This window comes from Saimiri boliviensis, chromosome 17 (genome assembly GCF_048565385.1).
Source record: "Saimiri boliviensis isolate mSaiBol1 chromosome 17, mSaiBol1.pri, whole genome shotgun sequence".
NCBI classification, from domain to species: domain Eukaryota; kingdom Metazoa; phylum Chordata; class Mammalia; order Primates; family Cebidae; genus Saimiri; species Saimiri boliviensis.
In genome coordinates, this window is record NC_133465.1 from 21799845 (window position 1) to 22081207 (window position 281363).

The following is a 281363-nucleotide window of genomic DNA, read 5'->3' on the forward strand; positions in this document are numbered from 1 at the left end:
ACTCCACTTCTAACTGTTCTCAGCTGCCACCGGCTCCCTGAGCGGCTCTGTTTTTTGCTTTCAGCGGTGCCCGGCCCACATAGCCACCCCACCCAGAGCAAGGCTCCCAATTGCTACTGGGGAACTGCTGAAGGACTCCAGGCGGAACACGTTGGCCGCAGAAGCCAGTGTCGTAGGCTGGGAAGTGCTGCAGGAAGCCCCAGGTAAATATTTGCCCCAACCCTGAGTTGGGAGTCGGGGTCACGCCAGGACAAGCTTAGTGTGAAGTCCTAGGGCTGACCTGGCAAGGCGGGGAGAAATGGAGCAGGGCCCAGGCCAAGCTTGGAAGAAAGACGCCTCACCAGGGGCCCTGATTCTCCATTACCCTGAGCATTCCAATCCCATCCCCTTCCAGCTCAAGGCCCTTGGGGTGGCTCTTTTCCATTTTCTTCTGCGCACTGACGCCACCCTCTAGGCCAAAAGCACAGGCTTAGAGTCCAAGGTTTCTCAACCTCAGCACCCACTGGCATTTGCAAGTTTCTTTGAATGGCTGCACCATAGGCCAGACCCTAAGTGGAGCCATGATGACCCCCGTGACCGGCAAGGACGCCCCAGGATGGCCTCCTGGAAGCAGAAAATCTGAAGTAACTGGAAGACCATGAAAAGGGGAAGAATGACCAACCTGCAGCACCTAATTAACTTGAAACATTCTTCTGTGGTTCCCTGTTCCCGCCTCAATTGATAAGGCCATTGGACTTTGTAACCATCCTTGTTCAACCTCGTGACTGCAGACCCTACGGCCCCCTGCCAGCTTGCAAAAACCGCCCTCAACTGTAACTTCTGTAACCTACTGCCTACCCCAAACCTATAAAACCAACTCCTATCCCGCCGCCCTCCGATGACTCTGGACTCAGCCTGCCCGCACCTGGGCAAATAAGCAGCCATGTTGCTCACACAAAGCCTGTTTGGGAGTCTCTTCATTCAGGGCATGAGTTTTAACAGCATTTTCAGTAGGAGAATTTCTTGTGGGAAGGTACCTGGTGCACAGTAGGACATCCGTGCAGTCCCTGGCCTCCATCCTAGATGTCAGCAGCAATACCCAACCACCCCCAGCTCCCAGTTTTTTTAAAAAAAATTGTTTTATTTTTATAATTCTTTTTTCTTTTTTTTTTTTTTTTTTTTTTGAGACGGAGTTTCGCTCTTGTTACCCAGGATGGAGTGCAATGGCGCGATCTCGGTTCACCGCAACCTCCACCTCCCGGGTTCAGGCAATTCTCCTGCCTCGGCCTCCTGAGTAGCTGGGATTACAGGCACGCGCCACCATGCCCAGTTAATTTTTTGTATTTTTAGTAGAGACGGGGTTTCACCATGTTGACCAGGATGGTCTCGATCTCTTGACCTTGTGATCCACCCGCCTCGGCCTCCCAAAGTGCTGGGATTACAGGCTTGAGCCACCGCGCCCGGCCTTATTACTTTTTATAAAAAAATATGATGGGGTTTCACCATGATGGCCAAGCTGGTTTTGAACTCTTGACCTCAGGTGATCCACCCACCTCGGCCTCCCAAAGTGCTAGGATTGCAGGTGAGCCACCACGCCTGGCCAGCTCCCCGTTTTGACAACCAAAAGTATCTCCAGACGTTACCCAATGTCTCCTGGGGGCCAAAATCTCCTCCAGTTGAGAACTACTGAGTTAGGCAAACTTAGATTCAAATTCCAGCTCTTACTAGTAGCTGTGAATTGATTACAGATAATTTCCCCTAAGCTACAAAATACAGTGAATAAGAGATTCAAGGTTTGTTGCAGGGGTTTCAACAATTAAACATTTTTTTTTTTAATTAAAAATTTGGCCAGGCACAGTGGCTTATATCTATAATCCCAGCACTTTGAGAGGCCAAAGCAGGTGGATCGCTTTGAGCCCATGAGTTAAGACTAGCCGGGACAACGTGGCAAGAGCCTGTCTTTTTTTTTTTTTTTTTTTTTGAGGCGGAGTCTTACTCTGTCACCAGGCTGGAGTGCAGTGATACAATCTCGGCTCACTGCAACCTCCGCCTCCTGGGTTTAAGCAATTCTCCTGGAGTAGCTGGGACTACAGACGTGCACCACCATGCCCAACTAATTTTTGTTTTTTTTTTTTTTTTTTTTTTTTGAGACGGAGTTTCGCTCTTGTTACCCAGGCTGGAGTGCAATGGCGCGATCTCGGCTCACCGCAACCTCCGCCTCCTGGGCTCAGGCAATTCTCCTGTCTCAGCCTCCTGAGTAGCTGGGATTACAGGCACGTGCCACCATGCCCAGCTAATTTTTTGTATCTTTAGTAGAGACGGGGTTTCACCATGTTGACCAGGATGGTCTCGATCTCTTGACCTTGTGATCCACCCGCCTCGGCCTCCCAAAGTGCTGGGATTACAGGCTTGAGCCACCGCGCCCGGCCTTATTACTTTTTATAAAAAAATATGATGGGGTTTCACCATGATGGCCAAGCTGGTTTTGAACTCTTGACCTCAGGTGATCCACCCACCTCGGCCTCCCAAAGTGCTAGGATTGCAGGTGAGCCACCACGCCTGGCCAGCTCCCCGTTTTGACAACCAAAAGTATCTCCAGACGTTACCCAATGTCTCCTGGGGGCCAAAATCTCCTCCAGTTGAGAATTACTGAGTTAGGCAAACTTAGATTCAAATTCCAGCTCTTACTAGTAGCTGTGAATTGATTACAGATAATTTCCCCTAAGCTACAAAATACGGTGAATAAGAGATTCAAGGTTTGTTGCAGGGGTTTCAACAATTAAACATTTTTTTTTTAATTAAAAATTTGGCCAGGCACAGTGGCTTATATCTATAATCCCAGCACTTTGAGAGGCCAAAGCAGGTGGATCGCTTTGAGCCCATGAGTTAAGACTAGCCGGGACAACGTGGCAAGAGCCTGTCTTTTTTTTTTTTTTTTTTTTGAGGCGGAGTCTTACTCTGTCACCAGGCTGGAGTGCAGTGATACAATCTCGGCTCACTGCAACCTCCGCCTCCTGGGTTTAAGCAATTCTCCTGGAGTAGCTGGGACTACAGACGTGCACCACCATGCCCAACTAATTTTTGTATTTTTTAGTAGAGATGGGGTTTCCTGATGTTAGCCAGCATGGTCTCAATCTCTTGACCTTGTGATCTGCCTGCCTCGACCTCCCAAAGAGCTGGGATTACAGGTGTGAGCCACCTCGCCTGGCCTGTGTCTCTTTAAAAAATTTTTTTGGCCGGGCGTGGTGGCTCAAGCCTGTAATCCCAGCACTTCGGGAGGCTGAGGCGGGTGGATCACGAGGTCAAGAGATCGAGACCATCCTGGTCAACATGGTGAAACCCTGTCTCTACTAAAGATACAAAAAATTAGCTGGGCATGGTGGCGCGTGCCTGTAATCCCAGCTACTCAGGAGGCTGAGGCAGGAGAATTGCCTGAACCCAGGAGGCGGAGGTTGCGGTGAGCCGAGATCGTGCCATTGCACTCCAGCCTGGGTAACAAGAGCGAAACTCCGTCTCAAAAAAAAAAATTTTTTTGGGGGGGGCCGGGTGCGGTGGCTCAAGCCTGTAATCCTAGCACTTTGGGAGACCGAGGTGGGTGGATCACCTGAGGTCAGGAGTTCAAGACCAGCCTGGCCATCATGGTGAAACCCCATCTTAAAAAAAAAAGAAAAAAAAAATTTTTTTTAATGGTGGGGCGAAGTGGCTCACACCTGTAATTGTAGCACTTTGGGAGGCTGAGGCAAGCAGATCTCTTGAGCTTAGGAGTTTGAGACCAGCCAGGCAACATGATGAAACCCTGTCTCCACCCAAAATACAAAAAATGATCCAGGCGTGGTGGTGCACATCTGTGGCCCCAGCTGCTCAGGAGGCCGAGGCGGAGATTGCGGTGAGCCTAGGTGACAGAGTGAGACTCCATCTCAAAAATAAAGACAAAAATTTTAATTTGAAAACACCTGGCTGGGCACGGTGGCTCAAGCCTGTAATCCTAGCACTTTGGGAGGCCGAGGCGGGTGGATCACGAGGTCAAGAGATCGAGACCATCCTGGTCAACATGGTGAAACCCCGTCTCTACTAAAAATACAAAAAATTAGCTGAGCATGGTGGCGCGTGCCTGTAATCCCAGCTACTCAGGAGGCTGAGGCAGGAGAATTGCCTGAACCCAGGAGGCGGAGGTTGCGGTGAGCCGAGATCGCTCCATTGCACTCCAGCCTGGGTAACAAGAGTGAAACTCTGTCTCAAAAAAAAAGAAAACACCTAGCACAAATACCTGCCACACTGGTCAGCAGCTGGTGCACTAACTGTTAGCTTCCTTTACTTTTCTCCTTGCCAGGCTAGCAAGAGCTGATCCCACTCAACACAGGCTGACTGCTGGCCAGCTGCATCCTCCATCCCTGACTCTCCAAGGTGTGGTCTCCTGAAGCCGGACACTCAGTTGGCCAAGGGGAGGGGATCATTTGGTCTGAGATTCCCCAAACCCCAAGGGTACTTGCACTGAGACTCAGGGAAAACTCTTACTGGGGGGCAGTGAGAGGGAAATTCTGGAGGAGAGCTGTTACAGAACATTACTTCTCAAGATGTAGCCTGAAGATCGCTGCATCAGAATTACCTGGGGGACTTGTTACAAATGTAGGTACCTGGATTTCGCTCCAGACTACAGAATTAGAATTATTCCCTAAAGAGCCGAGTGTGGTGGCTCATACCTGTCACCCAGCACTTTGGGAGGCCAAGGCGGGCGGATCACCTGAGGTCAGGAATTTGAGACCTACCGGCCAACATGGCAAAACCCCGTCTCTACTAAAAATATAAAAATTAGCTGGGCATGATGGCAGGCACCTGTAATCCCAGCTACTAGGGAGGCTGAGGCAGGAGTGAATCGCTTGAACTTAGGAGGCGGAGGTTGCAGTGAGCGGAGATCGGGCTGTTGCACTCCAGCCTTGGCAACAGAGCAAGACTCCGTCTCAAAAAAAAAAAAAAAAAAGAATTATGCCCTAAAGTTTGAAAACTACTGCCCTAGGGCTCAGATCAGGCCAGGGTTGCCCCTGAATGCCCCAGGAATTCCAGTGCACCAGTTCCTAATGTTGCAAGGACATTTCTATTCTAGAGAGGAAAGGAGAATTGCAAGAGGTAAAATTAGGTACACTCAAGGTCACTGCTGCAGTGTAACCCCAAAACCACTAGAGGGCAGGGCACACACAGACTTGCAGGCAAAAAAGTAGTGCCTGCTCAATCTAGGTAAACTGAGACCAGCGCAAAGAACAGATGGACCCAGCCAATTCTATTGGTACTAAGAAGCAGGCACTACCTCCTGACCATCAAAAACAAACATCCTCTGGGGCCGGGCGCGGTGGCTCACACCTATAATCCCAGCACTTTGGGAGGCCGAGATGGGTGGATCACGAGGTCAAGAGATCGAGACCATCCTGGTCAACATGGTGAAACCTTGTCTCTACTAAAAATACAAAAACTAGCTGGGCATGGTGGCGCACACCTGTAGTCCCAGCTACTCGGGAGGCTGAGGCAGGAGAATTGCTTGAACCCAGGAGGCGGAGGTTGCGGTGAGCCGAGATCGCGCCATTGCACTCCAGCCTGGGTAACGAGACCGAAACTCCGTCTCAAAAAAAAAAAAAAAGAAAGAAAAAAGAAAAAAAATCCTCTGGTCCAAGCACGGTGGCTGAAGCCTGTAATCCCAGCACTTTGGGAGGCCAAAGCCAGGGATCACCTGAGGTCAGGAGTTTGAGACCAGCCTGGCCAACATGGCGAAACCTCGTTTCTACCAAAAATGCAAAATTTAGCTGGCTCAGTCGGGGGTGCCTGTAATCCCAGCTACTCTGGAGGCTGAGGCAGTAGAATTGCTTGAACCCAGGAGGTGGAGGTTGCAGTGAGCTGAGATCATGCCACTGCACTCCAGCCTGGGTGACAAGAGAGAGACTCCATCTTAAAAGAAAAAAACAAAATCAAAGTTGGGGTTGTGCAATTGTGACAGGAAACTTCATTCCCCAGGTGAAAAACACGCAGTGTACAACCAAGGAGCCCAGAGAACACTGTTTTCATTTCATTTCGTTTATTTATTTATTTATTTATTTATTTATTTTATTTATTTTTTTTTTTTTGAGACGGAGTTTCGCTCTTGTTACCCAGACTGGAGTGCAATGGCGCGATCTCGGCTCACCGCAACCTCCGCCTCCTGGGTTCAGGCAATTCTCCTGCCTCAGCCTCCTGAGTAGCTGGGATTACAGGCACGTGCCACCATGCCCAGCTAATTTTTTGTATCTTTAGTAGAGACGGGGTTTCACCATGTTGACCAGGATGGTCTCGATCTCTTGACCTCATGATCCACCCGCCTCAGCCTCCCAAAGTGCTGGGATTACAGGCTTGAGCCACCGCGCCCGGCCGTTTATTTATTTTTTTGAGATGAAGTTTTGCAATTGTTGCCCACGCTGGAGTGCAATGGTGTGATCTCTGCTCACTGCAACCTCCACCTCCCGGGTTCAAGCGATTCTCCTGCTTCAGCCTCCCAAGTAGCTGGGACTACAGGCACCTGCCACCAGGCCCAGCTAATTTTGTATTTTTAGTAGAGACAGGGTTTCTCCATGTTGTTCAGATTGGTCTGGAACTCCCGACCTCAGGTGGTCCTCCCGCCTCAGCCTCCCAAAGTGCTGGGATTACAGCCGTGAGCCACCGTGTCCGGCCTATTTTTTAAATTATTATTATTTTTTGAGACGGATCTTGCTCTGTTGCCCAGGCTGGTGTGCAACGGTGCAATCTCGGTTCACTGCAACCACCACCTCCCAGGTTCCAGCAACTTTCCTGCCTCAGCCTTCCAAGTAGCTGGGGTTATAGGCACCGATAATCAGGTCCAGCTAATTTTTGTTTTTTTTTTTTTTTTTTTTTTTGAGACGGAGTTTCACTCTTGTTACCCAGGCTGGAGTGCAATGGCGCGATCTCGGCTCACTGCAACCTCCGCCTCCTGGGTTCAGGCAATTCTCCTGCCTCAGCCTCCTGAGTAGCTGAGATTACAGGCACGTGCCACCATGCCCAGCTAATTTTTTGTATTTTTAGTAGAGACGGGGTTTCACCATGTTGACCAGGATGGTCTCGATCTCTCGACCTCGTGATCCACCCGCCTCGGCCTCCCAAAGTGCTGGGATTACAGGCTTGAGCCACCGCGCCCGGCCAATTTTTGTATTTTTTGTAGAGATGGGGTTTCACCATGTTGGCCAGGCTGATCTCCAACTCCTGACCTCAAGTGATCTGTCTACCTTAGCCTCCCAAAATGCTGGGATGGCAGGCGTGAGCACACTGTGCCCTGCCAAGAACAATGGTTTTAGAATCAGATAGGGCTGGGTGTGAGTCCTGTCTATATTGCTTCTTATCTTCTTACATGACCTTGAGCGAGTTACCTAAGGTAGTCAGTCAGTTTCCTTATCCTAAAATGGGCCTAAAAATATCTTCTTAAGCTGGGCACAATGGCTCACACCAGTAATCTTAGCGCTTTGAGCCCAGGAATTTGAGACCAGCCTGAGCAACACAGGGAGATCCTGTCTCTATAAAAAATACAAAAAATTAGCCACTGCCTGTAGTCCCAGCTACTTGGGAGGCTGAGGTGGGAGGATCACCTGAGCCTGGGGAGGTTGAGGCTGCAGTGAGCTGTGATAAAATCACTGCACTGCTGCCTGGGCAAGACAGTGAGATCCTGTGTCAAAAAAATAAAAACATACTGGCCAGGCACCATGGCTCACGCCTGTAATCCCAGCACTTTGGGAGGTTGAGATGGGCAGATTGCTTGAGCCCAGGAGTTCAACACCAGCCTGGGCAACAAGGCAAAACCCTGTCACTACAAAAATAAAAAAAATTAGCTGGATGTGGTGACACATATCTGTAGTCCCAGCTACTTGGGAGGCTGAGGTGGGACATTCACGAGCCTGAAAGGTCAAGGCTGCAGTGAACTAAGATCAGGCTACTGCACTCTAGCCTGGGCAATAGAGTGAGACTCTGTCTTAAGAAAAAAAAAAAAATTGTTCTACTTGTGAACCTAAAAAATCCCCCAGAAAACAAAACAAAACAAAATGGCTGGGTGTGGTGGCTCACACCTGTAATCCCAGCACTTTGGGAGGCCAAGGCGGGCAGATCAAGAGGTCAGGAGATAGAGACCAGCCTGGCCAACATAGTGAAATCCTGTGTCTACTAAAAATGCAAAAAATTAGCTGGTGGCGGGCACCTGTAATCCCAGCTATGTAGGAGGCTGAGGCAGGAGAATCACTTAAAGCCGGGAAGTGGAGGTTGCAGTGAGCCAAGATCACATCACTGCACTCCAGCCTGGGTGACAGTGTGAGACTCTGTCTCAAAAACAACAACAACAACAACAAAAGAAAAAATAAATCATCTTAAAATGGTGGTAAGGGCCGGGCGCAGTGGCTCACGACTGTAATCCCAGCACTTTGGGAGGCCGAGGCGGGTGGATCACGAGGTCAAGAGATCGAGACCATCCTCGTCAACATGGTGAAACCCCGTCTCTACTAAAAATACAAAAATTAGCTGGGCATGGTGGCATGTGCCTGTAATCCCAGCAACTCACGAGGCTGAGGCAGGAGAATTGCCTGAACCCAGGAGGAGGAAGTTGCGGTGAGCCGAGACCGCGCCATTGCCCTCCAGCCTGGGTAACGAGCGAAACTCCATCTCAAAAAAAAAAAAAAGGGTGGTAAGGATTACACAAAACAGGGTATGGAAAATGTGTAAGAGGTGACTGGATCCTGGGAAGTGCTCCCATACATGCTGGTTGTAAGTTATTACTGCTCAAGGTCATATGACCAAGCACATCAGAGGCTCCAGCTGCCCTCAAAGAAAGGAGACAGATGAAATGACATCCTGCCGGAGCCATTCCTGTTTTCTCCCTCATCGGCCTTCCGTTTTCTTTTCTTTTCTTTTCTTTTCTTTTTTTTTTTTTTTTGAGACGGAGTTTCGCTCTTGTTACCCAGGCTGGAGTGCAATGGCGCGATCTCGGCTCACCGCAACCTCCGCCTCCTGGGTTCAGGCAATTCTCCTGCCTCAGCCTCCTGAGTAGCTGGGACTACAGGCGTGCGCCACCATGCCCAGCTAGTTTTTGTATTTTTAGTAGAGACGGGGTTTCACCATGTTGACCAGGATGGTCTTGATCTCTTGATCTCATGATCCACCCGCCTCAGCCTCCCACAGTGCTGGGATTATAGGCATGAGCCACCGCGCCCGGCCTGCCTTTCGTTTTCTTAAGTGCCTTTCTGGGACCTTCACACCTGTACACCAAACTCCTACAAGAGAGAAACTCTCTCCTAAGAGGAAGACAAACAAGGCCAGGCCGGGCTCAGTGGCTCACGTCTATAATCCTATCACTTTGGGAGGCTGAGGAGGGTGGATCACGAAGTCAGGAGTTCGAGACCAGCCTGACCAACGTGGTGAAACCCCGTCTCTATTAAAAATACAAAGATTAGCGGTGCGTGGTGGTGTGAATCTGTAGTCCCAGGTACTCGGGAGGCTGAGGCAGGGGAATTGTTTGAACCCAGGAGGCAGAGGTTGCAGTGAGCCGAGATCTTGCCACTGCATTCCCACCTGGGTGACAGAGCAAGATTCCGTTTCAAAAAGAAAAAAAGAAAAGAAACACAGCCAGTGGTTTCGCTGTAGACAATGGTCTATCTGTCCTGCAGATGAGTCACAACTGCCACCGCTTGAAGGAGTCATGCAGTTTTGGTGCCAGCTCTCTGGTTTCTATTCCGTGTCCTGTGCCTCACCCTCCCCCCAGCCACAGTGCCATCTGCAAGGCTCTGACCACAGCTGGCAGGCTCAGTGGTACCACAGAGGCCATCTTCAGCAGGAAGTCTTGGGGAATGTTTCCTCCCCAAAACGCCAGGCCTTGGCCTGGGCCATTTCTCTCCCTCAGACGTCTCAGGGTTTTTGTTTGTTTGTTTGTTTTTGTTTTTGTTTTTGTTTTTGTTTGTGTGTGTGTGTGTGTGTGTGTGTGTGTGTGTGAGACGGAGTTTCGCTCTTGTTACCCAGGCTGGAGTGCAATGGCGCGATCTCGGCTCACCGCAACCTCCGCCTCCTGGGCTCAGGCAATTCTCCTGCCTCAGCCTCCTGAGTAGCTGGGATTACAGGCATGCGCCACCATGCCCAGCTAATTTTTTGTATTTTTGGTAGAGACAGGGTTTCACCATGTTGACCAGGATGGTCTCGATCTCTCGACCTTGTGATCCGCCCGCCTCGGCCTCCCAAAGTGCTGGGATTACAGGCTTGAGCCACCACGCCCAGCTTTGTTTTGTTTTTTTTTTAAAGGCTGTAGGAGGGCTGTCAGGAGGGAGTGCTGCGAAGCAGAAAGAAGTCTGACACCAGCTTCTGAGTGTCCTTTCCACCACGCGGACAAGCCTCTTCAGCAGTTCTTGGTCAACACCTGTAAAATATAAACAGTAATAACTGTCCTCACTGCTTCACAGAATGTGCTGGGAGGGCCAAATGGAATGTTCCTGTTTAAGTACTTAGGAAGATTAAAAAGCTCCTTCCTATGGAAGGTGGCATGGAGGCGCCAAGGGGATTCCATGTCAAAGTCCCAGTTGGGCCTGGGCGCAGTGGCTTACGCCTGTCATCCCAGCACTTTGGGAGGCCGAGGCGGTGGATCACTTGAGGTCAGGAGTTCGAGACCAGCCTGGTCAACAGGAGGAAAACTCGCCTCTACTAAAAAATACAAAAATTACCCGGGCGTGATGGCTGGCGCCTTTAGTCTCAGCAACTTGGGAGGCTGAGGCAGGAGAATGGCTGGAACCCGGGAGGTGGAGGCTGCAGTGAGCCAAGATCGGGCCAGTGCACTCCAGCCTGAGGACAGAGCCAAACTCAGTCTCAAACAAAAACCAAAAAAAAAAAAAAACAAAAAAAACCCGCAGAAGTCCCAGTTGTGCCCCTGGTTGCGTGGCTAGCACTTTCCCTAAAGCCTGGCATCTCCGGGCACAACCTCCCCGACCCGCGCGCCGGCGCGAGCTGGAGGGGGCAGGGAGGGGTGGGAAGGCGGCACCGCCCTCCGCCCGGCCGGCTGGAGCTGCCGGGAGACCCGCGCGGCCACGGTAGGGCGCGGACGCAGCCTGGCTGAGCAGCGCGAGGGGGCGCGGGCAGGAGGCGGGGTCCCGCCCGGGCCCCCGGAGCCACGTGCGCTTGTTTCCGTGTCGGGACGGTCACGTGACCCGCGTCAGCTGACCCGTCACGGCGGAGCCCGGTGCCCGCGCTCGGCAGCCTGTGCCCCGCCGCGCCCGGAGCGAGCTCAGGACTCGCGGAGGGTAAGCGCGCCCCGCCCGGCCCTGTGCGTCGCCGGCCCCCCGCAGCCGCCCCGCACCCGTCCCAGCCCTGCCGGCCTGGCACCCCGGAAGCCGTCGCCAGCAGCGCCGTGGCCCGGCTCAGCCCCGCGGTGCCCCCGGGCGGCCCGGAGGAGATGGCCCAGGGGAGCGGGGGCCGGGAAGGCACCCCGAGCACCCCGGCCGGGGGCTGGTACCCGCTCCCAGGCCCAGATATGCGGGAGCTGCTCCGGAGCGTGGAGAGGGACCTGAGCATCGATCCCCGGCAGCTGGCGCCGGCCCCGAGGGGCACCCACGTGGTGGCCCTGGTTCCTGCCCGTTGGCTGGCCAGCCTCCGCGATCGCCGCCTGCCTCCGGGCCCCTGTCCCCGCGCCGAGGGCCTGGCAGAAGCGGAAGTCCAGACTCTCCTGCAGCGCTCGGTGCAAAGGCTGCCCCCCGGCTGGACGCGCGTGGAGGTGCACGGGCTGCGGAAGCGGAGACTGTCCTACCCTCTGGGCGGGGGCCTGGCCTCGGAGGACTGGCCCTGCGGCCCCGAGACCCTCACGCGCTTCATGCAGGACCTCGCTGCCCAGAATTACCGCAACCTGTGGCGCCACGCATACCAGCGGTACGCGCAGCCCTACAGTCGCAGCCCTGCGCCCTCGGCAGCCCCTGCCTTGGAGTCAGTACGGCAGGCTCTGCAGAGGGTCTACGGTTGCTCCTTCCTGCCAGTGGGTGAAGCCACCCAGTGCCCATCACATGCCAGAGAAGGTCCCTGTCCCCCTCGGGGCGGCCCTGCTTGCCCCAGTCTTTTACGGGCGGAGGCCTTGCTGGAGTCTCCGGAGATGCTGTATGTGGTTCACCCTCACCTGCCGTTCTCCCTCCATGACGTGGTCACCTTCAGCCCCGCCAAGCTGACCAACAGCCAGGCCAAGGTGCTGTTCATTCTCTTCCGTGTGCTGAGGGCCATGGATGCCTGTCACCGCCAGGGGCTGGCGTGCGGGGCCCTGTCTCTGCACCACATCGCGGTGGACGAGAAGCTTTGCAGCGAGCTGCGGCTGGACCTGAGTGCCTATGAGAGGCCCGAGGAGGACGAGAGCCAGGAGGCTCCCGTGGCAAGGGGTGAGGCGGGCAGGAAGTCTGAGGAGGAGCGGGCAGGGCAGCCTGGGCCACCCTCCGGCCAGGAGGAACTTGGCGGCCTGGTGCTAGACTGGGTGCACGGCCGCATCAGCAACTTCCACTACCTCATGCAGCTGAATCGGTTGGCGGGCCGGCGGCCGGGGGACCCCAACTACCACCCGGTGCTGCCCTGGGTGGTGGACTTCACCACGCCGCACGGGCGCTTCCGAGACCTGCGCAAGTCCAAGTTCCGTCTCAACAAAGGGGATAAGCAGCTGGACTTCACCTACGAGATGACGCGGCAGGCATTCGCGGCAGGGGGCGCGGGCGGCGGGGAATCCCCCCATGTTCCCCACCACATCTCCGACGTGCTGTCAGACATCACATACTACGTGTACAAGGCTCGGCGCACTCCTCGCGCGGTGCTCTGTGGGCACGTGCGGGCGCAGTGGGAGCCGCACGAGTATCCCGCCAGCATGGAGCGGATGCAGAGCTGGACCCCCGACGAGTGCATTCCCGAGTTCTACAGCGACCCCTCCATCTTCCGCTCCATCCACCCCGACATGCCCGACCTGGACGTGCCGTCCTGGTGCGGCTCCAGCCAGGAGTTTGTGGCTGCCCACCGAACCCTGCTGGAGAGCCGGGAGGTGTCCCAGGACCTGCACCACTGGATTGACCTCACGTTTGGCTACAAACTCCAGGGCAAGGAGGCGGTCAAGGAGAAGAACGTGTGTCTGCACCTGGTGGACGCCCACACGCACCTGGCCAGCTACGGGGTGGTGCAGCTCTTCGACCAGCCTCATCCGCAGCGCCTGGCCGGGACTCTTGCCCTCCTACCCGAGCCTCCACTCATCCCCAGGCTGTTGATCGAAACCATCCAGGAGACCGAGGGCCGGGAGGACCCGGGACAGCTTCCAAATGGGGTGGGCCGGCCAGTTTTAGAGGCCACTCCCTGTGAGGCTACCTGGGCCAGAGATAGGCCAGTGGCAGGAGAAGAGGACTTGGAGCAGGCCACAGAGGCTCTGGATTCCATTTCCCTTGCTGGGAAAGCAGGGGACCAGCTGGCCTCCTTCTCCGGCCAAGCAGCCCCTGGCCTTCTGTCTTTCTCGGTGGCTTCAGCCTCTCGTCCAAGCCGCAGGAATAAAACTGCTGGGGCAGACCCTGGGGAGGGTGAGGAGGGGAGGATTCTTCTTCCCGAGGGCTTCCACCCCGTGCAGGCCCTGGAGGAGCTGGAGAAAACAGGCAACTTCCTGGCCAAGGGCCTCGGGGGCCTGTGGGAGGTGCCTGAGCAGCCCCGGGGCCGGCCGGCCATCCTGCTGCAGCACCTGTTCCACAGGGACATGCAGGCGCTGGGCGTCCTGTTGGCAGAGATGGTGTTCGCCTCCAGGGTGCGGACGCTGCAGCCCGATGCACCTCTGTGGGTGCGCTTCCAGGCCGTGCGGGGACTCTGCACACGCCACCCCAAGGAGGTCCCTGTGTCTCTGCAGCCTGTGCTGGACACGCTCCTGCAGCTCAGTGGCCCCGAAGGCCCCCTGGGAGCAGAGAGGGGCAAGCTGGACCGGCTGTTCGAGTACAGGCCTGTCTCCCAGGGACTGCCCCCACCCTGCCCAGGCCAGCTGCTCAGCCCCTTCAGCTCCGTGGTTCCCTTCCCGCCCTACTTCCCCGCACTGCACAGATTCATCCTCCTGTACCAGGCAAGGCGCGTGGAGGACGAGGCGCAGGGGCGCGAGCTGGTGTTTGCTCTGTGGCAGCAGCTGGGCACGGTGCTGAGTGACATCACCCCTGAGGGCCTGGAGATCCTGCTGCCCTTTGTGCTGTCACTCATGTCCGAGGAGCACACGGCCGTGTACACTGCCTGGTACCTGTTCGAACCAGTTGCCAAGGCACTGGGCCCCAAAAATGCCAACAAGTACCTCCTGAAGCCTCTCATCGGTGCCTACGAGAGCCCCTGCCAGCTCCACGGTCGCTTCTACCTGTACACCGACTGCTTCGTGGCCCAGCTGATGGTGCGGCTGGGGCTGCAGGCCTTTCTCACTCACCTGCTGCCCCATGTCCTACAGGTGCTGGCAGGCACAGAGGCCTCCCAGGAGGAGACCAAGGACCTGGTGGCGGCTGCCGAGGACGAGGAAAGTGGGCTGCCTGGGGCCGGACCGGGCTCCTGCGCTTTTGGGGAGGAGATTCCCATGGATGGGGAGCCCCCCACCTCCTCGGGCCTGGGGCTCCTGGACTACACATCTGGCGTCAGCTTCCACGACCAGGCTGACCTCCCTGAGACAGAGGACTTCCAAGCCGGCCTCTATGTAACTGAGTCTCCCCAGCCCCAGGAGGCTGAGGCTGTGAGCCTGGGCCGACTGAGTGACAAGAGCAGCACCAGCGAGACCTCCCTGGGCGAGGAGCGGGCTCCAGACGACGGGGCCACCCCCGTGGACAAGAGCAGCCTCCGATCAGGCGACAGCAGCCAGGACTTGAAGCAAAGCGAGGGCTCAGAGGAGGAAGAGGAGGAGGATGGCTGCGTGCTGTTAGAGGAGGAGGAGGGGGAGCAGGAGGAGGTCACCGGGGCAACTGAGCTCACTCTGTCCGACACGGTGCTGTCCATGGAGGCGGTTGTGGCCGGCGGCAGTGGGGGAGATGGGGAAGGACAGGAGGAGCCGCTGCCAGAGCAGTCAGAAGGCAAAGAGCAGAAGATCCTCCTCGGTGAGTTCCCAGGTCTGGGGGTGTCGGCCACAACACCTCCTACTTCTCCCTGCACCCTTGCAGAGCACCTACTCTGTGCCAGGCGGTGGATCGAGCCAGGTCTACCTGCAACACAGATGCGGGCCTGCCTTCACGCAGCTCACACCCAGCGGACGAGAGGCTGCAGTGTAGACGGTCTTAAGCACGTGTGTTATGTTAGTGCCATAAAGAACATGGCTGCGTTCCTACTAGGGAGTGGAACTTGGTGCTCTTCAGCTGGGCACGGCGGCTCACACCTGTAATCCCAGCACTTTAGGAGGCCGAGTAGGGAGGTTCACTTGAGGTAAGGAGTTTGAGACCAGCCTGACCAACATGGTGAAATTCCCATCTCTACTAAAAATACCAAAATTAGCTGGGCGTGGTGGTCGGCACCTGTAATACCAGCTACTTGGGAGGCTGAGACAGGAGAATCACTTGAACCCAGAGGTGGAGGTTGCAGTGAGCCAAGATTACGCCATTGCACTCCTGCTTGTGTGAGAGAGTGAGACTCTGTCTCAAAAAAAAAAAAAAAAAAAAAAAAATTTAAAAATTAGCCAGGTGTGGTGGTAGGTAACTGTGGTCTCACCTACTCAGGAGGCTGAGGCCAGAGAACCGTTAGAACCTGGGAGGTGGAGTTTGCAGTGAGCCAAGATTGAGACTCTGTCTCAAAAAAAAGAAAAGAAAAGAAAAGAAAGCTGCTTTTCTGTCTGGTTTTCGGGGGTCAGAGCAGCTTCCTTAAACACAGAGACAGTTGAGGTTCAAGCAGCAGTCAGAAGCAGGAAGGCAAAAACGGGCAAAAAAAAAAAATTCTGAAGGCGAGGGAACAGCGTGCATGAGGCTGTGAGGCTGTTATGTTCCTTTACAGAGGAGAAGCAGGCAAAGGCCAATAAGGGGAGACTGAGGGAGTGGAGGGAAGAGGCTGGAGGGAGGGCGCCAGAGCCGGCCTGGCCTGGTTAAGGAGCTTCAGAAGACCCACTGGCAGGAAACGTGCTGCATGTGGTGTCTGAGGTGGGGAGGCCAGGCCTGGGCAGCTCTGCTGCTGTTGCATGGAGGGGGTGATGTGGGGCCGCTGCCCGGGCTGGGCTCTGGGCATAGCTGCGGTTGAGGTGGTTGAGTGGGGTGCCGTGGGGCGGGGCGGCAAGGGTGCTGAGCCCTGCTATCTGAGGTGCTCAGGGCCTGCTCCCGTTCCCAGATACAGCCTGCAAGATGGTCCGCTGGCTGTCGGCCAAGCTCGGCCCCACAGTGGCCTCCCGCCACGTGGCCCGGAACCTGCTGCGCCTGCTGACATCTTGTTATGTTGGTAAGGAGGCCTGCGGTCGGTGCTGGAGACGGGGCTTCTCCCAGGCCCTCTGCCCATCTCCAGCCCTCTCCAACGGAGATCCCTCCCGGCCCTCCCTCAAATCACCTCCCGGCGGGTCCTGTGTCCCAGTTTGTAAGTGGCCGCCTTGGGTAGGGCAGGGGCAGACCACAGGCTGGAGGGAGCTCACGCGGCCAGGACAGCCCTGCAGGGCCAGCCCCTCCCACCCGCCACCGGTGACTCAGGGCTGCTGGGCCTTCCTCGGCAGGGCCCACGAGGCAGCAGTTCACCGCCAGCAGTGGTGACAGCCCCCCGCTGAGCGCCGGCAACATCTACCAGAAGCGGCCGGTGCTGGGCGATGTGGCGTCGGGGCCGGTGCTCAGCTGCCTCCTGCACCTCGCGCACCTGTACGGGGAGCCCGTCCTCACCTACCAGTACCTGCCCTACATCAGCTACCTGGTCAGTTGCTGGCTGGGCGGCCCGGGGCTGGGAAGGCTGAGGACCTGAGGGCCAGCCCGGGGCCTCTGGGGTCCCGGGAGTCCGTGGGGCTGCCTGGCCCTCATCTGCTCGCTTCGCCCTAGGTGGCCCCAGGGAGCGCCTCAGGCCCCAGCCGACTCAACAGCCGTAAGGAAGCAGGGCTGCTGGCCGCAGTGACACTGACTCAGAAGATCATCGTGTACCTCTCGGACACCACGCTCATGGACATCCTGCCCCGGATCAGCCACGAGGTCCTGCTGCCTGTGCTCAGCTTCCTCACGTCCCTCGTCACGGGGTAGGCCCTGCCCCACCCGATGTAGGGGGCGCTGCCCAGTGGAAGGGCTCCCGGGAGGGGCTGGGAAGCTTAGGGGAGAGGAGCCAACACTGGGCGAGGCGGCATGAGTCCTGGTTTTGAGCCCGGCTGTGTGAGCCCGAGCAAGCCACACCCTTTTCCTGTGCCTCAGTTTCCTCATTTGGTTTGGACCAGTTGATCTTTGAGCTCGTTTCATTTAAGGCTTTTGATATGGCCGGGTGAGGTGGCTCATGCCTGTAATCCCAGCACTGTGAGAGGCCGAGGCGGGAAGGTTGCTTAAGTCCAAGAGTTCAAGACCAGCCTGGGCAACAAAGTGAGATCGCATCTCTAAAAATATAGGCCAAGGGCCGGGCACGGGGCTCACGCCTGTAATCCCAGCACTTTTGGAGGCCGAGGAGTGTGGATCACGAGGTCAAGAGATCGAGACCATCCTGGTCAACATGGTGAAACCCCGTCTCTACTAAAAATACAAAAAATTAGCTGGGCATGGTGGTGCGTGCCTGTAATCCCAGCTACTGAGGAGGCTGAGGCAGGAGAATTGCCTGAGCCCAGGAGGCGGAGGTTGCGGTGAGCCGAGATCGTGCCATTGCACTCTAGCCTGGGTAACGAGAGCGAAACTCCGTCTCAAAAAAAAAAAAAAAAAAAAAAAAAAAAAATATATATATATATATATATATATATATATATATATATATATATATGATCGGCCAGGCCAACGTGGTGAAACCCGTCTCTACTAAAAATACAAAAAAAATTAGCACCTGTAGTCACAGCTACTCAGGACGCTAAGGCAGGAGAATCGCTTGAACCTGGGAGGTGGAGGTTGCAGTGAGCTGAGATCCCACTACTGCAGTCCAGCCTGGGCGACAGAGCAATACTCCAACTCAATCAATCAATCAATAAAGGTTTTGAAAGATTCTGGTCACATCCTGCAGAGCCAGGGGCTGGAGCTCACGAGCTCTGTCTCCAGGTTCCCAAGCGGCGCCCAGGCGCGGACCATCCTGTGTGTGAAAACCATCAGCCTTATCGCGCTCATCTGCCTGCGCATCGGACAGGAGATGGTCCAGCAGCACCTGAGCGAGCCGGTGGCCACATTCTTCCAGGTCTTCTCTCAGCTGCATGAGCTTCGGCAGCAGGTGCACGGACCTGCCAGGAAGGGCGGGCCGGGGTGGGGCCGTGGACCCAGCTGACCCCGCTGTGCGTCTTGCTTACAGGATCTGAAGCTGGACCCCGCAGGCCGCGGCGAGGGCCAGCTGCCAGAGGTGGTCTTCTCCGACGGGCAGCAGCGGCCTGTGGACCCCGCCCTGCTGGACGAGCTGGAGAAGGTGTTCACCCTGGAGATGGCGTACACAATCTACGTGCCCTTCTCCTGCCTGTTGGGTACTGCCCCGTCGCGTCCCCTTGCTCAGCCTTTGTGGCTGGCTCCTCCCTTGGGAGGCCCTGTTCTCTGCCCTTCCCCCAGAGTCCACAGTGGGTTCTAAGCAGTTTTTTGGGTGAGAACAAAGGGATTTGGCCTCAGACTCCTACTCCCAAGGGGACATACAAACAAGGACTGGGCATTAGCCAGCAAGAGAGGCCCAGGAGCTGGCCTGCAGTGTCCCCGGGGAAGGCAGGAGAGGCAGGGCGGTGGACTGGCGGTCTCTGGGAGCGGGTGAGACGGAAGGAGTGGCCTCCTGTTTCCGAAGCTTCCCCTCTGGGCCTGCCAAGTGCTATGCTGATGGGTGCAGGGTATCAACTCCCCGGAGAGGACCAGCAGCCCTGTGGTTAGACGTTTGATCGCCCCGACACTGAAATCTAAGCTTTGGGAGGGCAGTGCCCCACCCATCTCGTTCCCTGTTCTACTTCTAGTGCCCAGCGAGGCACAGCACATATAGAAGACGCTCATGTGTATATCACAACAGAATGAACCCACATTTCACCGGGGAGGAAGCAGGCTCAGAGACAGAGTTACTTGCCCAGAGTTGCACAGCCAGTACCTGCCCCATCTTCTGTGGTTCCCGAGTCCTCGGATGGGTGATGGCCGCCGCCTGCCGTCCTCCCTAATCTCGGAACTTCTACCACTCTCATCCAGGTGACATCATCCGGAAAATCATCCCCAACCATGAGCTGGTTGGGGAGCTGGCGGGGCTGTACCTGGAGAGCATCAGCCCGAGCAGCCGCAGCCCTGCCAGCATGGAGCCCACCGTGCCCAGCACGAGCCCCGAGTGGGACCCCCAAGGCGGACGCTGCCCCCAGGACGACGGCCACTCGGGGACCTTTGGGAGCGTCCTGGTGGGGAATCGCATCCAGATCCCCGCTGACTCTCAGCCCCAGAGCCCCGGGCCGCTGGGCCCCATCTCAGGGGCGGGCGGCGGGGGCCTGGGCTGCGGGAGTGAGGACAACGCCCTGAAGCAGGAGCTGCCGCGGAGTGCCCACGGGCTGAGTGGAAACTGGCTGGCCTACTGGCAGTATGAGATCGGCGTGAGCCAGCAGGACGCCCACTTTCACTTCCACCAGATCCGCCTGCAGAGCTTCCCCGGGCACTCGGGAGCTGTCAAGTGTGTGGCCCCGCTGAGCAGCGAGGACTTCTTCCTGAGCGGCAGCAAGGACCGGACCGTGCGCCTCTGGCCGCTGTACAACTACGGGGATGGCACCTGCGAGACGGCCCCGCGCCTGGTCTACACCCAGCACCGCAAGAGTGTCTTCTTCGTGGACCAGCTCGAGGCCCCGCAGCACGTGGTGAGCTGCGACGGGGCTGTGCACATCTGGGACCCCTTCACAGGTGAGCGGGCCCAGCTGCAGCCTGTTCTGGGGGTGTTCCTGCGACCGCCAGGCCTCTGGGAAGGGGGCCCGGGAGTGGGGGCGTCATGCCCCAGAGTCTTCCTAGAAGAGTAGTTAGGGCTCAGAATCTGTTCTGCTTGGGTCTGCGTCAGCTCCACCGGCTTAGCTGCTGAGTGGCCCTGAGCGAGGTCCTGTTGCTGAAGCGTCCACTGCCGTCTAAACAGAGCTCACGGAGGGTTTTGGCTTCATGTGTGGCAGATGGTATTTATTTCGCCAGTGGTGGCTTATTTTTTGGCATCACCATAGGGAGAAATAAGGTTAAAAGGGGGGAAGGGGTAGTGTCAGGGCAGACAGAGGGAGGGGGCACCGGGTCAGCGGCGCTGTGCAGAGAGAGGAGGTTGCTTTGGGGATGGGAGCCTGGCCTGGCCTTGGAGGCAGGAAGGAGGGAGGGTAAGGAAACTTGTTTAGGCCAGACGCGGTGGCTCACTCCTGTAATCCCAGCACTTTGGGAAGCCAGGAGTTCGAGACCTGCCTGGCCAACATGGCAAAACCTTGTCTCTACTAAAAATACAAAAAAATTAGTGGGGCATGGAGGCAGGCGCCTGTAATTCCAGGTACTTGGGAGGCTGAGGCAGGAGTATTACTTGAGCCCGGGAGGTGGAGGTTGCAGGGAGCCACGGTTGCACCACTGCACTCCAGCCTGGGCGACAGAGCAAGACTCCGTCTTCAGCATTTCCTAAGGCTCCCTGGGGACTGGGAGGCAGATATGGGATGAGCTAGGGGGTTAGAAGTGGCCAGAGCTCTCCCAGCAGCTGCTGGCCCCAGATCCACTGGCCTCTCCTCCCCAGGGAAGACCCTTCGCGCAGTGGAGCTGCTGGACAGCCGGGTGCCCCTGACGGCGGTGGCTGTCATGCCCGCCCCCCACACCAGCATCACCATGGCCAGTTCCGACTCCACCCTGCGCTTTGTGGACTGCAGGAAGCCTGGCCTGCAGGTCAGGGGGCATCCAGCGCCCTGAGCACTCGCCTGGTTCTCTGGGGACCTGACAGGGAGGAGGGACTCCCCAAAGACGGAAAGCCAGGATGTTGTTGGGGCACTGTTACTTTCTTTGGTACCAGCTCACCCACAGCAGCACCCCCTGGGGGGCAGGACCCCGGCCTGTGAGTGGGGTGGGGTTCTGGGCTTGTCCTGCCCCTCCATGAGGGTCCCAGCTCAGGCCTTCCTGCCGTGTGGGCTGCGGTGGTGAGCAGGGCCTTGGGGAGCGGGGGTCGGAAGGTCGGGCCTCAGCTCAGCTGTCCTCTTTGCAGCACGAGTTCCGCCTGGGCGGTGGGCTGAACGCCGGGCTTGTCCGCTCCCTGGCAGTCAGCCCCAGTGGCCGGAGCGTCGTGGCTGGCTTCTCCTCGGGCTTCATGGTGCTCCTGGACACCCGCACGGGCCTGGTTCTGCGAGGCTGGCCAGCCCATGAGGGGGACATTCTGCAGATCAAGGTGATGGGCCAGGTCCCCTTCCCTTACCGCCCAGCCCCCGTCCCTCTCCCTTCATCACCCCTGCTTGGGGCCCGCCTGCCTGGGGACAGGCTCCAGCCAGCATGTCTTATATACCTGGCAGAGGATCAATGGGCAGGGAGGGAGGAGCAGGTCTCGAAGCTGGGGCCTCGGCAGGCGTCAGGCCGTGGGGGCGGGAGCCACGGGGGCTGAGCTGACCCTGTCAGATGTTCTAATGAGTAACCCTTGTCCATATTTGTCTTGTTAGGAGGAGCAGGGGTCAGGCCCTGTCCGTGACCCAGTTCGGGTTAAATAAGCTCAGCTGGGAGGCTGTTTACTGCCCGCAGACCACTGAGCAGAGTCCATGGCCTGCTGGGCTGCCCTGGCGAGGGCAGGGGCACACCTGGGCATGGGGATCCTGCCCTACCGCCTCCTCTCCTCCTTCCCGCCACCCCCCTCCCCTGTTCTCAATCATAGGCCTCAAGGAGCTGCTCAGGGAGGCCCAGGAGGGGAGGAACAGGGACGATTTCTACAGGCAGCTGGGTCTTTCCTCCCATTGCGGCTGGAGGCCAGGCGACATGCGTGGCCCTGCTAAGAGCAGGCTGTGGCTGGCTCCCTCCCGGGCCCCAGGAACCCTGAGCTCCAGGGGCCTCTAAATTCTAACTTTCCAAGAGTTTGTCAGAAGGCTCTGGGGTCAGCCTGGGTATTAATCCCGACTCTGCTGCTTCTTGGCCCCGTGACTGTGGTGTGGTTACATCATGTCTCTGAACCTCAGTCTTCCTCTCTGTAAAATGGGGACAATGGCAGCACCCACCACATAGGGTTGTTATGAAGGTCACGTGTGGTCACGTGCTTGCTCAGCACAATGCTTGTACGTAGCTCTCAAGTTAGAGTGACCACCAGGTTACTGATGCTGAGTGTATTCAAATGAACCAGGCTGAATATGGCATGGGAGGGTGGTGGCCTGTCACCCACCCAGGACGGCCTGTCTTCCTGGAGAGACTGCAGAGGGAAATGAAGGCCTCGGGGCTCCGGGGTGTACAGAAGGACCCGGGCCCGGGCTGAGGCTCCCCTCTCCCCGGACAGGCAGTAGAGGGCAGCGTCCTGGTCAGCTCCTCTTCTGACCATTCTTTGACCGTCTGGAAGGAGCTGGAGCAGAAGCCCACGCATCACTACAAGTCGGCGTCTGACCCCATCCACACCTTTGACCTGTACGGCAGCGAGGTGGTCACCGGCACCGTATCCAACAAGATTGGTGTCTGCTCCCTGCTGGAGCCGCCCTCCCAGGCCACCACGAAGCTCAGCTCCGAGAACTTCCGCGGCACGCTCACCAGCCTGGCCTTGCTGCCCACCAAACGCCACCTCCTGCTGGGCTCCGACAACGGGGTTATCCGCCTCCTGGCATAGGCTGGGGCCGGAGCTGGTCAGGCAAGGGTGGGGAAGGCATCCCCCCAGGGGCGAACCCTTGCCCTATTCCCCAGCAGCAGCTCCCTCCAGGGAGGCCCTGGGCCCCACACCCTGGGTGCCCACATGGCCTGCCAACCAGGGTCCCCAACTGGGGTTGGGGAGTCCTGGCCTCTGAATCGCCAGAGCCAGCAAGGCTGCCAGAGGGGTCTCATTCATGGCCTGGGGCACACTGCTCCTAGCAAGCAGGAATTAAGAACAGGAGTAAGGACAGCCACCTTCACTTCTCCCCAGCTCTGCCCTCCGGTCCACGTGAGGACAGGGAAACTCGGCCCTGCCTGGCCAGTCTCTAGCCCCTCAGCCCCCGCTGGGCGCTCTCTGCCCTGTCCCTCCAGGACAGGGGGACTGCCCCAGTCCAGGGTGCTGATGGTGCTGGGATTCCAGCCTGAGGAGGGCAGTCCAGGAGCTAAGCGCCTTGGTCTACGGTTCAAGTGTCCACCCATCCAGGGCCTGGCCAGGGTGGGACCAGGAGGGGAAGGAGTAAAGAGAAGGTGCCCTCTGCCAGCAGCCCTTGGCCTCCAGGAGTGAGCCCATGCCTCGCCTCCCACCCCTAACCACAGTGTTTGTGCCTTGAGCTGAGGAGGCAGCCTCTGGTCCCTGAACCCCTGCTGGGATCCATGACCCTGAGGGGAGGGGTGAGAAGAACCATCTCTGCCCCTCAGGTCTCTGCACCTCAGCCTCACGTTCGAGAACGGAGCTGAGGCCTGGGGTGGCGCCTGCTGCCTCCTCACAATTTGCAATAGATGTAAATATGACCAATAAATCCTTTGGAAGGGCCATGGGGTGAAATGAGGCTTGTCTCGTGTGTTTTCCAAGAGATGCAGCCCCACCGTGTATGTGGCCCAAGCCGGCCTCCAACTCCTGGGCTCAAGCCACCCTCCTGCCTTGGCCTCCCAAAGGGTTGGGATTACAGGTGTGAGCCACCGTGCCCAGCCTGAGGCTAATCTCGATGGTGGGGTCAGGGTGGGCCAAGGGGAGACCCGGCAGTGCCCGGGGCAGTGAAGAGCCACCCACGGGGGTGGGAGGCAGCCTGATTGGTATGGGCTTCGAGCCTTCTAGTTCCCGAAGCCCACCCAGGTGCGTTTCCAGGACTCTCACTCTGGGGTAGGGGAAAGAGACACTGCTCTGGGGAGGCAGGACACAGAGAGAGGTGACCCCTCCCATCTCTCCTCCCTCACCCCTGCCTTCCAGGCTTGGTCTGCAGCCAACTTGGATCTGGGCTTGTAAGGTGGGGGTGGGCGTCCCATCCCGGGTCTGTAACGTGGGGGTGGGCGTCCCATCCCGGTTCTGTAAGGTGGGGGTGGTTGTCCCATCCCAGGTCTGAAAGGTGGGGGTGGGTGCCCCATCCCCGGTTGGTAAGGTAAGGTGGCGCCCTATCCCAGGTTTGTAAGGGTGGGGGGTGGGTGTCCCATTCCCGGGCTCTCTGCATAGACTCCTGTGGCTTCCCCGGTCGCTCTGTGGGAGCAGGAGGCAGCTCTTGGGAGGGGAAAGGACACTCGACGTGAGGATCTGGATGTGACTCAGCACCGCTCTGTGTCCTTGGCCAGGTCACATGCCCTCTCTGAGCCTGAGCGAAGCAGGGATGACCCACGCCTCATGGGGTCTCTGGAAAGCTCAGCACACTGCCAGGTTCCTGTGCCTTCCGGATCTGCCCTCCTGGCCACCCAGGTCCAGCCTCTTCATCTCTCTCCTCCTGAACCTCCTTCCAGGCTCACGTGGGACCCAAGTCCATGGGGTCCTCCGTGGCTGCCTCAGGGTCACACGCCTGGCGGGAAAGGGGCTTCTGGCTTCAAGATCAATGTTTAACCGGATGTGCCAGTCAATGTTTACCAGAAGAGAACGCACTCTCCACGGGGTTGGCTGAGAGTAAAGGTCCCGGTGGGCGGAGGGGTGGGGCGGGCCGGCTGGAGCCCGTGCAGAGGGCCGGGAGCACCCAAGTGGGGCCAGAGGAACTTCGAGTGCGGCAGCAAGGAGCCCGCAGAGGTACGGGGGAGGCGGGTGGCTCGGCCTGCTCCCCGGGCGGCAGAGGAGGCAGGGAGCTGCCTTCCCCGCTGAGGGGTCTGGGCTGGATTGATTCAGGAGGCCTGTCACTCCCCAGCCGCCTCTGGCGGTACGGAGCCAAGGACTCCAGGAGGAGCACCTCTGGGACCCGAAACACTGGAGCCTGTTCTTGGCAAGAAGATTCAAACACCCAGGTCCGAGACAGGGCCTGGTCAGAGCGCTTGTGTGCGATGAGGGTGGGGCCAGGGGCCACAGAAGGACCCTCAGAAGGATTGGCTCCAAGATGGGGTGGGGGGGTGGCTGCGACACCTGCTCTGGCTTATCCTCCTGAGACTCACTCCTGCCCTTCCCAGAGCCAGCCTGGTCAGGGTCAGGGTCTCCACAGGCAATTCTGGCGAGAATCATTCACTGGGCTCTGCTGCTGGGTCAGAAGGCAGCACTCCGGCCGCCTCGCCAGCCCTGCTGAGACCTGAGGGCCTCACATGTATGTCCAGCCTCGTGGGCGAGACCCGAAAGGCCTGAGAAGACTGGCTCAGAGGACATAGCAGGTTGGGCGGGAGCTCTCGGGTAGAGGCTTTAGGGCAGGCTTCCTGGAAGAGGCAGCCTTGAGCCAAGCCGAACCCAGCCATCGGCGGGTGCCAAGTCTTGTACTCACAGTTTACAGAGACAGCCTTATTTTATCTTCATTTTTTGAGACAGAGTCTCGCTCTGTTGCCCAGGCTGGAGTGCAGTGGCACGACCTTGGCTCACTGCAACCTCCACCTCCCGGGTTCAAGCGATTCTCCTGCCTCAGCCTCCCGAGTACCTGGGATGACAGGCTTATGCCACCAAACCCAGCTAATTTTTGTATTTTTAGTAGAGACGGGGTTTCTCCATGTTGGCCAGGCTGGTCTCGAACTCCTGACCTCAGGTAATCCATCCGCCTTGGCCTCCCAAAGTGGTGGGATGACAGGCGTGAGCCACCGCGCCCAGCCACACAGACGGCCTTATTTTGGTCCTCACCGAGCATGTGAGAGGACTGAGGGACTCAGGCCACCATTTTAAAGGTAACGCCAAGCCTGGTGGGGTTAGGGGAATGCCAAGGTCCTTTGCAAGAGGCAATCTGGATTGAGACGCAGGTCTGCTGCACAGTGCGGGGCCTGGAAGGAGGGGAACATTTTGGTTTTTCTATTTCCCTCCTATCAACCAAAACACCTTCAGTGCACGAAATGTGAAAGACTGGAAACTTAAAAGGGGGAAGGATCCGGGGAGGGCTGTCCCGCCCCACAGGAGAGGGGGGCCGCTGCGCGTGTGTTGTTCTGACTCTGGAACCTGCTTCTTCCCCTTGGCGCTCGTGACTCGGGGCTTGGCGGTGTCTGTGAGCGTGTGGGTAGGAGTCCCTGGCGGGCGTGGGGACGGGAGATGGGAACAGACTTTCTGTCCCTGCCACAGGAACATGGCGCTGCTCTGGGGGCTCCTGCTGCTCATCTCCTGCTCCGTGGTGAGGCTGGGCTGACCTCCAGGTGGGGTGGGGCGGAGGGGGAGAAGAGGGGCGGCGGTGTGGAGGGAGGGCTTGGCTCCCAGGGGCCCCTCCTAGCCTCACCCCTTTCTCCGCAGTTCTCTCCTGTGAGTGCCATGGAGCCGGTGGGCCAGCAGGTACTGGGGAGCGAGGAGCCCGTGATGGGGGAAGGCCCCGGGGTCTCACCGGTGGCCTGGGCAGGGTGGGGCCCCGTGGGGAGGGTTGCGCTCCAGCTCCTTCCTCCGTTCTGCAGCTAACTATGGGGCCGACCCAGGAGAGGGTGCTCCCGCTTACCTTCCTCAAGCTGGACAACCAGGTAGGACCAGGTGGGGCTGGGGAAGAGTGGGCGGGGCCAGAGGGAGGTGGCCACAGCAGTAGGGCCAGGGGCCGCAGCTGGGGACGGGGGGCGTGGCGAGGCCGAGGCTCTGGAATCTGGAGGCCAGGAGGGACAGTGGGTGGGGAGGACCAAAGTTGGGCTCCAGGCCCCAGAACGCCCGTGCCCTCCGTCGGACGCCCCCTCTCCCCTCGGGCTGGGCTCAGGCCCTGCTGTCCTCAGGACCTGCAACACAGAACCCGGAGCTGACCCATTGACCTCCCTGTCCCCTGATCTGCCCCCACAGGAGCCTGGTGGCCGGACTGCCCCGAAGAGTTCCCCAAGAGACTGCAGCGGAGACCCCACCCCACAGCAGACCCGAAGGCTGGCCGAGGCCATGATGGCCTTCACTGCCAACCTGTTCTCCCTGGTGGCAGAAACCTCCACCAGCCCCAACCTCATCCTGTCACCCCTCAGTGTGGCCCTGGCGCTGTCTCACCTGGCACTAGGTACCCTGGCACCACTTGTCCAGACCAAGAGAGATGGGAGGCTAGTAGGAACATGGTACTCCAGAGGTTCTCCAAGGGTGCCTCCTCTACCAGGTCACCTGGCTGCTGGGTTAAAAACTGCAGATTCCCAGGCCCCCACCCTGGGGGTGATCTGTGTGCATCAGATCTCAGGGACTGGGCGGGGGAATCTGCTTATTTACAAGTCTTCCAGGTGATTTGTTTGTGAGTCTGTCTGGGCAGAGTCTTGCTCTGTCGCCCAGGCTGGAGTGCAATGGCGTGATCTGAGCTCACTACAACCTCTGCCTCCTGGGTTCAAGTGATTCTCCTGCCTCAGCCTCCCGAGTAGCCAGGATTACAGGCACCCACCACCATGCCTGGCTAGTTTTTGTATTTTTAGTAGAGACAGGGTTTCACCCTGTTGACCAGGCTAGTCTGGAACTCCTGACCTCAGGGGATTCACCTGCCTTGGCCTCCCAAAGTTCTGGGATTATAGGCATGAGCCACCGCGACTGGCCTCGCCTGGTGATTTTTACGTGAGAGTTTGATAGCTGAACTCTCTCCCAGTGTGCTGGAGGGTCTTGCTCTGGGAAATGGAAGCCCAGAGAGGGAAGGTCACTTGCGAGACGTGAGGTCACCCAGGCTGTCAGCCACGGGGGAGAGACTCAGTCACGCAGAGCAGAACCGTGGCTGTGGGAGGGCGGTGTGTGGTCCTCACAGGTATCCAGGAGGGACTGGAGAGGGCAATGGGGGTGAGAAAGGGCCCCAGCGGGCCTCAGCCAGTGCACTGCCCTCCAGGTGCTCAGAATCACACACTGCAGAGGCTGCACCAGGTGCTGTATGCCGGCCCCGGGCCCTGCCTCCCCCATCGGCTGAGCCGCCTCTGCCAGGGCCTGGGCCCCGGTGCCTTCCGACTGGCCGCCAGGATGTACCTGCAGAAAGGTGGGTGCTGAGGCCGGGGAGCTCACTCCGTCCTGCCCTGGGGTGGAGGAGGGTGAGAGACAGGGGCTGGGACTCTGGCAGCGGGTAGGAGCGTGGCTGGCCGTGGAGCCTGAGTCCCGGGGACAGCCTGTGCTCCCTCTGTGCAGGATTTCCCATCAAAGAAGAGTTCCTGGAACAATCAGAACGGATATTTGGTGCGAAGCCTGTGAGCCTGACGGGAAAGCAGGAAGATGACCTGGCAAACATCAACCAGTGGGTGAAGGAGGCCACGGAGGGGAAGATTCCGGAGTTCCTCTCCCAGCTGCCAGGAGACACGGTGTTGCTTCTGCTCAATGCCATCCACTTTCAGGGTGCGCTCCTCCTCCTCACACATCCCCCACCCGGCGTCACCCACCCCGGAGGCTGAGCTGGGATGTGCAGGCCTTTTTTTCTTTTTGAGACAAGTCTCGCTCTTGTTCCCCAGGCCAGGAGTGCAGTGGTGCGATCTCAGTTCACTGCAACCTCCGCCTCCTGGGTTTAAACGATTCTCCTGCCTCAGCCTCCTGAGTAACTGAGATTACAGGCGCCCGCCACCACGCCCAGCTCATGTTTTTTTTGGATTTTTAGTAGAGATGGGGATTCACCATGTTGGCCAGGATGGTCTCAAACTCCTGATCTCAGGTGATCCACTGCCTTGGCCTCCCAAAGTGCTGGGATTACAGATGTGAGCCCCTGTGTCCGCCCCCCCACTTTTTTTCTGAGACGATTCTAGCTCTGTCACCCAAGCTGGAGTGCAGTGGCACGATCTCGGCTCACAGCAGCCTTTGCCTCCTGGGTTCAAGCTATTCTCCTAAGTAGCTGGGATTACAGGCATGTGCCACAACACCTGGCTAATTTTTAGTAGAGACAGGGTTTCACCATGTTGGCCAGGCTGGTCTTGAACTCCTGACGTCAGGTGACCTGCCCACCTCAGCCTCCCAAAGTGCTGGGATTACAGGTGTGAGCCACGGCACCTGGCCGTGCAGGCTTTGTTCTGAGGGTCCCCTTTCTCCTCTGTCTGGGCCATGAGGCAGGGGGCGTCTGGGTGTGGTGGGGGCGGGTGCCAAGGAGCCAGATGAGATTGTCCTAGAGGGAGTACCTGGGAACAGATGGTCTGAAAAGACCCAGGGAGATTCCTGGGGGCATTGCTGGGGTGGGGGGAAGCATGAGCCCAGATTTCAAAACCCTGCAGGAAAGAAACCTCAATCCACTGGATGCCACCAGCATTCCCTGGGGTCTTGGTCTCAACTGCTCTCCACCTCTTTTTTTTTTTTTTTTTTTTTTTTTGAGACAGAGTTTCGTTCTTGTTACCCAGGCTGGAGTGCAATGGCGCGATCTCAGCTCACCACAACCTCCGCCTCCTGGGTTCAGGCAATTCTCCTGCCTCAGCCTCCTGAGTAGCTGGGATTACAGGCACGTGCCACCATGCCCAGCTAATGTTTTGTATTTTTAGTAGAGACGGGGTTTCACCATGTTGACCAGGATGGTCTCGATCTCTTGACCTTGTGATCCACCCGCCTCAGCCTCCCAAAGTGCTGGGATTACAGGCGTGAGCCACCGCACCCGGCCTTGCTCTCCACCTCTTGAATGGGTGCTGGGTGGGATGGGCAAGGGGCTGGGCCCCATCTCCATGACCCCTGCCTCTGCCTGGTTGCAGGTTTCTGGAGGAACAAGTTTGACCCGAGCCTCACCAAGACAGGCTTCTTCCACCTGGACGAGCAGTTCACGGTGCCCGTGGAGATGATGCATGCCCCCACGTACCCGCTGCACTGGTTCTCACTGGGGCAGCCTGAGATCCAGGTCGCCCCTGGTTGTCCAGCAGGCTGGGCCTGAGTGCTGGGAGGTGGGGAGGGGAGGGGGCAGGCTGTGGAGCTCGTACAGGGCTGGGTGGTGGGTGTCTCGCCTTCCTTGCTGCCACGTCCCAGGGGCGGGCAGTTCCAAAGGGTTCCATATCCCCTCTCCTACCCGGCAGGAGGACTCAGGCTCCAGGCTCTTTGAGGTTCATTAATTCAATGAAAACATAGGGGGCATTTGCTGTGTGCTAGATGCTGTTGTAAGCACTAGAGTTTTTGTGGCGCATGAGGGAGGCCAGGCCTCTGCTCTTAGGAGGGACAATCCATGGGGCAACAGCAAACGTCCATCAACACAGGAATTCCAGACAGCGGAAGCACTATGTAGGGAAAACTGAAAGAGAAGGTGATTTTGGCCCCGGAGCGATGGCTCACACCTGTAATCCCAGCACTTTGGGAGGCCGAGGCAGGTGGATCACAAGGTCAGGAGTTCAAGACCAGCCTGGCCAAGATGCAAAACCTCGTCTCTACTAAAAATACAAAAATTAGCTGGGCTGCCGGGCGCGGTGGCTCAAGCCTGTAATCCCAGCACTTTGGGAGGCCGAGGCGGGTGGATCACGAGGTCGAGAGATCGAGACCATCCTGGTCAACATGGTGAAACCCCGTCTCTACTAAAAGTGCAAAAAATTAGCTGGGCATGGTGGCACGTGCCTGTAATCCCAGCTACTCAGGAGGCTGAGGCAGGAGAATTGCCTGACCCCAGGAGGCGGAGGTTGCGGTGAGCCGAGATCGCGCCATTGCACTCCAGCCTGGGTAACAAGGGCGAAACTCCGTCTCAAAAAAAAAAAAAAAAAAAAAAAATTAGCTGGGCATGGTGGTGGGTGCCTGTAGTCCCAGCTACTCAGGAGGCTGTGGCAGGAGAAATGTTTGAACCCGGGAGGCAGAGGCTGCAGTGAGTCGAGATTGTGCCACTGCACTCCAGCCTGGCGACAGAGCGAGAACCCGTCTCAAAAAAAAAAAAAAGCTGGCCTCCAACTCCTGACCTCAGGTGATCTGCCTACCTCAGCCTCCCTAAGTGCTGGGATTGCAGGTGTGAGCCACCAAGGCTTGCCTTATTTAGGTAGTTTAGAGTGGTCAGGGAGGATTCTTTGAGGAGGGGCACTGAACTGAGACTCAGGTGACCATTGTTGTTTTTTTTTTTTTTTTTTTTGAGACAGAGTTTCGCCCTTGTTACCCAGGCTGGAGTGCAATGGCGCGATCTCGGCTCACCGCAGCCTCCGCCTCCTGGGTTCAGGCAATTCTCCTGCCTCAGCCTCCTGAGTAGCTGGGATTACAGGCACGCACCACCATGCCCAGCTAATTTTTTTGTATTTTTAGTAGAGACGGGGTTTCACCATGTTGACCAGGATGGTCTCGATCTCTCGACCTTGTGATCCACCCGCCTCGGCCTCCCAAAGTGCTGGGATTACAGGCTTGAGCCACCGCGCCCGGCCCAGGTGACCATTGTTGATGAGGGTTTATTCAAGGCCCTCAGACAGTGTCCTTAGAAGGGAGGATCTGATTGGATTGGATTTCCTGCGTCATCCTGCGTGGAACATTCTGATTGTATACACTTCTTTTTTTGGGGGGGACTGAGTCTCGCTCTATCCCCCAGGCTGGAGTGCAGTGGCATGATCTCGGCTCACTGCAAACTCTACCTCCCGGGTTCAAGCGATTCTCCTGCCTCAGCCTCCCAAGTAGCTGGGACTATAGCGCCACCACGCCTGGCTAAATTTTGTATTTTTTAAAGTACAGACTGGGTTTCACCATTTTGGCCAGGCTGGTCTCGAACTCCTGACCTCAAGTGATCTTGCGTTGGCCTCCCAAAGTGCTGGGATATTACAGGCCTGAGCCACTGCGCCCGGCTCTGATTGGATAAAGTTCTGTGCCAAGCTGTCTCAGGTGTCGCCTCCCTTGCTTCTAGCCTAGCTGTGGTCCCCTTGGCCTGGGCATTGAGCCCTGGGTGGGACAGCTGTGGCTGAGAGGGCAGTGTTTGTTAGCTTCACAAGGCAAGTATGACGCAGAGCACCGCCACCTCTGCAGGGAGGGGCCGAAGCCACCTAGGCAGCCCTCCTGGGAGGGGCCGTGGGGGAGCGGGGCCGGGGCAGAGTGTCCTGGCTTCCCTCCAGCTCACTGTGGAAGGTCTGATTCACCGCCCCACCCGCCCCTCTTTTCCTGCTTCCTTTTCCCTCCACGCCGTGTCCTGCGCACCCTTCCTCCTGCTTCCTTTTCCCTGACACTGTGTCCTGAGCACCCTTCCTCCTGCTTCCTTTTCCCTCCACGCCGTGTCCTGCGCACTCTTCCTCCTGCTTCCTTTTCCCTGACACTGTGTCCTGCGCACTCTTCCTCCTGCTTCCTTTTCTCTGACACTGTGTCCTGAGCACCCTTCCTCCTGCTTCCTTTTCCCTCCATGCCGTGTCCCGCGCACCCTTCCTCCTGCTTCTGTTTCCCTACACACTGTGTCCTGCTCACTCTTCCTTATGCTCTGCCTCCTTTCCCTGGCTCCTCTGCCTTTCTCTTCCTCAGACCCTCTGCTGGCAAGCCCAAAGAGCCAGACGCCATGCTTATCCTCCTGTAAGCGGGGGTTCTGCGCACAGGCACTGTGCCTGGAACCCACGGTAGGACGCCCTCGAGCCCCGTGGTGCCCGCACAGCTTTCACTGCAGAATCCCTCCACGTGAAATCCTAATTGCTGAGCACTGTGGCTCACGTCTGTCATCCTAGCACCTTGGGAGGACAAGGCGGGCAGATAACGAGGTCGGGAGTTTGAGACCAGCCTGGCCAACATGGTGAAACCCCATCTGTACTAAAAATACAAAAATTGGCCAGGTGAGGTGGTGGGTGCCTGTAATCCCAGCTGCTCAGGAGGCTGAGGCAGGAGAATCTCTTGAACTCTGGAGGCAGAGGTTTCAGTGAGCCGAGGTCACGCCACTGCACTCCAGGCTGGCGACAGAGCAAGACTCTGTCTCAAAAAGAGAGAGAAAGAAAAGAAATCTTGGCCGGGCGCGGTGGCTCAAGCTTGTAATCCCAGCACTTTGGGAGGCCGAGGCGGGTGGATCACGAGGTCGAGAGATCGAGACCATCCTGGTCAACATGGTGAAACCCTGTCTCTACTAAAAATACAAAAAATTAGCTGGGCATGGTGGCACGTGCCTGTAATCCCAGCTACTCAGGAGGCTGAGGCAGGAGAATTGCCTGAACCCGGGAGGCGGAGGTTGCGGTGAGCCGAGATCGTGCCATTGCACTCCAGCCTGGGTTAACAAGAGCAAAACTCCGTCTCAAAAAAAAAAAAAAAAAAAAAAAAAAAAGAAAGAAATCTTAAGCCAAATCACAATATATATACACAGCTGGATGGGAGCAGGTGAAGAGAGAAACCCACATGTATTGAGCACTCTCTATGGATAGACACTACTGGAAACTTTTTTTTTTTTTTTCCTGGAGATGGATTTTCACTCTTGTCACCCAGGCTGGAGTGCAGTGGTGCAATCTCAGCTCACTTCAGCCTCCACCTCCCGGGTTCAAGGGATTCTCCTGTCTCAGCCTCCCGAGTAGCTGGGATTACAGGCATGTGCCACCATGCCCAGCTAATTTCTGTACTTTTAGTAGAGACAGGGTTTCACCATGTTGGCCAAGCTGGTCTCAAACTTCTTTTTTTTTTTTTTTTTGAGACAGAATCTCACTCTATCGCCCAGGCTAGAGTACAGTGGTGCGATCTCGGCTCACTGCAACCTCCGCCTCCCAGGTTGAAGTGATTCTTCTGCCTCTGCCTGCTGAGTAGCTGGGATTACAGGTCCTTACCACCACGCTGGGCTAGTTTTTGTTGTTGTTGTTGTATTTTTAGTAGAGACGGGGGTTCACCATGTTGGCCAGGCTGGTCTTGAACTCCTGACCTCAGTTAATCCACCCGCCTCAACCTCCCAAAGTGCTAAGATTATAGGTGTAAGCCACTGCACCTGGCCTGGTCTGGAACTTCTCTATTTTTTTTTTTTTTTTTTTTTTTTTGAGACAGAGTTTCGCTCTTGTTACCCAGGCTGGAGTGCAATGGCACGATCTCGGCTCACCACAACCTCCGCCTCCTGGGTTCAGGCGATTCTCCTGCCTCAGCCTCCTGAGTAGCTGGGATTACAGGCACGTGCCACCATGCCCAGCTAATTTTTTGTATTTTTAGTAGAGACGGGGTTTCACCATGTTGACTAGGATGGTCTCGATCTCTTGACCTCGTGATCCACCCGCCTTGGCCTCCCAGAGTGCTGGGATTACAAATGTGAGCCATCTCCCAGCCACACTGCTAGAAACTTTAAAAGCATCTCATTCGGTTTCATGTCCACCTGCAGTGGACAGGTGGTGTGACTCCGCCTCGCAGAGGAAGTGGAGTGTGGTCTGGGCATGGGCCGGCAGGGTGACCAGCAGCCCCAGCATCTGCCTGGCATGGCAGCACCTCGCCCAGCTCTGCGCTTTCTGGTCCTCAGGCTCTTCCCTTCCTCATCTGCAGGTGGCTCATTTCCCCTTCAAGAACAACATGAGCTTTGTGGTCCTCATACCCACCCACTTTGAATGGAACGTGTCCCAGGTACTGGCCAACCTGAGTTGGGACATCCTGCACCCACCCTCGGTGTGGGAGAGGCCCACCAAGGTCTGGCTGCCTAAGCTGTATCTGAAACACCAAATGGACCTGGTGGCCACCCTCAGCCAGCTGGGTAAGGAAGAGGGTGTGGGCTGGCCGCCGAGGTCAGGCTGGGCAGGGCGGGCGAGGAGGAAGCCTGTGGCTGGCAGTGGGGCTGGGTCAGAGCCGGCCTTCGCCCTGCCCTTTTCCAGGGCTTCCGGAGGGGGAGAGGGTTGAATATGAACACCCGGCCCCTAGGGCATGTTGGGTGACCCAGTGAATGGGGTATCTGCCTTGCTGCTCAAGACCTAGCATTGCAAGGAGAGTCTGGGTAGAGCCTGGGTGGCATGCGAGCCTCCCCGGCTCTCCTGGATGGGGAGGGAGGAGAAGCTGGGGTGTCATGCTGTTAAAGAAATGCTGGGTGCGGTGGCTCACACCTGTAATCTCAGCACTTTGGGAAGCTGAGGCAGGTGGATTGCTTGAGCCCAGGAGTTCGAGACCAGCCCGTTCGAGACCAGTTCGACACCGAAACCCCATCTCTACAAAACATACCAAAATCAACCAGGCATGGTGCATGCCTGTGGTCTCAGCTACTCTGGAGACTGAGGTGGGAGGACTTCTTGAGCTCAGGTGGTTGAGGCTGCAGTGAGCTGTGATTGCGCCACTGCACTCCAGCCTGGGCGATAGAGACCCCATCTCAAAAAAAAAAAATAATAGTAATAATAACTAAAATAAATAAATAAGCATTAGGCTGGGCGCAGTGACCCAAGTCTGTAATCCCAGCACTTTGGGAGGCCAAGGTCGGTGGATCAGGAGTTCAAGGAGGTCAGGAGTTCAAGACCAGCCTGGCCAACATAGTGAAACCCAGTTTCTACTAAAAAAAAAAAAAAAAAAATACAAAAATTAGCTGGGCGTGGTGGTGGGCACCTGTAGTCTCAGCTACTTGGGAGGCTGAAGCAGGAGAATTGCTTGAACCTGGGAGGTAGAGGTTGCGGTGAGCCGAGATCAGGACACTGCAGTCCAGCCCGTGTGACAGTCTCAAAATAAATAAACAAACAAACAAATAAATAAAGCATCTATCCTTCAGCCATTCGCTAGGCAACTGCTGTTTCCCAGGCACTGTAGCAGGCACTGGGACGCCACCAGTACACACAGCTGAGTCTAATGGGGCAGGTGGACGAATAATCAGGTACTTACAGCAGCGTAAGTGATCAGACAGCAAGGGCTTCTCTCAGTTCACCTGGGAGGACATGGAAACTATACCTAGCTTGGACTTTGGAGCTGGAGATCAGGGAAGGCTTCCTAGAGGAAGTAGTGTTGAAGCTGAGACTTGGAAATTACATAGGAATTAAGCTGGGATCTGTGAGTTCAAGGTTTGCTAGCCAGGATGTCAGACACCCTCCCAAGCAGCTCCAGGAGCCTGAGCGCTGAGGACAGCTCTGACCAGCCGTCTCCCGCCCTGGGCAGGCCTGCAGGATCTGTTCGAGGCCCCGGACCTGCGTGGGATCTCCGACCAGAGCCTGGTGGTGTCTGGCGTGCAGCATCAGTCCACCCTGGAGCTCGGCGAGGTCGGCGTGGAGGCGGCCGCGGCCACCAGCATCATCATGTCCCGAATGTCCATGTCCTCCTTCAGCGTGAACCGCCCCTTCCTCTTCTTCATCTTCGAGGATACCATGGGCCTTCCCCTCTTCGTGGGCAGCGTGAAGAATCCCAACCCCAGCGCGCTGCGGGAGCCCAGGGAGCAGCAGGATTCCCCGGCCAGCAAGGACTTCCCCCCAGGCCGAGACAAGGACTTCAGCCCCGACTTGAAACTGGCGCCCCGCTTTGAGGAGGATTACCCCCAGCTTCACAGCCCCAAGTGAGGGGCCGTGGTCACCGCGTCCAGAGTCCCGGCCTGGACCAGCCTCTCCACTCATGTGACTTTTTCCGACCTGCTTTGTGGCACTGGGGCAGGGGCTGGGGGCCCTGGGGGGACAGTCTGAGAGAGGCCATTCTTTCCTGACACCTCTTGGGGAGCTTGGGGTGGGGGGCCGGGAGGAGGGCAGGCATTGGAGGATGGGAGGGAGCCCAGAGGTGTCCTGCGCCGGGCTCTGGGTGGAAGAGAGGGAGGTGTGCTTCCAGTTCTCCCAGGAGACAGGTGAGCTGCCCCCCAGGTCAGCTGGGACACCCCACTTTTGTTTACCAAAGAGAAAGGGAGGGGGAGAGGGCTGCCTCTGGGCTTGTCCTGGGAGACCCAGGACAGGGCGAGGAGCGACAGGCCCTGGGGGTGGCTCGCTCCGTGTGGAATGCGGGTCCCGCACAGCCTGGCCGGGGCCTAACCTGCCCAGTGCTCCTCAGCCTCCACCCCACCCACGCCTGTGGCCCCAGGCTTCCCACTGGCCCTTGAGATGCCAGCACTGCCGGGATTCCCTTCCTTCCTCTCCTGCCTCCCTCCTCTGCCCAGGAGCTCAGGGACTGAGGCAGGAAAGGCCCCATGGGCTCCTTGAGGCTCTTTTTTAAGGTTTTTGTAGTGATTTTTATGCCACCTGAATAAAGAATGCATGGGCTTGGCTGGTTTGATGTCACCGTTCTGGGCATGGGTGGGACAGGCGGGGAAGGCAGGGAGGCAGCCGCAGGGTGGGCTGTGCTGAGGGATGCTGGGCCCAGCAGGGGCAGCAGCCCGCTCCGTGCCACGTTGAGCCTCTGGCCGCTCGCCAGACGTTCTCCAACTCATGGTCCCCTCTGACCTCACTGGCCCTCCCCAGGGACCCCTCCACGCCAGCCTGCTTCTGTTCCTGGCCTCTTCTCTCTTTGCCTTGGGCAGTGGCAACCAGGGCAGCTCAGAATAGCGCCAACCTCCCGGTTGGGGAGAAGAACTGGCAATTAGGGAGTTTGCGGAGTTTCTAATTACACAGTGGCCCCTCTGCCAGGAGCTGGCGCCCGCCAGCCGGGGGCAAGCTGCCGGGAGTACCCGGCTCCATCTGGAGACAGTCAGTGCCTGAGGATTTGTGGGGAGCAGGTGGGGAAACCTTGGCACAGGGCTGACACTTTCCTCTGTGCCAGAGCCCAGGAGCTAGGGCAGCGTGGGTGTGGTGTCCGCGTGGGTGGGCACGCTCCCCTGCTGGGGGCGCAGCCACCTGGAGCCCTAATGTGCGGTGGTTAAGAGCCAGTCGGAGAGACCTGGCATGGAATCTTGCTTCTTGCAAACGAGCAGTGTGGAGAGATGGGATAATGAATAAACAGGAGAAACACATGGTGTATCAGAGGATAGCTGCCGGAAGAGCTCTGCTGAAGAGTGAAGCAGGGAAGGGGCAGGGCCAGGAGGAAAAGCCTCGTGTGAAGGTGATCTGGGTGCAGGGACTTGCAGGGGATGATGGAGGACACTCGGGAGGTCCCGGCGAGGAGCGGCCTGGCAGCTGCCTATGCAGAGGGCCTGCGGAAGAGCTCGGGAGAAGCAGGGATGGGGAGCTGGAGTGGAGGGACTGAGGTGGAGCAGGAGGCAGGCATCAGAGAGGAGCTGGGGACAGATCCTGGAGGTTCTAGGGGCACAATAAACACTGTGACTTTTGTCCTGTCAGTCTGTCTTTTTTTTGAGACTGAGTCTCACTCCGTCCCCCAGGCTGGAGGGCAGTGGCATGATCTCAGTTCACTGCAACCTCCACTTCCCAGATTCAAGTGATTCTCCCGCCTCAGCCTCCCGGGTAGCTGGGAGCGTGCCACCACCCTCAGCTAATTTTTGTGCAGGGTTTTGCCATGTTGGCCAGGCTGATCTTGAACTCCTGACCTCAAGTGATCCACCTGTCTCGGCCTCCCAAAGTGCTGGGATTACAGGTGTGAGCCACTGTGCCTGGCCTGAACTTTCTCTGCCCACCACCTTTTTTTTTTTTTTTTTTGAGATGGAGTCTTGCTTTGTTGCCCAGTGTGGAGTGCAGTGGCACGATCTCGGCTCACTGCAGCCTCCAGGTTCAAGTGATTCTCCTGCCTCAGCCTCCTGGGTAGTTGGGATTACAGGTGTGCACCACCACGCCTGGCTAATTTTTGTGTTTTTAGTAGAGATGGGGTTTCATCATGTTGGCCAGGCTGTTCTCCAACTCCTGACCTCAGGTGATCCACCCGACTCGGCCTCCCAAAGTGCTGGGATTGCAGGCATGAACCACAGTGCCTGGCCAACTTTTGTTCCTTTAAATTTTGTAGGGACATAATAGGTATATATATTTATAGAGTTCATGAGATGTTTTGATACAAGTAGGCAATGTGAAATAAAAATATGGAAGGCTTCACGAATTTGCACATGACCGTTGCACAGGGACCAGGCTCATCTTCTCTACATCACTCCAATTAACGTTAGTATATGCGCTGCCATAGAGAGCACCTGTTTTTGGACTTTTTTTTTTTTTTTTTCTTGAGGCGGAGTTTCGCTCTTATTGCCCAGGCTGGAGTACAATGGCACTATCTCAGCTCATCACAATCCTCTACCTCCTGGTTCAAGTAATTCTCACGCCTCAGTCTCCGACAAGCTGGGATTATAGGCATGTACCACCACGCCTGGCTGATTTTTGTATTATTAGTAAAGAGAGGGTTTCTCCATGTTGGTCAGGCTGGTATCGAACTCCCGACCTCAGGTGAGTGCCTGGAAGTTGGAGAGACCTGGCATGGAATCTTGCTTCTTGCCTCAGCCTCCCAAAGTGCTAGGATTACAGGCGTGAGCCACCACACCCAACCTGAACTTTCTATAAAGGATTCATACAGTCCATGCTCTCTAATGCCTGGCTTCTTTCATTCAACCTTGTGCTTGTGAGACCCATCTGTGTTATTGTGGATGGTGATGATAGTTCATTAAATCAAAGGCTTTTTTATTTTTATTTATTTTTATTTTTTATTTTTTAGACAGAGTCTGGTTCTGTTGCCTGGCTGCAGTACAATGGCACAATCTTAGCCCACTGCAACCTCCACCTCCACCTCCTGTGTTCCGGTGATTCGCGTGCCGCAGCCTTCTGAATAGCTGGGATTATAGGCACATGCCCCCACACCCGGCTAATTTTGTATTTTTGGTAGAGACTGGTTTTCACCTGTTGGCCAGGCTGGTCTCAAACTCCCGACCTCAAATGATTCACCCACCTCAGCTTCCCAAAGTGCTGGGATTACAGGCATGAGCCACGTGCCCAGCCACAAAAGTCTTTTTTTTTTTTTTTTTTTTGAGACGGAGTTTCACTCTTGTCACCCAGGCTGGAGTGCAATGGCGCGATCTCGGCTCACCGCAACCTCCGCCTCCTGGGTTCAGGCAATTCTCCTGCCTCAGCCTCCTGAGTAGCTGGGATTACAGGCACGCGCCACCATGCCCAGCTAATTTTTTGTATTTTTAGTAGAGACGGGGTTTCACCATGTTGACCAGGATGGTCTCGATCTCTCGACCTCGTGATCCGCCCTCCTCGGCCTCCCAAAGTGCTGGGATTACAAGCTTGAGCCACTGCGCCCGGCCCACAAAAGTCTTTTAATTGTGGAGTGTGGTGATCTGAGCCAAGCTCTGGGGGAACGAACTGGACAAGGTCAAAGGTGGGAGTGGGCAAGAGACTTGGGGGCATGGCCAAGTATGCTGGCTTCGGAAATGGAGGAAGCCGTCGGAATTCAGATGCAGATGAACATAACATTTGTGGATGGATTGTGTGGGAGATGAGAGACACACTCCAGGACTGTGGGGTTCATTATTTAAATTCCTGTGCTTTTGTCTTGAGAAAATTGGTAGGTACTGGCCGGGTGCGGTGGCTCACACCTGTGATCCCAGCATTTTGGGAGGCCGAGGTGGGTGGATCATCTGAAGTCAGGAGTTCGAGACCAGCCTGACCAACATGGAGAAACGCCATCTTTACTAAAAATACAAAATTAGCTGGTCGTGGTGGTGGGCACCTGTAATCCCAGCTACTTGGGAGGCTGAGGCAGGAGCTTGAACCCGGGAGGTAGAGGTTATGGTGAGCTGAGATCACGCCATTGCACTCCAGCCTGGGTAACAAAAAAAAGACTTTTTTCCATTTCAAAAAAAGAAAAAAAAAATGGGTAGGTACCAGTGCCTTTTACTGAGATGGGGAGCAGAGTGGGGGCAGATTTTAGATTGCACTGAGGATGTCATTTGGGCATGTGATGGTGGACACGCCGCACTAATACAGGGTGATCACATGTACCAGCTTGCGCAGGACAGCTCAAGTTGTGTTTGTGGTTTTAGCTTAACTAATAGAATCCCTGCTGACTGAGTGAGGTGGCTCACGCCTGTAATCCCAGCACTTTGAGAGGAGGATAACTGAGCTCAGGAGTTCAAGACCAGTGTGGGCAACAAGGTGAGACCCTGTCGCTACCAAAAATACAAAAACATTAGGTTGGCATGGTGGCACGTGACTGTGGCCCTAGCTACTCAGGAGGCTGAAGAAGGAGGATCGTTTGAGCCTGGGAAGTTGAGGCTGCAGTGAGCCGTGAATGCACCACTGCACTCCAGCCTTGGTGACGGTGCAAAACCCTGTCTCAAAAAAAAAAAAAAAAAAAAAAAAAACAAAGCCAGGCGCGGTGGCTCAAGCCTGTAATCCCAGCACTTTGGGAGGCTGAGGCGGGTGGATCACGAGGTCAAGAGATCGAGACCATCCTGGTCAACATGGTGAAACCCTGTCTCTACTAAAATTACAAAAAATTAGCTGGGCATCGTGGCGCATGCCTGTAATCCCAGCTACTCAGGAGGCTGAGGCAGGAGAATTGCCTGAACCCAGGAGGCGGAGGTTGCGGTGAGCCGAGATCGCGCCGTTGCACTCCAGCCTGGGTAACAAGAGCGAAACTCCGTCTCAAAAAATACAAAAAACAAAAAACAACAAAACAAAACCAACAACCCTCCTTTTAGCTCTTAGACGTGTTTGTGTTAGCTGGGTGTGGTGGCTCATGCCTGTAATCCCAGCACTTTGGGAGGCTGAGCGGGGAGGACTGGAGACCAGCCTGGAAACAGAGCAAGACTCCATTTCTATTAAAAGAAAAAATAAATCTTCATGTTTGCGTGATAATTTATAGGTTTATCTTCCCTGTTTTGCATCCATGTCAAATGGTAGGAGGAGAATGGCCAGAGTTATGGGCTTGGGCTTATTTTTTTTCTTTAAGACAGAGTCTCCCTGTGGCCCAGGTTGGAGTGCAGTGGTGCGATCTGCCACCCAGGTTCAAGCAATTCTCCTGCCTCAGCCTCCCTAGGAGCTGGGATTACAGGTGCCCACCACCACACCTGGCTAATTGTTGTATTATTAGTAGAAATGGGATTTCACTGTGTTAGCCAGGATGGTCTCAATTTTCTGACCTCGTGATCTGCCCACCTTGGCCTCCCAAAGTGCTGGGATGACAGGTGTGAGCCACCATGCCTGGCCACTTTTTTTTTTTTTTAGAGACAAGGTCTTGCTCTGCGGTGCAGGCTGGATGGAGGGCAGTGGTGTGATCACAGCTCACGGCGGCCTTGACATTCTGGGATCAAGCCCTCTTCCTGCCTTGGCCTCCCACATGCTGGAATTACAGGCATGAGCCACTGTGCTTGGCATCTATTCATCTTTAATGCCAAGTAGGCAACTGAATATTCCGACCAGGGATAGAATTGTTTACGTGGGGTACTTAGACACACTCGAAGTCATGGAACTGGTGGAAATCACCGAAGGGGTGGTATAGAAGAGGGGTCCCAAGATCAAGCCAGTAAAGGAGGCAGGAAAGGTAAGATGTGTGAGCTGGCAGAAAAGGGGAAGAGTGTGGAGAGCCAAGGTGTCAGGGAGGGATACCCCATTGCCTCCTGCCAGTCCACATGAGGTCACCCACGAACTTAGAGACAGCGATTTCAGGGGAGAAGTGGCACAGACACAAGTCTGGGCTTGGTGGAGATGGGAGCCGAGGCAGCGTAGACGTAAGAGGAAACTAACTGCTCCTTGCAGAGTGGCCTGAGGAGCACTGGGAATGGGCAGTGGTTTTAGGGGGTTCAGCGTCAAGGAAGCGTCTTTTAAAGAAGCGGGAGGGTCGGGCACGTGGCTCACGCCTGTCATCCCAGCACTTTGGGAGGCTTGGGCAGGCGGATCACCAGGAGTTCGAGACCAGCCTGACCAACATGGTGAAATCCCGTCTCTCCTAAAAATACAAAAATGAGCTGAGCATGGTGGTGCACGTCTGTCATCCCAGCTACCTGGCAGGCTGAGGCAGAGGAGAATCACTTGAATTCTGGAGGTGGAGGTTGCAGTGAGCCGAGATTGCACCACTGCACTCCAGCCTGGGCAACAGAGTGAGACTGTCTAAAAAAAAAAAAAAGGAGGAAGTTTGAGGGCTGAGGAAGGAGCCTTCAGCGCAGACACGCTGGTCACGCAGGAGACGGGCTGCCTGCGGTGGTGAAGTCCCTGCCAGGAATCGGATACAGCTGAACAAAAGAGAACTCTTCTTTGTTATTTTAAAATTTGTATTTATTATTATTTTTTTTTATAGAGATAGAGACAAGGGTTTTCACCATGTTGCCCAGGCTGATTTCCAACTCCTGGCCTAAGAGTGCTGGGATTATGGCATGAGCCACCACACCTGGCCCAGAACCCTTACTAAGGATTTATTTAAATTATTTACTTATTTGTGAATATTTTATTCACTGGTTCACAACTCAAACGCAGCAAAGCCTTCCTCTCATTCTGATTCCCAGTCACCGGACTCCACGCTTGGGATGCAGCGTTTTTAATCTCTCCCTTGTATCCTTTTCGAGATAGTGTTATATTTTAAAAAGCAAATACAGGCCGGGTGTGGTGGCTCACGCCTGTAATCCCAGCACTTTGGGAAGCTGAAGCAGGGGCTCACCTAAGGTCAGGAGTTTGAGACCAGCCTGGCCAATATGGTCAAACCCCGTCTGTACTAAAAAAAAAAAAAAAAAAAAAGAATTAGTTGGGCCTAGTGGCAGGTGCCTGGAATCCCAGCTACTGAGGAGGCTGAGGCAAGAGAATTCTTGAACCTGGGAGGCGGAGGTTGCAGTGAGCCGAGATGGCACCACTGGATGCACTCCAGCCTGGGCGACAGAGTGAGACTGTCTCAAAAACAAAACAAAACAAAAACAAACAAAAAGGCTAATACAAACACACATATACAATAGACAACATTGTAAACATTTTATTTTTTTAGCGAAGACGTGGTTTCACCATGTTGGCCAAGCTGGTTTCAAACTCCTGACCTCAGGTGATCAGCCCACTTCGGCCTCCCAGTGTTAGGATTCAGGCCTGAGCCACCGCACCTGGGCTAAAACTGTCAACATTTTAGAAGAAAGTATAGAATCCCTTTGTAATCTTGGGGAAGAAGAGATTTTTTTTTTTTTTTTGAGACGGAGTTTCGCTCTTGTTACCCAGCCTGGAGTGCAATGGCGCGATCTCGGCTCACCGCAACCTCCGCCTCCTGGGTTCAGGCAATTCTCCTGCCTCAGCCTCCTGAGTAGCTGGGATTACAGGCACGCGCCACTATGCCCAGCTAATTTTTTGTATTTTTAGTAGAGACGGGGTTTCACCATGTTGACCAGGATGGTCTTCATCTCTTGACCTCGTGATCCACCCGCCTCGGCCTCCCAAAGTGCTGGGATTATAGGCGTGAGCCACCGCGCCCGGCGATTTTTTTTTTTTTTTTTTTAAGATGGGGTTTCACCATGTTAGTCAGGCTGGTCTTGAACTCTTGACCTCAGGTGATCCACCCGCCTTGGCCTCTAAAGTGCTTGGATTACAGGCGTGAGCCACCATGCCTGGCCAAGAAGAGATTTTTTTTTTTTTAAAAAAAGATACCAAAAGAGGCTAATACCCTTTTCGGTCTTAGCCCATCTGTACCCAGGTGAATAAAAAAGAATAAAAAGTTAAAAAAAAAATACCAAAAGAAGCACAAATTATAAAAGATTGACCATGCTCGCATTAAAATTAAACATTTGTTTCCATGAAAATACACCATAAAACAAGCTTGTGTGACCCATGACCCACAGGCTCCATGCAGCCCAGGATGGCTTGGAATGCAGCCCAACAGAAATTCGTAAAAAGCTTTCTTAAAACATTGAGTTTTTTGTTTTTTGTTTTTTATTTTTAGCTCATAAGGTGTCATTAGTGTTAGTGTATTTTATGTGTGGCCCAAGACGATTCTTCTTCCATTGTGGCTCAGGGAAGCCAAGACATTGAACACCCCGCCATAAACAAAATGAAAAGACAAGCCTCAAGCTGGGAGAGAATATTTGCAATGCAGACAGCTGACAAAGATCACTGCCATCCGGAAAGGACTAGAAGTCAGCGAGAAAAGAAATGCAACAGAGGCCGGGCGCGGTGGCTCAAGCCTGTAATCCCAGCACTTTGGGAGGCCGAGGTGGGCAGATCACAAGGTCAAGAGATGGAGACCATCCTGGTCAACATGGTGAAACCCCGTCTCTACTAAAAATACAAAAAATTGGCCGGGCGCGGTGGCTCAAGCCTGTAATCCCAGCACTTTGGGAGGCCGAGGCGGGTGGATCACAAGGTCAAGAGATCGAGACCATCCCGGTCAACATGGTGAAACCCCGTCTCTACTAAAAATACAAAAAATTAGCTGGGTATGGTGGCGCGTGCCTGTAGTCCCAGCTACTCAGGAGGCTGAGGCAGGAGAATTGCTTGAACCCAGGAGACGGAGGTTGCGGTGAGCCGGAGATCGCGCCATTGCACTCCAGCCTGGGTAACAAAAGCAAAACTCCGTCTCAAAAAAAAAAAAAAAAAAAAATACAAAAAATTAGCTGGGCATGGTGGTGCGTGCCTGTAATCCCAGCTACTCAGGAGGCTGAGGCAGGAGAATTGCCTGAACCCAGGAGGCGGAGGTTGCGGTGAGACGAGATCGCGCCATTGCACTCCAGCCTGGGTAACAAGAGCGAAACTTCGTCTCACAAAAAAAAAAAAAAAAAAAAAAAAAAAAAGAAACGCAACAGAACAGGCCCAGGTAATTCACGGAAGGAGAACCTAAGAGGCCAATAAACTCTGAAAATACGTTTCACCCCGCACTAGTAATCAAGGAAATGCAAATTAAAACTGTAAGGACAGGACGTCTATTTCACGCTCATCAGGTGGGCAACATTTAAATGTCTGACAATACACGGAGCGCAGGTGAGGATAGAAGCAGCAAGTCTCTTGCCCTACTAGTATCTACTAACACAGCCACTTTTTTGTTTTGATTTTAATTTTCCTTTTTTTTTTGAGACAGAGTTTTGCTCTTGTTGCCCGGGCTTGAGTGCAGTGTCGCGATCTCGCCTCACTGCAACCTCTGCCTCCCAGGTTCAAGCAATTCTCCTGCCTCAGCCTTTGGAGTAGCTGGGATTATAGGCGTGCGCCACCATGCCTAGCTAATTTTGTATTTTCAGTAGAGATGGGGTTTCTTCATGTTGGTCAGGCTGGTCTTGAACTCTTGACCTCAGGTGGTTTACCCGCCTTAGCCTCCCAAAGTGCTAGGTTGACAAGTGAGAGCCACCGTGCCTGGCTGTTTTGTAATACAGCCACTTTGAAGAACAATCTGGCGGTAAGTGTCAAGGTTGTGCATAGTTGCATATGACAGCCCTGGAAGATAAAGATGGACAAGCCCCAAAATGGGGCTCAGCAATTCCATGTCTAACGATGCCAGCTCAAAAGACTCCCACATATGTGCCTGGGGAAGTGGATACAAGAACGTCAGAGGGGCATCGTTGGTAGTGTCAAATAATGGAAGCTCCCTGAATATCCATCAGCAGGAGACCAGATGAGGAGTGGGAAAGAGTCAGCAGCCACGAAGAATCACGAAGGAACACTTCCCATATCAGCGCAGCCTCCAGAGTAGCTGGGATTGCAGGCTCCCACCACCACACTGGGCTAATTTTTTTGTATTTTTAGTAGAGATTGGGTTTCACCATGTTGGCCAGGCTGGTCTCGATCTGCTGACCTCAGGATCTGCCAACCTTGGCCTCCCAAAGTGTTGGGATTACAGGTGTGAGCCACCGTGCCTGGCTCCTTAAGGAAATATAATGGAAGAGGAAGGTGCAGAAAGGTGTTCGCCTTGGGGTATGGGATGGCAGCGCAGCAGCGGGTTAAAGTTAACAGCAGATAGTGATGCAATCACAGAATCCAAACTGAGTGCAGGTCGCTTTAAGAAAGGAGTAGCTGTAATCTGAAGCCTGCTGGACGCTGGATTAGAAAGCAGTAAAAAAGCTCTTGTGCTGACTGCAGCCCCTCCGCGTGCAGGCTCAGAGGGACAGGGCTGGGAGTGGAGTTGCAGCGTCTGCAGGTAAAGTCGCTCCCTGGCTGCTCCGATGCTGGGGAAGACGGGAGAGCCTCCCCTGGACTGGGGGGGACACGGGAGAGGCAGGGGCACCCCAGGGAGCAGAAAAGAGGGGTGCAAGGGACAGGAAGTGGGGAGACAGCAGTGCCTGCATTCTGGGCACGGGGGTGAGTGGATGAGCAAGGGCAGAGGGAGTGGGGGGCAAGGCAGAAGGCTGGGACCCAGTGATCCCCAAATCCCACTGCATCTACGGAAGAGGCTGGAAGGACTTTGAATTAAGTGAGTGGGAAACAGGGGAGGAGGCAGTCGTGGGAAGAAAGGGGAGCTAAGCTGCAGGGTCAGGTCTGAGTCGTACCCAGAAGGGCTGGAGCCGGGAGGGAAGGGCGTTCTTGGGCAGCTGCTTGCAGCAAAGGCAGTCAGGAAGGCACCCCCCTGCCGCCCAGCTCTGGCCTCTGCTCCCTGGGCTCCTTGCTGCCTTCTCAAAATCAACGGGTGCTGACGGTGAAGGCAACTTCCCAGCACCACCCAGCAGCTGGCCTCGGCGCCCTGCCTGAGGGCTGGGATGCAGGACAGCTGGGTCCTTCTGGCTGGCCCCCACCACCCTCCTTGGCCAAATGAGCTGAGTAAAGGCTGGGAGATGATGAGATTGTGGCCTCTGGCAAATAGCGCCCTTTATGTAGGTGCCTCGGGTGCTGGAGAGAGGGGCAGTGTGGGGGCACCCTTCCTGCTTCCTGCATCGAGCCCCCGGGAGGGGTGGTCTAAGCCTAAAAGAAAAGCTGTGGGTTTCCCAGAAACACCACCACTGCCCGGCTGAGGGCCTCCCCGGCGTAAGCCCCCAGGTTCAGTGGGGTTGGGGGCAGGGAGTCCCGTTCTGGGGGCTGGTTCTTCTAGGGTGTGGGAGGTGCAACTCCACAGGGCTCTGGGCGGACCCGTTCAGGTTCCGAGAGTGCAGGAAACATTGTTTGCAGCCGGTCACCAGGTGGTAGGCCAGAGGGGACCCCTCAGAATCCCCCTAGAGAGCCAGGGAAAGGGGGAGGTGCCCTCCCTGCACTGTCTGCCAGGTCCGCTGCCATGTGGCGTGAGGGCTGTGTGGTTCTGGGAAGGAGGAGGTGGCGGTGGAGGGGTTTGTCTGGGAACTGGGTTTAATCTGAAACACATGTCTTGGCTTGAGTTTGTCCGCCTGTTATCCGCCTAACTTGGAGGCAAGGTCACAAAAATCTCAGTTTCTGTGTTTCTTGATTTGGGCAATTGTCACAAAATAAGGCCTGATCTTGGCGCAGCACGGGGGACCTGCCTCTCCCTGAGCCCTCCCCCACTGGTGAGGACAGGAGTCGGGCTTGGATAGTGCCCTTTGGACAGGGTGGCATCATTGCCTGTGGCCGCAGCCAGCCAAGTCACCTGCTCAGCCGCGAATGACCACCGTGGACAGCGTATTGCGAGTGTGCCGAGGCCCCTCACCGCCTTGCAGGGTTTTCAGTCATCTCTCCTCGTCCCTTATCCAGACGGCTTCAGGTGGAGGATGCGGCCTGCCATTCACACTCCGGGCCCCCGTGTCGAGCTCCGGGCCACCTTTGCACCCATGTCCCTTCCCTGCCAGGTTCCCTCACTTCACCTCAGCCTACCCACATTGTGACAATGATCTGTCCCCTGATCTGGGGTTTGGGCTTAGACTGTAGGGACTAAGATTGAAGTCCCACCTTCACGTCCCTTCGTCACTTTAGTATCCTTAAATACTATGCCAGGATAATGGATGGGCGCAGTGGCTCACACCTGTCATCCCAGCACTGTGGGAAGCCGAAGTGGGCAGATCACCTGAGGTCATGAGTTTGAGACCAGCCTGGCCGACATGGTGAAACCTTGTCTCTACTAAAACACAAAAATTAGCCAGGCGTGGTGGTGGGCATCTGTAATCCCAGCTACTCAGGAGGCTGAGGCGGGGGAATCGCTTGAACCCAGGAGGCGAAGTTTGCAGTGAGGCGAAGGTTGCAGTGAGCCGAGATCACGCCACTGCACTCCAGCCTGGGCAACAAGAACGAGATTCCCTCTCAAAAACAAAACAAAACAACTGCCGAGGAGCCTGTCTCCTCCCTCAATTCCTTAGTTCGGCCAGAGGAACTAGAGCGAACAGTGTTTCCTCTCGTCTTGCGTCCTGAGTGCCTCATTGCATTTTTGGTCTCCAATAAAGCAGTGTGCAGAGGCTTGGGGGGAGGCTCCTGCCAGCTGGGTGGGGCCGGCTGTAGGCCTGGGTGGTGGCAGGGCCTCTGTCCTGCGTGGCAGAAAGCCTTTCCTGTTGTCTTCACGAAAGCTTTCTCTCTGTGTCGGCGCAGCTCGTGCAAGAGCAGCTGGCTGGGAACACAGGGTCTGCGGAACCCTCGCCGGAGACGTGGCTCCAGGTCAGGTTTAGACAGCAAGCCAGGCTGAAGCTCAGCAAACCCAAAGGCAATCTTCTTCGTGCCCTGCGATATTGTCCAGTGGATTATCAGATTTAATTTTAAGGACTAGAGCTGAGTCACACAATGTCCTCCCCAATTTTCTGATCCAATTTGTTCTGGGAAGTCAAAAAGTCTGTGTGCCGTGTGGGTGTGGGTGGATGTCAGTGTATGTAAACGGATGATGAAGGATCATGCGTGCTGCGTGGGAGGTGAGGGCAGGGGACACAAGGCCGTTCAGATTGTACATGTTTTTCTTTTTGAGATGGAGTCTCATTCCGTCACCACGCTGGAGTGTAGTGACATGATCACTGCTCACTGCAACCTCTGCCTTCTACGTTCAAGTGATTCTCTTGCCTCAGCCTCCTGAATAGTTGGGATTACAGGTGCACACCACCATGCCTAGCTAATTTTTTAATTTTTAGTAGAGATGGGCTTTCTTTCGCCATGTTGGCCAGGCTGGTCTTGAACTCCTGACCTCAGGTGATCTGCCCGCCTCAGCCTCCCAAAGTGCTGGGATTACAGGCATGAGCCACTGCGCCCAGCAGTTATTTTAACAGTAGGTTATTTTATTTCCACTTAATAAGAGAAAAAATGGCGATTTAGAGAGCTGCTGAGACACAGAACTGAGACGGTGTGCAGTGGCACGTGCCTGCAGTCCCAGCTACTCAGGAGGTTGAGGCAGGAGGATCACGTGGGGTGAGAGCTCCAGGCTGTTGTGTGCTATGGGTGTGCCTGTGAATAGCCACTGCATTCCAGCCTGGGCATCATAGCAAGACCTTGTCTCAAAAAAAAAAAAAGGGACATAGAATTGAAAAGTGCACCCAGGCTCTCGGACCCTAGGCCCTGCACTCCTAACCTTGGGAGGAAAAGCTTTTTTTTTTTTTAGATGGAGTCTCACTCTGTCACCCAGGCTGGAGTGCAATGGTGTGATCTCGGCTCACTGCAACCTCCCAGGTTCAAGAGATTCTCCTGCCTCAGCCTCCTGAGTAGCTGGGATTACAGGTGTGTGTCACCGTGCCCAGCTAACTTTTTTATTTTTAGTAGAGACGGGGTTTCAACATCTTGGCCAGACTGGTCTCGAACTCCTGACCTCGTGACCCACCTGCCTCGGCCTCTCAAAGTGCTGGGATTACAGGCATGAGCCACCGTGCCTGGCCAAGGGAGGAAGAGCTTTTAAAGGGAACTGTCGGAGAAGGGAATGAGCTTCCTGTGAGGCCACGGGTTCCAGGCCAGAGAATTCCAAAGGCAGTCTGAGAGTGTGGAGGGCTAGCAGGTGCTGGACTGGATGCCTCCATTCTTGGTGTCCTGTGATTCCATGGAGGAGACCTGGGTTCTGCCCCTTTCACCTGGGAGCGGCTGCCCCAAGTCTGATCACCGGAGCAGGCTGGCTGCCTCCAGGGCCAAGCCTTGGTACACATTTGTGCTTGGCCACACTCCACGCATAGTAGCCCTGCTGGGGTAGGGCCCCACTGCTCTGGATTTTTATTTTTTATTTTTTATTTTTTATTTTTTAAGACAGTCTCACTCTGTAGCCCAGGCTGGTGTGCAGTGGTACCATCTTGGCTCACTGCAATCTCTGTCTCATGGGTTCACTTGATTCTCCTGCCTCAGCCTCCCAAGTAGCTGGAATTACAGGTGCATGCCACCACGCTTGGCTAATTTTTGTATTTTTAGTAGAGATGGGGTTTCACCATGTTGGTCAGGCTGGTCTGGAACTCCTGACCTTATGATCCACCGGCCTTGGCCTCCCAAAGTGCTGGGATTACAGGCGTGAGCCACCGTGCCTGGACTGCTCTGGATCTTTAAAAGCTTTCAGTTCAGGGGCTGGGTGCAGTGGCTCATACCTGTAATCCCAGCACTTTGGGAGGCTGAGGTGGGCAGATTGCTTGTGGTCACGAGTTTGAGACCAGATTGGGCAACATGGTGAAACCCTATCGCTACTAAAATATGAAAAATTAGCCAGGCATGGTGGCACATGCCCATAATCCCAGCTACTCGAGAGGCTGAGGTGGGAGAATTGCTTGACCCCAGGAGGCGGAGGTTGCAGTGAGCTGAGATCGCTTCACTGCACTCCAGCCTGGGCAATGGAGCAAGACTCCACCTCAAAAATAAATAAATAAAAGCTTTAGGCTCAAAAGAGGGTCCCCTGATGCAGACAGTGCCACGAAAGCTCAAGCTTGTGGTGTGACTGTGGGCTCCGAGGGGTGGGGGACGGCGGGAGAGCCTTGCTGGGAGGGATTTGCCCTCAAGCTGAGGGTCCACTTCCAGGTGGGGAGTGTGGCAGGGGAAAGTGCCTCCCCCTGCCCATCATCTGTGCCCTGCCTGGAGTGGCCAGGAAGGGCCAGTGCAGCAGGTGAGAGTCAGGCTGCTGCCTTGTGTTCTTCTCACAGGCCCCAGGATGCAGGCCCTGGTGCTTCTCCTCTGGATTGGAGCCCTCCTCGGGCACAGCAGCTGCCAGAACCCCTCGGGCCGCCCGGAGGAGGTCAGTAGGCGGGTGGGAAGGGCATGCTCAGCATTCCTGGCCCCTCCTTGGCAGGCAGCACGGAGACAGGACAGGGAACCGAGTCCTGGGTTCCAGGCCAGGCTTGGCCTTTACTTCTCCAGGGCCGGAGTTTCACCAGCAGCAAAACAAAATGTTTTGCCTCACCTTTCATGGGATGGAGTGGAGACAAGAGTAAGATCCCAAAAAAGTGAAAATCCAAAGCACTTTAACAAGCCCAGGGCTGCCCACTTCAGTCAAGATCTTTTTTTGGCCTGGCGCAGTGGCTCACGCCTACAATCCCAGCATTTTGGGAGGCCAAGGTGGGTGGATCATGAGGTCAGGAGTTTAAGACCAGCCTGGCCAACTTGGTGAAACCCCGTCTCTACTAAAAATACAAAAAAATAGCTGGGTGTGGTGGCGTGTGCCTGTAATCCCAGCTACTCAGGAGGCTGAGGCAGGAGAATTGCCTGAACCCAGGAGGCGGAGGTTGTGGTGAGCTAAGATGGCACCATCGCCAGACTCTGTCTTAAAAAAAAAAAAAAGAGACTGCAGTGAGCCATGATCATGCTACTGTAGTCCAGTCTGGGTGACAGAGCCAGACCCTGTCTCAGAAAGAGAAACTCAGTTCTTTTTTTAAACTTTTTTTTTTTTTTTTTTTTTTTTTTGAGACAGAGTTTCGCTCTTGTTACCCAGGCTGGAGTGCAATGGCGCGATCTCGGCTCACCGCAACCTCCGCCTCCTGGGCTCAGGCAATTCTCCTGCCTCAGCCTCCTAAGTAGCTGGGATTACAGGCACGCGCCACCACGCCCAGCTAGTTTTTTGTATTTTTAGTAGAGGCGGGGTTTCACCATGTTGACCAGGATGGTCTCGATCTCTTGACCTCGTGATCCACCCGCCTCAGCCTCCCAAAGTGCTGGGATTACAGGCTTGAGCCACCGCGCCCGGCAACTTTTTTTTTTTTAAGAGAGTCTCGCGCTGTCACTCAGGCTGGAGTGCAGTGGTGCCATCTCGGCTCACTACAACCTTGGCCTCCTGGGTTCAAGCATTTCTCCTGCCTCAGCCTCTCGAGTAGCTGGGACTGCAGGTGTGTGCCACCACGCCTGTGTAATTTTTGTATTTTTAGTAGAGATGGGGTTTCTCCATGCTGGCTGGGCAGGTCTTAAACTCCTGACCTCAAGTGATCTGCCTGCCTCAGCCTCCTAAAGTGCTGGGATTACAGACGTGAGCCACTGCGCCCGACCTCACGTTTTGCCTTCTTCAAGGAACTCAGTCTTCTGAGATATTAGTCTTTCGGGGTATTAGACAAATGCATCAACAAATATAAAATGAAGCAACTTCAAATGAAGAAAACCATGGCGGGCGCTTAGTAAATGTAGTTGACTGCAAAAAGGTCAGAAAACCCAATGGTCCCTTCGGGATAGAGGAGACACCAGGGCATGAAAGACAGGGAGGGCTTGAGAGGAGGGTGAGGCAGAGGCCTGGGAGCAGCAAGCAAGGCTGACCAGATGAGGGGCCTGGTTTGGCCTGAACACCAGGTTTTTGTGGGCTTGGGATGGAGGGTTCCCTGTCAATTTTTTTTTTTTTTTTTTTTTTTTTTTTTGGAGCCAGGGTCTCACTCTTTTGTCCAGGCTGAAGTGCAGTGATGCAATCATGGCGCTCACCGCAACTTTTGCCTCCGGGGCTCGTGATCCTCCCACCTCAGTCTCCCAAGTAGTTGGGACCACAGGCACATGCCACCATGCCCAGCTACTTTCTCTGTGTATCTTTCATAGAAACAGGTCCTCACCATGTTGTTCAGGCTAGTCAAACTCCTGAGCTCAAGCAATCCACCTGGGATTACGGGCATGAGCCATTGTGCCCAGCTCCCGATTTTTCTTTTCATATTTATTTATTTATTTGAGACAGAGTCTTGCTCCGTCGCCCAGGCTGGAGTGCAATGGCGTGATCTCAGCTCACCTCAACCTCTCCCGGATTCAAGTGATTCTCCTGCTTCAGCTTCCCGAGTAGCTGGGATTACAGGCATGCGCCACCATACCCAGCTACTTTTGTATTTTTAGTAGAGACAGAGTTTCTCCATGTTGGCCAGGCTGGTCTTGAGCTCCTGGTCTCAGGTGATCTGTCCACCTTGGCCTCCCAAAGCACTGGGATTACAGGCGTGAGCCACTGTGCCTGGCCTATTATTTATTTTTTGAGACAGGGTTTCAGTCTGTCACCCAGGCTGGAGTACAGTGGCACGATCTCAGCTCACTGCAACCTCTGCCTCCCAAGTTCAAGTGATGCTTGTGCCTCAGCCTCTCAAGAGGCTGGGATCACAGGCGTGCGCCAACACTCCCAGTTATTTTTTTGAGACAGAGTCTCATTCTGTTACCCAGGCTGGAGTGCAGTGGTGCAATCTTGGTTCACTGCAACCTCTGCCTTCCAAATAGCTGGGACTACAGACACACACTGCCATGTCTGGCTAATATTTTGTATTTTAGTAGAGATGGGGTTTCACTGTTTTGCCCAGGCTTGTCTCGAACTCCTGACCTTGTGATCTGCCTGCCTCAGCCTCCCAAAGTGCTGGGATTACAGGCATGAGCCACTGCGCCCAGCAGTTTTTTTTGTATTTTTAGTAGAGATGGGTTTCACCGTGTTGCCCAGGATGGTCTCGAACTCTTGGCTTCAAGTGGTTCACCCACCTCAGCCTCCCAAAGTGCTGGGATTATAGGTGTGAGTCACTTGGCTGCCAGTTTTAAAAAAGTGTGTCATAGGTTTGTGGCTTACAGGTCACAAGTGTTTAAATCTGGCCATCAGGCCGGGCACAGTAGCTCATGCCTATAATCCCAGCCACTTGAGGCTGAAGCAGGAGAATCGCTTGAACCTGGAGGCGGAGGTTGCAGTGAGCTGAGATCATGCCATGGCACTCCAGCCGGGGCCACAGAGTAAGACTCCATCTCAAAAAAAAAAAAAAAAGACAAAGAACCTGGCTAGCCAATCTCTGTTCTGGGCTCCCTCACCCCACAGAGAGCTCACGCACAATCAGAGAGTACAGTCATTCCAGTACTAGGCCAACACAGAAAAATCAGGAAGGACATTCCAAGGGGCCAGAACCACCACCCTGCAGAAAACCACGAGGAGGCAGTCATTCACTGTTCATCTCCACGTGTCCTTGTCCTCAAACCCAAGACCTCCCGTCTTCTGCCAGGGCTCCCCAGACCCCGACAGCACAGGGGTGCCGGTGGAAGAGGAGGATCCCTTCTTCAAGGTCCCTGTGAACAAGCTGGCAGCGGCGGTCTCCAACTTTGGCTATGACTTGTACCGGGTGCAATCCAGCATGAGCCCCACGGCCAATGTGCTCCTGTCACCACTCAGCGTGGCCACGGCGCTCTCCGCCCTCTCGCTGGGTGAGTGCTCCCATGCAGGAAGCCCCAGTTCTGGAGAGGCCACCTGTAGCCTCTGCGTAAACGTGGCTGAGTTCATTGACATTTCCGCTCAGGGAGGGGTGAAGTAGCACTAGGGGGTTAGGTTGGTGGTCCCAGCCGTGCAAGCAGGAACTCAGGGCTGTGCACACACAATTCCCCGGCTCCCTGGAAGAGGCTGGGTGCCACTGACATGGTGCTTGGCCTCAGGGGCCACTTTTTTTTTCTTTTTTTTTGAGATGGAGTCTTGCTGTGTTACCAGGCTGGAGTGCAGTGGTGTGATCTTGGCTCACCGCAACCTCTGCCTCCCGGGCTCAAGCAATCCTCTCACCTCAGCCTCCCGTCTAGCTGAGATTATAGGTGTGAGCCACCACACCTGGCTAATTTTTGTATTTTTAGTAGAGACGGGGTTTCACCAGGTTGACCAGGCTGGTCTCAATCTCCTGACCTCGTGATCCCTTGCCTTGGCATCCCACAGTGTTGGGATTACGGCAGGGGCTGCTGCTTGATGTGGTGACTTCAAAGCTCATTCTTGCATTTCTTAAAGGAGCCTGTGCCAGCCAGTAGCCTAGGTTCTGGAGACGTAACTGCCCACAAGCAGGTGTGGGCTTGCCCTCACTCAGGACACAGCTGGGTTCACAGGGGAAACTAATTCCAGGTAACTACAGAAATAGTCATCCTCCCCCACTCCCCAGGATGGAGCCTTGCTCTTGTTGCCCAGGCTGGAGTGCCATGGCGTGGTCTCGGTTCACTGCAACCTCTGCCTCCCAGGTTCAAATGATTCTCCTGCCTCAGCCTCTGGAGTAGATGGGATTATCAGCACCTGCCACCATGCCCAGCTGATTTTTGTATTTTTAGTAGAGACAGGGTTTCACCATGTTGGCCAGGCTGGTCTCAAACTCCTGGGCTCCAGCATGAGTTCCACGGCTCTATCCACCCGCCTCAGCCTCCCAGACTGCTGGGATTACAGGTATGAGCCACCACACCTGGCAAGAAGAATCTTTTTTATTTTTTTTTGAGATGGAGTTTTGCTCTTGTTGCCCAGGCTAGAGTGTGGTGGCACAATCTTGGCCCACTGCAACCTCTGCCTCCCAGGTTCAAGCAATTCTCCTGCCTCAGCCTCCCAACTAGCTTGGATTACAGGCGCTGCCACCATGCCCAGCTAATATTTGTATTTTTGGTAGAGACAGGGTTTCACCATGTTGGTTAGGCTGGTCTTGAACTCCTGACCTTGTGATCTGCCCACTTAGGCCTCTCAAAGTGCTGGGATTACAGGCGTGAGCCACCATGCCTGGCCTAGTCTTTTTTTTTTTTTTTTTTTTTTTTTTTTTTTTTTTTTTGATACGGAGTCTTACTGTCGCCAAGTCTGGAGTGCAATGGTGCAATCTTGGCTCACTGCAACCTCTGCCTCCCAAATTCAAGAGATTCTCCTGCCTCAGCCTCCTGAGTAGCTGGGAATACAGGCATGCACCGTTATACCTGGCTAATTTTTTGTTGTTTTTTTTTTAGTAGAGATAGGGTTTCACCATGTTAGCCAGGATGGTCTCAATCTCCTGACCTCATGATCTGCCCGCCTCGGCCTCCCAAAGTGCTGGGATGACAGGCGTGAGCCACCACGCTCGGCCAGAATGGTCTTAAGGGCTGTGATGGGAGGGGCACAGGGACTGGTGCCCTCACTCCCACCTCTAGGCTTAATGCCTTTGACCGACTTCAGGAAAATCTCTAGGGAGGAAAATTTCTTGTCCACCTAGATCTTCTCTAAGATCAGCCTGCCTGGGCCCTCAGCAGACAAAAGGAATGAGTATAGTATAGTGTTCTGCAAGGGGCTTGACTTGGGCCCTGGTGTGCAGTTATCAAGGTCCACATCCTTGTCTCCGGCAGGAGCGGAGCAGCGAACGGAATCCATCATTCACCGGGCTCTCTACTACGACCTGATCAGCAGCCCAGACATCCATGGCACCTATAAGGAGCTGCTTGACACTGTCACTGCTCCCCAGAAAAACCTCAGGAGTGCCGCCCGGATCATCTTTGAGAGGAGTGAGTCGCCTTTCCAGCCTGAGCTGCCTGAGGGATGTGGGCTCTATGCTCCAGGCCGGGGGTTCATTTCTACACGCAGGTCACACAGGCTCAGGCCAGGCCTGGCACCAGGGAGAGGAAGGGCCCATGAGCCCAAAGAGGATCAGAAAGAGGAAGTGGGCCAAAGGAGGTGGTGGGAGGCGGAGGCGTGACGATGAACAGCATGGTGGGGGATCTGCCACGCCCTGCCCGTTGCCTGGGATGCCAAAAGAAGTGCCAGCAAGTCACAGAAAGACGCTGGCTGGGAAGTCAGGGCCTGTCGAGCGATAAACCTGAACCTGCAGGCTCTGAAAGACGGCACGCTCATCTCTGCTCCGCCTCTTCTCAGAGCTGCGCATCAGATCCAGCTTTGTCGCACCCCTGGAAAAGTCGTACGGGACCAGGCCCCGAGTCCTGACGGGCAATCCTCGCTTGGACCTTCAGGAGGTCAACAACTGGGTGCAGGCACAGATGAAAGGGAAGCTCGCCAGGTCCACGAAGGAGATGCCCAGTGATGTCAGCATCCTCCTCCTCGGCGTGGCACACTTCAAGGGTGAGGGCTTCTCCGCTGCTTTCTCATTTATGGTTTTGTACTTTACTTATTTTTGAGATGGAGCTTCACTCACTCTGCTGCCTAAGCTGAATGCAGTGGCACAATCTCAGCTCACTGTAACCTCTGCCATCTGGGTTCAAGCAATTCTTGTGCCTCAGCCTCCCGAGTAGCTGGGATTATAGCTGCCCGCCACCACTAATTTTTTGTATTTTAGTAGAGAGGGGGTTTCACCATGTTGCCCAGGCTGGTCTTGAACTCCTGAGCTCAGGTGATCCACCTGCCTTGGCCTCCCAACGTGCTGAAATTACAGGTGTGAGCCACCACGCCCGGACCTTTTAAATTTGTTTTTAAAGTAAGAGACAAGGTGTTGCTATGATGTCCAGGTTGGTCTTGAACTCCTGGGCTCAAGTGATCCTCCCACTTCAGCCTTCCAAAGTGCTGGGATTACAGGTGTGAGCCATCACACCCGGCCCTGTTCAATTTACTTTAAATTAAGAGACAGGTGTTGCTATGATGCCCAGGCTGGTCTCAAACTCCCGGGCTCAAGTGATTCCCTCCAATCTTGGCCTCCCAAAATGCTGGGATTAGCATGTCCAGCTCTCCACTTCTTTGACTAGGGGTAGAGGGGAGGCATCAGAGGGGGTTTGGAAAGGGGAGGTGGCAAAGACCTGCCTCGACATGGACACAGGGGCACAGCTGGGGGAGGATCTGGAAACCGAACTCACCTGGAGCGTATCTGCTTGTCAGAAAATCCAAGGGAAAGCATGAATGTCTACAGAGTGTCAGAGACTTGTGGAGAGAGAGAGGGAAAGAGAATGAACACTGGGCCTGTCTCGGTCTGGGCACTGAATGAGATTTCTGGCTTTTGAATTAGACAAGATTTCTTTCTTTTTTTTTTTTTGAGACGGAGTTTCGCTCTTGTTACCCAGGCTGGAGTGCAATGGCACGGTCTCGGCTCACCGCAACCTCCACCTCCTGGGTTCAGGCAATTCTCCTGCCTCAGCCTCCTGAGTAGCTGGGATTACAGGCACGCGCCACCATGCCCAGCTAATTTTTTTGTATTTTAGTAGAGACGGGGTTTCACCATGTTGACCTGGATGGTCTCGATCTCTTGACCTCGTGATCCACCCGCCTCGGCCTCCCAAAGTGCTGGGATTACAGGCTTGAGCCACCGCGCCCAGCTTATTTATTTCTTTTGAGATAGGTTCTCACTCTGTCGCCAAGGCTGGAGTGCAGTGGCGTAATCTTGACTCGCTGCAACCTTCGCCTCCCAGGTTCAAGCGATTCTCCTGCCTCAGTCTCCTGAGAAGCTGGGATTACAGGCGCATGCCACCAAACCCAACTGATAAATTTGTACTTTCAGTAGAGATGAGGTTTTGCCATGTTGGCCAGGCTGGTCTCGAATTCCTCACCTCAGGTGATCCACCCACCTCGGCCTCCCAAAGTGCTGGGACTACAGGTGTGAGCCACCGCAGCCGACCAAATCAGACAAGGTTTAAATCCCAGCTCTGCCTGTGCTAACTGTAGAACTCTGCACACATTCCGGGCCTATGTTCTCACCTTTGATGTGAGGATAATACACCACCTTCACAGACACCTTGTATGTTGTCTCCGTTTCACAGCAGCCCTAGTGCTATACCTGAGATGTGGCAGGTGGTCAGCAACACCCTCTAGGCTGTGGTGATGTGTCTGGAGATCATTCCACAGGCCTAGTGTAGGACCAGCTCCATTCAGAGAAGGCCTTGTGGGGTGGCATCGGGCAGGGGCAGGGGCTGGGGCACCTCCCCGTTAAAATGCTTTGTAACCGTCTATGAGGCACCAGCCAGAGCAGCCCCCTGGACTGGAGAAAAATCCCGAGTGGCTTCCTGCTTCAAGCACTGGTCTCCAGCGAGGGAAAGAGCAGCTCACAGGAAACTAAAGCAGCGTGGCCCTCAGAGGGCTCTGAGAGTCAGCAAGTCACAATACCTCTTTGGCTTCGGAATGTTTTCAGCTACGAGGGGACATTCCCGAGGACCTCAGAGGCCTCTTCCAGCTCAGACCTTCCTTGACTCTGTTTCCCAGGGTCACTGTTGTAGGAGTGTACACAAGTTTAGTTTATTTTTGTTTTGAGATGGAGTTTCACTCTTGTCGCCCAGGCTAGAGTGTAGTGGTGTGATCTCAGCTTACTGCAACCTCTGCCTCAGCCTCCCAAGTAGCTGGGATTACAAGCGCCCAGCTAATTTTTGTATTTTTAGTAGAGACGGGGTTTTGCCATGTTGGCCAGGCTGGTCTCGAACTCCTTACCTCAGGCTGATTCCCCCAACCTGGCCTCCCAAAGTGCTGCGATGACAAGAGTGAGCCACTGTGCCAAGCCAACAGCTTACTTTTCTTGCAGGTTATCACAGAACATGTACAATCTAGAGCAGGCGTCCCTAAACTGCGGCCCCCTGAGGCCATTTATCCAGCCCCCTGCCGCACTTCAGGAAGGGGCACCTCTTTCATTGGTGGTCAGTGAGAGGAGCACAGTATGTGGTGGCCCTCCAACGGTCTGCGGGACAGTGAACCGGCACCCTGTGTAAAAAGTTTGGGGACGCCTGATCTAGAGTCTAATCAACCAGATCAACGTGTTGCCATCTGAGTTTGCTTGTGAAGGGTACTTAGGGTCCCGGAAATAACTGTGGGGTCCAAACCACACACAGTGAGATAGGCCGATCCTGATGTGTCAGAGCCCCTCACAGCTAAGGTTCCTTTAGTTGGGCAATTTGCAACAACCTACTGTGGGGACACAACATGGTCCTACTTGTCTTTCTGGTCTCCTGGGCTCAGAATATTTGATTCATTTCATTCCAGGGCAGTGGGTAACAAAGTTTGACTCCAGAAAGACTTCCCTGGAGGATTTCCACTTGGATGAAGACAGGACTGTGAGGGTCCCCATGATGTCAGACCCTAAGGCTATTTTGCGCTATGGCTTGGATTCTGATCTCAGCTGCAAGGTCTGTGGGGGCAGGGAGGGTGGTAGGTGGGGGGAGGGGAAAGAGAAGCAGAACAGTGTAGTGGAAACAGAATGACCTTTGAGACCCGACAGCTGTGTATATTCCACCTGCTGTGTGACTTTGAGCAGGTTAGTAAGATCTCTGAGTCGCTCCTCTTCTTAAGATGGTGGGCCGGGCGTGGTGGCTCACGCCTAAAATCCAAGCACTTTGGAGGCCAAGGCGGGTGGATCACCTGAGGTCAGGAGCTCAAGACCAGCCTGACCAACATGGTAAAACCCTGTCTTCATTTAAAAAAAAAAAAAAAAAAAAAAGGTGGGGTAGGGGATGGTTATCAACACTGAGCCTTCAGAGTTTGCTGTAATGATGAACGTCCTATGAAATGGGCTCTCAGATTAGGTGCGCAAATATTTGTTCTCTCCTTTCTCTTGAGACTTCACTTCTAGAATTTAAAGATAAACACTGAAAAATAATGACAAACTTCAAATTGTTGGCATTCTTTTTTTTTTTTTTTCTTTTTTTAAAGATGGGGTTTCACCATGATGGTCAGGCTGGTCTTGAACTCCTCACCTCAGGTGATCCACCCACCTCGGCCTCCCAAAGTGCTGGGATTATAGGCGTGAGCCACCACGCCCAGCCTGGCATTCTTTTTTTATTTTTTTTGAGACAGACTCTTCCATCTCCCAGGCCGGAGTGCAGGGATGCGATCTGAGCTCACTGCAACCTCGCCTCCAGGGTTCAGGCGATTCTTCTGCGTATCTAGGATTAAAGACGTGCGCCACCACGCCCAGCTAATTTTTGTATTTTTAGTAGAGACGAGGTTTCACCATGTTGGCCAGGCTGGTCTCGGACTCCTGACCTGGTGATCTGCATGCCCTGGCTTCCCAGTGCTGGGATGACGGGCGTGAGCCACCGTGCTCGGCCACTCGCTGGCATTCTAAGGCTCTCGTGCCCCTGACTTCTTTTAGCTCTCGGTCTGTGACTGTTAGCCTTCCTTGGGCCATGGCTGTGACACGATCTCTGGGAATCTAACAGCACTGCGGGAACTCGGGAGAGTTTCAGGCAGGGCTGTCAGATCCCCAGTCACACAGCAGGCGGAATATACACAGCTGTCGGGTCTCACACCGCGAACTGTGCACACACACATCCGTCAACGACCTCAGGGGGCTCTTGGGACCCTGACACCACCCGTTCCACGGACCTTGGGTTAAGAGCCTCTGTTAAGGACACTTTTGCCCTTGGTGGATGGGGTGGCGCCTCCGAGTCCTCCCCCCGCTGCCTCTGCATTCCCACCCCGGGTTCTCCCTTAGTCCAGCACTCGCCCCCTAACGAGTGATCAGTAAATGTTGGCAGGACTTTGGGAGAAAATAAAGACCTGAAAATTCAATTCTAGCTCCTCAGAACCACAGAAGGACATTCTTTCAGCAGATACTCAGTTGGTATCAGGCCCAGGTGAGGAAAGACAACAGCACAGTCTTTGAAGAAACATCAGGAGAGGGCTTGCTGCCAGAAAGCCATGACCTAGAGAGGGGTTGCTAAACAGATGAGGGGCTGGCGGGAAGACGAGGCAGGGCCCCACCCCAGGAGAGGGAGGGCAGCTCTCGGCCATGTCGACCCACTCTGGCTCTTAAGGATAACCCATGTGCTTTCTCACTTGTCTCAGATTGCCCAGCTGCCCTTGACCGGAAGCATGAGTATCATCTTCTTCCTGCCCCTGAAAGCGACCCAGAATTTGACCTTGATAGAAGAGAGCCTCACCTCTGAGTTCATTCATGACATAGACCGAGAACTGAAGACCGTCCAAGCGGTCCTGACTGTCCCCAAGCTGAAGCTGAGTTACGAAGGCGAAGTTACCAAGTCCCTGCAGGAGATGAGTACGTTTGCAAGCCCCTTTTGCTCTCAGGAGGTGGGGTGGGGTCGGGTTTTCGGGCCTTTTACTTTGCTAAGCGGAACTCAAGGGCTCCGAGGCCTTGTACAGAGGCCATGGATGATTTCTCCATCCTCATAATGCCAGAAGGGAAGGCTGAACTGCCTTCTCTCATCAGACTCCTTCCTCAGCCTGAGGAGCCACTCCCTGTAACAGGAGCTCAGAACACTGCCCCTCAAGTTAAGTCTGTCCAGCCTGTGTTCTAATCTCTCCCTGACTTGCTAAGTGCTGCTGGGTGAGTCACTTAACCCTCAGCCAGCTCAGCGCTCTTCATGCCTCACAGAAAGTCAACGGTGATGTGCCATCCCAGCTTGCTTGCAACTGGACCCCTCGGTTGGGGTGCTGGGCAGGGTTTTAACGGAAATCTCTCTCAATCTCTACAGAGCTGCAATCCCTGTTTGATTCACCAGACTTTAGCAAGATCACAGGCAAACCTATCAAGCTTACTCAAGTGGAACACCGGGCTGGCTTCGAGTGGAATGAGGACGGGGCAGGGGCCACCCCTGGCCCAGGGCCGCAGCCTGCCTACATCACCTTCCCCCTGGACTATCACCTCAACCAGCCTTTCATCTTCGTACTGAGGGACACAGACACTGGGGCCCTTCTCTTCATTGGCAAGATTCTGGACCCCAGGGGCACCTAATACCCCAGTTTCATATTCCAGTGCCCTAGAAGACCCCAGAGGGACAGACTCCACACCACCCAAAGGCTGACCCTGTCACCTTTCAGTGCATTCAATAAAAGAGCCCGATCCTTCACTCCTGGTACTTCCTTCCTCCTCCTACTTTGAGCTATGCTACATTTAATATGAAGAGGAATTGCTCTTTGGGAACTTGTTGGTCCTAAAAAACAGGCTTTTAGCCTGGTTTTATCTAAACTTTGCAGAAAGTCACCATTTATAAGAACTTTTAGGCCAGGGGCGGTGCCTCATGCCTGTAATCCCAACACTTTGGGAGGTGGAGGTGGGCGGATCACCTGAGGTCGGATCAAAATCATTCTGGCTAACACGGTGAAACCCCATCTCTACAAAAAAAAAAAAAAAAAAAAAAAAATTAACTGGGTATGTTGGCATTCACCTGTAGTCCCAGCTACTTGGGAGGCTGAGGCAGGAGAATTGCTTGAACCCTGGAGGCAGAGGTTGCAGTGAGCTGAGATCGTGCTACTGCCCTCCAGCCTGGGTGACAGAGTAAGACTCCATCTAAAAAAAAAAAAAAAAAAAAAAGAACTTTTAGTTTTTTGTGTTGGATAAAGCAGGGACCGCTTCTCTGCTCTGGGGTGTTTCTGTACCAGGACCAGTAATCCTCCTGGGAGGGCATTTCCTGCTCCTGTAATCAGTAAAGCATGCTGGAAACCACACATGGGCAGATGACAGGCCATCTGTAACTTATGGAGATCATTATTTTACAAATCATCTAAAGAAAGCTTCCAAGGACACAGAAAATGGACCTGAGAAGTCAAGATTCTAACCCTGTTCTTTGTAAGGAGGCATTCCTCTTTTACAAAGGACAATGGGGCTTTCCAGGAGCATGAATCGTGCCCAGTGTTTGAAGTACAGGGGCTACCGGACTATCTGCAGGATGACACTTTTTACTTGAAAAAGGTAGCTATACCAAAAAACCACTGGCCACTCCCTTGTCAAAGGGTTACCAGACGGGGAGAAATGATCTTCTGCCTGCCCCTCATTCAACACAGGTTTGAGTGCTAATCGTATTTCAGACAGGTTCCCAAACCCTACTGGCAGGTGTCTGCAGGGCTACTGATCTCCTGATCATAGTGCAGGGGCAACTGATGGGCACTTCTTGGGCCTGGTCAGGCTGGAAGCTCTCAAAAGCAGCAAGGAGCTGGGCGCGGTGGCTCAAGCCTGTAATCCCAGCACTTTGGGAGGCCGAGGCGGGTGGATCACGAGGTCGAGAGATCGAAACCATCCTGGTCAACATGGTGAAACCCCGTCTCTACTAAAAATACTAAAAAAAAATTAGCTGGGCATGGTGGTGCATGCCTGTAATCCCAGCTACTCAGGAGGCTGAGGCAGGAGAATTGCCTGAACCCAGGAGGCGGAGGTTACGGTGAGCCGAGATCGCGCCATTGCACTCCAGCCTGGGCAACAAGAGCGAAACTCCATCTCAAATAAAAAAAAAAAAAAAAAAAAAGCAGCAAGGAGCTGGCATTCTTTCCCACTAACACACCTCAACTACTTGGTCGCCAGTGGTCAGTCTGGGCTTTTGCCACACATCGTGGTGGAAGAGAGCCATCATCCCTACCTTCTGTCTTGCTTATTGTTTTTTTGTTTTTTTGAGATGGGAGTCTTACTCTGTCACCCAGGCTGGAGTGCAGTAGCACGATCGCGGCTCGCCGCAACCTCTGCCTCCCGGGTTCAAGCAATTCTCCTGCCTCAGGTCCCCAAGCAGTTGGGACTGCAGGCGCCCACCAATTTTCGTTTTTTTTTTTTGTTTGTTTGTTTTGTTTTGTTTTTTAGGCGGAGTTTCGCTCTTATTACCCAGGCTGGAGTGCAATGGCGCGATCTTGGCTCACCGCAACCTCCGCCTCCTGGGTTCAGGCAATTCTCCTGCCTCAGCCTCCTGAGTAGCTGGGATTACAGGCACGCACCACCATGCCCAGCTAATTTTTGTATTTTTTTTAGTAGAGACGGGGTTTCACCATGTTGACCAGGATGGTCTCGATCTGTCGACCTCGTGATCCACCCGCCTCGGCCTCCCAAAGTGCTGGGATTACAGGCTTGAGCCACCGCGCCCGGCCCCAATTTTCGTGTTTTTAGTAGAAACGGGGTCTCACCATATTGGCCAAGTTGGTCTCGAATGTCTCTTAAGTCTCAACCATAAACAGCACCATCCATGACCTCAGCATTTCCGGGAACCCCTGCAGCTCCCATTCTCATCCTGTCTGTATTCTACTCGCCAGCTTGGAGAGGTCTGGGAGGAAAAGGAGTCTCTATTCAGGCTTGCTAACAAACAGAACTCAGAAAGGAGGCATATGTGTTACAAAGTCTTTCCTGTAAGTTTGAATATAGAATGAAGGGCAGAGAATAAGCACTGGAAACTGGCAGAAAACAAATCTAGAGCTGTCATCCCTGGAGGAAAGTGCTCAATAAAATGGCTCCGTAGTTACTTCCCTGGTCACAATTTATACTCCCGATTGTAAGAGGATTTGAGGAGCCAGATAGCGTTAAGTGGAACGCTGTGTCTCTGGAGGCAAGCAGCCTTACTGATTTCCTGTTTTCTAATTATTTTTCAATTACGACACAACTGCTAAGAGTTGAGGTTCCCGCTGGAGTGGCGCACTGCATTTCATTACCACTAAAACCATAGGAATGTTCCAGGGAAACACACCATCAGCGTTTAGTGAGGTGGAATCCAGCCAAGACCCCGGCCAGCATCCAGATCCTGCAGAGCAGCTAAAACCCTTCTAAAGGACTTGGAATCTCCAGGCACTGGCTTTAAGTCTTTCCTGGGGACTGGGAGTTTTTACTGGAGGGCAGTTAACTATTTCAAGAAACAGTCACCAAAACAGTTGTCTCTCTCACTGCACTTTGAGTCTGCCTCATCCCTCACACCTGGCCCGTAGAACCTGCGCCCGGCTGGCAGAACCCCTTTAACTTGTGCTCCATGGGCTCCTTTTCTGTGGTCAAAATCCTCCTGGGACCCTACACTGAAGGCCCTACAGGGGTGGGTGTTAAGTCCAGTAAACAGGATTTCATCTTCTTGAGCTCCTGGATCTCATCGTCCCATGGGCCACAGTGCAGTGACAGAACCTCTTCAGCCTTCTGTATGGTGCTCAGCGCTTCAGGTACTGCAAACCTAAGCCCGGGGGTGAGAGCAGGTAGTTAGTTCACTGACTCAGCGAAGCAAATGCAAACCAAGGGCCTCACACACTGTGAAGAACAGAAGATCCCACGCCTGGCCCGCAGATCCTTCTGTCTAACCCTCTAGAACAGTTAAGATACTGTCACAAACACACTGCAAAGCAGAGTGTGAGAAAACAGTCATAAAAGAGAGCATAGACTCTGGTATCCGGACACAGGCAAATCTCAAAGCTTTTTGTTTTTCTGAGACAGAGTTTCGCGATTGCCGCCCAGGCTGGAGCGCAATGGCGCCATCTCGGCTCACTGTAACCTCCGTCTCCCAGGTTCAAGCAATTCTCCTGCCTCAACCTCCCGAGTAGCTGGGATTACAGGTGCCGCCACCATGCCCGGCCTCAGGGCATTCAGCTGGTATTTAGCACAGGTTACACAGCAGTTTTCATTTTAGCCTGTGACCTAACTCTGACCAAAATAGACTGTCTCTGTGTCTTGGGTATCAGGCCCACTCACCATTCATAACCTTAGGCTGAAGCTTTAAACACTTTCTCATACTAATGAACACCAAGGGAAGCGTTACCAAGGTTGGAGGAATTCCACCCAGAAATCCTGAACCTGGGACTCCTAACTGGTCCAGTAGCAAAAGTGGATTTGGCTTCGGCTGACCAGTGCTGCTCTTCCCTTTTAACCCTCAAAGTAGGCTTTCTTTTTTTTTTTTTTTTTTTTAATGAGAGGGAGTTTCGCTCTTGTTACCCAGGCTGGAGTGCAATGGCTCGATCTCGGCTCACCGCAACCTCCGCCTCCTGGGTTCAGGCAATTCTCCTGCCTCAGCCTCCTGAGTAGCTGGGATTACAGGCACGCGCTACCATGCCCAGCTAGTTTTTTGTATTTTTGGTAGAGACGGGGTTTCACCATGTTGACCAGGATGGTCTTGATCTCTTGACCTCGTGATCCACCCGCCTCGGCCTCCCAAAGTGCTGGGATTACAGGCTTGAGCCACCGCGCCCGGCCAAAGTAGGCTTTCTTTGCTTAGAACAGGGGATTGAAAAACATTTTTTTTTTTTAAAGCAGGGTTTCTCAACTCTGACCCTACTGACTGGATAGCGGCTGGATCCTTCTTTGCAGGGGCTGGTGGGGTGCACGGTCCTGTGCGCAGTGGGATGTCTAGCAGCACCTCCGGCCTCTTTCCACTAGATGCCAGTAGCACCCCCGTTTCAAGTCATGACAATCAAAAATGTCTCCAGAGATCCCTTGAGCCCGGGAGTTTGAGGATGCAGTGAGCTGTGACGGTACCACTGCACTCCAGCCTAAGCAAGAGAGCAAGACCCCTTCTCACCAAAAAAAAAAAAAAAAAAAGCCTCCAGGCAGTGCCAAAGGTTGTCTGGGGGGTAAAAATCAACCCTGGTTCAAACAAATGCTTTAAAAGGAACAGGCTGCAGAGTAGAGAAAGGCAGAGAGCCTGCAGCTGAGCACGCTGGGAATGAGAAAGCCAGGGGCTGTGATTAACCAGAGGGGCTGGAAGCAAGCTACGCTGGAGGCTGGGCGAGGCTGCCTGGCCAAGTTCTCTCTGGGAAACTCACTTGAGATCCAAAAGCTTCCCCCATGTCTCCCAGGAGGAAATTCTAAAGCATTAGGTTTGTTAGCAAAACAGAAGGCAAAGATCTTTCCTAAAGAGGAAATAAGGAAATCTCAACATGCTTTTAAAAACACCATAGAAAGGAATATCTAGAAGAGCCTAGGAAAAGAACAGTATGTGCCTGTGAAATGGGAAAGGGGAAGACTCACCCATTGAAAAAGATCTGGGCCAGCTTGAAGAGCTCATGGCCCATTTCAACGCTGGACGGGCCGTGGCGAGCCTCAACCACTCGGAGGCTGTTCTGCAGATGGGTAGCTGACTTCTGCCAGTCCCCTGTGAGGAAAGAAAGATCTTGTTCCAGAAAAGAACCACAGTCAACTGTGGATGCACATTTTTGGGGGTGAGGAAGGTGAATGACAGGACAACAGCCTCAGTTTACAGAGTGGGGGATAACCAAGCAGACAAGGCTGGGCTACGATGAAGCACCCAGGGCAGACGTGTTCCTGAGGCAGAACACGGAGGCCTCGCCGTACCTAAGGCAGCACAGGCCTGGGCCAGGCCATCCTCAATCTCTCCCAGCACGGCGTGCTCTGCTGACAGGAAGCTCTCGGCATCACGCTGGCACCCCGACAGCTGCTGAATGGCTGGCTCTGCCAATTCAGAGGAAAGAAGCCTCACTATACACATAAGTCCACCCCTAGAAACGAGAACCCAGGTCTCAAACTCTCCATCAGCTGCGTTGAATGTGGAAACTCCCCTTGGCCTCCCTGGCTTGTGAACAACCCCTGATGTCCGTTCCAATAAAGCTGCTGTTCTCTTTTCTGTCTGTAGAGAAAGGCGCCAGGCGAGGCCTCCCACATTTGCCCTGGGTTTTTAGCATCCGCCTTCCAACACGACCACCTCTACCTTCCGCGTATGGCCATGGTTTCTCCTGACCCTGAGATCTAAGCTGAAGGTCAACGTTCACAGAGCAGGGTAAGTACACTCCACGATGTCAAGCTCTAAGGTAGGGTTTTCAAGGGTAATGGGGATCTCCGCAACTGTCTTTCTGGAAAAAGCAAGACGCTCTTATCAGTTGGGCTCATGCCCCGCTGCTCTCTAGAAGAGAAGAGCTCTGATGAGGGCAGACCCACCCTTGTAGGAAGTTACGTCACTAAGCCCTGGAATTAACATAAATGACACTGAACTTCTGGAACTGCACAAAGCTCACGGATGTCAGAGCTCACCCGTTGCTTGGCAGGGGTGCTTTAACTTAGCAATCTGATGCATAAGAAAACAACAGCCTGTCATCTGGCCCCTTTTCAAGGGCACCACAGTAACACAGCTAGTTAGGGTTTGGTCTCACTGGCCTATATAGCCATCTTGTGGCTGGCATGGGGATAATTACATTAGGTTCTTCAATCAGTACTGAGTATCCTTAAGTCCAAAATGGATCAGAATGAATAAAAGGGAAGGAGCTGGAGGACCAAAGCAGGGAGCCAGCCTCACCTAGTTCACCATCGCTGAGCAGCTTCTGGGCCATTCCAACCTGCTGCCGAAGGTCCTGTAAGCGAGAGGCGAGGTGGTCCCTGCGGACGGATTCTGCACAGCCTCTGCGGCCACAGCTCAGCACGTCATCTCCCTGTGGAAGTCAGTTTTCTCTTTATTCCAATGCCAGAGTCGGTTATCAGCACTGCCTGTGCTTACATTAGAGGATCGCTCCATAGTTTCTTGCCTCATGGGGGAAAAAGCCTCCTGTAATAATACATTGTGACCAAAGTCTGATTGAATTTGGTTTGATAGCAGCAATTCTAAGGAAGGCAGTCGCTGAGCCACCTGAGATTTCATTTTTGGAACGGAACTGGTCTAGTCCACAGTTTCTTTCCATTTCTAAATCCCTCTCGTGTCTTTTTGGGGCTAGGACTTGAGATGACAAACATTTCCAGTGGTTATGAAAAAGTCACAAGAAAACCAATAGAAAGGCTGGGCGCGATGGCTCATGCCTGTAATCCCAGCACTCTGGGAGGCCGAGGTGGGTGGGTCACTGAGGCCAGGAGTTTGAGACCAGCCTGGCCAACATGGAGAAACCCTGTCTTTACCGAAAATGCAAAAATTAGCTGGGTGTGGTAGCATGCACCTGTAATTTCAGCTACTTGAGAGGCTGAGGCAGGAGAATTGCTTGAATCTGGGAGGCGGAGGCTGCAGTAAGTGGAGATCACACCACTGCACTCCAGCCTGGGCAACAGAGCAAGACTCCATATCTCGGAAAGAAGGAAAGAAGGAAGGAAGGAAGGAAAGGAAAGAAAGAAAAGAAAGAAAGTAACAGAAGAAGGTGCTAGGTGTGACTGTCCTGCATTTGACCTTGGATTTGTGCATTCACCTTTCTAACACAGCCAGCGCTGCACTTCACTCATGATTCCCCTAGGAAGAATACTGTACCGCCCAGCAGAAGGGAAGCCTCCAAGGTGGATGTTTGCTGTGTTTCAAATGCCAGTATCTGTTTTCTCATCTGGCAACAGCATCCCAGTTTCTCACGAGGATGCCTGTCCCCTCAGTCCCACGGCCAGTGCCCTACAGCTGAGGTGTGGCATGTGGTTCACACATGGCTCATTCCCTCATTCCTCCAGCCCAGATGGCTGGAGAAAAACTATCTCTAATTTTCCTCTAGTCATAGTTCTCAGGTCAATGAGGCACAGTAACACCTCTGCCCAGGCTGCTGTCAGAGTGACATGTGTTCTTTTTTTTTTTTGAGATGGAGTTTCACTCTGTTGCCCAGGCTGGGGTGCAGTGGCGCGATCTCAGCTCACTGCAACCTCCGCCTCTTGGGTTCCGGTGATTCTCCCACCTCAGCCTCCCTTGTAGCTGGGATTACAGGCACCGACCACCACAGCTGGCTAATTTTTTTTTTTTTTTTTTTTTTTGAGACTGAGTCTCACTCTGTTGCCCAGGCTGGAGTGCACTGGAACAGTCTCCATCACTAAATGAAAGCTTTCTCTGTGGTTTCTTTGGAGGAGTAACCAGTGTATGGGGATGACCGGCTAAAGTGGAGATGGTGTTACTGCTCTCAGCACTTAGAAGGCCGTGCCGGCTGCCTCCTCAACACTTCTCGCCCTTGGGCTGGATAACTGACCTCCAGGAAAAGCAGAGCAGACACAATTACCTGCATGGGCGCTCTGCAGCTGCTGCAGCAGAAAGCCTCCCACCTGGGCCTTGCAGCCATCCCGTGTCCCTCGCTGTGACAAGCTGGACAGGTACAGTCAAAGAAATACTGAGACCTCAGCTTCTGCTGCCTTTCGGCCACCCCCATCCGGCTCTTGTGAGGCCCTGGAGAGAGATCTGCCTTAGCCAAGATTTAAAGCGAGAGTCAAACACTTCTTAAAAACCTTCAGCCTAGCACAGGGTCTGGACAATTATTTATCATTTGACGGATAACGTTTACTCAAACATTTGTGGAACTAGATACTAAAATAAGCTTCCAAGTTGCTAAGGCAGGAAGGAAGAGAAGCCAAGTTGTTCCTAGCCCATTTTCAGAAGAGGAAGTTTACGGCGATTAAACAGAGAGACACAGTTCAGCCACAACAGGGCCCTAGTAAGAAGGCCCTTCCTTCCCTCCTTCCGTCTTCTTTGGCCTAAGTATGCACTGCCTCTTGCAGGGGGAGTCCCATGCCCGATGGCTGGCTCACTGGCATGCACCCTGCCTGTCCTGTTGGAGGAGGGCAGGGCGGCCGTGCAGAGGCACAGCTCACCGTAGCAGTGGACAATCTCCTGCCCCTTTCCAATCCGCTGTGACGCCCGGATGGTGGCGACGGTGCTGATGAAGGACACGCTGGTGTTGGGGCTGCAGGAGTGGTTCAGGAGGCTGACGACAGGGAAGATGCCTGTGGCCAGGCGCACCTGCCTGCTGCCGGTAACGATGCCCTCTTTACATCCTGAAAGGGCAAGAGGAAAGGAAACATGTGTCAGGACAGGAGCCCTGGCCGTGCTGTCTGTTCTGAGCCGGGCAGCCAGGCCTGCAGCCCATCTGAGTCATGGCTCCACAGCCGGGTCCGACAGAAATCAGATCCGGTCCCCAGGAGGCAAAGTGATATGGACACGAAGTTCACTGGAGTCCTGGGACCTAACGGCGGTGTCTCTACACCACGAAACAGCCAACAATGAGAACTTATGAAAAAGTAACAAAAAAGGAATGATCAGTAGGGAGCGTTCTGGATAGTTTCCTAATGTTCATGAGGGAAGAACACAGAAACCACAGCACCTGTTGAGGCTTATTCCCAAAGACTTTTCTAGTCAAGGGCTTTGTTTATGGGGTCTTTGGTTGGTTAATAGAACAAGTGACCTAGTTACTGCCCTGAACTTGATACCTTGAAGCAGGCCAGGCACCAAGGCTCATGCCTGTCATTCCGAGGCTCAGGCAGAGGACTGCTTGAGCTCAGCAGTTCAAGACCAGTCTGGAGAACATAGCTAGATCTGGTCTCTACAAAAAAAATTTTTTTTTTTTGGAGACAGAGTCTTGCTCTGTTACCCAGGCTGGAGCAGTGGCACAGTCTCGGCTCACTGCAACCTCCGCCTCCCGGTTTCAAGAGATTCTTCCACCTCAGCCTCCCGAGTAGCTGGGATTACAGGCACGTGCCACCATGCCCAGCTAATTTTTTTTTGTATTTTTAGTAGAGACGGGGTTTCACCATTTTGGCCAGGATGGTCTCGATCTCTTGACCTCGTGATCCACCCGCCTCGGCCTCCCAAAGTGCTGGGATTACAGGCGTGAGCCACCGCGCCCAGCTTATGCCGGGTATCTTAAAAAAAAAAAAAAAAAAAAAAACCCAATCACCAGGCTGGGTGCCATGGCTCATGCCTATAATCCAGCACTTTAGGAGGCTGAGGCAGGCAGGTCACCTGAAGTCAGAAGCTTGAGACTAGCCTGGCCAAAATGGCAAAACCCTGTTTGTACTAAAAATACAAAAATTAGCTGGGCATGGTGGCATTCACCTGTAGTCCCAGCTACTTGGGAGGCTGAGGTACGAGAATTGCTTGAACCTGGGAGGCAGAGGTCGCAGCGACCCAAGATCACACCACTACACTCCAGCCTGGACGACACAGCAAAACTCTGTCTCACAAAACAAAATAAACAAACAAACAAAAAAAACCAAATTCACCAAAGAAATAAATAGGTCCAGGTACAAATGTAATGAAGAAAATATTATGAACCATCATGTGAAAATGTTTTATAGGCCAGGTGTGGTGACTCACGCCTGTAATCCTAGCACTTTGGGAGGGTGAGGCAGGTGGATATCACTTGAGGTCAAGAGTTTGAGACCAGCCTAGCCAACATGCTGAAACCTCGTCTCTACTCAAAACATAAAAACTTAGCTGAGGCCGGGCACGGTGGCTCAAGCCTGTAATCCCAGCACTTTGGGAGGCCGAGGCGGGTGGATCACGAGGTCAAGAGATCGAGACCATCCTGGTCAACGAGGTGAAACCCCGTCTCTACTAAAAATACAAAAAATTAGCTGGGCATGGTGGTGCGTGCCTGTGATCCCAGCTACTCAGGAGACTGAGGTAGGAGAATTGCCTGAACCCGGGAGGCGGAGGTTGCGGTGAGCCGAGATGGCGCCATTGCACTCCAGCCTGGGTAACGAGCGAAACTCCGCCTCAAAAAAAAAAAAAAAAAAACTTAGCTGAGCGTGGTGGTGTGTACCTGTAATATCAGCTACTCGGGTGGCTGAGGCTGGAGAATCGCTTAAAACTGGGAGGCAAAGGTTGCAGTGCTAAGATCACACCACTGCACTCCAGTGTGGGTGACACAGTGAGACTCTGTCCCTCCTCCCCCCAAAAGAAAGTGTTTTATAAAGAAAAACATTAAATACAGGAATAATGTCTCTCTGCGGGCAATTCTACTATCTGTTGCTAAGGAGAACAAGTAAATACATTTCACAGGGAATCCAAATGACTCAATTCTAGTTAATAATTCTACAAATTGCATTAAAATCTTCCATCAGAGCTTCTCCGAAGTGCTTTGCTGATTTTTGTTTCTTCTTCCTACCTCGTCCAATGCCCACCTTCTGGCATATGTGCTAATGAGCAGTGAAAATGCTCAAAGGCAGGCAGCAGGAAGGAGCCGTTCAGGGCATGAAGAGCTTGTAGTCTGAATAATCAGCATCTGCATAATTAAAAGTGGACTTGCATTGCCAAGTACTGATAACTGGCAATCTATATCAGAACTTTTGCTAAAATCTTCCAGAGAAGGGTGATCACAATAGAGTAATGTCAGCTCTGTGAATTATTTATAGATTGGTCTCTGACAGAAGTAGGCCCAGGAACTGTGTGGGCATTTATGTCAGAGCTGAGTATCTCTCTAATTATTTCTAAAAAATTCAGTATTGATTTTTTAAAATTACTCAATATTTTGCATTAATCATCTATTCGTAGAGATAATAGAAAGTGAGAATATGTACCTACTTCATCAACCAAATTTAATCGGTGACATTTTGTATTAAAATAAAGAGGGAGTGACTCTATACCACAAGGGAACCTTGCTAATATCCCTAGTGCATTTAAACTGGGATTCAAGTAACGAAGAAAAGACTCATTCACGATACTTCCAGAATGGACATACTCAACTGTATATTTTGCACCATGAGAAGTCTGAGGCTGTGTGTCCAATCAAAGACTCAAACGAAAGGCAGATTCCTTTGTTGTTGAAGAGTGAAAGCAAAGGGTAGTGAACTGATGTGCAGGGACACAGAACCCCATACAACCTTGTCATGACCTGAACCTGGACACATCACGAATGTGCATTCCTACTGAAAGGACCACACGGGTCAACGTCTAGAAATCATCCGTGGCCAGTTCTGTCCCTTGAGATGAGCCCTAGTGAGAGGTTTCTGGGGAACTTTGATTAAATAGGATCTAAGCAAAGATAATAACATACATTTTTATAGGTTTTTGTCAAAGTCTATCCTAGTTAACACTTTAATCCTTCGTCTGTGCTAATGAAACAGCTGCTAATGAAATTCAATGAGAACACTAAATTGGGAGGTATTGGAACCCCAAAGAAATAATAAAATGGGATATAACAAGATTAGAAATATGAGCAGACTGCAACAAAATTAGATGAAATTCCAAAATGAGAGTGAACACTGCTGGTGGGCGCCTAACAGTGGAACTTTCCTGGAGGGCAATTTTGAAATATGAATCAAATGCCTTAAAAATGTTCATAGAGGGCCGGGCGCGGTGGCTCAAGCTTGTAATCCCAGCACTTTGGGAGGCCGAGGCGGGTGGATCACGAGGTCGAGAGATCGAGACCATCCTGGTCAACATGGTGAAACCCCGTCTCTACTAAAAATACAAAAAATTAACTGGGCATGGTGGCGCGTGCCTGTAATCCCAGCTACTCAGGAGGCTGAGGCAGGAGAATTGCCTGAACCCAGGAGGCGGAGGTTGTGGTGAGCCGAGATCGCGCCATTGCACTCCAGCCTGGGTAACAAGAGTGAAACTCCGTCTCAAAAAAAAAAAAAAAAAAAAAATGTTCATAGAAAAATACTCTTATCATTTGAATTATCGGTATTTTTTTCTTTTTTGCATGCGCTTAGGGCATAATTATCTTTATTATTAAAAAAATGGATTGAGGCTGGGTGTAGTGGCTCATGCCTGTAATCCCAGCACTTTGGGAGTCAGATGCGGGAGGACCGCTTGAGCCCAGAAGTTCCAAGTTACAGTGAGCTGTGATCACTCCACTGCACTCCAGCCTGAGCAACAGAGCAAGACCTGTCTCTAAAAGCAGACAAACAAACAAATAACTCATTGAACTTACAAAAGGAATATGTGGGTGTTGAGTTGAAAAAAAAAAAAAAAAGAGAAAAAAAAAAGGAATATGTGGTAGTCAGAAAAAAATTTAAAAACGGAATCTTACAGAGAAAATGATAGTCATTTATAATCCATCAGGCAGATATAACATTTTGTCTTTAAATCCTAACCTAAAATGTGTTTTAGAATTAAAAATACAGGCAGGGTGCGGTGGGTCACCCCTGTAATCCTAGCACCTTGGGAGGCTGAGGCAGGAGGATCACTTGAGCTCAAGAGTCTGAGACCAGCCTGGGCAATTTGGCAAAACCCCATCTCTACAAAAAATAGAAAAGTTAGCCCGGTGTGGTGGTGCACACCTGAGCCCAGCTACTCGGTGGCTGAGGAGGGAGGATCACTTCAACTCTGGAGGTCGAGGCTTCAGTGGGCTGAGATCACACCACTGCACTCCAGCCTGGGCAACAGAGAGAGACCCTGTCTCATAAAACAAAATCAACAAAACAACTCTGCTGCTGTGATAGGCCAACAATGGTGTCTTAATTACTAGAGAAAGATTACAGGGTGGCCGTTTTTATTTACCACTATCTACTTTGATGCAGGCTTGCTCATGTGTACTTTTTTTTTTTTTTTTTTGGAGACAAAAATCTCCCTGTCACCTACACTGGAGTGCAATGGTGCCATCTCGGCTCACTGGAACCTCCGCCTCCCAGGTTCAAGTGATTCTCCTGCCTCAGCCTCCTGAGTAGCTGGGACTACAGGCGTGTGCCACCACACTCGGCTAATTTTTGTACTTTTAGTAGAGCTGGGGTTTCACTATGTTGGCCAGGCTGCTCTTGAACTCCTGAACTTGTGATCCACCCACCATGACCTCCCAAAGTTTGGGGATTACAGGCGTAAGCCACAGCGCCTGGTCTCATGTGTACTTTTAACAGCTGTATTAAAATATAATCCATCTACCATAAAATTCACTTGTTTTAAATGTACAATTTAACGCTTTTTTGGGGACATTTACACAACCCAGTTTTAGATTTTCATCATGATGCATGTTTTTATCTTATTTTTCAGACAGGGTCTCACTCTGTTGCCCAGGCTGTAGTGCAATGGGGGTGATCTCGGCTCACTGCAGCCTCTACCTCCTGGTCCCAAGCCATGCTCCCACTTCAGACTCCCAAGTAGCTGGGACCACAAGTGCACACTGCCACACCCAACTAATTTTTGTATTTTTGTAGCCACAGAGTTTAACCATGTTGCCCAGGCTGGTCTCTAACTCCTGGGCTCAAGTAATCCTCCAGCCTTGGCCTTCCAAAGTGCTGGGGTTACAGGTGTGAGCCACTGAGCCTGGCAGCTATGCGTATTTTTAAGAGCTGATTTTAAGAGCTGTGTTGTTGCTAAAGATGTTCCGTCACTTTGTCCATTGACATCTTAATTTTTGAGTTTTTTCTTGTGGGGGGGGTGTTGTTAAAATAACAATAATTTCATTTGTTCACAATTCTGTATGCTGGCAGTTTTGGCTTAGCTCTGGGGAATGTTTTCTGCTGCTGGCTTTGCCTGGGGCTTACTCACGTGACTGCATTCCTCTGGCACTGGTCGTTTCTCCTCCAGAAAGCCAGTCCAGGCTTGTTCACACGGCCACACTATCATTCCAAGAAGATGACTGTGGAGGCAATTAAGGCTTAGACTCAAAAGTTACATAACATCAATTCTGTCTACTGGCCAAAGCGAGTTCCAGAGCCAGCCCAGACTCCAAGGAGGCGGAAAACACTCTGCTTCTTGACAAGAGAAGCAGCAATGTCAAGCTGCAAAGAATCAACTTACAGGGATGGGGGAAACTGGGGTCATGTTTGCAAAGTCTTCCCCAGAGGCTCTGAGGCTTATCCAGTCTTGTCATGTCCATGATGATACTGACATACACAGAGGTTCAGGAAATTAGGTCTTCTGCCTCTCAGTCCAGTGTTTTCAATTCTTGGGTTTTTTTTTTTTTTTTGAGATGCAGTTTTTCACTCTTGTTGCCCAGGATGGAGTGCAGTGGCATGATCTCAGCTCACTGTAACCTTCGCCTCCCAGTTGAGGTGATTTTCCTGCCTCAGCCTCCCAAGTAGCTGGGATTACAGGCACATGCCACCATGCCCGACTAAGTTTTGTATTTTTAGTAGATGGGGTTTCACCATGTTGGCCGGGCTGGTCTCAAATTCCTGACTTCGGGTGATCCATCCACCTTGGCCTCCCAAAGTGCAATGTTTTCAATTCCTGCAAGGCCCTCTTTCACCTACATCCTTTATCTTCTTTTTTTCTTTTCTGAGACGGAGTTTTGCTCTTGTTGTCCAGGGCTGGAGTGCAGTGGTGCAATCTTGGCTCACTGAAACTTCTGTCTCCTGGGCTCAAGCTATTCTCCTGCCTCAGCCTCCCTAGTAGCTGGGATTACAGGTGCGCACCACCATGCCTGGCTAATTTTGTATTTTTAGTAGAGATGGGGTTTCTCCCTGTTGGTCAGGCTGGTCTCGAACTCCCGACCTCAGGTGATCCTACCTCCTTGGCCTCCCAAAGTGCTGGGATTACAGGTATAAGCCACCGGGTCCAGCTTCACCTATATTCTTTATCTTCTTTTTTTTTTTTTTTTTTTTTTTTTTTGAGAGGGAGTTTCACTCTTGTTACCCAGGCTGGAGTGCAATGGCGCGATCTCGGCTCACTGCAACCTCCGCCTGCTGGGTTCAGGCAATTCTCCTGCCTCAGCCTCCTGAGTAGCTGCGATTACAGGCATGCACCACCATGCCCAGCTAATTTTTTTTTTTGTATTTTTAGTAGAGACGGGGTTTCACCATGTTGACCAGGATGGTCTCGATCTCTTGACCTTGTGATCCACCTGCCTCGGCCTCCCAAAGTGCTGGGATTACAGGCTTGAGCCACCGCGCCCGGCTATTCTTTATCTTCTTAATCAATTATGGTGTTCTTGATATTTGGTACGTAGGTAGCTAAATCTGGCTCTCTCTTAATTACCTAAATTTGATATTACATAGTATTTTAAAAAGCCTCTCCTGCCCTAAGACTATATAAACATTCACTTAACTTTATCTAGATAACTGATGGTTTAATTCTGAAATAGTTAAGTGTTTAATGATTTGAAAAAAGACTCTAATCCTTTTCGGGAGCTGTCATCAGTTTCAAGTTGTTTTTAAGTTTGTAGCTTTAATGCTGACATGAAATCGGACAGTACCAAGACCTTTCACTTCTCTTAAAAAAATAGAAAAGCTATTCTCATCCATTTATTCAAGATGAACTTTAGGACGTTGTCAAGTTCCACGAAAACTCAATTGTGATTCCGTTTGAAATGGTATTAGATTTATATAGGTTCATGCAGGGAACCCTCAAGTTTCCAGTCTTCCCGTTAAGAATATAGCAAGCCTCTGTGGTTATCTAGGCCTTCGTTCACATCCCTCCAAATTAAAATGCCTTTGCATTTCTGGAAGAAACTCTACTCGGTCCTTTAATAAACTGCTGGATGTGATATGGCAGTGATTTATATGGGGTTTCTACATCTACATTCAAAAGTGAGACTGGACTCTGGTTTTTATTATTGGCTTTCTAAAGTGAGTGGGAAAGAGTTCTAGGTTTCCCCACCCCTGGAACAGTTTACACAGCGTAGAAATGAGCTGTTCTTGTATTTGGTGTTGCTCCCCACGGTGGGGTCTTAAACTCCAGGGCTCAAGCATGCCTTCTGCCTCAGCCTTTGATTTTTTTTGAGTGTCTTGCTCTGTTGCCCAGGCTGGAGTGCAGTGGCGCAATCTCAGCTCACTGCAACTTCCACCTTCCAGGTTCAAGTGATTCTCATGCCTCAGCCTCCCTAGTAGCTGAGATTACAGGCACCTGCCACCACATGCGGCTAATTTTTATATTTTTAGTAGAGATGGGTTTCACCATGTTGGCCGGGCTAGTCTCAAACTCCTGACCTCAGGTGATCTGCCTGCCTCGGCCTCCTAAAGTAATGGGATTACAGGCGTGAGCCACTGGGCCCAGCCTTTTGAGACAGGGTCTCTCTGCCACCCAGGATAGAGCGCACTGGCGCCATCATAACTCACTGCAGCTTTGCTTCTGGCTCTACCAATCTTCCCACCTCAGCTTCCTGGGTGGCTGAGATCACAGGTGTGTGCCACCATGCCCAGCTAATTTTTGTAGAGATGGGTTCTTGCTGTGTTGCCCAGAATGGTCTCCAACTCCTGGGCTCAAGCGATTCTCCCACCTCAGCCTTCCAAAGTGCTGGGATTATAGGCATGAGTCACTGTCCTTGGCTTTGATCTGTTGTTCTTCAGAGATGGTTGTTTCTTTTTTTTTTTTTTTTTTTTGAATTATGGTTAAATATGTTCCCTAAAAGTTTTAAAGAATTCAGACTGGGCGCGGTGGCTCACACCTCTAATCCCAGCACTTTGGGAGGCTGAGGCGGGCAGATCACGAGGTCAGGAGTTCAAGACCAGCCTGGCCAACGTGGTGAAACCCCATCTCTACTAAAAATACAAAAATTAGCTGGGCATGGTAGCATGTGCCTGCAATCCCAGCTACTCGGGAGGCTGAGGCAGAATTGCTTGAACTGAGACCTGGGAGGACGAGGTTGCAGTGAGCCGAGATGGCGCCACTGCACTCCAGCCTGGGTTACAGAGTGAGAGACTCCGTCTCCCAAAAAAAGAAAAAAAAAGTTTTAAAGAATTCACATGGAAACAAATAGGTCTGCCTTATTTTTATGGAAGTATTTTATTAACTTGACTCTTCTACAATTGCTGGTTTTTGGAAGTGTTTTCCTCCTTCTGGGACAATTTAGGCAATTTTTTTTTTAACAAACAGGCTCTCACTATATTTCCTAAGCTGGTCTCGAACTCCTGGACTCATGCAATTCCCTCACCTTGGCCTTCCAAAGTGGTGGGATTACAGGAGTGAGCCCCCGTGCCTGGCTCTTTTTTTTTTTTTTGAGACGGAGTTTCGCTCTTGTTACCCAGGCTGGAGTGCAATGGCACAATCTCGGCTCACCACAACCTCCGCCTCCCGGGTTCAGGCAATTCTCCCGCCTCAGCCTCCTGAGTAGCTGGGATTACAGGCACGTGCCACCATGCCCAGCTAATTTTTTGTATTTTTAGTAGAGACGGGGTTTCACCATGTTGACCAGGATGGTCTCGATCTCTTGACCTCGTGATCCACCCGCCCTGGCCTCCCAAAGTGCTGGGATTACAGGCTTGAGCCACCGCGCCCGGCCCTTCTTTTTTTTTTTTTTTTCATCCCAAGAGGGGATCTGGCTCTGATACCCAAGCTGGGGTCCAGTGGCATGATCACAGCTCACTGCAGCTGAACTCCTGCTCAAGCCATCCTCCCTGGTCAACCTCCTGAGTAGCTGGGACTACAGATACATAACACCGTGACTGGCTTCTTTATTTTACGTTTTATAGAGATGGGGGTCTCACTCTGTTGCCCAGATTAATCTCACTCATAGCTTCAAGTGATCCTCCCTTCTCAACTCCAAAGGTATTGGGGTTACAGGTATGAGCCATAGAGCCTGGCTTTTTTTTTTTTTTTAAGATGGAATCTCAGCCGGGCGTGGTGGCTCAAGCCTGTAATCCCAGCACTTTGGGAGGCCGACGCGGGTGGATCACAAGGTCAAGAGATCGAGACCATCCTGGTCAACGCGGTGAAACCCCGTCTCTACTAAAAATACTAAAAATTAGCTGGGCATGGTGGTGTGTGCCTGTAATCCCAGCTACTCAGGAGGCTGAGGCAGGAGAATTGCCTGAACCCAGGAGGCAGAGGTTGCGGTGAGCCGAGATCGCGCCATTGCACTCCAGCCTGGGTAACAAGAGCGAAACTCCGTCTCAAAAAAAAAAAAAAAAAAAAAAAAAGATGGACTCTCGCTGTGTTGCCTAGGCTGGAGTGCAATGGCGTGATACAGGCTCACTGCAACCTCCGGCGATTCTCCTGTCTCAGCCTCCCAAGCAGATGGGACTATAGGTGTGCATCATTACGCCCAGCTAATTTTTGTATTTTCAGTAGAGACTGGGTTTTCTCATGTTGGTCAGGCTGGTCTTGAACTCCTGACCTCACGATCCACCTGCCTCGGCCTCCCAAAGTGCTTGGATTATAGACGTGAGTCACTGTACCAGGCCCTATTAAGTATTTTAAAGGCAAGACATGGAATCAAGAGTTGGTAACTTTCTGCCCTTTAATCTGGAAGCCCCATACATTATGTTCAGAAAAACAAAATGTTAAAAAATGCAAGTGAATGTGCCCAAAGGAAAACATAATTCTGGAAAAAACACTTAACAGCTGTATTTTAGGAGGTAGCAATGGCTCAAAGAAACAGGAGGGCAGAGAAGAACACAGGCTAGCTTGAAACGTGATTTAGTAGTATCAGGGGACGAGGCCAGTCCTATTTTTGGATGTTCCATGTGCTTCAGGATGGGGAAGAGAATCTTGCCCAAAACATGTCTAGCAAGATAACTATGTACCATATAACTTGCCTGCCGACGTAAAATTAAACATAAAAATATACACAAAAATAGGTTGACAAATTCTAGATTACCTAATGTGAGAAGATCAAATGAGCTAAACAGGTATAGTTTAGTTAAGTCACATTTAATATTAATCTGTCTATAAAAACTCAGTTTAGCTAGCACCTAGTTTCTTCCCTCTTGAGAGAGTTAACCGAAAAAATTAGGAAAAGTATAATGAACAGATTGAGTCAAAAAACATTTTCTGTTAAAATGAAGCTCATACAAAGAAAATACTGCAAATGCCACTTTTCTAATAATAGTTGTATCTGCTGTCAGTAGTCACACTGGAGATGTCACACTGGATCAAGATTCTGGCACACCCAACCTTCCCGTCTATCTTAAGTCACATTATCTACAGACTCCAGCTCAGGAAAGCAGGGCTAAGCCGGCGGGTCTGTTTAGAGGTGGCCCCTGGATCAAAGCACAGGCAGTATGTAGGCAGGCAACTTATGGTGCAGTGTGGGGTGGAAGGCTGTGTTGGGCTGGATTCCTCTTGGGAATTTAGAAGAATGAGAAATATGTGTCAATTGGAAAGAGAAAACAGAGAGTAGTTCAGTGAGTTAAGAGTCTGATACTGGCTGGGTGCAGCAGCTCATGCCTGCAGTCTCGGCACTTTGGGAGGCTGAGGCAGGCAGATCACGAGGTCGGGGGTTTGAGACCAGCCTGGTCGACATGGTGAAATCCCATCTTTACTAAAAGTACAAAAATTAGCTGGACATGGTGGTGCATGCCTGTAATCCCAGCTACTCGGGAGGCTGAGGCAGAATTGCTTGAACCCAGCAGATGGAGGTTGCAGTGAGCCAAGATCACGCTACTGCACTCCTCCAGCCTGGGTAACAGAGCAACACTCCATCTCAAAAAAAAAAAAAAAAAAAAAAAAAAAGGAAATAAAAGCCAGGCACAGTGGCTCACACCTGTAATGCCAGCACTTTGGGAGGCCTAGGTGGGTGGATCGCCTGAGGTTGGGAATTCGAGATCAGCCTGACCAACATGGAGAAACTCTGTCTCTACTAAAAATACAAAATAATTCGGGTGTGGTGGCACATGCCTGTAGCCCCAACTACTCAGGAGGCTGAGGCAGGAGAATCGCTTGGACCCGGGAGCCAGAGGTTTGGGTGAGCCGAGATCGCTCCATCGCACTCCAACCCCGGGCAACAAGAGCGAAACTCTGTCTCAAAAAGAAAAAAAAGTTTGATACCTTACTCAGCTACAGGCCCTCTTCTTTCTGCAGTCTGGTTTAACTCTTATTTCTGCTCTCCCTAAGGAAAAACTATACAGCTTTCTCTGGATTCTTGTGTGTGAACCTGTTTTTTCTTGAGACAGTGTTTCGCCCAGCCTGGAGTGCAGTGCTGCAATCTTGGCCACTCACTGCCACCTTTGCCTCCTGGGCTGAAGTGATTCTCCTGCCTCAGCTTCCTGGGTTCGACCGATTCTCCTGCCTTGGCCTCTCAGGTAGCTGGGACTACAGGCGCACACCACTGTACTCGGCTAATGTTTGTATTTTGTCATATTGCCCAGGCTGGTCTTGAATTCCTGACCTCAGGTGTTCTGCCCACCTCAGCCTTCTGAAGTGCTGAGATTACAGGCATGAGCCACTGTGCCAGGTCTCTTGTATATGTATCCTTATAAAAAACTTGCTATTACTATTTATTTAAGACAGTTTTCCTCCATAATCAGAAAATCTCAGGTCAGGTGTGGTGGCTCATGCCTGTAATCCCAGCACTTGGGAAGGCTGAGGTGGGGAACTGCTTGAGCCCAGGGGTTTAAGACCAGCCTGGGCCACACAGAAAGTCTCTTTCTCTAGTAAAAAAAAAAAATTAAGGCCCAGTGAGGTGGCTCACACCTGTAATCCCAGCACTTTGGGAGGCCAAGGCGGGTGGATCACCCAAAGTTGGGACTTTGAGACCAGTCTGACCAACATGGTGAAACCCTGTCTCTACTGAAAATACAAAATTAGCCAGGCATGGTGGTACATGCCTGTAATCCCATCTACTCGGGAGGCTGAGGCATAACTGCTTGAACTCGTGAGGTGGAGGCTGCGGTGAGCTGAGATGGCGCCATTGCACTCCAGCCTGGGTGACAAGAGAGCAACTCCACCTCAAAAAAAATTTTTTTTTAAAAAGTCTGGCAGCAGTGGCTCATGCATGTAATCTTAGCATTTTGGGAGGCAAATGAGGACGGACTGCCTGAAGCCAGAAGGTCAAGTTCCACTTAGCAAATATGGCAAAACCCCATCTCTACTAAAAACACAAAAAAATCAGCCAGGTGTGGTGGTGCATGCCTGTAATCCCAGCACTTTGGGAGGCCGAGGCGGGTGGATCACGAGGTTGAAAGATCGAGACCATCCTGGTCAACATGGTGAAACCCCGTCTCTACTAAAAATACAAAAAAACTAGCTGGGCGTGGTGGCACGTGCCTGTAATCCCAGCTACTTAGGAGGCTGAGGCAGGAGAATTGCCTGAGCCCAGGAGGCGGAGGTTGCGGTGAGCCGAGATCGCGCCATTGCACTCCAGCCTGGGTAACAAGAGCGAAACTCCGTCTCAAAAAAAATAAAATAAAATAAAATAAATTAAAAAAAATTTTTTTTTCAGTAATATGGACTTTTAAAATAATTTTTATAAACACAGCTTTATACAACTCTGTAAAGTTAGCTGGGATAAAACTACTCATTTTGCAGATGAGAAAACCGAGGCAGAAAGGTGTCAAATTATGTTTTTTGAGACGGGGTCAAAAAAACCCTCAGCTGTCGCCAGGCTGGAGTGCAGTGGTCCTATCTTGGCTCACTGCAACCTCTGCCTCCCAGGTTCAAGTGATTCTCCTGCCTCAGCCTCCCGAGTAGCTTGGACTACAGGCATGCACCACCATGCTCAGCTAATTTTTTTTTTTTTTTTTTTTTTGGTATTTTTAGTAGCGATGGGGTTTTACCATGTTGGCCAAGATGGTCTCGATCTCTGGACCTCATGATCCACCCGCCTCAGCCTCCCAAAGTGCTGGGATTACAGGCATAAGCCACCACACCCGGCTGGTCATACAGCTTCTTAATGTCATAATAAACAAGGCAGCTTAGTGACCCCATTAGCTCACTGATTGGTTTCAACCCTACTATTTTCCTTTGCAATTCTTTCTTCTCAAACACCTGCTCCACCAAGACTAATACTGTCAGCAGGCACATCAGTTTCCCTCTTACCTGTGTGCTGTATGGTGGTTATCGCCTGGGCGTTACACTGTAGCTGGAGCATGTGTCGGAGCATCGCCACGCCCCAAACAGTCACGTCTGGACACAACTCAGGCGCCGCTGCCGCTTTCAGCTGGGAGGAGTTCGCACCCGTTGTGACGGCCTGGAAACTGGCCGCTTCTAGCTGCCTGCACAGTGCAGAAACACACAGCGCGCAGAGGAATTTGTGCTCCGGGCTATGGTTTTCAGTATGGGGCAAAAGGCTGAAGACAGCCTGATAATTACTTTCATACTTCCCATTAACATCGCATCCAGGAATTGGGATCTCAACGATTTTGCCATTTTTCTCAATCTCCCCTAGGCCAGAATTACGCGTCTTAACCCAACTGCTGCTTTCAGGTAAACAGATGTCCTTATTACTAACCTCATCACAAAGCTTCCTGATTTTGCTAACATCCTCAAATCCCACCAAAAGAGTCAACCTCAGGGCAATGTGGCAAAACACACCCAGTGTGAGAAGCAGCCCCCCTAGAGGACATTCTGTCCTATGGTAGAGCCCCCAGGCCTGCTGCAAACACTCTTGGCTGCAATACTTGGCATAGCTGCATCCATCGCAGGGAACTGTGGCCAAAGTGTGCCTCAAGCATCGGTGACAGTAGAGGTCTGCATTGGTAACTCTGGTGTTCCACTTGCTGCCTAGGCTGTGATGCAGTGGTGGCAGTTCTCCTGGGTTAAGAACACTCACAAAAGCATCCTCCTTCACCAGGGGCTCTCCTGGGAGAATCTCTCTTGTGGCAACGAGATAGCGACCTTTTACAGGATCCATGCATAAGCTGACAGATGATGAGGCATTGGAAAGTTGTTTATTCTCTTCTCTTAGGTCCACGCCCTCAAGGGTTTTGGCCAGAGCTGCCGGGAAGGTTTCTGTGAGATCCTCCTTTTCTTGTACCTTCATTTTCAGATGACGGAGGTTTCTCTGCACACTCTGAGAGGGGAAATCTGCTAGGGTTGGGCTGGCAGTGAAGCTCCTCTCAAGATCACTGATGGTCTGGCGCGCCTCCTGTAGTCTCCCCAGGGCCACCAGACATTCTGCTTTACGTAACATTATCTTGGGTTGCAATCTTTCTGGATACCCATGCGTCTGTGCTCTAATAATGTCTTTAAGGCACGTCTGAAAACACAAAGAAAATCCCAAAATGACCCTGGGTCCCTATTCTTCAATTACTAAAAATGTTTCCAAAAACCCACAGGAAAATTAAGGATTATTAAAAATGGAACAACTACAACCATGTGCTTTTACATATATTTACGTGTGATCTTTCGAGTGATTAGCAATACTTGTTGAAGATATTGTTATGCTTAATGTTCTTATTAAATATTTCTACTTTTAAGGGAAAAAAGTCTTTTGCATAGAAGAATTACAGTATAATGACTAAGAGGCAGGCTTTGAGGCCAAGCAGACCTGCACTCAGATATACTCTGCCTCTTACTAGCCACATGATCTTGTGCAATTGACTTAATTTCTCAGTGTCTTAATTTTATCTAAAGAACAGTGATAGTATCTCACAGGGTTGTTTTAAGGACAAAATGAACTAACATATCTAACATGGCAAAAGGAGTACCTGGAATATAGTATGTGCTCAATAAATGGTAATCATTATTAGAAGAGGGAAAACATCTGGGCATGGTGGGCTCACACCTGTAATCCCAGCATTATGGGAGACCAAGAGGGGAGGATCACTTGAGTCCAGGAGTTTGAGACCAGCCTGGGCAACACAGGCAAGATCCTGGGCTCTACAAAAAATTACAAAATTAGCCAGGTCTCGTGGCACTCCCCTATAGTCCTAGCTACTCAGGAGGCTAAGGCAGGAAGATTGCTTGAGCCCAGGAGTTTGAGGTTACAGTCAGCTGTGATCAAGTCACTGCACTCCAGCCTGGGTGACAGAGACCCTGTCTTAAAAAAAGGAAAACAGAAACAATCAATACAGAAAAGTTGTAAAGGGTTAAATGTTTCACAAGTTCTTCCTAATCACTGGCCTCGGTAGTCCAGGACTTTCTTGCTTAGGATCTAGAGTTAGATCCCTACTTTTCTCTTTTATTCCACAGGCAAGTGTGGACTTCTTACTATTCCAATAGTTCTAAACTAGAGGATATAATTTGAAATTTTGTAGAAATCCAAAAGATGTATCAAAATGGCATTTTAGAGCCTGTCCTTAGACCTCTCTGCTATAAACTGCAGAGGCATCTTCCTAAAACATTAATCTGATCTTGGTCACTTCCTGTTTTAAAAATTCCACTGACACGGCCCTCCACTTTTTTTCTCTTGCCACAATCAGGGGATGAGAAGAATGCCAGTCACAGAAAGCCCATCTCACAGGCACACACAGGCATTTCAAGTTAGCTCCCACTTTCCACTCATGACACTTATTAAGGCAGAGCTATACTACTACAGGGAAAATCTTGAACATACTCTACTTAAAGAAGCAAACAGTATACTTTGCAAACTCTTGGAGCCTGAAGTATTAGTAGCAATATATATCACAGCTGATCTTGACACTGAGCACTGCTGACCTACTGGATACAGTCCATATGCCCATGGAATGTCCCATAGCTCTTTTCTTTATTTTTTTTTGAGACAGAGTCTTCTGTTGCCCAAGCTAGAGTGTAGTGGCATGATCTCTGCTCACCATAACCTCCACCTCCCGGGTTCAAACGATTCTCCTGCCTCAGCCTCCTGCATAGCTGGGACTTACAGGTGCCTGCCACCACACCTGGCTAATTTTTATCCCTGTACTTTTAGTAGAGACAGGGTTTCACCAAGTTGACCAGGGTGGTCTCCAACTCCTGCCCTCAGGTGATCCACCCGCCTCAACTCCACAATGTGCTGGGATGACAGGTGTGGGCCCCTGGCCCGAGTTTAGGTAGATATTCATGTGTTTCCAATTCAACCAGCTGCAGCAGGACCTATTTCAGTGTTCTCAGGAAGAAGCAGAGACGAAGGTCTAGTCCTCCAGTGAAGGCCCTAGAATCCTCTCCAATCACACCAAGCACCCTCACACTCACCTCGTACTGACCCAGGTGGAAGAGGGCTGCCGAGCGGTTAGCGTAACACAGTGACATGTCCTCAGTGTTAGGCCTTGAATGTGACACTCCCTGCAAAACAATGAACTGGCTGCAGGTACAAATGGAAACCAGCGTCTCTAAAGTACCTATTTCAGATATTAGGGACTCTGCTACTAAAGACTGTATGAGGCCGGGCGTGGTGGCTCACGCCTGTAATCCAAGCACTTTGGAGGCCAAGACGGGCTGATCACCTGAGGTCGGGAGTTCAAGACCAGCCTGACCAATATGGTGAAACCCCGTCTTTTAAAAAAAAAAAAAAAAGACTGTATGAAATTGGGGAAGTTACTAAGCTTCTTTGTGCACCAGCTTACTTTTTAACTACCTGAGAGCGAAGCTGTAAAGAGCAAGTGAGGAAATAAATACTAAAAGCACATTGAAGACAGCAATCTCAGACACAGCTTCAACCACAAACAATACTGATGGTCAATAAAAAACTGAGGGAAGCCAGGCGCTGTGGCTTACACCTGTAATCCCAGCTCTTAGGGAGGCAGAGGCAGGAGGACAGCTTGAGCCCAGGAGTTCGAGATCTGCCAGGGCAATACAGTGAAACCTCGTTCTCCACAAAAAGGAAAAAACAAAAAGACAAAAAAAAAAAAAAAAAAAGTGTAAAAAACTGAGGGAAATATCTGCAAGTATAATATCCCACATCCTGAATATAATGAAGGGTGGGTGGCACAAGTAGAAATTCACAAAAGAAGAAACACAAATAGTTAAAGGAAACAAATGATTGATTCACATATGGATAGCCAAATATAAGAAAATGAATAAAAAGAAGGGAAACTAGGCTGGGCACAGTGGCTCACATCTGTATTCCAGCACTCTGGGAGGCTGAAGCAGGTGGATCACTTGAGGCCAGAAGTTCGAGACCAGCCTGACCAACATGGCAACACCTCATTTCTACTAAAAATACAAAAAATTAGCAGGGTGTGGTAGTGTGAGCCTGTAATCCCAGCTACTTGGGAGGCTGAGGTATGAGAATTGCTTGCACCTAGGAGGCAGAGGTTGCATGAGCTGATACCGTGCCTGGGTGACAGAGTGAGACTCTGTCTCAAACAAACAAAAAAGAATACTTTTTTCTACCATCAAATTGGCAAAAATTAATAACATGGCACTCAAGTAAACGTAGGAAATATGAAGATTATTGAATAAAAGTATTACGGGCATGGTGGCTCACGCCTGTAATCCCAGCACTTTGGGAGGTCAAGGCAGGTGGATCACTTGGGGTCAGGAGTTTGAGACCTGCCTGGCCAACGTGACAAAACCCCATCTCTACCAAAAATACAAAAATTAGCCAGGCATGGCAGTGCACACCTGTAATCGCAGTTACGTGGGTAGCTGAGGCAGAAGAATTGCCTGGACTCAGGAGGCAGAGGGTACAGTGAGCCGAGATCATTGCATTCCAGCCTGGGCTGCAGAGTGAGACTCTGTCTCAAAAAAAAAATCTATCTATCTATCTATATATATATCTATGTATACAGAGAGGATAAGTAGGTAGACAATAAGAAAAATAAAGTAAGTGGCCGGGCGCGGTGGCTCAAGCCTGTAATCCCAGCACTTTGGGAGGCCGAGGCGGGTGGATCACGAGGTCAAGAGATCGAGACCATCCTGGTCAACATGGTGAAACCCCGTCTCTACTAAAAATACAAAAAAAAAATAGCTGGGCATGGTTGCACGTGCCTGTAATCCCAGCTACTCAGGAGGCTGAGGCAGGAGAATTACCTGAACCCAGGAGGCGGAGGTTGCGGTGAACCGAGATCGCGCCATTGCATTCCAGCCTGGGTAACAAGAGCGAAACTCCGTCTCAAAAAAAAAAAAAAAAAAAAAAAAAGAAAAAGAAAGTAAGTGATAAATCTTTCATTGGATAAATTGCAAATATATCAAGCTCCTAATGTAAAAAAAACCAAAGTACAGGAGCACTGGAAGAAACTGTAGAAAGCATGTGAAGTCATGTTGGAAGAATCCCTAAGTATGACACAAAACCCAGAAGTTATAAAAGGTTAAGAAATTTGACCGCATGAAAACAGAAAATAGCTCCACACCAAAAACCAATAAAAGTAGTACTGAGAGGCAAACACTGAACTGAAAAAAAATGTTTGCAATTCATATTACAGACAAAGAGCTAATTTCTTTGCTTTATCAAGATTTCCCAAGACAACCAATAAATCAGTAGGAAAATAAGCAATGATACAGCCAGTTCTCACAGGAAATATAAATGGCTCTTAAATATGTGAAAAAATGCTCAACCTCATATAATCAATAAAATGCAAATTAAAACTGTACAGAGATATCATTTTTTACCTATCAGGAAAAAAATAATCAATAGGACACAGAGCTGGCCAAGGAGGGGGACAATGGGCATCTCACTATGCTGTTAGTGGGAGTGTACACTGGTTTCGTAATTATGGGGAGGGTAATTAAACAATATATGCCAAAATTCTATATGTATATACAACTTATATACATATAAAATATCCACCAACCCAGCAATTTCTCTTCTAGGAATTAAACCTACAGATACCATCATTTATTACAGCTATATATGAAAAATGACACACATGCAAGGGTTTTTTTTTTTGAAATGAAGTCTCGCTCTTATTCAACCAGGCTGGAGTGCAGTGGTATGATCTCAGCTCACTGCAACCTCTGCCTCCTGGATTCAAGTGATCCTACTGCCTCAGTCTCCCAAGTAGCTGGGATTACAGGCACCTACCACCACACCCAGTTTAGGTTTGTATTTTTAGTAGAGATGGGGTTTCACCATGTTGGCCAGGCTGGTCTCAAACTCCTGACCTCAGGTGATCCATCTGCCTCGGTCTCCCAAGTGCTGGGATGACAGGTGTGAGCCACCACGCCCGGCCCTGTGCAAAGTTTTCAATCATAGATTGTTTGAAATAGCAAACGACAGGAAACAAACGTTGATCTACAGGACATTAGTTACGCAAATTATGACACATCCATTTAATAAGAATGCCATGTAGCCATAATAAAGAATGAGGACACTTTTTTTTTTTTTTTTTGAGACAAAGTTTCATTCTTTCGCCCAGGATGGAGTGCAGTGGCACAATTTCAGCTCACTAAAACCTCCACCCTCCCAGTAGCTGGGATTACAGGGGAATGCCCCACCAAGCCTGGCTAATTTTTTAATTTTCAGTAGAGACGGGGTTTCACCATGTTGGCCAGGATGGTCTCAATCTCTTGACATTGTGATCCGCCCACCTCAGCCTCCCAAAGTGTTGGGATTACAGGCTTGAGCCACCGCACCCGGCCTGGACGCTCTTTACGTACTAAAATTGAATTATCTCTAAACTATTACTGTGAAGTGGAAAAGCATGGTGCTGAGCAGTACGTACAGAATGTTATCATTGATGTAAAAGCATGGTGTGTGTGCAGGAGTGGAAGACTGCATTTCTTTACACGCGCCTGGAATGTGCTCTGGAAATATATGCAGCAGTGCTAGCTTATGAGAATGGAGAATAACCTGGTCAGGGGAGAGGAGAAGCAGACTACACTGTAAACCTTTGCACTTTTAAAATTTATATGAACAGATTCTCTACTCAAAAATAAATAGATATAATAATAAAAGTGTAATAATAACAACCAGTATTGCTTGGGAGATGGGGAAATAAATATTCCCATACTCTGCCAGAAGGGATGTTAACTAGTTCCTTCCTGGAGAACAATTCAGCATCAAGTACCAAAGGCCTTAAAAAATACATTCCTGCCCAGCAATTACCCTTCTAGGAATTTATCCTAAGCAAACAATCAGATATATACAAATATTTACATACAAAGATGCTCATTGCAGTGTTATGATCCCAAACAATTTGCCAACATCAGGAGATGTTAAATCAAGCAGTTTTTTTTCTCTGTAATGGAACACTAAGCAGCCGTAAAACATCATGTTCCAGTGGAAAATTTAATAACATGAGAAAATGGTCACAATAAATTGTCGAGGGAAAAAAGCCGGTTACCAAACAGTAAGTGCTACATTATCCCAATTTCATAAAAGAAAAAACATATTTTCGGAGGAAAAAGTGGCTGGATGGATGTAAGCAAAAATGTTAACAGTGCCTATCACTGGTTATGAGATTTTTTTTTTTTACTCTTTATGCTTCTCTGTATTTTCCAAAGTAAACATGTATTACTTTTACAATCAGATAAAAACAACAAACATTTTTTAAAACCAAGAAAACAGCAGCTTTCTAGAAAATTGCAGAGTACCGTAATCACCCACACACTGGCCTGATGAAATAGGAAGGCTCACCTCCCTCCACATCCAGAGCAAAACTACATTTTTTATTTGGCTTCACTTTTTATTTTCCCTGTTTTCCTTGAAGAACCTCCCATGTGATCACATTTATGATGCATATACATAAAGTTGAAGAGATTAGCTCTGAAAAAACAACTATTAAGCCATTTATCAGTGGATCATTACACCTAACGGACTTTAATCCCTTAGCAATCACTAAAGCTTACATTATTTAGCTAGATACTTTATTATAACACTACAAAGCAGGGATTTTATCAGCTGTAGAAGCTGCTATTGTAGGTGTGATGGTTTTTGGAAAATTAATCCCAAATCTCAAGCACGTTCAAGCATAAATCTGCTAAAAGATTCAGAGTAGGGTGTACACCCTTCAAATTAAAAAAAAAAAAAAATGTTTTTAACAGAGACAGGGCTTCGCTGTGTTGCCTAGGCTGGTCTTGAACTCCTGGGCTCAGGCAATCCTCCGGTCTCTGTCTCCCAAAGTGCTGGAAATACACATGTGAGCCAGTGCCCAGCCTACCGTCAAATTTAAACAAGAACACAGAACTGGTGCAAAAGATTGATACATTCCTGCTTTAAGCCCACATAAACCTCTTAAAAGCTATGGAAGGAAGTTTCTCAGGGGATCCTGTTCTGGTTGACTATGAAAGCAGAACAGTAAGAGTAATATATATATTATTTTATAGATGGAGTCTTGCTATGTTACCCAGGTTGGTCTTAAACTCCTGGTGTCAAGCAAGCCTTCTGCCTCAGTCTCCCAAAGGGCTGGGATTACAAGCGTGAGCCACCGTGCCCAGCCAAGAGTAATGGATGACTGAATCTATCAAGCTAATAGTCTCATCAGACATTCAGACAAAAATGGCTTACAGTTCAACAAGAGCTGACAGACACAGGCGAGGCAAGCAAGGCAGCTCACTGCTACAAGATATCTGAAGGAATATGAAAGCAGAAGTTTCTTGAAGAAATTAAAAAATATATATATATATATATATATATATATATATATATATATATTTTGAGGCAGGATGTCATTCTGTCACCCAGGCTAGTGCAGTGGCATGATCACAGCTCACTGAAGCCTGGAACTCCTGGGTTCAGTGATCCTGCTGAGTAGCTGGGACTGATATGGGAGGGGGGCAGGGAAGTGCTCCGTAGAGAAAGGTGGGTCCCTGGCTAAGGCTTCACCCTCGGACCTAGGTGAGAACAGGCACTCCAGCCTTTGCACCCAAATTTTGCATTTTCTAAGACCACCCTGGCCTGCCACGCCCCCAGCCTGGGCCTATAAAAACCCAATACCCTAGCAGGCAGACAGGCAAGCAGCTGGACGCCGTTAGGGGCACACCGGTGGAAGAGCAGCCGACAGGCACCAGTGGGCCATTGACCGTGGGCAGAACCACACGGAGTTTGGTCAGAGCAGGTGGACAGGAGTGGGCCTCAGAGTGGCTGACTCCAGGGAAAAGCCATCTCCCTTCGGCTCCCCAACCTGCTGAGAGCTACTTCTACTCAATAAAACGTTCACTCATTCTGTAAGCCCACGTGTGATCTGATTCTTCCGGTACACCAAGGCAAGAACCCAGGATACAGAAAGCCCTCTGTCCTTGCGACAAGGTAGAGGGTCTCATTGAGCTGGTTAACGCAAGCCGCCTAGAGAAGGCAAACTAAAAGAGCGTCCCATAACACATACCCACTGGGGCTTCAGCTGGGAACACTCATCTCCGGACACTGCCATGGGGTCGGAGCCCAACAGCCTGTCCGTCTGTCTGCGCCCCTAGAGATTTGAGCATCAGGGCACTGAAGAGGCGAAACACACCCCATCGCACACCCTGTGAGAGGGCCAAGGGAGCCTTTCTCGTTTCAGGACAGCAGATTTTTGCCACCGCCAGTCAGGCTAATGTAAAACAATTTCTTTGTGGGCTGGGCATGGTGGCTCAAGCCTATAATCCCAGCACTTTGGGAGACCGAGGCAGGCGGCTCACCTGATGTCAGGAGTTTGCAAGCAGCCTGGCTAACATGGTGAAACCCCATTTTTACTAAAAATAAAAATAATTAGCTGGGAGTAGGCCAGGCACGGTGGCTCATGCCTGTAATCCCAGCACTTTGGGAGGCTGAGGCGGGCGGATCACAAGGTTAGGAGCTCAAGACCAGCCTGACCAACATGGTGAAACCCCGTCTCTATTACCAAAAAAACCAAAAAATTAGCCAGGAGTGGTGGCATGCGCCTCTAGTCCCAGCTACTCAGGAGGCTGAGGTAAGAGAATCATTTGAACCTGGGAGGCAGAGGCTATAGTGAGCCTGGATTGCACCATTACACTCAGCTTGGGCAAGAGCGGAAAAAAAAATTTTATGTGGAGAAGGGGTCTCCCTATATTGTCCAGACTGGTCTTAAATCCCTGGCCTCAAGTAATCCTCCTGACTCAGCCTCCCAAAGTGCTGGGATTACAGGTGTGAACCACTGTGCTGGAACTATAAACTACATTTTGTATTAGACTCTAACCACAGCAGAATTCTGCCAGGTTTCTTTTTCTTTATTTCTTTATTTTTTAAGATTGGGTTTCACCATGATGGCCAGGCTGGTCTTGAACTCCTGACCTCAGGTGATCCACCCACCTTGGCCTCCCAAAGTGCTAGGATTACAGGCATGAGCCACTGCACCCAGCCCAGGTTTCTTTTTCAAATCCATTCGATAAATTATAGACAGACATTCAATAAAATATAACACTGGCTGTTAGCAATACAGCTCTATTTCCTGAAGAAATATGCATTGTTAAATTGCTGAGCTGGGCGAATCACCTGAAGTCAAGACCAGCCTGGCCAACATGGTCAAACCCTGTCTCTACTAAAAATACAAAAATTAGCTGGGCATGGTGGCACACACCGGCAATCCCAGCTACTCGGAAGACTGAGGCAGGAGGATTGCTTGAACCCGGGAGGCGGAGGATGCAGTGAGCTAAGATCGCGCCACTGCACTCCAGCCTGGTGACAGAGTGAGACTGTGACTCAAAGAAAAATAAATTGCTGAGCTGGGAGTGTCTTACCTTAGAGTACAGCACTGCAGCTACTGTGTAATCTTTCTCCTGAAATTTTTCGTTTCCTTCTTCTCTGTAGAAAAGGGGAGCGCCAGAGTCCTTTCCCACGAAGTAACCTTTAGAAAGTCTTTTTAGAAATACCTCATCCTCAGGTCTGCATGAAGAAAGAAAACAAAATAAGCAGAAATTTGTTATTTCAAGGAAAGCTCCAAACGATTGCCCTTGGAACAAGAAAGCGGGCCCGTGAAAAACTGAAATTGAACCAAGTTCAATTTCACACACATGAGGAGGTATATACTGTGTAATGCGATTAGAGGAAAGAGATCTCATAGTCTCAGAGACATAGGGACCAGAATTTTTTTTTTTTTTTCTTTTCTTTTTTTTTTTTTTTTTGAGACGGAGTTTCGCTCTTGTTACCCAGGCTGGAGTGCAATGGCGCGATCTCGGCTCACCACAACCTCCGCCTCCTGGGCTCAGGCAATTCTCCTGCCTCAGCCTCCTAAGTAGCTGGGATTACAGGCACGCGCCACCACACCCAGCTAGTTTTTTTTTGTATTTTTAGTAGAGACGGGGTTTCACCATGTTGACCAGGATGGTCTCGATCTCTTGACCTCGTGATCCACCCGCCTCAGTCTCCCAAAGTGCTGGGATTACAGGCTTGAGCCACCGCGCCCGGCTGAATTTTTTTTTTTTTGAGGTGGAGTTTCGCTCTTGTTACCCAGGCTGGAGTGCAGTGGTGCGATCTCGGCTCACTACAACCTCCAACTCCCTGGTTCAAGCTATTCTCCTGCCTCAGCCTCCCTAGTAGCTGGGACTACAAGCGCACGCCACCACACCCAGCTAATTTTTGTATTCTTAGTAGAGATGGGGTTTCACCATGTTGGCCAGGATGGTGTTGATCTCCTGACCTCATGATCCAGCCATCTTGGTCTCCCAAAGTGCTGGGATTACAGGCATGAGCCACCACGCCTGGCCCTAATTTTATTTTCCCCTCACAGTTCTGCTAGAGAACCTAATTTTTAAAATTGTAGTACAATATGCATAATATAAAATGTATTTAAACCATTTTCTCCACTCTCACACCCAATCTATTTAAACCAATTATACAGCTCAGTAGCATTAAGTACATTCACACTGCACAACCATCACCACTGTTCATTTCCAGAACTTTTTCATCATCCCAAGCTGAAACTCCACCCCTCAAATAATAACTCCTCATTCCTCCCTCTCCACATCCCCTGGTAACCTGTATTCTACTTTCTGCCTCTGTGAATCTACTTATTCTAGGTACCTCATGTAAGCGTAATCATATATTGTTTTTCCTTTTGTGTCTAACTTATTTCACTTAGCAAAAAGGTATATAATGTTGTAGTATAAACCAGAATTTCACTCCTCTAAAAAATTTTTTTTTTTCACTGATAAAGCTTATAAAAAAATTTTTTTTAAGAGATGGAGTCTCAGCCGGGCACGGTGGCTCAAGCCTGTAATCCCAGCATTTTGGGAGGCCGAGGCGGGTGGATCACAACGTCGAGAGATCGAGACCATCCAGGTCAACATGGTGAAACCCCGTCTCTACTAAAAATACAAAAAATTAGCTGAGCATGGTGGCGCGTGCCTGTAATCCCAGCTACTCAGGAGGCTGAGGCAGGAGAATTGCCTGAACCCAGGAGGCAGAGGTTGCGGTGAGCCGAGATCGCGCCATTGCACTCCAGCCTGGGTAACAAGAGCGAAACTCCGTCTCAAAAAAAAAAAAAAAAAAAAAAAAAAAAAGAAAAATTTTTTTTTTTCACTGATAAAGCTTATAAAAAAATTTTTTTTAAGAGATGGAGTCTCAGCCGGGCACGGTGGCTCAAGCCTGTAATCCCAGCATTTTGGGAGGCCGAGGCGGGTGGATCACAACGTCGAGAGATCGAGACCATCCAGGTCAACATGGTGAAACCCCGTCTCTACTAAAAATACAAAAAATTAGCTGGGCATGGTGGCGCGTGCCTGTAATCCCAGCTACTCAGGAGGCTGAGGCAGGAGAATTGCCTGAACCCAGGAGGCGGAGGTTGCGGTGAGCCGAGATCGCGCCATTGCACTTCAGCCTGGGTAACAAGAGCGAAACTCAGTCTCAAAAAAAAAAAAAAAAAAAAAAAAGAGATGGAGTCTCCCTCTGTTGCCCAGGCTAGAAGGCAGTAGCTGATCTGCACTCTAGGACAGGCAACAGGCACAATCTAGCTACAGGTACAATCACTGCACACTATAGCCTTTTTGTAGAGATAGGGTCTCACTACGATGCCCGGGCTGGTCTTGAACTCCTGCCCTCAAGAGATCCTCCTCTGCCTTGGCCTCCCAAAGTGCTAGGATTTCAGGCATGAGCCACCACATCTGGCCTCTCACTTTTTACAGATCTATGATATCTGGCAGGGTTCAGTGGCTCACACCTGCAATCCCAGCACTTTGGGAGGCTGAGGTAGAAGGATCACTTGATGTCAGACGTTCAAGACCAGCCTGACCAACATGACAAAACCCCGTCTCTACTAAAAACACAAAATTAGCCAGGTGTGGTGGCTCGTGCCTATAATCCCAGCTACTTGGGAGGATGAGGCAGGAGAATCACTTGAACTCAGGAGGCGGACGTTGCAGTGAGTGACAAGAGCGAAACTCCATCTCAAAAAAAGAAAAAAATTCCACTGTAGGTACACAGCACAATCTGTTACCCATTCATCTACTGATGAGCATTTGGGATGCTTCCATTTGTGGTGATTGTGAAGAATGCTGTGAGCACTGGAGCACAAATATTTGCTCAAGTTCCACTTCTTTTTTGTAGAGACAGGTCTTGCTACATTGCCCATGCTGGTCTTGAACTCCTGGCCTCAAGTAATCCTCCTGCCTTGGCCTCCCAAAGTGCTGGGATTCCAGGTGTGAGTCACTGCACCTGGCCCTATTTTTGATTCTCCTGAATATAAATGTAGAGGTGGGATTGTTGGCTCCTATGGTAACACTTTGTGGCATTTTTTTTATTAACGGCCATGCTCACTTTCTGCAGTGGCTGCACCATCTTACACTGCTACCTGCAATGTCCAAGAGTTCCAATTTCCCTGCACCCTCCTCAGCACTTGTTTTATTTTTAATAACAGCCACCCTAGTGGGTGTGAAGGGCTGTCTCACTGTGGTTTTGGAGTGCGTTTCTCTGATTATTCATGACGCTGAACATCTTTTTCATGTGTTTATTGGCTATCTGTATATCTTCTTTGGAGAAATGATGATTCGAGGCCTTTGCCTATTTTTTGATCAGGTTTTTTGTTACTGAGTTGTATGATTTCTTTATATATTCTAGATATTAATTTCTTATCTGATATATGATTTGCAAATAACCTCATTCTGTGGGTTATCTCTTCACTCTCTTGACAGTGTCCTTTGGTGCACAAAAAAAAATTTTATTAAATCTTTTTTTTTTCTCCTTTTTCTTTTTCCTAGACTGCTCAGCAGGAAAAATTTCTTTTTTTTAAGACAAGAGTCTCACTCTGTTGCCTAGGCTGGAGTGCAGTTTCTTAGCCTGTGTAACCTCCACCTTCTGGGGTTCAAGTGATTCCCCTGCCTCAGCCTTCCGAGTAGCTGAGATTACAAGCATGCACCATCACATCCAGCTAATTTTTATATTTTTAGTAGAGACGGGGTTTTACCATGTTGTCTAGGCTGGTCTTGAACTTCTGGCCTCAACTGATCTGCCCACCGTGGCCTCCCAAAGTCCTGGCATTACAGGGGTGAACCACTGTGCCCGGCCTAAAACTTATTTATTTTGAGATGGAGTCTCGCTCTGTCGCCAGGCTGGAGTGCAGTGCGCAATCTCAGCTCACCACCACCTCTGCCCACTGCAACTTCCACCTACTGGGTTCAAACAATTCTCCTGCCTCAGCCTCCTGAGAAGCTGGGACTACAGGTGCACACCACCACACCCATTTAATTTTTATATTTTTTAGTAGAGATGGGGATTCACCATGTTTCCCAGGATGGTCTCGATCTCTTGACCTTGTGATCTGTCTGCCTTGGCCTGGGCTGGGATTACAGGCGTGAGCCACCTAGCCCAGCCTACTTTTTTTTTGAGACAAGGTCTCGCTCTGTTGCCCAGAATGAAGTATAGTTGGCTTGGTCATGGCTCACTACAGCCTTGATGGACTTCGCAGACTGAATGCAACCTCAGCCTCCTGTTCAAATGATTCTCCTGCCTTGGCCTCCTAAGTAGCTGGGACTACAGGTGCATACCTCCATGCCCAGCTAAATTTTGTTATTTTTAGTAGAGATGGGCTTTCACCATGTTGGCCAGGATGGTCTCTATCTCTTGACCTTGTCATCTGCCCACCTCAGCCCAGGCTCAAGCAACCTCCCACCTGAGCTTCCTGAGTAGCTGGGGCTACAGGTATGCGCCACCAGGCCTGGCTAATTTATTATTTGTAGAGACGGGGGTCTCACTTATTGCCCAGGCTGGTTTCAAACTCCTGGGCTCACATGAACCTTCTGCCTTGGCCTCTCAAAGTGCTGGGATTACAGGTGTGAGCCACTATGCCCAGCATAAAAGTTTTTAATTTGGATGAAGTTCAGTTTAGCTTTTCTTTTGTTGCCTGTGCTTTTAGTGTCACATGCAAGAAATAACTGCTAATGTCAAGATGTTCCTCTAGGTTTTATGAAGTTTACAATCTTAGCTCTTAACTTGACGTCTTTGATCCATTTTGAGTTAATTTTTTGTACACAAACACCCAATTTCAGCCTTTTAAATGTGAATTGTCAATAGAATGCAGACAGAAAGAACCCCATTTTTATTTCCTCCAGGCTGGCCTTCTCTCTCTAGAGCCCTGGAGATGTAAAGCCTTTCACAGAGCCAGCTGGGAAAGCAGAAAGTTCCAGCTCTGGCCCCGGAGTACAGATTCCGGAGATTGGTGAGATTGGACGTACTGGCTTAGTAGCTGGTACATGTCCACACATACACATTTTTTCTCTAAGCCACTTGAAAGTAAGCACAGCCATCATGGAAGTTCACCTCTAGATATCTGCAGGCCTCTGCTTCAAAAAGGACACTATCCTATATTACCATAATATCACTATTGCTAAAAAATTAACAGTGATTCAAATATTATTTAAACGTTACCAATTAGTCCTAAAATGTCTATCTTTTTACACCCTAGCCAATCCAAGATCAATGTTCTCATGTACTGAATTATTTCTCTTTAGTCTCTTTTTAGATTTTTTTATTTTTATTTTTTTCAGACAGAGTCTCAATCTGTCACCAGGCTGGAGTGCAACGGTGCGATTTCAGCTCACTGCAACCTCCGCCGCCTGGGTTCAAGAGATTCTCCTGCCTCAGCCTCACAAGTAGCTGGGATTATAGGCATGTGCCACCATGCCCAGCTAATTTTTGTATTTTTAGTAGAGATGGGGTTTCACCATGTTGGCCAGGATGATCTCGATCTCTTGACCTCATGATCTCTCGCCTCAGCCTCCCAAAGTGCTGGGATTACAGGCATGAGCCACGGTTCCTGGCCTTAATTTTTGTTTTGAGACAGGGTCTCATTTCCACTGTTCAGGCTGGAATGCAGTGGCATGATTTCTGCTCACCGCATCCTCTACCTCCTGCCTCAGCTTCCCGAGTAGCTGGGACTATAGGCACACACTACTGTGCCTGGCTAAATTACTTTTCATTTTTATAAAATAGAGACAGGGTCTCTCTATGTTGCCCAGGCTGGTCTCCAACTTCTGGGCTCAAGGGATCCACCTTCTTCAGCCTCCCAAAGTGCTGCGATTATAGGTGTGAGCCACTGCACCTGGCAACTATAATCTTTTGTTTTTCTATCAGTAATTTTTTTAAAGATTCAAGTCCAGAAAAATGTTCCACATTCTGGTTTTGCCTTATTGTTTCCTCAGGGTTAGAATCATATTAAACAGTTTTTATTAAGAATATGGCGGGGCCGGGCGTGGTGGCTCAAGCCTGTAATCCCAGCACTTTGGGAGGCCGAGGCGGGTGGATCACGAGGTCAAGAGATCGAGACCATCCTGGTCAATATGGTGAAACCCCATCTCTACTAAAAATACAAAACATTAGCTGGGCATGGTGGTGTGTGCCTGCAAGCCCAGCTACTCAGGAGGCTGAGGCAGGAGAATTGCCTAAACCCAGGAGGAGGAGGTTGCAGTGAGCTGAGATCACGCCACTGCACTCCAGCCTGGGTAACAAGAGCAAAACTCCGTCTCCAAAAAAAAAAAAAAAAGAATATGGCTGGGTGCGGTGGCTCACACCTGTAATCCCAGCACTTTAGGGGGCCAAGGTGGGTGGATCACTTGAGGTCAGGAGTTTGAGACCAGTCTAGCCAATTTGGGGAAACCTCATGTCTAGTAAAAATACAAAAGTGAGCCAGGCACAGTGGCATATGCCTGTAATTCCAGCTACTCGGGAGGCTGATGGAGACTCACTTGAACCCAGGAGGCGGAGGTTGCAGGGAGCAGAGATCGTGCCACTGCACTCCGGCCTGGGAGACAGAGCAAAACCAGGTCTCGAAACAAACAAAAATAATATGACCATATAGTTAAATATACATACTTCTTGTTGCCTCAGATCAGGAGACATATAATTTCTCCCCACTACTGTGGAAGCTAAGTTTGGTCACTTTGAAGTAGCAATTGCTGAATCTTTGCAATGTAAAGACACCTCTCCCTTATACTTAAATAATCTAAAGGGCCATACTTTGAGATCATGTGAATGGCCTGCTTCCTGATGATGTTACTTCTAAAGGTTTGAGCATCCACGGACAATTGCCAGAATCATTCATCACACTAAGGGTTACAAAATGGTGATTTTTCTAATTCTACCATTATTTTTACACTTATCAGCTGGCATTCTTTTGTAAAGACAAACTTTCTCCCTTTCCTTCTTTTACTTGTTTCATATGAGCAATATTCACACACACATAATACATAAATATTTTTGTTTGTTTTGAGACAGGGCCTCAACTCTGCAATCTCTGCCTCTGGGGCTCAAGCAATTCTTCTGCCTCAGGCTCCCAAGTAGCTGGGATTACAGGCACCTACCACCACACCCAGCTAATTTTTGTATTTTTGGTAGAAACAGGGTTTCACCATGTTGGCCAGGATGGTCTCGATCTCTTGACCTCACGATCCACCCACCTTGGCCTCCCAAAGTGCTGGGATTACAGGTTTGAGCCACCACACCTGGCCTCTAGGAGATTATTAATTGCAGGAGTGGGGAGGTAGGGGTGGAAAGTAGGGGGTCTTCTGTCTCAAAAGGTTTTCAATAGATGAAAGGCATTTATTGTGGGAAAACATCCCTCAACGAATGTATATTGGCAAGAAAGAAAAGTGTTTGCTTAGCTTAAAACTTAAAGGCCCAATTCCTATTGTTATTTAATAGGCATGCATGTGGAGATCAGAAGTTTAAAGCTTTTTTGGTTACTTTAGATTGTGATTAAACAGACTTACAAATAGTTCTTTGAGCAAACTTATTTTTAAGAAGAGAAGTCTGGGTATGAATTAGTGAGAGACCGTACAGAGCAAACAAAGATGGAAGTAATTATTAACCCTAGGGGAAGCAAGAGCTGTATAAGAAAGGAAAGGTAATTCAAAGCATACTTCTTGGTTCATGTGAGCAAAATTCACAGACATAAGAATGTATACATTGAATGTTGCTTCAATCAATGTAATATTCTATTGATTATAACAGTTATCATGAGGAACTGAGGGAAAAGCAAAACACAGGTAGGGCGTGGTGGCTCACACCTGTAATCCAGCACTTTGGGAGGCTGAGGCAGGTGGATCACGAGGTCAGGAGTTCAACACCAGCCTGGCTAAGATGGTAAAACTACAAAATTAGCTGGGTATGGTGGCAGGTGCCTGTAATCTCTGCTACTTGGAAGGCTGAGGCAGGAGAATTGCTTGAACCCACGTGACAGAGGTTGCAGTGAGCCAAGATCGCCCCACCGCACTCCAGCCTGGGCAACAGAATGAGACTGTCTCAAAAACAAACAAAAAAACAAAAAAACCCAAAGTATATACCTGTGAGTTGGGGATAAGAGAGCAAAATTACATCTAAAACTATTGAAACTCAAGAAAGCAATATGTGCATCATACAGCTTAGAAATAATAAATGCCAGAAGGCTGGGCACAGTGGCTCACGTCTGTAATCCCAGCAGTTTGTGAGACCAAAGTGGGTGGATCACCTGAGGTTGGGAGTTTGAGACCAGCCTGGCCGACATGGTGAAACCCCGTCTCTACTAAAAATACAACAGTTAGCTGGGTGTGATGGTGCATACCTGTAATCCTAGCTATTTGGGTAGCTGAGTCACAAGAATTGCTTGAACCTGGGAGGTGGAGGTTGTAATGAACCGAGAATGCACTACTGCACTCCAGCCTAAGCGGCAAAGTGAGATCTGGTCTCAAATAAATAAATAAAGGTCTGCTGTGGTGGCTCATGCCTGTAATCTCAGCACTCTGGGAGGCTGAGGTGGGCGTATCACCTGAGGTCAGGTGTTCAAGAGCAGTCTGACCAACATGGTGAAACCCTGTCTCTACTAAAAATACAAAAATTAGCCGGGTGTAGTAGTACATGCCTGTAATCCCAGCTACTCAGGAGGCTGAGGCAGGAGAATTGCTTGAAGCTGGGAGGCAGAGGTTGTAGTGAGCTGAGAGCACACTACTGTACTCCAGCCTGGGGCCTGGGGGACAGAGTGAGACCCTGTCTCTAAAAAAAGAAAAAAAAGAAGAAAATGGGTGAGGGACACAAACAGGCAATACACACGAGAAATAAAAATGTACTGGGGGCCGGGCGCGGTGGCACATGCCTGTAATCCCAGCACTTTGGGTAGCTGGGTTGTGTGGATCACCTGAGGTCAGGAGTTTGAGATAAGCCTGGCCAACACAATGAAACGCCGTCTCTACTAAAAATACAAAAATTAGCCAGGCGTGGTGGTGGGCATCTGCAATTCCAGCTCCTCAGGAGGCTGAGGCAGGAGAATCTTTTGAACCCGGGAGGCGGAAGTTGCAGTGAGCCAAGATCAGGCCATTGTCTTCTAGCCTGGGCAACAAGAGTGAAACTCTGTCCTCAAACAGGCCGGGCGCGGTGGCTCAAGCCTGTAATCCCAGCACTTTGGGAGGCCGAGGTGGGTGGATCACGAGGTCAAGAGATCGAGACCATCCCGGTCAACATAGTGAAACCCCGTCTCTACTAAAAATACAAAAAATTAGCTGGGCATGGTGGCGCGTGCCTGTAATCCCAGCTACTCAGGAGGCTGAGGCAGGAGAATTGCCTGAACCCAGGAGGCGGAGGTTGCGGTGAGCCGAGATCGCGCCATTGCACTCCAGCCTGGGTAACAAGAGCGAAACTCCATCTCAAAAAAAAAAAAAAAAAGAAAAAGAACAAACAAAAAAGTGTAATCTTAATTCTAATTGAACCAAGTACCTGAACTGGCAAGGCTCAAAACTGAATTCATTATTTCATTCAATGAATGTCTGAGCATCTACTAAGTGCCAGGCACGGTGCCAGCTCCTCGCACCAAGATAAAGATGTCAATCTTGAACTTGAAAGGTGTTTGTGGATCTGCAAATATATATTTATGCTTTATATGTCATATTAAGCACTAATAAGAGCCAGTCACTAAACTAAGAACTTTATATACGTTACCAAACTGTCATTAAATTAATGTTTACTGAGCACTTATTTTTCGACACTGCACTATTTTTGTCTATAGACAGACAAATATGCCGGGCACAATGGCTCCTGCCTGTAATCTCAGCATTTTGGGAGGCCAAGGTAAGTGGATCATTTGAGGGCTGGAGTTTGAGACCATTCTGGCCAAGACGGTGAAACCCTGTCTCTACTAAAAACACAAAAATATGAGCCGGGTGTGGTGCCATGTGCCTATAATCTCAGCTCCCTGGGAGGCTGAGGCATAAGAATTGGTTGAACTCAGGAGGCGGAGGTTGCAGTGAGCTGAGATCATGCCATGGCACTCCAGCCTGGGTGACAGAGTGAGACCCTGTCTCAAAAAAAAAAAAAAAAAAAAATTAGCCAGGCATGGTGGTGTGCACCTGTAATCCCAACTACTTGGGAGGCTGAGGCACGAGAATCGCTTGAACCCGGGAGACCAAGGTTGCAGTGAGCTGAGATTGTGCCCCTGCACCATAGCCTGGGGGACAAAGTGAGAAACTGTCTCAAAAAAAAAAAAAAAGACAAATACAAACATGGTCCCTTCCCTCATGAAGTTCACAATCTAATGGTGAAGACAGGCATGAGTCAAAAGAGCACAAACACATAGAAAGGAACATCACACAGTGTTGTAAATGTATGAAAAGTGAAGATGGCCCAGCTGAGGCTCCGGGAGGGCTTTCCTGAGGAAAGACCTAGCTAATCCTGAAGGATGACAGAGGGTAATTAGTTCACAGGGCAAGCTGGGATAGAAAGGAACCAGGAAAAGCATTTCAGGCATTTTTCCATCAAAAAGCGGTATTACCGGGCCAGGCATGGTGGCTCAGGCCTGTAATCCCAGCACCTTGGGAGGCCAAGGTGGGAGGATTGCTTTAGCCCAGAAATTTGAGACCAGCCTGGACAACATAATGAGACTCCATCTTTAAGAAGGGAGAGAGAGTTCTTCAGAGCAACTGACAAACCAGGACATTTTTCAGATCAGAATTCCCTTGTTAAGGCTTCCATTTACTTACTGAAGAAGTGAAGAGGAGTGAAGAAAGACATCACTCAAAGTCTCTGCTGTAGAAACTGTGGCCTGGATGGACTTCGGGAGTAAAGACCACTTTTGAAGTAGGTATGATTTCCACTCAGCCACAGGCAGATCCATGCTGCTCTAGAGCTATAAACTGAAGAAGAAAATGGGAATCTTACAAATGCACAATTCAGGAAATCAAGATTTCATTCAAGGAAGCCTGAAGCAATAAAATCAGTTCTTGTGGTCTTTTACCATAATCCACTAAGGAAGGATCTCTATTCTCTCACAGCAATTCGTTCAACACCCTTCCATTCAGAAACATTTACTGAAAGACTACTTTATCACAGGCACAGTACAGGTGATGGTTATACAAAGACGTAGGACTAGACAGCTACCATCTGTGTCGTCTTAGATCCCCCAGTGTATTTTTTTTGTGTTTGAGAGACAGCGTCTCTCTCTGTCGCCCAGGCTGGAGTGCAATGGTGTGATCTCAGCTCACTTCAACCTGAGCTTCCCGGGTTCAAGCAATTCTTTAGCCTCAGCCTCCCAGTAGCTGGGATTACAGGCGTGCCACCACACCCAGCTACTTTTTGTATTTTTAGTAGAGATGGAGTTTCACCGTGTTGGCCAGGCTGGTCTCGAACTCCCGACCTCAGGTGATCTGCTGGCCTGTGCCTCCCAAAGCGCTGGGATTACAGGTGTGACCCATCCCACCTGGCCTGATCCCACCTCGTTTCTGAAGTCTGAAACCTGAGACAGATCCAGATTTTCCTTTCTCACCCACCCCAGCAACCATTCAATTAACAGCTATTTCTCTCTCATAGCTCAGCGTCCTCTTTGAACCCACAGGCCATTTCTTCGCTTGAAGTCCTCACCATCTGTTGTCACTCTCAATCCAGCCTCCAACACTAAGAAGTCAGTGCTCTGCCTTAAATTCATCAGTGCTCCTCCTAGCATCCGGGAGGCCCAGGTCGAACCCGTCCTCATTTACCCCTTGGCTGACCTAACTCGAGGCCTCACTTCTCCCTCTGCATCCCTAGCCACTCACGGCTGTCCGGGCTTGCTGACTACTCCGCCTCTCCGGTGTTTTCGCATAGGCTATTCACGCTTTGCGGACCAACCCTGCCCTCGCTTATGGAGTCCACCTGGAAAACCCCCACACGTCTTGACTGTGTGCAAATCGCACCTCCTCTGGGAAGGCTTCCCTGATTTCCCAGCTGCGATTCCAACACCCTTGGCCGCCCAGGTTCAAGCAATTCTCGTGCCTCAGCTACCCAAGTAGCTGGGATTACGGGTATGCACCACCACACCCAGCTAATTTTTGTATTTTTAGTAGAGACGGGGTTTCACCATGTTGGCCAGGGTGGTCTCAAACTCCCAACCTCAGGTGGCCCACCCACTTTGGTCTCACAAAGTGCTGGGATGACAGACGTGAGCCACTGTGCCCAGCCTTCTGGCATTTATTATTTATAAGCTGTATGATGCACATTTGCTGTCCCACGCCCACCTGGAGGTAGGGCTACTCACGGCATCAAGTGCCCCCACAGACTGTCCTTCCTCGGAGGACCGGGACCAGGTCTTCGAAGACCCCCGCAGGTGCCCAAGCTCAGGGTCTGGCCCGAGCGGGAAGTCAGCCCCGCGCCGCTGGAGGAAGGAGCCGAGTCACTGCTGCGACCACATTTGGCAGCAGAGGTCTCGGGGAGCAGCTCTAACCCCTGGGCTACCAACCCGAGCGCCCGCCACACACCAAGGCGGGAACGCCTCCAAACGCCGGCTCTCGGCGCCCGGAAGTAGGCCCGGAGCTCCCTCCCCAAGGCCGCGCAGCTCCAGGCGCACCCCTCGTGGCGTAGCCCCGCCGCGCCCCGCGCCAGGCCTAGCTCGGGACGGCGGGAGGGTCACGTGGGTCGCGCCTTGGCCAATGCGGCGGGTGCGCGGCGCCCGGGCCCGCCCCTGTGCCGCGCGCACGTCGGGGGCAGGAGCGGCGCGCGCAACGCCTCGGGCCAATAACTGCGCAGCGCGCGGGACCCAGGGCGGTGGGAAGCTTGGGCTGCGGTGGGGTGCGCGCGGGAGTCGGTGCGGCGGAGCCATGGTCGGCCAACTGAGCGAGGGGGCCATTGCGGTGAGGAGGCGCCGGGGGCCGGGCCAGGGGATCGGGGTGGCTGCGGCCCCGGAGCCTGGAGGAGTGGGGAGGGGGAGAGGAGCCCGGGGCGACGGGGTGAACGCGAGGGAGGAGTGGGGGGGGCGGTGGGGGACCGCGGGGCGCCCCTCCAGTCATCACCCCTCCTCAGAGCATTCTTCCGATCGTCTTTGAAACGTGCTCACGTTTTTCCTACTTAAGAACTAACTAAACACTTGCCTCTCTTCCATCTTCCACCTGCGGCCGCTTTCTCTGTCTCTTCCTACCCACAGGCAAGCTCCTACTTGTCTGGTTTCAGCCACTTCCTTTCCTCGCCTCTCGTGAACTCTTCTGCCCACTCCAGCCATCCCCTTGAGCGTTGTCGGAAACTCTGGCTGATGTTACCAATGGCCTCCAATTTACCAAATCCAACACTTTTCCGTTTTCGGCTTACCTGAGTTTTCAGCAGCGTTTGCGTTTGAGCATCGCTTGCTTCTAATCACAATAAAACACTGAGTTTTAGTGGCTTGACTTGGCGGGTCTTTCCCCGTCTTATTTGCAGGCACCTCTTGGCAAATTTTATTGACTCCAGGCTCCCTCCAGGCCCTCTTGTCTCCCAAGGCAATTTCTTTTTCTGGGACAGAGTCTCACTGTGTGACCCAGGCTGGAGTGCAGTGGCGCAATCTGGTTTTACTGCAACCTCCGCCTCCCGGCTTCAATTGATTCTCCTGCCTCAGCCTTCCAAATAGCTGGGACTGCAGTTGTGCACCACCACACTTGACTAATTTCTGTGCTTTTATTAGAGATGGGGTTTCATCATGTTGGCCAGGCTGATCTCGAACTCCAAACCTCAAGTGAACTGCCCGCCTCGGCCTCCCAAAATGCTGGGATTGCAGAGGTGAGCCACCGCGGCTGACCCCAAAACAGTTTCATTGCCATCTATTAATATATGTCATTGCTCACAAATTTACATGGAGCCACCTTTACTCTAAAAGACAGACTTCTGTAATCTGCTGATTCCATGCTTCAGAGGCTTTTAACATCCCAAAGCGAATTGGTTATCTTTCCTGAGTCTGGGCCTCTTGATCCCTATCCCTGTAAATGACACCATTATCTGTTCAGTTCAGTGCTAACCAGAAATGTAGAAATGATTTCTTCTACATTCTGCATCCATCACCTGGCGTCCAGTCCAGGTGAAGTGTATTTTACCTCCACGTGGATCTCTCAAGACTGCTGCTCTCCATCCGCACGGGTGCCGTCATCTTCTGCCTGGACTGCTCACTTTCACTCTGCGTTCCTGCCACCATTCCCATCCCTAGCATATTCTCAGCCTGTTCTCTTTTCCTCTCCAGTCACCCCCACTTTTTTTTTTTAATTTAGACTTCTGGTATATTCCATTCTCCTACCTTCTTCCACGGGGCCTTTGAACATTCTTTGCCCTCTGCCCACTGCCTGGGTGGTTCACTCCTCCCAACACTGGCAAACACAGTCTTCATATCTCAGCTCATTTGTGACTTCCCCTACTTGGCTAAATCCCTTTGAGACACCAATTTCTGTTCCTTCACTTTTTTTTTCTTTTTGCGATGGAGTTTTGCTCTGTCGACAGGCTGGAGTGCAATGGCACAATCTTGGCTCACTGCAACCTCCACCTCCCGGGTTCAAGCGATTCTTCTGCCTCAGCCTCCTGAGTAGCTGGGACTATAGGCATGTGCCATCATGCCCGGCTGATTTTTATATTTTTAGTAGAGACAGGGTTTCATCTGTTGGCCAGGCTGGTCTTGAACTTCTGACCTCAGATGATCTGCCCACCTCAACCTCCCAAAGTACTGGGATTACAGGTGCAATTGCACCTATTTTAAGTGTACAGCTTGATGAACTTTGACAAATGTATGCACCCCTCTAACCACAGTGCCCCAGTGGAAATACAGAATACTTCCATCAATGCACAGTTCCTCCTCCTTCCCCACCCCTACCCTCACCCTAGGCAACCAGTCTTCTGGTTTCTATCTCTACAGGTTAGTTTTGGCTTTCTTAAAACTTTGTATAAATGGAATCAAATAACATCTACCCTTTTATGTCTGGCTTTCAGCAATTTTTTGTTTTTCAGAGGTAGGATCTCTGTCACCCAGGGAGGAGTGCAGTGACCCAGTCATGGCTCACCTGCAGCCCTGACCTCCTGAACTCAAGGCATCCTCCCTCCTCCTCAGCCTCCTGAATAGCTGGGACTACAGATGCATGCCACCACTCTTGGCTAATTAAAAAACATTTTGTTGGCCAGGCGTGGTGGCTCACACCTGTAATCCAAGCACTTTGGAGGCCAAGGCGGGTGGATCACCTGAGGTCAGGAGTTCAAGACCAGCCTGACCAACATGGTGAAACCCTGTCTTTATTTAAAAAAAAAAAAAAAAAAATTTTGTAGACGTGGGATCTTGGTGTGTTGTCCAGGATGGTCAGGAACTCCTGGGCCCAAGTGATCCTCCCACCTTGACCTCCCAAAGTTGGGATTATAGGCACAGTCCACCACTCTGGACCAAAATGGTTTTTGAGGTTTATCCATGTTAATTCAGTAATTTACACCTTTTTTTTTTTTTTTTGAGGCAGAATCTTATTTAGGCACCAGGCGCCAGTCGCCAGGCTGGTGTGCAGTGGCGCAATCTGGGCTCACTGCAATGCCCGCCTCCTGGGTTCAAGCAATTCTCCTGCCTCAGCCTCCCAAGTAGCTGGGATTACAGGCACGTGCCACCATGCCCAGCTAATTTTGGTATTTTTTTAGTAGAGATGGGGTTTCACTATGTTAGTCAGGATGGCCTCGATCTCTTGACCTCGTGATCCACCCAACTCAGCCTCCCAAAGCGCTGGGATTACAGGCATGAGCCACTGCGTCTGGTCCTAATTTGCACATTTTTATTGCTCAGTAGTATTCCACTGTATGACTATAACACAGTATTTACTTATTATTGAATATTTGGGTTATTTTCATCTTTTGGCAATTATAAATGATGCTATGACCGTTTAAGTACAGATCTTTTTGTGGAAATAAGTTTTCATTTCTCTGGGATAAATGTCTAGGAGTGTAATGGTTGGGTCATGGGTGACTGAATGTTTATAAGAAACTGCCAGAGTTTTCCAATGTGGTTATGAGAATTCTAGTTGTTCCATATCCTTATTGGTCATCAGTCTTTGATGTTGACCATTCTAGTGAATATCTAATGGTATCTCACTATGGTTTTAATTTCTGTTTTTCTGGTGACTAATGACTTTGAGCATCTTTTCATGGGCTCATTGGCCATTTGTATATATCTTTTTGTCAAGTGTCTGTTCACATCTTTTGTTCACTTAAAAACTGGGTTTTGTGGCTGGGCGCGGTGGCTCACACCTGTAATCCCAGCACTTTGGGAGGCCAAGGCGGGCGGATCACAAGGTTAGGAATTCAAGACCAGACTGGCCAACATGGTGAAACCCCGTCTGTACTAAAAAGTACAAAAATTAGCGGGGCAGTGGTGGCTTGTGCATGTAATCCCAGCTACCCGGGAGGCTGAGGCAGAGAATTGCTTGAACCTGGGAGGCGGAGGTTGCAGTGAACCCAGATCGTGCTACTACACTCTAGCCTGGGTGACAGAGTGAGACTCCATCTCAAAAAAAAACCCCAAAAAACTGAGTTTTGTGCTTATTAATGAGTTGTAAGAATTCTTTATTCTTGATAAGTGTTTTGTTAAAACATATTTTCTCCCAATCTGTGACTTACCTTTTCTTTTTTGAAATTTTGTTTTTTGAAGTACACTTTTAAATTTTGATGAAATCCAGATGATCAGGTTTTTGTTTTGTTTTGTTTTGCAGAATTGTGTTTTTGTATCCTAAGAAGTCTGCCTACTCCACCCAAGGTCACAAATCTTTTACAGTGTATTTTCTCCCAGAAGTTTTATAGTTTTAGCTTTGCCTTCTGGTCTATGATGCATTTCAAGTTTACTATTTATGATATGTAGATCTTTTATTTTAATAGAGTTACTCAGTTGTTCCAGCCTGTTTATCGAAAAGACTATCCCATTCCATTGAGTTACTTAGTCACTTTTGTTAAGATCAATTGACTGTATATGTGTATATCTGTTTCTGGAATGTCTGTTCTGCCATTGATTTCTATGTTGATGCTTATGTCAATACTGCATTGTCATAAAAATTGCAGTAAATCTTAAAATTTGGCGTTGTAAATCCTCCAGCTTCTTTTTCTTTCTTTCTTTTTTATTTGAAATGGAGTCTCGCTGTGTCACCTAGGCTAGAGTGCAATGGTGCCATCTCCACTCACGGCAACCCATGCCTCCCGGGTTCGAGCGATTCTCCTACCTCAGCCTCCTGAGTAGCTGGGATAACAGGCATTCGCCACCACACCCAGCTAAGTTTTGTATTTTTAGTAGAGATAGGGTTTCACTAAGTTGTCCAGGCTGGTCTCGAACGCCCAACCTCAGGTGGTCCTCCTGCCTCGGGCTCCCAAAGTGCTGGTATTACAGGCGTGAGCCACTGTGCCTGGCCTCCAGCTTGCTTTCTTTTTTCTTTTTTGAGACAGACTCTCACTCAGTCACCCAGGCTAGAGTGCAGTGACATACATGATCATAGCTTACTGCAGCTTTATCTCCCTAGTCAAGTGATCTTCCCACCTCACCTTCTGAGTAGCTGGGACCACCAGGCCCAGCTAATTTTTTTTTCTTTTTTTTCTTTTTTTTCTTTTTTTTGACACAGGGCTTTACTCTGTCACTCAGGCTAGAGTACGGTGACTCCATCTCAGCTTACTGTAGCCTCTGCTTCCCAGGTTCAAGCAATCCTCCCACCTCCGCTTCCCAAGTAGCTGGGACTACAGGTGTGTGCCCGCTTAATTTTTGTATTTTTTGTAGAGAGTGGGTTTCGCCGTGTTGGCCAGGCTGGCCTCAAACTCCTGAGCTCAAGGAGTCCTCCTATCCCAGCCTCCCAAACTGCTGATCCCTTTGCATCCATTGAATTACAGAGAAACAAAGTATAACAAAAAAAAGAAAAAGAAATCAAAACAGATATTTGTGTGTTTGTTTTGAGACAGGGTCTTGCTCTCTCACCCAGGCTGGAGTGCAGTGGTGCTATCGTGGCGCACTATAGCGTAGACCTCCTAGGCTCAAGCAATTCTTCTTCCTCAGCTCTCTGAGTAGCTGGGACTACAGGTGTGCATCCCATGTTGCCCAGACTGGTCTCAAACTTCTGGGCTAAAGTGATCCTCCTGCTTCTGTCTCCGAAAGTGCTGAGATTGTAGGTATGAGCCACCGCACGCGGTCTTGTTTGTAGTTTTCAGTGTGCAGGTCTTACATATGTACTGTTAAAATATACCTAAATACTTTTGAGGCTGGGCATGGTGTCTTATGCCTGTAGTCCCAGCATTTTGGGAGGCCAGGGCGGGTGAAGTACCAGAGGTCAGAAGTTCGAGACCAGCCTGGCCCAACATGGTGAAACCCCATCCCTTCTAAAAATGTAAAAATTAGCCAGGTGTGGTGGCAGGTGCCTGTAATCCTAGCTACTTGGGAGACTGAGACAGGAGGGTCACTTGAATCCGGGAAGTACAGGTTGCAGTGGGCGGAGATTGCACCACTGTTCTCTAGCTTGGGCGACAGAGTAAGACTCCATCTCAAAAATACACACACACACACACACACACACACGATGGTGTTTAAGTGGCATTTTTGAAAATTTTGTTTTCCAGTTGTTTATTACTAGTATGTTGAAATACAAGTGATTTTTCCATGTCAGCCTTGCGACCTGCAAACTTGCTAAATCAACTTACTGGTTTTTATAGATACTTTAGGATTTTCTATGTAAACAGTCATACTGTCTGCAAATAAAGGAAATTTTATTTGTTCCTTTTTAATCTTTTTTGTTTGTTTGTTAGGAAGTCTCACTCTGTTACCCAGGCTGGAGTGCAGTGGTGCAATCTCAGCTCCCTGCAATCTCTGCGTCCCAGATTCAAGTGATTCTCCTGTCTCAGCCTCCCCAGGAGCTGGGATTACAGGCAGGCACCACCATGCCCAGCTAATTTTTGTGTTTTTAGTACAGACAGGGTGAAACATTTTTTAGTTTCACCGTGTTGGCCAGGATGGTCTCAAACCCCTGACCTCAAGCGATCTGCCTGCCTCCGCCTCCCAAGTGCTGGGATTGCAGGCATGAGCCACTGTACCCAGCCAGTTCCTTTTTCATCTTTATGCCCTTTTTTTCCTTGCTTTATTGCATTAGTTAGTAGAACCTCTAATACCACATTGAATGAAGTGCTGAGAGGTACATCCTTGCCTGATTCCTGATTTTAGTAGCATATTATTGTCTTTTACCATTAAGTATGATGGTAACTTAGATTTTTTTGTAGGTGTTAGCTATCAGTTTAAGCATTTTTTCTATGCCTAGTTTGCCGAGACTTTATAATAAATAAGTGTTGCCTTTTCTTTATCTATTCAGTTGATAATGATTTTTCTCTATTCGGTGAATGTGAAAAATTACATTGATTTTTCAGATGTTGAGTAAACCTTGCCTGCCTTGGATAAATCACACTTGATCATAACATATTATCCATTTTATATAGTGCAGGATTTGCTTTGCTATCTTATTGAAGTTTTTTTTTTTTTTTAAAAACAGTCTTGCTATATTAGCTAGGCTGGTCTCGAACTCTTAGGCTCAAAGCAGTCCTCCCACCTCGGCCTCCCAAAGTGCTGGGATTATAGGCATGAACCACTGCATGGGGAAGTCTTTTTTTCTGTCATAGTAAAGCTAGCATCATAAAATGAGTTGGAAAGAAAGTCTTTGTCTTTTCTATTTTCTGAAATAATTTATGCAAGTTTTTTGTTTTTGTTTTTGTCCATCAGTGTTAGAATTCACCGATAAAGCCATCTGGACCTAGAGTGTTCTTTTTTAAAACTATAAATTCAGTTTCTTTAATAGGTACAGAGCTATACAGATTTTCTACTTTTTTTGTATCACTTTTGATAATTTATATTTTTTTAGGGATTTCTCCACTTAATCTTGGTTGTTTATAAAGTTGTTCCTCATGTTCTCTTACTGTCACCTTAATATATATAGGATTTACTTATCTAACTCCCTGTTAATGAACACTGGAGGGAAATTCATGTGCCGTTGTGATTCCGGTGTTAGAGAGGTAGTGAGTAGATCCTTGTTGAAAAACACGAATCTCCCTCTTACTATTTTATGATTTGACAGGCTCTGAATAGACTCTTTTAACAATCTTATCTGTAGTTTATTCCAAACACAGAACTATAGAAACATGTCATTTTCACCATGATTTGTGTGCATATCTCACACAAATCTGTTTTTGCTCCTTCAGGTCATAATGCAGCAGCAGGATACATCCATCAAACCCATCCTCCAAGTCATCGTAAGTACCCACATATGTTTCATGTCAAGTTTTTTACAGCCATAGAATTATAAATTCTGTTCGGTGAAGGACAGACAGATTTGTCCACTCTAGGAAATTCCCCCCTGCCGCATCGTCACAGAAAATAGGCCGGTCTACATTGGAACCCTGAGAGAGGAGCCAGGCTTTTTGAAAAGAATATTATGTTAGCTGCCGAGTTCCACTGTCTCAGAGGCTCAGATCCAAGGCTTGGCCTCGCTTTTCTTCTCCACCACTGGCACACGACTGTGCTGCTGCTTGCCTTTCTGCCCTTGGGTCTGCCTGGTTCACATCCGCCTTGTATATGACCTCCAGAAATAGATCTAATATGGACTTGCCTCCTTAAAATTCTTCAATTAACACATCATTTTTTTAAGGGGTTCTCACACTTCAGTGGGAGTTTGAAAAAATGGAGGCAGCATGTGGGCTCACGCCTGCATCAGGCCGCTGGTCTGATGGGGCTCTCTGCTGCACTCGCTGTAGCTGCCAGTCAGCTGGAGGCTGTGGGTACAGGTTTCACTTCCTGTGGAAACCTGCTTCTGCTCTTTCAGGTGGGGATAAAGGTGCGGCTCTGCCACCTCATCGTCATGTGCACGTCACTTACGTCTTTCTGCATCCATCTCCACCCCAGTTGTTAGCCCCTCAGGACAAGGGTTCTTTTTGTTCAGTTTGTATTGTTAACGTGTTTACTACACAGCACCTTGTGTATACCAGGGACCTGATTTTTTTTTTTTTTTGGTAATTGATTTTCAGCCAAATTGGAGTCAGGGCTGAGAACACAGAGTATAGGCAGCTCATTTTACTTCCCTCTGTATTGCATTTAATAATGTTAGTGGAGAGAGGTTAGTGGGAAAATCATCAAATCCAATTTTCTTTTACGTGGATTTAGGTGTCAAGAGAACGGGCAAACAGTTCAGTTAGTGTTGAACTAATGGCAAAGCCACTCTCCTGCCACTGAGGTGTACTTATCCCTGGGGACGGGGCAGACATGCTGGCTAATGAATCCAGGTTTCTGTCCTAGAACATCCGCCCCATCACCACAGGGAACAGTCCGCCACGTTACCGACTGCTCATGAGTGATGGATTGAACACTCTGTCATGTGAGTATGGAGTATCCATCTAGAAATTTGTGAGTGTTTAAGTGATAAAAGCATCCCCAGCCCTTTGGTTGCCTTAATTTAGGAGCATTTGTGAAGTCCATGCTTGCCTGGCTGTGTCCTTCATTCAGATGGAATTGCAGCTGGCAGAGACTGGAGGTGGTGGGAAGCTGCCACTTGGCTTAATTAATTTTCTCTAACTGGTGTTCTATGTTTTCTCTGATTAATTTCCCTAAGGATGATATTGACATTTAGTGAGTATGATGGGTTAGTTGTCCTATACTTTCCTTTCTCGGAGTTTTATTTCTGTGTTGGAAGCTGTAAAGGAGAGAAAGGAGAGAATTTAAAAATGATTTTGGCCACTTCAAGAAATTCACACATTTAAGAGTAGCAGCAAATGTTTAACAGCCAGCAAAATAGATAGTTTTTCAACTGTGCAGAGTCTGACCGGTTTTAATTTCAGGGACATTTAAGGCATTATTCTTCTTTGCCAGCCCAGGTTGAGTAGCTTGCAGATTCTTTAGGCTGCAGGATTTTGGAGGCTAAAGAAATCTCTGCTTTTCAGCTTTCATGTTGGCCACACAGTTGAACACTCTTGTTGAGGAAGGACAGTTGGCCAGCAACTGCGTTTGCCGGATTAACCGATTCATTGTCAACACCCTGAAGGACGGAAGGTATGTGAAGTGTTTCTTTCTGTCTTACTGTGTTGTAGAGTGGGAACTGATTTTGAACAGAGAAGTATATTGGTTACCAGAATTCAGTTAGGAGTGAAAAAGACAGTAGTGAGTTTTCACCTAAGAATTTGCAGCTGTTGAGTTAAGAACTCAGGTTGCAGCCGGGCGCGGCGGCTCTCACCTGTCATCCCAGCACTTTGGGAGGCTGAGGCGGGCAGATCACCTGAGGTCAGGAGTTTGACAGCAGCCTGACCAACATGGAGAAACCCTGTCTCTACTAAAAATACAAAATTAGCTGGGCGTGGTGGTGCATGCACCTGTAATCCCAGCTACTCGGGAAGTTGAGGCTGGAGAATCACTTGAACCTGGGAGGTAGAGGTTGCAGAGAGCCAAGATTGTGCCATTGTACTCCAGCCTGGGCAACAAGAGCGAAACTCCATCTCAAAAAAAAAAAAAAAAGAACTCAGGTAGCTGACACATGGTGCCAAAGGAAGAGAGAGAAGGAAGGAAGTTGGAAATATCAGGCCGGGTGTGGTGGGTCACGCCTGTAATCCAAGCACTTTGGAAGCCAAGGCAGGCGGATCACCTGAGGTCAGGAGTTCAAGACTAGCCTGACCAACACAGTGAAACACTATCTTAAAAAAATAATAAAAAAAAAAGAAGTTGGAAATTTCAGAGCAGAAGATTAAAGTAGAATTCAGAAATTTTATTATTTCTAGTTTCTTCAGAAGCAATATTTTTAGGATTTCCCCCAAAAGTATCTTTCCTTTTTTTTGTTTGTTTTTGGTAGAGGCAGGGTTTTGCCATGTTTCCCAGGCTGGTCGCGAACTTCTGAGCTCAGGCAGTCTGCCTACCTCGGCCTCCCAAAGTGCTGGGATTACAGATGTGAGCTGCCATACCTGGGCTCAAAAGAGGTCCTTTATTTTACAGCAGAAAATGATAATTATTTTGTAATGCTGCTTTTTTTTTTTTCAATCTTGAATTTTTTATATTAAATGATGCAATATAGAATATGTAGAACCACATGTGGTGGCTCACGCCGGTAACCCCAGCACTTTAGGGGGCTAAAGTGGGAGGATTGCTTGAGGCCAGGAGTTTGAGACTAGCCTCAGCGACATAGTCAGAGCCTGTCTCTACAAAAAAAATTTTTTTACTAAGGTAGCCAGGTGTGGTGGCACAGGCTACAGTCCTGGCTACTTAGGAGGCTGAAGTGGGAGGATTCCTCGACCCTGGGAGTTTGAGACTGCAGCGAGCTGTGATCGTGCCACTGCACTCCAGCCTGGGCAACAGAGCAAGAAGCCATCTCTGAAAAAAAACAAACTTAGAAAAAGAATATGTCGTACACAGACAGGTTGCCGCATGCTAGAGACACAATGATGAACAGAACCGTTATTGCTAAAAAAATGACTTATTTTAGGCAAGGTGCAGTGGCTCACACCTGTAATCCCAACACTTTGAAGGCCACGTAGGGAGGATCACTTGAGCAGGACTTTGTGACCAGCCTGGGCAACATTAAGCTTGTCAACATACTGTGTATTAGCAATTTTTAAAAAAATAATTATTGGCTGGGCACAGTGGCTCACGCCTGTAATCCCAGCACTTTGGGAGGCTGAGGCAAGCAGATCACCTGAGGTCAGGAGTTTGAGACCAGCCTGGTCAATGTGGCAAAACCCCGTCTCTATTAAAAATACAAAAATGAGCTGGGCGTGGTGGCACGGGGGAGGCTGCAGTAGAAGAATTGCTTGAACCCGGGAGGTAGAGGCTGCAGTGAGCCAAGATCATGCCATTGTACTCCAGCCTGGGTGACAAGAGTGAAACTGTCTAAAAAAATACAACATAATAATTATTATTTTTACCAAATAATTGACCTCAAGGAGATCAATTATTTTAATTTAAATTTCCCTGTTAGATCAGGTGTCTTTTCATGTATTTATTGGCTGATAACAGTTCTTCTCTGTATAGCTTATTACATACTTGTCCTTATTATATACTTTGGTGGTGCATGCCTGTGATCCCAGATACTCAGGAGGCTGAGGTGAGAGGATTGCTTGAGTCCCACAAGTCAAGGCTGCAGTGAGCTATGATAGTGCCACTGCATTCTAACTCAGGTGACAAGGCCTTGTCGAAAAAATAAATAAGCAAGCAAAAGTTTTGTTGGAATGCAGATGACTGTCTTAATTTTAGATAATATTTGATATTAAGTCTTTTCATCCAAGAAAATAGTACGTGTCCATTGGGTTTCAGATTTTATAGATACACAATTGCATTATCTCCTTATTCTAATATTTGTCATTTTGATTTTTGTATTTTTAAAATATAACTGTATTGGCCGGGCTCAGTGGCTCACGCCTGTAATCTCAGCACTTTGGGAGGCCAAGGCGGGCAAATCACAAGGTCAGGAGTTCAAGACTAGCCTGACCAACATGGTGAAACCCCATCTCTACTAAAAATACAAAAATTAGCCAGGCGTGGTGGTGCACACCTGTAATCCCAGCTACTCGGGAGGCTGAGGCAGGAGAATCACTTGCACCTGGGAGGCAGGGGTTGCAGTGAGCTGAGATTGTGCCATTGCACTCCAGCCTGGGCAACAGAGCGAGACTCTGTCTCAAAAAAAAAAAAAAAAAAAAAATCACGCCGGGCGCGGTGGCTCAAGCCTGTAATCCCAGCACTTTGGGAGGCTGAGGTGGGTGGATCACGAGGTTGAGAGATCGAGACCATCCTAGTCAACATGGTGAAACCCCGTCTCTACTAAAAATACAAAAAACTAGCTGGGCATGGTGGCGCGTGCCTGTAATCCCAGCTACTTAGGAGGCTGAGGCAGGAGAATTGCCTGAGCCCAGGAGGCGGAGGTTGCGGTGAGCCGAGATCACGCCATTGCACTCCAGCCTGGGTAACAAGAGCAAAACTCCGTCTCAAAAAAAAAAAAAAAAAATCTTACTGTGTTGACTAGCACTGTCAAAACTTTGTTGGACAATGGTAGTATCAGCAGTTGCCTTGTTAGTACCCTGATTTAAATAGAAATGCTTTTGGTTTCACTGTTCAGCGTGGTGTTTATCATTTAAAAACACGCACTTTACCATGTTCAGGTTTTTTTTTTTAAGTCCTCAGGATTTTATCAGAAATGGCTCATAAATTCTTTCAAAGCTTTTACTACATCTCGATATGATCGTATTTGTTTTTGATCCTTTAACACAATGAACTATTTTAATAGATTATCTAGACCGGGTGCGGTGGCTCACACCTGTAATTTCAGTACTTTGGGAGGTCGAGGCGGGTGGATCACTTGAGGCTAGGAGTTCGGAGACCACCCCGGCCAACATGGAGAAATCCCATCTGTACTAAAAATACAAAGATTAGCTGGGCATGTTGGCGCATGCCTGTAATCCCAGCTACTTGGGAGGCTGAGGCAGGAGAATTGCTTGAATCTGGGAGGTGGAGGTTGCAGTGAGCTGAGATCGCCCCACTGTACTTCAGCCTGGGCTACAGAGTAAGACTCCATCTCAAAATAAAAAGATTGCCTAATATTCAGCTCTTGTTTCATTCTTGCAATAAACACTGCCTTTAAAAAAAAAGCCTGGCTGGACGTGGTGGCTCACACCAGTAATCCCAGCACTTTGGTAGGCTGAGGCGGGTGGATCACAAGGTCAAGAGATCGAGACCATCCTGGTCAACATGGTGAAACCCCGTCTCTACTAAAAATACAAAAAATTAGCTGGGCATGGCGGCACGTGCCTGTAATCCCAGCTACTCAGGAGACTGAGGCAGGAATTGCCTGAACCCAGGAGGCGGAGGTTGCGGTGAGCCAAGATTGCACCACTGCACTCCAGCCTGGGTAACAAGAGCAAAACTCCATCTCAAAAAAAAAAAAAGCCTACACCGGGCTGTTGGCTCATGCCTGTAATCCCAGCACTTTGGGAGGCTGAGGCAGGTGGTCACCTGAAGTTGGGAGTTGGAGACCAGCCTGGCCAAGGTGGTAAAACACTGTCTCCACTGAAAATACAAAAATTAGCAGGGTGTGGTGGCAGGAGCCTGTAATCCCAGCTACTTGGGAGGCTGAGGCAGGAGAATGGCTTGAATGTGGGAGGCAGAGGTTGCAGTGAGTCAAGATTGTGCCACTGCACTCCAACCTGGGCAACAGAGTGAGACTCTCTCTCTCTCTCAGAAAAAATAATCATTGTCATCTTAGCTTGTTTGTTTTATTTCTCTTTTTATTTTATAAAATCTTTATTCTGGAAAATTTTAAACATCTACAAAAATAGACTACACAGTAGTCTGAGGAGTCCCTATGCAGCCCGTCATTCAGATTTGTCCCTGTCGCCATCCTTTCCGCATCCGCTCTCTGTAATTTTGAAGGAAATCTCAGACGCACTAAATATTTCAGTAAATATTTTTGGAAGTTAGTGACTCTTAAAAAGACACGATACCATTTCACACCTAAAATAACAAATACCCTGTCAGTGTTGTATTCCCAGCTGTGCGCGCGCGCGAATGTGTGTGTGTGTGAGTGTGACAGCAGATTGATGGCTGGTTAAGTCTCTGAATCGTAGGCTCTGCGTCTACCTTGTTTCCTCCCTTATTGTTTATCTGCTGAAGGAACCAAGTCGTTTATCCTTCTGCTCATGCAGTTTCCCACAGTCTGGATTTGGCTGATTGCGTCCCTGTAAAGTCATTTAATGTGTCCTTGTCACCTGTATTCTCTCTAAGATGATATTGGTGTATTCTTTTAGTATGCTGCTAGATTTGTCTTGCTGATATTTTATTTAGGATTTATGGGATATTACAGGATGAAATTAGTTTTAGTGTTTTGTGTGTGTTTTGTCATAGGTTTTCATATTAGAGTAATACTAAATGATTCATAAGCCTTCTATTTTTATATGTTCTGGAGGGATTTGTATAATTTTGGTAAGTAGTTAAATATCTACCACTAAGTATCTATCAGATAGTACAGGGAATCCGTCACTTTCAGGAACATATAATTCCCAGCTTATTTTAGCATAACTCCAATGTGAACCCTGATAAGGGTGGCACAAACCGATTGATTGTGCATAAAAATCCAAAATTCATCAGTCAGACATTCAAAGCGTAAAGCATGATGAAACTGGGTGTATTATTGCTTAAATACTGCTCTAGGTCAGTGTCTTCGTCTCCACTGCCACCAACCTCATTCAGGCCGTTATCATTTCATCTCTGCGTCTCCCTGCCTGCAGTTGTGTTCCCATTAAATTCCTTCTTCACGTTTTAGTTCCTTTTAAAGTGCAGGCGTGATCGTGATATTCTCATCAAGTATGTATTGAGCAACAACGTAGGCCATTTGCTTCATTAAGCACTGGAGGATACCTGCCTTACCGACAGTACAGTCTAGTAGGAGACAGACAATAATAAAATCATCACTAATGAACGTATGATTAAGATGGAGCAGAGCGTCGTGAAGGAAGGAAATCATGGCTGTAGGAAAGACTAGAGCAAAGCAACCGGATCTCAACTAGAGATTAAGGAGGTGTCTCTGGAAGCGACGTTTGAGATGAGAGCTAAAAGATGTGTGTGAGGTGAAGCAGAATGTGCATGAGCACAACTTTGCACCCTCAGAGCAGCACGGACAAAGGCCTTCTGGCAGGAGGGACCGTCACATGTGCGGACCTGAAAGAAGAGAGGGAGGGCAGAGGGCAGAGGGCAGAGGGCAGAGGGCAGGGGGCAGGGCAGCAGCGGGGATGCGCTGGAGAGGCGTTAGCAAGGTCAGGCCAGCCATGGCAGAGGTCTTTATTTTTGGCCGAAGGTCGTTGGGAAGTTATCAAAAGGTTTCAATCAGAGTTAAAATCAGTCAGAGAACTGTAAGTTCTTAAAAATGGGTCATAGTTATATATTTTAAAACGTCTTTTGTCATAATTGGTTTTCACTGGGAAAAAGTCATTCACTTGGAAAAGTATGTGTTTCTGAAAGCAGGCCGTCTCTTTATGCCGCATATTCTCGTGTTTAGTAATCTAAATTCTTACCATGTCAGTTGCTCCTTGAAGATATGGCACGTAGCAAGAACACCGCATTTTAATTAAGGAACTAGATGGAAAATGAAAACCCTGCAATCATAAAAGCCTTGATAATGATGCGGTGAAAGATTAAGAGAAATATTTATGAAAACAGATGACAAAGAGGAAATAGTTTTATCAAAATGATCATTGGGGAAAGCATTTTCAGTAGCTTATCATTTGAACGGAATTTTTCTAACTTGTTTCTATTTGTCTGCCTTTGCAGGAGAGTAGTTATTTTGATGGAATTAGACGTTTTGAAATCAGCTGAAGCCGTTGGAATAAAGATTGGCAATCCAGTGCCCTATAATGAAGGTAAAATAAAATGCTTTTACATAGGTTGTGGCACTCAGTTGAATACTGCTTTATATATTCAGAATTCTACCTTTTGGATTCAGTTCGACTTGTTCGTGTTAATAAAATGATAGTGATTCAGGGCTCTAGGAGTCAGGTTCTTTCAATACTAAAGAAATGATATATAAAGAAAGGGCACAAGGAGCGAGTAGTGGGCAAACAGTGGGCACGGTGGCTCACACCTGGAATCCCAGCATTTTGGGAGGCCAAGGTGGGTAGATCACTTGAGGTCAGGAAATCGAGACCTGTCTGGCCAACATGGCAAAACCCTGCCTCTATTAAAAATACAAAGATTAGTCAGGCAGAGTGGCAGGCACCTGTAATCTCAGCTATTCGGGAGGCTGAGGCAATCGCTTGAACCCAGGAGGGGGAAGTTTCAGTGAGCCGAGATCGCACCACTGCACCCCAGCCTAGGCAACGGAGCAAGACTCTTATCTCAAAAAGTAAGAAAGTAATGGAAAAAGACTCGGTTATAGTAGACTAAAAAAATGAACACTTAGGATATTATCGGATGGCTGTAATATTAATGAGAAATATGTTTTCCTAAGATGTGTCTGATGCACACTTTTGTTTTTAGAAAGTGTGAAGCATGTGGTCTGTATGACTGGCAGCTTTTAGAATTGTCTCTGTTTATTGCTAAGCCGTAAGTAAACTCTGAAGGTAGAGATCATGTTTGTTCTAGTGCCTAACTTGTAGCTAGCCTTTAATCAGTTTTTGCTGAAACAAGTTGAATATATAACGTTAGGTTACTGTGATTATCTCTTATGCTGAAATTACTAATGATATAATGTTCTTATGAAAATGTACAGAAAAGCACAATGAAATCAGAAAAAAAGTCCATTATTTTTTCTTTGCATCCTAGAAAGCTGATAAACTTTCATTATTTTAGACGAGAGAGACAATTCCAGAGAAAGGTAAAAAGAATCTTCAAATCACTGGCCCCAGTGAAGGGAAAGATTGGTTTGCCCTTACGCAAAGTCAAAAACATAAAATAAAAGCCTCACTTTACACCAAAATAAATCCGAGATGTACTTTTTAAAGTTAGAAAATGAAACCATCGAAAATCATGAGGAAGAGCCTGCACAGATAGATTGGAATAATTCACAATGAATATTTGATTAAATTGAAAATTTAAAATTATGTGTTAAAAATAGGAAACCAGGCACGGTGCCTCACACCTGTAAATCCAGCACTTAAGGAGGCTGAGGCAGGAGAATTGCTTGAATCCAGGAGGATGGAGCCAGCCTGGGCAACACAGGGAGACCCCATCTCTACGATAAGTTTTTAAAAACAGCCAAGCCGGCCGGGTGCGGTGGCTCAAGCCTGTAATCCCAGCACTTTGGGAGTCCGAGGCGGGTGGATCACGAGGTCAAGAGATCGAGACCATCCTAGTCAACATGGTGAAACCCCATCTCTATTAAAAAAAATGCAAAAAAGTAGCTGGGCGTGGTGGCACGTGCCTGTAATCCGAGCCACTCAGGAGGCTGAGAATTGCCTGAACCCAGGAGGCGGAGGTTGCGGTGAGCCGAGGTCGTGCCATTGCACTCCAGCCTGGGTAACAAGAGTGAAACTCCGTCTCAAAAAAAAAAAAAAAAACAGCCAAGCCTGGTGGCTTGCACCTGTAGTCTCAGCTGCTTGGGAGGCTGAGGTGGGGGGATTACTTGAGCCTGGGAGGTTGAGGCTGCAGCGAGCTCTGATTGTGCCACTGCCCTCCAGCCTGGGGGAACACAGCGAGTGTCTACTGTTTCCCACTGCAAAATTAAAAGTATGTAAACTTAAACTAGGATCAAATATTTGCAATCGGTAGGATTGACAAAAAAATACTGTCTTTACTATTTATGGCATTTTTTACATATTAAGGAAAAAAGTACTTCAGTAGCAAAGCAGGCGTTGGAGAAAAATAGATTGTGCTCTGTAGAAGGAAAACAAATGGCTAACATGTTAGAAAAACTTCACACTGGCTGGTTATCTTTGCCTTGTTCCTGATCTCAGGGAGAAAACATTGAGACTTTCACCATTAAACATCACGTTAACTGTAGGTTCTTCTTAGAGTCTTTTTATCAGAAATAAAGAAGTTTAGCTTTCATCAGAAATGGACGGTGAGTTTCGTCAAATGCTTTTTCTGTGCTTGCCGATGATCTGATGATGATCATGTGATCCTCTTTGTGAGTTGGTTAATACGGTGAGTTATATTGATTGTTGTTTTCTGGTTTTTTTCGAAACAGTCTCACTGTCACCCAGGACGGGATGTGATGCCTTCTCAGCTCACTGCAACTTCTGCCTCCCAGGTTCAAGTGATTCTTGTGCCTCAGCCTCAGAGAAGCTGGGATTACAGGTGTATACCACCATGCCCAGCTAAAAAAATTTTTATTTTTTTAATTAAAAAAAATTTTTTTTTAATTTTTAGTAGAGACCGGGTTTTGCCATCTTGGCCAGGCAGGTCTGAAACTTCTGACTTCAAGTAATCCACTCACCTTGGCCTCCCAAAGTGCTGGGATGACATTGTGCTCACCCACAGTGATTGATTTTCGAGTGTTAAACCAATCTGGGACCTCTGGAATGAGTCTATGTCGTGATAGATGATGTCTTACTCTTTTTACATATTGTTGGATTTGATTTACTGAGTCCATTTGATTTGGTTTACTTTGTTTAGAATTTTTGTTTCTATATTCAAAAGTGAGATACTTTTCTCCTGTTTTCTTTTCTTGTTATAACTCTGATTTTGATATCTGAGTAACCCTGACCTTATTGAGTCAGTTGCAAAGCGTTTAGTTTTAAATTATCTGCTGCACGTTGTGCAGACTTGGTATTACTTCTTCCTTAGATGCTCATTGAATTCACCAGAGAAGCCTTCTGGGCCTGATGTTTTTTCTTCACGGAAAAGTCTTAAACTATTAAGTTCAGTTTCTTAATAGAGAGATACAGGGTTATTTAGGCAATCTTTCTTCTTGAGTAGACTTTGGTAGATTATGTGCTTCAAGGAATTTAATCATTTCATTTAAGTTCTTGAATTTATTAGTTTATAGAAATACAAATATTCTAAACACCCCAATTATGAGAAATTATCCGATAAATTAAAAATACATGTTTCCAGCCAGGTGTGATGGCTCACGCTTGTAATCCCAACACCTTGGGTGACCAAGGCAAGCTGATTGCTTGAGCTTAGGAGTTCAAGACCAGCCTGCACAACAGGATGAAACCTAGTCTCTACGAAAAGTACAAAACATTAGCTGGACCTGGTGGTCCTCCTGCACCTGCGGTCCCAGCTACTTGAGCCCAGGAGGTGGAGGTTGCAGTAAGCTGAGATGGCGCCATTGCACTCCAGCCTAGGCAACAGACGGAGACACCATTAAAAACTGTGTGTGTGTGTGTGTGTGTGTGTGTGTGTGTGTGTGTGTATCCTTTGAGTATCTGTAGAATTTGAGAGTTTTATCAATTTTATTGATCTCAAAGGAACAACTTTTGGTTTTATTGATTTTTCTCATGTTTTATATTCTATTGATTTATGCTTTTGATCTTTAATATTTTTTTCTACTTACTGTGGGTTTTGTGTGTTCTTTTTCTCGTTTCTTAAGGTGGAAGCTGAGTTCATTGATTTGAGATCTTTTTTTCTAACATAGGCTTGTAGCATTATAAATCTGCCCTTAGCTACTGCTTTAATAGTATCCAGCAAATTTGGATATGTTATATTCTGGTTCGTATTCACTTCATAAGACTTTCTTATTTCCCTTTCAATTTCATCTTTAACATTCTGTTACTTAGAATTATGTTTAGTTTTGAAATGTGGGGATTTTCTCTTTTTTTCTTTGTCTTTTTTTTTTTTTTTTTTTTTTTTTTTTTTTGAGACAGAGTCTTGCTCTGTCGTCTAGGCTAGAGTGCAGTGGCACAATCTCGGCTCACTGCAATCTCCACCTCCCAGGTTCAAGCAATTCTCCTGCCTCAGCCTCCCAAGTAGTCCCAAAAATTAGCTGGGACTATGGGTGCCTGCCACCATGCCCAGCTAATTTTTGTATTTTTAGTAGAAACGGGGTTTTACCATGTTGGCCAGGGTAGTCTCGAACACCTGACCTCAAGTGATCCACCCACCTCCGCCTCTCAAAGTGCTGGGATTATCGGTGTGACCCACCGGCCCGGCCTCAAGTCTTATTTTATGTCCGGATTGTGGTATCTTTTGGTAAATTCTGTGTGTGCTTGAGTATGTATTCTGTTATTGGGCAGAGTGTTTTATAAATGTCGATTAGGTCAACTTCGTAAATTGTGTTATTTCGTTTTTCTATATCCTTACTGTTTTTCTGTTTACTGTTCTGTCAGTTGCTGAGAGGGATATTGAAATCTCTAACTATAATAATTCTAAGTTTCTCTATCTGTCCTTGAAGTTCTATTAGTTTTTGCTTCATGTATTTTGAAACTCTATTATTAAATATCTATATAATTTAGGATTCTTATGTCCACTTGAATTGACTGTTACTATGAAATGACTTTGTTTATCCCTGGTAAAGTTCTGTACTTTGAAATCTGCTTTGATATTAGCATAGCCTCTTTGGCATTCTTTCCCCCTCTCCCTCTAGAGACGAGATCTTGCTCTGTTGCCCAAGCTGAAGTAGTACAGCGGTGTAATCATGGCTCAGTGCAGCCTCAACACCCTGGACTTAAGCCGTCCTCTCACCTCAGCCTCCTGAGTAGCTGGGACAACAGGCATGTGCCACCACGCCCAGCTCATTTTATTTTCTACAGACATGGAGTCCTTCCCTGTTGCCACATTGGTCTTGAATTCCTGGCCTCAAGCAATCCTCCTGCCTCAGCCTCCCAAGTAGCTGGGGCTTCAGGCTACACCTGTAGTCCAGGAGGTGGAGCACTGGGGCTGCCCGTGGACTGCCTGGACTGGGGCTACCGTGCCACCGTGCCCGGCTCATTACTTTTATTTTATTTGTAGGGACGAGGTCTCACTTTGTTACCCAGGCTGGTCTCAGACTCCTGGCCTCAAGCAATCCTCCCGTCTTAGCCTCTCAAAGGGCTGAATCACAGGCGTAAGCCACCGAGCCTGGCCATTGTGTATACTTTCTACCATGGCACTTTCAAGTTCAGTGTCTTTTCTCAGGCGATGACTGATCTGTTGTTAATCTTGTGGAGTGTACTTTTCTTCTCAGTTGTTACAATTTTCATCCCTCAAAGCTTGCGTTAGGACTTTAAAAATATATCTTCTCCCTCTCTGCTTAATTTTGGGGACATGGAGAGTACAATCACAATATTTGTTTTAAGGTCCCTGCTGGCCCTGTGTCTGTGAGAGTCCGGTGTGTTTCTGCCAGCACCCTGTCTGTCCAGTTGCAGGCCCCGTTTCCCTGCCGCCTTCCATGCCTGGCCCTCGGCTGAACGCCAGACATTGAGATGTATACCTTGTTGGGCGCTGGAAACTTTCGTGATCCTCTCATTATTCTTGAGCGCTTTTCAGGGATAGAGTTAAGTTAACTTGGAGACAGTTTGATCTTTCAGTGTGTTGCTCTTAAGATTTATTAGATGGGATCAGAGAGCTGCATTTAGTCTAGGTGTAGTTAGTGATTCCCAATGCAGAACCAGGACCTGACAGACTGTTCTGCCTCGGGCCCCATGAATATGAATCTTTCCAGTCTGACTGGTAGAAACGTGCTATTTCAGGCTAGCTATAAACACAGGCACGGTTCCCTCTGGCCTTCTCAGATGATTCTCACCCTGGCCTGAGATGGTGTCCACACATACTCGGGCCAACCAGTGAGTGCTCTGCTGACCACCCGGGAACCCGCCCCGGGTCTCTGGAGTTCTGTGTAGCCCTCTCTCCTCTGCTGCTCCGTGCTGCCAACTAGACGGTGATCCCCCTGGGCTCTGGGTTCCGTCTCCCAGGCCTGCTAAACCCTGGGGGCAGGGAGCTGCTGCAGACTGGCTTACTTTCCTCTGTCACAGCAGCACTGTCGTTCATTGCTTAGTGTCTAAGGTCTTGAAAACCATGTGTTTCAAATAGTTCTGTTTTATTGGAGGGGGCAGTTATTTAGATGGTAGGGTAAACCTGGTGTCTGTTGCTCCATCTTGTCCTGTACATAGTTTCAAAAGTTGAATATTTTTGCGAGGTGTATCCTTAAAACAAAACAGCGTTCTCCTGCCTCACTTTTCTTTGGCCTCTGACTCCTGTCCAGAGACAGTCTGTTTCAGATCTCACAGCTGTTTCTTCTCTGTTTGTCTCCATATTTCTTTCTTTTCTTTTTTTTGGAACAGAGTCTTGCTGTGTTCCCAGGTGCCAGGCTGGAGTGCAGTGGCATGATCTTGGCTCACTGCAACCTCCATTTCCCGGGTTCAAGCAATTCTCCTGCCTCAGCCTCCTGAGTGGCTGGGACTACAGGCGCACGCCACCATGCCCAGCTAATTTTTGTATTTTTTAGTAGAAATGGGGTTTCACCATGTTGGGCAGGATGGTCTCGATCTCTTGACCTCATGATCCGCCCGCCTCGGCCTCCCACAGTGCTGGGATTACAGGTGTGAGCCACCGCGCCTGGCCGTCTCCATGTTTCTAAACAACACACTTGTCCTGCTGTTTGTTAATTTTTTCAGTTGAGGCATTTGTTTATTGACATCACACTATGGAATATTAGAATGTAGCACTCTTTTTTTCTTTTTTAAGAGAGAATCTCTCTCTGTCGCCCAGGCTGGAGTGCACTGGCATGATCTCAGCTCACTGCAACCTCCACCTCCTGGACTCAAGCAATCCTCCTGGGATTACAGGCATGCATCACCACACCCTGCTAATTTTTTTTTTTTTTTTTTTTTTTGTAGTGATGGGAGTCTTGCTGTGTTGCCCAGGCTGGTCTTGAACTCCTGTGCTCAAGCAATCCAGCCACCTCAGCTTCCCAAAGTGCTGGGATTACAGGTGTGAGCCACCACACCTGGCTTAGAATGTAGTTCCCCTTTTTTTTTGACAATCAGTAAAAGTATTATAAATCTTAAAGAATGTGGTCCTCTTAACACCTCTCCTGTCACTGCTGTCCATGTGGAAGAAGTAGATGTCAATATCAGATTAGATCAAAATTTATTTTTATTTATTTATTTGAGATGGAATCTCACTGTTGCCCAGGCTCAAGTACAGTGGCGTGATCTTGGCTCACTGCGACCTCCGCCTCGTGGGTTCAAGTGATTCTCGTGCCTCAGCCTCCCCAGTAGCTAGAATTACAGGCACACACCATCACACCCAGCTAACTTTTGTATTTTTAGTAGGGACGGGATTTTACTATGTTAGCCAGGTTGGTCTTGAATCCCTGATCTCAAGTGATCTGCCCACCGTGGCTTCCCAAAGTTCTGGGATTATTGGTATGAGTCACCGGGCCTGGCTTTTTTTTTTTTTTTTTTTTTTTTTTTAATTTTTTTTGCGACAAAGTTTTGCTCTGTTGCCCAAGCTCCCAAAGTGCTAGGGTTTCAGGTATGAGCCACCACACCGGGTCAAAATTTATTTACTTATTTGGAGACAGGATCTTACTTTGTCATCCGGGCATGGTGGCAGGCACCTGTAATCCCAGCTACTTGGGAGGCTGAGGCAGGAGAACCACTTAAACCTGGGAGTTGGAGGTTGCAGTGAACTGAGATTGCACCATTGCACTCCAGCCTGGGCAAAAACAGCAAAACTCTGTCTCAAATAAATAAATAAAAATAAACGTACCAACATAGTTTTTCAATTTGTCTACAACTTAACTTTTACTATTAGTAGGGCTTTTGCTTAAGGGTAAGTGGAATTGAACCCAGTAATTCTTACGCTGGAGATGAATTGCATCCTGGCCTTGTACCTGGAACCGAGTCCTGGCCTTTGCCTAAATGAGATCATGGAAAGCAAAGTAGAAGATCTCAGGCCTGGACCTTCGCAGAGAATTCAGCACAATCACAGATTGTTAAGAGAAAGAGGAAACTATTTTAGAGATCAGTTAATCAGTTTTAAATCATTAAGTAAAAACATGAATGAGGCAATGCAGTAATTTACCCAAGGTCACACTGTGAATTGCTGCAAGAAATGAGAATGAGCATTTATCATTCCTGGCGAAAACACTTTCCTCTGTGCCCAAGCCTTCAAAGATTAACCTTCATACCAACGTTTTTGCCTACTTGAAAATTATTTAAGTACATAGATCGTGTGAGTGAATCTATTGCAGGAATGTTTTATATATATAATTAAAAGTTATCTCTATTTCACATTTATATATTTGTCCATTAAAACTTGCATAAAGAAATGTGAAATATAATTGAGATAATCAGACATCTGTTTTTTTAATAAACATTAATCTTTTATAGATAATGTGGTTAAATGCTTTCAAAAAGATAATACAGTTACGAGATCTTAAGTCACAGCTACCAAATTGTGTGTTCAGAGAACTCTTACTCCTACCCTTGTCTCCCCCCCACTGCTGCCCTCTAGAGGTAACACATTTTAGTGGGTTTTTTTTTTTTTAATCCTTCAGGCATTTATGAAATGTAACCAAATACAAATAGATGTACTCATTCTGTACTCCACTTGGCCTACATAAAAGGCAGCATACTGTGTACACTATCGTGTCTTCTTATCTGCTTTTATTTATTTATTATTTTAATAGAGATGAGACCTCACTGTGTTGCTCAGGCTGGTCTCAAACTCCTGGGTTCAAGCTGTTCTCCCACCAGCCTCCCAAAGTACTAGGATTATAGGCCTGAGCACTGCGTCCAGCCATATCCTGTTTTTAAAACATTTTTTGGCCAGGTGTGGTGGCTCCCACCTGTAATCCTAACACTTTGGTAGGCCAAGGTGGGCAGATCACTGGAGCTCAGGAGTCTGAGACCAGCCTGGGCAACAGGGTGAAACCCTGTCTCTACCAAAAATACAAAAAATTAGCCAGGCGTGGTGGTGCACACCTGCAGTCCCAGCCACCCAGGAGGCTGAGGTGAGAGGATCACTTGTGCCTGGGAGGCAGAGGTTGCAGTGACCTAGGGTCGTGACACTGTGCTCTCGCCTGGGTCACAGAGTGAGGCTCTTTTTTAAAAAAAAAGAAATTGGCTTAGAGCTATTTCTGTATATTCATATGTGCTTAAGGATCTATCTATCTTTCTTTCTTTCCTTTTTTCTTTCTTTCTTTCCTTCTTTCCTTCTTTCCTTCTTTCTTTCTTCTTTCAGGGGCGGAGTCTCTGTCACCCAGGCTGAAGTGCAGTAGCACGATCTTGGCTTACTGCAACCTCTGCCTCTCGGGTTCAAGCAGTTCTCCTGCCTCAGCCTCCCTAGTAGCTGTGATCACAGGTGCCTGCCACCATGCCTGGCTAGTTTTTGTTTTGTTTTGTTTTTTTGAGATGGAGTTTCGCTCTTGTTACTCAGGCTGGAGTGCAATGGCACGATCTCGGCTCACCGCAACCTCTGCCTCCTGGGTTCAAGCAATTCTCTTGCCTCAGCCTCCTGAGTAGCTGGGACTACAGGCACGTACCACCATGCCCAGCTAATTTTTTGTATTTTTAGTAGAGACGGGGTTTCACCATGTTAACCAGGATGGTCTCGATCTCATGACCTTGTGATCCACCCGCCTTGGCCTCCCAAAGTGCTGGGATTAAGGCGCGAGCCGCCGCGCCTGGCCCAACTGGCTAGTTTTTAAATATTTTTAGTAGAGATAGGGTTTCACCACATTGGCCAGGCTGGTCTTGAACTCCTGACCTCAGTGATCTGCCTGCCTCTACTTCCCAAAGTGCTAGGATTACAGGCCTGTGCCACCATGCCCCACCAGGATCTTTCTTTTGTTAAATGTTGACTCTGTGTTTCTTTTTTTTTTATTTTTTTTATTTGAGATGGAGTTTCGCTCTTGTTACCCAGGCTGGAGTGCAATGGTGCGATCTCGGCTCACCGCAACCTCCGCCTCCTGGGTTCAGGCAATTCTCCTGCCTCAGCCTCCTGAGTAGCTGGGATTACAGGCACGTGCCACAATGCCCAGCTGATTTTTTGCATTTTTAGTAGAGACGGGGTTTCACCATGTTGACCGGGATGGTCTCGATCTCTTGACCTCGTGATCCACCCGCCTCAGCCTCCCAAAGTGCTGGGATTACAGGCTTGAGCCACCGCGCCCAGCCTGACTCTGTGTTTCTTTTTCTGAAATCTAGTATCCCATTGTGTGGCTGTTGCGTAGTTTATGTAACCAGCCTTTTATTGGTGGACACTGGGTTGTTTTCATACTCTGGCTATGACAACAGCACTTCAGCGAATAACTATGATAACAGCACTTCAGCGAATAACTCCATAGCTGTTCAGGCATAGGGGCAGAGGGGCTTGCTTGCTGGAAACGAGATTGGTGGGTCACTGGGTAAGTGTATCTGTGCCTGGCAGCGTTAGATGGATTCTCCTCCATCACATACTACCATTTTGTATTTCCACTAGAAATGCATGAATATACACTAATTTCTTCACAGCTATGCAGTAGCTTGTCCTTTGAATTTGTATTGATTCGATAGATGAAAAGTGTTATCTGCTATAGTTTTACATTTGTATTCTGAACGAGGGGAGCATCCTTTTAAATGCTTAAGGGCCCTTTGATTTTGGTTTTAGTCTCTGAACGAGTCCTATATAGTAATATTGCCCATTTTTCTTTTGGGTTGTTTATCTTTTTCTTCTTAATTTCTGGGAGTTCTTTAAAAAGTAGGGCGATTAGTCCTTTGTCCCTGATATAAGTTATAGAATCTTTTTGACTTTGCTTATGGTGGTTTGTTTGGTTTGGATGGGTTTTTATTTTTGTTTGCTGTATGGCAGCTATTTAAATTTTTCATGTAGTTGGGGGTATTGCTTGAGCCTGGGATTGCATAAGCTCATTATGGCAAGGCTTATAGTGAGCTACGATCATGCCACTGCACTCCAACTTGGGCAACAGAGCAATACCCTGTCTCAGGGGAAAGAAAAAGAAAAAGCAAAGAAACATAGGGCTGTGGAAGAAAAATTCCTTTCTTTCAATACCCAGTTCCACTGGCCCTTCCTTTTCTTCAGTGTCTGTTAAAGCTGAGAGGGATGAGAAGATTGCTGTTCAGGATGACTTACTATCGAATTTCATCGTAACCAGATCAGTGAGCCAATGTGGAAGTAGTTTTCTTATAGTGACTGCTACATTACAGGGTATTTCACAGCAGTGGTTTCTCTATTGGGAAAGGAAGCACACTCTGTACTAGTGGGTAGAGAACTAAAGTTAAATTTGTATTTTCCCAGCACCTAATCCAGAACGGGTGCCATGCGAGGTGGCCAGTACAATTACTTGACTAAGTCCAGCCCACAGATAGGAGGAATTGCAAAATGTGCATTGAAATTGTCTTGACTGAGTGCGGTGGCTCACACCGGTAATCCTGGCACTTTGGGAAGCCAAGGCAGGTGGGTCACCTGAGGTTAGGAGTTCGAGACCAGCCTGGCCAACATGTTGAAACCCCGCCCTTTAAAAAAATACAAAAATTAGCGAGGTGTGGTGGTGAGTGCCTGTAATTCCAGCTACCTGGGAGGCTAAGATCGCGCCACTGCCCTCCAGCCTGGGCAACAGAGTGAGACTCCATCAAAGAAAAGGAGGGAGGGAGGGAGGAAGGAAATTTTCTAATGGTACTCCTACCATGTTAGGTAAAGGTATTTATAGAATTTTCAAAGTGTGAGAAATAAAACTTCAGACGTAATACGTGCTTCATACTATATTGAATTGGATGATTTTTAAGTCTCCCATATTTGCCAGTATATTTTTGTCTGTGTATAAGTTCAGCGTACCTATACTGTGGCTAACAATATTTTACTTTGACTAAAATTTGTTACACAATACTTAGTCATTAGTGTTACCCATTATTGGAATTTCTTTCAGCCTCATTTCTTCTGTTTTCTGCCAAGGGCAATAGTAATTATTGGACTGCCTCTTCTACATACTGTTTGTAGTTGTTAAGAAAGTACTTACTAGGCTGTGCTCAGCAGCTCACACCTCTAATCCCAGCACTTGGGGAGGCTGAGGCAGGTGGATCACCTGAGGTTGAGACTTTGAGACCAGCCTGACCAACATGGAGAAACCCCATCTCTACTAAAAATACAAAATTAGCCGGGCATGGTGGCCCATGCCTGTAATCCCAGCTACTCGGGAGGCTGAGGCAGGAGAAACGATTGAACACAGGAGGAGGAGGTTGTGGTGAGTCAGGATTGCACCACTGCACCTCAGCCTGGCAACAAGAGCAAAACTCCCGTCTCAAAAAAAAAAAAAAAAGTACGAGTAAAAGTTGAAGTTTTTGTTGCTCTTATCCTCCATTGTGTATTTAGCAAATTTTTCTATGTGATGGCTCACTTAACCATTATGATGATGGAAATGATAGGTATGAGTGTAAGTAATTTGAGGAGCTGAGAGTCTGCTCTGAGATGTCTTATTTCCCCCCGAGGTCAAAGCCAGCGACACAAAGCTAGCATAGAGCAAAAGGGTCTTTAAGAACCTTGAAGTTGAGCTGTCTTACTGGAATGGTTTGATGTGGAGGTGACACAAAGCAGATTTTTCAGAAGTGAAGTCTCTGCATCACTGCTTTTGGTGTGATTTAATTTTTAGAAGGGTTTTAGCTGTAGAGCGAGTTTTTCAGGTCTCGTGGCCAGCAGCTGTGTTGCAGTGCATTAACGGAAAGGTGGCTCTTGCTATTTGGAATGCACCGCATTGTTGCAGTCCATTTGGCTGAGGGCTGCCTCTTGTCTCCGGAGCCAGATTTGCACAGCTGGTCCAAAGCAGGAGTTAAGGATTGCTCTAGTAAGTGGATTAGTGGCTTTTCCTAATTGCCAGATCTCATAACTGGAGTTACGGCCGCCAGGACTGCTTGTTCCCAGTTAACAGTGACGTGGGCGATGGTGAAGTGCGTGAAGTGCATTTTCCAGGTGAGGTCCTGCATTTCAGCTCTGCGACTGCAGCAAGCTATGTGGCCTCTAACCCAGCGTCCTCATCTGTTCAAGGGTATGATAATCATGTTTCTCATAGGGCTGGCAGGCACTGGAGTAGTGAAGGTAACCTAGTACCTGAAGCAGGCTGAGCACTCAAAGAAGGGTAGCTGTTACGCATGCGTGTCATAGGGCTTGACTGGAGACTCGCTAAATAAGCTGTGCTTCGTTGAATCTAAGAATACAGTGATGATGAGACTGTACCATTATATTATGTACTACTAAAAAGAAATTGTGGTCAGGCGCGGTGGCTCAAGCCTGTAATCCCAGCACTTTGGGAGGCCAAGGCGGGTGGATCATGAGGTCAAGAGATCGAGACCATCCTGGTCAACAAGGTGAAACCCCGTCTCTACTAAAAATACAAAAAATTAGCTGGGCATGGTTGTGTGTGCCTGTAATCCCAGCTACTCAGGAGGCTGAGACAGGAGAATTGCCTGAACCCAGGAGGCGGAGGTTGCGGTGAACCGAGATCGCGCCATTGCACTCCAGCCTGGGTAACAAGAGCGAAACTCCGTCTCAAAAAAAAAAAAAAAAAGAAATCGTAGTAAGACATTAATTTTAATTTACATGTTAAAATGTGAAAAAAAAATGTACGTCTTAGAATAGGTAAACCAAGGTAAGTCACATTTTTAAGAATTGGGTTAAAATATACCTAACATGAAATTGACATTTGACTATTTTGAAGCCTACAGTTCGTTGACATGAAGTCTATCAACACTGCTGTTGTACAGCCATTACTCTCTGGCTCCAGAACCTTCCATCATCCCAAACTGAAATTCCCATTAAACTTCTCCAGCTCCAGAACCTTCTCATCCCAAACTGAAACTCCTGTGCCCATTAAGCACCAACTCTCCATTCCCACTCCTGCCAGTCTCTGGTAGCCCCTCTTCTACTTTCTGCCCTTGTGAATCTGTCTGTGGTAGATACCTCTTAAGAGTTAGTTACATTTTTATAGAAGTTGAATCTATGTGCCGAGCAAGATCGGATGACCATGTCCTTTTCAACAAGGTACTTGAACAAGCAGACACGATCTGAGGAGGGGATTTTCCAGTTGAGAGATTTTGGAGGCCGTAGAAGAGAGGGAGGAGGCGGGAAGGAGAATACGGAGTTTCTGTAGCTCTGTGGTGCTCGCCTGTGTTTGAATGTTTACATCTCTGTTCTTTTGAATACAAGTCAGGAAGCAGGTAACGATACAGCTTTTGTTCTATTTCTTTCCAACCACTTAGCCCCAATACCATTTACTGAGCAGCTCTTCTTTTTCTACTGATTTTAAGAAAAGGTTCACTGCAGCATTTTAGACTGTTCCTTCACAAGATGCATTGTCAGGGAAGAGCAGTTTCCCTTGCAATTCTGTGTGACGCTTTGTAAATTCGGAGGTAATGGAAAAGCCAAAATGTAAACACAAAAATTTCACTCTCAATAATCTGCCTCTTTTTCTATGTAAATAAGGTCTCAATTTTTCTCTCCATAGGAAGAACTAAACAGTTCTATTTAACCTTTTTAATTTATGCTAAATTTACTCTAATGGCACGGCCGCCTCTCTTTTAGTTGTGCCAGTTAAGCGTAGTATTGGCAGAAGTCAGTTGAATCAGTGTGTAATGTGCCCATTTGAGTTAGGACCTTGGAAGACGCAGCAGGAACGTGAACTCAGCAACTGGAGAAGGCAGAGGCAGGGTGGCAGGCGGGACGCTCTCCCAGCTGTGCGTGCCATTTTTGTTCTTGGGCACGCTAGGAGATTTTTTTTGAGTTGCCTTTGTGTGCTGCAGGTACTCTTTGGGAGCTGCCCAGATGAGGTTGACTTCTTCCTTTTAGAGCCGATCACGAAGGCAAAGTCAGATTCCATAAATCTGTTATTTCACAGAATGAGGCGTATTTTACAGTTTTCACATTCTTCAGCTTCATAAGCGTTTGTGCAGAGTGGTGGGCAAGTAAGACTTTTACAGTATGCATTTCTTATTTTCTGCTTGAGATTAGAGACATGCTCATTTCCCCTCCTTTCCTTTTAATCTTCCTGTTTCCTTGACACACCTGCTTCTGAACCCCATTCTCGTCTCTCCCCGCTGTGACAGTTCACCAGCACTTCACGGTACCCGAGACTCTTTCAACTCGTATTTTCCACCAACTGTCAGTTGCAAAATAAGGTTGCTTTGTTTGGGAGGGAGAGGGTAGAATCCTTTCTGAGCGTCTCCTTTTCCTTTGAAACAGGAGCACTTCAGAGACAATTGAACTGCTTTTAGGTTTTTCTTACCACCCAGCTTTTTCTTCTGATTGATCCTGCCGTGAACACACGGTTCTGTTGATGACATCGATTTGTTGCTATGGAAATAGTGGTAATGTCACAGATTCAACCCAGTGACTTTACTGCAGGTTGCTGCAGGAGAAATGGGCAAGGCTTTAGGGGAGGACCCCATTAAAACTGAAGGCTATCAATTAGAAGCAGGTGAAAGGTAAATGGAGCCAACCTTTTGTGTAATGAAAACAAAAAATGAACCCCTAGCAAATTCACTGCCTGCGGTTGAATGCCTCAGCAGGAATTCTAACCCATGGGAGTCTTTGACAAAATTAAAAAATGCACTTTTTCCCAGAGCATGTCTTCTACCCAAGTTTAAATCTCTTAACCCAAATCTTGTGCACTAACATGGGCTTTCCCCTCTGATCTTCAGGACATGGGCAGCAGCAGGTGGCTCCTCCTCCAGTTCCAGCTGCCAGCCCAGCGAGCAGCAAGCCCCAGCCACAGAATGGAAGCTCAGGAGTGGGTAAGACGCCACACAAGGACACGTGTTGACCGTGTGTGTCAGACTCTTGAATAACGTTTTGAAATTGAATCTGGGACTAACGGGAGTTTTCCAAATGCCATTTATTACAGGCTGTGTTTTGCAAAGAATTAATTCTGATTCATATTGTACAGTATGTGACTGAAAAAATGACTAAAGATTATCTTTTTGTTTGTTTTTCTGAGGCAGGGTCTTGCTCTGTCACCCAGGCTGGATGGAATGCGGCAGTACCATCACAGTGCGCTGCAGCCTTAACCTCCCAAGTAGCTGGTACTGTAGGCACGTGCTACCATGCCTGGCTAATTTTTTTTGTGGAAATGGTGTCTTACTATGTTGCCCTGGCTGGTCTGAAACTCCTGGCCTCAAGCAGTCCTCCATCCTCAGCCTCCCAAAGTGCTGGAATTACAGGCGTGAGCCACGGTGTCCAGCCAGATTGTCTTTTAAGATACTTAATGTCTTTTAAAGACACGTCAGCCTTTTAAAAAAATCAAAATGAAGGCCGGGCGCGGTGGCTCAAGCCTGTAATCCCAGCACTTTGGGAGGCCGAGGCGGGTGGATCACGAGGTCAAGAGATCGAGACCATCCTGGTCAACATGATGAAACCCCGTCTCTACTAAAAATACGAAAAATTAGCTGGGCATGGTGGCACGTGCCTGTAATCTCAGCTACTCAGGAGGCTGAGGCAGGAGAATTGCCGGAACCCAGGAGGCGGAGGTTGCGGTGAGCCGAGATCGCGCCATTGCACTCCAGCCTGGGTAACAAGAGCGAAACTCCGTCTCAAAAAAAAAAAAAATCAAAATGCTCAATTCTTGTTGGTAGTTTATCAGGTAGTGTCTTAGTTTTTCTCATCGGGTTTGATACCCCCCGACTTTGTGTGCACTTGCATTCCCTTTAGGTTCTCGCCCTGTTAAATCTAGCTTACCTCTCCAGCTGTCCCGCTGGGGGCCCTCATGGGCGTTTTTTGTTTGCTTGAAGACAGTATCATTTCTGTTGGTCATAGGTTCTGCTCCTCAGTCTCGTGGATGAGAAATCTTTTTTACTTTTCTCTGCAGCCAGTCCCGAGCAGCCTTAATGGAACCCTTTTGTTTACTTTCTGGCCTAAAGTAAAGGAACCTCTTGATCTGAGAAGTCACCGTTGAAAATTTTGATTTGTAGAATGCAGTTGGATTTATTTTTAGAGGTCCTCTTTTCTGTCACAGCTTCCATACACCTCCTCTCCTCCCCTCAACTATTAGTTTCTGTTTTTCGGTGCTAAGATTCTAAGAAAAGCAAGGTTAAGACGTCACCAGTGTTTCTGTGACATTTTCAGGACTTTTCCGCCATTGTTGTTTTAAATCTACCTTGCAGTCAGTCTCTCTCTCTCTGTCTCTCTCTCTCTCTCTCTCTCTCTCTCTTTCTTTCTCTCTCCCCCCCTCCCTCCCTCCCTCTTTCCTGCCTTCCCTCCCTCTTTCCCTCCCTTCTTTTATAAGTGTATCTATTTACTACACACAACTCTCAAATTCTATACTGTGGGCCGGGCACGGTGGCTCACGCCTATAATCCCAGCACTGGGGGAGGCTGAGGTGGGTGGATCACTTGAGGTCAGGAGTTTGAGACCAGCCTGGCCAACATGATAAAACCCGTCTCTACGAAACCCCGTCTCTACTAAAAATACAAAAATGAACCAGGCATGATGGCGTGTGCCTGTAATTCCAGCTACTCAGGAGGCTGAAGTATGAGAATCATTTGAACCCGGGAGGCAGAGGTTGCAGTGAGCTGAGTTTGCGCCCGTGCCCTCTAGCCTGGGCAACAGAGCAAGACTCTGTCCCAAAAAGAAAAAGATAGATACTGTTGAAGAGAGTGGTGAACTAGACTCTCTAAAGTGATAAATAATCACTTCCTGAGGCTGTTAGACAAACAGTACATTATTCATCTCCCTCCCTCCACAGAATTATATTTCTGGTTGTCTAGCTTTGCCTTATATTAAAATTTATTTTTAAAAGCTGGGGCTGGGCGCAGTGGCTCACACCTGTAATCCTAACACTTTGGGAGGCCAGGGCAGGAGGACTGCTTGAGCCCAGGAGTTTGACACCAGCGTGGACAACAGAGACCCCATCTCTATAAGAAAAAATTGTTTAAGAATTAGCTGGGGGCCGGGCGCAGTGGCTCAAGCTTGTAATCCCAGCACTTTGGGAGGCCGAGGCGGGTGGATCACCAGGTCGAGAGATCGAGACCATCCTGGTCAACATGGTGAAACCCTGTCTCTACTAAAAATACAAAAAATTAGCTGGTCATGGTGGCGCATGCCTGTAATCCCAGCTGCTCAGGAGGCTGAGGCAGGAGAATTGCCGGAACCCAGGAGGCGGAGGTTGCGGTGAGCCGAGATCCTGCCATTGCACTCCAGCCTGGGTAACAAGAGCGAAACTCTGTCTCAAAAAAAAAAAAAAAAGAATTAGCTGGGAATGGTGGTGCCTGACTATAGTCCCAGCTACTCAAGAAGCAGAGGTGGGAGAATCGTTTGAGCTCCGGAGTCTGAGGCTGCAGTGAGCTATGATCGTGCCACTGCACGCCAGCCTGGGGGACAGAGCAAGACCTTGTCTCCGTAAAATGAGTCAGTGAATGTTCCTAAACTACGTAGTGAAAGAAAATGAACTGGATTTGTACTGAGGGAAAGCTACCCAGCATGAAAAATTTGGATGAATGGATGGATGCTTGTGTGTGTTTTATAAAATTATATATTATGTATGAGTATACACACATACTCTACAAATACATGTGTTTCCTTACACAGTCTCGAGGTAATTACTGTTGTGTGTGTAACGACCTCTCTCGACTCCCCAGTTAGAATAGAGAATTTTAGGATCTAGAACACTTTTGTGGATGTTTTTTACTAATGACTATGAATGCCTTGAAGGGTGTGGCACAGGCTGTGGAAACTCAGTAAATAAGTACTGGGTAGATGGTGTATTAATACTTTCAGCCAAATTCTATTCCGAAGAGATGTTTTCATATAGAGGGTATGAAGTCACACTACTGAATTGTATTTTCTGAATTTGGAGGTTGAAGTTTTGCAGATACACGGTGCGTATAGCAGAACTCATCTGCTCAGACGCTCCAATTCCCAGTTCTTTCCCAGTGCAGGGCAGCTGCTTAGGTTTGGATGAGGAGGCAGAAGGGCCTTCGTGGTCACCCGCTTACATGTCTTGACCAAAAACTGACTCTTGCCCTTTGCACCCGAGTAGACTCAGCCTCACGGGCTCCGTGCTAGCTTCTGGTCCTCTGGCCACGTTGAGGCCTGGGAGCTGCCTGGGGGTTTGGAGGCGATCTCTTTGTGATAGACCCCTCACATCCTGTCCTGTCCCCCTGCTTTTCTTCTCATGTGACGAGTGCCTTGCCGTCAGTTTTACCAGTTAAGAAAGTTGATTTTCTTCTTCTGACCCGTTACCTTGCTCGTTGGGGCAAGAGAAGTGTTTAGGAGGGCAGCCTTCAGAAAGAGCAGTGTCTGGATTCATTACGGCTATTACCTTGACCTCAGGGCTGACGTGAGCAAATGTTACAGTGAACTTCTGTGTGCGCAGCCTTCATTCTAGATTGCTTTTCTAGCCTCCAGCCTCCCTCTCTATTTGATCTGCATATCTCTTGCATACTAAAAAGGAAAAGCTTTGCCTGTCATGTTTATAATTTCACTGGTGGCACCTCAGTAATTTAGAGTTATTGTAAAGCTTACTATAAAAAAGTTAAGTAGAATAATGATATTCCTTTTCGTTTGTATTTGTTTTTAAAGGTTCCACTGTTCCTAAGGCTTATGGTGCGTCGAAGACATTTGGAAAAGCTGGAGGTCCCAGCCTGTCCAGCACTTCCGGGGGAACACAGGCCAAAGTGGTGCCCATTGCCAGCCTCACCCCTTACCAGTCCAAGTGAGTTGTTGCATAGGATAAGTTCCAGGTGTACCTATAAAATAGAGAAGTCACTGTGGACTCTTGAGTTTATTCATGCGTGATCCTCAGGGTCACCTCCAAATAGAATGAGTTTACTCTTTTTCTTTCATTTTTCTTTTTCTTTTTCTTTTTTTTTTTTTTTTTTTTTTTGAGACAGAGTCTCTCTTCTTCCCCCAGGCTGGAGTGAGTGCAGTGGTGCAATCTCAGCTCACTGCAACCCCCACCTCCCGGGATCAAGTGGTTCTCCTGCCTCAGCCTCCTGAGTAGCTGGCTTACAGGTGCCCACCACCATGCCCAGCTACTTTTTTTGTGTTTTAGTAGAGACGGGGTTTCTACTGAATTGGCCAGGTGTGGTGGTGCACACCTTGTAATCCCAGCTACTCGGAAGGCTGAGGCAGAAGACTCGCTTGAACCTGGGAGGTGTAGGTTGTGGTGAGCTGAGATTGCGTCACTGCACTCCAGCCTGGGCGACAGTGATTCCTTCTCAAAAAATAAACAAAATAATTTGCTTAGTTAAAAATTAGAGTTCTTTTTTTCAGAATTCTTTCAGATATGTTTCTATCCTCAATACCTTGTAATGTAGGAAAGAGATTTCTCCCTGTGAAATGAGGTGCCTATGTACCTGGTTCAGGTGTTCAGGAAGGCACCGGAAGCAGGGCTCAGATCTTCTGCCTCCTCTCCTAGCGGCCTCTCCGTAAGGTCCTGCTGCCGCAGCGTGTTTCACGGATGGCCCGCCGACGTGATGTATTTATATTCCGTGTGCGCGAGAAATGAGACGGAAGTTTGACACCAGTTATATCAGTTCCCATAATTGAAAACTCTGGTACAATCTAATTGCTGGTGTTACTGTATTTCTAGCTTAGAACCTTTCATTAAGGGGATATTGTTGCCTTGGAGATGCTTTTTGGAGAAGGGAGAGAGTTCATAAATTTACTCGTTTGACAGGAGAATGAGTTAGTGTTAAATCACCTTGCATGTTTTACTATTTGCTTATTCTGTAAACTGTCAAACCCCGTGTGTCATCTTTGGGTTTTAATTAGCTGGATTAAAATACCGGTTGGAAAATGGAATATGTGTAAGATGAGAAAGGCTGTAGGAAGATGATTTCTCACTTGATCTTTTCCAAGTAAGACTCCAAACACTAATATAATGGATTTGGTTTTTAGGTGGACGATTTGTGCTCGTGTCACCAACAAAAGTCAGATCCGTACCTGGAGCAACTCCCGAGGGGAAGGGAAGCTGTTCTCTCTAGAATTAGTTGATGAAAGTGTGAGTATTTGCCAAGTAGGGAAGTGAGAGTTGTGGACTCTGAGAAACAAAAGCCTCAGCTCCGTGGGCCGAAGGGGCAAAGAAAAACAGTAGGCCAGAGAGATGCGCGGCTGTTTGTGCTTCTCCCTCTGACCTGGCCCTTTGATGCTGTCTGGAGTGGAGGGTTAAAGGTCATAAATAAATCTTTGATCTTAAATGACAGTGTTTGTAGCAGTAGAAAGTAGTTTTCTAAATCTGTAAGCAGCCTCTTGGGCACGAGAAACTGGAGACCGTCTGATTTGCTGGCAGGCTCCGTCGAGGCCCTGGGAGGTGATACCTGCTGATGCGGAGAGTGGAGCTTCCAGCCACAGCAGAAGGCACACAGTTGTGACCTTGAAACGGGAGTGGTTTTGTGGGAAATGGGTTCTGACTGTGCAGATTCTCTTACTTGCTTTATTTAAACCAAACAAAACCATGACAATGAGATAGAATTCCTATGCCATAGAATCATGACAGTCTTGATAGCTGTTAATCTGTCCATTTCAGGAGCTTTAGACCAGCCTGTCCAACATAGTGAAACTCCATCTGTACTAAAAATGCAAAATCTGTCTGGGCGCGCTGGCTCATGCCTGTAATCCCAACACTTTGGGAGGCTGAGGCGGGCAGATTACTTGGGGTCAGGAGGTTGAGACCAGCCTGGTCAGCATAGTGAAACCCAGTCTATACTAAAAATATAAAAATTAAGGCCGGGCGCGGTGGCTCAAGCCTGTAATCCCAGCACTTTGGGAGGCCAAGGCGGGTGGATCACGAGGTTGAGAGATCGAGACCATCCTGGTCAACATGGTGAAACCCCGTCTCTACTAAAAATACAAAAAATTAGCTGGGCATGGTGGCGTGTGCCTGTAATCCCAGCTACTCAGGAGGCTGAGGCAGGAGAATTGCTGGAACCCAGGAGGCGGAGGTTGCGGTGAGCCGAGATCGCGCCATTGCACTCCAGCCTGGGTAACAAGAGTGAAACTCCGTCTCAAAAAAAAAAAAAAAGAAAAAATATAAAAATTAGCTGGGCTTTGTGGTGCATGCCTGTAGTCCCAGCTACTTGGGAGGCTGAGGTAGAAGAATCACTTGAATCCAGGAGGCAGAAGTTGCAGCAAGCTGAGATTGCACCACTGCACTCCAGCCTGGGCAGCAGAGCAAGACTCTATCTCAAAAAAAAAATAGAAATAATAGTACATTGATTTCTAAAATGTACTTCAGCGTTCCTTTCAAACTGCCGCATATTTCCTGTTTATTCAAACTCCCAAAGGCAGAGAAAAGAATAGATTTTCTTTGGGTGAGGGGAATGATGGTGTAACACCCAAAATGTTTGACTGTGGTGGCAGAATCAATATTAGAACCTTTTTTTTTTTTTTTTAAACCAATTACCGCTCTAATGTATGATGGTTGGCTACAATTTCAGCCATTTAAGTTTCTTGTCCACCTGTAGCATTTTGGCTGACAGAAAAGCAAAAGTGAAAATCGGATCACAAGCAACTTGAAACCATGACTTATTGTGACATTTGTGGCAGTGGCTCCCGAGCGTGGAGTGGTTGTCACTGAGAAGGCACCGGGGGAAGTGGGAGTCATCCCGGCAGCACCGTGCTGTGGGCTGTGGTTGTGTCGCTCAGTGATGAGCGTGATTTTGTTTTTATTGTCAGAATACTCCACTCAACACTGCCCTTTCATTCAGTTCTCAGTGTCTCACTGAGGTTAATGCAGCATTATTATGGGACCAGCAATTGAAATTCTCTTTTTTCGACGGGCTAATGACTTGAATGTGTGACTATAAAATGCGGGTTTCTGGGATGTCTGGAGCCCTCTCTGGGTCCCCTTGGTGCCTCACTGCTCTAAAAGTGACATTTTGATGCTGAGGTGGCCTGTGTTTCACTGGTCAGGCTTGAAGTTGAATCCCACAGTCCTAACTGCTCTCACGTGCTTCCACAGGGTGAAATCAGAGCTACAGCTTTCAATGAGCAAGTGGACAAGTTCTTTCCCCTTATTGAAGTGAACAAGGTATGGTAGTGTTGGCTTTGGGGCCGACACTCACTGAGGATTAGAGGACTCTCTGGTCCAGTGGAGGGTTGTGTGGTGGCAAACCAAGGTTTCTTGTCCCATTTGATGACAGTCTCAAGTTCTGTGGCTTGGCCTCCTTTGCAGGTATATTATTTCTCAAAAGGCACCCTGAAGATTGCTAACAAACAATTCACAGCTGTTAAAAATGACTACGAGATGACCTTCAATAATGAGACTTCCGTCATGCCCTGTGAAGATGATCATCATTTGCCTACCGTTCAGTTTGATTTTACAGGGATTGATGACCTAGAGAACAAGTCTAAAGACTCACTTGTTGGTAAGTTGGTGTATGGGAAGGAATAACAGTGATGAGTGGTTTTCTGTGCAGCGTCGGGGGCAGTGTTCCTGGGCAGTGTCTTGGGCAGTGTCCTGTGCAGCGTGGGGGGTGGTGTTTCTGTGCAGCATGGGGCGTGGTGTTTCTGTGCAGCGTGGGGGTCAGTGTTCCTGGGCAGTGTCCAGGTGGTGTTTCTGTGCAGCATGGGGTCGGAGGGGGGAACGGTGTTCCTGTGCAGTGTCTGGGGCAGTGTTTCTGTGCAGCGTGGTCGGGGGGTGGCGGTGTTCCTGTGCAGTGTTGGGGCAGTGTTTCTGTGCAGCGTGGGGAGCGGTGTTCCTGTGCAGTGTGGGGGGCGGTGTTTCTGTGCAGTGTCCGGGACAGTGTCACACCCCAGGACCTGCCATTCACTCTCCAATCCCATTCAGCAGGAGCCCTGACGGTCTCCTGCTAACATGTTGTGCGTGTGTTTCAGACATAATTGGGATCTGCAAGAGCTATGAAGATGCCATTAAAATCACAGTGAGGTCTAACAACAGAGAGGTTGCTAAGAGGAATATCTACTTGATGGACACGTCAGGGAAGGTGGTGACTGCTACGCTGTGGGGGGAAGATGTAAGTGTGAGGGTGGGGCCCTCAGCGCGCACAGAAGGAGCTCCCGGGGGAGCAGGTGGTCTTGCCCTTGGAGTTGGGGACTTTGGCCGTGCAGATGGGAAGGGCTGTGCTGTCTGGCAAATATTTGAAGTCCTTTATCTTCTGTGAGATTTGCTGTGATTCAAGCTTTACGGAGGCAAACACTCTTCCCCCTAACTCTGGGAAAGTAGTGCTAGTTTGATGTGTCTCTGAGAAGATCCTTACGTGTGAAGTCTGTCTTGTATAGATTCCATGTATGTTGATTACATTCACTCACTATTGACTGTTTGCCTTGTTTTCTATAAAAACCTTCTGTGTTCTTCCTGCTAGTGACACTTGTGTATGTCTGGTGTTTCTTTTACAGGCTGATAAATTTGATGGTTCCAGACAGCCTGTGCTGGCTATCAAAGGAGCCAGAGTCTCTGATTTCGGTGGACGGAGCCTCTCCGTGCTGTCTTCCAGCACAATCATCCTCAATCCTGACATCCCAGAGGCCTATAAGCTTCGTGGATGGTAGGTTTCGTGGGGCGAAACAAAGGGCTATTTGAGGCTGGGTTTGAGGAGAGCTGGTTACCACGTGTGAGCCTCCGCCAAGCGGAAGCCTTCGTTAGGGCAGTGAGTGTGCATTCGTTTCTGGGAGGCATTTTGCCTTCTGAGAGGATGGCTTTTTTTTTTTTTTTTTTTTTTTTTGAGATGGAGTTTCACTTGTTACCCAGGCTGGAGGGCAATGGCGTGATCTCAGCTCACCGCAATCTCTGCCTCCTGGGTTCAGGCATTCTCCTGCCTCAGCCTCCTGAGTAGCTGGGATTACAGGCACGTGCCACCATGCCCAGCTAGAGAGGATGGCTTTCAAACCCTTGAGCTGACAAACCTGGAATCCCATGACGAACCAGAGTCCCAGGAGGTGACGAGAATGTGGTGCTGCCTGCTGACCTCGGTCCTGCCGAGGAGCATCCGGCAGGCTTCAGCGGCGGGTGCAGAGGCATCTTTCTTTGCAGGGTTCACGCTGCGGCCGTCTGTGGCGTGGGGGGAGCACGTGCTTGCTTTTTCTGTCGAGTCTTTGGTGCCGATCTCATCTTCTAGTGTGTATTCACTGGACTCTGATAAAGTGTGATGAGAACAATGGGCTTTTTGTTAGGATTAGATTGTTATTCCCATAGCACTCAGGGGATGAGGAGAGGCTGTTAAAATCTCCTCACTGTCTCTAGCCTTTTAGGACATTAAAACTCGGTCTTAAAAGAGTACTTGAAACTGAAACACAGTATGCAAGGATTGATGTGGTCAGGAAGGCGCTTTCACTAGCCCAGCTGGAATAACTCCTGTAGCTCTAGTCAAGGGGCAGCGTGTCGGTTTCCAGCTGTGTCTTAGGATTTAAGCAGCTACAGAAAGAGCTCATTTTACATACTCCTCTGCTTTGAGACATGTGAACCAGTGGCACTGGTGTTTGCCCAGTTTCATGAAGCATGTTCTGGAATGTTCATGTCACGTAAGCCACCCTCGTGGGCACAGTCCACACGTCTCTATGGAACTGTTGTGGTAGCTGGCATTGCAGAAGGTGGGGCCCAGTCTGACCAGAAATAGCCGCAGATTGCTTTGTTCTTACTGCTTGATTTCCTTTCAGGCTCTGGAGCTCGGCCCCAGGTTAATTGCATTCCCACATGAAGGTCTTCATGTTTTACTTGTCAATAATCATGATCCCAGTCAACATAAGGAGCATGGCTGTCCCCAGAATCAAATAACCTGGCACTGATCAAAGGGCTGCTCAGTGCGCACACTCTACCTAGACGAGGATTAGAGGTGTTTAGATCTCGGCTGTGACCCTGCGGTATTTTGATCAGGGTCCCCTGTCTCCTTGTTCTGTTGACTCCTGATGAGTGGTCTTCGGTGGTCGTTGTTCCTTGGAGTCTTTGAAACCGTAAACTGGTGTGAAACAGACGTGTGGCCCCTGATGTGCCCTGTGGGTGATTTAGGCGCTTACCTGACAGGAGAAGGCGGCTGTCTGCAGCGTAGGGTGACATCTGTTCCTGAGATGGTCTCTTCGTGAGGAACCGGTTCTTCGCGTGGTGAGCTCCTAGTTACCCACCTTTGGCGGGTGCTTGGCCTGCCTCTAGTCTCAGGCCGGCTCCTCTCAGCGCCGCTGTGTTCCTGAGCGCTTTCTCCTTGGCCTCATTTCCTTCATATAGGTTGTTAATGGGATCAAGAAGCGCCATCAATTTTAATAATAATTTAATCCAAATTAATTTAACCTCCATATTGGCAAAAGTAAATCTACAAGAAAAAGGATAATGCCTTCTGATAAATTGCTCTGGGTTATAAAATCCTTTGGGCCAGGCTCTGTGGCTCATGCCTGTAATCCCAGCACTTTGGGAGACCAAGGTGGGCAATTGCTTGAGGCCAGGAGTTTAAGACCAGCCTGGCCAACATGGTGAAACCTCGTCTCTACAAAAAAATACAAAAATCAGCTGGGCATGGTGGTGCGTGCCTGTAGTCCCAGCTACTTGGGAGGCTGAGGCACGAGAATGGCTTGCCAGGAGGTGAAGGTTGCAGTGGGCCAAGTCAGTGCGTGATAGACACAGCAAGACTGTCTCAAAAACAACAACAAAATCACCACTTTTGGCCTCTGTATCGGGCATAGGAAGCCTTTTATGGAAACCCTTTTTGCTAGGCTATTGCAGTATATTGACTGTCCCTTTCCGTACTTATACATTCGGTGATGATCAAGACACAGCTGCCTGCTGCAAATGAGCATTAGTAGCCCAAAGGACTCCACCAGACAGCTACTTTATAGCTTACTGGTGGTTGACTTCCCCAGATTCTGATTTTAGGCCTGGGGTGGTCCAACTAATTGAAGAAAAGATTCTTTGGTACTTTGGCACTGATTCCCTTCACCACTGGGGGGCATCAAAGCAACTGAGATTAGAAGAAAGGTCATTCAGTTTCTTCAGCTGACTTTGGGCCAGGAGCACTGCCTCGCCTCTTGTAATCCCAGCACTTTGGGAGGCCGAGGGAGGAGGATTGCCTGAGTCCAGGAGTTTGAGACCTGCCTGGTCAACGTAGCAAGACCCCATCTCTTAAAAAAAAGAAGAATTTTTTTAAGGGGCCTGGGCATGGTGGCATGTACCTGTAGTCCCAGCTACTTAGCGGGGCTGAGGTGGGAGGATCACTTGAGCTCAGGAGGTCACAGCTGCCGTGAGCCATGATTGCATCATTGTACTCCAGCTTGGGCGACAGAGTGAAACTCTGTCACAGATTTTTTTTTTTTCCTTTTTTAATTTAAAAATGTAAAAAAAGCATATAATTCCAAAGATACTAAGTTCAGCCAATATGACCCTGCGCTATGTGAAAGTTGGGCGGGTGGTGGGAAACCTGTGCCTGGCGTGCAGAAACAGGTCACGCGTCAAGAAGCGTATCAAGTGCTCATCGTTCTTTGTTCCTGTTTTCAGGTTTGACTCGGAAGGACAAGCCTTAGATGGCGTTTCCATCTCTGATCTAAAGAGCGGTGGACTTGGAGGGAGCAACACCAACTGGAAGACCTTGTATGAGGTCAAATCAGAGAACCTGGGCCAAGGCGACAAGGTAGCCAGCACCCCTGACCTTCTCCACAAAGCCTGGGAAGGGTACAGGAGGGTGCATTGAGAAACTCGGGTGCTGACAGCAGCTGTCGGAGCTGTGATTCTTACCTGGGGCTGTGACTTGAGCATGCCATGGGGGCTGAGAATCACGACCCGTGTAAAGTAGCCAGGCGTGCTCATGGGAGTGTGTTTTAACCCTCAGGGGACATGAGGCAGGAAAGTGTGAAGAACTCTTAGACCAAGAGTTAACTCCCAGAGGGAGCTTGATGTGGGAGTGACAGTCGGCTTTGTGGTGTAATATTAACTGCCTTCAGGTCCATGTTTCTTTTCTGTGATCGTTCTTGCAAATTAAAGTGCCCACATATCAGAACGATGTTTTTTGAGATGAGCATTCATCTGGCTCAGTGTCCGACATTAGGCAGTTTGGCGGGTGCTGTCCCTGAACAGAATACAGCGTATTGACCTCTCCTAGGCTGAGGGTTGCCAGCACTCCCTGAGAGGATGGGCCCTGATATTTGACTTTTAGTTGCAGCTTTCCTTTTCGTGTTTGTATTTAATGATCCTCCTCCTATCTTGATCTAAACCTGTATTCTGCTAGCAGTTAATATTTAAATCATTTATTTCTCCTTTATGCTCCCTAAAATAGCAATCCCTGCTCTTGTACTTTCATAAAACACAGTGTAGGTTTCATACCTGCTGCCTTGTTTTCACTATATACCCGGATCCATCACTGTCAGCAGCAGCAGCTCTTACAGTGCTGTTACAGACCATCTCAAGAATTGAACACTGGACGGTTCGCGTTGTCCCGTCACGGGAACGCCCACTCTCGGTTCTCTGTAATCCCAGCTACTCCAGAGGCTGGGGCAAGTGGATTGCCTGAGCCCCGGCAGTCAACTGAGCAACATGGGAGACCCCTTCTCTTAAATAAAAGCAAAAACTTTATTGCTAAGAAATGCTAACAATCATCTGAACCTTCAGTAAGTCATAATCTTCTTGCTGGTGGAGGGTTTTGTTTCAGTGTTGATCACAGTGATGGTTGCTGAACGCTGGGGTGTCTTTGGCAATTTCTTAAGACAGCAGTGAAATTCGCCACCCTGGCTGCTCTTCCTTTCACAGACAATTTCTCCATAGGATGTGATGCTCTTGGACAGCATTCTGCCCACAGTAGAACTTTTTTAAAAATGGCAGTCTGTCCCTCTTAAGTTCTGTCACTGCTGTATCAACTAAGCTGATGTGATATTCTAAATCCTTTGTTGTCGTTTCAACAATTCTCACAGCATCCTCGCCAGGAAGAGGTTTCCTCTCAAGAAACCACTTTCTTTGCCCATCATAAGAAGCAGCTCCTCATCTGTTCAAGTTTGATCCTGAGATTACAGCAATTCAGGCCCATCTTCAGGCTCCACTTGTCATTCTAGTTCTCTTGCTATTTTCATCACATCTGCAGGTCCCTCCTCCACTGACATCTTAACCCTAATATTATCCGTGAGGGTTGGAATCAACTTGTTCCAAACTCCTGTTGATGTTGATATTTTGACCTCCTCCCATGAATCACGAATGTTCCTTTTCTTTAATTTAAATTTGAGACAGGGTCTCCTTCTGTCACCCAGGCTGGAGTGCAATGGCTTTATCACAGCTCACTGCAGTCTCAACCTCCCTGGGCTTCCAAGCTGGGACTACAGGTGCTACCACACCTGTCTAATTATTTCATTTTTTGTAGAGATGGTGTTTTGCCATGTCGCCCAGGCTGGTCTCAAACTTCTGGGCTCAAGGAATCTCCCTGCCTCAGCCTCCCAAAGTTAAGGGGTTACAGGTGTGAGCCACTGCCCAGCCAAATATTCTTAATGGCATCTGGAATGGTGAATCTTTTTCAGGTTTTCAATTTACTTTGCCTAAATACATCAGAGGAATCACTACAGCAGCTATCGCCTTATGAAATATGTCTCTTAGACATAAAAGTCAAAATTGCTCCTTGATCTACATGGGCTGCAGAATAGATGTTCTTATCAAGCATGAAGACAGTATTCATCTCCTTGTACTTTGCATCTTCATTAGAGCTCTCGGGTGAACAGGTGCATTCATGAAGACAGTATTGCTCTCCTTGTACTGTAGATTTCATTAGAGCTGTCGGGTGAACAGGTGCATTCATGAAGACAGTATTCATCTCCTTGTACTGTACCTCTCCATTAGTGCTCTTGGGTGAACAGGTGCATTCATGAAGACAGTATTCATCTCCTTGTACTGTACATCTCCATTAGAGCTCTTGGGTCAACAAGTGCATTCATGAAGACAGTATTCATCTCCTTGTACTGTACATCTCCATTAGAGCTCTGAGGTGAACAGGTGCATTTATGGAGACAGTATTCATCTCCTTGTACTCTACATCTCCATTAGAGCCCTTGGGTGAACAGGTACATTCATGAAGACAGTATTCATCTCATTGTACTGTACATCTTCGTTAGAGCTCTTGTTTGAACAGGTGCATTCATGAAGACAGTATTCATCTCCTTGTACTGCACATCTCCATTAGAGCTCTCAGGTGAACAGGTGCATTCATGAAGACAGTATTCATTTCCTTGTACTTTGCATCTCCGTTAGTGCTCTCGGGTGAACAGGTACATACATGGAGACAGTATTTATTTCCTTGTACTTTGCATCTCCATTAGTGCTCTTAGGTGAACAGGTATATTCATGGAGACAGTATTCATTTCCTTGTACTTTGCATCTCCATTAATGCTCTCGGGTGAACAGGTACATTCATGGAGACAGTATTCATCTCCTTGTACTATACATCTCCATTAGAGCTCTCGATTGAACAGGTGCATTGCCAATGAGCAGTAATATTTTGAAAGGATTTTTTTTTTTTTCCAAACAGTAGGTCTCAACAGTGAGCTTAAAATATTCAATAGACTACACTATATTTCTTTTTTAAAAAAACACTATAGATAGATGTGCTGTCATCCAACCCTTGATGTTCTGTTTATAAAGCAGAGGCAAAGTAGATTTAGCATAATTCTTAAGCGCCCCAGGATTTTTGACATGGTCAATGAGCATTGCCTCCACCGTCTAGTCACCAGCTGCATTCGCTCCCAAGAAGAGAGTCAGCCTGTCCTCTGAAGCTTTGAAGCCAGGCATTGACCTCTCCTCTCTAGGACGAATGTCCTTGATGGCATCTTCTTCCAGAAGAAAGCTGTTTGTCTACATTGGAAATCTGTTGTTGAGTACAGCCAACATCAGTATCTTAGCTAGATCTTCTGGAGATCAGCACTTGCTGCTTCACCTTGCACTTTTGTTATGGAGATGGTTTCTTTCCTTCAGCCTCATGAACCAACCTCTGCCAGCTTCCAGCTTTTCTTCTGTGGCTTTTTATTTTATTTTATTTTATTTTTTAAAGGGTCTCACTCTGTCACCCAGGCTGGAGTGCAGTGGTACAGTCACAGCTCACTTCAGCGTCTGGAGTAGCTGGGACTACAGGTGCACACCACCATGTCCTGACAATTTTTTGTAGAGACTGACTCTCACTATGTTGCCTAGACTGGTATCGAACTCCTGGGCTTCTGCAATCCTCTGGCATCTGCCTCCCAAAGTGCTGGGATTACAGGCGTAAGCCACCACACCTGGCCTCTTCTGCAGCTTTCTCACCTCTCTCAGCCTTCATACAATTTAAGAAAGTTAGGGCTTTGCTCTGGATTAGGCTTTGGCTTAAGAAAATGTGGCTGGCTTGATCTATACAAATCACTAGAACTTTTTTCCATATAAGTTCCCCATCTTAGATGGATGCAGTTAGTGGCATCCCAAAACAACTACAATAGTGATGTTAAAGATCACCATCAGCCAGGCATGGTGGCTCACGCCTGTAATCCAAGCACTTTGGAGGCCAAGGCGGGCAGATCACCTGAGATTGGGAGTTCAAGACCAGCCTGACCAACATGGTGAAACCCTGTCTTATTTTTTAAAAAAATAAAAATAAATTTAAAGAGATCACCATCACATATACAATAATAATGAAAAAGGGCCTGGCACGATGGCTCATGCCTGTAATCTGAGCACTTTGGGAGGTTGAGGTGGGTGGACCACTTGAGGTTAGGAGTTCAAGACCAGACTTGGGAACGTGGCAAAACCCCACCTCTACTAAAAAATACAAAAATTAGACCAAGCGTGGTGGTTCACACCTATAATCCCAGCACTTTGGGAGGCTGAGGATGGATCACCTGAGGTCAGGAGTTCGAGACCAGCCTGGCCAACATGGTGAAATCTTGTCTCTACTAAAAATGCAAAAAATCAGTGGGGCATGGTGGCCAGCGCCTGTAATCCCAGCTACTTGAAGAAGAATCACTTGAACCCAGGAGGTGGAGGTTGCAGTGAGCTAAGATTGTACCATTATACTCCAGCCTGGGTCACAGAGCAAGACTCTTGTCTAAAAAAAAAAAAAAATTAGCCGAGCGTGGTAATGCACGCCCATAATCCCAGCTACTCTGGTGGCTGAGGCAGAAGAATCATTTGAACCTGGGAGGTGGATGCGGAGGCTGCCGTGAGTCAAGGTCACACCACTCACTGCACTTCAGCCTGGGCCACAGAGTGAAACTCCGTCTCAAAGAAAAATAATAATGAAAAAGTTTGAAATCTTGCAAGAATTACCAAAATGTGACATAGAGACATAAAGTGAGCACACACTACTGGGAAAACGGTGCATTTACTCGACCCAGAGGTGCCACAAGCCTTCCGTTTGTAAAAAAATGCACTCTGTGAAGTGCAGTAAAGCAAAGCACCGCAGAGGAGGTGTGCCTGCAGATGCCGCCGAGACTATGACCAAATGGCTTCTAAGGCCTGAAATGTTGACCGCTTGGCTTGCTGATCCCTGGTCTAAACCAGGAAAAACTGAATCTTGTCCTAGACATTCCTGCCATTGTTTTTAATGTGGGCGGAGTGGTTGATTGTTGCTGTGCTGGGTTTTGTGGCCGGCATTCTGTATTTCCTAGATCTGTTGCCTGTGGAGGATCAGAGGATCAGGAGGAACAAGTCTTTGTCTTTCAGAGAGTCTTCAAGGGAAGAGGATAACAATTTCACTTTTAATTAACTCAGTCTAATTTAGAATTAACTCTTGTATTGTTAAGGAATTACATGCTTTAGGACTTAGCTTAGTACATTCATGGGTTTTGTACTTGGCACATGTGATTTCTAAAACTGCAGAATGGCCGGGCGCGGTGGCTCAAGCCTGTAATCCCAGCACTTTGGGAGGCCGAGGCGGGTGGATCACGAGGTCGAGAGATCGAGACCATCCTGGTCAACATGGTGAAACCCCGTCTCTACTAAAAGTGCAAAAAATTAGCTGGGCATGGTGGCACGTGCCTGTAATCCCAGCTACTCAGAAGGCTGAGGCAGGAGAATTGCCTGAGCCCAGGAGGCGGAGGTTGCGGTGAGCCGAGATCGCGCCATTGCACTCCAGCCTGGGTAACGAGGGTGAAACTCTGTCTCAAAAAAAAAAAAAAAAAAAAAAAAACCTGCAGAATGAATTATTCCCTGTGATCACTTTGTGATCTTGAGACTTGAAATATATAAACGTTTAGCACTTGGACGTAAGGGCAGTCTTTGAACTGCCTGTAAGCCAGACCCGAGCGGGCTGGGTGCTCTGTCTCACACCGTTCTTTTCTCCCAAAGCCGGACTACTTTAGCTCCGTGGCCACAGTGGTGTATCTTCGCAAAGAAAACTGCATGTACCAGGCCTGCCCGACTCAGGACTGCAATAAGAAAGTGATTGATCAGCAGAATGGCTTATACCGCTGTGAGAAGTGTGACACTGAATTCCCCAATTTCAAGTACCGCATGATCCTGTCGGTAAGTAGACTCGCTGGATGAGGAGCACGGTTGTTCCACGGAGTCCCTCCCATGTGCCAGGCACTGTGGTCACCGAAGTAGAAACGGTCATTCACGGTAGGAAGCCTGCAGAGCAGATGAGTCATTGTGGAAGAGCTCATTCATCCTCTCTTGATAAGGAAGTCAAGGGCTTTTCACTCAACTGACAGACCAGTCTTTTTGCCTCCTAAGATAAGCAGCTTTTTTTTTTCATGCGAGAAAGTGGCATTGAGATACCCCAGCTGATTTCAGTCTTTCGTGCCTGTCATACATAGCATCAGTAACACTTGCCCGCTCGTAACAGCTATGAAGATAAATTAATTTGAAATGGCATTTCTAGAGAGCAGTAATTGTACTTACACAGCCAATGCCTGTATTTAGTTATTTTCGTGGGGATAATCTGTTCTCTAGCTTTAGTATAGCTGACCTCAGAGGGATGTAATGGTGTGAGATTGTTGCTTTTTTGCATTGTAAGAATTGTTTCTTTCTGTTTTAAAAACTTAAAAAAAAAAAAAGTTGTGGCCAGGCGCGGTGGCTCAAGCCTGTAATCCCAGCACTTTGGGAGGCCAAGGCAGGTGGATCACGAGGTCGAGAGATCGAGACCATCCTGGTCAACATGGTGAAACCCCGTCTCTACTAAAAATACTAAAAATTAGCTGGGCGTGGTGGCGCGTGCCTGTAATCCCAGCTACTCAGGAGGCTCAGGCAGGAGAGTTGCTTGAACCCAGGAGGCGGAGGTTGCAGTGAGCCGAGATCGCACCATTGCACTCCAGCCTGGGTAACGAGCGAAACTCTGCCTCAAAAAAAAAAAAAACAAAAACAAACAAAAAGTTGTAAAGTTGGGTGTTTGGGTCTCACTCTGTTGCCCAGACTAGAGTGCCTCCACCTTCTGGGCTCCAGCAGCCTCCCACCTTAGCCTCCCAAGTAGCTGGGACCACAGTGTGCACCACCACACCCAGCTAATTTTAAATTTTTTTTTTTTTTTGTAGAGACAGGGTCTAGCTCTGCTGTTCAGGCTAGTCTCAAATTCCTGGCCTCGAGTCATCCTCCCACCTCAGCCTCCCAGAGTACTGGGATTCCAAGCCTGAACCACCGCGTCCAGCCTTAAGATTTTTGTTTTGTTTTCAGTGATAGAACTAGGCGATAATAACAGTTGAGGAAAATAGTTTAAGGCCTGACACAGTGGCTCACACCTGTAATCTCAGCGCTTTGGGAGGCAAAGGTGGGTGGATCACCTGAGGTCAGGAGTTCGAGACCAGCCTGACCAACGTGGTAAAACCTCATCTCTTCTAAAAATTCAAAAATTAGCCAGGCATGGTGGCGGATGCCTGTAATCCCAGGTACTTGGGAGGCTGAGGCAGGAGAATCACTTGAATGTGGGAGGCGGAGGTTGCAAACAGTTTAACATTTTTCCAAAAGATAATTTGACAGTAATATATCAGAAGCCTTAAAAATGTTTATATTGGCCAGACACAGTGGCTCATGCCATAATCCCAGCCCTTTGGAAGGCTGAGGCAGGACGATTGCTTGAGGCCAGGAATTTGATAACAGCCTGGGCAACATGACAAGACCCTGTCTCTACAAAAAGTAAAATTAGCTGGGCGTGGTGGTATGCACTTGTAGTCCCAACTACTCATGAGGCCGAGGTGGCAGGATCACGTGAGCCCGAGAGGTCAAAGCTGCAGTGAGCTGTGATGGTGGCACTGCACTCCAGCCTGGATGACGGCGTGAGACTTTGTCTCTAAAAAGTAAGTAAAATAAAGTGAAATGTTAGTTTAGCAGGAAAGTTCTGCGTCTAGGCTCATTTTTTGTAAACTATAAACTCTTCATTGAACTACGAGGAAGAAAATTCAGTTTATTCAAGCATCAGCCTTTCTGTTAAACTACACACTGCAGTCTCCCACACACTTGTTTGATTTGACATTGATCACACGTCTGCGTGACTGTAGTTCTTGCCCTGTACACAAGAAGCTCTTTGCTTAGAAGGATAGCGCGGGGTACGAGTGCTTTTAGCTTTTATTTTGTCACCTTATTTTTCATCATAACATTCCCTATATTAAAAGCCTTGTACTCATGCAAAATGAAGATGTAAAATCGTCAAAGTGATGCCTTAAAGAAAAACGACTCTTACTTATACAAAGGCTTTTCCTTTAGCAAGTGGATTCTTTGCGATCTGCTTCCTTCCTGGACTCTCCTCTGTGTAACTTTACACCACAGTCCGGTTGGAGACACTTGATTGCTCATTTCTTTTGTGAGTTCAATTTGGTGACTGACAGAGGCCCACATGTAGGCTCTTAAGTTGTCTGGTTGCCCTGCAGTGACAAAGCCGTCTCATAGGACTCTAGTGACTACAGAATGAACAATTTAAAATGCAGATAAATTAGCTGGGCATGGTGGCACACCTGTTGTCCCGGAATCACTTGAGCCCAGGAGGTGGAGGTTGCAGTGAGCCAAGATCGCACCACTGCATTCCAGCCTGGGCAACAGAGAGAGACTCTGTCTAAAAAAAAAAAAATAATGAATCAAATAAAATGCAGAGAACTCCCCTGATTTACTCAAAACCTTTCATGCAAAGCCCATTGCACCTGGGCAGGAACTAAGAATCTGATGTACCTAGATTCTGCTTTTTTTTTTTTTTTTTTTTTTTTTGGACAGAGTCTGTCTCTGTCGCCCAGGCTGGAGTTCAATGGTGTGATCTTGGCACACTGCAACCTCCGCCTCCTGGGTTCAAGCAATTCTCCTGCCTCGGCCTCCTGAGTAGCAGGGATTACAGGTGTGCTGCACCACCCCTGGCTAATTTTTGTATTTTTAGTAGAGACAGCGTTTCACTTTCTTGGCCAGGCTGGTCTCGAACTCGTGACCTCGAGTGATCCACCCGTCTCAGCCTCCTACAGCACTGGGATTATAGGCCTGAGCCACTGCACCTGGCCCTCTCTGGGAATTATTTTAATGGGTAGAAAAAGAACGTTAACCTCTCCTGTCTCCTTAGTGTGTCTTCTTTTTATTATTTCTTTGCTGAAATAATGTAGAATTGTGGTTTTTAGGTAAATATTGCAGATTTTCAAGAGAATCAGTGGGTGACTTGTTTCCAGGAGTCTGCTGAAGCTATCCTTGGACAAAATGCTGCCTATCTTGGAGAATTAAAAGACAAGGTCAGCCACATATTTTATTATAACTGTTAATGGTTCTCGTGCTATCACACTGATCCCCTTTTTGCTGTTTTATATTTTTTAGTTTGTTTCTTTTTGGTACTGTACACAGTTTCTAAGTCTGATAATTATTTATGAGCTCATCTGATTTCGTCTAATTTTGTCCATTTTGGATGTGCTTAACAATGAAATAACATATATAAAAGTACTTTAAAACCAAAGCACTTTCTAAGTCTAAGCCCCCCATTTCTCCTGTTCTGATTAGTGCATCAGATTCTAGTGTGCCTGAGATTGCTTAGATCGGGAGGCGTCATCTGAAGTAATCTAAATTACAGGCATGCTTTTTAACACAGTGAAAACCTTCCAGAAAAGTTGAGTCAGATCCTGGTTGAAATGCACATATATCAAGTTCCTGAGTCTATCCTACAAAGTAATACTAATAAATGCACATCTAAGGAGCCATTTCAGGCCATCACATGCAGTTCTGATGAAGTGACTTTCTTCCGTAACATCACTTTGTCGCTATCGTTTTTATAAATTTGCATTTTCACTCATTAGGTTTATTTAATGCACAGAATCGATTGCCATTGATGCCGAATTTAGGAAAGACAGTTGCTCAGATAAAACACAAGGAAGACCAATCAAAGCTATATTTTCTGGGCCACATAAATGGGCGGCTGTCTATAGGCGGCTTTTCCCCCCCGATTTCCTCCAAATTGGCTGGAATACTTGTAAAGGCCGCAAAGATGAAAGGCTTTGCCATTTGTTCTGGTGTGTTTTTCTTGTTCTTTCCTGTCCTCGGTTCTGTCTGTTTGGGCTCTGCCCGACTTTTTTAAATTGTCCGTGAGATCTCTCAAAATAGTTTCAACAAATCCTGTTACAGAAATAACTGGAATCGACTTTAAAGTGTGATAGTATCTTTTGTCTGTTTTTGCCTGGTCCTCAATTTTCCTACCAAATTTTAAGGCTGGAGTCAGCCTTTCAGGTTTTTTTATGGACTTATGATATTTGACTGTTCTTACTGTCGGTGAAGGAGGACGTACAGAAGCTTCCCTGAGGAACCATGAGATCTCGAAGCGTGCACGCCACGCCCCTCATCTTGGAAGTATAATGGCAGCCGGCAGAATTTTCTTAAGGTTTAACCCACTGTTTTGTTTTTATATCTGAAAGTCCAGGGGATGCATTTGGTTTTGGTTTGGACCAACTAACCTTTACAGAAAAGAGTTCCATTCAGCAAAGCTGCTTTCATGCTGTGTGTGACTTTGCAGAAATACCAGGCTGCTGTCAACTATTAATTTTTTTTTTTGTCAAGGGTCTCAAATACAAAGAACTGTGTTAATATAGTTGTTACACATTTATTTATGCATCTTTATACAAAGCGTATTCTTTGATTTCTGTCTGTTTACTGGATCTCTGTCTCTTTCATAAAGAAACTTAAGTTGCATGTGAAGAGTGAGAGGGGAAAGGATTGTTTCTAGGCGTTTACTAGCCTTTGTCCACTTCAGCAGTCTTCCCTGCGTGCACACCGAATCAGTAGCTAGAAATACAGAGGCTGAAATCATGAATTACACGATAGCTGGAACTTCTTCTGAATGTTCTGAGTGTTTTTCCTCTCTCTCTCTCTCTCTGTCTCTTTCTCTCTCTCTCTCTCTCTCTCTCTCTGTGAGACAAAGTCTTGCCTTACCACCTAGGTTGGATCATGACTCACTGCTGCTTCAAACTCCTGGATTCAGACAGTCCTCCCACCTCAGTCCCAGAGCTGCTAGGACCACCTGCACACGCCACCATACCAGGCTTAATTTTTTTCTTGGTAGAGATGGTGTCTTGCTGTGTTGCCCAGGCTGGTCTTGAACTCCTGGCCTCAGGCAATCCTCCCACCTTGGTCTCCCAAAACACTGGGATTATAGGCATGCACCACCATACCTGACCTCCTCTTAACATTTTTTTTTTTTTTTTTTTTTTTTGAGATGGAGTCTCACTCTGTAGCCCATGCTGGAGTGCAGTGGCGCAATCTCCGCTCACTGTAGACTCTGCCTCTCAGGTTGAAGCAATTATTCTGCCCTCAACCTCCCTAGTAGCTGGGATTACAGGTGCCTGCCGCTATGCCTGGCTAATTTTTGTATGTTTAGCAGAGCTGGGGTTTCACCATGTTGGCCAGGCTGGTCTTGAACACCCAACCTCAAGTGATCTGCCTGCCTCAGCCTCCAAAAGTGCTGGGATTACAGATGTGAGCCACAGTGCCCAGCCTTGAAGTCTTAGAAACTTCTAAGAGTATTTTTAATTTTTCGTGTCTAGGAAAACATACATAACAAAACTTGCCGTTGTAACCATTTTTACGTATTCAATTCAGTGGCATTAGGTACCTTCACATTACTGTGCACCCGTCACTGCCATCCGTCTCCAGCACTTTTTTTTTTTTCTTTTAAGACGGAGTTTCTCTCTTGTTACCCAGGCTGGAGTGCAATGGCGCGGTCTCGGCTCACCGCAACCTCTGCCTCCTGGATTCAAGCAATTCTCCTGCCTCAGCCTCCCAAGTAGCTGGGACTACAGGCATGCGCCACCACCATGCCCAGCTAATTTTTGTATTTTTAATAGAGACGGGGTTTCATCTTGTTGACCAGGATAGTCTCGATCAATTGACCTCGTGATCCACCCGCCTCGGCCTCCCAAAGTGCTGGGATTACAGGCGTGAGCCACTGCGCCCGGCCTCCAGCACTTTTTTTAAGAGGCAGATTCATAGACACACACGACAGATTTATATTTCCAAGGATGGAGGGTAGGGGAGAATGCAGACTGACTGTTGATGGCTTGGGGTTTGAAACGCTGTACCCGTTAACCAGTAACTCCCCTTGCCCCCTCTCCTTCCCGGCCCTGGCAGCTACCATTCCTCTTTCTATGAATTTGATTAGTGTTTTAATTTTAAATAAAATTCTACTGAAAACAGTTTTATGTAGTGTTACCTGTAGATTAGTCATTCCTAATTTCAAGCGACTGGGGACAGTAATTTTCATAAAGTCTTTTTAAGTCTTACCAGTATATGCAAGTTGTCTGGTGGTTTCTGTGTGTCAAGTTTTATATTTGATTTTGCAGAATGAACAGGCATTTGAAGAAGTTTTCCAGAATGCCAACTTCCGATCCTTCATATTCAGAGTCAGGGTCAAAGTAGAGACCTACAATGTAAGTAAGGGCCCCAGGGCTGCAGGGTTAGTGGTGGGGAGTGCTGTTTGTCCCCCACGGCAGCGTCATGACACTGTGTGCCAGACCCCAGCGTCACACTTGCCAGGAGTGAGTTACCATGTGCGGGACCCCCTCCCCGGCAGTGAGTTACCACATGCGGGACCCCCTCCCCGGCAGTGAGTTACTGTGCACGCCCCACCCCGTCCCCAGCAGTGAGTTCCCGTGTGCGGGAGCCCCTCCCCAGGGAGGGATGAGCACCGTGTTCATTCTTTGTTGACTTCCTGACACAGGTACTGTTATTATCCCGTTTGCAGATGAGGAAAGAGAAAGAGAGCTTAGGTTTCTTGTCTAAACAATGGCTGGACGTGGGGAATACTGTCTTGGTTTTGTTCTGTTTTTTCAATTAAATCCTGGGATTTTTTTTTTTTTTTTTCTTTGTCTGACAAAAAAAAATTCTAACACATGTAGAGAAGTCGCCTCTTTGATTTTAGATTGTGAAGTAAGTATATTAAGTATATGAGCTGGGTGTGATGGTGTGCGCCTGCGGCCCCAGCTACTTGGGAAACTGAGGCAGGAGTTCAAGGCCAGCCTGGGTAACACAGTGACACCCCATCTCTAAATCAGTAATTCAGTATGTGAAACAGAGACCACATGTAGTTAAAACTTCCTTGAAAGTTCCTTAAATTGCCCATAATACCATAGAGTAATACCATTTATTTATTTGAGACAGAGTTTCACTCTGTCGCCCAGGCTGGACTGCAATGGGGCCATCTCAGCAACCTCCACTTCCCGGGTTCAAGCGATTCTCCTGCCTCAGCCTCCCAAGTAGCTGGGATTATGGGTGCTTGCCGCCAGGCCTGGCTAATTTTTGTATTTTTAGTAGAGACGGGGTTTCACCGTGTTGGCCGGGCTGGTTTCGAACTCTTGACCTGCCTCGGCCTCCCGAAGTGCCAGGATTGCAGATGTGAGCCACCGCGCCAGGCCTAGTTACATAGTTACAATCAAACAGCATTTATTGAGCACTGTCGCCAGATACTGTTCTCTATCCTTTACGTGGAATATCTCACTGGAACCTAGTAACCCTGTACGTAGGAACTGTCGTTACCCCGTTTTACCACTGAATGCACACAGAGAGACCCAGAGGCATCAGAAAGCAGGTCGCTTGCCCGAGTCCTGTGGAGCAATTGGCAGAACTAAGGCCCAACCCAGGCAGTCTGACTTCAGAGCTGTGCTCTTAGTCACGCTTGCGAGTATCACTGGATTCTGTAACAGCCAAGCACACAGTGTGAGCACCCCGAGCGAGCACCCCGAGCTCTCCCATGCAGCCCTCTTGGGCGCTGCTCCAGCTGCCTGTGAAGCCATCATTCGGTGCTTGGGTGTGAACCTGCGGGAGGGAAGGGGGAGTTGCAGAAACTCCCTGCTGCTGGCAGGGTTTGCACGCTGTTTATTACCAGACCTCAGCCTCAATACCTGTGCTTAGACGTGCTACTATAAACCGTTAAGTGAGGTAGGGATCCGATGCGACTGGGAAACAATGTCGGGAATGGGTGGGGCCAGGGGGGAGTTTTGGGGTCACTGAGCCCCATCGTGTCTGGACAGGGAAGGTGAAGGGCAGAGGTTGCCTCCTCCAGAGCAGAGACAGGATGAACTCGGGCCTCCGCCTCTGCCGCAGTGCTATTCCTTTTACAACTCAGCTGTTCTTGGAATGAAAGTTTAGCTTTCAGAACTAGCTGTGTGGCTTTGGGCAAGTCACATATCCTCTCTGGGCTGTATCCCCCTCGATAAACCAGAGAAGCCCTCTAAAGTCCGTCTCATTGGGGTTCTAGGCTTCTGAGTGTTTGGGATGTTTCTAGGCTTCTGACTGAAGGGCCTGTGTTAGAGGAAGGCCTGTTTGCGGTCACAGCCCCCGACACCCAGACCTGTGCTGTCACTCACTTGCAGTGACTGAACTCTGAACCCAGTGTGTCTGTGTTACCTCCTGCTGGGCTCATTGAAGCCATGAAGCCAAAGGGGCTTCATCGCTGCCCGCCACACTTGCATCGCTCACAGACCGCTTCTCTTTTTGAAGGACGAGTCTCGAATTAAGGCCACTGTGATGGATGTGAAGCCTGTGGACTACAGAGAGTATGGCAGAAGGCTGGTCCAGAGCATCCGGAGAAATGCATCAATGTGAGGAGAGAGTGCTGATTGGGCAGAAGCTTGCAGGCAAAGAGCCAAACGGAATCCATTTCCTCCCGCCCCTGTGTGACAATCCCACATTTGCTACACAGCACAGAGGCTCTTTATGGCGGACTAAGCAACTTCCTCTCGCGTGCATCTCACAGCCCAGCGGTAGGCAACGGAGAGTACGCTTAGGTGGCTGTGGTGTAGACCGTCAGGCCCAGGGTGTCCGCCAGCCGCTTAGTGTAGGATCAGTCACCCCCCATCTCCAGGCTTCCGTCAGTGGTGTGAAGATTCCATTACCATCAAGCAGGAATGATGATGCCAGTAACTGACCCTCACTGCGAACGGGAAGTAAATGATATGACTGGGTTTCTGCTTCTCCAGTGGTGACCCCCTCACACCTTGGATTGCGTCTCAGCGGGGAGAGCTGAGAGGAGGTGGTGGGACACCTGGGTGTTTTAGTAAGCGTGTCTTCCTAGATTCAAAGGCACTCTCTTTCCGGAGGTGCTACCTAGTAGTTAATGCTTGGAATGGCAATGGGGTAGAATTATTAATCAAAGGCCTATCTTTTATATCTGCAGAATATCCTTCCTTCAGGGTTTAATAGCCTGAGTCAGATGGGTCTGATACTAATCAGAATTGTCTCTTCTGAGGACTGCTGATAAGCACTGACTTGCCGTCCCCTAGGGAAATCCAGGCAACTACAAAGCATTTCTTCAGTTTCCACTTAATTCGAGTTGAATTTCGGCTGTCGAACGTAGACTATTCCTACCTGTTCATAGTCCTTGTATTCACACGTTTTGTTTTTTCGACTAAAGCTATGTCTGATGGAAAGGATTTTGAAACCTTTTGTTTCCCTTGCTTTGTTTTAATAAACAGTATATTCTTTGCTTGTGAATCCTACTTTCTTTGAATGCAAAGAGTTCCTGTAACTGGAAAGCAATTAATTAGCCTTCATAATAAATGTTCACTTGGGGGAGATGTTAACTCATTATAAACCCAAAGATTAGTCCAAGGCATGGAGACCATTCTGCCTGGGGTTTGCAGCCCTGAAATGCATCTTTAAAAGCTTGAAAACATTAGAAACAAAAAGCCATTTCGCCCAAGGATGCTGATGATCTGGCACTTTGGGATTTTATTGATGTTTACACAGCAGTCTCACACCAACCAGGCTTTGAAATGTGCACAGACAGTGATCTAGTAAGAAAACAGTAATTATGCCACTGGGCTCTTCAGTCAGCGAGAGCATGCTTGCTCTGTGTGTTCCTAATCATATTAATTGTATATCTGGTGGCTGCAACACACCACCTGGCACTGGCTGTCCCGATCCCCCTCGTCCCCCGGCCGTGCTGCGGCCAGTCTGCAGCCAGAGGCCCTGGCTTTTCACTGGTGCAGATGCAGCCTGGGGTGGCTGTTGGAAGTGGGGAGCAATGGCGGCCTGTTTCCTCTTCGCCATCCTCTCTTGGCACAGGAAGCCGGGTGGCCTTAAACTGCCTGACTTCCATTCCTGAGAGCAGACGCGGGGGACTCTGGTTACCGGCTGGAAGCCAGATCACCACTTCCCACCCGCAATTTGTCAATCCAGAGCAGGGCTGAAGACTGTAATTTTCTAGTTGCTGATTTAAAAGCAAGGTCAGACAGAAAAGAACTTCTGTAAACACTGTTGAGGCCTCAGTCAGAGAATGAAACGCAACCCAGTTACCATCTCCTGAGACTAGAGAAGGGCAGGAAGGAATGCGTCCAAACAATTAGTGAGGCTGAGCCAGAGTCCCCCGCGCCTTTTACTCCCAGCATCCCCTCCGTTCCCCACGTGTCTGGCCACCAGCCGTGGACCAGGACACGTCCAGGGAACCTTAGACCCGTCCTCGAGCTTTCTCAGTGGCCAGTGGGACGAAACCAGCACGTCTACGTGGGTGGGATTAGAAATCCAGGGGCAGTGCTGGGTGAGGGCTCCCTCCAGGAGGATGTTTTTAACAGATTTCCCTACTAAACTTTCAGATCACCAGGACAGGAGCAGCAGAAATTGGCTCCACTGAGGCTTTTAAGAGATTTGGGTCCCTGAGGGGTGCCTAAATAGATTCTGGCCCACAGTTCGTAGAATTCTCTTGGATACAGTTTACCTCGAACAGCTGTTTGTGTTGTATTTCTCATCTTTCACTTAGAGATCAATGTTGATTTTGCGTACACCATAACATCAGCATGAAGCAATTAGAGAAAAATCTAATCATTTTGCCTTTATTTTAAGTGGTTCTTGAATTCCCTCCAGTCTCATTGTGAAAGGGGCAGGGAAAAAAAATAAAAGGGTAATAATCTGATTTCTGTCCGTATTTCCAGTGCTTTATGCTTTCCATTAAAGCCTTGCTGATCTCTGGTGTGCTGTTCTTTTTTGGAACTACAGGGTCAAAAATGTTCCCGTCCCCCACTTCTGTTTCCTGAGTGGCCCATCTTCGAAAAGTATAAATAATATTGATCGTGGCATTTTAATACACTAATGAAACCCATGGTTATTGACTGCATAATTAATATACTGTCTAAAAGTGAAGTTTGGCAGTTCAGTATGTAAAGGTTTCTGTTGACTCGTGTTTCTTTGGCAATACGCTGTCCAGGGTTTTATTTATAGAAATAGGTTGTTTCAGGTTGTTTCAGCTTCTTTTCACTTGTGAGAAGGCCACTGTTCCCCTAGTAAATTGATTGTTTCCTCCTCTCAAAGAGATTTCCCCCCACCACCTTTTGTGTGGTTTGTTAGCTCCTGGTCCTATATCCACTCTGCTGGTAGAGTTCTGGCTTTTATAAACACCTTTGGAAATAATCGGTTTCCCAAAAAGATAGAGCTTAGATGTTTAATTTTCACTTATTAAAAAAAAAAAAAAAAAACTGGTGAGGTACTGAGTAGGCCAGCTACAGTGGCTCACGCCTGTAATCCCAGCACTTTGGGAGGCCGAGGCAGGTGGATCACTAGGTCAAGACATCGAGACCTTCCTGGCCAACATGGTGGAACCTCATCTCTACTAAAAATACAAAGCTTAGCCAGGCGTGGTGGCACATGACTGTAATCCCAGCTACTCGGGAGGCTGAGGCAAGAGAATTGCTTGAACCCGGGAGGCGGAGGTTACAGTGAGCCGAGATCCCACCACTGCACTCCAGCCTGGTGCCAGAGCAAGACTCCGTCTAAAAAAAGAAAAAATTGGCCGGGCGCAGTGGCTCAAGCCTGTAATCCCAGCACTTTGGGAGGCCGAGGCGGGTGGATCACGAGGTCAAGAGATCAAGACCAACGTGGTCAACATGGTGAAACCCCGTCTCTACTAAAAATACAAAAAATTAGCTGGGCATGGTGGTGCGTGCCTGTAATCCCAGCTACTCGGGAGGCTGAGGCAGGAGATTTGCCTGAACCCAGGAGGCGGAGGTTGCGGTGAACCGAGATCGCGCCATTGCACTCCTCCAGCCTGGGTAACAAGAGCGAAACTCCATCTCAAAAAAAAAAAAAAAAAAAAATGATGTTAAGTAAATGTTTAAGAAAAAAAAGGAAAGGGGATTATTTGGACTATTGACTATTTGTTATACAAGTAATCCATGTTTACTTTAGGAAAATAATCTGCAGTTAAAAAAAAGGAGGCCAAGGCCGGTGGATCACGAGGTCAGGAGTTCAAGACCAGTCTGACCAACATGGTGAAACCTCGTCTCTACTAAAAATACAAAAAATTAGCTGGGCATGGTGGCGCACATCTGTAATCTCAGCTACTCAGGAGGCTGAGGCAGGAGAATTGCCTGAATCTGGGAGGCGGAGGTTGCAGTGAGCCAAGGTGGTGCCACTGCACTCCAGCCTGGGGGACAGAGTGAGACTTCATCTCAAAAAGAAAAAAAAGGCCAGGCGTAGTGGCTCATGCCTGTAATCCAAGCACTTTGAAGGCCAAGGCAGGCAGATCACCTTAGGTCAGGAGTTAAAGACTAGCCTGACCACCATGGTGAAACCCCATCTATTAAAAAAAAAAAAAAAAAAAAAAAATGGCCAGGCACAGTGGCTTACGCCTGTTATCCCGGCACTTTGGGAGACCAAGGTGGCAGCAGATCACTTGAACCAAGGAGTTTGAGACAAGCCTGGACAACATAAGGAGACGCCCATCTCTACAAAAAATATATATAAATTAGCTGGGCGTAGTGGCAAGCGCCTATAATCCCAGCTACCTGGGAGGCTGAGGTGGGAGGATCACCTGAGCCCTGGGAGGTGGAGGCTGCAGTGAGCCATGATGGCCCCACTGCACTCCAGCCTGGGTGACAGAGCGAGACCCTGTCTCAAAAAGGAGGGAATAGTCGGGCGCGGTGGCTCAAGCCTGTAATCTCAGCACTTTGGGAGGCCGAGGCGGGTGGATCACGAGGTCAAAAGATCGAGACCATCCTGGTCAACATGGTGAAACCCCGTCTCTACTAAAAATACAAAAAAAATCAACTGGGCATGGTGGCTCGTGCCTGTAATCCCAGCTACTCAGGAGGCTGAGGCAGGAGAATTGCCTGAACCCAGGAGGCGGAGGTTGCGGTGAGCCGAGATCGCGCCATTGCACTCCAGCCTGGGTAACAAGAGCGAAACTCCGTCTCAAAAAAAAAAAAAAAAAAAAAAAAAGGCTACAAGCCTTGGGTGGTCTACCAGTTTTATGAAAAAAAAAAAAAAAAAAAAAAAAAAAGCTGGCTACTTTTTTCGATGTTTCTATGTGTATAGTTTATTTTATTTTATTTATTTATTTATTTATTTTTGAGACGGAGTTTCGCTCTTGTTACCCAGGCTGGAGTGCAATGGCGCGATCTCGGCTCACCGCAACCTCCGCCTCCTGGGTTCAGGCAATTCTCCTGCCTCAGCCTCCTGAGTAGCTGGGATTACAGGCACGAGCCACCATGCCCAGTTGATTTTTTTTGTATTTTTAGTAGAGACGGGGTTTCACCATGTTGACCAGGATGGTCTCGATCTTTTGACCTCGTGATCCACCCGCCTCGGCCTCCCAAAGTGCTGAGATTACAGGCTTGAGCCACCGCGCCTGGCCGTGTATAGTTTAAATTAAAAATGGGATCATAGTACACATATTCTGTAATGCTTTTCTCCTAGCACTATAGGATGAATATCTTTATTTTGATAAAAATCTCATCAAAAGCACCATCAGGCTGGGCACGGTGGCTCACACCTATAATCCCACTCTTTGGGAGGCCTAGGCAGGTGATCACTTGTGGTCAGGAGTTCAAGACCAGCCTGGCCAACATGGTGAAACCCTGTCTCTACTAAAAATACAAAAATTAGCCTGGTGTGGTGGCGCGCACCTGTAGTACCAGCTACTTGGGATGCTGAGGCAGGAGACTCGCTCCCCAGGAGGCAGAGGTTTCAGTGAGCCGAAATTGCACCATTGCACTCCAGCCTAGGTGACCGAGGGAGACTTCATCTCAAAAAAAAAACAAAAAAACAAAAAAAAAAAAACACCATCACCAACATAATTTTAAAATGTAATAATCTAGCCGGGCGCGGTGGCTTAAGCCTGTAATCCCAGCACTTTGGGAGGCCGAGGTGGGTGGATCACGAGGTCGAGAGTTCGAGACCATCCTGGTCGACATGGTGAAACCCCGTCTCTACTAAAAATACAAAAAATCAGCTGGGCATGGTGGCGTGTACCTGTAATCCCAGCTACTCAGGAGGCGGAGGTTGCGGTGAGCCGAGATTGCACCATTGCACTCCAGCCTGGGTAACAAGAGCGAAACTCCGTCTAAAAAAAAAAAAAAAAAAAAAAAGTAATAATCTAGATAAATAATTGTAAGTAGTGTTTGGCTCATTGGATGTATGCATCTGTTGAGCCAATTCACTCTTGCAGGATGCTTACACTTTTCTAATTGTTATAAACTCAGGGTTTCACTGGCAGAAACATTTATACTTTTTGTGGCACTGAAAATCTATGCCTTCTCTTGTTCTGTTGGGTTCTCCAATTGATTTTTCTTTGCCTAAGTCCAGTGATAACTCCACTAACCCTGTGTACCATCAAAGGCTGGGAGGTAATTTGAGCCGGCCCTTGCAAGCAGGTAGATTGATGTAGGGAGGGGAGGGAAAGGAAGGCTTTGGAGCCTTAGTTCCATCCTGCCTACTACAGAGGTGGGGGTTGTGCCTATGAAGACACTAAACTCTTATTTTCCACCAGCCTGGCAGACATGGTCTCTTGAGACTACAGTTGACTTGCCTATAAATCAACTTGATTATCTAAAGCTATTAATGATCATGAAATATTTTCATTGTATTTGTAATGCTGGCTTTGAAAAGTCATTGGGAAAAGTATATAGTCACTTGTCTCCATGGCTCCAGCCTCTTAGTATGTGACTTTATTTTTTGAGATGGTGTCTCTGTCGCCCAGGCTAGAGTGCAGTGGTGCGAACTCAGCTCACCGCAACCTCCGCCTCCTGGGTTCAAGTAATTCTCCTCCCTCACCCTCCCGAGTAGCTGGGATTACAGGCGTGCGCCACCACAGCCAGATGATTTTTTTGTATTCATAATAGAGACGGGGTTTCACCATGTTTGCCAGGCTGGTCTCGAACTCCTGACCTCAGGTGATCTGCCTGCCTCAGCCTCCCAAACTGCTGGGATTACAGGTGTGAGCCACGGTGCCTGGCCTTAGGGTGTGACTTTTTTTTTTTTTTTTTTTTTTTTTTTTTGAGACAGAGTTTTGCTCTGGTTGTCCAGGCTGGAGTGCAATGGCACGATCTGGGCTCACCGCAACCTCTGCCTCAGCCTCCTGAGTAGCTGGGATTACAGGCATGCACCACAACGCCCAACTAATTTTGTACTTTTAGTAGAGACGGGTTTTCTCCATGTTGGTCAGGCTGGTCTCGAACTCCCGACCTCAAGTGATCAACCTGCCTCGGCCTCCCAAAGTGCTGGGATGACAGGTGTGAGCCACCTTGCCTGGCCAGTATGTGACTTTAAATCAAGATACCTGTCCCTGAGAACTGTGGACTATTTGGAGCCAGGCTGGGCGGGGGGGGGGGCACGTTGTCATATCACAGTGAAATTAAAATTCGGTTGATGAAGAGATTGCTGGAAGACTAGAGTCAATCAGGAAAGATTCCAAAGAGTTGGGTGGTTTGAGACTCACAGATTAGAGCCTGCATTGAGGTCAGGGTCTGTCTGGTCTGTATGTGGAGAACAACAGCAACACCTGGGAACAGTGACCGCGTGCTGTGTTCATCACTCACATGAAGCCACGCAGTGCCACGGAAGCTGGGTAGAGGTGCCGAAAGGAATTGGGTTCCTGGTGCAAACAGAATCGTGTTTGACCATAGCCTGAGTAAGAGATTTAGTTTGTTTTGTTTTGTTTGAGATGGAGTCTCTTTGTTGCCCAGGCTGGAGTGCAACGGCGCAATCTTGGCTTACTGCAACCACCACCTCCCAGGTTCAAGCAATTCTCCTGCCTCAGCCTCCCGAGTAGCTGGGATTACAGGCACCTGCCAGCACGCCCCTCTAATTTTTTGTATTTTTAGTAGAGACGAGGTTTCATCACGTTGGCCAGGCTGGTCTCGAACTCCTGACCTCAGGTGATTCACCCGCCTCGGCCTTTCAAAGTGCTCGGATTACCAGCATGAGCCACCGTGCCCAGCCAGTAAGAGGTTCTTGTGTTATACATTGCCATACCCCTGACCTGCACTGGGCCTGTTGTGTGTCTGACTTGCCAGTGAGCTTGTGGGTGTCTGAGGCTTTGAACCAGCCACTTGGCCGCCTTTGCAGCCTCTCAGGCTCTTAGTGGCTATCACTTTACACCCCCTACTTCGTTGTTGATAAATCTCAAAGTGTAGATTTTTCAAGAAAACAAATCATTTTTTTTCAGCCTCGAATAGTGAGGAATATTTATATAGCCAATTCAAAAGTGATCATGTAAACTTTTAATAATTGTGAGCTGTTCTTAGAAAATTATGCCCGTTCCCTAGTGCATTACCCAGTGGGTAATTGGAAGTTTGTGCTGTCATTAAAAATGACAGCTTCCTCAGATAACATTCTGGGTGCTTGTAAAATGCAGGTAACCAAACCTATATTTAACTTGTGTGTGGCGGCTTCCTTTCACCAGCCAGGTAACCTAGGAGCTGGTGTGGTGAGGAGGATGCCTCGCCGCAGGGAGCCGCGGCTTTGTGCCCCTGCATGCCCTGCGCTGAAATGGAGTCAGAACAGCCAGGACTTTTTAAAAATAAGCTCCGATTGGACTCTCATCTCCTCTCACCATTGACACTGCTGTTCATGTTGGAGTTTATTTATATCTTCAGTCAGCCATGGTACAGAGGTCATTTCTGTTGGCCTAAAATTTTAGAGGCTGATATGTTTGCCTGGGAAAGGTGATCTCCTCAGCACTTAGGCTTGGAATGCAAAGCTTGTCTCCTGCAGAAGCTTTTCTGCTCCCATCACAGCGCCATGCCCACCACCACCACCACCAGCAACATCCTTTGCCACGATTTATTGAAAATCTGAGTAGCTGTATAAGGTACATCGCTGCAAATGAGCTCTCTTCCTCTAATGGGCTCTTTCCAGGCAGCAGACCTTCCATAAAAGAGCCACTAATTAAGCAGAAAACAGTTTGTCTTGCTTAGCCACGTTTCAGGAATCCAGCAAGCAGTTTAGACGATGGCAACATCCTTTACAGGCGAGATGTTAATCATATTCTTTTGTTTCACACCAGGGTCTCTGACCAGCAGTTTGTGGGTGTGTTTGGGTGTGTGTGTCCCTTTAACCAGCAGTTCAGGTGTGTGTTGGCGGGGGTGTATGTCCCTTTAACCAGCAGTTCGCGTGTTTGGGGTGTGTGTGTCCCTTTAACCAGCAGTTCGCGTGTTTCGGGGTGGGGTGTCCCCGTTCCCGTCTTGCTCTCCATCTTGAAGAGGAAGATTTGTTTCCTTGGACTTTGATTTTCATGGAGATCCTTATTAAAGTTACTCTTTAAAGGTCAAACCCACACCAAGCCTTCCTGGTTGTAAAGAGGCGTGGCCTGAGTGTCAATTTGCAGTGGGGACACACACAGGCTATCCGGGAAGACGCCTGTCAGTCAAACCAGCTCTGGTCACGAGAGGGTCTGACGGCTCTGCTCCCTTCCATCTCCATCTGGGGGAGAGTTGAAGGTGTTAGCCGGCTCACCCGGCAGCAGCGCTCAGACTGATGTGCACGCCACCCCTGCGCGTGCTGCACGTGCCTCCTGATAGAACCTTGAGCTCCTGCCACCAAGCCTCATTTTGTGTGTGTTATTAAAGCGCCGGTGACGAGGAAACGCAGAGCCCTCTTAATTAGAGAGCGACATTCTTGCATGGTGGCAGTGTTCCGTGTGTGGCATAATTGTCACAGCAAATTACCAGTTAGGTTAAATATTGAGCTGGTAGTTCTCCAAGCTTCCATTCTTTGCTCCACCCCGCCCCCTCCCACCCTCACCCTCACCTGCTAGCCTGCACTTCTAAGTTGATCTTCTGCCAAGTGGTAGCTTTTAAGTGAGGCTTAGAGCAGATACACTTTACAGCAGGAGCAATAAATCTAGCTTTGGGCAAGTTATAGGATGCCAGGAACATCGGAATGAGGGGCACGATTTTTGCTCTGTGTATGGGGGTGTGCTGGGTCATCCTGTGGGGCTTCTAACTCCAGCTCTAAAACTGGGTCCTCCTGGCCGGGTGTGGGGTTCACACCTGTAATCCCAGCACTTTGCGAGGCCAAGGCGGGCAGATCACCTGAGGTCAGGAGATTGAGACCATCTGGCAAACATGGCGAAACCTCGTCTCTACTAAAAATACAAAAATTAGCTGGGTGTAGTGGCGCGTGTCTGTAATCCCAGCTACTCGGAGGCTGAGGCAGGAGAATCACTTGAACCTAGGAGGCGGAGGCTGCAGTGAGCCGAGGCTGTGCCACTGCACTCCAGCCTGGGCGACACAGCCAGACTGTGTCAAAAAAAAAAAAAAAAAAAGAAAAGAAAAAAAGAAAAAAACCTGGATCCTCCGGGTACCTGACACGGTGTCTGGACTGTGAGAAGATACTGGAGATGACACAAGAAATGCAAAGGAAATGTAAGACCAGCTCCCTTCTCAGTTTCCATCCACGAGGGAGAGGCTCACAAAATGGAAGAACACTCTCTATAAGCAAAAGCAGAGTGACACAGAGGAGACCAAGTGCGTGGTGTGGGAAGGGAGGCCAGTGGAGGGGAAGGGACGGTCCGGTGGAGGTAGACACAAAACCTAAGAGCCATCACTGTGAAGCTGCGTAAATGGATTGGCTGGAAGAAGAGCCCATTTGAAACTGAAGGACTGGCACGCTCCACAGGAGCAAGTAAAGCAGGTGCAGGTGATACCGAGAAAATTCGCATTTGCGTGGTTTGTCTTGGTAGAAAAAGAAATGAGATTGCTGCACGTCAGGAGGGCAGCCTTGGTCTCAATTTCCTTGGAGCTTAAGACTTAAGCCCTGGCTGGGCACCGTGGCTCACCCTTGTAATCCCAGCACTTTGGGAGGCCGAGGTGGGTGGATCACAAGGTCAGGAGTTCGAGACCAGCCTGGCCAACATGGTGAACCCCTATCTCTACTAAAAATACAAAAATTAGCCGGGCATGGCATGCACCTGTAATCCCAGCTACTCAGGAGGCTGAGGCAGGAGAATTGCCTGAACCCAGGAGGCAGGGGTTGCAGTGAGCCGAAATTGCGCCACTGCACTCCAGCCTGGGTAACAAGAGGAAAACTCCGTCTCAAAAAATAATAATAACATTCCTGCCCTGTGGAATGTAGGTCCTGGGAGTGTCCTTTGTCGGTAATCAACCTTTCAGTTGCTCATGGAGCTGGCATTCTCACAGGCCAGGTACGTGGGAAGATCACTCCTGAGCAGTCTGCCTCTGCTTAGCCAACTCCATAGCTGAGGAATTCCTGCAGGGCATGTTATTGGAGGGCTGTGCACTCGATTCCTCGCAAGCCTCATGCTGGCTGCTCATTTTCTTTGGACAAAGATAGACTGGCTCCCTCTCTTGTTGATGGAATGGAAATTCTCTCTTGCATTATGGCTCATGTGATAACTTAGGTGGCGGTGGTGTGGGGATAATGAAGAGTCTCTTAATGGCGCTAGTTAAACCTGGTAATAACGCTCTATCAAACTGGAGCTGGCTGGGGGAATCTAACCCACTTTTGTCCTCCTAAACGTCTAAAGCCTGCCCCTGGCATCTTTGCAGCATTAATAAGGAGCCAGTCATCGCTCACCTGTGTCCTGGAACATACATATAAGCCTGTGCTAATTTCTGGACTCCAGAATTGCGCCTCTTCCAATCCCAGCCCGCGGTCGGTCTCCCTGGATAGACTTGCGGAGTCGAGTCATTTTGGCCACACATCACCATTGTCGATCCCTGAGCCGTTGGCATGCTGGTTTAGTGCCCCCAAAGGAAGAGAACTCATTTTATTCTGGAAATTGGGGAAGTGAATTTGCTTCGGGACCTGCCTAGGTCTAATTAGTCTAGTCCGTAAGCAGGCCTGGATCCGTGTCCGCGGCATTCGTGCACGCGGCTGGTGTGTGTGCACACGTGTGTGCGGCATGTGCACGGGTGTGCCCTGGCACCACCATCACATGTTCCGCAGTGGCCGCCGTTCGCCCGGGTTGGCCTGGTTCATTCTTGCTGGTGGATGTGGCCACCTTACAACCCCCCAAAGCCTTCCATGCGCACCCCAAAGTGGAGAAGGAGCCAGGTGGGATGTGGTTGGAATGGGGGCCACGTGCCAACACAGAGGAAAGGGGAATGGGGAGAAAACAACAAAAGGAATAGGCGGGGACAGAGGTCATTTTAACCCAAATTAAATCATGGAAATGACCATCGTGAACACGACCAGAGCAAAGACTCCGCAGCCAGAGCTGCGAGACCGTGACAAATGGCTCTCCAGGGAAACGGGGCGCAGCCTCCTCTCTTGGAAGTCGGGGAAAGGGTCTCTCCACCAACCAGGGGCGGGAGGCAGAGCCTGCGCTGCCGGATTTAGCCTGGAAGTTAAAATCGCTGAAGCAGTTTATAGAAACACCAGAGTGAGCCGCCGCGCAGTCGGCAGGCAGGATCCAGAGACGGTGGCAACAATGTTTCAAATGTGCTCAGGGTAATTAGTTTTGAATTACCATGTGCATATTTTAAACATTTAAATGATCATCCCAGGTTTTCCAAAACAGTTTCACGCGGTTTGATGTCGCCTCCCCGCCCCGGGCGGCTTCTCCCCGGGACGCAGCCGCCGGCTGCGCCCGGACCCTCCAGGTGGAGCATTCAGGTTCCGGGGCCTCCGCCAGGAGGGGCGCCCGCTAAGCCCCAGTCTCAAGGCGGAGGAGGCCGCAGCCCCGAGTCCTGGCACAGCCTCTCGCCTAGGACTTTCCCTCCCTAAAGCCTGTGCCAGGTTTTCAACACGCTCTGCTCAGATTTTAAGTCTCCCATTGTGCTTGAAAATGCAATTCCCAGGCGGGGCGCGGTGGCTCACGCCGGTAATCGCAGCACTTTGGGAGGCTGAGGCAGGTGGATCACCTGAGGTCAGAAGTTCGAGACCAGCCTGACCAACGTGGCGAAATTCCATCTGTACTAAACGTACAAAAATTAGCCGGGCATGGTGGTGTGTTCCTGTAATCCCAGTTTATCGGGAGGCTGAGGCAGGAGAATCGGTTGAACCCGGGAGGTGGAGGTTGCAGTGAGCCGAGATCTTGCCACTGCACTCCAGCCTGGGTGACAGAGCGAGACTCTCTCTCAAATAAAAAAAAAGAAAAGAAAAGAAAAAATGCGGGGCCGGGCGCGGTGGCTCAAGCCTGTAATCCCAGCACTTTGGGAGGCCGAGGCGGGTGGATCACAAGGTCGAGAAATCGAGACCAACCTGGTCAACATGGTGAAACCCCGTCTCTACTAAAAATACAAAAAATTAGCTGGGCATGGTGGCGTGTGCCTGTAATCCCAGCTACTCAGGAGGCTGAGGCAGGAGAATTGCCTGAACCCAGGAGGCGTAGGTTGCGGTGAGCCGAGATCCCGCCATTGCACTCCAGCCTGGGTAACAAGAGCAAAACTCCGTCTCAAAAAAAAAAAAAAAAAAAAAAAAGAAAGAAAGAAAGAAAAAAAAAAGAAAAAATGCGATTTCACGCGGGCGGGCAGCTTTGTCTCCCCCGTGTGATTTCCTGGAGACCTCCGCTTGAAAGGGACTGGCCGGATGGGAGCCGCGTTTGGTGTTTGAAGCCAGCGACCTTGTCCCGGGTCTCTCGGGGCAAACGGCCTTCCAGCAGTTCCAGCACCACCATTCTCACCGGGGTTTGGCTCAGAATGCAAACGACAGTTTCCAAATTCCCTAATTCCGGAAACGCTGGGAGGGACAAAGGTTTCAGGCCTCCACCCCCGCGCCTTCCCAGGCGGCTGCAGACGCTGATGATCCAGGCTCGGGCTTCCCACCCAGGCCCCGGCGGCCGCCCCCGGCGGCCGGGGTGTGTCAAGTCAGGTCTGTAACTTCAGGGACCCGAATTTAGCAGCATGGTGGCTGGGAAACCCGCCCTGCCTCTCCTTCCTCCCGGTTACAAGCTGTTTCTCCAGCAGGTGGAGCTGGGAGAATAAAAACTGTGAGCCGGTGCCTGGGACCTTGGAGAGGAAGCTATCTGTGCTGAAATCCTGATTGAATGAAAATTGTTCATTATGCAAACCGTCGGGTTCAGTACACAGAGGCAGCCCCCAGGCACGAACCCCAAGTAGCTGCTTTTTCTCTCCCCAGATTAAAACATACGAACTGCTTTGATGTAATCTTACAACAAAGCCTAATAGAAATTTTATTTCTTTGAAGTTGCCTGTCATTTCTTCTTGCCCCCCCCACCCCCTTCTCTCATCCTATTAATACCCGTACAGTCTGGGATATGTAGCCGAGTTTAGATCGCATTTGAGGATGAGAACAGTGTGTTTTCCACGGCAGTGGCCTGACTTATTAAATACAGTTACACTGCTTGCAGTATGTTTAATCTCTTGGGGGTTCCCCCCCCCCACACTGCTATTTATCATGTTAATAGAATGCTACAGAATATCACATTATGCAATGTGTTTAAATTGATAAATTATATTAGAAAATATTGGCTAGGAGTTTTAATGCTAAGTGGGTTTTTGTAGAAATCGTTTCTCATTAGTAGATCAGCTGCTCACAGGGTGGAAATTGTAAGGATTTGGGAATACGCTATATTTATGACCTATTTGGCTAATTAAAATTAAAGCATAATTTTAGCATGAAGTTACTGCAAGACTTTGCAGAGAGGGTGGAGAAAGAAACTTGCCCAAATCCAGTTACTTTTAAATGTCAGTTGCCATAACAACTTCACATGAGCCATATTTTCACTTGAAAATTCCTTTTAGGATTCGGTTGCTATAATAATTTGCCTCAGCTCTTTTTAGGAGACACATTTTCCAATTTTCCTTCTGTGATCATTTCAAGACTTCCATCACTGTAACAAAAATGACCACGTAAACCTCAACTCTTCCTTTCTCCCTGTCCAAGAGCAGAGTGGCCCCCAACATTAAAATACAGGTTACCAGGAGTTATTCTGGAGGAAGCCTCCCCCAGGCCTTGGGGAGGGGCCCAAACTTGGGGATTCATTGTTGCAGAAGACATTTCCCTTCTTGGGGGGCGGGGGGCGAATTATGAAGCCAACAGAATTGTTTGAAGTGTTCCTCTTAAGCTTTTCTGTGTTCTGGGAGTTTTGCATGAGGCAAAGGCCAGTCTGACCATCTCAAAGAAGAATGAGTCTACTCATGTATTATGAAGGCCCACTGGGGCCACCAGCTTGTCATTCAGTGGAACTACTGGTATTTGACGAGCGAGTGAGGCAATCCCCAAAGCATTTACTTAGAAGCAAAGTGGTAGCAGAGTAAAGTTCAGCCGCCTTTCTTTAGCTGTTTAGCTGCTAACCTTAATTCATTAGCCAATATGACCTCTGAGAAGCACATGCATCGATGCTGTGTTCTGGCCACGGGCACGCCGGGGGTCTAGTTTCTGCCGGCCTTCCAGATCTCTCTGGGCCCGCAGCGTCATTGCTGAGGGCAAGCTCGGGGTCCCAAGGAAAAGGTCTGGCGAGTGGGAAGAACGTTTCGTTTCAAAACGCTTCTGGTTCCTCCTTCCTGAAGGAACCTGGCCGCGCTTGCTGATGGGTGTCCCTGGCAGAAGCTGCAATCGAGTCTCTGGCCTTCGGGATACTGTAGCTCCCCATGGTCCCGCCTATTCCTTTTCCATCTTCTCTCCTCCTACATCAGCTCTTCAGTGGGATCTCCAACGGCCACATCTTTTTGGGGACTCTAAAGCTCGAAAGTGGACAGTGGGCCCGGGCACAGTGGCTCCCGCCTGTAATCCCAGCACTTTGGTAGACTGAGTCGGGTGGATCACGAGGTCAGGAGTTCGAGACCAGCCTGGCCAACATGGTCTCGAAACCTCATCTCTACTTTACATGAATTAGCTGGGCATGGTGGCGCACGCCTGTAGTCCTAGCTACTTGGGAGACTGAGGCAGGAGAATCGCTTGAACCCAGGAGGTGGAGGTTGTGGTGAGCCAAGATCATGCCACAGCACTCCAGCCTCAGTGACAGAGCAAGACTCAACAAAAAAAAGAGAGAGAGAGAGAAAAGAAAAGGAAAGGGAACAGTGGGACTTCTGAGAGGAGGATGGCAGAGGAAAGAGGACACCTGCTTACCATCCTGGCCTCCTCCAGGGACTCCTGCACCTCCTGATGTCCTCACACGTAGAGCAAGGAGGACATCAGTCTCTCCCACCTCACAGGGCGGAAGTGAGGATCAAACGCAGTAATTTGTGGGAAAGGAAAAGCATGAAACAGTCCGTACATGTGCAAGGAATCCTAATGATGACATGTTCTCCTCTGGGTGAACCAGACTTTGGAGGCATGAAGCTCACACACTAGGAAAATCAGCTGGGCAAGATCCAAGAGCTGCTCTTTTCAAATCTCAGTGACGAGCCTTTGGAAGAGACTTTGGTGAAGGTTAGCATCTGTTTGGGGATGTCCAACAGTTTGATTGTTCTGTACACGTCCGCTGAAATGTAATACTTGACATTTCTCGAGAACCCGTTGTATTTTTTTTTTAAACCGTGTAACTGAACTGTATGTTCAGGGAAATGGAAATCAAGCATTATTGCTTAGTTTAGAGATGAAAGTGGAGTTTCTGCTTTATCCTCACCCTCCTTTGAGGACACTCCTTCTTTCCCCACTTTCCGGCCCCCAGGCGTAGAAAATAGACTGTTCCTTTGCACATGAGGGAGGCAGCGTGGGGAGAAGACAACGTGAGGACTGGTCAGGCAGGTCTGGGTTCAAATCCCACAGCCTCAATTTTCCTGGCCTCAGTCAGAACATAATCCCTCGTGTAGAAAGCAAGGATGATATTAACGCATGCCTTTCAGGCCAGTTGCAAGAATTAGAAATAAAATACGTAAAACACCTAGCGTATCGTGGGCTAACATTTTTTTTTCTTTTATACATCTAATTCTGGGAAACGTGGGCTAAGATTTTTAAAATGCAGTGATGGTTGCTATCCACGCTCAAGGAAAAATCGAAATTCCTTTGGTCAATCTGGCCCCACTGCTGGTGTCCTAGGACCCCTGGGGGGATATATTCACGCCCTCAGGTGACTGGCATGAGGCTGCTTCTGAGCCTGGTGGTGACCTTCATTTCTTAGAGCTCCTGAAGGCAAATCTAGGACAGTGGGTGAGCAGCATTGCAGGCAGGTTGGTTTTGACTCAACCAAAATAAGGGCTTTCTAACGATCAGAACCAACCCGTGACATAATAGGTTGTTTTGAGGGGATAATGAGCTTCCATCCCTTCCCCATCAAGCAAAGGCTGGTAAACGTCTGCTGAGCCCTGTAGCAGCAGAGCCCCGTGCTGGCCCTGGCGACCCGAGCTTCCAGTGAGGACACACACGAGGAGGAGCTGCCCTGGTCCCCGTGCGTGGCTCATGCTTCCCCATTGCCTCCCTTCCTCCCTGAGGGTGCCTGTGGGCAAGATGCTCTGCTGCAGTCTCCCACTTTAAAAACTGCCTCGGAGAGAAGGGACTCGGGCCGAGTGACCCTCGAGACAGGGACATGGTTCCAACAGGTTCCACCTGTCTTTGGGAAAGGTCCAATGTCCCTGTGGCTTTGTCATGGGTCCAAAATTACAGTTACCTGGCCGGGTGCAGTGACTCACGCCTGTTATCCCAGCACTTTGGGAGGCCAGGCAGGTGGATCCTTGAGGTCACGAGTTCGAGACCAGCCTGGCCAACATGGCAAAACCCCATCTCTACTAAAAATAACAAAAACTAGTGAGGCGTGGTGGCAGGCGGCCGAACCCGGGAGGTGGAGGTTGCAGTGAGCAGAGGGGGTGCCACTGCACTCCAGCCTGGATGACAGAGCAAGATTCTGTCTCAGGAAAACAAAAAACCAAACAAAAAACCAAAATTATGGTAACCCAAGGAGTGGCTGGGAAATTCCCTTGACAGCAGAGGATCCAGTGGGGGCTGGGAGAGAAGGCTTTGTCCCGGGAGCAGCCCTCTCAGTCGCTGTGGCTATCACAGTAGGTTGAACGGTGGCTGCCCACAGGACACGTCCACCTGAAGCAATGAGTGAAACCTCGTTAGGAAGAAGGGTCCTTGCAGATGTTTTATGATGAGAATCTCAAGAGGAGGCCGTGCTAGGTTGGAGGGGCCCTAAATCCAATGAGAAGCGTCCTTCTAGGAGAACAGAAGGAGAAGGAGACAGGATGCTCAGAAAAGGGGACGTGTAGACAGAGACACAGAGGCTGAGGATGCTCCTTTATAGGAACACCGAAGATCGTGTGCAGCCACCAGAGGCTGGGAGAAGAGCACAGAACACAGCCTAGAGGACATGGCAAGACCCCAGCTCCACACGAAAAGAAGAAGGCATCATAGCACACACCTGTCCCAGCTACTCAGGAGGGAGGGTGAGGAGGGAGGGTGGCTTGAGCCCCAGGAGGTAGAGGTTTCAGTGAGCCATGATTATGCCACTGCACTCCAGCATGGGTGACAGAGGGAGGCCCTATCTCAAAAAAGAAAACAAAAGAAAAGCATGGGACAGATTCTCCCTGAGAGCCTCCAGAAGGAACGAGCCTGGCCAGCACCTTGGTTCCAGACCTGTGGCCTCCAGAGCTGGAGGAAAGAGTTTATCTTGTTTGTAGCCACCCAGTTTGCAGCTGTGTGTTTCTGCAGCCCTGGGAACGCAGGTGGCCCACGGTTTCTGCCGTCTTGAACTGTCTTGTGTTCTTTCCGCTGGGTCAGTGAGGAAGCCGTGAGTTGACTCAGGTTTCCATCGTGTTCATTCGTAGCCGGGGTTCCTCACTCCCGGGACTGCTGTGTTAGAACACTCACGGCCCAGCAGGCCTTTCTTCATCCCCAGACTTCCCGGCATCTGCTTTCTTCTGATCAGGTATGGCTGCATCCTTAGTGACTGGGGTTCTTATCACTTACTGACATCTGAGCCAGCTCCAAGGAGCACGGACCCCTGGGCACAGGCTCCCATTCCATGCAAAAAAAAAAAAAAAAAAGAAGGCACATCAGCAACCTGAAAAACCACCTTTTCAAAAATCACCTTTTAAAACTAGTGGCACCAAGCATGCAGCAAATAGCTTTCAGCCACACTCTGCAGCCATAGATTTCATCTATTTGACCTGGACACAGCTGTTCTCCTCTCCTTCCTTCAGCCTGTGACTCTGAGCTGGCATCGGCCAAGTGCTCGTTGTCATCGGCGGTGCGTTTTCGGGATGAAAGTCACTTTAATGAGAGAGTTGGCACCACGTCCTGCACCTCGGCGTGTATTGTTCCCTCAGCAAAGTTTTTCGTTAACGAGTTTGGGGATTTTGATGTTGAGAGCACCGTGGAGATGAGCCGGAAGGCCCAGCAGTGACGCTCCTTTGGAGCCACCGCCGTCTTCCAGGAGCTGCAGATGAGCCTGCAGGGGGTCTAGAGGTGGCCATGCAGGTGGCCTTCAGGACCATGCCTTCCCATCCACCACCGCCCTCCACCCCAGCCCCTGCTTTCTCCCAGGAGAACTGCAGAACCCCTGGGTGTGGTCCTCTCAGCTCCGATGGGCCTGCCCTGCTTTTCAGACAGAAGCATATCCTCTGTGCAACCCAGGATTAGTATGGAAATAGAGGTGTCATTCTTTTATTATTATTATTATTATTTTGAGACAGAATCTAACTCTGTTGCCAGGCACCAGGCTGGAGTGCAGTGGAGTGATCTCAGCTCACTGCAACCTCTGCCTCCCAGGCTCAAGCAATTCTCCTGCCTCAGCCTCCCAAGTAGCTGGGACTACAGGTGTACAACACCACACCCAGCTAATTTTTGTATTTTAGTAGAGATGGGGTTTCACTATGTTGGCCAGGATGGTCTCGATCTCTTGACTTCGCAATCCGCCGAGAGGTGTCATTCTTTAGGGTACACCTGCTGATACCCCTTTATAGTCATGCTGGGGGATCAGTCCCCAGCTTTGCCCTGAGGAGTGAGGGTCCATCTTTCCTGTCTCATGACATGCTGGAGCTGCTCCTGTGCAGGACAGTATCGCTCCCGAGCATCCACTGAAGATTCTCCCAGCCAGCCCCCATGTCGGAGGAGCCGCAGCCTTTCTAATTCTCAGAACCAAGAAGAACCTTTTTGTTTGTTTTGTTTTTTTGAGACGGAGTCTCACTCTGTTGCTCAGGCTGGACTGCAGTGGTGCAATCTCGGCTCACTGCAACCTCTGCCTCCCAGGTTCAAGCGATTCTCCTGCCTCAGCCTCCCGAGTAGCTGGGGCTACAGGCGCCCGCCACCACGCCCAGCTGATTTTTGTATTTTTAGTAGAGACGGGGTTTCACCATCTTGGGCAGGCTGCTCTCAAACTCCTGACCTCGTGATCTGCCCACCTAGGCCTCCCAAAGTGTTGAGATGACAGGCGTGAGCCACCGCACCCGGCCTAGAAGAACCTTTTAAACCTTTTCATCTCATTCTTTCTTCTTTTTTTCTTTTAGCATTATTTACTGAGAGCTCCAAGGACGGATTGCTGCTGAAAATAAGGGGGCTGTCACAAAACCAGAACGAAGGGAAGTCAAATGCTGCCCCCAGCAGCAATCACTGGCAGGTGCGCCTCGAGCCCCCACTCCTTAGCGGGGCGGTCCTACCTGTGCCAGCCTGTCTGCCACCAGTCTGAGGCCCTTTGTGGTAATGAGGGACTCAGCGGCAGGGCACTCTTTAAATGGCGCAACATTTAAACGACATCCATTTACCTTTCACGCAGCCCTGCTTCGCTTCTTAATTATTGGCAGCACCTGACTTCCTCTTTGACTATGGAATCCATTTTCTCATCCTCCTGGGGAGAGGCCGTGGCCTCCCGTGGACCATGGGGCGGCAACTGTGTGGCAACAGATTGTGATTTGGGGAATAAGGGCCGTGATCTCCAGGACGAGAGAGATCCTGGGAGAGGGAGTCTCTCGTGTGGAAAAGCAGCATCTTTAATGGAGTCCTTAGCAGTGGCAGGCGGGGGGTGCTGTGGGAAGCGCGGGGAGCTGCGGCGTGAAGTGTAAATATGATGATTGTTGTCTCTTTCATGGGAGGTAAATAAATCAGCTCGATGTAGATTCGAGAGGTGGCTGGCGATGCTGTGTACTTACACGGCGCCCCGAACCCGGCCTCTTCAGAGTGCTTCAGATGTTGATTCATTACGCCTTCCACCAGCTCAGGGAGGAGGGGGTGGGGAGAATTATTATCCCGGCTCTAAACCAAGGGACTGAGTGAGGTTAAGAGGCAGTAACTTGGGAGGAAAAGGCGGCAGTGCTGGCAGCCCAGCCAACGCTTCCGCCACTAGAAACGCCTGCTCCACTTAGAAACAAGTCATTGTCAGGTAACCTATTTTTCGGGGTCTAATTTCAGCATATGAGGGCTTTGTCTCCTCTGTATATTTCTTTGCTTGAAAAATGTATGAGCTTATGGAGTCGGAGAGAGTGACTTTAATCCTGTGCCAAGCTTGTTTGGGGGCTGAAGCATCGAGAGGGAAGCAGGAGCGGCTCACACACTCCAGGTCCCGGCCCCACTGGAATGGAGTCCCTTTGACACATGGATAAACACCCTGGGCTGGGGGAGCTGTGTGATATACGTGGGATCAGGAGGCTTATAGCCTTGAGTTTCCTGAGAGTGTGGCTCTGAAACTGATCAAGAAGCTGTTGGCCAAGTGCTGGGAGGAAGGGTTCAGCCTGAGGCTTGGGCCGCGGTTCTGCACAGCAGCCGGCGCCACGGGACAGTGGAGTGGCTGCTGGGGTCTGCGATGGGTGAGAAAGGCAGAGTCTTGGTCATCCCAGGGCCGGAGTTGAACATCAACTATAGAACTGGAAAGCCAGGCAGCGAGGAAGGGGCGACATTCAGACCCCACAGGGGGTGCAGCAGCTTGAGCAGTTCTCTGCGGTTGTGCTGCGTGCGTTTTGGGCAGTCTTGGGCTCATCTCGCCCCAAACCCTGCAGCTCTCCTGGGGCACCTGAGAAAGGGAGGTGCGGGCAGGCGAGTTGCTGGCGGAGCTCTGTCATGTGGGTTACCAAGGAGCACGCGAAGAGAGGAAGCTGCCTTCAGAATCCCCAAAGACCAATTTCTTCCAGCCCCAGCAACTGTGGGGAGCCTCCACTGAGGCCCAGGCGTCGGGGTGGCTGCGGCTCGGCGTCTTCCGCTGGCGTGACAGATGGAGGCACACCCGGCACCTCCAGGCACCTGGGGAGATGAGGGGAGGGGCCCGACGCGCCCGGCTCCTGCTCCTAGGGAAAGCACTTCTGGGCATGCCCGCCTGGGTGGCACCTCCTGCCCCTTGTGCGTGGAAGGGGGGAGGAAGCCTCTTCCCTGCTACTCAGCCCAAAGCCACAGGCCCCGGGCTGCTCCTACCCCGCGGGCAGGCCCTGTAGGGACAGTGGCAGCGGGCGGTTGGCGCCGTTGCAGGGGCTTGCCACCCCCTCCCGATCTGGCGCTCGCCCTTCCCTTCCTTCTCTCCCTGCTTCTCTCTCTACCCGCTCTCCTTTTTTCTCACTCAGCCTCTCCGCTGAGTTCTGCATTGACATCAGCACTTCCAAAAACAACAACAAAGGAAAGTAGGTCACAGGCGGTGCCGGGTCGGAGCTGGCCCCGGTGCCAGCGGAGTCTGGGGCTGCGGCCCCATTTCATGGTGGGTCGCGGGCGCCCCGCACTCAGCGCCACCGCCTCGCACACGCAGCCCGGTTACTGCCTTGGGCGCGTAGGGGGAAGGGCTGTGGCCGTGGGTGCATGGCCTGTGTGTCGGCATGCTGGCTCATGGACCGGGCCAGTGGGGGTTTCTGCACCGAGGGCAACACCAGGTACCCTCCGCACGTTACTTCTGGTCCAGGTATGATGGTGCTGGGGGCCAAGACGCCCGGGGTGCACACAGTTGGTCTCGGGGGTGGGATCCAGCCTGCAAACGCAGCTTGATTGACATCCATATGTGCTCAGGGCCGAGGCCCGCCTCCTCCGCCCGGCTCCTCCAGGCCTTCACACATAACATTCCTCCGCTCTCTATGGCCATGGAACTCCCAGTTCTCCTTGAAAGATCCCCCAACATGCTAATTGGGACTCCTGCTATGATTAAAAAGAAATTTCAGATTAGAGCCACCATGCCACAGAGCTCAGGAGGAAAACAGCTCTTTATAAACGCAGGAGGAGCAGACCTCTGTTTATTTATTTATTTTCTAACTTTGAAAGAAACTGCAGCCTGATGTCTGGCCCACAGTGAACGGCTCAAGTGCAGACTGTCACCAGGAAAGGCCCAAACCATAAAGGAGGCACTTGGGAAGACAGAAAATTGCAGCCTCTTCCCCCGCCCCCTGCTTTTTAAAACATAACTGAGTTATTTCTGCAAGCCGCCCTAGATCCTGCCTCGGCAGCACCTTTGGCCCCTGACTTGGGAGACGCCACTGCTCCATCTGGGTCGACCTCTTCGCCCAGGATAAAGCTTTCACGAGCAGCCGAGGGTGAGGAGCACATTGCAATCAAGCTCCCTGAAGCGATTAGCTCTGGAGGTCCCCAGAGGTGGCTGCAGGGAGGGAGGATTTCAGCTGTGGTCAGTAAGAGTCAGGCACAGCTATGAGAGCAGCACTTCTGAATGATTTCACTTGCAGGGCTGAGCTCATCGCATTGATACTTTTAGAACTCATTAGCTTGGGGAGGGAGGCTGGCACGCTGTGTCGGGTGGGTCTCTTACCTCTTAAAGCAGCTTCTCTTGGATGAGCAGGGAAGAAGTCCCCCACCATAAGCCCCAAACACCCATCCCTAGTTAAGGTTTTAAAACATTAACATTGAACCCAAACCCTCTTAAAAGGCAGCTATTTGACTCTATGGAAATAAAACATCTCCCTATTATCAACTTCATTAAAAGATCTAAGAAAAGAACATCAGTGTTTGCTGATAGAAGAGTATAATTATCGGCTTCATGGTGGCTCACACCTGTAATTTCAGCAGTTTGGGAGGGCAAGGGAGGCAGATCGCCTGAGGTCAGGAGCTGGAGACCAGCCTGGCCAACATGGTGAAACCCCCATTTCTACTAAAAATACAAAAATTAGCCAGGTGTGGTGGCATATGCCTGTAATCCCAGCTACTCAGGAAGCTGAGGAGAAGAATCGCTTGAATCCAGAAGGCAGAGGTTGATGCCATTGCACTCCAGCCTAGACAACAGAGCGAGACTCTCTCTCAAAAAACAAAAAGAGTAGAATTGTCTTCAAGGGTAACTGGCTGGTTACTGCAGATAATTAGCTTCGAGCAATGGAAGGCAGGTGATAAAGAGGAAGGAGTCCGTGCACACGGAGCTGGCACAGGAGAGCAGAGCCATTGGCCCGAGTGGGGTTGGGTTGGGGCTGGAGACAGCATAAGGCAAGGATCGAGCCGCCAGCCTTCCGCAAAACCATGCTTCCCAGACTTTTTGCATTCCACAGAGCAGTAGGATTCCAGACAGAATTTGGAGGGCTTGCTTTGGGTTGCCAGCATTTTGTTTGGCCAGTTAAAGACCTCAAGACGCAGCAGCTGCTATGTACCAGACCCGTTAGCTCATAAAAGAAAGATTTTTTAGTTTTTAGACAGTCTTGCCCTGTCGCCCAGGCTGGAGTGCAATGGCGTGATCTCGGCTCACTGCAGCCTCCACCTCCCATGTTCAATCAATTCTCCTGCCTCAACCTCCCGAGTAGCTGAGATTACAGGCGCCTACCACCATGCCCAGCTAATACTTTGTATTTTTAGTAGAGATGGGGTTTCACCATGTTGGTCAGGCTTGTCTCGAACTCCTGACCTCAGGTGATCCACCCGCCTCAGCCTCCCAAAGTGCTGGGATTACAGGCATGAACCACCGTGCCTGGCCAAAGAAATATCTTTTTAGAATACCCTTCTCCCTCTCCAAACCAAAAAAAAAAAAAAAAATAAGGACATGATTTCAGAATAAAGGATTATCTTTAGATGGAATAAATTTGGCTTAGCAAAAACCTCACTACATTAATGTTTCGTTGCAAATCGGTAAAATCGCAATCACAGACTCCCCTTGTCTCCAAACTAGCATTTGGAAGCCACCGTTCCCGGAGAGCTTGGAGTCTGCCAGTTGCCACAGCTTTCAGGATGACAAGGAAGCAGATTGCCTGGGTTTAAAATTCTGTTGCTGTCGTCTTCTGGTACCAGCTTCTCATCCTTTCCCCCAGCCCCCGTTTTCCTTGTGTGACAGAGCGGAGGAGTAGACAACTGGGTCGAAACCAAATTGGTCAAAAGGACAAACTGGTCAAGAGCGACGATTTCCGCCGCAGCCTGAGCAGGTCCACCAGCCAGTTCTGCCGTGACAGCCAAGGACTAGTCATCCCCAGGCAGAGCGCCACCTCCGTGCCAAGGGGGAGGTGGCAGCGCGGAGGAGCCGCTGAGGGGGAGCCAGGGAGTCTGGACCAGTTCTCAGCCTTTTTCAGGATCTCGGGAGGCTGAGGCAGGAGGTTCGCTTGAGCCCAGGAGTTTGAGACCAGCCTGGGCAACAGAGCAAGACCCTGTCGCAAAAAACTAAAATTAATTAATTAATTATTTTTTAAAAGGCCGGGCACAGTGGCTCACGCCTATAATCTCAGCACTTTGGGAGGCTGAGGTGGGTGGATCACGAGGTCAGGAGTTCGAGATCAGCCTGGCCAACATGGTAAAACCTCGCCTCTACTAAAAATACAAAAAATTAGCCAGGCATGGTGGTAGGCGCCTGTAATCCCAGCTACTAGGGAGGCTGAGACAGGAGAATCACTTGAACTAGGGAGGCAGAGGTTGCAGTGAGCTGAGACCATGTCCCTGCACTCCAGCCTGAGCAACAGAGCGAGATTCTGTCTCAAAAAAACCCACAAAAACAAAACAAAAAAAGGGTGGGCGCGGTGGCTGACCCCTTTAATCCCAGCACATTGGGAGGCAGAGATGGGTGGATTGCTTGAGCTCAAGAGTTTGAGACCAGCCTGGGCAACAGTGAAACCCCATCTCTACCCCCCAAAAAATACAAAAATTAGCTGGTGTGGTCCCAATTACTCGGGAGGCTGAGGTGAGAGCGTTATTTGAACCCAGGAGGCAGAGGCTGCAGTGAGCCAAGATGGTGCCCCTGCACTCCCGCCTGGGCAATAGAGCAAGACTCCATCTCAAAACAAGGAAGAAGAGCTCTCTCTGGAAACCTGCACGTTCCCAGGCCCTGCACTGAATTCCAGGAGGTTTATGGAAACCTCCTTCTTCATCTCCCCAGCCTCGGTAGGGGGACTCTGGCCAAGAACCCTGCATCCAGGCAAACTCTTCCCATTCTTGATTTCTCAGTCCAGTGATATGATTACATTTAAAATTCTAAAGTTGCATTCAGAAATAGCCAAGGAAAAAAAATGGACTGTTCCTTTCTTTGTCCCTGTTGAAAGCTTTATTTTTTTCCTTATCGTAGTTGTTTGAATATGTGAAAACTTTACCTAAATAGGTAAAGTTAAAATTATTAACTGAAAGCATGTATAGAGATATATATTTGGAGCAGAGGTTTAATAGGCAAAGGAAAGAGAAAGGAGAAAGGAGAACAGTTTTCTCTCTAGTGAGAGAGAGGGCACTTCTGAGAGGAAAAGGCTTCAATTTTATTTATTTATTTTTGAGACAGAGTGTCACTCAGGCTGGCGTCCAGTGCGCGATCTCGGCTCACTGCAAGCTCCGCCTCCGGGGTCCAAGCGAATCTCCTGCTCAGCCTCTGAAGTAGCTGGGACTACAGGCGCGTTACCACACCCAGCTAATTTTTGTATTTTTAGTAGAGACAGGGTTTCACCATATTGGCCAGGATGGTCTGGATCTCTTGACCTCGTGGTCAGCCACCTCGGCCTCCCAAAGTGCTGGGATTACAGGCGGGAGCTACAGCACTTGGCCCAAAATATTTTTTTAGTGGCAAGTTAGCAGGGAGTCATGCAGGATATCACCACTGAGGGAAGCAGGTGAAAGGGCTCCAGGGCCTGCCTGCACTTTCTTTTTTCAGCTTCCTGTGAACCTACAATATTTCCAAAGAAAAAAGAAAAAACTTGACTAAGACACATTGCAGAATGTAGTATCACCTGGGATAAATTGATACATCAGTTAGTGGTTGCCTGTTCAGTCTTTAAGCCAGTTTGCTATTAGACCATTTAAGATTGGAAACAGAATGTTAAAATCCATGAAAATATTCCACACAAGAAAAGTAGACATATTTGATGGAAATTAACATGAAAATCTTAGGAAAATTTTTCAAATGAGCAAAAACAATGAAAAGAAAATACAAATTTCAAGGACAGTTCCAGGATTCACAAAAGCTCTTGAGAAGAGGCCAAAATTGCCACCAGGCCCAGCTTCTTCTTTTTTTTTTAGTGACTAACTCAGTCACTCAGGCTGGAGTGCAGTGGCACATCATAGCTCACTGTACCTGTGAAACCCCGGGCTCAAGCGATCCTCCCACCTCAGCCTCCTGAGTATCTGGGACCACAGGCACATCCCACCAGGTCTGGCTAGTTCTTAAAATTTATTTTATTTTACTTATTATTATTATATTTGAGACGGAGTCTCTCTGTGTCACCAGGCTGGAGTGTAGTGGCACAATCTCAGCTCACTGCAGCATTTGCCTCCTGGGTTCAAGTGATTCTCTTGCCTCAGCCTCCAAGTAGCTGGGACCACAGGTGTGCGCCACCATGTCCAGCTAATTTTTCTATTCTTAGTAGAGACAGGATTTCACCATCTTGGCCAGGATGGTCTTGATTCCTTGACCTCGTGATTCGTCTGCCGTGGCCTCCCAAAGCCTTTTTTATTTTTTGTAGTGGGGGAGTCTGTGCTGCCCAGGTTGGTTAAAAACCTCTGGGCCCAAGTGATTTTCCTGCTTCAGCCTCCTAAAGTGCTTGGATTACAGGCGTGAGCAACCACACCCAGCCTGCCCAGCTAATTAAAGCAAGTTTTTTTCTGTGTAGAGCCAGGCGCAGTGGCTCTACAGCTACCCAGGCTGCCCAGGCTGGTCTCGAATCAAAACCATGCCCGACATGGGAGGCTAAGGCAGGAGAATCACTTGAACCAGGGAGGCAGGGGCTGCAGTGAGCCAAGATCATGCCCTGCATGCCAGTCTGTGTGACAGAGCAAGACTCCGTCTCAAAAAAAAAAAAAAAAAATTGGCCAGGTGCAGTGGCTCATACTTGTAATCCCAGTACTTTGGGAGGCCGAGGTGGGCAGATCTCCTGAGATCAGAAGTTTGAGACCAGCCTGGCCAATATGATGAAACCCCATTTCTACTAAACATACAAAAATGAGCCAGGGATTGTAGTGGGTGCCTGTAATCCCAGGTTCTCGAGAGACTGAAGCAGGAGAATCGCTTGAGCCCAGGAGGTGGACGTTGCAGTGAGCTGAGATCATATCACTGTACTCCTGTCTGGGTGACAGCGTGCCACAATTTTTTTTTTTTTTTTTTTAAATTTAGAGATGAGTCTCGCTATATTACCCAGGCTGGTCTTGAACTCCTGGCCTAAAGTGTCCTCCCGACTTGCCCTCCCAAAGCATTGGGATTACAGGTGTCAGCCACCCCACCCAGCCCAGAATATACCTATTTTATGTTTGTGCATAGAGCTCCTATGTGATTCTTGCAAGCCTGATTGTCAAGTTTTTTTTTTTTTAGAAAAAAGATTCTCCTCAATGATTGTCAGCTTTGAGTCACCTTGTGCCCATCATCTTCCAGTGTCCCCAGGCTGGAATGTAGTGGCTCGATCGTGGCTTACTGCAGCCAGGACCTCCCAGGCTCAAGCAGTCCTCCTGTTTCAGCCTGCTGAGTAGCTGGCACTACAAGCATGTGCCCCCACACCAGCTAATTTTTTATATTTTTATTTATTTGTTTTTTTTCTTTTTTCAAATTTCTTTTATATATATATATTTTATTGCATTTTAGGTTCTAGGGTACATGTAAAGAACATGCAGGATTGTTGCATAGGTACATACATGGCAATATGGTTTGCTGCCTCCATCCCCATCACCTATATCTGGCAATTCTTCCCATGTTATACCTCCCCAACTCCCTACCCACCACTGTCCCTCCCGTAGTCCCCTGCCACAGACCTCAGTGTGTAATGCTCCCCTGTTTTTTTATTTTTAAATTGAGATGGAGTCTTTCTATGCTGCCCAGGCTGGCCTCAGACTCCTGGGCTCAAACCATTCTCTCACCTCAGCCTTCCAAACTGATGGGGTTACAGGCATGAACCACCACACCCAGCCATATTTTGTATATTTTGTAGAGACGGAGTCTTGCTAGGTTGCCCAGGCTGGTCTCCAGCTCCTGGCCCCAAGAGATCCTCCTGCCTTGGCCTCTCAAAGTGCTGGGATTCCAGGTGTCTACCATCCTCCTTTACATGATGGAAGGAATTCCCGTGGCAGCCTTGTGGTACCCTGCAGGAGGAAGGATGATTCCCGTGGTAGCCTCGTGGTACCCTGTCGGAGGAAGGGTGATTCCCGTGGCAGCCTCGTGGTACCCCGTCGGAGGAAGGGTGATTCCCGTGGCAGCCTCGTGGTACCCCGTTGGAGGAAGGGTGATTCCCGTGGCAGCCTCGTGGTACCCTGTAGGAGGAAGGGTGATGGGCAAGGTCCTCTTTCTCTACCCAGACTACGGACTCTGTTGCACTTAACATGGGGTCTTTTCAGAAATAAGGGTTCAGCTACAGCTGTCAAGAAACTGGGCCACAAGAACCTGGATCAACGTTGGCTAGTTTGGGGGTTTCCTGCCCCTGCACCCTTTTCTTGGTGGGAAGGAAGGCAGGCAGGCGGGAGCTCTTGGCAGCTCCTTCAGTGAGCAGGTGGGCAATCCCGGTGAAAGTTGCAGGGGTCAGGACAGCTGGAAGAACTAGGAAAAGCTGGAAGACGGATCTTCTGACTTTCTCTCCGAGGCTTTTGCAAATCAGCTCTTCTGAGCTTGAAGTTCCTGGGAATGAAAAGGAAGATTCCTCCAGGGTGGTTCCCTCCTCGCCTCAGGCCATGTGGGATAGGCTCTCCACTGTGACAGCCTGGGCTTGGGGTGGCTCAAAATGCTTGGATTTCTTCCTCCTGGGCAAGGAAGAATAGGGCTCAATTGAGGAAGAGCTCCAGTCTTGCACAGGTCTGAATAACTAGAAGGACCATTTCTTTGTCTGTAGAGTGAGGATTATAATCATATCTCCACAGAGGGGGCGCTTCTCATTTGTGTCTGTGAGGGGACTTTACAAATCTGAAATACAGGCATGGAGGCTCACATCTCTGATCCCAGCAGCCAGGCCGAGGTGGGCAGATCACCTGAGGTCAGGAGACCAGACTGGCAGACATCGTAAAACCCCGTCTCTACCAAAAATACAAAAATTAGCTGGGCGTGGTGGTGCCCACCTGTAATCCCAGCTAGTCAGGAGGCTGAGGCAGGAGAATCGCTTGAACCCACGAGGCGGAAGTTGCACTGCACTTCAGCCTGGCGGCCAAAATGAGACTCTGTCCCAAAACAAAAATCTGAACTACTATTCAACTCCGAGCCACTTTTCCGTTTTCGCTTGCCATCCCCTTTGGAGAGGAAATGGAGCAGTAGGAAGTGAGATCTGTAAGAAGACAGGGTCCTGGCCTGACCAGAGCCTTCTCAGGGGCTGAAATGGGTCGACAGCTTTGAGAAATGAAGCCAGTTCCGGGCCGGGCGCAGGGCTCACGCCTGTTATCCCAGCACTTTGGGAGGCTGAGGTGAGCAGATCACCTGCAGTCTGGAATTGGAGACCAGCCTGGCCAACATGGTGAAATCTCATCTCTACTAAAAATATAGAAATGGCTGGGTGTGGCGGCAGGTGCCTGTAATCCCAGCTACTTGGGAGGCTGAGGCAGGAGAACGCTTGAACCTGGGAGGCGGAGGCTGCAGTGAGCTGAGATCACGCCATCGCACTCCAGCTTGGCTGACAGAGTGAGATTCCGTTTAAAAAAAAAAAAAAAAAAAAGAAAGAAATGAAGCTGCTATGAGTGAGAATCGGGAGTGAGCCAAAGGAGGCAGCTTCCTGCGGCGGCCTCTGGGGAGCCTGAGACTAAGCGTTGGGCCAGCATGAGGCTGGTGTGGAAGGAGAGGGGAGGTCGTGCTGTGGCAGGAGTGGTCACAGGGAGATCCCTTCCCCATGCGTCACCTGCGAGGCTGGAGGGATGTTCATTTCTGCGGCGGTGTGGAGTGGGAGGGTGGAGGGAGGCAGGTCAAGTTTGAGGTTGGGGTCAGGGGCAGGCTTGGGGGTCCCAGCAGCTGTACCCTGCAGTTTGCAGCCAGGGTACCTCTGTGATAACTTCTGGCTGGAATGCCCGGCCTCCACCCAGTCCCCCTCAGCGGGCACAGTGCTAAGTGGGACCTGCCCAACGTGGTTTTGAGCCTCTTTTCTTTCTTTTTTACTTTTTTAGTATTTTTAGTGTGCTTGCTAAGGAACTTTTTTTTTGATACAGGGTTTTGCTGTGTCTCTCAGGCTGGAGTGCAGTGGCGTGATCATGGCTCTCTGCAGCCTCGAACTCCTGGGCTTGAGCCATCCTCCTGCCTCAGCTTCCTGAGTAGCTGAGACTACAGTCATGTGCCACCACACCTAGCTAATTTTTATATTTTTCATAGAGATGGTATCTCACTATGTTGCCCAGGCTGGTCTTGAACTTCTGGCCTCAAGCAATCCTCCCACCTCGGCCTCCCAAAGTGTTGGGATGGCAGGCGCGAGCCGCCTTGCCAGTTCCCAGCCACCTGTCAGAGTGCTCTGGTCACAGGTGAGGAGGGCCGGCCTGGGAGTAGTTCCTGGAAAGGGGCTGGTGTGGAAATTCAGAGGAGCCTGTACCTTAGACTTGCAAAGTGCCAGATGCCCGGTGGCACTTTAAATGCCGCAGATACAACACTGAGAGGCTCTGCTGGTAGCAGGAGAGATGACGGGTCAGGGACCTCAGGGCCTCTGAGGCTCAGATTAGAGATAGAGAATAAAAACACCTCGGAGACCCCGTGATCCCGGGTACAGAGTGAACGTCAGTGCAGCCCGGCCGGCCAGGGAAGTACAGACCACCCCTCCGCACACACCTCGAGGGCCAGGCTTTGCAGGAGACTAAAAGCTCCCTACCCTCGGCACCTCCACCCTCGTGAGTCACATAAACTCCTTTAGGGTGAGGCTCAGTGGGAAATGCCGCAGCCCAGGGCTCAGCCCAGAACCTGCCCACGTACCACACAAGCACCCGTGTCCCTGACAGATGGCCACCAGGGTGCAGGGAAGCAGGGCTCAACCCCACCCTTCACTCTTCCTGAGTGGCAGGTGCGTGACCCACCCTGCTGCCTGGCTTCTGGCAACTATCCTGGCAATTAGAGGAAGGGGGATTTGGTTTTCCACCATTGCCTCCTTGGCTGGCCCATCCGCTGCACATGGGGAGGCCCTGTGCTCACCCCGCAGTCCCAGGGCCTAGCCGGGGTCTTGCATGTGGCCAGGGCTCAAATCTTTTTTTTTTTTTTTTTTTTTTTTTTGAGACAGAGTCTCCCTCTTTTGCCCAGGCTGGAGTGCAGTGATGCAATCTTGGCTCACTGCAACCTCCACCTCCTGGGTTCGAGCAATTCTCCTGCCTCAGCCTCCTGAGTAGCTGGGACTACAGGTACCAGCCACTAGAATTTTTTTTTTTTTTTTTTTTTTTTTTTTTGTATTTTTAGTAGAGACAGGGTTTTGCCGTATTAGTCAGGCTGGTCTCAAACTCCTGACCTCAGGTGATCCACCCACCTCAGCCTCCCAAAGTGCTGGGATTACAGGTGTGAGCCATGGCACCAGGCCTCCGTCTGCCTCTTTGGCTACACGGCTGCCCCGTGGAGCTGTGCCCTCTCTCTCCAAGTGAGACTGTACGTGTGGACCCTCTGGGGTCTTGCTTAGAGCCCACCTTCCCCTGCCCATCCAGCCCACGCTGCTGTTTCCGCTGTGGCTTTGTTCCCACCCCGGCCCCTCATCATGGAGCAAGTCTTATGTGGCGATTATCCGTCCAATCTCTCTGGCTGGAGTGGCGCGTGGCTGCCTGGATGCTGCCACTCAGAGGGCACTCTTGTCTTGGCAGTGACTGTCCCCAAAGCAGTGTCGGGGTGGGGAGAGGAGCACGCAGCCGGGTGCCTCTCCAAGCCTCCTACCTGCTTAGGTCTCCGGCACTCACATTACCTTCTTCCGTAGAGCAGGCCTCCTGGGACATGGCACTTACAGAGATGGAATAGTTTAATACATGTCTTGCTTCCTCTCTCGCTCGAGGCCCTCAGAGGCAGCTCCAGAAGCAGTGGCTGGCGGGTCTCCGAGCGCCTGGGGGAGGCGGGAGGGGGTGGCATGGAGCCTCAGCCAATTTGGAAAGCCCTGTGACCCAAGCACATCTCGCGGCAGCAGTGTCAAATCCTGCCGTTCGGGCATGCCATTAGTGTGCGTGCTGCCGCGCAGGAATCGGTGACACAAAGGCACATCCTTCCCCACCCTCCTGGAGCTTAGAAACTAACCGCTCTAATGAGAAACGAGGGCAGAGAGGAGAGAGATGGGGGCGGGCCCCTCCACGGCTGCTGCTGGTGTCAGAGCAGGCTGACCCACTTCTTTTGACGTCGAGGGGCCTTGGCGGCCAGCCCACCGAAATGCCGCTTAAATCAGCCGCTGCTCCCTGCACGAGGGTCTCCTCTGTCAAGCCCGTCACTCGGTGCTCTTGGAGAGAGCCCTATCACCCTGGCAGCATGGCTACTCTCTCTCCCTCACTTCCCTTCCTCCCCAGGCCCTCCAGGGTCCCTTCACCCCATGGGCTCTTTAGGGCCTGGACCCCCTGTGTTCAGCAGCCCTCTGCGGAGAGACCCTCCAGGGAGGGTGCTCGGGTGGCAGTGTGGCGTGCCAAGCCTCTCTTTTTTCCCCAGCTTTTTGATTGTGCCATGAGTTATTTAGCCAACAATAGATGTTTATGTATTTTTTTAGAGCTCATATTTATTAACAGCCTGAGAAGGAGGAGACCCGGAGATTTATACTGAAAGCACGGTGAGTTAAAAGGGACAATTAGAGGAGCAGAGAGATACTGAGCATAGAATTGTAAAGGATATTTTAACGCACAATCAAAGGTTCTTGAGATATTTTCCAAGTAGACAGAAGATAAAAGAAAATTGGCCCATTACGAGCTGATAGCGGGGGATTGGTGACATGGGATGGAGTCTCTGCTGACGGCTGAACTTCTGCTTAGAAGCAAGTGAATCTAGAGAGCAAGGTGGGGAGCCGAACTGGGTCAGGAGGCTTCAGAACGGGGGCTGGAAGGGACTCCATCAAAACGTATTCTCCCCTCCTGAAAGAATGAACACCAGCCAGGGGTGGTGGCGCACGCCTGTAACCCCAGCTCTTTGGGAGGCCGAGGTGGGCGAATCACACGAGGCTAGGAGTTGCAGACCAGCCTGGCCAACATGGTGAAACCCCGTCTCTACTAAAAATACAAAAAATTAGCTGGGTGTGGTCGCTGGCACCTGCAGTCTCAGCACTTTGGGAGGCCAAGGCAGGTGGATCACCTGAGGTCAAGAGTTCGAGACCAGGCTGGCCAATGTGGTGAAACTCTATCTCTACTAAAAATACAAAAATTAGCTGTGCATGATGGCTGGCTCCTGTAATTCCAGGCACTTGGGAGGCTGAGGCAGGAAAATCGCTTGAACCCAGAAAGCAGAGGTTGCAGTGAGCCGAGATTGTGCCACTGCATTCCAGCCTGGACAACAGAGCAAGACTTCATCTCAAAAAATAAATAAATACAAAAATAAAACAATCAGCCTGGTATGGTGCTGTGTCCCTGTAGTCTCAGCTACTCAGGAGGATTGTTTGAGGCAGGAGGATTGTTTAAGCCTCAAGAGGCTGAGGCTGTAGTGAATGATCATCCCACTGCATTCCAGCCCTGGTGACAGCATAAGACCCTGTCTCGGCCGGGCGCGGTGGCTCAAGCCTGTAATCCCAGCACTTTGGGAGGCCGAGGCGGGTGGATCACGAGGTCGAGAGATCGAGACCATCCTGGTCAACATGGTGAAACCCTGTCTCTACTAAAAATACAAAAAAATTAGCTGGGCATGGTGGCACGTGCCTGTAATCCCAGCTACTTGGGAGGCTGAGGCAGGAGAATTGCCTGAACCCAGGAGGCGGAGGTTGTGGTGAGCCGAGATCGCGCCATTGCACTCCAGCCTGGGTAACAAGAGCGAGAACTCCGCCTCAAAAAAAAAAAAAAAAAAAAAAAAAAAAGACCCTGTCTCAAAAACAAACAGCAAATGAACCCAGAGAAAGGCTGGCTCCCTAGGTCAGCGTAGAGTAGGGCCCAGAAGAGCCAAATCCCTGGCATCCCAGAGGTGGGTCTGCTCATGGACTGGTGGGCCTGCCTGGGGAGCATGGAAAGGGAAATTTGCTGAGTGCTCGGTGGCTCCCGGGAGCCTCCCCAACAAACGCCTTCTCTCTGACCCCATCCCTGCAGCTTGCCCTCCCAGAGGCCTCCCTGGCTCTCCTGCCTCCCCAAACCTGCTCACAGGCTTTCTGGAGCCCATTCACCACGGTGGCAGAGCACTGGTGATTAGCTGGATGATGAGTAAACATTTGCTAAATTGGATTCTTGGCTCTTGGGATGAACAGCCCCAGCAGGAGAGGAGGGGGTGCGGCCAATGGGAGGGGCTCAGGGCTGGCTGATGGTCAGAGCCGGCACAGGCAGAAGCAAAGGGATCTAAGCAGCCTGCTCCGAAGCCAGGAGGGGCTGAGGGCGGCCGGCGCCTGGGAAGCAGGGAGCGCTGGGCCATGGAATGCTTCCCGAGCTTGGAAGCAGCAGGTGTCTGGGAATGGGACTGTGGCCCAGGCAGACTTCCAGTGAGCGCTCCAGCTTGCTGGCACGAGGGGAGGATCTGGCTGAGCACAAGGAGGCAAGTTTCCATCATGAAACCCGCTGTTGAGGAACTGCGGCAAGGGTGCCACGGTCGGAAACCACGTGCCCAAGACAGGCTGGGGGGCGGGTGGGAGGACAACCCCAGGTGGAGAGCCACACAGCCCCTGGAGCAGGATCCCCTGAGCCCCCCAGGCCGGGTGAATCTCCCACGACCTCAGCTCACAGTGGTTTATGGATGCCCCAGACATGTGCTGTTACCACCTCTAACCCTACTCCCCACACTCTTCTTTGGACAGCTCCTCATCCTGTCCACATCCTGACACATTGGAGTGTCACCTCCGCCTGGAAGCCATCTCTGACTGCCCCCACCCAGCTGAGCTCCTCATTTTGGGGGCTGCGGGGTGCTAACAGGAGTGCCAACTCCATACCAATTGCGAATACTTGTTTCTACATCTCAGCTCTGAGCTCCTTGCCACGAGCCATGTCTTCTCACATTTATGTCCCCACAGCCTGGCCAGTGGCTGGACACGGAGGCCCTCGGTCAGCCTTTGTTGAATGAAGCATGCAGAGTCAGCCAAGCTCTGGGGTCAGGGGAGGAGCTTGTGTGGAGAGTCTTAGAGACAACCAGGGCCACCCAGCCCCTCTGACAGGGCCGGCTCTGTCCCCGTCAGTCCACAGTGGAGACCTGTGTGGCAGGAGGAGGGGGAGGGAGAAGAGGTGGGTCCCTCCTGGGGTCCAGGAAAAGTGTTGGCAGAAGATGGCAGGGGAGGGGGGCCTCCACCTCTGGGAGGACCACAGGAATCTGCCTGTCCCTGCCCTGAATGAGACCAGGGGCTGGCTGGGGCTGGCAAATAGAGAAGCCTTTGCTGCGCCCCCGATGTGTCCACTTGCTTTGATGTTTGGGGAGACGGTGTCATCGTCACTGTAGCATGAGCTGCTGGGTGACAAGTAATGTCACCTGCAACAGAGCTGCCTCGATTCCCCCTACCTCTTAGAGGAGAAAGCTGCTAAAAATACCTGGCGTCCTGGGCCCCCACCGCCTTGCCTCTAATAACAGTCAGCAACTAGAGACTGTGCTTGACAGAAGCGGATCATTTATAAAACATTAGCATTTCTCGTACTGACATTCCATTCCATATTACAGGACTTCTTAAGTCTTTTTTTTAAAAAAATGTAATAAAGTGCTTAGACTCGTGATTTTTCCACTGAGGGCCTTGCTGTCTGAGGCTGGAAATGAAATCAACAACATAACATCCTTGGGTTTGAAGGGACAGCCGGGCCCTGGCACCGGCCTGGGTCAGAGCCTGTGGGCCGCAGCGGAGCAACTACAGGCTGACGATTCTTCACTCTGCAGTCACTGGGCTCCCGTTAGTGAACTGTCCAGCCAGGCCTGAAAACACAGCCTCCTCCCTCTATCCGGGGGACCCTCTCCTTTCTCTGAAGCCAGAGAGGCAGGTGCAGTCTCCAAACCCACCCACAGTTGTCCGGGTGGGTCCCTGGTCTCCTAGAAAACCCCGTGGGCGCCAGGAACTGACTGTTCCCCTGCAGCCGCCCGTGTCCCCACCAGCCGCCTGGCCTGTCCGGCCCCCTGAGAATCAGTCACTCAGCAGTTGCTCCTGAGGCTCCCTGGGAGAGCCACAGAGGTACTGCTGAACCAGCGCAACCAGAATGTGGGAATGGAATCATGATCTGTGCGGGCGAAGGAAGCGCCACAAAGCAGGAGCGCTAGGGTGCGCGTGCTTGCGTGGAAACAAGAGGGCTAGGGTGCGCGTGCGTGCGAGGAAACAGCACTAGGGTGCGCGTGCGCGTGTGGAAACAGGAGCGCTAGGGTGCTCGTGCGCGAGTGGAAACAGGAGGGCTAGGGTGCCCGTGCTTGCGTGGAAACAGCACTAGAGTGCCCGTGCGTGTGAAACAGCGCTAGGGTGCGCTTGTCTGCGTGGAAACAAGAGGGCTAGGGTGCGCGTGCGCGCGTGGAAACAGGAGTGCTAGGGTGCGCGTGCACGCGTGGAAACAGGAGCGCTAGGGTGCACGTGCGTGCATGTCCCTGTGAGTCAGTGTACCCCTGCCCACTAAGGCTCCTCCCGCCAACCAATGTGCTGTGTTCCCAGAGCTGGGCCCAGCCAGGCTTGCCCACCCACAGAAGCCCAGGATCTGCCACCTGTCAGGAATGCGGGGCTAGGAAATGAAAAACAGGGTTCTTGTCCAAGATCATTTATTGTTATTGTTATTTTTCTCTTAATTGGATTCGGCATTTCTCACTCCTCACACACATCCTCTCTGGTGGGGGAATTCAGCTTTGTGCAAAGCGCAAAGGAGCTTGTGCCCACCTGGGCCCCTGGCCAGCGGCATGGCCGGCTTTGATCGGAGCGCCTCTTCCCTGTCCGGGTTGCCTGCCCCAGTCCCTGGGTGGTGCCCGTCCCTGCTCCTGACCCCTGAGTCTGGCCTCCCCAGCCTCTGCCTGCACCCTGAGCATCCCCAGGAGGGCTGGGAGGGCTGGGTGCCTGAGATGGTTCATGAAATGCCCTCATCATTTCCCTTCTGCTAAGGACCCCTGATGCCTCCCCCTGCTGCCCTGCGCAGGGCCCTTGCTGGGCCGTCCACTGAAGAACCTCAAGGAAACGTTCAGCAGCTGAGCTGTGCGGGAGGCCTGGGCTCAAGCCCGAGTCTCTTGGCGTGTCCAGACCGTCCCTGGCCAAACGCTAGGCTGCCAACACCGTCCAACCCGCTGGACTAACACTGTGGATGCTGCCTGGCCTGCCGGCTTCCAGATCCAAACGCCCTTCCCTCCCCTCCTGTCTTGCTGGCCCTCAGGGCCTGGCTCCCTGACATCCAACAAGCTGCCTCTCACTTCTCACCCTGAAGCCCACAGCTAGTACAGCAGAGGTGACAGGGTGCTCCAGGGTGGCAGACACGCTTGTGTTGCATATGAAAACAAGGTGATGCTGTAAATATCTAAGAATATTGGTCCCCCAAAGTGACTCTTGCTGCCACCCCTTCCTCACCCTCCCCACTGACACCTTCCCAATCCCTGGCAAGCCAGGCTGGGATTCTAGACAAAAATCCTATCACTTTGTTCTTGCTAGAAATCACCGATACAATCCTTAGCTCAGCAAATTCAGTTTTCTGTATAGTTTATAAACATGGAAAGACATACAGTTAGGTGACGGAGTGGGAGGGAGGACCTGTGCATTTGTGTATATATATGTAGATTGTGAGTATATATAAGTGGACGTAGTTATAAAACTGCACCTTCTGTGAGAACCTCATTGCCCGGGATGAAGTTTGAATTTCAGCCTCTGATGATCTTTCCTTTGGTAATTGGTTCTTGGACCCCAGCAGTTGGGCCTGGGTCTGCCAGGGTTGCCTGAGACATCAGGAAGGAGAGGCGCTGCCCCTAGGGAGGGGCTGAAGGTGGAGTCAGGTAGGATTCAGGGCAGGGTGACTAAGTGGCCTCAGGAAACAGCCAGGATGCCACCTGCTCATGTGTGCCCAGACTGTGGCCGCCCAGCCTCATGGGTGCGCCTCGTTTGTTCCTCTCTGCGTCCTGCTTTCTCCAGGAACCACGGGGCCCTCCAGACCTCTCCAGACAATCAGGATTCCGCAGAGCCCCGCCGCCGCTGTCGGGGGCGATTGTCCCATTGTTGCTAATGAAGGATGCGCTTGGCGTGCCTTTCACCGCCTTACTGGAGTGGACGCTGTCCGTGGGTGCTCTGCGGGGCTGGCGGGGACAGCCGGGTGAGACGTGCCAATCCCCTTCCGCCTAGGGCTGTACACTTTGGGTTTACAATCCACATGGCAGGGTCCAGACAGCAGCCGCGTGAAGACGCCTCCACCGGCCTTTTCCTGAAACCCAGCAGATCTTCCACTAGGAAAAAAAGAAGAAAATAAATTTTGTTTCTTGGTGGACACGTGGCAGTGCTGGGTGCTGACGCCCTGGGCCCTCAGCGGAGAGTGACCGCCAGCCCCAGAATCCAGGCCAGGAGGGACGCCCCCAGGGAATGGCCCGAGGAGGCCTGCTGCACCCCGCTCGGGGCACGGATGGGGGTCCTGCGGGCACACTTGCCCTTCCTCTTGGGCCGGGCGGTGGGCATGATGTCGAAGTCGAGCTTGTGCTGGTAGTCGGGGGCATAGTCTGGCAGCTCGGGGGCGTGCTTCCCGCTGCCCGCCTTAGAGATCTGGTTGCGGTTCCTGTGGCTGGTGCAGTTCTTGCCCGGCTTCCTGTGGCCGGGCCGGGAGCCGGGCAAGTGGCCCTTGCCCCTGGTGGGGGCGTGGGGCAAGTGGTGGCCCTTGCGGGCAGCCCTGTCCGTGGTGGTGAGCGTGTGCGACTTGATCTGGTGCGGGGACGCTGGTCCCGTGCAGTTCCGGAAGTCCTCAGCCCTCAGCAGCTTCAGGTCCTGGCCGTGCCGCCGCACGGGGGACAGGCAGGGGACAGCGGAGCTGGAGCCCCGGAACCGCTGCAGCCACTCCCAGAGGGAGCGCGCTCGGCAGCCGCAGTCCCAGGGGTTGCCGTTGAGACGGAGGAACTCCAGGGCCCCCAGCGGGGCCAGGCACGCGCCCTGCAGCTCCGCCAGGCTGTTGTTGAAGAGGAAGAGCGTGGTCAGCCGGCGCAGGTCGTGGAACGCCCTGTGGTGCACCCACTGCAGCCGGTTCTCGTGCAGCAGCAGCCGGTCCAGGTTCACCAGGCCCCGGAAGGTGCCCGGGCCCAGGCTCCACAGCTTGTTGCCATGGAGAAACAGGTGGCTGAGGTTGACCAGGTCCACGAAGATGTCGTCCTGCAGGTACTCGATGTGGTTGTCCTGCAGGTAGAGGTACTGCAGGCTGTGCAGGCCGCCGAAGACGCCGGCCGGCAGGGCGCTCAGCCCGCACTTGTAGAGGTAGAGGGCGTGGAGCTTGACCAGGCCCTGGAAGGTCTCGGGCGCCAGCGTCCGCAGCTGCCGGTTGTCGCCGAGGTCCAGCTCCTCCAGGTGCACGAGGCCCTCGAAGGTGCCGGGGTGGATGTGGGTGATGTTGTTGGAATAGACCCAGAGCGTGACCATGGCAGGGCTGAGGTGGCCCGGCTGCAGCAGGCTGATGCGGTTGTTCTGCAGGAAGACGCGCTCGCTGTCCACCGGGATGCCCTCCGGGATGGCCGCAAAGTTGTGCGCCTGGCAGCTGACCGTCATGGGCGCCGGGTAGCACACGCAGTCCCGCGGGCAGCCGCCACCCAGGGGCAGCTCCGCAGCCACCAGCAGCAGCAGCATTTCCACACAGCACCCTGGCAGGGAGAGAGAGCACAGCCAGGTCAGGGGCCACACAGGGGCGGGAGGCGGGCACAGTGCAGGGGAGGACTGGCATGGCGCCCTCCTGGGCCCACTGGGGCCACATCTTCACCTTGGCTGAGCTCAGTGAGAGCCTCACCCCTGGCTGGAGCAAGCTCAGGGTCAAGGGTCCAGGTCCAAGCCTGGAAGCCGTCTGGGACGAGAGGCCTTCCCTCCTTGGTGACCCACTTCTTGGGTCTGGGAGGTGAGCCCAGGGTGAAGGCCCTGATCATCCGCACGCTTCCTTAGTTCTACCCCACAGATGCTGAGCCCCAGGCTCACCCACTCCGAATCTGTCACGCTGCGGGGGTGGAGGCCACGACCCAGGGACACCACCATCAGCTTCCCATTCTCCTCCTAGCTGTGTCCCTGGCTGTTGCTATCTGTGCTCATGGAGAGTGGAGGGGCTCTTGCTGTCCTGGGGAATCTATTTATTTATTTTTATTTTTTATTTTATTTGATTGATTTTTTTGAGACAGAGTCTCGCTGTGTCCACCAGGCGCCAGGCCGGAGTGCAGTGGTGCAATCTCAGCTCACTGCAACATCTGACTCCCGGGTTTAAGCAATTCTGCCTCAGCCTCCTGAGTAGCTGGGACTACAGGCATGCGACACCACACCCAGCTAATTTTTGTATTTTTAGTAGAGAAGGGGTTTCACCATGTTGGCCAGGGTGGTCTCGATCTCTTGACCTTGCGATCCACCTGCCTTGGCCTCCCAAAGTGCTAGGATTACAGGTGTGAGCCACCACGCCCGACCTTATTTAATTTTTTTTTTTTTTTTTTTTTTTGAGACGGAGTCTCACTCTGTCACCCAAGCTGGAGTGCAGTGGTGCAGTCTTGGCTCACTGTAACCTCTGCCTCCTGGGTTCAAGTGATTCTCCTGCCTCAGCCTCCGAGTAGCTAGGATCACAGGCGTGCACCACCACGCCTGGCTAATTTTTGTGTTTTTGGTAGAGACAGGGTTTCACCATGTTGGTCAGGATGGTATTGATCTCCTGACCTCAGGTGATCTGCCCCACTCAGCTTCCCAAAGTGTTGAGATGACAGGTGTGAGCCACCGTGCCTGGCCAGAATCTCTTTTTTTTTTTGAGATGGAGTTTCGCTCTTGTTACCCAGGCTGGAGTGCAATGGCTCGATCTCGGCTCACCGCAACCTCCGCCTCCTGGATTCAGGCAATTCTCCTGCCTCAGCCTCCTGAATAGCTGGGATTACAGGCACACGCCACCATGCCCAGCTAATTTTTTGTATTTTTAGTAGAGACGGGGTTTCACCATGTTGACCAGGATGGTCTCGATCTCTTGACCTTGTGATCCACCCGCCTCGGCCTCCCAAAGTGCTGGGATTACAGGCTTGAGCCACCGTGCCCGGCCAGAATCTCTTTATTTAAATCATTCCCAATCACAAGCAGAGCATGCATGCATGGCACCAAAGTTCACCTGAAATAATGTCTCCTTTACAGCGTCTTCCATGTCCTCAAAACATAGAGGCAACACTCCGTCTAAGCCTCAGTTTCCTCATTTCTGAAATATAGACATGGCCGGGCATAGTGGCTGACGCCTGTAATCCCAGAACGTTAGGAGGCCAAGGGGGGCAGATCACTTGAGGTCAGGAGTTCAAAACCAGCCTGGCCAACACGGCGAAATCCTGTCTCTACTAAAAATACAAAAATTAGCCGGGCATGGTGGCATGTGCCTATAATCCCAGCTACTTGGGAAGCTGAGGCACAAGAATCACTTGAACCCTGGAGGCAGAGGTTGCAGTGAGCAGAGATCACACCACTGCACTCCAGCCTGGGTGACAGAGTGAGACTCTGTCTCAAAATAAATAAATAAATGAAATGAAATAAAATACAGACAATAGCGGTTCTCCCTGGCAGAGCTGTGTGGATGCCTTGAGAGGCGCCTGTCTGTGAGGGCCTGGGGGTGACAGCCGCTGTCAGACCGAGGCTGTCCCATCCCGGCCCACCCTCGGGCCCCTCCCCTCTTTCCACTCGCTCCAGCCCCCAGGCTGTGGCTGCAAAACCAGGCCTCGCCTCTACACTGTCCAGAGCGTTTCCTCTGTAGCTTCCCTCTAATTGGGCATTAATTAGGCATTCGTTAATGGATCCTTAAAGTAATTTATTTTCGGATGTGTCCAGCCTGTGGTCGGATAATAGCCCCGCGCTCATTATCGGAGCAGCCTTATTACGGACGACCGTCATTACCTGCCTTTTTCCAGGGTCGCAGCTGCCCCAGGCGGCCAGGCAGGCGCGCCGAGGTTGGGGTGGGGAGCGGGCTCCAGGCTCCAGGCGCCCACCCCGATGGCCAGCCAGCTTTCTCCTTCCTGCCTGGCAGGCCTCCTGCCCCTTTGCTTCTGGCTCCGGCGAGGCCTCGTGGGAGAGTCAGGGCACCCGGGGCAGCCGAGTCGCTACTGCAGCTGCGTCCAAAGCTCGTGGGATGAGAAGCAGCCCCTCCAGCCGATCTGGGGCCAGGCCTGCTCCCACCTCGTGCCACTGCCCGCCCAGGCTCCTGGCCCAGCAGGCCTCGCTGCCACTGTCACCCCTCGTTCCTGGCAGAAACAGCGTCGTAAATAAGTGACAGCTCCCAGCTGTTGGGAGTTACGGGCTCCCAGAGAGTGGCAGCTGCTTCCCGTCCCCCTGTAATCACCCGGCTTCGACCGACCATTTCCGACACATAAAAATCATCGCACATAATTTGTTTTTTTTTTTTGCATAATTGGGCTCGGTTGCGATTTCAGAGCAATTATGACTTCAGTGGTGGCGGCACAGCTTCAAGGACCCTTTCTGGGCCAAGCCAGGCTCTGTGTGGCCCACGTTATACTCCCCAGCCAATGCACAGCCCGCAGGTTGGGCTGAGGCTGCCGCCGCCACCTCAGCCTCAGTTTCCCCTACCATGCGTGGGAGATGATGGCAGTGCCCGCTGTCACCACTTGGAGGCTCAGGTCCGGCCTCTAGCCCCTGCACCTGCCTCCAGCTGCCCAAGGAGCCCCACCCTGCTGAGGGAGGCAGGGGCATGAGGGTGAGAAACCTGGGCTCCAAACCCCGCCTGACTTTGGGAAGCCTGCCTACTCTCTGAAGCCGCCATCCAGAGCTGGGAGGGGGCCCAACTCACACTGGCTGCCCCTTCCACGGGGCTGACACTCCCCTCTGGCTCAGCTCGCACTCCTCACCCCTGCTTGGCCGATACCCTCCAGGAAGGCCGCCTTGCAGGGAGCTTCCTTCCCTGGGAGCAGCCCCACTCTTCTGAGGGAGCCAGGGTGCCCCTCCCAGCTCAAGGGTGTCCCACATGTCAGGGGACAGGGCCACAGCCAGGCCATTCTGCAAAGACAAAGCCATCTCCGTCCCTGAGTCTACAGTGAGAGAGGCCTCGAGGCAGGGGGACGGGTGGTGCATGTCCGGCTCAGCGCTAATCCCATCGACATTTGTGCAGCTTACTGGAGTTTACAAAGTGCTTCCACTCACGCTCCCCTGAGGCTCGGAGCTGCCCCGGGTGAGGGCGTGGGGAGCCCTCACACTCATGGAGGAGGGCTCCCTCCTCCACCCGATGTGTGGCTGTTTCTGTGAGGCCCAGAATGGAGTTCTCTGAAATGACGCCCAGAGAAGCCTGGGCCCATGGAGAGACGTTTCCCGTCACACACAAAGCAGGGGCCTCCAAGGGATGTCAGGGAACGGGGAAACCAGGCAAGGACCCCAGTTGAGGTGAAAAGGCCAAGTCCTGTCCCCCTGTAATCACCTGGGGTGACCCGGGGTGGACTTGGTATCTGTGTGTGCGCCATGGGTGGGAGGGGTCAGAGGGCAGGGGTGAGGTGAGGCAAGGCCCAGGGCAGGAACCGCCCTGCCCAGCCTCTGAGAGGGCCCCTGGCTCGGCGCGGATGTGGCTCACATTCCCTGTCTCAAGGAAGAACAACCCATTGTCTTGGGAGCCCAGGCCGGAGCGACAAGCCACAGGCCCCAGTATAGGCAGCCCCTCCCTCCTGTCCCAATGCCTGAGGATGGTGGAGGGGCAGGTCGGGGGTCTGAACCCCAGGGCATGCTCACCACCTTCAGTAGGCCCAGATGCAGGGACCCAGGCCAGGGAAGCTGCCCTCCCAGGCACCCTGCCCCTCCTTCTGGAGAGTGGGGCATCTCAGCTGAGTGCTTCTACAGACTGGAAGCTGGCCCCATTTCCAAGACCTTGGACCAGCTGCCCCAGCTGGCCATGCCACCTCTGGTACCCTGTGCCACAGCCAGCAGGTGCCCCAGTCTTGAACTGTTCCCTGCTGCGTTTCTCCCAGAGGCTGGCACAGCATTGCATGGCTCCTCCCGTGCCCCTGCGTGCAGCCCTGGGGAGCCCCGACTCACTGATTGCCTGATTAATGTACTAACAATGAGGCCCTCCTTTGCCATGCATTTTAAGATTGCAAATTAGCAGGTATCAGGGTCTCTGTTCAGGAGCCCGGCACCCTGTCCTGGGTGAGGCAGGGGTGGCTGTGCCCAAGGGGGCTGAGGAAAGCGAGGCCGGGCCTCCCCCAAGGCTCCCCCGAGCTTTCCCTGGGGAGTCCCCTGTTCCTCCTGTCCTCCAGGGGCGTGCACTTGGCTGACTGCTCGGCTATCCCCAAACCTTCCGGCCTCCCGCACATCTAAGCTCACCCGCATCTCCACAGCCTCATTCATTCACTTGCGGCCTGAGCCCCGGGTGTCAGGGGTGCCAGTGGGGAGGGCCCAGAATGAGTGGGTAGGGGGGGCAAGGGGGATCCTCATGCTCACTGGCAGACGGGAGTCTCTCTCACAAGAGCAGGCAGGCAGTCTGGCCAGGTGTACAGCCTGCAGTAGACCCCTGGGGGTGGGGGTGGGAAGGGAGGGTGCTCAGGGAAGTCCCCTGCCATCCCTGTGCCACCTGCCAACATTGTTCTGTCACTGCCTGGAGTATGAATCTGGGAACTGGGAGGAGAAGGGTCCCTGCCTCACAGGGTTACCTTAGGATTCCAGCCAGCGCAGAGGCGGCAAGGACAGCTGGATGGTGTTCAGGTCCTTCCTGCAAACCCCACGTCCCTGCTTGCTGGGCAGGGAGTGTGGGGGCAGGGGTGGCCTGAGCGTGGGTAGGCACCCTACCCAGTCCTCTCAGCAGCCCCAATGTGCTGCTGAGGGGCCTTGTGGGGCCAGACTTGCCGGGATGGAGAAGGGAAAGACAGTGGCCACCGCATGGCAAAGGCCCCGCGGTGGGAGGGGGCGCCACCTCCCGCCCGGCTCTGCCGTTCAGGCTCTAAGCACGCAGAGCTTCCAAGGAGGCTGCAGCCTCCGCTCGGCTGAGCTGGGGAAACCCAGAGCCATGGGGGCCAGAGGTCTCCCCTTTGTGACCAGCCCTGGCGGGGCCCTTGCCCCAGGCCCAGGCCAGCCAGCCATTGCTGTGGGGACTCCCCAGCTTCCCAGCCCCTGGAAGCAGGAAGGGACCAACCAAGGCAGATCCAGCCCTAACTGTGCAGCAGAGGCCTCAGGACGGCCCCTGGGACCCGTGTCCTGTCACAGAGGAGGAGACCAGGCTCTTGGGGGAAGCCACCGGCTACGGCATGAGGCTGGCCACAGGGCAGTGAGCAGGCCTCACCCGGCTGACGGCGAGGCGAGGGCTCTGCCCCCAGCGTCACGCTGCTCGGGTGCCAGGGCAGCCTCCATGGAGGGCTGCTTGACCCTCGTAGCCCCAAAGCCTCGAGCTGCTCACCGCAACCTGCCAGCTCTGAAGGGACTGCCGCTCCCTGGGCCGGAGCGGGGATGGCCCAATGGGCTGGCAACCCCGCACCCCCCTGGGCAGGGCCTCGGGGCTCCCTGAGTCTTGGAGACTGCTCAGATCCCTCTGGCTCTGCAGCCCTCCCTCCCTTTCCCCACTTTCCCCAGCCCTGCCAGATGCTCCTCTCCACCCAATCGATGCTAACCCAATGCTGGTCAGATAACAGCCTCAGGCCAGGCCGGCTGCACTTGGGGGCTGCTGGCTCCTTGGGCTACTTGGCCCTGTCCCTCCACGCTGCACCCAAGCACAGGCCACTTCCTGGGCAGCCCATCCTCCCCCTCCCCAGCACCGCCTGGAGTCTGGCTCAGCCCTCGGGACATGGAAGCCAGCCAGGGCACAGCTGGATTTCTGACACCACTCCCTACTGCTGGACGTGGGGTGTGGGCTGTGCAGGAAGGGCACAGGCTCCTCGTTCGTGGCGTAGGGCATTGGAAAGAGTACAAGCTTTGAGCCAGACCTGAGTTTGAATCCTAGCTCCTCCATTTTTTTTTTTTTTTTTGAGACACGGCCTTGCTCTGTCACCAATGCAGGAGTACAGTGGCACAGTCATAGCTTACCACAGCCTCAACCTCCTGGGCTCAGGAGATTCTCCCACCCTAGCCTCCCAGGTGGCTTGAAATACAGGCCCACACCACCATGTCCAGCAAATTTTTAAATTGTTTGTAGAGATGGGATCTCACTGTGTTCTCCAGGCTGGTCTTAAACGCCTGGGCTCAGCCTCCCGAAGTGCTGGGATCACAGGCCTGAGCTACCTTACCCGGCCCCGGGTCCCCAACTTAACCAGCGTGTCCCCATGCTTGTGTGAGCCTCATCTTCCTCACCTGCAAAATGGGGCAGTCATTTAAAGCTCTAGCGTGGCCCTCCTGCCTGCGGACGCCGCATCCCCCTGCCTCCCCCACGTCTCCATCTGTCACACGAAAGCCTCCCAGGCTGAGCGATGCTCGTCCCCCACAAGCCTCCTCCACTCACATATTCTGTGCCTCAGTCACAGGCAGCACCTTCATTCTGGCTTCTCCAGCCAAACACCTCAGAGTCACAATGCATGCCCACTCTCTCTCACCCCACACGAAGCCCCTCAGAAATCCTGTCTGTTCAACTTCAAAATTGGGTTCAGCTTCAAATTCTATATATTTATATATATAAAATATATATAATAATTTTTTTTTCAAGATGGGGTTTCACCATGTTGGTCAGGCTGGTCTTGAACTCCCGACCTCAGGTGATACGCCCATCTTGGCCTCCAAAGTGCTTGGATTACAGGCGTGAGCCACCACACCCGGCCCGTAATTTTTTTTTCTTGATGTCCAGGCCGGAGTGCAGTGGTGTGATCTTGGCTCACTGCAACCTCCACCTCCCGGGTTCAAGCGATTCTCCTGCCTCAGCCTCCCAAGCAGCCAGGATTACAGTCGTGTGCTACCAGGCCCGGCCAATTTTTTGCATTTTCAGTAGAAACAGGGTTTTGCCATGTTAGCCAGGCTAGTCTCGAACTCCTGACCTCAGGTGATCCGCCTGCCTTGACCTCCCAAAGTGCTGGGATTACAGGCAGGAGCCACCACGTCCAACCTTATTTTACATTTTTTGAGACAGAGTCTCGCTCTGTCACCCAGGCTGGAGTGGAGTGACGCAATCTCAGACACAGCTCACTACAACATCTGCCTCCTGGGTTCAAGTGATTCTCCTGACTCAGCCTCCTGAGTAGCTGGGATTACAGGCACGTACCACCACACCTGGGTAATTTTTGTATTCTTAATAGAGACAGGGTTTCACCATGTTGGCCAGGCTGGTCTCAAACACCTGACCTCAGGTGATCTGCCTGCCTCAGCCTCCCAAAGTGCTGGGATTACAGGGGTGAGCCACCAACCCGGCCAACTTCGAAATGTATTTAGCATTTATCCACTTCTCACGGCCACCACCCCAGTCTGGGCAACCATCACCTCTGGCCCAGACTGTGGCAATAGCCTCTAAGTGGTCTCTTTGCCCCACCCCTGCCCCTGTCTCATCTGACGCAGTCACCAGGGAGAGCCAGCAAAGTCTAAGTTAGAATACCATGCGCCTCTGCTCATACCCTCCACGGCTCCCATCTCACTCAGTAAGGTCCCTCCAAGTCTGTCCTGTGGCCCAGAGGCCCCGCTGGACCTGAGCTGCCATCCCCTCCTTCCCTTCCCAGCTGCAGTGGCCTCCCCGGTGCCCGTCCTTCATGCCAGGCAGCTCCACCTCTAGCCTTTTGCTCATGCTGTTCCCTCTGCCTGGAGCGATTCCCAGGGTGTCTGGGGGGCTCCCGCCTTCACCTCACCATTCACGGCTCTGTTCCTACCTCTTCCTCAGGTGCCCCACGTGCCCTGAGGCCCTGACTGAGCAGCAGCCTGTTTTTGTGTGTTTTTTCTTTTTTTGAAACAGAGTCTCACTCTATTGCCCGGGCTGCAGTGCAGTGGTGCGATCTCGGCTCACTGCAACCTCCGCCTCCCAGGTTCAAGCAATTCTCCTGCATCAGCCTCCCGAGTAGCTGGGACTACAGGCACACGCCACCATGCCTGGCTAATTTATGTATTTTTAGTAGAGATGGTGTTTCACCATGTTGGCCAGGTTGGTCTTGAACTCCTGACCTCGTGATCTACTCACCTCAGTCTCCCAAAACGTTGGGATTACAGGTGTGACCTATCACACACCCAAGCGGGCTGTTTTAAACATATCCTTCCCTGATTCCGACCCCACCCACCCCCGTTTTTTTTTTTTTTTTTTTTTTGAGATGCGGTCTCGCTGTGTGACCCAGGCTGGAGTGCAACAGGAAGATCTCAGCTCACTGCAACCTCCACCTTCTGGATTCATGCGATTCTCCTACCTTAGCTTCCCAAGTAGCTGAGACTACAGGTACCTACCACCACACCCGGCTGATTTTGTATTTTTATTTTATTTTTTATTTATTTATTTATTTTTATTTTTATTTTTTAGTTTTTTAGTTTTTTTTTTTTTCTTTTGGTGATTTTGTATTTTTAATAGAGACGGGGGTTTCACCATGTTGGCCAGGCTGGTCTGGAACTCCTGACCTCTGGTGATCCACCTGCCTCAGCCTCCCAAAGTGCTGGGATTGCAGGCATGAGCTGCTGCGCCTGGCCACTTTTTAAATTTTTTTAATAGAGGTGGAGTTTGCCTATGTTAACCAGACTTGTTTCCAAGTCTGTGCTGGGATCACAGGTGTGAGCTGCTGCGCCCGGACACCCTGTTCCACTTGACTCCACAGCTTTCTCCCTCTTCTAAGATGCTACATGATTTGCTGATTTTTCTTTTCTTTCTTTTTTTTTTTCATAGATGGGGTTTCACCATGTTGGCCAGGCTGGTCTTGAACTCTTGACCTCAGGTGATCCACCCACCTCGGCCTCCAAAAGTGGTAGGATTATAGGTGTGAGCCACTGCGCCTGGCCATGGATTTGCTGATTTTTCTTACTGATGTTCTATCTCTTCGAACGGAGTGTTGACTCTGGGAGGGTGGTGGCTTCGTCTGGTTGTTCTCTGCTGTACCCTCAGGTCCCAGGACACTGGCACCCGGCAAGTTCTCAGTCACATGGCTGATGAGGCAAGAACCTTTCTGTGTCAGCAGGGGACTGAGAGATGCTGCTCAGACAGCCGGAGGCCCTGGCTCCTAGTAGGTGCTCGATAAACAGAGGGGTGCTTACCACAATTGAGGAGCCTCAGAGGTGACCACATGGTGAGGAGAGCTCTGTGAAGAACCCAGCACCAGGCCTGCCAGATGCCCATGGCAGGGTGACCAGGACAGGCTTGCCTGGGACAGAGGGGTTCCCAGAATGTGGGACTTTCAGAGCTAAAAGCAAGACAGTCCCAAACCAACCAACCAACCAGCCGGGACAGGTCAGCCACATCCCTGCGCCTCCCTCAGCAAAATCCTCTGAATGCAGGAAGCAGAGGGAACACAGGCAGGCCCGAGGCGTGCGTGTTCTCAGTCACCGGGTGTCAGCTCGTGCCTGCAGCCAGGAGGCCGGCCTGGCCTGGACGGAGCCTGCGCATGGCGTGTGTACCTGTGTGCCGTGTGCGTGTGTGCATGGGGTCTGTGTGCAGCTCTGTGTGAATGTGTGTGTACGCGTGCTTGTGTGTTCGCGTACATGTGCGGGCTCATGTTTTTCTGTGTGTTTGCATGGCTGTGTACATGTCTGTGAATACGCAGGCATTCACATACAAACACATGCCTGTGTTTATAACATGAGACAGTCAGTGGGGTGGCAGCCCGGTCCCCTTCCTCCTGCTTTGTGCCCCCTAAAAGGGGGCAGGGCCCTCTTCGGAGCAGAGACGCCCATCCCGGGCTGTGAGCTGTCCCGTCTTACCTTGGCACTTGCTCTGGCTTTGCCTTCAACTGCCACCCTCCTCCCGCCACGCTGAATTATGTACCCCCTCCAGGTCGCTCCTGCACACCAGGCTCTCTGAGCTGGGAAGTGGATGGCCCCTTATTGGAATAACCTTTCAGCTTTCATCTGCCTCGCTAGCCCCTGGAGCAGGCCTGGCTGGGAATGCCACGCTAATTAGGCTGCCACATTCTTGGGGGGCCTTGTCAGAGCAAGCCCGGCTCCCCGACCCTCTGCCCACCAGGTTTCCTGTCTCCTTGCTCTGAAGGTCTCGCACGGAGTAGGGGCTGGCGGCTGGCACCCTGGCTGCTCGGGACCCGAGTACTGGCCAGGCTGGAGAGCAGCCCTGTGGCGGCACATTTCAGTGGGCTGACCGAGGCTGGGCACTCAGGCCTGAGGTCTGGGAACGAGGGTCACAGCGGCTGGCTTCTTGGGTGCACTCAGTGGGACTCGTGCGCCTGAACTGCTCAGCCAGCGCTGGTTGTACGGGTGGCCCTCCCTAAGCAGTGATGATTGTGTGACTGCTACTGTTACCAGAGGGAGCTGCCCCTACACCCGCTCAGGGCTCTCCCAGCGCCCAGCAGACCCTGGACCCCAGACCCCGGCTTTCCCTCCACCCACCCTGATGCACCCAACCCACTGCAGAAGGACCCGACATGTCAGAGGCTGAGAAGGGGCTTTAGCCCAGGGCTGAGGTCCCTGCCAGGCTGCGGCTGCAGGTGGGGACAGCGCCCTGACCTCTCAGCCCTCACCCCATGCACCCAGCCCACCGTCGCCTGGGCAGTGCTCCACAGGAAGCCCAGAGCCCATGGCCTCTACCTCCCCCTCCTGTGGCCCTTGCATTCCAGGGCTCACAAAATGTGTCCTGTTACGCAAATTTGCTCCCTGGTCCCAGAACCTGAGTTGTGGCAGCGCAGACTCCTGGGCTGAAGGTTGAGGGCTTTTGAGAACTCGCCCTTCCGGGAAGTTTTGGTGAAAGCTCTGGGGCCAGGGCTTGGCACCCTGTGGAGACAACTGCCCCTCCCCCAAAGCTACAGCAAACTGTGGACCACCCACTGCCAGACAGGCCCACCCCATCCCAAGGGATCTCGTAGGTGTGTTTAGTGCGGCGGGGCTACCTCTGTGGGGGCGGGCCTGGCTGGAACTGCCTTGCTAATTAGGCTGCCACATTCTCAGGGGCCTTGTCAGAGCACCCCCCAGCTCCCCTACCCTTGGGCTGGTTCAAGACCAGGCTGGCCAACATGCTGGAGCCCCGTCTCTACTGAAAATACAAAACTTAGCTGGGCTAGAGGCGGGCGTCTGTAATCCCAGCTACTCGGGAAGCTCAGATGGGAGAATTATCTGAACCTGGGAGGCGGAGGCTGCACCCCCAGGGGCAAATGTCTGTTTGTGATGCCTGCCCGGGGGTCCAGGAGGGGCGTGAGGGGGAGGGAGTGGGTGGAGACCTACTGTTCTTGAAGGCCCTGGTGCTGGGCAGGCCAAGGTGCCCACAGCACAAAGCAGGACCTGGGAGCCAGGCTTCGAAAGGCAGGTGCAGAATCCCCTGCCAGCGACCCTTGTTCCCATCCCTGAAAGCCGCCCCTTCCCTGCTGTGAGTGAAAGCTGCTCAAAACCGGCATCTAGAGCTCTGGGTACAGCCCAGACCCTACCTATCACCCGGTTCGGAATCTGTCCCCACGCCTTATTCATCCAGAGTGACTGAACTCTGGGCTTCCTTCCACAACAGCAGGAGGCTCGGCGCCTTCCCTCCTGGGCCCGACAGTCTCCTGGAAGTGAAGTTGAACCCAAGGAACTAGACAAGCCCCAAATGACGGATCGTGGTAAGTGGGGGGGACAAAAAAACAGCGTTTAGAGAGAGACAAAGGAAGGGACCTAGCTTAGCTGTGTGCCTCGGAGGGCTTCCCTCCCTGGGTGACATCTGGATTGAAACCTCAAACAGAAGCTGGAGCTGAGGAGCAGCGTTCCAGGCGGAGGAAGCGGCAGGTGCAAAGGCCGTGGGGCAGGACTGAGCTTGGCCTGGACGAGGGCAGGGGGGCAGGACACGAGGTCGGAACAGGGAAAGCCGGGCCTTGTACGGCCTTAAACAACACGGGAAAGGGTTTGGAGCTAGTTCTGGGTGTGACGAGAAGCCACTGATGAGCCTGGGACAGGGGTGACAGGGCTGGATTTGGATTTGGGAGGGTGAGTTGACGGGGAGTGGGGAGCCAGGACTGTGGCTGTGAGAGACCTCAGGGGCCTGAAGAGGGCAGGGGCTGTGGAGACAGACAGTGGCAGAGGGACTGACGAGTGCTGCGATAGGGACGGACAGGACACGCAGACGGATTGGGGCGAGGGGGCGACGGGGCCACAGGCGGCTTCCCAATCCTATTCCAGATGGCAGAGAGGATGCGGGCATCACTATGAGACCGGAGGAGTGAAACAGGAAAGCAGGCCCAGGGGTATCCAGGGGCACGGCTGAGGACGCGGAACATCCAAGAAGCCGTAGAGCGATGTTTAGCTGGATGCACGACACTGGCGCCCAGAGGTCGGCCTTACACTCGGCAGCTGTTGGCACAGAGAGGGTGTGGAAATCTGTGGGAATGAGGCTGGCACAGTGGCTGATGCCTGTCATCCCAGCACTTTGGGAGGCCAAGGCAGGTGGATCGCTTGAGATTAGGAGTTTGAGACCAGCCTGGCCAACATGGTAAAACCCTATCTCTACTAAAAATACAAAAATTAGCCAAGTGCGGTGGAGGGTGCCTGCAGTCCCAGCTACTTGGGAGGCTCAGGCAGGAGAATCGCTTGAACCAGGGAGGCAGACATTGCCCTGAGCTGAGATCACGCCACTGCGCTCCAGCCTGGGCAACTCCATCTGAAAAAAAAAAAAAAAAAAGTTTCCAGCCAGGCGCGGTGGCTCACGCCTGCAATATCAGCACTTTGGGACGCTAAGGCGGGTGGGTCACAAGGTCAAGAGATCGAAACCATCCTGGTCAACTTGGTGAAACCCATCTCTACTAAAAATACAAAAATTAGCTGGGTGTGGTGGAGGGTGCTTGTAACCTCAGCTACGCGGGAGGCTGAGGCACAAGAATCGCTTGAACCCGGGAGGCAGAGGTTGCAGTGAGCCAAGATCCTGCCACTGCACTCCAGCCTAGACAGAGTGAGACACAGTCTCACTACTTGGCCATACAGTGAGTTTCTCTCTTTCTCTCTCTCTCTCTCTCTCTCTCTCTCTCTCTCTCTCTCTGTGTGTGTGTGTGTGTATGTGTGTGTGAAAGTAAGTATGTAAAGAAAGTAAAAGAATTAAAGAATGATTACTTCATAGGCAGAGCAACCTCTATTAAAAAAATTAAAATTAAACTATATATTAAAAAAGAGTAAACATGCAGGATTGAGGCTTTTGGCAACACACCACTTTTGGGAAGAGGAAAGGCGGAGTCGGCCGAGGAGAAGGAACAGCCAGGAAGGTGAGAGGAAACCCGGAAAGCGCGGCATCACCGAAGCCACAAGTGTTTCAGGAATGATTTCAGAGGCCGAGGCGGGTGGATCACGAGGTCAAGAGATCGAGACCATCCTGGCAAACATGGTGAAACCCTATCTCTACCAAAAACACAAAAATTAGCTGGGCATGGTGGTACGCACCTATGATCCCAGCTACTAGGGAGGTGGAGGTTGCAGTGAGCCAAGATTACACCACTGCATTCCAGCCTGGGGGTTACAGTGAGATTCCATCTAAAAAAACAGAAGGGAGGTAACACCTGTGATGAGGGCTGCCATCATCATAGATACCCATGAGGGCAGAGAAGCACCCTATTGATTCGGCGACTTGGAGGCAACTGGAAGGGTCTTTTCTGTTGGAAAGGCAGAGGCAGAAGGCATATGGAGTGGAACGAAGATTGAATAGGAGTGAGGAGTGGGAGCAGGACAGGCTGCGATGTGCGGAGATGGTGAGGGAGCCACCATCCTGACAGCTCAGGGACAGCAGGATGGCTGAGGGACAGCAAGACGGCTGAGGGACAGCAGGATGGCTCAGGGACAGCAGGACGCCTGAGGGACAGCAGGACAGCTGAGGGACAGCAGGACGGCTGAGGCTTTGCTCCAGGACCCGGGCCGAGAGAACATCCTCTACCCAGAAGGTGGCTGGTCTCCGTGCAGAAGGAAAGGAGATGTGAACAAAGCCCCTGCACTTTTGTTTCAAGTGACACGTCTCTCCTGTTCACATTTCACTGGTCAAAGTGAGTCACAGGCCCCAGCTGCCATCATGGATGAAACCCCCAGGGGAGTCTGGAGACTCGTGAATATCTGTGGGCACCCAGAGACCACACTACAGGACACTTTGCCATGGGGGGCGGTGGAGAAACGGGGCAGGACCTGGAGGGCCATGGGTCAAGCGAGGTTGGTTTTTTCCTTTTTGAGATAGAGTCTCACTCTGTCGCCCAGGCCGGAGTGCAGTGGCGAAATCTCAGCTCACTACAACCTCCACCTCCTAGGTATTCTCCTGTCTCGGCCTCCCTCGTAGCTGGGACCACAGGTGCCCACCACCATGCCCGGCTAATTTTTGTATTTTTAGTAGAGACAGTGTTTCACCACGTTGGCCAGGCTGGTCTCAAACTCCCGACCTCAGGTGATCTGGCCTCAGTTTCTCTCTCCTCCTGAGTCATGCTGTCAGCACACCAACAGCCTCTAGTTTATTCTGTCTTGGTGGCTCACGCCTGTAATCCTAGCAGTTTGGGAGGCCGAGTCTGAGGAGAAAGAGGACAGGATGGCACAGGCCTTCCCTGTCATGGGTAATACCCTAGTCACATGGGAGACGGGCGGAGGGCGCCTCTTGGCGGCAGGGATGGGGGCGGTGGAGTATTTCAAGTGAAACCAGTCAGCCCACCGCTGTGGCTTGCTCCGGTGATATCAGCAGCTCGGTACAGTGGGAGGCGGAGAAGCATTCACCCAGGGCTGGGTTTTCCAGTGAGTACTGCAGTCAAGGAAGGGCGAGGAAGTTGAAGGTGTTTGCAAACACGCGTTTCTAACGCCCACCGAACCCAGCCTCTGCTGGGCTGCTGGGGCTGTGCGACGCCCTCCAGTGAAGCCTGACCACAAACACCCAGTTCCTGGTCTCTACAAGCAGACCAGCTTTTCCCATGCCCACTGGACAGGATGCCATGGCCACTGGTGGCTCTTTGTGGCCACTCAGCCACCAAACTCTTTCTCTGTTTGAGAGTTCTCCATTTATGTAAATGAGCTATTCCCTCCAAGTCGGAGCTGCCAGGAACACGAACTCACTTCCCCAGCCTCGAAGGACCCCAGCCGGGCTCTGCCCCTCAGCACACCTACCCCAGACTCAACTAGCAAATAACCGGGAACAGGCAGGATCCATGGTGGTGGCAGAGCAGCGGGGACTGGTGACTGGGCGGGAACATTGGAGGTGCAGGTGGAGGTGTCTTTGCCCTCACTGGGGGCACTGCTCCTGCCTGTGGAGCCCACAACCCTCTGGGAGGTGGTGAGTTACCTGATAGCCTTGAAATAAGTCTGGGTTTTCACTTATATGGGGCAAGGCTGGTGTCTGCTGCTGGCAGATAAGAATCTTCCCTGATGCTGGGTCCCTGGAGCTCAGCTTGGGTTCCGGGCTGAGACAGATGTGCCCATCTGTGCACCCCAGTCTCTGCTCTGAGGCATCCCGCTCCCCTCTCCCTCCCTTCCTGGAGCAGCAGCTGCCCGGGAAGGTGAGTCAGAAGGCAGCACTAAACGCAGCGGCCGGGGTCAGCCAGTGAGACTGCCCCAGGAGCTTGACTCTGAAGCAAGCGACGGGTCCAGAGCCCTTTCATCCTGGTGGTGCCATCCTGGGGACACTGTCCACCAGATCTTTATACCAAGACCCCGGCGCCACCCTGGAGTCCTGCCCTCCCAGAGCTGCGTTGCTCACATTCTCCTTTGGGTCTGCAGGCCACCCTCCCCCATCTTCATTCTGCACAGGTCTGCCCAACCTGCCTCTTCTTGGCTATTAAGATCCAAATTTCCGCCAGGCGCGGTGGCTCACGCCTGTAATCCCAGCACTTTGGGAGGCCGAGGAGGGTGGATCACGAGGTCAAGAGATCGAGACCATCCTGGTCAACATGGTGAAACCCCGTCTCTACTAAAAATACAAAAAATTAGCTGGACGTGGTGGCACGTGTCTGTAATCCCAGCTACTCAGGAGGCTGAGGCAGGAGAATTGCCTGAACCCAGGAGCGGAGGTTGCGGTGAGCCGAGATCGCGCCATTGCACTCCAGCCGGGGTAACAAGAGTGAAACTCTCAAAAAAAAAAAAAAAAAAGATCCAAACTTCCTTCAGAGGGAACCATGTGCTCCTCTAGAGGATCCGGGCTCTCCTCCTGCCGCGGTGAGTCTCTGCCTACTATGTACTCCACTGTCTGGGGTTGATTTAAACGGGAGCATGTGACTCAATTCTGACCTATGAGACACAAAGGAACGTTTGCTGAAGGACTTCTGGAAACATTTGTCTTCCTCCTTAAAGGAGACACGGCCAGGCGCAGTGGCTCAAGCCTGTAATCCCAGCACTTTGGGAGGCTGAGGCGGGTGGATCACGAGGTCAAGAGATCGAGACCATCCTGGTCAACATGGTGAAACCCCGTCTCTACTAAAGATACAAAAAAATTAGCTGAGCATGGTGACACGTGCCTATAATCCCAGCTACTCAGGAGGCTGAGGCAGGATAATTGCCTGAATCCAGGAGGCAGAGGTTGCGGTAAGCCGAGATCGCGCCATTGCACTCCAGCCTGGGTAACAAGAGCGAAACTCTGTCTCAAAAAAAAAAAAAAAAAAAAAAAAAAAGGAGACACGGGCCAGGTGCAATGGGTCACACCCATAATTCTAGCCCCTTGGGAGGCTGAGGTGGCAGGATCACTTGAAGCCAGGTGTTTTCGGCTGCAGTGAGCTGTGATTGTGCCACTACACTCCAGCCAGTGTGATAGAGTGAGACCTCATCTCTAAAAATAAAGATGAAGGCCTCAACCTCATGGGCTCAAGTGATCTTCCTGCCTCGGCCTCCTGAGTAGCTGGGACTACATACCTGTGCACGCCGCTGTGCCCAGCTAATTTTGCATTTTTTGGAGAGATAGGGTATAACTATATTGTTGGGGTTAGTATCAAACCCTGGGCTCAAGCAGTCCTCCCGCCTTAGCCTCCCAAAGTGCATGATTACAGGCATGAGCTACTGTGTCTCACCTAAATGTTTTAAATTTTTATTTTTTAAATCTTTATTTATTTTTATTTATTTATTTTTTTCAGACCGGGTCTCACTCTATCACCCAGACTGGAGTGCAGTGGCACAATCTCAGCTCACTATAGCCACCACCTCCCGGGTTCAAGTGATTCTCCTGCCTCAGCCTCCCAAGTAGCTGGAACTACAGGTGCACGCCACCACGCCCCGCTAATTTGCCCCACTAATTTTTTTCTTTTCTGAGATGAAGTTTCGCTCTTGTTACCCAGGCTGGAGTGCAATGGTGCAATCTCGCTCACTGCAACCTCCACCTCCTGGGTTCAGGCAATTCTCCTGCCTCAGCCTCCCAAGGAGCTGGGATTACAGGCACGTGCCACCATGCCCAGCTAATTTTTGTATTTTTAGTAGAGAAGGGGTTTCACCATGTTGGCCAGGATGGTCTTGATCTCCTGACCTCGTGATCCACCCGCCTCGACCTCCCAAAGTGCTGGGATTACAGGCGTGAGCCACCACACCCAGCCTGCATTTTCAATTACTGTGTCTAAAAGCTTCCCAACACACCTTCCAGTGAATTCCTTTTTTGCCGAGTCAGTCAGACAAGCGCTCTCTTGCTAAAAAAAAAAAAAAAAGTCTAACTTATGTACTGGGTAACTCCGTGACTCGGCTCAGATGGGACCTGCTCCAGGAGGGCAGTGGTGTGATCTCAGCTCACTGCAATCTCTGCCTCCTGGGTTCAAGGAATTCTCCTGCCTCAGCCTCCCAAGTAGCTGGAATTACAGGCTCTTGCCACCACGCCCAGCTAATTTTTGTATTTTTAGTAGAAATGGGGTTTCATCATGTTGACCGGGCTGGTCTCGAACTCCTGACCTCAGGTGATCCATCCGCCTCGGCCTCCCAAAGTGCTGAGATTACAGGCATGAGCCTCCGTGCCTGGCCCACTCTCACTCTCATCTCTGTTTACCCTCAGAGGCGCAGCACTGCTGGGTGTCCAGCTGGTTCCCAGTACATAGAGGTCATCCTGCTGTCTGTCAAGTAAATGAATCAATGAATGATTTAGCTGTTATTCATACTAGCCAAAAGCAAACCCCTCCGGTGCTTTGGTTAGCCCAAGTGGCCTTATTGTGGGAAAGTGGGGATATATAATAAGATGCAGGGCCGGGCACAGTAGCTCACGCCTGTAATCCCAGCATTTTGGGAGGCCGAGGCGGGGCGGATCATGAGGTCAGGAGATCGAGACCATACTTGCCAACATGGTGAAACCCCATCTCTACTAAAAATACAAAAAAATTAGCCAGGCGTGGTGGCGCACGCCTGTAGTTGCAGCCACTCGGGAGGCTGAAGCAGGAGAATCACTTGAACCCAGGAGGCGGAGGTTGCAGTGAGCTAAGATCGCGCCACTGCACTCCAGCCTGGGTGACAGTGCGAGACTCTGTCTCAAAAACAAACAAACAAAAACAACAACAACCAAAAACATAAGATACAGCAGCCAGAGGACCCCAGGGCAGGCTCCTTGTGCTTCCAGGATAAGCGACTGCCAGGTATTCAGGCCTCACCCCACAGATAATTCCCCTCAGACCCTTCACCCTCGGAGAGATAATTCACCTGTCCTCACTGCCCTGCAGAGTCTGAGAATTTCCCGTCCCAGGCCTTGAATCACCTTCTCTTCTCTGTCAGCCTGAGCGCCACTCTTTCACTAGGGACCCACCTCTGGCCGGCCACCAGCCCCTCCCAGCCTCTGACTTCAGCCCAGGAGGGTGGGCCCAGGTAGCATTCAGCATGGGCTGGGTGTGTGGGCCCCAAACCCTATTTTTTCCCTATAAGGTTTTTCTTTAATATCACTCATCATTATTTACTTCCAAAATAATGCTTGCCAGGGCCGGGCAAGGTGGCTCACACCTGTAATGCCAATACTTTGGGAGGTCAAGGCAGGAGGATGGCTTGAGCCCAGGGGTTTGAGACAGCCTGGGCAACATAGTGAGACTCTGTCTCTACGAAACATTTTAACAGGCCAGGTGCTGTGGCTCACACCTGTAATCCCAGCATTTTGGAAGGCTGAGGCCAATATGGTGAAACCCTGTCTCTACTAAAAATACAAAAATTAGCTGGGCGTGGTGGTGTATACTTGTAGTCCCAGCTGCTCGGGAGGCTGAGAACTGCACTCCAGCCTAGGTGACAGAGTGACTCCATCTCAAAAAAAAAATTTTTTTTTTTTAACGATTAGCCAGCTGTGGTGGCACATGCCTGTAGTCCCAGCTACTCAGGAGGCTGAGGTGGGAGGATCACTTGAGCCCAGGAGGTCAAGGCTGCTGATCCTGCCACTGTACTTCAGCCTGGCTAAAAGAGTAAAACCCTATCTCAAAATAATAATTATTATTATTACTTTTTTTTTTTTTTTTTTTTTCAGATGGAGTCTCACTCTGTAGCCCAGACTAGAGTGCAATGGCATGATCTGGGATCACTGCAAACTCTGCTTCCCAGGTTCAAGCAATTCTGCCTCAGCCTCCCAAGCAGGTGGGATTATAGGTGCCCACGCCTGGCTAATTTTTGTATTTTTAGTAGAGTCGAGGTTTCGCCATGTTGGCCAGGGTGGTCTCGAACTCCTGATCTCAAGTGATTTGTCTGCCTCAGCCTCCCAAAGTGCTGAGATTACAGGTGCAAAATAAGTATTGTTAAATTAAATTAAATAATACTTGCCAGTTGTGGAAAACATGAGAAGTATAGAAGTAAAAAGGAAGAAGAATCACTACAATCCCATTACCCTTGACAGCCGTTGACAGAGCCTTGCTGTATCTTCTTTCAATACTTCCTTTTTTTATATGGAGCTATATAAAATTTAAATAAAAATTTTATTTAAAGAAATAAAATTGGGATCATGCTATATATGGAATTTCTGTATCCTGCATTTTCTACTTAAGACCATTCCATTCACGCAGCAGATCTCAGGGGGTCTCTATCTTCGAGGCTGTGTACTAGGAGAGCAGCAGGGAGCCCAGCAGGAAGGGGGGGCCCACCACCCAGGGAAGGGTGGTTGGCAAAACAGGCATGTGTCCAGCACCATGCCCAAATACACCTGCAGCTTGGAAGGCGGAGTAAAGATCCAGGTAGCTAAGAGAACTGTGGGGTTCCCTCATCTGTGGGGGTGTTAAGTTTTGGAGGGTCTGAAGGTTGAGGACTCAAGTCGGGTTGTCGGGGGAGGGGGGATTCCAGGCAGAGGTAGTAGTCTACGAGGAGAGCCTGAGGCCAGAGGACACACACAGCTAAATAAGAGTGATATGGTAGCAGGCAAGGTGTTTAGAGACTGCAGAGGATCCCGCTGCTGGAACAGATGGTAATTTATCTGTGGAAAAGTTAGATTGTTTCTCATTGTTCACTGTTACAAACGATCATGGCAGAAATTGGTAACAGTTGCCTTCTGGGAGGGATATGAGGGAGCTCCAGGACTGGGGTGAGCGAGACATCACTGTATCCCTGTCCGGAACTGTTTTTTTTTTTTTTTTTTTTTTTCAGAATCTCACTCTTGTCACGCAGGCTGGAATGGAATAGTGCGATCTCGGCCCACTGCAACCTCCACCTCCACGGTTCAAGCGATTCTCCTGCCTCGGCCTCCCGAGTAGCTGAAACTACAGGCGTGAGCCACCACGCTCGGCTAATTTTTATATTTTTAGTAGAGATACGGTTTCACTATGTTGGCCAGGATGGTTTCAATCTCTTGATCTTGTGATTCACTTGCCTTGGCCTCCCAAAGTGCTGGGATTACAGGCATGAGCCACTGCGCCTGGCTGGGAACTTTTTTTTTTTTTTTTTTTTTTTTTTTTTTGAGATGGAGTCTCACTTTTGTTGCCTAGGCTGGAGCGCAGTGGCGCAATCTCAGCTCACTGCAACCCCTGCCTCACCAGTTCAAGTGATTCTCCTGCCTCAGCCTCCCAACTAACTGGGATAATACTTTTACGATGTTGACCAGCCTGGTCTCAAACTCCTGACTGCAGGTGATCTGCTGGCCTCGGCTTCCCAAAGTGCTGGGATTACAGGCGTGAGCCTCCTCACCCAGCCAGGAACTTTATATGTATTTACCATGTGACCGATCTATTGATTCTTTTCAAGAGTCAGTTAAATTAAAACTAAATAATGAAAAAAAAAACAATTAAATACTGTTGGAATGAGCATCTTTGTGCTCGTGGCTTCGTTCAATACCTGACCCTTCCTTACATCAGATTGATTGGGTCCAAGTCCTCTTGACATCTGCTGAGGAGGCACCTGTCACAACATTCAGCCCCTAAAACTGAAGTTCTACACTCAGAAAATCACCAGCTATGGAAGCTTCCAGAGATTCAGCGCTTTCCTCTTGTTTGTCTTCCCAGCTGGATTGTGAGCACCCAGAAGAGACAAGGCTGGTGTGAAGACGAGACCGTGGATGACGGAAGAGGTTAACAGGTGCTGCACCCCCTCTGTGTGCCAGGCCTACCCACGCTGGGGGTGTCCACATACAGTCACTGAACAGTCTCCTTGAATTATTTTAAAGCTTAATATCCTTATCTTACACCTGAGAAAAATCAGCCTCAACAAAGTGAGGTGGCAGGGCCAGGCGTGGGGGCTCACACCTGTCACCCTAGCACTGTGGGAGGCCGAAGTAGGCGGATCACCTGAGGTCAGGAGTTTGAGACCAGCCTGGCCAACATGTCAAAACCCTGTCTCTACTAAAAATACAGAAATTAGCTGGGCACGGTGGTGTGTACCTGTGATCCCAGCTACTTGGGAATCTGAGGCAAGAGAATCGCTCAAACCAAAGGCGGAGGTTGCAGTGAGCCGAGATCTCACCACTGCACTCTAGCCTGGGCAACAGAGTGAGACTCCATCTCAAATGACAACAAAAACAAGGTGAGATGGGGGGTTGCAGCACTCACACCTGTAATCCCAACACTTTAGGAGGCTGAGGCAGGAGGATCACTTGAACCCAGGAGTTCAGGATCAGCCTGGGTAACATAGTGAGACCCACCTCTACCAAAAAAAAAAAAAAAAAAAAAAAAGAAAAAGAAAAAGAAAAAATTAGCCTGGCATGTGAGTGCACACCTGTAGTCCCAGCTACTTGAGAGGCTGAGAAGGGAGGATGGCTGGAGCCCAGGAGTTGAAAGGTTGCAATGAGATGTGGTTGCACCACTGCACTCCAGCCTGGGAGACAAAGTGAGAACATATCTCAAAAACAAAAGCAAGGGCCAGCTGCAGTGGCTCACGCCTGTAATCCCAGCACTTTGAGTGGCCAAGGCGGGCGGATCACAAGATCAGGAGTTCGAGACCAGCCTGGCCAAAATGGTAAAACTCTGTCTCTACTAAAAATACAAAAATTAGCTGGGCGTGGTGGCACATGCCTATAATCCCAGCTACTCGGGAGGCTGAGGCAGAATTGCTTAAACCCGGAGGCAGACGCTCCAGTGAGCCAAGATTGTGCCACTGCACTCCAGCCTGGGCAACAGTGCAAGACTTGCTCTCAGAAACAAAAAACAAAAATAAAACCAAAAAGAAAAAAAAAACAAAGTGAGGTGATTTGTCCAAAATGGTGGAGCCAGGATTCAAACAAGATTGCTCTGACATCCAACCGTGGGAGGACACAGCTCTCTCCTTAGAGATGCTGCTGCACAGAGACTCCTCTCCAGCACCGCCCCCCCCAGTGCCCCACCAGGCACCCCCACACCTCCCAGGAGTGGTGTCTTGCTCCCCGGCCAGTAACTTCATTCCGCCCTCTTTTCATTATTAATTCCCTCTCCTTGTGCTTCACACTCATGAGGCCGGGGAGATAGACAAGGCGGATGGGGAAAGAAGTGGAAATTCTGTGTAATACCATCATCAGTATCACAAAACTTGTCTTAAGTGCCAGCCCCAGGGATTTGCTGGAGTTGGCTCGACAGAGGTGGGGCTGAAGGTCAGATTAAATTGGACTAGTAACCCCAGGGGGATACTTGAAAGAGGTTGCTAGCGAAAGCGCTCCCCGGCAGGATGGCGGCGGCAGAGGCGGAGGCAGGCGCTGGCATCAGCGTGCGGGTCGCCGGCCAGATCAAGCCTGCTTCTCAGGGCTTGCTGGTGACGGGCCTGGGTTCAGACGTCCTCCTCCGGAAGCCAGAAATCTTGCCTTTTTCCCCCAATGATGAGTTGGTATAAAAATGGATCTTGAATAAAACTGTCTGCAGTTTTCAAATTTCAAACTGCATTAGTCAAAATACATCAAATTTCCATGTACTGACTTAGCACCTGCTCAAAATCTGATCCTTTTTCAGCTGGAATATATTGTAATATGAATCACCTCCTGAGAGGCAAAAGGGAAAAGAAGCAGAGGGTGAGGGCCTCTGCAAACGCAGCCAGTGGGCGAGCTGGAATCCGGGGCTCCGGGGGCTCCCTGGCCTCTGACAGTGGTTCCTTTTATTTCCTGGGTGCCCAAGCCCCTCAGTTTCTTCCCTTGATCCTAGGTTTCTGGCTCAAACTCTTATTCTCTGGACAGCCTATGGCACACAGCACAGAAAATGACCATGTCACATCCTCTGGCCTTTAATAAGCACCTACTTTGTGCTGGGTGCTCAGGCTCACCGGAGAGGCAGACCTATAATCGTACTGCCAAATCCATTAGTGACTTCTTCATCCTCGTCTGCTCACCTTGGCAGCACTGGACACGGCCGGCCCTCCCCTCTGGAAACGCTTTCTTCTGTGTCGTCCTGTCCCGCCTCACCAGCTGCTGCTTCTTGGTCTGTTCTTCTGGCCTGATCACTACATATCCTGACTCCCCAGGGCTCAGCCATTGAACCTTCTCTCTTCTGTAGCCACACCTGTCCCCAGGTGACCTCACCTGGGCCCAGCTTTTTGTTTTATTTTGAGACAGAGTCTCGCTTGTTGCCCAGGCTGGAGTGCAGTGGCGAGATCTCATCTCACTGCAACCTCCGCCTCCAGGGTTCAAGAGATTCTCCTGCCTCAGCCTCCTGAGTAGCTGGGATTACAGGCGTGTAACACCACGCCCAGCTAATTTTTGTATTTTTAGTAGAGATGGGTTTTCACCATGTTGGCCCGGCTGGTTTCAAACTCCTGACCTCAGGTGATCTGCCTGCCTTGGCCTCCCAAAGTGCTGGGATTACAGGCGTGAGCCACCGCACCTGGCTAGGTCCAGGTTTTAAATATCATCTCCGTGGGGGTGGGGATCAGACATGTTTTGGCTCTAAACTCCAGACCAGTCCACCTGCCTGCCCACCTGGCATTGCCACGTTAGTATCTAATAAGCAGCGGAAACTCCACCTGTCCTAAATGAGCTCCCGGTACAGGCTTCCCTGTCTGCGAAGATGACATCCGAGTCATTCTGGTTGCTCAAGCTGGAAACGCAGGTGCTATTCCTTCATCATCTCTTCCTTCAATGCACCAAGTCCCACTGGCCCCACCTTCAAAATACCTCTCAAATTCACATCTCGGCCGGGCGCGGTGGCTCAAGCTTGTAATCCCAGCACTTTGGGAGGCCGAGGCGGGTGGATCACGAGGTCAAGAGATCGAGACCATCCTGGTCAACATGGTGAAACCCCGTCTCTACTAAAAATACAAAAAATGAGCTGGGCATGGTGGCGTGTGCCTGTAATCCCAGCTACTCAGGAGGCTGAGGCAGGAGAATTGCTTGAACCCAGGAGGCGGAGGTTGCGGTGAGCCGAGATTGCGCCATTGCACTCCAGCCTGGGTAACAAGAGCGAAACTCCGTCTCAAAAAAAAAAAAAAAAAAAAAAATTCACATCTCCCCATCCCCAGCACCCCCGCCCTACCCTAGGCCACTATCACCTGTCCCTGGGCCCCCACAGTGGCCTCCCTCACTGATCGCCCTCTTTTCTATTACAGCCCCATCTCCGCCCACAGCCTAAGCACAGCCAAAAGGATCTTCACAAATAGTGAGTGCTATCATGTTACTTTCCTGCTTGAAATCTTCAGTGGCTTTCCACTGCACCAGAATAAAACACAGACTCCTCACAGCCCACAGCACCCTCGCCAGCGGCCCCACCCCCTCTCCAGCCCCATCCTGCGCAGCTCTTCACATGCTAGCTGCACTTAGCCTCGGTTCCTAGACCACAGCGAGCTCATTCTTGCCTTGCAGGCTTTGTTTTGTTTTATTGAAAAATGTACAAATTTTTATGACAGATAAATAACACAAAAGTTACCGTCTTGAAGCGTACGGCGTGCTGGCGCACAGCATATTCGCACCATTGTGCCACCATCATTGCTATCGAGCTCAGAACACTTTCATCACCCCAAAGGGAAACCCTGTCCCCATTAGCAGTCTCTCCCCATTCTTCCTCCCCTGTCCCTGGCAAGCACAAATGTGCTTTCTGTCTCTGTGGATTTGCCTCTTCCGGATATTTCATACAAATGGAATCACACCGTGTTGGCCTGGGAGTTCTTGCACTGACTGTTCCTACTGGGCCCTCTCTGCCCCAACAGGGGCCTCTCTGCCCCAGGCCTTTGCGGGACCACCTCCTTCTTCACATTTGTCTCGGCTCAAAAGTCACCTCCCTGTCTGGAGCCGAGGCCCCGCCCCTCTGCTCCCAGTACCCTGCCCTATTTATTTCATTTTTAGCACTTAACACTCTCTGAGAGCACCTTGCTTAATTATTTGTTTGCGTGTATTGTCTTCCCCCTGGTCGCTCCCTCTGATACCCCCAGCCCCAAGATAGGGCCGGGCACCCAGGTGGTGCTCAGCAATTATTTGTGGATTGAACAAGCTAATTCACTATCAAGTTCTCTGCACTCCGGTGGAACCATCTACAAAGCTAAAGAAACAGCCAAGGAGGGAAGAAAGCAGTGCTAGGGGGAGAACAGGGGTGACCAGGAAAAGTCACAAAGGGAAGGGAGGCCTGGAGGGAGGGCTAGAAGCTCCGCTGGCACTCGGGGAGGAAGGGGCAGGGCATTCCAGGCAGAAGGAACCGCATGGGCAAGAGGCCTGGAGGCCTGAGTGAGACAGCGGCAAGGCAGGAGTCACGTGATGTCGTCTCTAGTTTGTTTTTGTCCCCTAATTGATTCACATTCACTGGCCTCCCACAAAGAGGGTTTCAGCACCTAAGGCTCAGAGAGGAAAGAAGGGGCGGAGTCTCTTTTGTTCGTTTCTTCTTCCCTCCTCCCATCCTGGTCCTAGTGTGTTCCTGACGCCCCACAGACACAAAGAGAAGCAGGCTGGCGCGCGCCTGTGGTCCCAGCTACTCAGGAGGCTGAAGCAGGAGAATCGCTTGAACCCGGGAGGCGCAGGTTGTGGTGAGCCAAGATCTCGCCATTGCACTCCAGCCTGGGTGACAGAGTGAGACTCCGTCTCAAAAAAAAAAAAGGAAAAACAGGCTGGGGCCGGGCGCTGTGGCTCATGCCTGTAATCCCAGCACTTTGGGAGGCCATCTCGGGCAGATCACTTGAGGTCAGGAGTTCAAGACCAGCCTGGACAACATGGTCCCATCTCTACTAAAAATACAAAAAAAATTAGCTGGGTGTGGTGGTGGGCGCCTGTAGTCCCAGCTACTAGGGAAGCTGTGGCAGGAGAATTGCTTGAGCCCACGAGGCGGAGGTTGCAGTGGGCCAAGATTGCACCACTGCACTCCAGCCTGGGTGACAGAGCAAGACTTTGTCTAAAAAAGAAAAAGAAAAGCAGGCTGGGCATGGAGGCTCATGCTTGTAATCCCAGCCCGTTGGGAGGCCGAGGCAAAAGGATCGCTTGAGTCCAAGGATTTGACAACAGCCTGGGCCACAGAGCAAGACTCCATCTCTACAAAACACACACAAAAAAACAGCTGGGTGTTGTGACACGTGCATCTAGTTCTAGCTACTCAGGAGGCAGAGGTGGGAGGACTGCCTGAGCCAGGGATACCAAGGCTGCCGTAAGCCATGTCGCATTACTGCACTTTATCCTGGGTGACAAATCAAGACCCTCTCTTGAAAAAAAAAGAAAAAAGAAAAGAAAAAGAAAAAAATAGACTAGTTGCCAGTTTTCTTTGTATGTATTTATTTTGTGAGATTGGGTCTCACTCTCTTGCCCAGGCCGGAGTGCAGTGGTGCCGTCTTGGCTCACTGCAGCCTCCGCCTCCCAGGTTCAAGTGATTCTCCTGCCGCAGCCTCTGGAGTAGCTGGGCTACAGGTGCTCACCACCACCCCGGCCGTAGTTTCCAGTTTTCTAATTAAAATCATCTTGCAACCACTTTTTAAGAGAAGTGGGAAGGCCAGGTGTGGTGGCTCACGCCTGTAATCCCAACACTTTGGGAAGCTGAGGCAGGTGGATCACTTGAGGTCAGGATTTCAACATCAGCCTGACCAACATGGTGAAACCCGCCTTTACTAAAAATACAAAAACCAGCCAGGCAGGGTGGTGCACAGCTACTTGGGAGGCTGAGGCAAGAGAATAGCTTGAACCAGGAGGCGGAGGTTGCAGTGAGCCAAGATCGTGCCACTGCACTCCAGCCTGGACGGCAAAGGGAGACTCCATCTTGGGATAAAAAACAGGGACGTGGGAAGGTAGGGAGGGCAATGACGTATATTATAGATCATTGACAGCTCTATTTTATTTTATTGTTTTAGAGATGGGGTCTCACTTTGTTGTCCAGGCTAGACTGCAGAGGTGCAGCCATAGCTCACTGCAGCCTCGAACTCCTACCTCTGCCTCCTGAGTAGTTGGGATTACAGTCAGGAGCCACAGCACCTGGCGTGTCAGCCGTGTTTAATAGTCAGAGGAGAGTTTCAGCTCTTTAGGTTCCTGGGAGGAAGGCAGAGCTGGGATGGACCTGTGATTGCTTCCCACTGGCCCTCCCTGCGTCATCTTTCTGAGCTGAGCCGCCGGCCCCTCTGGGCTCAGAGCTGTCTGTGAGCCCCGAGTCCTTCATTTCTCTTGATCGAATCAGGCCTGGCTGACCCAGGCCCTGTGGCTCTGGGAGTCCAGCTGAGCTCCCAGGAGGAGAGGCCCTTGCCCAAAGCCAGGAGGCTCACAAGGGCAAATTCAATTGTGGGCGAGGCAGGAGCCATTAACCTGTCTGTGGACTGCAGCACCCCCACCCTCTCTCCCTTCTGCCAGCCAGGCTGCCTCTGCTGGGTCCTTGCTGCCCACCACCTCGGGCACTCCCCGCTGCCTCTGGGCTGTATCCACCCGCCTCTGCCACTCGACGCTCCGTAGATCTTACCACCTGGGCCTCTAGGATCAGAGTGGATTTTGAGGTAAGGAGAACAAATCTATGGGGCGTTTGCATTCCTGCCTTGGAGGCAAAGCTGGCCCTTGGCCCTACCCAACCCCAGTCTGCCCTTGGGAGCTCTAATGGGGAGGAGGTCCTGGACACAGGTGGCAGTCACTTGAGAAAAGAGTTCCTCGGTTTCGAGCACCTGGAACAGTCTGGGGCTGTGCTGTCTCCCACAGTAGCTGCTTCCCACACGTGGCCACCTAACGCTTGAAATGTGCTCATTTCAAAGACTTAGTATGAAAAAGAATAAAAATACCTCATGAATAATTTTACATTGATTGCATGTTGATATTGCTCCATCATATTTTGAATATATTGGGTTAAATATTAAAATATTTTAGGCCCAGTCTGGTGCCTCACGCCTGTAATTCTTTCAGAAGCTGAAGTGAGGATTGCTTGAGTCCAGGAGTTTGAGGCCAGGCTGGGCAACATGGCAAGAACCGTCTCTACAAAAAATTTAATAATTAGCGGCATGCTGGCATGTGCTTGTAGTCCCAGCTACTCAGGAGGCTGAAGTGGGAGGATGGCTTCAGCCCAGGAAGTCAAGGCCATAGGGAGTTATGATCACACCTCTGTTCTCCAGCCTGGGTGACAGAGCAAAAACCTATCTCTAAAAAAAATTTATGGCTGGGCACGGTCGTAATCCCAGCACTTTGGGAGGCTGAAGTGGGCAGACCACAAGGTCAGAAGTTCAAGGCCAGCCTGACCAACATGGTAAAACGCCGTCTCTACCAAAAATACAAAAGTTAGCTGGGCTTGGTGGCGGGTGCCTGTAATCCTAGCTACTCAGGAGGCTGAGGCAGGAGAATCACTTCAACCCGGGAGGCAGAGGTTGCAGTCAGCCGAGATCGCGCCACTGCCCTCCAGCCTGGGTGACAGAGCAAGACTCTATCTCAAAAAAGAAAGGAAAAAAAAACTAAAAAGTACAGCTACTCAGGAGGCTAAGGCAGGAGAATTGCGTGAACCCAGGAGGCGGAGGTTGCGGTGAGCCAAGATCGCGCCATTGCACTCCAGCCTGGGTAACAAGAGTGAAACTGTCTCAAAAAAAAAAAAAAAATCTTGAGACTAGCGAACAATACAGTCGGGATGGCTAAAGGTGACCCCAAGAAACCAAAGGACAAGATGTCTGCTTATGCCTTCTTTGTGCAGACGTGCAGAGAAGAACATAAGAAGAAAAACCCAGAGGTCCCTGTTAATTTTGCAGAATTTTCCAAGAAATGCTCTGAGAGGTGGAAGACAATGTCCGGGAAAGAGAAATCTAAATTTGATGAAATGGCAAAGGCGGATAAAGTGCGCTATGATCACAAAATGAAGGATTATGGACCAGCTAAGGGAGGCAAGAAGAAGGATCCTAATGCCCCCAAAAGGCCACCGTCTGGCTTCTTCCTGTTCTGCTCAGAATTCCGCCCCAAGATCAAATCCACAAACCCTGGCATCTCTATTGGAGACCTGGCAAAAAAGCTGGGTGAGATGTGGAAGAACCTAAATGACAGCAAAAAGCAGCCTTCCGTCACTAAGGCAGCAAAGCTGAAGGGGAAGCATGAGGAGGATGTTGCTGACTGTAAGTTGAAAGGAAAGTTTGATGGTGCAAAGGGTCCTGCTAAAGTTGCCCGGAAAAAAGTGGAAGAGGAAGATGAGGAGGAAGATGAGGAGGAAGAGGAGGAGGAGGAGGAGGAAGAGGAGGAGGAGGAGGAGGAGGAGGAGGAGGAGGAGGAGGATGAATAAAAAAACTGTTTATCTGTCTCCTTGTGAATACTTAGAGTAGGGGAGCGCCGTAATTGACACATCTCTTACTTGAGAAGGGTCTGTTGCCCTCATTAGGTTTAATTATAAAATTTGATCACGATCATATTGTAGTCTCTCAAAGTGCCCTGGAGATTGTCAGTGGTTTACATGAAGGGGACATGGGGGTCTGGAGCACCCTGAAACTGTATCCAAGTTGTACGTATTTCCAAACATTTTGAAAATGAAAAGGCACTCTCGTGTTCTCCTCACTCTGTGCACTTTGCTGTTGGTGTGACAAGGCATTTAAAGATGTTTCTGGCATTTTTTTTATTTGTAAGGTGGTGTTAACTATATGGTTATTTGCTAGAAATCCTGAGTTATCAACTGTATATATCTATAGTTTGTAAAAATAACAAAACAACCAAGACAAACTCTTGATGCTCCTTGCCTGGCGTTGAGGCTGCGGGAAAGATGCCTTTTGGAGGGGCTGTAGCTCAGGGCGTGCACTGTGAGGCTGGACCTGTTAACTCTGCAGTGGGCATCCATTTAGCTTCAGGTTGTCTTGTTTCTGTATATAGTGACATAGCATTCTGCTACCATCTTAGCTGTGGACAAAGGGGGTCAGCTGGCATGAGATATTTTGTTTGTTTGTTTGTTTTGAGACGGGGTTTCACTCTTGTTACCCAGGCTGGAGTGCAATGGCGCGATCTCGGCTCACCGCAACCTCCGCCTCCTGGGTTCAAGCAATTCTCCTGCCTCAGCCTCCTGAGTAGCTGGGATTACAGGCACGCACCACCATGCCCAGCTAATTTTTGTATTTTTAGTAGAGACGGGGTTTCACCATGTTGACCAGGATGGTCTCGATCTCTTGACCTCGTGATCCACCCGCCTCGGCCTCCCAAAGTGCTGGGATTACAGGCATGAGCCACCGCGCCCGGCTGATATTTTTGTTTAAGTGCGGTAGTTTTTAAACTGTTTGTTTTTAAACAAACTGTAGAACTCTTCATTGTCAGCAAAGTGAAGTGCTGCTGCATCAACAAAAGTTCAAGAACTTTCTTGCCGGGCGTGGTGGCTCAAGCCCGTAATCCCAGCACTTTGGGAGGCCGAGGCGGGTGGATCACAAGGTCGAGAGATCGAGACCAACCTGGTCAACATGGTGAAACCCCGTCTCCACAAAAAATACAAAAAAGAATTAGCTGGGCATGGTGGCGCGTGCCTGTAATCCCAGCTACTCAGGAGGCTGAGGCAGGAGAATTGCCTGAACCCAGGAGGTGGAGGTTGCGGTGAGCCGAGATCGCCCCATTGCACTCCAGCCTGGGTGACAAGAGCAAAACTCCGTCTCAAAAAAAAAAAAAAAAAAAAAAAACCTTCTGTACTTAAACATGATTTGCAACGTTGTTATTTTTTTGGTATGTTTAGAATGCTGAAATGTTTTTGAAATTAAACAGTATTACCTTTTTTTAAAAAAAATCTTTTGAAATTAATTTCACCTGTTAGTTTGCTTTTCTAATATGGCTACTAGAAAATCGAATGTGCCTGTGTCTGGCCCAAGCTGGTCTTGAGCGGGGAAACAAGGGCTCTGGGCGGGTCCATCTCCCTGGCCCCGTGGAGGAGGAGCAGGGCGGGCACAGGGCCTGAGCGGGTATGGGTGACCTCAGTGGGTGCAGAGGAGAGTTGGCTCAAGGTAGAGGTGGTCTGGGGCCTCTCCCCGTTTGCTTTCCAGGTGAAGACCCCTGGTCCCACCAGGCCCCTGCTGCCCTCAGCGCAGACCCACACCATCCAGCCCACTCCTGCGGGAAGTCTGCGCCCTCAGTCCCAGGACTCTCCGCCCTCGCCTGGGCTGGGTCTAGCACAAGGCCACATGCCTGTGGGGCGGACTCTGGCTTCTGCCTTACCCCACCCCAGAGAGGGATGGATGGCTTGCTCTCTTCCCTGCTTCAGAGCCCAGCACACCCCTCCAGGCTCCTCACTATAGCTCCTGCTTCCTGCTGGAGAACAGGGCAGGCCCATCGGAGCACATCAGATCTCACGAAGGGGCCAAGCCTCCCTCTCAGGTCAGCAGCCCCTGCCTACCCCCCTGCTCCTCTGTGATGGCTCATTATTGCGGTATTCCCGGGAGACAGATGGAATTTTCCCCACCATCGCCTAATTACATTCCAGCTCGACATGATGCAGTGACGTGTGTCCAAGCCGCGCACGACGCCCAGAGCCACTGAGAGCAGAACGTGCCGAAAACGTGTGCAGTGGGGATGTTTCCACGTTGAGGTGTGTGCTGAGCTGTTACCGGGGAGGCCCTGGAGCGAGACCACCTGGGGAACTAACAGAACTGCGCCTAAGGCCACAGCTGCCCAGACAGAAGATGCTTCTAGTGGAAACTAGGGAGGGAGGTGGTGCAGGAAAAGCGTTCCCTGAGGGCGCGTCCCAGGGAGCCAGAGGATCCCAGCCCAGAATCCCAGGAGCAGCCTCACTTCCCTGGACAGGAGCTCCTCCCAGCGTCAGTGCGGCACCTCAGCATTCTCCTAGCCTGGGACAGCTGCCTTCTTTAGCTAGCGTGTTGCTCTTGGCATCCAAGGAGAAACCCTGGGGTGGGTAAGGGCAGTCTGTCTGTGTGGCCCCAGGGCCCAGCACTGCTCCACCCGCTGACATAGCCGCGGGTGTGATGTTGGTATGGATGCTCCTGGAGAACACAGAGTCCTTCTGCCCTCTGCTTCCATCCTGGGATGGGAACGGAGCCGCTGCTGGTCCCTGCTTCAACATGTGAGCTGGTCCCGACAGGCCAGCGCAGCACTTCTCCACAGGGCCTTCCCAGTTTCGCCCCCGCCCCCACTGCCCTCAGTGGCCCTTCCAAACCTCGCCCCTCTCTCTCTACCTCACATCCAGCCCAGCCCCCCACCTTCCCAGCTTCCTCACATCCCCACCCCAGCCACCCACCCGCCGTCCGACAGTGGGCCTCAGGCCCTCTTCCTCCCGTCCCATTCTCTCGCCTCTACATGTCAATTCAAAGGCTTTCAGGGTCCACGCAGGAAACGGAAGAGGCTGGGTAGGCAGGGAGGCGGCACAGGTGGCATCCCAGAAGCCAGCCCCCCTGCAGGCCCCAGGCTCCTGCCTGCTTTCCTGAAGGAAGAGGGGGCCCTGGGTTATCGACTCTGAATTTTGCCAGAGGCTGGGAGTCAGGATTTTTGCATTGCAATTGGTTGGCAACAAATTCAACAAGAAAAAACAAAACAAAACACTGTGGGCCCGCACAGCTCCACCTGCAGCCTGGATCCCGCCCGAGGCCAGCTTCGACAGCCGCCTTCCCGGCTAGCAGCTAGCAAGGCCCCCTCGGCATCCTCAGCTCCCGGTCTCGCTGCCCAGCGCCTGCGCCTGCAGACTCTGCTCACTCTCCCCTTGAACAACAAAACCATGCCCAGCGAAAACCTCCCTGCAGCCACCGCCTAACGTTCCTCCCTTCACAGGCAAACTTCTCCAAAGGCACACTTCTTCCCTGGCCACTCTCCCCCTGCAAGCCCTACAACGGGAATCCCACCGCTTCTCCCGGGCAGCCACGCAGACCCTGCTGCTGCCCCCAAACCCAACACTTCCCAGGTTCTGTCTTTTTTTTTTTTTTTTTTTTGAAACCGAGTCTCTCTGTCACCCAGGCTGGAGTGCAGTGGTGTGAACTCAGCTCACTGCAACCTCCACCTCCCAGGTGCAGGTGATTCTCCTGCCTCTCCTTCCCAAGTAGCCGGGACTACAGGCACCCACCACCACGCCCAGCTTTTTATTTTTTAGTAGAGATGGGGGTTTTACCTTGTTGGCCAGGCTGGTCTCAAACTCCTGACCTCAGGTGATCCGCCCACCTCAGCCTCCCAAAGTGCTGGGATTACAGGCGTGGGCCACCTTGCCTGGCCTCCAGTCTCTGTCTTGCTTCAACTGCTGCTGAGGTCAAAGCCCCCTTGAAATCTCCCCCTCCTACTTTCGCTGACACAACGCTCACCCAGGACCACTCCAGCTTTCCTGGCTGTTCCTTTTCAGCCCTGGCATGGGCCCCTCTTCTTTTTTTTGAGATGGAGTTTCACTCTTGTTACCCAGGCTGGAGTGCAATGGCGCGATCTCGGCTCACCGCAACCTCCATCTCCTGGGTACATGCAATTCTCCTGCCTCAACCTCCCGAGTAGCTGGGACTACAGGCATGTGCCACCACGTCCAGCTAATTTTTGTATTTTTAGTAGAGACAGAGTTTCACTATGTTGGCCAGGATGGTCTCGATCTCTTGACCTTGTGATCCACCTGCCTCAGCCTCCCAAACTGCTGGGATTACAGGCTTGAGCCACCGCGCCCGGCCTGGGCCCCTCTTCTTCTGCCCACAGCCTGTGGGGGCCACCGTGACCTGTGCATGTTCTGCTGGCTCCTGAGTTCCCTCATCTCAGGACTCTGCTGATTCAGAGTCCGAACTGCTTTCTGCACACATCTTGTGTGATCTCCTGGACTCTTTCCCCTTGGCATTTCCCAAACGAAAAGCACCCCCTCCAAACCCTTCCCCTTTTCCCGGGCTACCTCTTCTTAGTGACTGCCTCTGCTTCTGTCTGCCAGAAACCTGGGGTGCTGCCTTCTCCTCTTGAGTTGGGTTCTCCAAGCCCCACAGTCTGGGCCAGCCGTCCTCTCTCCTGACGGATCAGCTGCCTCTTCACTCACCTCCTGCCTTCTCTTGGCCCCACTCCCCCTTCACCATCTGAGAGATTTTTTTTTTTTTTTTTTTTTTTTGAGACGGAGTTTCACTCTTGTTACCCAGGCTGGAGTGCAATAGCGCGATCTCGGCTCACCGCAACCTCTGCCTCCTGGGTTCAGGCAATTCTCCTGCCTCAGCCTCCTGAGTAGCTGGGATTACAGGCACACGCCACCATGCCCAGCTGATTTTTTGTATTTTTAGTAGAGACGGGGTTTCACCATGTTGACCAGGATGGTCTCGAACTCTCGACCTCGTGATCCACCCGCCTCGGCCTCCCAAAGTGCTGGGATTACAGGCTTGAGCCACCGCGCCCGGCTGAGAGATTTTTTAAAAACTCAGCTCTGATGGTGTCGCTCCCAACTTCTGTGGCCCTTCTTGCAGGAGGATTTCTGGCTCTGCCCTGGGCTGGAAGCCAACACTCCTCTGCAGTCAGGAGCCCAGTGCCCTCCGTCCCTGATGTTCCTGGCATCCCCTCTCCCTGGGGCGCCCCTCCTTCCCACACCTACCTTCCTCATTGCACATGCTCTTCAAACTTGTCACAGGCTAAGGGGGATTGCCCCGCTTTGGGGCTTACCCAGAGCACTGTACATTCGACCTGGCCTCATAATTGTCAGTTTGCATGTAGGGATCTATTGCTGAGTGACAGACCAGAGGCACAAATGGACAGTGCCAAGCCACACATAAAAATAGAATTCTGACCCACAGTCTGCAGCAACCTGCCCGGGAGACCAACCCATGATCCACAGCAACCAGCCCAGCAAGCCAATCCATGAGTAAAGTCAGAGTCATGGGGAGCAGGACCACGCGACAACAATCTCTAGCAAACAAGCCAAGAAGCCAAACATGCCCCTGCCACAGTACGCCCAAAACAGCTAGGACTGGATTAGTCCCCCTCATCTGTGTCCCCACCTCCAACTTTGGACCAAGCAGAGAGAAAGCCAAAGATGCTCCCCTAGGAGTCACACTGGGTCACATGCTTCCCCTTGCCAACCTCTAGCTTCCCTATTCGAGCAGCCTCCAATCAGGATGTGCTTGAATCGTTCCCACATTATAAAATCTGCCACTCCTCTGCCTGCCTCAGCTCTGTGCCAAGATTTGAGTGAGGTGGCTGGCTCCCTTGCTAGGACACCTCTGAATAAATAGCCTTTACCCGTCCTCATTCAGTTGGTCTTCATTTATTTCTACATGTGTAACAAACCGCTCTGAACACCAGGGCTTAAAACAAAACCGTATCTTACTACAATAGTCCTGCTCATGCCCTCATGACTCTGTGGGTCAAACAGGCTCAGCAGGGCGGTTCTTCTGTTGTTCTCACTCTGGCTGTCTCACGTGGTTGCAGGCAGATGGTGGCAGGGGCTGGAGTCATTTGGGGACTGAGTTGTTATGATGTGAAGACACCTGAGCCTCTCCCTCTCTCTCCATGTAGCCTCAGCATTTCTCCTGTTTTTTTTGTTTTTGTTTTTTGTTTGTTTGTTTGTTTTTTGAGAAGGAGTTTTTGTTCTGTCATCTAGGCTGGAGTGCAATGGTGCAATCTCAATTCACTGCAACCTCTGCCTCCCGGGGGCAAGCAATTCTCACGCCTCAGCCTCCCAAGTAGCTGGGATTACAGGCACGCACCACCATGCCCAGCTAATTTTCTGTATTTGGTAGAGATGGGAGTTTCACCATGTTGGTCATGCTGGTCTTGAACTGCTGACCTCAGGTGATCCACCTGCCTTGGCCTCCCAAAGTGCTGGGATTACAGGCATGAGCCACGGTGCCTGGCCAGGATTTCTCCACTTAATGTGATCTCTGTGTGTGATCTCTCCTGCAAGGTAGCTGGACTTTTTACTTGTTAGGAGCAGAGCTCCAAAAACCACAGAGTGAAGCTGCCAGCCTTCATAAGGCTTAGGACCAGAACTGGCACAGCCTCACTTCCATCGCATTCTACCAGTTAGCCCCAGCCACAGAGCCAGCCCAGATTCCACATGGGAAGGGGCCCTCATGAGACAGGCGTAGCAGGATGGATGGGGGCCATCTTTGGGGACTGGCCATGACACAGCCTCCTTCCCTGCGGACACTGTGTTTTCTGTCTCTGTGCCCTCGGCCTCTAGCAGGGGCCTGTCAGAGCCAGTGCTCAGCAACCCCTGACAACTGAGAGAATGGAGGGAAGGACGGTGGATCCAACAGATGGAAAGAAGGGCTCTAAGCCGGCTCCGCTGCCCACAGGCCCTTACCACTGCGTTCAGTTCACAGCAACACTGCTCTCTGCTGCCTAACACTCCTCTATTTTTAAACCTCTCAAGCAGTGAGTGGTGCTTAACATTTTTTGAATCAGGGACCCCTTAAGGAATCTCATGAAAGCTGTAGGAGACCCTCTCCCTAGAGAAGTGAGCCTACATAATCACTCACACTTTCGCAGCGTACTAATGACAGCTGCCCTTGACTGAGAGCTCAAGACGTGCCAGCGACTGTGGAGGCACATCACGCCCATTACCCGACCTCTTACCCCAAACACCCTGCAAGGCAGACACCACTTAGTACAGTTTGGCTCTCAGTCCCCACCCAGATCTTAACCCTTATTGTAATCTTTATGTGTGGGGTGGGGAGGTGATTGGATCACGGTGGGGTGGTTCCCCCATGCTGATCTCATGATAGTGAGTTCTCATGAGAACCGATGGTTTATACATGTTTGACAGTTCCTCCTTCATGTGCTCTCTCATACCATATATATATATATATATATATATATATATATATGTGTGTGTGTGTGTGTGTGTGTGTGTGTGTGTGTGTGTGTATGAGACGAAGTTTCGCTCTCGTTACCCAGGCTGGAGGGCAATGGCGCGATCTCGGCTCACCGCAACCTCCACCTCCTGGGTTCAGGCAATTTTCCTGCCTCAGCCTCCTGAGTAGCTGGGATTACAGACACGTGCCACCATGCCCAGCTAATTTTTTGTATTTTTAGTAGAGACGGGGTTTCACCATGTTGACCAGGATGGTCTCGATCTCTCGACCTCGTGATCCACCCGCCTCGGCCTCCCAAAGTGCTGGGATTACAGGCTTGAGCCACTGCGCCCAGCCTAAATATATGTATGTTTTAAAGACAGGGTTTCTCCATGTTAGTCAGGCTAGTCTCGAACTCCCAACCTCAGGTGATCCACCTGCCTCAGCCTCTCAAAGTGCTGGGATTACAGGCGCGAGCCACCGCGCCCGACCCACGTGCTCTCTCTCCAGTCGCCATGTGAAGAAGGATGTGTTTGTTTCCCCTTTTGCCATGACTGTAAGTTTTCTGAGACCTCCCCAGTCATGCAGAACTGTGGGTCAACTAAACCTCTTTGCTTTATAAATCACCCAGTCTCGAGTATTTCCTAATAGCAGTGTGGAAACGAACTAGTACACTACTACTTAGTTCACTTTCATAGATGAGGAAGCAGAGGCTCAAAGAGGTGAAGGAACAAGTAGGAAGAGGCAGAATCCAGATTCCGAGCAAGAAGGTCTGACCGCAAAGCCACGCACTTGGCCGGGCACCGTAGGTCACCCGCATCATCCAAGCACTTCGGGAGGCCGAGGTGGGAGGACTGCTTGAGCCCAGGAGTTGGAGACCAGCCTGGGCAACATACGGAGACCCTGTCTCTACAAAAAAATTTAAACATTAGCCGGGCGTGGTGGCACACACCTGTAGTCCCAGCTACTTGGGAGGCTGAGGTGGGAAGATCACTTGGGCCTAGCAAGCGAAGGCTGCAGTGAAGTGATCACACCACTGCACTCCAGCTGGGCAACAGAGCAAGACCCTGTCTCAAAAAAATCGAGTAAAATAGGCCAGGTGCGGTGGCCCATGCCTGTAATCCCAGCACTGTGGGAGGCTGAGACGGGTGGTCAGGAGTTCAAAACCAGCCTGGCCAACATGGTGAAACCCCATCTCTACTAAAAATACAAAAATTATCCAGGCGTAGTGGCACACGCCTGTGGTCCCAGCTACTTGGGAGGCTGAGGCAGGAGAATCACTTGAACCTGGGAGGTGGAGGTTGCAGGGAGCCACAATTGCATCACTGCACTCCAGCCTGGGTAACAGAGCACGACTCCGTCTCAAAAATAATAAATAAATAAGTAAATAAAGTAAAATCAAAGCCCTCTCTAAGTGCTCCCACAGGCCTACTCCCTGCCAGGTTTCAAGGCCCTGAAGAAGCCAGAGTCATAACTACACCCCACATGAGATTTCTGGCTGCTGTCAGACCACACCTCCTGCTCCCTTCAGCCTGGACACCCTTGACTCTTCCTGCTTTGTGGCCCCTCCCCTGAAACGGCCTCTCTCCCCTCTGTCTCCACTCGAAGGTCAAGTCCCTTCTTCCTGGAGACTGCCCCACCCTAGCCTGCCCGGGACTCATGCCTGTGTTCCCACCTGGCCTGCCTGGAGCTCTCATAATTTCCTGAGTAAATGTTAACTTCCCGACTCAGCCGGGCGCAGTGGCTGACACCTGTAATCCTAGCACTTTGGGAGGCTGAGGTGGGTGGATCACCTGAGGACAGGAGTTCAAGACCAGCCTGGCCATTATGGTGAAACCCCATCTTTAAAACAAAAACAACAACAACAAAAAAACTTCCCGACTCAGCAGGAAGCCCTTGAGAGCAGAGACCCATTGTCCACGTCTTTCTCACCTTCCAGACAGGCACGGCACCCACACTAACTGTTCTCAGACTTCTCCACAGGCCCATTGTCTCTGCAATTCTCTTTTTTTGAGACAGAGTTTCGCTCTTGTTACCCAGGCTGGAGTGCAATGGCGCGATCTCGGCTCACTGCAACCTCCGCCTCCTGGGTTCAGGCAATTCTCCTGCCTCAGCCTCCTGAGTAGCTGGGATTACAGGCACGCGCCACCACGCCCAGCTAATTTTTTGTATTTTTAGTAGAGACGAGGTTTCACCATGTTGACCAGGATGGTCTCGATCTCTTGACCTCGTGATCCACCCGCCTCGGCCTCCCAAAGTGCTGGGATTACAGGCTTGAGCCACTGTGCCTGGCCGTCTCTGCAATTCTTTTGTTTCCTGAATCCTCAGCCCCAAAGACTAAATGACACAGAGAGGGCCTGGCTGGAATGGGACCTGCCTGCTCTCTGCAGATGAAGCAGCCGCCAAAATGAAACGCAGCATCAGAACCCAGCCGAGTCCAACCCCCACCTGCTGCACCAGCGGGGATATCGGGTGTCATCTGTTTCTTTCCTTTGCATTCTCAGGGGATACCATATTGCAGGAAATCCGAGGCTGCTTTGTTTCCCAATAGCAATAAAGACTAGGCCAGCCGTGGCGGCTCACACACGTCATCCCAGCACTTCGGGAGGCTGAGGCAGGCACATCACTTGAGGTCAGGAGTTCAAGACTAGCTTGGCCAACATGGCAAAACCCCATCTCTACCAAAAATACAAAAAAGTTCGCTGGGCGTGGTGGCAAACACTTGTAATCCCAGCTACTTGGGAGGCTGAGGCAGGAAAATCGCTTGAGCCCAGGGGGCCGAGGTTGCCGTGAGCCTAGATCTCGCCATTGCACTCCAGCCTGGGCGAAAAGAGCAAAATTCCGTCAAAAAAAAAAAAAAAAAAAAAAAAAAAGAACCCAAAAGCATGGACATGTATGAGTAGAATGGACAGCTTCTACAGAGAGCACAGGACAAAACAAATCCCAGCTTCTTCTTCTTCTTCTTTTTTTTTTTTTTACTAAGGTGGGGTTTCACCATGATGGCCAAGCTGGTCTTGAACTCCTGACCTCAGGTGATCCGCCCGCCTTGGCCTCCAAAGTGTTTGGATTACAGGCGTGAGCCACCATGCCCAGCCGAAACTGTTTAATATTAAAGCTTTCCAGCCTGGGCAACAGGGGGAAACTCCATCTTTACAAAAAATACAAAAAATTAGCCAGACATGGGGCTGGGCATGGTGGCTCACACCTGTAATCCCAGCACTTTGGGGGGCCGAGATGGGCAGATCACAAGGTCAGGAGTTCGAGGCCAGCCTGGCCAATATGGCAAAACCCCGTCTCTACTAAAAATATATATAAATTTTAATCCCAGCTACTCGGGAGGCAAAGGCAGAAGAGTTGCTTGAACCCGGGAGGTGGAGGCTACAGTGAGCCGAGATCGTGCCACTGCACTCCAGCCTACACAACATAGTGAGACTCCGTCTGAAAAAAAAAAAAAAGCCAGACACGGTGATCTGTGTCTGTACCCCCAGCAACTTGTCTATAGTCCCAGATGAGATCTGGGTTGGGACACAGAGCTGCTGTAATCCCAGCTGCAGAGGTGGGAGGATCACTTGAGCCCAGGGGGCGGAGGTTGCATTGAGCTGAGATGGCACCACTGTGCTCCAGTCTGGGCAACAGAGTGAGACTCTGTCTCAAAAACAAAACAAACCCTCCATTTTACAAATGAGAGGGAAGCAAAGCTTAGAGCAGTCAGTGACTTGTCCAGGACCACGGTGTCAGTTGAGTGTCACCAGGCAATTTAAGGAGAGTTTAATAAGGGGACAACTGACGAAGGTGTGGGTGGGGCCTGGGGCATCCACCGGGATAGTAAATAACAGGCAAAGAACCACTGGGGTCAGGGGCAGAGAAAGGGACTGGAAATGACGGAAATGAGAACCCAGACAGAGGCTGCAAGTGGAGATGGGCTCTGACTGGAGCCAGCCCAGCCTGGAGGGCACAGAGTACATGCCCAGCGCTCACTCTTCTCCTCACTCTCCCCTCTCCCTCTCTCACCTGCCTCAGTCTCCCACTGGCTGGATCTGAAGGCAGAGGGCAGGGGCCCACTGGTGTCATCAGCACAGGTCAGCTTCCCAGGCCTGGAGGGGCACGTGGGATCCCGTACCTTCACTAGCTGGGAAGGAGCCAGCCTGCATTCACACTGAGGCTCACTCCGCTGCCAAAGGCCACGCATGTAGCCCCTCCACTACCGTCTTTCCACGGGGTAGAAGCCAGAGGTCCCCACTGCCCTGGGTGTCCGCACCTGGGGCAACCCCACCCATGGTGATCCAGCTCCTACTTTGCTCTCCTCACAGTTCTGACCCCAACATGGACTTTCTAGTTTTGAGAGAAGACATGTCACAGGAGGCTGAGGACGTGTAGAGCAGAGAGAAGCTCTTCTACGACTCACCTAAAAGCCTCTTACAGCCGGGCGTGGTGGCTCATGCCTGTAATCCAAGCACTTTGGAGGCCAAGGCGGGCGGATCACCTGAGGTTGGGAGTTCAAGATCAGCCTGACCAACATGGTGAAACTCTATCTTTAAAAAAATAAATTAAAGGCTGGGCGCGGTGGCTCAAGCCTGTAATCCCAGCACTTTGGGAGGCCGAGGCGGGTGGATCGTGAGGTCAAAAGATCGAGACCATCCTTGTCAACATGGTGAAACCCTTTCTCTACTAAAAATACAAAAAATTAGCTGGGCGTGGTGGCACGTGCCTATAATCCCAGCTACTCAGGAGGCTGAGGCAGGAGAATTGCCTGAACCCAGGAGGCGGAGGTTGAGGTGAGCCGAGATAGCGCCATTGCACTCCAGCCTGGGTAACAAGAGAGAAACTCCGTCTCAAAAAAAAAAAAATTAATTAATTAATTAAAAAAGAATATAAAGCCTCTTACTAGCATCTTTACCTATAAGGCCCCAAACACCCACATAGAAATTGGTCTCTCCACCAGGTACGGTGGCTCAAGCCTGTTACCTCAGCACTTTGGGAGGCCAAGGTGGGTGGATCACGAGGTCAAAAGATCGAGACCTGGTCAACATGGTGAAACCCCGTCTCTACTTAAAATACAAAAAATTAGCTGGGCATGGTGGCATGTGCCTGTAATCCCAGCTACTCAGGAGGCTGAGGCAGGAGAATTGCCTGAACCCAGGAGGTGAATGTTGCGGTGAGCCGAGATCGCGCCATTGCACTCCAACCTGGGTAACAAGAGTGAAACTCCATCTCAAAAAAAAGAAAAAAAGAAATTGGTCTCTCCAACCCTGACTGGCTCCTTGCTTGGGGTGAGTGAAAGAGTTTCATCAGGCCGGGCGCGGTGGCTCAAGCCTGTAATCCCAGCACTTTGGGAGGCCGAGGCGGGTGGATCACAACGTCAAGCGATCGAGACCATCCTTCTCAACATGGTGAAACCCCGTCTCTACTAAAAATACAAAAAAAGTAGCTGGGCATGGTGGCATATGCCTGTAATCCAAGCTACTCAGGAGGCTGAGGCAGGAGAATTGCCTGAACCCAGGAGGCGGAGGTTGCGGTGAGCCGAGATCGCGCCGTTGCACTCCAGCCTGGGTAACAAGAGCGAAACTCCGTTTCAAAAAAAAAAAAAGGAAGAGTTTCATCAAAGATGTGGGCTGGGACTCTGCAGTTCAGAGCAAAAAGTTTTGGGGGGCCAGCCGCGGTGGCTCATACTTGTCATCCCAGCACTTTGGGAGGCTGAGGCGGGTGGATCACTTGAGGTCAGGAGTTCGAGACCATCCTGGCCAACATGGTGAAACCCCGTCTCTACTAAAAATGCAAAAACTAGCCAGGTGTGGTGGCAGGCACCGGTAATCCCAGCTATCCGGGAGGCAGAGGCAGGAGAATCACTTGAACTCAGGAGGCGGAGGTTGCAGTGAGCCGAGATCGTGCCACTGCACTCCAGCCTGGACGACAGTGCAAGACTTTGTGTCAAAAAAAAAAAAAAAAAACAAAAAAAACAAGCAAGCTAGCTTTGGTGGAAGGAGGACTGGGCTGCACCCTCGTGACAGGAGGCTCCAGGCAAGCTAAGGCCACATCATCTCACTGAACCCTGCACCGTTTGCAGATTTACTGAATCAAGAGCCAATTCTGACACAGTCTCCTTCAAGCCAATCTACCTCACAGGTGTGCGAAATTTATTTGAGATAAAGAAAGCCATTAAAGAGAGAGCAGAATCTCCAAAGCCCACCTCTGAGACCAGAATAAATAAAAACAGTAGCCCGTACAAATGTGCAATTAAGTTTCCAGATACTTGGGAGCCATGAGAAACACCATCCCATCCCTGCAGAGAACAGGTCTTTAAGGCAATTTTCTTGAACTCTATTCAGCACTCACTCAAAACGCCTTTTAAAAATAACCTAAGATTTTCCTCCCTCTCCAAATGCACCCTTGTTCTTTCTCTTTCAGGTGAGAATGAGCCAGCTCTGGAGTGAGAAGCGCAGTCACTCATTTTGATAGGGGATGATGGACTATATTCCCAGAAGGGAAGATTGCAATGTCAAACAGACGCCCCTGCCCAGGCCTACAGGAGTCTTGCTGAGGCCCAGGGAGGCCAAGGGGCAAGGGGCTGGCCCCAGGGGTCTTCAGTCGCCCCTAGAAGGTCATGCTTCCAGGCCGGGCGCAGTGGCTCACACCCGTAATCCTAGCACTTTGGGAGGCCGAGGCGGGTGGATCACCTGAGGTCAGGAGTTCAAGACCAGCCTGACCAATATGGAGAAACCCTGTCTCTACTAAAAATGCAAAATTAGTCAGGCGTGGTGGCGCATGCCTGTTATCCCAGCTGCTTGCGAAGCTGAAGCAGGAGAATCGCTTGAACACAGGTTGCGGTGAGCCAAGATTGTGCCATTGCACTCCAGCCTGGGCAACAAGAGCAAAACTCCATCTCAAAAAAAAGAAAGAAGAAGAAGAAGGAAGAAGAAGAAGGAGGAGGAGGAGGAGGAGGAGGAGGAGGAAGAGGAAGAGGAAGAGGAAGAAGGAGAAGGAGGAGGAGGAGGAGGAGGAGGAGGAGGAGGAGGAGGAGGAGGAGGAGGAGAAGGAGAAGGAGAAGGAGAAGGAGAAGGAGAAGGAGAAGGAGAAGGAGAAGGAGAAGGAGAAGGAGAAGGAGAAGGAGAAGGAGAAGGAGAAGGAGAAGGAGAAGGAGAAGGAGAAGGAGAAGGAGAAGGAGAAGGAGAAGGAGAAGGAGAAGGAGAAGGAGAAGGAGAAGGAGAAGGAGAAGGAGAAGGAGAAGGAGAAGGAGAAGGAAGAAGAAGAAGAAGAAGAAGAAGGTGGTCTTGGTTCTCTCTGAAGAGGTTTCCACCCACAGCCTCACCTGGGTTCAAATAATGGACACTTTCCCCTGATGGAGATTTGATTATTTGTGAGAAGAAGTCTCGGTTTCTTTCTTTTTTCTTTTTTGAAATGGAATCTCACTCTGTAGCTCAGGCTGGAGTGCAGTGGCGCAATCTTGGCTCACTGTAACCTCCACCTCCCGGGTCCTGGTTCAAGCAATTCTCCTGCCTCAGCCTCCCAAGTAGCTGGAATTACAGGCAGGTGCCACCATGCCCAGGTAATTTTTTTTTTTTTTTGAGACAGAGTCTCACTCTGTCATCCAGGCTGGAGTGCAGTGGTGTGATCTCAGCTCACTGCAACCTCCGCCCCCTGCATTCAAGCGATTGCTCTGCCTCAGCCTCCCAAGTAGCTGGGATTACAGGTGCATGCCACCATGCCCAGCTAATTTTCATATTTTTAGTAGAGATGGGGTTTCACCATACTGGCTAGGCTGGTCCTGAACTCCTGGCCTCGTGATCCACCCTCCTGGCCCTCCCAAAGTGCTGGGATTACAGGCGTGAGCCACCGCACCTGGCAGAAGTCTCAGTTTCACTGTAAGGTTTGCTAAGGATGAAAGGATCTTCTCTCTGCATGAGGGTGAGGGGGTTACAAAGAGGTTTAAGATAGTGCTGGTGCTGCAGATGGGGAAACAGAAGCCACACCTGGCCCTGCCACTCAGCAGCAGTGTGACTTTGGGCAGGTGGCTTGGCCTCCTTGAGCCTCAGTTTCTGAGCTAAAGTAGGGTACTTCCCAGGGCTGTTGGGAGGCTGGGCAGTTTATCTGAGTACCTAGTTACAGTCCCTGAATCTGGGCAAAAACCACTGCAATTGGGGCTCAAACCATTGCCTCAATGCTGAAAAAAGACCCCTGCCCAGCCCCCAGGGCAGGGAGCCAGGGGCGACACCGTCCAGAGACAGCACAGGCCACGGTTCAAGCCCAGCCTTCTGCTGGAACTGGGCTCAGACTCAACTTGCGTCAGCGTCTCTGTGCTCCTGGCCAGAGCCCTTAACTTCTCTGAATCTCAGCATCTGCATCTGTGAAACGGGAGAGCAAATGAGCCAGTCCATGTACAGTGCTTAGCTAGTTCCTGGCGCTGAGTAAGCGCTTAATAGGCAGTTACTGTGTTATCATTAGGGCTGTCTCAGATCGGACTCCGTGTGCTACAATTTAATCACATTTTGTTTCTTTGTATTTATTTTTACAGTTACTTTCTATTTATGGCAAGTGATAGATACTGCCTCTCCACTTAAAGATGCTGTATCAAGTTTCCTTTTAAGATACATTTATCTAAGTGAAAATGGGTCAATCCACGGAAGAAAACAGAAGTGCAGGTGTGTACAGATGGGTGAGACGCTGGGAAGGTGCGAGGCAGAGACTGGAGTCTGGGGAACACCCAGGAAATAGAAAGGCAGAGTCAGGCCCAAGGACGCCCCACACCCACCCCAAGGTCGTTCCACCCCAAGGTCGTTCTGAGGCCAGCAACAGTGCTGGTGACCCCTTTGACCTTGGAGCCTGCCCTTCCCCACCTTGGGGGTTCTCCCTGGACCCACCACCTTGTCTCAGGCGGAAGTCCCCACCCCCGCTGATGACTGTCCCCAAACAAAAGCGGGGTGGAGAGCCGCCCATTGCCCCCTGCCCGCCAGCCAGGGGTGTCTGGGACCCAGGAGCGACCAGCGGCTGGGAGTCCTGGGGCTGGGGCGGCCAGAGCCCGCGGGGCCTGGGGCTGGGGGAGGGGAGCGGTAAGTGGGGGCGGGAGGAGGTCCCTCGGCGGAGGGAAACCAGTGCCCTCAGTCCCCAACTTCTGAGGAGAGACCCGGAGCAGCAGATAAATCCCCCTCCTGGCCCTCACCGAGGCGTTACAACGCTGTCCAGTTGCCTGGCAACCGCGCAGGTGTGTGATAGGGCGAGCGGCGTTCCCGGGAGCCAACCAGCATCCCGCACCCCGCACCCCGCACCCTCACCCGCACTCTGCACCCCGCACCCCGCAACCCGCATCCTGCACCCCGCACCGGTGCGCATCGCAGCCCTCCAGTGGCCCCGCCTCCTGCGCCCTCCTGGAGGAAGGAAGCGCCATTGCCTGTGGGGTCAAGGTTGGGGCGGCTGCCAGGCCCTGCTGGCTGCATTTAACCTCACTGCTCCTGCCGCCTCTGCCGTCTCCAGGCGTCGCTTTACCGGCCTCGAAATCAGTGGCCAAGAGCCCCGACCCGTGCAGGCCGGCCTCCGGGGTCCCCACCCCATCAGGACCCAAAGCCCGCACTTTAGGGGAACCCAAGAATGGAGACCGGAGGCACCTCCCTCTCCAGGACCTGGGCTCTCCTTTGGCCCACACAGACACCTTCTCCTGTCCCCAGAGCAGGGGGCTCATGGAGCAGACGCCTTCCGAGGAGAGGCGTGGCGCATTTCTGCAGCAGCCACCCAGGCGGAAGCTCCAGGTGGGCTCTGCGCGGCCGCCTGGCAACAGCGGAGAACAGTGGCTAACGCTCTTGCTTGGAATTAGGCCTGCATCTGGATTCCCGCCGGTGACTGTGTAACCTTGAACTAGCCTTGCAGCCTCTCAGTTTGCTCATCCAGCAAATGGGGGGCAGGGAGGCGGTGGACCCACCTTATAGGGCTGCTGTGAGGATTCAGTGAAGTAATGCACGTAGAACATGAGCACTGTGCTCATCAGCAAATACTCAGCCCTCCATGAAACTCAGATAAAGAAATGGTTCCTTTGGGAGCTGGAAGCTGTTGCCCTCAGGTGCAGTCAGGGCGTTGCTGGGGAGACTGCACCACAGTGTCCAAGCTCCCCACCACACCCCACTTCTAGTAACCTGTGCAGGTGACTTCTCAGAGGTGGGGGCTGGAGAAGGGCGGTGGGCTCCCTGGCTTCCCCACATGGTGATCATGCCTGGCCAGCAGAAGGTATGGCCCCAGCACTGCTGCCTCCCAGCACCATTTCCAACAATCCTAAAGAAACTCTGAGGCCAGGCACAGTGGCTCACACCTGTAATACCAACACACTGGAAGGCCGAGGCAAGCGAATCACTTGAGGTCAAGAGTTCGAGACCAACCTGGCCAACATGGTGAAACACCATCTCTACTAAAATTACAAAAATTAACTGGGCGTGCTGGTGCGTGCCTTTAGTCCCAGCTACTTGAGAGCCTGAGGTGGGAGAATGGCTTGAACCCGGAAGGTGAAGATTGCAGTGAGCCGAGATAGCGCCACTGCATCCCAGCCTGGACAGCAGAGCCAGACTCTGTCTCAAACAAACAAAGACCACATCTCTGCAAAACAAATACAAAAAATGATCCAGGCATGGTGGCACATGCCTGTGGTCCCAGCTACCCAGGAGGCTGAGGTGGAAGGATTGCCTGAGCTCAGGTCAGGGTTGCTGTGAGCTATGAGTGTGCCACTGCACTCCAGCCTGGGTGACAGAGCAAAACCCTGTCTCAAAAAGAAGAAGGAGAAGGAGAAGATAAAAGAAATGCTGAGTGGGGGGTGTGGGTTGGGGGTCCTAGCTGTCCAAGTCACCCACCTTCTTTCCTAGCTTTCTGCTCTCTAAGTAGCATTCCCCATGGGAATGGTCATCAGCCTATACTAAGATCTCTGCCTTCCCGGGGCAATCAATGCTCACCTGCAATTCAGCAGGGCCAGGCACAGACCAGGACAGTAAAGGGGAGACAGGCCAGCCAAGTGCAGCCCGTTGCCCAGTGGGGCGGCCCTTCTCTTTGGAGAGCACCTGCCCACCCCTTCCCTCCTCCTCCACCCTTGACTGCTGCTTACCGCTAGGCAGGCCAAGCATGAAAGTGCTCAGACCCAGAATGGCGTGGAGAAGGAAATCTCTGTTCTTCAGGCAAACCCTGTCCAACCTTTTGGGATGCTCCTGAGAAGCCAGGCTGAGCCCCAGGAGCTGAAGGCCCAGACTCCTTCCCACACACCCCGGCCTGGGGCTGTCTTAAAAATCCCAGTACTCCAAATCCACTTGGCTCAGATATATTTTCTTTTTCTTTTTTTTTCTTTTTTCATGTGAGACCGGGCCTCACTCTGTTGCCCAGCCTCCCGAGTAGCTGGGACTACAAGCTTGTGCCACCACGCTCAGCTAATTTTTGTAGAGACAGGACCTCACTATGTTGCCCAGCCTGGTCTGGAACTCCTGGGCTCAAGTGATCTGCCTGCCTTGGCCTCCCAAAGCACTGAGATTACAGGCATGAGCCCCCATGCTTGGCCTGATAACGTTTTCTTAAAAAGACAAATTCCAATTCCATAGGATCCCAGGCAGCTTTTGGCACTAATGTTTACATGGGCTTTGTAAAAGCTTTGAGAGCAAACATAACACGCTAACAGTAGTGCTCTGGATACCTGCCTCCCTTCCACTTCATTACTGTATTCTGTACTTTTTTTCTCTTTTTTTAAGACGAGGTTTCACCGTGTTGGTCAGGCTGGTCTTGACCTCCAGAACTCAGGTGATCCGCCCGCCTTGGCCTCCAAAGTGCTTAGATTACAGGTATGAACCACCACACCCTGCTTGTACTTTTTTTTTTTTTAAGAGACAGGATCTCGCTGTTGCTCAGGCTGGAGTGCAGTGGCTCTTCACAGGCGCGATCCCACTACTCATCAGCACGGGAGTTTTGACCTTCTCCATTTCCAACCTGGGCCGGTTCACCTCTCCTTGGACAACCTGGTTGTCCCCCGCTCCCGGGAGGTCACCATATTTATGCTGAACTTAGGGCGGACACCCGGTCGGCATAGCACATTACAGCCCAGAACTCCTGGACTCAAGAGATCCTCCAGCCTCAGCCTCCTTCAGGCTTCACCTAATCTGCATCTGGCCCAGAATGCCAAAGCCCACAGACCCCCACCCACACCAAGGCCTACTCCCTGCTCCCGGCTGGGACGCGTAAGTTGGTTTCCCCTGGCAGAACCGGGCTAGAATAAGTGCTGGCCTGAACCCTGAGGCCAAGGAAACGCCTAGATCTTGTCTCCAGGCTGGCTGTATACACCAAATGCAGGTGGATGGGGTGGGCAGCACCTCCCCTTCCCCCATTTTATCACAATATCACAGAGTCTAAAAAGGTTCTTTTTTTTTTTTTTTTTTTTTTGAGATGGAGTCTTGCTCTGTTGCCCAAACTGGAGTGCAGTGGTTTGATCTCCGCTCACTGCAACCTCTGCCTCTCAGGTTCAAGCAATTCTCCTGGCTTAGCCTCCCAACTAGCTGGCATTACAAGCACACACCACCACGCCCGGCTAATTTTTTTATTTTTAGTAGAGACGGGGTTTCACCATGTTGGCCAGGATGGCCTTGATCTCTTGGCCTCGTGATCAGCCCACCTCAGCCTTCCAAAGTGCTGGGATTACAGGCGTGAGCCACCACGCCCGGCCCCCAAAAAAGTTCTTGATCATTTTGAATGGGGCTCCTTTAGAGAAGCTGAGAAAGGCCATGTATCATCTCTCCCTTAAATGTACCTGCCTATCATGCTAGGGGCCTGCGGAGGCCTGAGGCCCACCAGGTGCCCTGGAGGAGCCAGAGAAGCCGATCAAGGCCACTGCTATGCCATGGAAGCAGCCTGACGTGAAGCTGCATCACGGGTAACAGGGAGAGGCTGAGCTCCATCCCGGCTGCTGCTGCTTTTCTTTTGAGAAAGAGTCTGGCTCTGTTGAACAGGCTGGAGTTCAGTGGCTCAGTCATAGCTCACGGAAGACTCAAACTCCTGGACTCAAGCGACTCTCCCTCCTTAGCCTCCCAAAGTGCTGGGACTGCAGGCAGGAGCCATGGTGCCTGGCCCCATCTAAGTCACTTCCCCAAACCTCTACTGAGCTTTGCATGAGGTGTTCTCAAAATTCCTTCCAACTTTAGCATTCTGATTCTCTCTGAGACTTTCATCTTCTGCAGGTCTGAGCACTGTCCCCAGGCCTTCAAGAAAAACAGGGAGCATGGGAGCCCACACCTGCAATCCCACCGCTATGGGAGGCCCAAGGCAGGTGGATCACCTGAGGTTAGGAGTTCGAGACCAGCCTGGTCAACATGAGGAAACCCTGTCTCTACTAAAAATACAAAAATTAGCTGGGGGTGGTGGTCCACACATGTAATCCCAGCTACTTGGGAGGCTGAGGCAGGTGAATCGCTTGAACCCCGGAGGCGGAGGTTGCAGTGAGCTGAGATCCTGCCACTGCACCCAATAGCCTGGGCGACAAGAAGGAAACTCCGTCTCAAAAAAAAAAGAAAAAAGAAAAATGAAAAGCAGGAGAAAGGTAGTTCACTCAGGAAGAACACCCATATTATATGCGACAAGCATTCTTCATACACTGCTCATTTAATTCTCTCTGACCCTTTGGGGCAAATGTACTTTGTTCTTTTTTAACTGATCATGAAACTCTTCTGTCAGGGGAAGGAACTTCCTGGAAGGTTCGTGGCAAGTGGTGGGGCCTAGGTTTGAACCTGGGCCTGCTGGACTCCATGAGCCTGTGCTCCTGGCCCAGCGTGCTCATTCTCTGCATGCCTACACCAATGCCCTAGGCCCTTCCTTCTCATACCCTCTGTCAACTCTGCCTGGAAATGTGGGCCTTCCCTCTACCTTTTGAACCTCTTGGCCTCAAGCCACCTGCCTCCCACTCTCTGTCCCCAGCTGCCTCGCAGATGGGAAATGAAAATCTCATTCCCATCCAACTGGATCACATCCTACTGAGTCCCCCACTCCCGGGGCCACTGCTTCATTGGGGGACAATTAATGGCTACGGCTGATTATTAGACACTTATGCACAGAGCAACACAAACCGGGCTTACATTCCCGGCTTAAACCAGATTAATCGCCGTGGGCTGGTTCTGTCACACATAGGGATATATTTTCTTCTTGGAATTTACAAGTAGTTCCACCTGAGAAATAAACAACCAGAGAAAAAATTACATTGTCACAGTACAGGTGTGATAGATGTAGGGAGGCAGCTGTCTGGTGGCAGAGGAGGTGGTCTGCCGATGCAACCCGCCAAATGAGGCCTCGAGGAGCCCCAGGTAAGGGGAATGAGATGCCGATGGGATCTCAGCCACAGGGGAAGTGTGGAATCTCTGCAATTTGCATTTCATCACTGTAAAGCATAGGGTTCCCCAGCCGGCCTCGGCCTCCCGAGCCAGGGTGAGAGGTTGATTGGCAGGAGACCTCCTCAAGTTGCCCCACCTCTCAGCTGCAGGCCCCCGGAACCCCAGCCTTCAGGGACAGGAGGATGGTCCCAGCTGAGCAACAAGCAGGAAGACACTTGGCTGTAATCTTGACAGCTCTGTCTCCACCAAGACACGAACCACCTCTCTCGTCTCTACTGCTACTAGCAGAGAGGAACTAGGCCTGCTGGTGGAAGAAAGCCATCTCCAGAAGGCCACAGGAAAACTGGGCGAGATCTGGGGCCAGTAGAGTAATAACAGGAACTAATATCTCTTGAGTGCTTCCTAGGTGCTCAGCGCCCTGTGAAGGACACAGGGAGGAGGACTGCATATTAATCCTTACGACCACCTGATGAGGGAGGTGTTATTATTAACCTCACTTTACAGATGACAAAACTGAGGTGCACGGAGGTTGAGTGGCTTCCCAAGGTCCCTGGAGTGAACTGAATGGTGGCCTCCAAAAGGCCATATCCACATCCAAATCCCTGGACCCTGCGGCCTTCTTTGGGAAACCGGTCTTTGCCGATATGATTAAGTTACAGATCTTGAGATAAGATCATCCTGGATTACCCAGATGGGCCATAAATTTCGTGACAAATTTCCTTATAAGAGACAGAGGAGGAGGAGACGGGGAAGCCACATGAAGACAGAGGCAGAGAGTGCAGTGACGCAGGCACAAAGAACCCCCACGGCCCCCAGAAGCCGGAGGAGCCTTTGCAGGGGGCACAGTCCTGCCAACACTTTGATTTCAGACTTCTGGCCTCCAGAACCGTGAGAGTATACATGTCTCTGGTTTTAAACTACCAAGTTTGTCGTGACAGCCATTACAAAAACAGTTTCATGGCCAACAACCACAGTGACGAGTCAGGTCTGGCAGGCTGACCCCAGACTCAGGCTCCGCCCACTGCATGACACGATGCTGACAGGCCTCGAGGCCGGCCGTGCGACCTTGGGGACATCTCCAAGCCTTAGCTTCCCTATCTGCAAAATGAGGGGGCTGGACAAGATAAGTGGGTGCCTCAGGCGCAGCCGCCGCGACAAGGGGGCCAAGCGGGGTCCCGAGTAACGCAGGCAGATTCGAAGGACAAAGAAAAAAGCCTCAGCTGGGCGTGGTGGCTCACACCTGTAATCTCAGCACTTCGGGAGGCCAAGGTGGGTGGAGGTCAGGAGATCGAGACCAGCCTGGCCAACATGGTGAAACCCCGTCTCTATTAAAAAGGGAAAAATAAGCTGAGCATGGTAAGGCGTGCCCGTAATCCCAGCTACTGGGGAGGCTGAGGCAGAAGAATCACTTCAACCCGGGAGTCAGAGGTTGCAGTGAGCTGAAATTGTGCCACTGCACTCCAGCCTGGGTGACAAAGTGAGACTCTGCCTCAAAAAAATAAATAAAAAAGACTCAGCAAACCACCTGTAGACAACCATTTACACGGAGCTTTGGCCACCCATGATATGCTCCCCTCCTTTTGGCCACAGAACCCTGCTTTTCCTTCAGGAGAGCTGGTCCCCTGTCCCCCCGCTGTCCACCCATGCACTGTGATGGCGCCGGCTCAGCCCCCACCTTCCGGAGTGGGTTTGTACCCAGCCAACACCTGCTCGCAGGCCTCCATGCCTGGCTCAGGGCTGAATTTCAGCCAGTTATCAGGCCCACAACTTTTGTTCAAACCTGTGGGGGAAGAGAAGTTCTCCCTTTCCGGGAGGAGGGACAGATGGGAACCTGGAGCTGCCGGATCCTTCTGAGAATGATGCCATGCCAAGAAGCCAAGAAGGAGAAACCCCATCCGGCGACACCGTGGGACCAAGATGCACCTGAGGGTGAAGCTTTCCATTTCATGAGCCTGTCAGATTCCTGCTCTGTCCCAATCATTTTGGTTTCTGTCTTTTGTAACCAGAGTCTCAACCTTCGGGTCCCCAAGCCTAGCCATTTCCAGGGGTCCTTTAACTCTAAAGCAGTGTGATTTCAGGGTCAACAAAATCACAGTGCCTGTTTGCCTGCACTGCAGATGTGTGTGAGTTCAGACACACACACACACACACACACACACACACACTACACACTACACACACATTACACACACACTACACACACACTATACAAGCACATACACTGTACACACACTACACACTACACACACTGTACACACACTATACACTACATACACACTACACACAAACACACACTACACATACACTCTACACACACACTACACACTACACACACCACACACACTACACAAACACACACACTGTATACACACTACACACTACACACACTATACACACACTACACACACACACTGTACACACATAGTACACACACTACACACTACACACACAAACACACACACTACACACACACTCTACACACTACACACACAGACTACACACAAACACACACTGCACACACTACACACACTACACACACAGACCACACACACAGACTACACACACACACACACACACACACACACACACACACACGTGGACTTTCCAGGCATGATCCCACAGCACCTGTGACCAGAAGTAATGAAGCTCTCAGGCTGGGTGCAGTAGCTCACTCCTGTAATCTCAGCACTTCGGAAGGCCAAGGCGGAACACCTAAGGTCAGGAGTTCAAGACCAGCCTGGCCAACCGGTTGAAACCTTGTCTCTACTCAAAATACAAAAATTGGCCAGGCATGGTGGCACCTGCCTGTAATCCTAGCTACTCGGGAGGCTGAGGCAGGAGAATCACTTAAACCTGGAAGGTAGAGGCTGCAGTGAGCTGAGATGGCACCACTGTACTCCAGCCTGAATGATAGAGCAAGACTCCATCTCAAAAAAAAAGAAAGAAAAAGGAATAATTAAGCCCTCAATGCTCGAACACTCCTCTCTAGAGGTGTCTCTCTCCACTGTGTACCTTAGCACCTGGAGTGCACCTGAACCCCCTGATATTTGCTGAATGAATGGACGAATGAATGAATGCTGGGTGCTGTAGACACATAACTGGGGGACCTGGGCTCATCTAGAAGGCTCAGGACCACTTCTCAAGGAAGCATCCTTTGAGCTGGGCTCTAGAAGAAGGGTAGGAATCGTCCGGGTAAGTCGGCTGAGGCAAGGGCAACGTTCCAGGCGGCACAGCCGCGTGTGCGCAGGGAGGCAGGCGCGTGTGAGAAACAGAAAGAAAACAGTCGGCAGGAGCGGGAGCTGGTGTGAGATGAGGCTGGAGGACAGGCAGGGGCCAGATCTCACGAGGTCAGTTTAAAAGCCCTGTTCAAAACAGGGGCCTCTATTTCAAGAGCTGTGGGAAGCCGCTAAAGGACTGCAAGCAATCAAAGTGATATGATCACATCGTGTTCCCTCACATCCCCTCATTGCGGCAAGGAGGCTGGAGACGGGACAATAATCCAGACCAGCAATTAGGAGGCTACTGCAATAGTCCGAGCAAGAGATGGGGCACCCTGGCTTCAGACGGTTAGCAGCGGCGGGGAGATGGAGAAGAGGATGGATGCAAGGATGTGCCGGAGATGGACTCGACTGGTGGAACATGGCGAAGGCGAGGATGACTCAGTGGGTGCTCAGCACAGAGCGAGCTGCACCGTCCTAGATTTGGACACTTCTATTAATGTGGCCAAAAATTATAGATGCTTTTTTTTTTTTTGGAAGGCACATCAAACTTTCTGACTCACTGTGCTAGCAGGCAAATCCTTCCTCATCATAATAACCCTTACTGGGATGAGAAGTCTCTTCTGTGAGCATGCCAGAGGGGCCCTGGGGCCAGGGCAAGCTGCTGGACCACAGGCCTGAGAAGGGTGCCGGGGCATCACACTGGCTGAGGCCAGAAAGCCGGGGCCCGGGGGTGTCATTTCTTTTTTTTTTTTTTTCCTTTCTTTTTTTTTTTTTTTTTTTTTTTTTTTTTTTTTTTTTTTGAGACAGAGTCTTGCTGTGTCGCCCAGACTGGAGTGCAATGGCGGTGATCTGGGCTCACTGTAACCTCCACCTCCCAGTTTCAAGCAATTGTCCTGCCTCAGCCTCTCACGTAGCTGGGATTACAGGTGCATGCCACCACACCTAGCTAAAAATACACCTTTTGTATTTTTAGTAGAGATGGGGTTTCACCTTGTTGGCCAGGCTGGTCTTGAACCCCTGAGCTCATGATCTGCCAGCCTTAGCTTCCCAAAGTGCTAGGATTACAGGTGTGAGTCACCGTGACCAGCCTGAGTGCCATTTCAAGGAGAAAGTATGCTTAAGCCCAGGAGTTCGAGACCAGACCGGTCAAGACAACAAGACCCTGTCTCTACAAAAAAACGAAAAAAAAAAAAAAAAAAAAAAAGGTTGTGATAGTTTGTACAACAATGTGAATGTGCTTAATGCCACAGAACCCTACACTTAAAATGATTACAATGGTAAATTTTGTTGTGTACATTAAATTTTTTTTTTTTTAATTATCAAGGATACATATAGTGTTTGGGAGGCTGAGGCTGGAGGATCACCTGAGGCCAGGAGTTTGATGGCAGCCTGGACAATATAGTGAGATTCTGTTTCTACAGGCAAATTTAAAAATGTGCCAGGCCTGGTGGTGTGCACCGGAAGTCCCAGCGACTCAGGAGGCTAAGGCAGGAGGATTGCTTGAGGCTGGGAGTTTTCCGTTACAGTGAGCAAGACAGATCTTGTCTCTAAAAAAACCCGATACATTAAGACCAGTCTGGCCAACATGGTGAAATCCCATCTCTACTAAAAATACAAAACATGCTGGGCGCAGTGGCTCACGCCTGTAATTCCAGCACTTTGGGAGGCCAAGGCGGGAGGATCACGAGGTCAAGAGATCGAGACCATCCTGGCCAACATGGTGAAACCCCACCTACTAAAAATACAAAAATTAGCTGGGCGTGGTGGCACGTGCCTGTAATCCCAGCTACACAGCAGGCCAAGACATGAGAATCACTTGAACCCAAGAGGTGCAGGTGGCAGTGAGCCGAGATCGCGCCACTGCACTCTAGCCTGGGCAACTGGGCAGCAGAATGAGACCTTGTCTCCAAAACCAAATAAACAAAAAAAGATACATAGAATAATAGAATCTTTTGAAAACTCTGAGTTTAAAAACATACTTTAGCCAATAACCTCATGCTTTAATTTCTCTGACAAAATGTGTACAAAGTGGTTGTTTTCCAGCCTGTGGAGAACACAGACCACAACAAGCAACTCACTACCACATTTAACAGATAACTCCATTGTTTACGTCTCTTTTTAAAAAGTTCTTGTAGGCCAGGTACGGTGGCTCACGCCTGTAATCTCAGCATTTTGGGAGGCCAAGGTGGGAGCATCACCTGAGGTCAGGAGTTCGAGACCAGCCTGACCAACATGGTGAAACCCCATCTCTACAAAAAATAAAAAATTCGGTGGGCATGGTGGCGGGCGCCTGCAATCCCAGCTACTTCGGAAGCTGAGGCAGGACAATCGCTTGAACCGGTGAGGTGGAGGTTGCAGTGAGCCGAGACTATGCCACTGAACTCCAGCCTCAAAAATAAACAAAGCGAGACTCCATCTCAAAAATAAACAAAATAATAAAAAATGAAAAGTTATTGTAGGCCAGGCATGGTGACTCACATCTGTAGTACCGGAACTTTGGGAGGCCAAGACAAGGCAGGAGGATGGCTTGAGTCCGGGAGTTCAAGACCAGCCTGGGCAACAGAGGGAGACCTCATCTCTATAAAAAATAAAACATATTAGCCAGATGTGTGGTGGCATGCACTTGTGGTCCCTGCTACTTGGGAGGCTGAGGTGGGCTGATCACTTGAGCCCAGGAGGTTGAGGCTGCAGTGAGCCGTGATGGCGCCACTGCCCTGCAGCCTGGGCAATAGAGCAAGACCCTACTGCTGTAATAAAATCAAGCTAGCTAATGTAAGAAAGGAAGGAAGGAAGGGATTATCATGGAGCTTTCTGAGTCTACTGCAGATGCTCTGAGTCAGGATCTTTACAAAGCTGGGGCTTCTGTCTATCACACAGTGGTTCTGTTCTTCCTCTTAAAGTCTCTGAGCTGTGTCTCCATGAGAGGAGATGGTGCGTACCAAGCCCCGTGCCCACCCTTTCCTGCACGTACAGTGCTTCCCCTGCGTGACGTGCAGCCACGCTGAAGAAAGGGAGTGCTTCCAGGGAAAGAGTCCCTCTCTAGATTCAGAGAGCACCACCTCACGTGGGATTTGGATACCTGACCTTGGCCAATTAGTACCTTGCTCAGTGTAACCAACTGAGTCGCAGATTCCATTCGATTCAGCAAACATTTATCGAGCATCTGAGTGCCAGCTGATTTCTGTCTGTTCTGTAAGTGCAGTGAAGCTCAGCCTTCTCTCCAGATTAGAGTTATTTGTATTTCAAGGCAGAAAGATAGGTTTTAAGTACCTGTGAGAGGCAGTAATGGATGCCCTGGGGAGGGGTAGGCATAGGCTTTGGGGGAAGGAGAGGAGCTGAGAAAAGGCCTGCGAATCAGGGCGGTAGGACCTGGCTGGAAATGGAAGCAAAAGTGGACTGAGAAGCCAGATAAAGGCTGGGAGTTTGTTTTTTTGAACCTCCCCCCCAGCTTTCTTTTTAATCGAAAAGATAATGCATGCACATAGTAAAAAAAAAAAAAAGTAAAAAAAATTTCAAAGCACACAAAAGGGTATACAATAAAAAGTAAGTCTCCTTTCCTCTCCCAGACCTCCAGTCCTCAGTATCTTTCTTCAGAGGTATCCTACTGTTAACAGTTTCTTTTGTGTACTTCCAGAAAATTTCTATCACCTACAAGTATATCTTTTTCAAACCCAAATGGTAGTGCGGTATATTACCACTGCTTTTTCACTTAGCAAGGCATCTTGGCACCCACCCCACCTCGGCACCTGCAGAGTTACAGTCCTCAGAGCACAGAATCCCCTCACGCGGGGTTTGCTGTCATCTACCCAGTGCATCCCCTACTAATGGACATACAGGTTGTTTCCAGGTTCCGAACGTGCGTGCTCCCACATGCGAATTTCTGCCCACAGATACAAGGGTATCAGTAAGATATGTTCCCGGAAGTGGAATTGCTAGATTGATGTAGCTGTAACTGTCCAGTTAGAGCTGTGTCTCCAGAAGAGGAGAGATGTGTACTGAGCCCCACGCCCACCCCCCTTCCTTGCACACACAGGCCCCCAGATCCCTCATGACATGTGGCCACATGGAAGCAAGGGTGGGACTGCCTGCAGAAAAAGGGTCCTTCTCTGGGTTCACAGAGCCAACTTGTGTGGCTGGGGACCCAGTTGGGGTGAAGACCCCTGCCCCTCCCCAAGATGGGGCTAAGAGCATGCAGAGGGATTCAAGCTTCAGGATACAATGCCTGGTGCGCAGTGAGTGCCCCATCGGCATGACCTATTGTTGCTATTATTATTATTGCTGCTGTGATCCAGAGGGAGCCCTGTCTTGCCAGCGGCTGGGAAAGCTCCCTGTGCCATTCTGTCCAAGAGTCCAGTTGATTCCAAGGCACCACAGTGGGAGCCTGCTCAGCTCCCGGAGCTGGATGAGAGCTGAGACAGGCAGTTCCCACTTATCACTGCTTGGCGTCTGCAACTCCCGGGCCTCTGCCAGTACCTAATAAACACCATATTTCATGCCTTGCCATCGTCACCCATGCATCCCGTGACGCCTGCTGCCGATGGCTGCCACAGCACACAGTCAGCACTTCACCCCGACACCCTCTATGACCTGCTTGCTCTTTGAATGGATGAAGCCTGAACGGTGTCACTATGACATAATGAAACTACAGGTGTGTATTAGTGGGTGGGGAATGTCAGCACTGACACATCCAAAAACGAATGAGAAGAATTAGCCTTGACTCTGGGGCCAGTCAGACCTGGGTTCAAATCCTGGCCCTGACACTCCAAGCATGTGTCCTTGGGAAGTCATTTAACTTCCTTGAGCCTTAATTTCATCACCTGTGAAATGGATTATTTATGAGGTTTTTTTTTTCTTTTTATAGACCTGCTTTATTAAAACTTATTTCAGGCAGTTGAGATAATATATTGAAAGTGTCTGGCACATAGTAACGGTTCAATAAAGCATACATTCCCCTCCCCCACTTCTTTCAGAGCAGTCACCTTTGAACCCAAGCCCCCCCACTGCAAAGCGCTGCCATTACTTGAAACAATTCTGGAATTTTCTTGCGAGAAAACTGGCTCAGTTCTTTAGGGTGCCATCGTGTTTTAAATATTAAAAAAAAAAAATTCTGCCAACAAAACCAAATCACATTCTGCAAATTGCTCGACCCCTATATTCATAACACACAGCTTCAAATTACTTTTGGCCTTTTCCAAAAAATCAAACCCACCCTCAAAGGTCAAGGATTCACCACTGCCGAGGCTATTAAGAGGAAAACGCTGTGTGATCTGAAGCAATTTCCCAAGAAGAACTCATCAAGTTTGGAGCAAGCACAGCAGAACTGACATTGCCCCCCCACCCCCCGCCACATCCCCACCCCCAGCTACATTGAACCACCTGTCCCTCGTCCCTCGGGACACCTGCATTCCGACCTTGCCGCTCTGGGTCCCACTCTGTGGATTCCTTTCCCCGGTCTCTGGAGTAAGATCTGATTTTGCTGCCTCTGAGAAGTATGTGCCCAGGTGGAATTCACAGGTGCTGGGGACTTGAGGGGAAGTGACGGGAAAGAGCTGGAGAGGACCACATGGCCTCTACTCCATCCTTTATGGGGACAGTGAGGGGAGTTCAGGGACAGTGGGGGAGCAGAGCCGTGTCCGCCCTGTGCTGAGCCCACCATGTTACAGCAGGCCCTCCAACTTCCCAGCCAGCAACCACTCGGCCCTTCCTAGGGTGAAAGCAGGACAAATATGGCCCAAGCCCTGAATACCCTCGGCCCCATCCCCGGATAATCCCAATTCTCAGGTCGGAAAATGCCAAGGGGCCTGCTCCATCCCCTCCCTGCCAACTTGTGAGCTCATCAAACCCACAGTTTGGGAGCAGGATCTGCCCCTACCTAACTTCACAGAAGGCAGAAGACAATGAGTCCAGGTGAAGCTGCTGGGGTCAGCCGCTGACGCGTCCCATGACCTTGGCCCACACAACAGGCCCCGCTGCCTCCCACCTGCAAACCTCAGTTTCCTTCTCTAGGAAAGGGGACAGCACATACTTGGGTTGGAGGAAAGGTGGTTGAAAAGGAGGCTTAGGCTGGGCGCGGTGGCTCAAGCCTGTAATCCCAGCACTTTGGGAGGCCGAGGCGGGTGGATCACGAGGTCAAGAGCTCGAGACCATCCTGATCAACAAGGTGAAACCCCGTCTCTACTAAAAATACAGAAAATTAGCTGGGCATGGTTGTGTGTGCCTGTAATCCCAGCTACTCAGGAGGCTGGGACAGGAGAATTGCCTGAACCCAGGAGGCGGAGGTTGCGGTGAGCGGAGATCGCGCCATTGCACTCCAGCCTGGGTAACAAGAGCGAAACTCCATCTCAAAAAAAAAAAAAAAAACAAAAAAACGAAAAGGAGGCTTAAATGATGGCCGGACGCGGTGCCTCATACCTGCATATAATCCCAGTACTTTGGGAAGCCAAGGTGGGAGGATCACTTGAGGTCGGGAGTTTGAGACCAGCCTGACCAACATGGAGAAACCCTGTCTTTACTAAAAAAAAATACAAAATTAGCTGGGCATGGTGGCCTGCGCCTGTATTCTCAGCTACTTGGGAGGCCAAGGCAGGAGAATCACTTGAACCCGGAGGCAGAGGTTGTGGTGGTGAGCTGAGATCTCGCCATTGCACTCGAGCCTGGGTGACAAAAGCAAAACTCCATCTCAAAAAAAAAAAAAAAAAGATGAAATGAGATGACAGAGGCCCTCAACCGATGGCCACAAATATTCCCAAGGCCCTGTGTCTGGAGTGGATGGTCCCCCTGCACTTACAGGGGGCCCGGGGCCTGGGACCTGGGACTGTGCTCAGAGCCCACAGTGATAAAATGAGCCTCTGAGGCCCCAGCAGCCCACTGAGCTCTCACTAAAAGGTAGGCATGGGGCTGGGTGGGGGTTCATGCCTGTAATCCCAGCACTTTGGGAGGCCGAGGCAGGTGGATCACCTGAGGTCAGGAGTTCCAGACCATCCTGACCAACATGGTGAAACCCTGTTTCTACTAAAAATACAAAAATTAGCCAGGTGTGGTGGTGGGTATGTGTCATCCCAGTCACTTGGGAGGCTGAGGCAGGAGAATCACTTGAACCCGGGACGTAGAAGTTGCAGTGAGCTGAGATCGTGCCATTGCACTCCAGCCTGGGTGACAAGAGCCATACTCCATCTCAAAAAAAAAAAAAAAAAAATGTAGGCATGGGCAGGGGAGCCTCGACAGCCAGGAGGGCCTAAGCGTCACTCTGCAAAGACCTTTGTCCTTCGATCACTCTCCTCATCCTCATAGGCTCGTGCCCCAGATCAGGAGCTGAGTCTCACTGTTGCTGGAAGTCCCACCTGCCAGAAGGCGCTTCAGCACCATGGTTCTGCCCGGCACTGCCCGACAAGGGGATGCCCGTGTCATGATCATCCCGCAGACGCTCGCTGCAAGATCTACTGCCAAAGATAAACAAGTCCTTATCTTCTTGTTAATTGGTTCAAATCGATTGACCCTATAAGTGGGTCTAATGTACAGCTGGTGAAAGACGGCCTGTATGCCAAGCAACCCATGCACTTAACTAGCTGTCGCTCAAGCACAGAATAAGGCATATTAACCCAAATTTCTCAGACCGCCTTCTCCTGCGAGGTGGCAGAGCCAGCGCCTCCCCTATTGGGCTAACATTTGCCGGGTCAACAGGCCTGCTTAGAGGCACCTGTGTGCTATTAGGCGGGTGGTGGTAACACTAGAGTAGGTTCCTTGGAGAGGTGAGGGGCGCTGAGCCTGTGACAAGCACCCTTGGGCCCTGCCCTGCCCTGGCTCAGGTTGCCTGGCAGAAGGGGCTGAGTCCCCAGTGTTGGCAGGAGAGGCGCAGGAAGGCAGTTTTCCTGGTGCTCTCATGATCTGCCTCCACTTGCCTTTTGATCTGTTTGCTTCCTCGGCCTTCTCCCAGGAAAGCCTGAATCCATCTCATTGAACCCATCTCTGAGGCCGGGTCACTGCTGCTTTCCAGGTGGGAGATGATGTTGAGTCTTTTGTCACTGCCAGTGTCTGAAATAGTCCAGAAACTGGTAAGGACAACAGACACCAGGAGATGGCCTAAAAATCTTGGCCAGAGTACGGATGAACAGCAGCTCTCCCGGCTCCCCTCCCTGCCTCCAAGGTCCCCCTGCAGAGGGCTGGCTGCTGCCCCTCCCCGACAGAAGTGGCCACCTACCCCCAACTTTTTTCTGCTCTATTAATAAACCTCAGCTGAGAGCCTCCCAAGCCCCCACCTCTGGATTTGATCCTCACTGCCTCTCCTTATCAGCCTTGCTTTTCACAAGCACTTAAATTCATGGGAAAAGGGAAAAAGTGAAATCAGATAGAAATGCAGGTCTGTTTGCTGTTTTCTCCAATGAAATGGTTCTGGGTAAACAGCAGACGCCTTTGATGAAATCCCAGCAGGCTTAAACAATAAAGCTGGTTACAAACTCAATCTGGCGGAGATATCAGATCTGAAATTGTTTCAAAAAAACATGTCAACATTTTCTAATGCTCCTAAAAAAAAACCTTCCTGGGCTGCCCACTGTGGAGTCTGGGTCGGGGAGACAGGACGGGGGCCCCCCCAGCCTCTGCCCCCAGCCCGCTGGGACTCTGTGCACCAGGAGCCCAGGAGCAGGCTATCCCTGGCTGCTGAGGCCCGGCCCGCTGCCGATGTGTAAATGGCCACTTCAGAGTTATCGCCCAAGCCAGGCAGGGGACCAGCGTCCCTTGTGTACACCACTGCACCATCCCCCCAAACCAACTTGGCCTCCCCGCCCCGCCCCCCTTAACTATCTTTCATTCTCCACGCTGCAGCCAGCAGAGGCTTTTAAACATGTAAATCAGATCATGTCATTCCTTTGCTTAAAACCTCTAATGCATTCACACTGCACTTAGGAGAAAATCCAAACTCCTCCCACGGCCTGCAAGATCTTCAGGGGCCTGCCGCTCACGACCTACTTCCTCACTCACTACACTCAACCTGCCTGGCCTTCTTCCCACGTTATCTCCTGCCCCTGGGCCTTTGCACTTCCTGTAAAGGTTGCCTGGGATGCTGTTACCCCAAGGGCCATCGTCACCAGTCAGCTCCAGGTCCACTCCAGCTGATGTGGCTCCTCTCTCACGTTACAGTTTTATTCTCTACACTAAGTCTAACCACGAACAGAAACCATCGCTTGTGTTTATTCATTTATTTTGAGACGGAGTCTTGCTCTGTCGCCCAGGCTGGAGTGCAGTGGGACGATTCAGCTCACTGCAACTTCTGCCTCCCGGGTTCAAGCGATTCTCCTGCCTCAGCCTCCCAGGGAGCTGGGACTACAGGCGCGTGCCACTACACTCGGCTAGTTTTTTGTATTTTTAATAGAGATGGGGTTTCACTGTGTTAGCCAGGATGGTCTCGATCTCCTGACCTTATGATCCACCTGCCTCGGCCTCCCAAAGTGCTGGGATTACAGGCGTGAGCCACTGCGCCGGGGCCTGTTTACTTAGTAACTACCGCTCTTTGGAACGCAATCCCTCTGCAGGTCTGAACGTCTGTCTGGTAGCAGACCGTGCGCTGGCACAGGGTAGGTGCTCAGTCATTACCCACTGCATGCATGAATGAGCAGTGAGGATGTCATCGCCCCTCTAGGGATCATCCCCCAGGCAATGCCCAGGAAGTCTGGAGCACCGCCAGAACACCACCCGATCCCACTCCGAGATACAGGAACACCTTGCCAGCCGCTCTCTAGGGCCCCCTGGCTGCCCCTGCCCCACCCAGGCCTCATCCAAGCCCCTGCTGGCTTTAGGCCACTAGGCGTTGGAGGTCCGGCCTGAGCGGGGGCTGGGAGGTCCCCGCCCCCTTTACTGCCCTCCCCCTTGGCCGGCATCCTCACAGGCACCCCCCCCTCCACCCAGCTCACACGCCTCTGAGAAGGGAGGTGGGCACCGCCAGGCCGGTGGGGGCCTGCACGCTCCTCGCAGGCCTTCTTGGGAAAGCGTGGGCGCGGGTGCCTTCGGTTGGGCTCCAGGGTCTGGGGCCTGGGGGCAGACAGCTATGTCCCCCCTGGGGTGCAGGTCGCCCCACCCCCACCCCGCCCCAGGCCGCGATCGATCCCTGCCTCTCCCGGCCTCATTACCGAGGAGAGCTGCCGGGGCTGGCAGGGGAGCCAGACGGCGGCGGAGGGGGTGGGGAGGCCTCCTTGGCTCCCTGGCCCGGATTAAATATTTACTATGTTTTGTTTGGCCTTTGGGGGAGGGGCGGGGAGGGCTGTCGCATTGATCCGGAGCTGCGGGGCGGGGGCGGGGGCGAGGCCGGTGCCCAGATTGGCGCCCGGAGCCTCCGGCTGGCCGACCCGAGCCCAGAGCGCCCCGCCCTGGGGACGTCTCGCTCCGGAGCCGGGGGCCGCGCCGACAGGTCGGGGTGACTGCCCTGGAAGCCGCGGCCCACGCTGGGGTCCGTTCTCTCTCCCAGGAACCGACAGATCGGGTGACTGCCCCAGGGTCCGTTCCCTTCGGCGGGAGCCGCAGGCCTGGGGTCTGCGGACCCCACGCGCCCCGCCCGGGCCGGCCACGGCTGCCCAGCGCACAGTCACCGCCAGATGCCAGACGGCTTCCTGTCCCCACTGTACAGACCTGAACTCCGAGGCCGAGAGAGGGGGATGCGGGACCAGCTCGCCCCCGCCCCGGGCTCACCGGGATTTGGCTTCCAAGGTCGCTGTGGCGCGTTCCTGCCCAAGCTGGAACTGCGGGAGCGCCCGGGCCCCGCTAGCCTCGAAGTAAAGACAGGAGAGAGGGGCGGCCTCGCGCTCGGGGGAACCCCGGGGTTGGGTGGAGCTCTGCGAGTGCCCTAAAAACGCCTGCTTCGGGGGCGGGTTTGACGCGCTCAAGACCCCCCCCCCGGAGTCCCTTTATTCTCTGCCCTTTCATCCCACCCGCAGAACAGCTCCGTGCGGGGCAGAGCGCCCCGCAGACACGGGCATTGCCCTCACCGAGGGTTCCAGTTTGCTGTGCACAAATGAAGAGCTGCTCTCCCCTCCCTGCACTAGGACACATCCTCTCACACAGGGCGAGGACCAGGCCACAGGCCCCTTACAGGGGTGTTCATTCGCCCCAGAGAGCCGCTCACATCACAGTCTACACGCGACACAGGCGGGCTCCCGGGCGCGCGCGCGCACACACACACACACACACACACTGCACTGTATGTGTGCTCATCATAGAAAAACACACATAGGCTGGGTGCGGTGGCTCACGCCTGTAATCCCAGCACTTTGGGAGGCCGGGGCGGGCAAATCACATGGTCAAGAGTTCGAGACCACCCTGGCCAACATGGTGAACCCTGTCTCTACTAAGAATACAAAAATTAGCCAGACATGGTGGCGCGTGCCTGTAATCCCAGCTACTCAGGAGGCTGAGGCAGAAGAATTGCTTGAACCCAGGAGGTGGAGGTTGCAGTGATCCAAGCTCGCACCACTGCACTCCAGCCTGGGCGACAGAGTAAGACTCCATCTCAGAAACACACACACACACACACACACACACACACACACACAAAGAACCGCCCCATCCCTGTCCACGTGTGTGCACATGCAGCTCCCAACAATCATACACAAAGAGCTGTTCACCGACTGCCATTCCCGTACACGTCAGTGTACGCGCACGCACACAGAACTACCCAGCCTCCTCTTCCTGTCCCTGCACACATGCACACACGCACAAATATACACCGCAGTGCCCACTCCCTATACATGTTCCCCCCAACACACACACAGGCACACACTCCCGCGTGCTGACTGCGGGCGGCTGGGAAGAGCTGCAGCCTCCAGCCCTGCTCCTATTTAAAGAGAAGCATTGCTGGAAAAGGAACAAAAGCAAAGCTGGCTATAAATAGCCACCTCCCTCCCGGCTTTTCCTGCCCTCCGGCCTCACGGCCTTGCCTCTCCTCTCCTCTCCTGCCTAGGGCCCAGAGCAGCCGGGACAGGCCCATTCCCAGGGCCAGGCAGTGGAGCCTGGAGGCCAGGTGGCTAAGTGCAGACCACTGGTCAGGCCAGGGACCCTGGGTCTGGATGGGTGCGGGGGCACAGATCGGACACCTGCAGCTATCCCTGTGTGCCTGTACCCAGTACTGAGGGAGGGAAGCCTGCTTGACCAGGGCTGCTGCCTCAGCAGAACTGCAAAGGCTGGCAGCTGCGTCCGGAAGAAGGCGGGTTTGCCAAGCATCAGCCACCGCTGCCCCAGGTGTCCCTAAGCAGCCCGGCCAGGCCTTTCCTGGTTTGGTTCCTGGGGCCCAGAGCCAAGGATACTGGGTGCTTGTCAGGAAGCAGGATGGGGCAGAGGAAAGAATCTCAGGACAGGAGGGGACACAGAGTCCTACTTTGGGTTCCAGTTCTGTGTTTTTTTGTGTGTGTGTGAGACAGTCTCACTCTGTTGCCCAGGCTGAAGTGCAGTGGCATGATTACAGCTCACTGCTACCTCCACCTCCTGGGTTCAAGCCATTCTCGTGCCTCAGCCTCCCGAGCAGCTGGGATCACAGTCACGTGCCACCACGTCTGGCTAAGTTTTATTTATTTATTTATTTTTGTGATGGAGTCTCGCACTTGTCCCCCAGGCTGGAGTGCAGTGGCACGATCTCAGCTCACTGCAACCTCTGCCTCCCATGTTGAAGCGATTCTCCTGCCTCAGCCTCCTGAGAAGCTAATTTTTGTATTTTTAGCAGAGATGGGGTTTCACCATGTTGGCCAGGTTGGTCTTGAACTTCTGACCTCAAGTGATCCGCCTGCCTCAGCCTTCCAAAGGGCTGGGATTCCAGGCGTGAGCCACCGCGCCCGGCCAGTATTTTTATTTATTTATTTATTTATTTATTTATAGACTGAGTTTCGCTCTTGTTTCCCAGGCTGGTGCGCAATAGTGCAATCTCAGCTCACTGCAACCTCCGTCTCGTGGGTTCGAGCGATTCTTCTGTCTCATCCTCCTGAGTAACTGGGATTAGAGGTGCATGCCACCATTTCGGGCTAATTTTTAGTAGAGACGGGGTTTTGCCATGTTGGCCAGGCTAGTCTTGAACTCCCGACCTCAGGTGATCCACCCACCTGAGCCTCCTAACGTGCTGGGATTACAGGTGCACACCACTGTACCTGGCGGGGTTCCGGTTCTGTTACCTATGGAACCAGCAGCCTTGGGCAAGGCTCTGAGTCATACCACCCAGCCTCAACTTCAACCCCTCTTGGAGGGATGGTGGGAACACTGTGTGAAAGCAGCTGAGCCTGGCAGGCCTTCGTGAGCTGTGGAGATGGAATAGGAGAGGTGACAGCTGCCCTCTGTGTCTCAGAATGATTTGCTCAAGATAACAATAATAATGTTTTTCATTTACTTTGTTTTTATTTTTTTGTAGAGATAGCGTCTTGCTATGTTGCCCAGGCTGGCATTGAACTCCTGGGTTCAAGTGATTCTCCCCTCTCAGCCTCCCGAAGTGCTGGGATTGCAAGTGTGAGCTCCCACATCTGGCCTTCCATTTGCTTTGTATTTTCCACGTGCCAGACACTGGACTATCTTTCGCTTACTTCTTCCTCTGTGAGGCAGGCACTATTTATATTCCCATTTTCCAGTTGAAGAAACTGAGACTCAGTGTTTGTTCCAAGGTCACACGGTCCCCTGAAGCACCGAGCCATGTGGCAAGGTAGACCTGGGCCTGTCTGAGACAAAGGCCTCCTCCCTCTGTCCCGTACTTTGGGACTAGGGGAGCTTGATTCTGGAGTAGCCCGTCCTCAGCGGCCAGTGGAGACCTGGGCTGGGCTAGGCTGCCTCCCTGGGGACTAGATGGGCTGCAGGAAGGGGTGACTGTGGGATCCCCCACTCCCGAGGTTCCCACCCGAGGCTTACAGGTTTGTGGCCTCAGCCTGCCCCTGTCCCTGACTCCCCCAGGGGCCTCTTCACTTCAGCCCTGGGGGAGGGGCGGGGAGGGAGTTGGGGAGAGTCAGGCAGACCTACTTTCAAGGCTTTAATCCTTTTTGCTTAAAGGATTTTTTTTTTTTGCGCTTGGGGAAGACTTGGTCTGATCAGAGGAGAGACTCAGGGAGCTGACAAGCTCCGGAGGATGGGGGCTGGTGAGGAGAAGGAAATACATATTTATTACCCTCAATTATTAAAAAAATAGATAGTACGAGATTCTTAGGTCCTGGCACACTGCAGTGGCCAGGGTGCAAGGACGGTCTTCCTTCTTTCTCTTCCCTCCCTCCCTCCGCCCCTCCTTCCTTTCTTTCTTCCTTCCCTCCTTCCTTCCTCTTCCTTCCCTCCTCTCTCTCCCCACCCCCCCCCGCCCCCGTTGAGATTGTGACATAGCTAGCTTGTTAGTAAAAACACTCTAGCCAGTTCCCAGTGGGGGGGTGGAGGAAAGTCAGGTCCCCTGGAGGAGGCAGGGCCGGCAGCCAGGGTGCTCCATGCCCCAGCTACCAGGAGGGGCCTAGACGCAAATTCAGTGCTGAGGGTGGGACAGGAAGGATCTGTGCCCCTGTTTTGGGCTGCACAGGCTGGGCCCAAGGCAGGCATGTCGCCCCAGCTATTTTTTTATGTACCTGGGGCTCTCTGAGGACGAACCCTCCACCAGTAACAGGCCTTCCCCTGTGTTGCTGTTCTTTTCAAGGGAGTGGCGAGAGAGAGATCGATTCCAGCTTTCTCTGTGCGGGAGGTGACAGCTCTCGCCCCAGGCTTCTGAGGGTTTCACCTGGGGGCACTGCCAGCTTCCAGAGCACACCCCTATCCTCTCAGGGACTGGATCTGCCTGCTGAAAGGGGGCCAGGCATAAGCGCAGTACAAAGATGCCAAGGCACCCTACGAGGGTCCCAAAGCCCTTCGACACCTGAGCCCGCAGGCTGCAAATAGGCGGGTCACATCCACAGCTGCGTTTGTTGTGGCTCCTAAATCAGGGCAAGGCAAGAGGGATCTACAGTGACGAGAAAGCCAGGGAGGCAAGCCCACCCGGAAGACGACTGTGGCATTCATTTCGGTCCCCAGAGTCCCCTCAGAGCCTGGCGCCAAGAGTCACAGAGGACAGTGACGCAGATGGAACAGCAGTGGTGGCTCGCGGAGGCCTTGCTCCACGACAGCCACTTTGTCACACATTCTCAAAGCCCCAGAAGCCAGGTGGCATTAACCCCACTTTTCAGATGACAAAACTGAGGCCAGAAGGATTTAAAGCATCTGCCCAGGGTCAGGCAGCTAGTAAACAGCAAAGCCGGGGCCTGAGTCCCACCTGCCTGGCTCCACAGCCCCTGCCCGTCTGCTTGGTGCAATCTACGGAAGCAGCAGGAAAACCCAAGCAGACCAGTGTTCGCTTCAAGAGGAACCAAGCAAGAAAAAATGCCTTGGCCAGGCGGGGCGGCTCATGCCTGTAATCCCAGCACTTTGGGAGGCTGAGGTGGGTGGATCACTTGAGGTCAGGAGTTCGAGACCAGCCTGGGCAACATGGCAAAACTCTACTACTCAAAATACAAAACTTAGCTGGGCGTGGTGGCAGGCACCTGTAGTCCCAGCTACTCAGGAGGCTGAGGCGGGAGAATCGCTTGAACCTGGGAGGCAAAGGTTGCAGTGAGCTGAGATCACACCACTGCACTCCAGCCTGGGCAACAGAGGGATACCCTGTCTCAAATAAATAAAACAAAACAAAGAAGTGGTGACTATTTTGCAGGCCAGAAGACAGAGCCACTGGACTGGGGCTGGGTTTTCTCTTCCCATCATGGAGACCCTGTTTCAGAGATGAGGAGGAAGTGGCTGATGGAGCTCCAGGCTGTGGACTGGCAGTTGCGGGATGTCTCACCAGTTTCCTGGGAGGCCTTCACCCTCCTCTCACTTTTCCAAGCGATGGAAACCACTTTAAAATGCTTTCGGCAGCTCCGCCTGCACTGCCTTAGGGGACTCTCCCTGGCCCTGGGCAGAGAGGGCAGAGGGTTCAGGATAGAGGAAGGAGAGTCTTTGGCAAACAGAGTGGCTCCCCTACTCTAGGCAACCTGTCCCCGCTGGTCTTGAGTTTCCTGCCCCGGCCAGAGCTGGCATGTGTCGGTCCTGATCATTCATACAGCTCTGGAGGCAGAGGCAGAACTTGGAAGGGCGGTGGGATGAGGGCAAGAGTGGGGCTGGTGCAGGGAGCTTGCTGGGCATGCTGAGAAAGAGGTCACGCCACTACCAGCGGTAGGAATGGCCGTGTTCACGGAGCTCCTGTTCTGGGTCAGGCCACAAGAAAGTGCTAAGAGCTTTTTACATCTTTATTTATTTGTTTGCTTGTTTATTTTTGGGACAGGGTCTGGCTCTTTTTGCCGAGGCTGGAGTACAGTGGCATGACCTTAGCTCACGATAGCCTTGACCTCCTAGGCTCACATGATCCTGCTACCTCAGCCTCTCCAGTAGCTGGGTCCTCTCCAGTAGCACGCTACCACACTCTGCTAATGTTCTTCACGTTTTGTGGAGACGGGGTCTCACTGTGTTGTCCAGGCTGTTCTCAAACTCTTGGGCTTAAGTGATTGTCTTCTGGCCTCCCAAAGTGCTGAGATTACAGGTATGAGCCACCCCATCCAGCCACCGAGAGCTTTATAAGCATTCTTATTTAATTGTCACAACTCTACAAGATAGGTAATATCAGGCCCATTTTACAGATGAACTCAAGTCTAAAGAAAAAAGTAATTCCTAGGATTTCAACCCAGCTCTGGCTTAACCACCCTACTCAGAGGTGAAGGGCTTGGCCACTGACCCTTAGAATTAGGCCCTCCCTACCAAGCCCTCTTCTCCAACGAGAAGGAAGCCTCCATTGAGCAAGGACAGCCACTGGTATGTCCAAAGAGGCCACAGGGCTCGTGGCTGCAGTAGTGGCACACACTTGTGGTTCCAACTACTCGGGAGGCTGAGGCGGGAGGATCGCCTGAGCCCAGGAGGTTGAGGCTGCAGTGAGCCGGGATTGCAGCACCGCACTCCAGCCTGGGCAACAGAGCAAGACCACGTCTCCTTCTCTTTCTCCTTTTTTTCTTTTAATAAGCAGGGGAAGGGGAATTAGGAATGTCGTATTTGGGGGAAGTTTGCAATTTTTAAAAATTTGTTTTTTTTTTTTGCAACAGAGTCTTGCTCTGTGGCTCAGGCTGGAGTGCAATGGTGCGATCTCGGCTCACTGTAATCTCCGTCTCCCAGGTTCAAGCAATTCTCATGCTTCAGCCTCCCGAGTAGCTGGGATTACAGGAACACGCCACAACGCCCAGCTAGCTTTTTTTGTATTTTTAGTAGAGACAGGGTTTCTCCATGTTGGCCAGACTGGTCTCCAACTTCTGACCTCACGCAATCCACCCAACTTAGCCTCCCAAAGGGTTGGGATTACAGGTGTACACCACCTCATACAGCTTTTTTTTTTTTCTTTGAGATAGGAGTTTTGTTCAGTCTCCCAGGCTGGAGTGCAGTGGTGCAATCATGGCTCACTGCAGCCTTGACCTCCCAGGCTCAAGGGATCCTCCTACCTCAGCCTCCTGAGCACCTGGGACTAAAGGTGCATGCCACTATACCAGGCCGACATTTTTTATTTTTAGTAGAGATGAGGTCTCACTATGTTGTCCAGGCTGGTCTCCTAGCTTCAAGCGATCCTCCTGCCTCAGCCTCCCAAAATGCTGGGATTTTAGGCATGAGCCACCATACCCGGCCAAATTTTTTGTTTCATTTTGTTTTGAGACAATCTCTTGCTCTGTTGCCCGGGCTGGAGTACAGTGGTGCGATCTCAACTCACTGCAACTTCCACCTCCTGGGTTCAAGTGATTCCTGTGCCTCAGCCTCCCAAGTAGCTGGGATTACAGGCCCACGCCACAACACTGGGCTAATTTTTGCATTTTTTTCAGTAGAGTCTATGTTTTGCCATGTTGCCTGGTCTCGAACTCTTGGCCTCAAAAGATTCACCTGCCTCGACCTCCCAAAGTGTCAGATTACAGGCGTGAGTCACTGTGCCCGGCCTTTTTTGTTTGTTTAATGTGGGCTCAGCTGTGTAGAGGTACAGGAAGAGGTTGGCGATGGGGCCCTGGAAAGATGAAGGGTGTTTCCCATCATGCTCTGTGGGATACGCTGGCTGAACACTTCCAGTGTCGTGTGATGTTGGGCAAGCCACCGCGCCTCCCTGAGCTCCAATTTTCTCAGCTATAAGGTCCCTTCTAGTGCCACAGTTTGAAAGAGTCTGCAAATATGTCAAAATCACACAAATCCCCTGGCCCAAATCAGAAGTGAGGGGCAGGCTCCTCCTCACACTCCAGCCTCAGTTTCCTGATGCCACCCACAAGCCACCTGATCCCAAAGAAAATGAATGGCTCTGTACAATTTCCTCCTTTGGCTCACCCACAGTCAGCTTCACTGGAGACCTAGGCCATGTTCACAGCCCACACACACACACACACACACACACACACACACACTCTCACTCTCTCTCTCTCTCTCTCTCTCTCTCTCTCTCTCTCTCTCCCTCCCTTTCCAAGTAATTGAATGATAATAACTCAAGTCCCGTCTGGCTCCTTGGGGTAGTGCCAGTGGATGTCAGCGACCTCTTGCTCTGGCCTCCACCCACCCAGCTCCCAGTGAAGTCCTTGGCCTCTCATCTGGCTCCCGTGCCTCTGCTCAGAAACTCACAAAGTGGGTAGACCAGGCTGCCAGATGTTGGCTGTGGCATGGTCTCCAACAATGGTCTTGCCAACCTGAGGGTGCTGGGAAATCCTACAATGGAGCATTTTGCAGCCATTAAAACTGAGGCTTGGCCAAGCATGGTGGCTCACGCCTGTAATCCCAGCACTTCGGGAGGCTGAGGCGGTCAGATCACAAGGTCAGAAGTTCGAGACCAGCCTTGCCAACATGTTGAAACCCCACCTCTGCTAAAAATACAAAAAAATTAGCCCGGCATGGTGGCACAAGCCTATACTTCAAGCTACTTGGGGGGCTAAGCAAGAGAATCACTTGACCCCAGGAGGCAGAGGTTGCAGTGAGCCAAGATCAAGCCACTGCACTCCAGCCTGGGTGACAGAGTGAGACTCCGCCTCAAACAAATAAACAAACAGGCTTAGGTCGGGCATGGTGGCTCATGCCTGTAATCCCAGCACTTTGGGAGGCCGAAGCAGGAGGATCGCCTGAGGTCAGGAGTTCGAGACCAGCCTGGGCAACATAGTAAAATTCCATTAAAACAAACAAAAAAATTATCCGGGCATGATGGCACACACCTGTAGTCTCAGCTATGTGGGAGGCTGAGGTGGGAGGATTGCTTGAACTCAGGACTTAGAGGCTGAAACACAATCATGCCACTGTACTCTAGCCCAGAGGACAAATTAAGACCTTGTCTCAAAAAAAAAAAAAAAAAAAAAAAAAGCCGGGCGCGGTGGCTCAAGCCTGTAATCCCAGCACTTTGGGAGGCTGAGGCGGGTGGATCACGAGGTCGAGAGATCGAGACCATCC

General features: G+C 50.9%; 6 protein-coding genes, 1 long non-coding RNA gene, 1 other non-coding gene and 1 pseudogene across 17 annotated transcripts in view; 6 read left to right on the forward strand and 3 right to left on the reverse strand.

Moving 5' to 3' along the window:
• Nucleotides 1-1157, forward strand: part of LOC104651606 (uncharacterized) — a 4812-nt gene extending 3655 nt beyond the window's left edge. Inside the window, exons 2-3 of one of the 2 annotated variants that reach the window (XR_745065.3) lie at nt 65-203; nt 395-1157. This is a non-coding gene — a long non-coding RNA (uncharacterized LOC104651606). Of the gene's footprint in view, nt 1-64 lie in introns of both variants that reach the window. The other variant, XR_012514583.1, reaches the window with a different exon arrangement.
• Nucleotides 1158-11105: 9948 nt separating this feature from the next.
• WDR81 (WD repeat domain 81) lies at nt 11106-23679 on the forward strand. 2 transcript variants are annotated; one of them, XM_010340046.3, is made up of 10 exons: nt 11112-15077; nt 16288-16395; nt 16661-16851; nt 16974-17164; nt 18153-18318; nt 18397-18562; nt 19254-19943; nt 20791-20936; nt 21250-21429; nt 22513-23679. In XM_010340046.3, exons 1-10 carry the CDS (start codon nt 11423-11425, stop codon nt 22831-22833), a joined length of 5814 nt encoding a protein of 1937 aa, XP_010338348.3. In that variant the 5' UTR covers nt 11112-11422; the 3' UTR covers nt 22834-23679. The 2 variants fall into 2 exon arrangements, with proteins under 2 accessions (XP_074244447.1, XP_010338348.3); XM_074388346.1 differs by lacking the exons at nt 20791-20936; nt 21250-21429; nt 22513-23679 and having other exon boundaries at nt 11106-15077; nt 18397-18507; nt 19254-19655.
• Nucleotides 23680-24748: 1069 nt separating this feature from the next.
• On the forward strand, nt 24749-37148 carry SERPINF2 (serpin family F member 2). Of its 2 annotated transcripts, XM_010339967.3 has the most exons (11): nt 24749-24873; nt 24989-25085; nt 26323-26371; nt 26488-26526; nt 26643-26705; nt 27010-27211; nt 28007-28150; nt 28297-28500; nt 29826-29968; nt 34489-34693; nt 36067-37148. In XM_010339967.3, the coding sequence occupies exons 3-11, from the start codon at nt 26327-26329 to the stop codon at nt 36459-36461; spliced, it is 1440 nt and encodes a 479-aa protein (XP_010338269.3). In that variant the 5' UTR covers nt 24749-24873; nt 24989-25085; nt 26323-26326; the 3' UTR covers nt 36462-37148. The 2 variants fall into 2 exon arrangements, with proteins under 2 accessions (XP_010338269.3, XP_003929387.3); XM_003929338.4 differs by lacking the exon at nt 24989-25085 and having other exon boundaries at nt 24790-24873.
• A 1691-nt stretch (nt 37149-38839) lies between these two features.
• On the reverse strand, nt 38840-38950 carry LOC120367006 (U6 spliceosomal RNA). Its single transcript, XR_005581509.1, has one exon. It is a non-coding gene; the product is annotated as a U6 spliceosomal RNA (small nuclear RNA).
• A 7761-nt stretch (nt 38951-46711) lies between these two features.
• On the forward strand, nt 46712-63410 carry SERPINF1 (serpin family F member 1). Its single transcript, XM_010339968.2, has 8 exons — nt 46712-46842; nt 51659-51750; nt 54935-55133; nt 57030-57185; nt 57553-57756; nt 60586-60728; nt 62389-62599; nt 63036-63410. The coding sequence occupies exons 2-8, from the start codon at nt 51667-51669 to the stop codon at nt 63293-63295; spliced, it is 1257 nt and encodes a 418-aa protein (XP_010338270.1). The 5' UTR covers nt 46712-46842; nt 51659-51666; the 3' UTR covers nt 63296-63410.
• A 1386-nt stretch (nt 63411-64796) lies between these two features.
• SMYD4 (SET and MYND domain containing 4) lies at nt 64797-108514 on the reverse strand. 5 transcript variants are annotated; one of them, XM_074388347.1, is made up of 12 exons: nt 108167-108514; nt 106638-106790; nt 95946-96090; nt 90363-90443; nt 88584-88673; nt 85533-86691; nt 71768-71950; nt 71182-71357; nt 69531-69663; nt 68576-68692; nt 68252-68375; nt 64797-66467 (listed from the first exon to the last, which is right to left on the reverse strand). In XM_074388347.1, exons 2-12 carry the CDS (start codon nt 106769-106771, stop codon nt 66314-66316), a joined length of 2496 nt encoding a protein of 831 aa, XP_074244448.1. In that variant the 5' UTR covers nt 106772-106790; nt 108167-108514; the 3' UTR covers nt 64797-66313. The 5 variants fall into 5 exon arrangements, with proteins under 5 accessions (XP_074244448.1, XP_074244451.1, XP_074244449.1 ...); XM_074388348.1 differs by having other exon boundaries at nt 64798-66467; nt 71182-71345; XM_010339969.3 differs by lacking the exon at nt 90363-90443 and having other exon boundaries at nt 64798-66467; nt 71182-71345.
• A 77-nt stretch (nt 108515-108591) lies between these two features.
• RPA1 (replication protein A1) lies at nt 108592-166997 on the forward strand. Of its 3 annotated transcripts, XM_074388351.1 has the most exons (18): nt 108678-108758; nt 109559-109653; nt 116092-116142; nt 117182-117260; nt 117823-117931; nt 124178-124266; nt 139900-139992; nt 143774-143906; nt 145094-145196; nt 147156-147224; nt 147369-147561; nt 148031-148170; nt 148553-148701; nt 151632-151764; nt 157416-157592; nt 160655-160762; nt 163850-163936; nt 166005-166997. In XM_074388351.1, the coding sequence occupies exons 2-18, from the start codon at nt 109561-109563 to the stop codon at nt 166107-166109; spliced, it is 1911 nt and encodes a 636-aa protein (XP_074244452.1). In that variant the 5' UTR covers nt 108678-108758; nt 109559-109560; the 3' UTR covers nt 166110-166997. The 3 variants fall into 3 exon arrangements, with proteins under 3 accessions (XP_039331817.1, XP_074244452.1, XP_039331816.1); XM_039475883.2 differs by lacking the exon at nt 109559-109653 and having other exon boundaries at nt 108592-108758; XM_039475882.2 differs by lacking the exons at nt 108678-108758; nt 109559-109653 and having other exon boundaries at nt 116101-116142; nt 117169-117260.
• A 36635-nt stretch (nt 166998-203632) lies between these two features.
• The window catches only part of RTN4RL1 (reticulon 4 receptor like 1), a 95808-nt gene continuing 18077 nt past the window's right edge, over nt 203633-281363 (reverse strand). The window contains exon 2 of the mRNA XM_010339972.3: nt 203633-206691. Coding sequence (XP_010338274.1) covers nt 205379-206691 — 1313 coding nt within the window. The 3' untranslated portion in view covers nt 203633-205378. The remainder of the gene's footprint in view (nt 206692-281363) is intronic.
• LOC120366899 (high mobility group protein B3 pseudogene) lies at nt 236317-237048 on the forward strand (annotated as a pseudogene).

Coding starts and splice junctions, on each gene's coding strand:
- WDR81 (XM_010340046.3), top strand. CDS start 11,423: ATGGCCCAGGGGAGCGGGGGCCGGGAAGGCACCCCGAGCACCCCGGCC. Junction 19,944..20,790: donor CATCTGGGACCCCTTCACAG/GTGAGCGGGCCC, acceptor TCTCCTCCCCAG/GGAAGACCCTTCGCGCAGTG. Junction 21,430..22,512: donor GGGACATTCTGCAGATCAAG/GTGATGGGCCAG, acceptor CTCCCCGGACAG/GCAGTAGAGGGCAGCGTCCT.
- SERPINF2 (XM_010339967.3), top strand. CDS start 26,327: ATGGCGCTGCTCTGGGGGCTCCTGCTGCTCATCTCCTGCTCCGTG. Junction 27,212..28,006: donor GCTGTCTCACCTGGCACTAG/GTACCCTGGCAC, acceptor ACTGCCCTCCAG/GTGCTCAGAATCACACACTG. Junction 29,969..34,488: donor TGGGGCAGCCTGAGATCCAG/GTCGCCCCTGGT, acceptor CCTCATCTGCAG/GTGGCTCATTTCCCCTTCAA.
- SERPINF1 (XM_010339968.2), top strand. CDS start 51,667: ATGCAGGCCCTGGTGCTTCTCCTCTGGATTGGAGCCCTCCTCGGGCAC. Junction 57,757..60,585: donor CGGCGTGGCACACTTCAAGG/GTGAGGGCTTCT, acceptor ATTTCATTCCAG/GGCAGTGGGTAACAAAGTTT. Junction 62,600..63,035: donor CAAGTCCCTGCAGGAGATGA/GTACGTTTGCAA, acceptor CAATCTCTACAG/AGCTGCAATCCCTGTTTGAT.
- SMYD4 (XM_074388347.1), bottom strand. CDS start 106,771: ATGGATCTGCCTGTGGCTGAGTGGAAATCATACCTACTTCAAAAGTGG. Junction 88,674..90,362: donor CCTCCGCCTCCTGGGTTCAG/GTAATTCTCCTG, acceptor ATTGTTTTGCAG/GGAGTGTCACATTCAAGGCC. Junction 86,692..88,583: donor TCCACCTGGGTCAGTACGAG/GTGAGTGTGAGG, acceptor TTGTGTTTTCAG/ACGTGCCTTAAAGACATTAT.
- RPA1 (XM_074388351.1), top strand. CDS start 109,561: ATGGGGTTTCATCATGTTGGCCAGGCTGATCTCGAACTCCAAACCTCA. Junction 117,261..117,822: donor TGGATTGAACACTCTGTCAT/GTGAGTATGGAG, acceptor TCTGCTTTTCAG/CTTTCATGTTGGCCACACAG. Junction 145,197..147,155: donor TAGAATTAGTTGATGAAAGT/GTGAGTATTTGC, acceptor GTGCTTCCACAG/GGTGAAATCAGAGCTACAGC.